At 35.5% G+C, this 224088-nt stretch overlaps 1 protein-coding gene across 3 annotated transcripts; it reads left to right on the forward strand.

Moving 5' to 3' along the window:
- Positions 1-67563: 67563 nt before the first annotated feature.
- On the forward strand, positions 67564-214085 carry HMGCLL1 (3-hydroxy-3-methylglutaryl-CoA lyase like 1). 3 transcript variants are annotated; one of them, XM_005552693.4, is made up of 9 exons: positions 67564-67763; positions 101395-101475; positions 101701-101808; positions 132106-132201; positions 134555-134703; positions 148816-148879; positions 152490-152678; positions 208912-209037; positions 212699-214085. In XM_005552693.4, the coding sequence occupies exons 1-9, from the start codon at positions 67656-67658 to the stop codon at positions 212798-212800; spliced, it is 1023 nt and encodes a 340-aa protein (XP_005552750.1). In that variant the 5' UTR covers positions 67564-67655; the 3' UTR covers positions 212801-214085. The 3 variants fall into 3 exon arrangements, with proteins under 3 accessions (XP_005552750.1, XP_073895132.1, XP_065399969.1); XM_065543897.2 differs by lacking the exon at positions 67564-67763 and adding an exon at positions 95974-96052; XM_074039031.1 differs by lacking the exons at positions 208912-209037; positions 212699-214085 and adding an exon at positions 178196-179766.
- The last annotated feature ends 10003 nt before the right edge of the window (positions 214086-224088 follow it).

The raw sequence follows: 224088 nt of genomic DNA on the forward strand, positions 1-224088 counted from the left end.
CTTAAATGTAAATGGACTAAATGCTCCAATTAAAAGACACAGACTGGCAAACTGGATAAAGAGTCAAGACCCATCAGTCTGCTGTATTCAGGAGACCCATCTCACGCACAGAGACATACATAGGCCCAAAATAAAGGGATGGAGGAAGATTTACCAAGCAAATGGAGACCAAAAAAAAGCGGGGGTTGCAATACTAGTCTCTGATAAAACAGACTTTAAACCATCAAAGATCAAAAGAGACAAAGAAGGCCATTACATAATGGTAAAGGGATCAATTCAACAGGAAGAGCTAACTATCCTAAATATATATGCACCCAATACAGGAGCACCCAGATTCATCAAGCAAGTCCTTAGAGACTTACAAAGAGACTTAGACTCCCATACAATAATAATGGGAGATTTCAACACTCCACTGTCAACATTAGACAGATCAACGAGACAGAAAGTTAACAAGGATATCCAGGAATTGAACTCATCTCTGCAGCAAGCAGACCTAATAGACATCTATAGAACTCTCCACCCCAAATCAACAGAATATACATTCTTCTCAGCACCACATCGTACTTACTCCAAAATTGACCACGTAATTGGAAGTAAAGCACTCCTCAGCAAATGTACAAGAACAGAAATTATAACAAACTGTCTCTCAGACCACAGTGCAATCAAACTAGAATTCAGGACTAAGAAACTCAATCAAAACCGCTCAACTACATGGAAACTGAACAACCTGCTCCTGAATGACTACTGGGTACATCACGAAATGAAGGCAGAAATAAAGATGTTCTTTGAAACCAATGAGAACAAAGATACAACATACCAGAATCTCTGGGACACATTTAAAGCAGTGTGTAGAGGGAAATTTATAGCACTAAATGCCCACAAGAGAAAGCAGGAAAGATCTAAAATTGACACTCTAACATCGCAATTAAAAGAACTAGAGAAGCAAGAGCAAACACATTCGAAAGCTAGCAGAAGGCAAGAAATAACTAAGATCAGAGCAGAACTGAAGGAGATACAGACACAAAAAACCCTCCAAAAAATCAATGAATCCAGGAGTTGGTTTTTTGAAAAGATCAACAAAATTGACAGACCACTAGCAAGACTAATAAAGAAGAAAAGAGAGAAGAATCAAATCGACGCAATTAAAAATGATAAAGGGGATATCACCACCGACCCCACAGAAATACAAACTACCATCAGAGAATACTATAAACACCTCTACACAAATAAACTGGAAAATCTAGAAGAAATGGATAATTTCCTGGACACTTACACTCTTCCAAGACTAAACCAGGAAGAAGTTGAATCCCTGAATAGACCAATAGTAGGCTCTGAAATTGAGGCAATAATTAATAGCCTACCAACCAAAAAAAGTCCAGGACCAGATGGATTCACAGCTGAATTCTACCAGAGGTACAAGGAGGAGTTGGTACCATTCCTTCTGAAACTATTCCAATCAATAGAAAAAGAGGGAATCCTCCCTAACTCATTTTATGAGGCCAACATCATCCTGATACCAAAGCCTGGCAGAGACACAACAAAAAAAGAGAATTTTAGACCAATATCCCTGATGAACATCGATGCAAAAATCCTCAATAAAATACTGGCAAACCGGATTCAGCAACACATCAAAAAGCTTATCCACTATTATCAAGTGGGCTTCATCCCTGGGATGCAAGGCTGGTTCAACATTCGCAAATCAATAAACATAATCCAGCATATAAACAGAACCAAAGACAAGAACCACATGATTATCTCAATAGATGCAGAAAAGGCTTTTGACAAAATTCAACAGCCCTTCATGCTAAAAACGCTCAATAAATTCGGTATTGATGGAACGTACCTCAAAATAATAAGAGCTATCTATGACAAACCCACAGCCAATATCATACTGAATGGGCAAAAACTGGAAAAATTCCCTTTGAAAACTGGCACAAGACAGGGATGCCCTCTCTCACCACTCCTATTCAACATAGTGTTGGAAGTTCTGGCTAGGGCAATTAGGCAAGAGAAAGAAATCAAGGGTATTCAGTTAGGAAAAGAAGAAGTCAAATTGTCCCTCTTTGCAGATGACATGATTGTATATTTAGAAAACCCCATTGTCTCAGCCCAAAATCTCCTTAAGCTCATAAGCAACTTCAGCAAAGTCTCAGGATACAAAATTAATGTGCAAAAATCACAAGCATTCTTATACACCAGTAACAGACAAACAGACAGCCAAATCAGGAATGAACTTCCATTCACAATTGCTTCAAAGAGAATAAAATACCTAGGAATCCAACTTACAAGGGATGTAAAGGACCTCTTCAAGGAGAACTACAAACCACTGCTCAGTGAAATCAAAGAGGACACAAACAAATGGAAGAACATACCATGCTCATGGATAGGAAGAATCAATATCGTGAAAATGGCCATACTGCCCAAGGTAATTTATAGATTCAATGCCATCCCCATCAAGCTACCAACGAGTTTCTTCACAGACTTGGAAAAAACTGCTTTAAAGTTCATATGGAACCAAAAAAGAGCCTGCATCTCCAAGACAATCCTAAGTCAAAAGAACAAAGCTGGAGGCATCACGCTACCTGACTTCAAACTATACTACAAGGCTACAGTAACCAAAACAGCATGGTACTGGTACCAAAAACAGAGATATAGACCAATGGAACAGAACAGAGTCCTCAGAAATAATACCACACATCTACAGCCATCTGATCTTTGACAAACCTGAGAGAAACAAGAAATGGGGAAAGGACTCCCTATTTAATCAATGGTGCTGGGAAAATTGGCTAGCCCTAAGTAGAAAGCTGAAACTGGATCCTTTCCTTACTCCTTATACGAAAATTAATTCAAGATGGATTAGAGACTTAAATGTTAGACCTAATACCATAAAAATCCTAGAGGAAAACCTAGGTAGTACCATTCAGGACATAGGCATGGGCAAAGACTTCATGTCTAAAACACCAAAAGCAATGGCAGCAAAAGCCAAAATTGACAAATGGGATCTAATTAAACTAAAGAGCTTCTGCACAGCAAAAGAAACTACCATCAGAGTGAACAGGCAACCTACGGAATGGGAGAAAATTTTTGCAATCTACTCATCTGACAAAGGGCTAATATCCAGAACCTACAAAGAACTCAAACAAATTTACAAGAAAAAAACAAACAACCCCATCAAAAAGTGGGCAAAGGATATGAACAGACATTTCTCAAAAGAAGACATTCATACAGCCAACAGACACATAAAAAAATGCTCATCATCACTGGCCATCAGAGAAATGCAAATCAAAACCACAATGAGATACCATCTCACACCAGTTAGAATGGCGATCATTCAAAAGTCAGGAAACAACAGGTGCTGGAGAGGATGTGGAGAAATAGGAACACTTTTACACTGTTGGTGGGATTGTAAACTAGTTCAACCATTATGGAAAACAGTATGGCGATTCCTCAAGGATCTAGAACTAGATGTACCATATGACCCAGCCATCCCATTACTGGGTATATACCCAAAGGATTATAAATTATGCTGCTATAAAGACACATGCACACGTATGTTTATTGCGGCACTATTCACAATAGCAAAGACTTGGAATCAACCCAAATGTCCATCAGTGACAGATTGGATTAAGAAAATGTGGCACATATACACCATGGAATACTATGCAGCCATCAAAAAGGATGAGTTTGTGTCCTTTGTAGGGACATGGATGCAGCTGGAAACCATCATTCTTAGCAAACTATCACAAGAACAGAAAACCAAACACCGCATGTTCTCACTCATAGGTGGGAACTGAACAATGAGATCACTTGGACTCAGGAAGGGGAACATCACACACCGGGGCCTATCATGGGGAGGGGGGAGGGGGGAGGGGGGAGGGATTGCATTGAGAATTATACCTGATGTAAATGACGAGTTGATGGGTGCAGCACACCAACAAGGCACAAGTATACATATGTAACAAACCTGCACGTTATGCACATGTACCCTAGAACTTAAAGTATAATAATAATAAATAAATTAAAAAAAAAACAAAAAAAAATAATAAAAATAAACCAATCAGATCATCTTTCAAAAAAAAAAAAAAAAAGAATAAAAATAAATAAATAAATAAAATCTCTCCAAATAAAGTGACATTATTCTAATTTATTTCTTAATGGCTTTATATTATGATTTAGACATTTTTTGATTCTTTCACCCATTCTTTCATCAATGTGAATTTATTAAGTTTTGATTTATAAACAAAATATAAGGATACAGTGGACATATTTGAACATATGAAAACTGTGTCTTTCCAAAAATATTTTAAGTCAGTCATGAGTTTGGAGAATTCCATTCAAACAAGAAAGATAAACTTTAGTTCATAGAAGTAAAATTTTTAAATATTATTCTAAATAGTATATATAACACATAGAATATAAATTTTATAATATATAATGTTACAAAATACATAACATAATACATATAAGGATGTCATAATGTATTAAAGAATATTGTAGCATGTGCCTACCATGGTGATACAATATCACTAATGCATTTGAAGGGCCTTCTCTATCTCTTCTCAAATATAACTCTCTCCTTTCTTTCTTACACCTCGTTATAGTGCTAGTGATAGACACAATCTTGAATGTGAGGTTTTAAATTTTTATGTTTTTATTAATTTAAATTAATTAACTAATTTATTTCTTTATACAGCACAAGTTGTATAGCTTTATAAAAGAATGATGCTGTATGTACTCTTCTATATCTTCTTTTTTGTATACATTTATGTGATTCATTCTTGTAGTAGGCAAGTGTCTAGTTATTGTTATTAGCTTTTATTTTTGGGCATAGTTTTCAACGAATAAATAAAATTCATTTACTTGTTCTTCTGTTAATGCACATTTAGTTTGTTCATTACTTTATGTATTGAGAAGTTAAATTACTGGAGTATTGCGTGAACATCTTCAACTTTTGGAGACACTGCAAAATTCCTCCTCCCATTATTTGTCCTTCTCTTATCTCCCTCCTGCTCCCCCTTCTCCTCCTCTTCTTATCCACTTTCTCTTCTTCTTTTTTATTTCCCTTTTTCTTTCTTTTTTTTCGAGATGGAGTTTCATTCTTATTGCCCAGGTTGGGGTGCAATGGCATGGTCTGGGCTCACTGCAACCTCCACCTCCCGAGTTCAAGCAATTATCCTGTCTCAGCCTCCCAAGCAGCTGGGATTACAGGCGCACACCATGCCTGGCTAATTTTTTACTTTTTCTAGTAGAGAGGGGGTTTCACCATGTTGGCCAGGCTGGTCTTGAACTCCTGACCTCAGGTGATCTGCCTGCCTCGGCCACCTAAAGTGCTGGGATTACAGGCATGAGCCACCGCGCCTGACCCACGTTTCTCTTTTTCTTTTCTTTCTCCTTCATCATTTTCATTGCCATTATCCTTCCTTTTCCTGGTTTATGCGACTAGTGAAGGAAAACTGGAAAAAAACTGAGAATAGAGAACAATTATGTGATTATTAGGAGATTATAGCCTTAAGCCACTTAAACAAATTGGAGTGTATGGTGCTTATGTGTGGAGAGCAGCAACTTAAGTTCTAGTTCCAGCACTGCTTGTCTTTATGACATGCTCTTGCATCGACTATTCATCTCTATTTCCTTATCAATAAACAAAAATAAATATGCCTATCTTCTCCAGTGGAGTTTTAGCTCCAGAAGGACCAGAAATATGAGTATTTGGTTCAGAAACATGGTGTTTGGAAAGCATTTCCTGTGTCTAGAATAGTGCTGCCATCTAGTAGATGTTCAATAAATATTCACAGAATAAAGAATTTATGAAATAACTATTTTAGCAAGGTGTTGGTACATAACAAATGCTCACTAAATGTTTGCTAATAAAGTACTGTCCTGCTAGTAGCAGCAAAAATGTTATCAGTAATGGTAGTGGTTATGCTGTTATTGTTATTAGGAATAATAATAGTAGTTAACATTTATTGAGATTGTACTATATGTCAGTCACATGAATTACTTAGTTTAATAGTTCAACAATTCTTTGCAGCAAGTATACATACCATTATTTCATGAATAAGAAAACTAAAGCAAATAAAGTTTAAGTAATTACTACTAATTATAACTAAAGTTTGCAGAATGATACCATAGTAACTAAATAATTAGTCTGTTTATCTGTCAGATGTGTAAATATTGTCATTTTCCTGTGTTTGCCTGGGCTGCTAGGACACACAGATTTAAATTTGCAAGTTATTCTTAGCAATATTTAGAACCATATGGTATAAATTTAGTGTTTATTATACTCTTGGCTTTATTCCCCTGTTTCCACTTTTTATTTATCTTAATTCCCTAAACCATTTAATTTATCTCTTTTACTGTATATATTTTTTAAAGCTACCTTAAACAAAACAAGGTTAGGAATATATCAAAACAGATTTCTTCACTTGACATATCTCCTGTCATTTGTCTGAGAATCCTGTGGATTAGGCAGCCTTATCTACATTATACAAATGAGTAAATGAAGTTCTCAAGAAGTTAACGTGACTTTGAAAACATAACAAAGGTTGAAAATAAAAGAATCCAGGACTCATTTCGGACTGAAAGTGTTTTTTGTTTGTTTTGCTTTTGTTTTTTAGGTTTACCTAGCTTCTGTCTAAACTAAGCTTTTGTCATTTGAGGTAGTTTTGGAAGCTGCATATTAAACTCTTTCTTAATGGGGAAAATATATGTTTCTAAATAACTTTTTATTTCCTTTTCTTTTTTTGGCAGAGTTTCGCTCTTGTTGCCCAGGCTGGAATGCAATTGCACCAGCTCGGCTCACTGCAACCTCTGCCTCCCAGGTTCAAGTGATTCTCCTGCCTCAGCCTCCCTAGTAGCTGGGATTACAAGCGCCCGCCACCACGCCCAGCTAGTCTTTTGTATTTTTAGTAGAGACAGGGTTTCACTATGTTGGCCAGGCTGGTCTCGAACTCCTGACCTCAGGCGATCCACCTGCCTCAGCCTTCCAAAGTGCTGGGATTACACCATGCCCAGCTATAACTTTTTATTTCTAATATCACCTTGTCCCCATCCTATTCTGCCATTTTGGTTTATTATCACAATTGCAATGGAGACTTAATTATATCATTTTTAAAGCATCAAATTCTAGGGTCACAGCTATTTCGATCATGTTCAAAGTGAGTTTTGTAGTTTCAATACTTGACAGTAATATGGATAAAATAAATTATGCTTTGGGCATCCATTGTGGATCTTCTCTTATACATATTCTTAGTGCCCTTCCTCTTGGATTCACAAAGCCACTGTTGTGACAATGATTTAGTCTTCATTCTCTAATGAATAATTCCATCAATTATGCTGTACATACATGTATCTATGGTATCAATTTGATGCTGATAGGAAAACACACACACACACACACACACACATCAAATTAGAGAAGGAAGACCAGGGGAATGTATATCATTTTGATGTTCATACTGAGCATTCACTATCTAGGAAGAATACAGGAGGCCTATGACTAGATATGATCTCTAATCCGGAGAGTGTATCAAATGAAATTATGGAAGACCATTGTTTTGGACTGAGCTTATACACCAGGCCCTAACAAATCAAGCCAAGTCAAATGGAGTTACTGATGTTAAATGCCACATAGTCAAACTGAAACATTAAGAAAACAGATAAATCCCAGAACAGACCAATTTTTCCTGAACATGAGATTCTAGTCTACCACAGGATAATATGCTATTCCCCTCAGCTTTAATTCTTACAAAAAGTAACCTGAAGTAACCTGATGTTCACCAATGTTGTTTTTTGTTTTTGTTTTCTATATTCTGCTTCCTTATCACGACTTTACAAACCCTATGTCCTACCATTGCCCAGAGGAAGCTCTCATTTTGTTCTGTAGAATGGAGACTGTGCCGATTTATGAATCTCAAATAAAAGCTCATTAAGTCTATAGCTATACTGTCGTTATTTTGTCTTTGACAGATGTATGCTAGTTCCTTGGCTGAAACATCTTAAATGGGAATAAGGTATTTTGAAAATAGAAGGAATTCCTTGAATATGTATGTCAAAAATAATGATCCATTTGTTTTTATTTTTTAGCTGGCTCTTTGAAAGGCAATCTTCAAATGTATTACGTGAAGGAAGTAACTTTATTATCACACTTATTTCAGCTTTGGAGGGACAACTAAGTCAAGGTTTTAAAAGTTTATATCACTGCAGGAAGCTCTTTGTACCGTCCTGTACTCCAGGTGGGTCTGTCAGAAGTGAATAATGATACCAGGAACTCTCTCTTCAATCTACATTTTTCACAGAGCTTGTTTCATTTTATTAAATTTGTTAAACAGTTCATCACCTTGACCCTAAACTTTTTCCTTTATTATTGTTTAGATTTAAAAGTGATATCATTTTGCCTGTAATTGCAATGAGAAAAATACATGGGGGACCTGGTGTGAATGCAAGACGCCTCCTTTGTTTGAACTCTCCAGAGGCATATTACTCATATGTTAGTTTAACACATCCCCACAGGCAACAGCTCATTGCTTAGAGTTCAGAAATATGAATCCTTACACTAAGCCATAAGTTATTTAGCTTACCAGCAATTGAATTCAAGATTTAGGTTGTGAGTCCAGCTGTAACACTGGAAACAAAGCATGTATAGTAATAAGGACATATGGAAATTTGAGTGAGTTGCCACTGGTATAGCCAGGAAACTTAGACCCTTTATTCTTAGTGAGAACAAGTTACTGTACATTTTATTCATTTTTCATATTAACCTTCAAAGTTCCATTGATGTTCCATCATGATCTTTATCTGAATGTTTATATATACCCTCCATAATACTTTCAGGATATTTTGAACACATCAGCATTCAAAATATGCTTTAAAATATTGGCTTTTTTTTCTAGTTTAAAATGCCTTAATGATATTCCATTTTGATGTGGCCTCCACTTTATTAATATGCATGTAGGAATGGGTTCTGTGTGATGTTCTTAGTTGTATTAATCAGTTGTAAAAATGAAACAAGTACCCTAAAGTCTAGTGCTATACTTGATCATGAGATTGACATTTTCAGTGTTTGAGTGGAAACACGAGAGGTTCATTATGCCGCTGGACGACTTCCAGCTACTTCTTATAGGGCTAATATCTGGGTCAGAGGGTGGATGATGCTGGAAGACAAGACTGGGTTCCCAGAGCAGCTTCTGTGTTCAGTTGTAATGGCCGCTACCAAGTGCCCAGAACTTTAACTCTACTTTTCTGGTCACACTTCTTATTAAACGTCACTATTCTCTGTGTGCAGCAGTGGCCAGCATCAATAGGGCTGGAACAATAAATTTTTCTTTGATGCCCTCTGTCCTACCCATTGAGCTCTCTTGACTCTTTCCTTCTTGTCCCATTCACCTAGTGATGTCATAAAGGAGAAATCCTGCTGAAGGTGTCTGGCAGATGATTCAAAATAATGCAGCACCTTCTCCACGAACTTAAGCAAAAGCAAAAATCAACTGTCAGTAAAAATGGTATCTAAATGATGACTAGCTTGCACCTTGGAAAGAAAGTACATAGTCTTTATTAATTTGTAAGATAATCTGTTCAACTACAGAATATTGCATATAATGCATATGAAATTTAATTCCTTGTTTGTAGGTGGTATATTCCATTAAAATGAAGGAATTTTTTATCTAGAATTCTTGGCTGGACCCTCAAAACAGTCAGGTCTTGGTCATGACTAATTTTTCACAGTCCCTAGTTCTGCAATGTTTCATACTAAGAGTTAGGGCTTGACCCAATGGGTGTCTCTCTTAGTGACATAAGTGTATATAATTCAAAGCTAAGTTTCAGTCGTCTATTTACCGCACCATTAGATATGGACAGAGAGATAAGCTTTACTTTAAATAAATTCCATATATACTTGATATTTTCTATTTTTGTTGTCATGGGCATATGATTTTTTTGCTGTAAGTTACTCAGAGCTCTTGAGAATGACATGAAAAACATCTATTTGAATCAGGTCATTTTGTCTATCCAGACAATATAGTTCTTTTTTTTTTTTTTTTTTTTTTGAGACGGAGTCTCGCTCTGCCGCCCAGGCTGGAGTGCAGTGGCCGGATCTCAGCTCACTGCAAGCTCCGCCTCCCGGGTTCACGCCATTCTCCTGCCTCAGCCTCCCGAGTAGTTGGGACTACAGGCGCCTGCCACCGCGCCCGGCTAGTTTTTTGTATTTTTTTTTTTAGTAGAGACGGGGTTTCACCGTGTTAGCCAGGATGGTCTCGATCTCCTGGCCTCGTGATCCGCCCGTCTCGGCCTCCCAAAGTGCTGGGATTACAGGCTTGAGCCACCGCGCCCGGCCAGACAATATAGTTCTAAGTGCTTTGTCTAAGTCACTTTATTTGCAGTTTATAGGCACATCCAACTCTCCTTTAGGGAGATTTTTTTGAGTTTTTATATTAAGGGATTTATTTACTTGAAAAATCAAGATAAGTGTCCCTTAAACAATAATAAGCGGCTCAGTTGCTTTTAGAGTATTTAGAAATCCTTTTCTTTAAATGTCTTTTATAGAGTACGATTTTCCATCCTCACATTAAGCAGTGTTGATTTTATTCACAAAAGGCCCAATTAAATGGTGAGCAAAGGAAGTAAAACATCTTCTAGGGCCTAAAATACTCCTCTGAGGAATCTTCCATTTCCAAGATTGGAATAACGGACCACTTATGGGTGAATAATTTACTCAGTGTGCCACAGGGTTCTTGTTATTTCAATCAAGTAAGATCCTAAGAATTTGGGAAACATATCAACAGACTGATCTATGTGGGAAGGAGATTTGATGTGTGCACATTCATTATCATGGACAACTCAACTGCAGGAACGTTGGGAAGAAACACTTCAGTCATTTTAGAAATGTCATTTATCATTTCTGGTTACCGGGTTAAGACCTTTCAAGTCATCTCTCCAATTCCTCTTTGTCTTAAATTCCTGCTGGGTTCACAGTAGTCGTCTTGAAGAAAGAGTGCTAAAGTCAAGTAGCAAAAGCTTACTCAGGGATTCTGAGGTTTCAGACATACAGTGTCCAGGCTTTTTCAGATCTCCCTTTCCTGTTCATTTCTTATTACTCTTGCTGGATGTTGTGGCTGAGCAGATGTTTCAGCAAACATTCCTCCCCATTCCCCTCCACACACATTTTCAGCAAAGACCTAAATCTATCAATTTTATTAATATCTGTCATCTGGCTAATGACCTCCCTGCTCTCCACTGCTGGTTGACACTTTGAATCAAGAACACCATTTTGCATTACATTAACTTGACATATTAACATTGCTTTCTATCACTGAGGATGAGGCTTGTGTTATTTAAAAAAAAAAAAACTTTGCCTTCCTTCAGTTAAAAAAAAAGTGATGTCAAATTATAGACCAATAAAAAGAAGGGTTGAAAGTAATATGATATAAGAATACAAAATTGATTTGAGTGAAATTTTTGCAAATATAAATAAAATGTGTTTATATTTACAAATTTATTCAGAAGAATGTTTCTGATACTTGAGGAATTTGACTTAAAAACAATTGCTCGGCACTTTTGCCTCTACTTTATTATATCTATTGTTTAGTTGTGGCAACATATCATTTAAATATCTTTTAGACTTGTACATGTCTCTTCATTTCCCATTGCCCACAGTTTAACGTCACTATAGAGCTTCCTAATGATTATTCCTGCTGTAAAATTTTAATCTTTTTAGACTGTTCTGCTCATCAACGTTGGTTTACTCTTTCTAAAACACTATTTGCTTATATTACTTTACCTTGCCAAAAACTAACAGTGGTTTCCTGATGTCTGAATTTCCCAAATTAACATTAACATATATTTGTTTGCTTTCGCTTAAAATGGTTTAGAGAAAATTTTTTTTCTGACCTTATTTTCCATTTTTTCATATGTCTACCTTGTGCTTGAATTAAATTGGTTTCTTTATTATTCTGTGAGCACACTATTCTCATTTCAATCTTTAATCCTGTGTTATGCTAACTCATCGATACGAAATTCGCTCTCTGCCTATTTCTCCTGAGGCTACTCTATACTTCCCTTTTCCGTGAACAATTAATAATCAGCCCAACCATATTTGACTACCCCTTCTTTTGATTCCTATAACTAAAGGGCATGCTTGACCATATATTAACCACAGGTATTCTCTTATTTACATTACCAGTTTTGACCTTCTTCAAGAACATAAAAGTTCATGTAAGTTCCCTTGTAATTTTGTGAAACATAAACTTGAATGACATATGCTTTGAGGCTGGTGTGGGCTAGTGAGTCACTTGCTAGTGAGTGAATTGGCCAGCACTGTACTTCTCTGCTTATGTTCACATTTACAGTCTTTTTAAAAGTAATACAATTTTTATCCCATGTAAAAAATAACATCTGCTGTAAATGTAAATTCTTGCCAGTCTGGAGGGTCAAACAGAACTCAAGACAGATCTCTCAGAGATGTCAAGAGTCTATATGCAGCTTTATATGTGGTTTTCTCATTGCTTCATGTATAGGTATCTAGTATCCGCAGCCAGTCAATAAAATTCACAGGAGAATCAACTATACACTGAAATTTTCTATCCTCCAAATCTAGCAGAGTCCAAGGAAGAATATGATTATGCTTTTACTAAACCAAAATGTATTGCTTACTTACCAGGCATGGTATATTTTACTCAACTTCAGGAGCTCAACATCCATGATGATATGACATGTGCTATAATATAAGTATATACAAAATTCACTTTTCTCTCAATTAATATAATCAGTAGGCCCCTAAAAACATGAATACTTCAAAAATATTAAACTGATATAAGTTGTATTATAAAAATCTAAAACAGATCTGTTCTAGTAGGTTGAATCAAAATACCAGGCTTGCTATTTTTGATATATAATAGATAAGAGTAATACATTTTGGCCTAATGATAAACTGTTAATCATAAATTATATATATAACTTTATACAAAACAAACATTTATAATGATTATTAATTAATAATAAATTATATATAAAATATGTATTAAAATATGTTCATTCAATTAGATGTCATGACCATAGCAGATTATTTTAGCTTATTATGAATAGCTATATTATTCTCCATTTCCTCTCTTTATAAGAATCCTTAGATGTAATTGAGTACAAGTTTCTTTAATATGTTTTAAATTGTCAATATTATTGTATGCTTTTACTAAGGTGAAATGTGAGGCAAGTAAAAATGGTTCTGAAGCTGTTTTATTTTTAAGTACAAATTATAACCTTCATCTTGGCTCAAGTGTTGTTAGCTTTTCACTGGTTCTTCATCTAGGTGTCTCCTTAAAGAATTAACTAATCCATTTCACTCATGACTTCACTTAAAAATTTTAAAAACAAAGCAAAACAAACAAAAAAACCTCAATACTTTGCAAGCACAGGAGTTCACAGAAGCTAATCTTAGAAAAACTTTCCAGAAAAATGAGAAAATAGGTAAGGCCCACAGAATACCCTTCCTTAAAGTGCTGTGCCTTTTACCTTTGCTGCTCTGCAGGGGTGTAAGACTACATTATCAGAGTCAGATCTACCGGACATCCAAGAGGGAAGAGTATAAACTGTATTAAATCAAACCTTGCATATCTTTTAAAACGTGTTCATTAATTTATCATGCTGTATTTAGAATACATATATCATTTCCACAGTAAATTGTGGAGAAGGTGCCCAGTAATGTTACAGAGAAATTATATAATTAATTGATTATGTAGTAATCAATTAATTATTGCATAGTTAAATTTCTAAGACAATTGTTCTAGAAACAGTGTGCTCTAGTTCTAGTTTAGGATCATGAGGCTTGATGAAAAATGCACATATTGCTGTGAGTTGTAGACACCAAAGCAGGGCACTGTCTTTTCCTGGGACTGCATTGTTTCTGAAAGTCTGTCTCAGCATCCTGATGTTGGCAGACATCCATGATCTTGGTGTCTTTTTGGCATTATTTTTCATTCTGGGGAAAATGTTCTTGGGTTATAATGATACAAATAATTCCTTATAGAAGATGGCTGAACAGAACATTCAAGTTATTGCCTACCACCCACCCTTTAGGAATACCAAATTGAACAACTATGCATATAAAAAAATCTTCATAAAGAATGAGGAATGCCTAAAAATCTAGAAAATAGTCTCAAAAGGGCAAATCAAAGAGTTATTGGCCTTAAAGAGAAGGTGGAAAGAAATCAGCATAGAAAGTTTATTCAAATAGATAATAACAGAGAACTTCCCAAACTTAGAGAGAGGTGTTAATATTCAAGTCCAATAACTTAGAGAGAGATATTAATGATTCAAGTCCAAGAAGATTATAGAATACCAAGTAGATTTAAACCAAAGAAGATGACTTCCAGACATTTAATAATCAAACTCTCAAAGGTCAAGGGTAAAGAAAGGATTCTAAAAGCAGCAGGAGAAAAGAAAGAAGTTAACATGTAAAGGAGCTCTGATTTAGTCTGTTCTCATGCTGCTGATAAAAAAAAATTACCCAGACTGGGCAATTAACACAAAAAAAGAGGTTTAATGGACTTACAGTTCCACATGGCTAGAGAGGCCTCATAATCATGGCAGAAGGCAAGGAGGAACGAGTCATATCTCTCATGGAGGGGGGCAGGCAAGGACAGCCTGTGCAAGGAAGTCCCCCTTATAAAACCATTGGATCTCTTGAGACTTATTCACTATCAGAATAGTGAATACGCATGGAAAGACCTGCCCCCATGATTCAATTACCTCCCACTGGGTCCCTCCCACAACACATGGGAATTTACATGTTCCCACATTTGGGTGGGGACAGAGCCAAATTATATCATTTCACCCTGGCTCCTCCCAAATCTCATGTCCTCACATTTTAAAACCAATCATGCCTTCCCAACAGTCCCCCAAAATCTTAACTCATTTCAGCATTAACACAAAAGTCCACAGTCTCAAGTCTCATCTGAGACAAGGCAAATCTCTTCTGCCTATGAGCCTATAAAATCAAAGGCAAGTTAGTTACTTCCTAGATAAAATGGGGGTAAATATAATCATTCTAAATGGGAGAAATAGGCCAAAACAAAGGGGCTACCAGCCCCATTCTTGTCCAAAATCCAGCAGGGCAATCAAATCTTAAAGTTCCAAAAATGATCTCCTTTGACTCCATGTCTCACATCCAGGTCATGCTGATACAAGAGGTAGGCTCCCATAGCCTTAGGCAGCTCCACCCCTGTGGGTTTGCAGGGTATACCCCTCCTCCTGGCTGCTTTCACAGGCTGGTGTGAGTGTCTGCAGCTTTTCCCAGTGCATGGGGCAAACTGTCTGTGGATCTGCCATTCTGTGGTCGAGAGGATGGTTGCCCTCTTCTCACAGCTCCACTATGTGGTGCCTCAGTAGGCACACTGTGTGGGGACTCTGACCCACATTTCCTTCCATACTGCCCTAGCAGAGGTTCTCCATGAGAGCACCACTCCTACCATAAACTTCTGCCTCTACATCCAGGCATTTCCATACATCCTCTGAAAACTAAGCAGAGGTTCCCAAACTCCAATTCTTGACATCTGTACACTCACAGGCTCAACACCATGTGTAAGCAGCCAAAGCTTGAGGCTTGGACCCTCTGAAGACATGGCCCAAGCTCTATGTTGGCACCTTTCAGCCATGTCTGGAGTGGCTGGGACACAGGGCACTAAATCCCTAGGATGCTCACAGCACAGGGACCCTGGGCCTAGCCCAAGAAACCACTTTTTCTTTCTAGGCCTCCAAGCCTGTGATGGGAGGGTCTGCTGTGAAAACCTCTGAAATGTCCTGGAGACATTTTCCCCGTTGTCTAGGAGATTAACATTTGGCTCTTCGTTACTTAGGCAAATTTCAGCAGCCAGCTTGGATTTCTCCTCAGAAAATGAAATGTTCTTTTCTATCACATTGTCAGGCTGCAAATGTTCTGAACTTTCACGCTCTGCTTCCCTTATAAAACTGAATGCCTTTAACAGCACCCAGGTCATGTCTTGAATGCTTTGCTGCTTAGAATTTCTTCTTCCAGATACACTAAATCATCTCTCTCAAGTGTAAAATTCACAAATCTTTAGGACCAGGGCAAAATGACACCAGTCTCTTTGCTAGAACATAAAAAGAATCACTTTTGCTTCAGTTCTCAACAAGTTTCTCATCTTCATCCGAGACAACCTCAGCCTGGACTTTATTGTCCATATTGCTATCAGCATTTTGGCCAGAGCCATTCAACAGTCGCTAGGAAGTTTCAAACTTTTCCATATTTTCCTGTCTTCTTCTGAGCCCTCCAAACTGTTCCAACCCCTGCCTGTTACCCAGTTCCAAAGTCGCCTCCACGTTTTTGGGTTTCTACAGCAGTGCCCCACTACTCTGATACCAATTTACTGTATTAGTCTGTTTTCACACTGCTCATAAAGATATACCCGAGACTGAACCCTTTACAAAAGAAAGAGGTTTAATGGGCTCACAGTTCCACATGGCTGAGGAGGCCTCACAATCATGGTGAAAGGCCAGAGGAACAAGTCAAGTCTTACTTGGATGGCAGCAGGCAAAGGAAGTTTGTGCACGGAAACTCCTTCTTATAAAACCATCAGGTCTCATGAGACTTATTCACTATCACGAGAACAGCATGGGAAAGACCTGCCCCTATGATTCAATTACCTCCCACTGGGTTCCTCCCATAACACGTGGGAATTCAAGATGAGATTTGGGTGGGGACACTGCCAAACCATATCAAGCTCCGATAAGTCTGGTATCAGACTTTTCAGTGGAAACCTTGCAGGCCAGGAGAGAGTGACATAACATATTTAACACGCTGAAGGAGGCTAAGGCAGGCGGATCACCTGAGGTCAGGTGTTCAAGACCAGCCTGGCCAACATGGTGAAACCCCATCTCTACTAAAAAATACAAAAATTAGCCAGCTGTGGTGATGTGTGCCTGTAATCCCAGCTACTCATGAGGCTAAGGCAGGGAGAATTGTTTCAACCTGGGAGACTGAGGTTGCAGTGAGCCCAAGTAGTGCCACGGCACTCCAGCCTAGGTGACAGAGCAAGACTCTGTCTCAAAAAAATAAATTAATTAAATTAAATTAAAAATAACAAGAATAAAGTGCTGAAGGAGAAAAAAATGTTATCCTAGTGCTTAGTCAGGGTTCTCTTAGAGGGACAGAACTATATATATATATATATATATATATATATATATATATATATATATATATATATATGAGGAAGTTTATTAAGTATTAACTTACAAGATCACAAGGTCCCACAATAAGCTGTCTGCAATCTGAGGAGAAAGGAGAGCCAGTACGTGGCCCAAAACTGAAGAACCTGGAGTCCAGTGTTCAAGGGCAGGAAACATCCAGCACAAAAGAAAGATGTAGGCTGGGAGGCTAGGCCCGTGTCTCCTTTTTTGGATTCTCTGCCTGCTTTATATTCCCTGGAGGCTGATTAGATTGTGCCCACCAGATTAAGGGAAGGCAGCTCCAGTCTTCCCCAGCCCACTGACTCAAATGATAATCTCTTTTGGCACCACCCACACAGACACACCCAGGATTAATACTTTGTATCCTTCAATCCAATGAAGTTGACACTCAGTATGAACCATCACAAGTCCACCCTTTGTCAATGTGAACCCATACACATCTCCTGAGATCATACATAATCTTCAAATAAAGACAAAAATGAGGTTATAATTATGTCTAACATAATACAACTGTCCTCTATACAACCAGAAACGCACCAATCCCCAAACCAAATACTATTACATAAAGTTAACAATACTTAAATGCTCATATAAAGTCAATAAATCTTATGTCACATGATAAAGGAAAAATAAATAAAATAGAGATATTTTCTTAATACAAGTGTATAAATGCATAAACATGTTTCTAACAAAAGAAGGAGGAAATACTCATGACAGTTACAATCTTCATTTCTGCAGCTGGCCACATGGTCATAGCTGGTATGGATGACTACCTTCTTCTACTATCCATTCTGTATTCCCTTTGCCTTCAGCAAGCACTTCAGCAGGCTTTTTTTTTTTTTTTTTTTTCCTGGTGGAGTGACCCAAACCTTCATTCCTGAAGGGTCTGGGTCATTTGTAGTCCTGACTGGATTGGGCTCTTACCGTTTCCCATTGACCTTAATCACAAGGCATAGTGATACTAAGAGACACCCTAATGAATCTCCTGTATTCCATACATACTCTTCCTTACCTACATTGTGGAGCAGTGGACTGATTTCATCTGATTTCATCTTGATAGTCCAGGTCAATCACCCCAGCCAACACTGGAATTCCCTTCTTAGCATCTTGACTAAAGGTAAGAGGACCCCAAAGTCCAAGTGGCAATCTTAAATTCCACTTTAAAGGAATCATTGTTGTGTCTCCTCGTGGCAGTGTTCCTCTCTCTGGAACTAAGACCTCTAGGCCAGCAGAACATAATGTCACAGGAATGGGAAGCAAAATCTTGCTAATGGATCACTACGGGTGATGGTGAGTGGTGCCACTTCTACCCCTTGATACCTGGACCCATGAATCCTGGCTATGGCAGAAACAGTACCATACATTGGATGCTGAATCAAAGCATACATGGCCTTCTGGAGAACTTTGCCCGAGCCCTGCAAAGTACTGTCATCTAGTTGGTGTTGTAATTGTGACTTCAAAAAACTATTCCACAGTTCTATCAAGCTAGCTAATTCAGGATAATGGGGAGCATGGTAACATCAGTGAATTCCATGAGCATAAGCCCACTGTTGTACTTCTTTAGTCATAAAGTGAGTGCCTTGGTCAGAGGCAATGCTGTGAGGAATACCATGACAGTGGATAAGGCATTCCATGATCCACTGATGGTAGTGTTGGCAGAAACATTGTGTGCAGGACAGGGAAACTCATATCTGTAGTATCTATTCCTGTGAGGACAAACCACTGCCCTTTCCATGATGGAAGAGATCCAATATAATCAACATGCCATCAGGTAGCTGGCTGATCACCCCGAGGAATGGTGCCATATCAAGGGCTCAGTGTTGGTCTCTGCTGCTGGCAAATTAGGCACTCAGCAGCAGCCATAGCCAGGTCAACCTTGGTGAGTGGAAGCCCACATTGCTGAGCCCATGCATAACCTCCATCCTTGCATCATGAAGACTTTGTTCATGGGTCCATGGGGCAATGACAGGGGTGGCTGGTGAAAGAGGCTGAGTGGTGTCCACAGCATGGGTCATCCTATCTACTTGATTATTAAACTCCTCCTTCACTGAGGTCACCCATTGGTGAACACTCACATGAGATACAGTTATCTTCAGTTTTTGACCACTCATCCACATACCCCTTCCCCAAATTTCTTTGTCACCAATTTTCCAATCAGGCTTCTTCCAAGTCCCAGACCATCCAGCCAAACCACTAGCTACAGCCCATGAATCAGTATATAATTGCAAATCTGACCATTTCTCCTTCCATGCAAATTGCACAACCAGATGCACTGCTCGAAGTTCGGCCCCCTGGGAAGATTTTCCTTCATCAGGGATATCCTAGAAAGGGGCTGTAGTGCTGCAGCTGTCCACTTTCGGGTGGTGCCTGCATATTATGCAGAACCATCTGTGAGCCAGGCCCCAGTCTTCTCTTCCTCTGCCAACCGATCATAGGGAACTCCCTATGCGGCCATTGGTGCAGGCTGGGGGAGGGAAGGCAGGGTGGCAAAAGTGGAGATCATGGGTATTTGAGCCACTTCCTCAGGTAACTTACTTTTGCCTTCAGGACCTTCTTGAGCCCCGTCACTTATATACCACTTCTATTTGATGATGGAATGCTGCTGTGCACAACCCACTTCATTGCTAGATGGTACCAAAAGCACCCAGTTCATGATAGGCAATTCAGGTTGCATGGTGACTTGATGACCCATAGTCAAACATCCAGTTTCCACAAAGGCCCAGTAACAGGCCAGGAGCTGTCTCTCAAAATGAGAGTAGTTATCTGTAGAAGACGGCTGGGCCTTTTTCCAAAATCCTAGAGGCCTCCGCAGTGATTCAACTATGGGAGCCTGCCAAAAGCTCCAAACAGCATCCCTATCTGACACTGAAACCTCAAGCACCATTGGATCTGCTGGGTCATATGGCTCAAGTGTCAGAGCAGCTTTCACAACAGCCTGGACCTGTTGCAAAGCTTTCTCCTGTTCTGGACCACATTAAAAATTGGCAGCCTTTCAGGTCACTCAATAAATGGGCTGGAATAACCACCCAAATCAGGAATGTGTTGCCTCCAAAAGCCAAATAAGCCCACAAGGCATTGTGCCTCTCTTTCTTGGTTGTAGAAGGGGCCAAATACAGCAACTTATCCTTCATCTTAGTAGGACTATCTCAACAGGTCCCACATCACTGGACCCCTCGAAATTTTACTGAGGTGGAAAGTCCCTGAATTTTAGTTAGATTTATTTCCCATCCCCTGGCATGCAAATATCTCACCAATAAGTCCAGTGTGTTTGCTATTTCTTGCTCACTGGATCCAATTTGCATAATGTCATCATTGTAATGGACCAGTGTGACATCTTGCAGGAGTGAAAAGCAATCAAGGTCCCTCTGAATAAGATTATGACACAAAACTAAAGAGATGATATACCCCTGTGGTAGGACAGCAAAGGTATATTGCTGGCCTTGCCAGCTAAAGTCAAATTGCTTCTGGTGGGCCTTATGGACAGGAATGGAGGAAAAGATATGCATTAAGTCAATGGCTGCATACAATGTACTGGGAGATGTGTTAATTTGCTCAAGCAATGAAACCACATCTGGTACAGCAGCTGTAATTGGAGTCACCACTTGTAAACTTATGATAATCCAGTGCCTTTCTCCAAGATCCATCTGTCTTCTGAACAGGTCAAATGGGAGAGTTGAATGGGGATGTGGTGGGAATCACCACCCCTGCGTCTTTCAAGTCTTTGATGGTGGCACTCATTTCCACAATCCCTATAAGGATGCAATATTGCTTTCGATTTACTACTTTTCTAGGTAGAGGCAGCTCTGATGGCTTCCATTTTGCCTTTCCCACCATCATAGCCCTACCAGTTAGGGAATTCTCCAGCTGCTAAGTATGTCTATGCCAATTATGCATTCTGGTACCTGGGAAATGACAACAGGATGAGTCCAGGGACCCAGTGTAAGTCACACCTGAACTAAAACTTTGTTAATTACCTACCTCCATAAGCCCCTATTTTACCTGGAGGACCACAATGACGTTTTGGGTCCACTGCAATCAACGTCAGCTCAGAGCCAGTGTCTGGTAGTCCTTAGTCCTCGAAATGTCTGATCATGTCCTTTTCCCCAGTGCGCAGTTACCCTGGTAAAAGGCTGGAGGTCTCCTTGGGGAAGAATGGAAGATAGATTTACTACATAAGTTGTGGATAATGTAGTGAGATTTTTCCTCAAGGGGACCTGGCCTCCCCTTCATTCAAGGGGTTCTGGGTCTGTAAACTGTCTCAGATCTGGAAATTGATTGAGGGGGCATGATTCTCTGCTTTTATAATGTAAATTAGTCTTTTGTCCATTTGACCTAGAAGTTTTCTGTTTGTATAAATTAAATAGGAATGCAGTAGGCTTCCTATCAAATTCACTTCTAGGAACACCGTGATTAATTAGCCAATGTCACAGCTTTACAAATCAGCCAATGTCACAGCTTTACAGAAGTCAAACTATTGTGATTGCCATTTTGCCTCTGCTGTCCATTACAGTAGCTATGCCCTCCTTACCTTTGACAGTTGAGTGACACCACTTGGCCCCTGCCACTTCGGAATCAAATTATTCCAATTGTATTTAAATTTTGTAATTGAGTGACTGTGGTTCCCACCTTTATATCTGACATATAGAGAATAGCAATTACAGGGCTCTTCAAAGATGCAGGTGCTGCCTCACAAATCTATTTTGCAAGGCATTGGTCAGGGTATATCTTCTGCATCCTCCCAGCTGGGATGAGTCGGTCTAAAGTGACTAATCCACTCCACCATCCCAGTCTCCCTAAGCCTTTGGATTCCTTCCTCTACATTAAACTAAGGGAGATCAGCCTTTTCCAGCTCACTCACAGTGGGCCATCTTTTAATCCACATTTCAGGTAACTAAGCAGATAAACTATTAGAACTTTTTTTTATTATTACACTTTAAGTTCTAGAGTACATGTTCACAACGTGCAGATTTGTTACATATGTATACATGTGCCATGTTGGTGTGCTGCACCCATTAACTCATCATTTACATTAGGTATATCTCCTAATGCTATCTCTCCTCCCTCCCTCCTCCCCACAATAGGCCCAAGTGTGTGATGTTCCCCACCCTGTGTCCAAGTGTTCTCATTGTTCAATTCCCACCTACGAGTGAGAACATGCGGTGTTAGGTTTTCTGTCCTTGCGATAGTTTGCTCAGAATGATGGTTTCCATCTTCATCCATGTCCCTACAAAGGACATGAACTCATCCTTTTTTATGGTTGCAGAGTATTCCATGGTGTATATGTGCCACATTTTCTTAATCCAGTCTATCATTGATGGACATTTGGGTTGGTTCCAAGTCTTTGCTATTGTGAATAGTGGCACAATAAACATACGTGTGCCTGTGTCTTTATAACAGCATGATTTATAATCCTTTGGGTATATACCCAGTAATGGGATGGCTGGGTCAAATGGTATTTCTAGTTCTAGATCCTTGAGGAATCGCCACACTGTCTTCCACAATGGTTGAACTAGTTTACAGTCCCACCAACAGTGTAAAAGTGTTCCTATTTCTCCACATCCTCTCCAGCATCTGTTGTTTCCTGACTTTTTAATGATCACCATTCTAACTGGTGTGAGATGGTATCTCATTGTGGTTTTGATTTGCATTTCTCTGATGGCCAGTGATGATGAGCATTTCTTCATGTGTCTGTTGGCTGCACAAATGTCTTCTTCTGAGAAGTGTCTGTTCATATCCTTTGCCCACTTTTTGATGGGGTGGTTTGATTTTTTCTTGTAAATTTGTTTAAGTTCTTTGTGGATTCTGAATATTAGCCCTTTGTCAGATGAGTAGATTGCAAAAATTTTCTCCCTTTCTGTTGGTTGCCTGTTCACTCTGATGGTAGTTTATTAGAACCTTTTTTAACTCCTTGAGATGCAACATTAAATGCAGAATCCCTACTTATTGGGCCCAAATCAATAAATTCAGCCTGATCCAGCTCTATGTTCCTTCCACCATTATCCCATACCCTTAATATCCATTCCCATTCCTCTTTTCCAGATTGCTGTTTATAAAAATTAGAGAACTCAAACAGTTCTTTTCAAGTGTAGTGCACCTCCTCATGGGTCACACTCTCAACCTCACCTCTAGGGGCCTGCCGGCAATTTAGTCTAGTTGTAGATCTTGAAGCAAAGGTGTTGGGGTGGCTTCTGAGGAGAATCCACATTATCTTGCCTGGCAACTGCCTCAGGGGAGGCCATAACTTTTGCCTCAGGCAGGGCAGGGTTTATCTTAGACAAAGATGGAAAGGCTGATGACAGCATGGGTTGGTGAGGGGATGTTGCCATTACTGGGGATGGGGAAGCTGTTCCTTCTGGCAAAGGAATTTCATCAGAGTTACAAACTCAGCATCCTCAGCTTCATCAGGGTCCTTCCAGATGTCCCCATTCCAAGGTGCAGGTCCCATTCTTTTCCAATCAATGCCCTCACTTTAGCAGTAGACACCTGGCAAGGCTGTACATGCATCTTTTGTTGCAGGTCAATCACTCGCATGAGAAGAGCTTGTGTCTGTTTTTTCCACAATTTCAGCTCTTTCTTTACAAGAGATAAGTCTGTCCCTCACAGCAGTCTTAGCAGATTTGAGGCTCAGTATCTGCTTCTTAAGACAGAAGACAGAATCCCTGAGTTATTTATTTTCTTTCATCACTTTATCTACTGAACTTAGGAGCAACCAACTAGGTTCATTATGTTTCGTGGTTCTCCACATATGGACATATGGTCAAAGGTATTACGCATAGAGTCACTAAACTGCTTGCCTCTTGTGAGTGTCAAATGCATTTGTTTTGTATATCTCTCTAAACAGTTTGTGCCAAGGACTTTCAGTGTTCTCCATACTATTAGAAGTAGGGTCCTTAGCATTTTGGGGTCTAATCATAGTAAGCAGCCAACTCCAGAAACCCAAAAACCAATGAAAGAACTCCATCCTTAATATTCTGTTCCTCTAGTACCACTCCTGGTACCAAAATCTGTATCAGTTAGGGTTCTCTGAGAGGGACAGAACTAATAGGACATATATATATATGAGTTTATTAAGTATTAAATTACATGACCACAAGGTTTCACAATAAGCTGTCTGCAAGCTGAGGAGCAAGGAGAGCTAGTCTGATTCCCAAAACTGATTAGCTTGGAGTTCAGTGTTCGAGGGCAGGAAGCATCCAGCATGGAAGAAAGATGTAGGCTGGCAGGCTAGGCCAGTGTCTCCTTTTCCTGTTTTTCTGCCTGCTTTATATTCACTGGAAGCTGATTAGATGGTGCCCATCAGATTAAGGGTGGATCTGCCTTCCTCAGCCCACTGACTCAAAGGTTAATCTATTTTGGCAACACCCACACAGACACATCCAAGATTAATACTTTGTATCTTTCAATCCAATGAAGTTAACACTCAGTATTAACCATCACACCTAGAATAGTATATCCAGTGACAATATCCTTCAAACATGGAGGACAAATAAAGACTTTCCCAGACAAAAACTGAGAGATTTCATGAATACAAGACATATCCTACAAGAAATGCTAAAGGTAGTTATTCAATCTGAAATAAATGAATGTTAATGAGCAATAAGAAATCATCTGAAGGTAAAAAAAACAAAAAAACAAAAAAACTTACTGGAAATGATAAGTACACAGACAGATACAGAATATTATAACACCATAAATGTGGGGTGTAAACTACTCATATCTTGAGGAGGAGGACTCAAAGATGAATGTATCAAAAATAATACCAACTACAATAAATGTTTAAGACAGATACTATAAGAACTAAATAGAAACAAGAAAAAGTTGAAAAGTGAGGGGATGAATTAAAGTGTAGAGTTTTTATTACTTTTTTATTTGCTTCTTTGTTTGTTTATACAATCAGAATTGTCATCACCTGTTTAAAGTAATGGGTTCTAAGATGATATTTGCAATCCTCATAGTAGCATCAATTCAAAAAGACCTACAACAGATACAAAAAAAAAATACAAAGCAAGAAATTAAAACATATCACCAGAGAAAATGACTTTCACAGAAAGGAAGACAGGAAGAAAGGAAGGAAGAAAAGACCCACAAAACTACCAGAAAACAAATAATAAAATGAGACGAGTAAGTCATTACTTGTCAATCATAACATTCAATGTAAGTTGACTAAACTCTCCAATCAAAAGATACAGAGAGATGAATGAATTAAAAAACAGAATCCAACTTTCTTTTGCCTACATGAAACATACTTCACCTACAAAGACACACATAGACTGAAAAGAAAGGGATGAAAAAATATATTTCATGCCAATGGCAACTATAAAAGAGCAGGAATAGCTATGCTTATGTCAGAAAAAAATAGATTTTAAGATAAAAACTATAAAAAGAGGCCGGGCGCGGTGGCTCAAGCCTGTAATCCCAGCACTTTGGGAGGCTGAGATGGGCGGATCACGAGCAGGATATCGAGAACATCCTGGCTATCACGGTGAAACCCCGTCTCTACTAAAAAAAAAATACAAAAAAACTAGCCAGGCAAGGTGGCGGGCGCCTGTAGTCCCAGCTACTTGGGAGGCTGAGGCGGGAGAATGGCATAAACCCGGGAGGCGGAGCTTGCAGTGAGCTGAGATCCGGCCACTGCACTCCAGCCCAGGCGACAGAGCAAGACTCTGTCTCAAAGGAAAAAAAAAAAAAAAAACTATAAAAAGAGACAAAGAAGGTCATTATATAATATAAAGGGGCCAATTTAGCAAGTGGACATAACAAATGTAAATATATATATACACACACACATACACACACACACACACACATCACAGTGGAGCACCCAGATATACAGAGCAAATACTATTAGAGCCAAAGAGAGAGATCAACCTCAATACACTAGTAGCTGAGAATTACAACATCACATTTTCAGCATTGGACTTATCATCCAGACAGAAAATCAACAGAGAAATATTGGACTTAATCACCACTATAGACCAGGCACACCTAATAGATATTTACAAAACATTTCATCAAATGGCCACTAAATACAGACTGTTCTCTTCAGCACACAGATCACTTTCAGGAGTAGACCATACTTTAGGCCACAAAATAAGTCTTAAAAAAACTAAAAAATTTGAAATCATATCAAGTATCTTCTCTGACCACAATGGAATAACACTAGAAACCAATAATAAGAGGAACTTTGGAAACTACACAAACACATGAACACCAAACAGTATGCTCCTGCAAGACTGATAAGTCAATGAAGAAGTTCAGAAAGAAATTTTAAAATTTCTTGAAAGAAATGGAAGTGGAAATACAGCACACCAAAATCTATGGTATACAGCAAAAGTGGTACCAAGAGGAAAGTTTAGAGCAATAAGTGCCTACATCAAAAAGTAGAAAAACTTCAAATAAACAACTTAACCAATGTATCTTAAAGAACTGAAAAAGTAAGAGCAAATTGAACCCCAAATTAGAAAAGGAAAAGAAATAACAATGATCAGAGCAGAAAAAAACGAAATTGAAGTGAAGAAAACAGAAAAAAATCACCAAAATTAAATGTTGCTTTTTTGGAAAAGATAACGGAAATTTACAAATTTTAGTTTGGCCAGGCTAAGAAAAACAAAAACAAAAACAAAAACAAAAACAAAACAGAGGAATCAAACAAAGTCAGAGATGAAAAAGGATATATTATAACTCATACTGTAGAAATTCAAAGAATCATTAGAAACTATTATGAGCAACTATATACCAATAAATTGGAAATCCTAGAAGAAGTATACAAATTCCTAGACATATACAACCTACCAAGATTGAACCAGGAAAAAAATCCAAAACCTGACTGAACCGATATGAAGTAATGAGATCAAAGCCATAATAAAAAGTACACCAGCAAAGAAAAGCCCAGGACCCAATGCCTTCACTACTGAATGTTATTAAACATTTAAAGAAGAACTAACACCTATCCTACTGAAACTGTACTGAAAAAAACAGGGGAAGAAAAAACATTGTTCCAAACTCACTCTGTGAGGCAAGTATTACCCTGATATCAAAGCCAGACCAAAACACATCAAAAAAAGAAAACTACGGTCCAATTTATCTGATGAATATTGATGCAAAAATCCTCAACAAAATAGTAGCAAATGAATTTAAGAACACATTAAAAAGACCACTCATCATGACTTAATGGGATTTACTCCTGGGATGCAAAGATGGTTCAACATGCAAAAGTGAATCAATGTGATACATGAATGAAGGACAAAAACTCCATGATCATCTCAACTGATACTAAAAAAGCATTTGATAACATTCAACATACTTCATAATAAAAACCATCAAAACACTAGGTTTAGAAGGAACATAGCTCAACATAATAAATACCATATATGACAGACTGACGGCTAGTATAATACTGAATGAGTAAAAACTGAAAAGCCTTTTCTCTAAGATATGGAACAAAACAAGGATGCCAACTTTCACCAATTATTCAACATAGTGTTAGAAATTTTAGCTAGTCATCAGACAAGAGAAAGAAATAAAGGGCATCCAAATTGGAAAGGAAGAAGTCGAATTATCCTTGTTTGCAGATGACATCATTGTATATTTGGAAAAACAATGACTCTACCAAAAAAGTATTAGAACTTATAAACAAATTCAGTAAAGTAAGATGCAAAGTCAGCATACGAAAATCAGTAGCATTTCTATATGCCAACAATGAACAATCTGAAAAAGAAATCAAGAAGGTTAATACCATTTTAATAGCTACAAATAAAATTAAATACCTAGGAATAAAATTAACCAAAGAAGAGAAAGTTCTCTACAATGAAAAGTCAACTGATGCTAAAAAAGCATTTGATAAAATTCAACACACTTCATGATAAAAACCCATCAGAAAACTGGGTCTAGAAGGAACATACCTCAACAACATAAAGCCATATATGACAGATGGACAGCCGGTATCATCCTGAATAGGTACAAACTGAAAGCCTTTGCTCTAAGATCTGGAACACAACGATGATGGACTGGTGTGAGGGGGATGGTTTTGGGATGATTCAAGAACATTACATTTATTGTGTACTTTACTTCTGTTATTATTATATTGTAATATATAATGAAATAATTATATAACTCACCATAATGTAGAACCAGTGGGAGCCCTGAGGTTGTTTTCCTGCAACTAGATGGTCCCATCTGGAGGTGATGGCAGACAGTGACAGATCATCAAGCATTAGAGTCTCATAAGGAGCATGCAACCTAGATCCCTCACATGGGCAGGTCACGATAAGGTTCGTGGTACTATGAGAATCTAATGCTGCTGCTGATCTGACAGGAGTCGGAGCTCAGGTGGTAATGTGAGTAATGGGGAGCAGCTATAAATACAGATGAATCTTTGCTCACTCACCCACCACTCACCACCTGTTGTATTGCCCAGTTCCTAACAGGCCATGGCTCCCATCCCTGGCCCAGGGGTTGGGGAGCCCCTACTATAAAACATTCACTCAAGAAACTGAAGAGAATACCAAAAATGAAAACATTTTCAAGTTAATGTATTGGAATAATCAATGTTGTTAAAATGTCCATAATACCCAATGCAATCTACAGATTCAACGTAATCCCTATCCAAAGACCAATGACATTCTTTCACAGAAACAGAAACAAAATTCTACAATTTATATGGAACCACGGAAGACCCAGAATAGCAAAAGCCATCCTGGGCAAAAAGAATAAAACTGGAAGAATCACATTACCTGACTTCAAATTATGCTACAGAGTTCCAGTAACCAAAACAGCAGAGTACTGGCATAAAAACAGACCTATAGACAAATGGAAAAGCACATGGAGCCCAGAGATAAATTTATACATCTATAGTGAACTCATTTTCAAAAAAGGTACCAAGAACAAACATTGGAGAAAGGACAGCTTCTTCAATAAATGATGCTGGGAAAGCTGGATATTCATATGGAGAAGAATAAAACTAGACTTCTTTATATATATAAAAATCAAATAAAAACAAAACAAAAATCAAATAAAAATGGCTTAAAAATTTGAGACCTGAAACCATGAAACTACTAAAAGAAAACATTGGAGAAACTTTCCAGTATATTTGTCTGGGAAATTTGTTTGTGAGTATGTGTAACACTCCAAAAGCACAGGCAATCAAAATGAAAATAGACGAATCAGATATTTTAAGTTAAAAAGCTTCTGTACAGCAAAGAAAATCATAATAATCCAAGTAAAATGTGCCAAATACTCAGATAGGCATTTCTCAAAAGAAGATATACAAGGTAAACATATATCAAGAAGTGCCCAACATTACTGCTTATCAGAGAAATGCAAATGAAAACTACAATGAAATATAATCTCATCCTAGTCAAAATGGCTTATATCCAAAAGACAGGCAATAATAAATGCTGGCAAATATATGGAGGAAAGGGAACCCTGGTACACTGTTGGTGGGAATGTAAATTAGTACAACCACTATGGAGAACAGTAGGAAGGTTCCTCAAAAAACTAAAAGTAGAACCACCATATGATTCAGCAATTCCACTGATAGGTATATTTCCAAAAGAGAAAAAAAAAAATCAGTGTATCAAACATGGGAGTATCTGTACTCCTATGTTTACTGCAACACTATTCACAATCCTCAAGATTTGGAAGCAACCTAAGTGTCCATCTCCAAATGAATGGATAATAAAAAAAAGGGGTACTTATACCCAATGGAGTACTATCAGAAAAAAGAATAAGACACTGTTATTTACAACAACATGGACGGAACTGGAAGTCATTATGTTAAGTGATAGAAGCCAGGCACAGAAAGACAAACCTCACCTGTTCTCAATATTTGTGGGAACTAAAAATTAAGGCAATTGAACTCATGGACATAGAGAGTAGAATGGAGGCTGGGGTGGGTAGTGGTGGGGGGACGGTGTGGGGATGGTTAAGGGGTACCTAATATGGTTAAATAGAATGAGTAAGATCTACTATTTGGTAGCACAACAGAGTGACTGGAGACAACAATAATTTATAGTTCATTTAAAAATGACTTAAAGAGTATAATCGGAATGTCCATAATAGAAAGAAGTGATAAATGTTTGGGATAAATACCCTATTTTCCCTGATGTGATTATTATACACAGTACGCCTGTATCAAAATATCTCACATACCCCATAAATATATACACTTAGCACATACAAATAACAATTAAATTTTTTTGAAAAATAAGTATTTATTAACTTCTTGGTTTGTTGAAGAATCAAATAAATATAATTGACTAATTTTAAATGTAAGTAGTCAACAGAATCCTCCTCCCCTGTGCCACTATTGATGTTGCATCATGAATTTGAAATATGTGAAAAGGCATTAGAATCAGTAGTCTTATTAACTCTGCAGAAAGTTTATGGTAAAAACAAATTCATATTTTGATGCCATTTTATAAGCAATGTGCATTTAATGTTTTTACAACCTAATTTTTTAATATAAATTTTTTCACAACAATATCACATGTATTCAACTTCATAACACATGAGTACACAGACCAAACATGAAAGTTCTTTTTCATGCCCCTGCACATGTTCCAAATTCATCCATCTGATAGCTTACCAACTTCATCTTCTTTTTGATTCCTATCTTTGACCTCTCCCTCCTCCCACCCCAGTTTTGCCTGCTTGCTCTGGAAGCCTGCTGACAATTTCTATCATCCTGAGATGGGTCCATTGTTTCCTGAAATCCATGTTTCTCCTCCTTTTGTTTTTTCTTATGTTTGGAGGAAACACCTCCTCTAGTAACTTCCTAAGAAAAATTGCATGAACAGTAAACACTTTAAAATCTCACATGCCTGAAAATGTCATTAGTCTCCTCTCACACTTGATAACTAAGTTTACTAGGTGTAAAATTCTAGTTAAGAATCATTTCCTTTTAGAATGTTTAAGGTGTTTAGCATTTGGTTCTTTTTAACTTTGAATGATTTTTTGCTTTTAAATTTCAGTAAAAACCCTTAGTTAACAAAATTGCCAAAAATGTAACTAAAAAGTTACTTTTAACAATCTTGTAACATCCTTACTCCAGATAATTTGCATATAAACTTTTTCTTTTCTTTTCCTCTTCTCTCTGTAAGCTCTTAGGATATTATCTTTGTTTCTAGAACTGTAAGTTTACAAATCACAGTACCTGTGTTGGCCTTTTTAAAACTATTGTACCGTAATACGGAAATTTATGTTCCTAACTTCTAAAAACATATTGAATTATATCTTTGATAATTTCCTATTTGTTTTCTCTGAAATGTTTATTATTCATATTCAAATACACTGATTCTCACATTTTCTTTCATTTTCTCTTTTTCTTTCTTACTAGTAGTCCATTAGAGAATCATTTTATTAATGATTTGCTCTATAGGCCACCATTTGTTCAAAGGGTCAATTTTTTTTTTTTTTTTTTTTTTTACTTTTTTTGGTGAACTATAACATACATACAGAAAAGTAAACAAAATATAAATGTACAATTAACAACTAATTATAATACAAATGCCCACATAATATCTCTCAGATCAAGCAATAGAACGTTACCAGATCCCAGAAGTTTCCAGTATGTCTCTTACCAATTATAAATCCTCCCTTCCCACTATCCTGACTTTTATTATAATTACTTCCTTGTTTTTCACTATATTATAGTTTCACCACCTATATGCATTCCTAAAAATCATGATTTCACTTGACTAAATTTTGATCTTTATATAAATGCAATCATACTATATGCATTATTTCAAACTTGCTTCATGTGTACATTATAGTTATAAAATCCACGTTCCCTATAACTATAATGGTTTTTTTTCTTATTGCTGTATAACGTTCCATTGTATGAACATAGCATAATTTATTTATCCATTCTACCTATGATGGATATTTGGGTTGGTTCAGACATCGAACAATTATGAGCCATGCTGCTGTGAACCTTCTTGTACATATATTCTTGGGCATATGTGTATTTGTTTCCCTAGGGCATGGAGTTCTCTTGAAGGGGAATTGCAAGGATGGACAGAGGGTATCATCACCTTTACCAAACAATTCACTTTCCAAAGTGGTGGTACCAGTTTACAATTCCACCAGCAGTGGATGAAAATGCCGTGGTTCTACATTCTCGCCAACCAACGGTGTTTAATAAGACTTCTGAATTTCACATTTGATTTTTGTAAAAGCTTCCACCTCAACTTTTAATAAAACACAACTATGAAGCTTAGTATGATATCTTCAGTGTATGCCCTCTCCTCACAACGTAGCAGAGCTGGCAACGCCATTAATACTGCTGCTCCCTCCTGTACAAGTGACAAAGTGGTCTATAGGTTGGTTTCATTTAGCATGGTTCCCAGCCTCTTCACAGTCTAAGTCCTTCTTCTGTGCATATGCTTCACTTTGTCCATGTCTCTTTTAGCATGTGGTTTCCAAGACTAAATATTGTCTTCCCCAAATGAGCTGGTGGGTGTGGAGAATCAGGCTCAATGAGAAGTTATTCTGAAGCATCACAAAGATATGTCCAGGTGCAGGCTACTTGTCAAGAAAACAAGCAAGACAGGACATCATGAGTCTGTCTGCAAGATGAGTGTGGTCTAAGTCCTTAACTATTAAGAAATTTTAGGGTTTTTTTGTGACGGGATGATTTGTGCAGCAAACCACCATGGCACATATTTACCTATGTAACAAACATGCACATCCTGCACACATGCCTGTGAAAGTAAAATTGGAAAGAAAAATTTTTAAAAATCTTATCTTTTATTCTATTTTTTCTCTTTTTTTCTCTTTTTTCTCTGTCTTCTTATTTTTATCTGGCACATTTTTTGAATTGTATCTTCCAAATTTCTACCTAGTTTTTCATTTATGCAGTCGTATTTTAAATTTCCAATAGACTCTTTTTTGTTCTTGAAGGCTCCATTTTTATAATCTAATATTTTGTTATGTAGCAAAGTCTCTCTCACCTCTCTAAGGACATAACTAAGTTTCATAATGTTGCATTCATCTTTCTTTACGGATTTTTTTTTTACTTCTAGTTTGTTTAATTTTTTCATTGTTTTGTTCTCAGTCTTATTATTTTTCTTGTATATGAGTTAAGACTGCACTTGACTTTAATTTTCTAGTTAATAATTAGATTCTGGAAGGTCAGTGGGAAATTTTGTGTTCAAAATGGTAGGTATTACAGTAGATTGGTCAGTTGGTTTATCAGTTCATTGTTACTGTATCACAACTCAACTTCAAAATGACTAGCTTAAAACAGTATCCATTTATTTAGCTCATGATGGTTCAGGTGGAGTCTGAACTGGCCCAGCTGATCTCTCTGGATTAGCTCATGCTTCTGTGATCAACTGTCATGTTGGCTGGTAGCTGGACGATATAGGTTCTTATGTGTGGTTGTTGGCAGGTTGTTAGCTAATGGATCTTTGTTTTTCTCCTCTCCTTGTTCAGCAGGTTAGATTGGACTTGTTTACATGACGGCCTTAGGATTCCAAGTGCAGTGAGAGATCAAGTCCCAGTATGCAAGGGTTTATGAAGCATCAATTTTGTATCATGTTTGTGAATGTTCTTTGGCCAAAGCAAATCCCATAGCAAACATAGATTCAAAGGCTGGGGAAATTGTTCCCAAGTCTTAATGGGAAGATCGGCAATGTCACACTGCAAGATGCAAGGAGAAGACTATATGGCTGTTTTTATAATCTACTGCAGAATGGCTCCCGGCTGTTGCTTTACTGGGTATTTTCAAATGTCATATTATGTAAATATCTTATCTTAAGAAATTTTACACAGAAATAAAATTTTAAGAGAATGTAAGTTTGGCTACAACCGTTTCAAGTGGGGGATAGGGCAGGAAGGGTCTTTTCAGGCATTATGCCAACTTTCTATTAAACTTTCTGTATTCACTTTGGTACTCTACACTCATCTTTGCCTATTGACATAAATCAATAGACTCTCTGGCTTAACTTTCCCAAAGAATAAGCTTTCAGTCTTCTGTTAGTTAGTAGAGAGGAAGTTGTCTCGTTATGTGGACAGCAGATAAAGCCTTAAACAAATGCACCTATGATGTTTGTAGTTGCAGTTAACAATGGAGTGGCTTTTAAGCAGGGCTTACCAGATACTATTATTCAGAACTAGTCTATGGGTAAATCTTTTCATGATGTACAAATTTCAAATGCTATGTATTTTATTTATCAAACATTTAAATTAATATGTCTTAAACCAAAGACATTTCACAAAAGTCTTACCAGCCATCCTAAGTACATTGGATTAGGTAATTGAGCTGGGAACTCTTCATATAAGAACTTCTTTCAAGCCTTTCCCTTTTCACTCCACCTGCAAGTACATTTTATGGAGGCATCAGTTACAGTGCCTGCAAATCTTTGAGCCTTGAAATCTTCTGCAGTATTTTCCCAACTGCTAACTTTAGATTTACCTTTGTCTTTTCTGCTGGGGTAGTTATTCCTCATGTGTATGCTTTCTAGATTTCAACATTTTGTTGCTATCATTTCTTCTCTTTTTTTTTTCCTATGATTTTTGGGGTTTTAATCATAGCATAATTTTATAGGAGGGAGTGGTGGAAGTAGACATGCTTTCCTCTTTTTTCTTTTTCTTTTTACTTTTGCAAACAATGCTGAAATTATCATTCATTTATATATAATCTGGTGTTAGAAAACGTCTATGTTGTTTACACTAAATGCCAATCCAAATAAAGTGTGTCTGGTAAATGGCAACAAAATACAGTTTATAATTACTATTTCTATTTATAAAATAATTCGTGAGGCAAGAGTTAATATATTTTCATATAACTTTTTTTAAAGAGATGGCATCTTGTTATCCTGCTCAGGCTGCTTTCAAACTTTTGGCCTCAAAAATCCTCTCTCCTTGGCCTCCCAAAGTACTATGAGCCTCTACACCCAGCCTTACATATAAGATTTAATAGAAAAACTGACCCTATGTTGGATATTGTTGCTGTTGCTTAGACCGAATGACAGATTTTTATTGTAAGAATTCTTGAAGTTTTATAACTTTAAATGCTAGAAAGTTATATACTAAGTGATCTATAAAAGTTGAAAATAATAAAACCTAAACTTTCTATAGATCATACTTTAAGTTATGGGATACATGTGTAGAATATGCAGGTTTGTTCCATAGGTAAAGGTATGCCATGGTGGTTTGCTGCATCTATCAACCCATCACCTTGGTATTAAGTCCTGCATGCATTAGCTAAGCTATTTGACCCAATGCTCTCCCTCCCCTTGTCCCACTGACAGGCCCTGGTGTGTGTTATTACCTTCCCTGTATCCATGGGTTCTTATTGTTCCATTCCCACTTGTGAGGGAGAAAATGTGGTGTTTGGTTTTCTGTGCCTGTGTTAGTTTGCTGAAAAATGTTATCTTCCAGCTCAATCCATATCCCTGCAAAGTACATGATCTTATCCTTTTTATGGCTGCATAGTATTCCATTTTCTTTATCCAGTCTATCATTGATGGTCCTTTGAGTTGGTTCCATGTCTTTGCTATTGAGATTAGTGCTGCAATAAACATACATGTGCATGTATCTTTATAATAGAATGATTTATATTCCTTTGGGTATATACCCACTATTGGGATTGCTGGGTCATATGGTATTTCTGGTTCCAGATCCTTGAGGAATCGCCACACTGTCTTCCACAATGGTTGAACTTTACATTCCTACCAACAATTTTAAAATGCTCCTATTTCTCCACAGCCTCACAAGCATCTGTTGTTTTTGACTTTGTAATAATCACCATTCTGACTGGCATGAGATGGTATCTCATTGCAGTTTCAATTTGCATTTCTCTAATGATAAGTGATGTTGAGCTTTTTTTCATATTTTTATTGGCTGCATAAATGTCTTCTTTTGAGAAGTGTCTGTTCATGTCATTTGCCCACTTTATGATGGAGTTGTTTCTGTTCTTGTGAATTTGTTTATGTTTCTTGTAAATTCTGGATGTCAGACCTTTGTCACATGGGTAGATTGTAAAAATTTTCTTCCATTCTCTAGGTTGTCTGTTCAATGTGATGATAGTTTATTTTGCTGTGCAGAAGCTCTTAGTTTAATTAGATCCCACTTGTTAATTTTAGCTTTTGTTGCAAATGCTTTTGGTGATTTTATCATAAAATCTTTGCCCATGCCCATGACCCTGAATGGTATTGCATAGATTTTCGTCTAGAGCTTTTATGTTTTTAGATTTTACATTTAAGTCTTTAAGCCATCTTGAGTTAATTTTTATGAGGTGTAAGGAAGGGATCCCATTTTAGTTTTCTGCATATGTCTAGCCAATTTTCCCAGTACTATTTATTAAATAGGGAATCCTTTCCCCATTGCTTGTTTTTGTCAGGTTTGTCGAAGATCAGATAGTTGTACATGTGTGGTCTTATTTCTGAGGTTCTATTATGCTCCATTGGTCTATGTGTCTGTTTTGGTACCGGTACCATGTTGTTTTGGTTACTGTAGCCTTGTAGTATAGTTTGAAGTCAGGTAGCATGATGCCTCCAGCTTTGTTTCTTTTGCTTAGGATTGTTTGTCCATACAGGCTCTTTTCTGGTTCCATATGGATTTTAAAGTAGTTTTTTTCTAATTCTGTGAAGAATGTCACTGGCAGTTTGATAGAAATAGCATTGAATCTATAAATTATTTTGGACAGTATGGCCATTTTCATGTTATTGATTCTTCCTATCCACAGGAAAAACAAATAGAATGTTTTTCCATTTGTTTGTGTCCTCTCTTATTTCCTTGGGCAGCGGTTTGTAGTTCTCCTTGAAAAGGTCCTTCACATCCCTTGTTAGCTGTATCTAGGTATTTTGTTATCTTTGTAACAATTGTCAATGGGAGTTCATTCATGATTTGGCTGTGTGCCTGCCTGTTGTTGGGGTATAGGAATTCTTGTGATTTTTGGACATTGATTTCTTATCCTGAGACTTTGCTGAAGTTGCTTATCATCTTAAGGAGTTTTTGGGCTGAGACGATGGGGTTTTCTAGATATAGTATCATGTCATCTGCAAACAAAGACAATTTTACTTCCTCTCTTCCCATTTGAATACCTTTATTTCTCTGGCCTGGTTGCTCTGGCCAGGACTTCCAATACTATGTTGAATAGGAGTGGTGAGAGGGGGCATCCTTGTCTTGTGCTGATTTTCAAGAGGAATTCTTTCAGCTTTTGCCCATTCAGTATGATATTGGTTGTGGGGTTGTCTTAAATAACTCTTATGAGTTTGAGATATGTTCAACCAATACCTAGTTTATTGAGAGTTTTTAACATAAAGGAATGTTGCATTTTATCAAAGGCCTTTTGCATCTATTGAGATAAGCATGTGGTTTTTGTCATTTTTAAGTGACGGATTATGTTTATTGATTTGCATATGTTGAACCAGCCTTGCATCCAGGGATTAACCTGACTATATCATGGTAGATAAGCTTTTTGAGGTACTCTTGGATTTGGTTTGCCAGTGTTTTATTGATGATTTTGCATCAATGTTCACCAGGGATATCAGCCTGATGTTTTCTTTTTTTGTTATGTCTCTTTCAGGTTTTGGTATCAAGATAATGCTGGCCTCATAAAATGAGTTAGGGAAGAGTCCTTCCTTTTAAATTGTTTGGAATAGTTTCAGAAGGAATAGTACCAGCTCTTCCTTTTACCTCTGGTAAACTTTGGCTGTGATTCAGTCTGGTCCTATTAGTTGTGATGTTAGGGTGTGTATCTGAGATCTTTCTACCTTTCTAATATGAGCATTTAGTGCTATAAATTTTCCTCTTAACACTGTTCTAACTGCATCCCAGAGATTCTGGTATGTTGTATCTTTGTTCTCATTGTTTTCTAAGAACATCTTGATTTGTGCCTTAATTTCATTATTTTCACAGGAGTCACTCAAAAGCAGGTTGTTCAATTTCCATGTAGTTTCTTGGTTTTGAGTGAGTTTCTTAATGTTGAGTTTTAATTTGATCACACTGTGGTCTGAGAGACTGTTATGATTTCAGTTATTTTGCACTTGCTGAGGAGTGTTTTACTTCCAATTATGTGACAGATTTTTGAGTAAATGCCATGTGAAAAATAGTTGATTTCTCCCTCATTTATGAAGCTTAGTTTGGCTAGATATGAGATTCTGGGTTGAAAAATTCTTTTTTTAAAGAGTGTTGAATATTGGCCCCCACTCTCTTCTGGATTGTAGAGTTTCTGCTGAGAGATCCACCGTTAATCTGATGGGCTTACCTTTGTAGGTGAATGGGCCTTTCTCTTTGGCTGCCCTTAACATTTTTTCCTTCATTTCAACCTTATGTAATCTGATGATTACGTGTCTTAGTCTCATAGACTATCTTACTTGCGTTCTCTGGATTTCCTGAATTTGAATGTTGTCCTTTCTTGCTAGGTTGGGGAAGTTCTCCTGAATGATATCCTGAAGTATGTTTTCTATCTTGGTTCCATTCTCCTCATCTCTTTCAAGTGCTCCTTTCAGTCATAGGTTCAGTCTTTTTACATAGTCCCATAGTTCTCAAAGGCTTCATTCATTCCTTTTCATTATTTTTTCTCTGATCTTGTCTGCCTGTCTTATTTCAGCAAGATAGCCTTCAAGCTCTGATATTCTTTCTTCTGCTTGATCGATTTAGCTATTGATATTTGTGTATGCTTCATGAAATTCTCATGCTGTGTCTTTCATCTCCATCAGGTCATTTATATTCCTCTCTAAAGTAGTTATTCTAGATAACACTTCCTGTACCTTTTTGTCATGGTACTTAGATCCTTTGCATTGGGTTAGGACATGCTCCTTTACCTAAGCAAAGTTTATTATTACTCACCTTCTGAAGCCCACTTCTGTCAATTCATCTAACTTATCCTACATTCAGTTCTGTACCCTAGCTAGAGAGGCATTGCAATCATTTGGAGGACAAGAGGCATTCTGACATTTTGGGTTTTCAGTATTTTTTCATTGATTCTTTCTCATCTTCACGAGTTTGTCTAGTTTTGATCTTTGAGGCTGCTGATCCTTGGATGAGCATTTTGTGAAGACCTTTTTTTTGATGCTGTTGTTGTTTCCTGTTTGTTTTTCTTTCAATAGTCAGGTTCCTCATCTGTAAGGTTTGCTGGGGGTTCACTTCAGGCCCTATTCATCTGGGTCACTCTCACACCTAGAGATGCCACTTAAGGAGGCTAGAGAACAGCAAAGACAGGTGCTTGCTCCTTCCCCTGGGATCTCTGACCTTGAGGGTCATTCCTACATGATGCCAATAGGAATGCTCCTGTATAAGGTGTTGGGCAGCCCCTGTTGGGGGTTCTCATGCAGTTGGAGAGCATGGGAACCAGGAAACCAGGACCCATTTAATGAAGCACTTTGGCTGTCCCTTGGTGGACAGGGTGTGCTGCCCTGGGGGGAAACCCAGTCATCAGGATTGCCCGGCTTCCTCAGAGCTTGCAGGAGGAAAGACTAAGTCTGCTGGTCCATGGAGACTATGATCACCCCTTCTTGTAGGGACTCAGGCTAAGGGAGATAAGAGTTCTGTCCCTGAGCCCTTGGCTGGAGTTGTTGGAGTTCCTGCCTTCCCACCCAGTGAGAAGGGATGGGTCAGGGTCTGGCCAAAAAGGCTGTGTGGCCATGGGGTGCCACAGTCAGTGTGCTGTGCTGTGGGGGAATACCTCTTGGGACCAAGCTATCCAGTCTTCCCCGCTCCAGCAGAGGAAAAGTGCATCCTTCAGATACAGTGATGGCTGCTGCCCTTCCCCTGGGAACTTAGTGTCTTAGGAAGCTAACATTCACAGTGATGGCTGCCACCCCTCCTCCAAGGAGCTCAGATGACTTAGCAGGCAGCGGCAGTGGTGATGGCTGCCCCTCCCTCAGGGAGCTCTGTTGTCTTAAGTAGATTCCAGCTGAGTGGAGACTGAGAATTTGCGAGGCTCTGTGATTGGGACCCAAGGCCCCGTTGGCGTGGGCTCACGAGTGGAATCTTTTGATCTGTGGGTTGCACAGTTCTGAGGAAAAAGCATGGTTTCCCTGGCTAGGTAGCACGCTCACTCACCACTTCCATTGGCTGGGGTAGGGGCTCCCCTGCCCTGTGCGGCTCACACACTACCCTGCTCTTCTCTCCTCTCCGTGGGTCACACTAACCGTCTAGTCAGTCTTGATGACAGAACCTGGATGCCTCGGTTGTCGGTGCAGAATTCGCGCACTGTTTTGGTTCTTCTTGGTGAGTGTCTCCCATCCTGCTGCTTCTAGTTGACCATCTTGGCCCCTCCCAGCATTAGTGCTTTTCAATGTGCTTAAATGCAACTTTAGGAATTGTTGTTCAAGCAGATTTATAATGCCCTAGGTTTTACACAGTTTTAGTTTTATAAATTATTTTAGATGAGACTGGAAAAGAGTTCTATTTTTAAATTTCCATACACACATTGGATTAAATGGATAAGAAAGGAGGAGTTATCAAAATGAGTCAGGCTTTTTTTCTTTATTTTGCTGCTATTTGTAACTGATCTTCTTGTCTGCCCTAAAATTAATTTTGGGGGAATCCAATTAGCCTGTTGTTTTCTCCTAAATTATTTTTAATTCTCAGGAACTGTATCTGAAAAATGCCTGATTCTCCTAAGTAAGAAACATAAACTTTCATTCAGTCTGGACCAAGGCAAGGGAGAAACTAAACATCCAAAAACTTCTCTGGAGTCACTGACTTATTCATCCTGTAAACTCAGAATTTGTCTCTAGCAGCGTCAAGAGCAAGAGTGCTGACTTTCTTTAAAGATTATCCATGTAGCTGTATAAGTAATGGTGTCTCACAGAGTACATATTAAAGAACACATCATGGGAGTTTTGAAGGAAGATCAGAAAAGGTAGTAGCAGTAGGTTCTAGTTGGTTAAGGAAGCAGTGTAGAGTGGGATAAACTATATAAGAAGTGAGAATGCCAAGATGTATATCCTAGATGTTTACTAATATAAGAAGCAAATTAATGTGTATTGAGGAGAGAGAAAATGGTCTTGGTCTAGCAGAAAAAAGGACTGGAATTAGCTGCATTAAAAGAACAAAAGTATTTTTATTTTTTTTTTTCTTGTGAGATTAGAATGAGAGAAGAATCTGAGGGTTTTAGTGGGTTTTGCTTCTTTCATCTTATAGATATGTCATCTGAGTGACCAAAGGATGACTTGTTCTTCAACTCACAAATATTTAGTGGCACAGGTGGAACTAGGTTTCAAAGAATCTTGTCTCTTCTAGTCTGGACTCTAGGAGAAGTAGATTTTTGAGGAGGAGTTTAGTTTGCACAATGTTTATTAAGAAAGTCTCTTGGGATCAACACCTGGGAAGGGGAAGAGAAGAAAGCGAGAGTGAGTAGAGAGAAAAGTCAAGCCTAGTGACAGTCGCAGCTGATCGCAGTGGGAGCTTTAGGTGTTAGTATGATCTTTGGCATTGTCTCCATTTGGGCTGAGATGCTGGTCCTTTATTTCCTTACAGGGACAAGTATTTGTGTGTGGGGTGCCGTGAGAAAGGGCATGACCTTGGTTAAGGGGGCCTGCAGCTCCGGCAGTCCCTGAAGAGACTGACAGCTGAAGACTTTCTGTTGCCAGCATCCCCAGAAGCTAGTGCAGCAACTCTTTCTCAGAAGGAGAATCTGGAGGTACATTATAGCATTCACCACATTACCTGCTCATCCAAACGTCTTTTGCACTTTAAATGATGGAAGCATTGTCCTATAAATATTGGTAATTGGTTTTGCAAACTGTGGTAAGTAAATGTAGTTGAGAGCTACTTATGCTCATGAAAAATCTCAGAGTAATTTTTGTTAGAAATGCAAAATTTGCTGTCTCAAACTTTTTTTAACGGGAAAAATTAGCTCCAGATTTTGTGGAGTTGTGACAAGTACTTATCTCCACTCAAAGCATAACAACAAAAGTGAGCTATTCTAGTGCTACTCATCTCATGCACCTGCATAGTATATCAGAGAGACAGGCAGAGAGTGTTAGCTTCCTCTTGCTGATTAACTAATTTACAAAAACTTAATTGCTTAAAAATAATAAAAAGTTTATTACCTTATGGTTCTAGAGGTTAGAAATTGAAAATGCATCTCAATGGGTTAAAATCAAGCAAACATAGTATCTTCAAATCTCTCTCTTCTCTCCTCTCTCTTGTTCTCTCTCTCCCTTTCACTCTGATATCTCCTTATTTTTTTCTTTGACTTTAAACTTTCTGCCCCCTTTTTTTTTTTTTTTTTTTTTTTTTTTTTTTGAGATGGAGTCTCACTCTGTCGCCCAGGCTGGAGTGCAGTGGCCGGATCTCAGCTCACTGCAAACTCCGCCTCCCGGGTTTACGCCATTCTCCTGCCTCAGCCTTCGGAGTAGCTGGGACTACAGGCGCCCGCCACCTCGCCTGGCTAGTTTTTCTGTATTTTTTAGTAGAGACGGGGTTTCACCGGGTTAGCCAGGATGGTCTCCATCTCCTGACCTCGTGACCCGCCCGTCTCGGCCTCCCAAAGTGCTGGGATTACAGGCTTGAGCCACCGCGCCCTGCACTTTCTGCCTCTTCTAAGGTGCTGTGTGATTACAATGGGCCCTGGGAATGCAGGATAATCCCCTCACTCAAAATCCTTATCTTAATCACATGCGTAAAGTCCCTTTTGCCACGTAAGATAACATATTCACAGGTTTTGGGGATTTGGACAAATTATATATATATATATATATATATATGTTTATATATGTAGCAGAAAAAAGGACTGGAATTAGCTGCATTAAAAGAACAGAAGTATTTAAAGAATTTGTTTTCATGTGAGATTAGAATGAGAGAAGAGTCTGAGGGTTTTAGGGGTTTTGTTTCTTTCATCTTATAGATGTGTCATCTGAGTGACCAAAAGGACAAATATATATATATAGTATGTATATATTTATATATAAATATAAATATATAAATAAATATATAGTTTTATAAATAAATATATGTATACATGTATATATACATATATTTACATATGTATATATACATGTATAAATATATATTTACATATGCGTAAATTTATATATATAAATATATATTTATACATGTATAAATATATATATGGGAATTGTGTTTACAACACAGAATAAAACTAATTTTAGCATGAGTTACATTTGTGGCGACATCTTTGATGTAGAAATGTAGATCATACCATATAAGAATACCTGCCTAAATATTTTTATAATTTCTTTAAAAACTATTAGTTTATACTGTATAGAAGATCAAATGAAAAATTATGTCTAGGTAGCCTGAGCAACATTGATTGGCTAATGGTAGAATATTGGGCTAGGAGCCCAGATACTTCCATTCAAATCTTATCTCTGCCACTAACTGATTATGAAAACTCACAGTTCTCAGTATTTTTTTCTAAAAGTATGGTTGTCTGTCCAAGATATAAAATATAAAAATATTTCTTATTTTAACCTTAAATGGGATATTTGTCCCAATAATTGATATATGTCATGTCCATAAAAACTAATTGAGAAATCTCAAATATTAGTTTTTAACTTATTGTTTGGATTTTGTGTTTCCTTCCACCAATTTTTTTAATCGGAAAAGTGAACTTCTGCCTGTAGCTTGAATTCTTGTTTCCTGTTTCCCTTACTCCTTTCTTAGCTCACAATGAAGTAGAGGATTTACAGAACAATGAAACATTTAAAAAGTAGTAATAGAAGTACACAGGAGAATGATCCTTGTACTGAATGACTAGCTCTTCAATAACCTGAACATCTTCAATTCATCAAATAGGAAAATGATAAAGAGAATATCTTACACTATTTCATCTATTTCAAAAAAGTAAGCAGGAAAAATTGTATTACATTTTTATTTTGCTGGAGGGAAATTGCAAAGCACCTATGTCAATGATGGAAAATTAAAATGACCCCATTATCTACATAAGAGTTAGAAATGATTTATGAAAATAAATATTGCAACATTTGGAGTGGATTTCTAACTCAGGAGTTCGGGAAGATGATGTAGATAGTTGATGCAGTGGTAATACTGGTTACTCACTATTATCGGAGGATGTGGCACTATAGAAAATAGAGAACCATCAATCTTAGAATATTTGCTGTTAGACTTGGTAGGAATACATAATTAGCGAGCTGTTGTCAATCAAGATATGTAAATCAATATATAAAAATGAGTTTTTAGGATAAGAAGTATAATCCTAAACTCAAGCAAAATAGGGCATCAAATAAAAAATATCAGACATATTTGAACAGGAATTTTTCACCAATATCTATAAATATATTACAAGGATGTTTATTACAATATTGTGTAGAGTAATTAGAAATGTGTAACATAGACACAAGTGTATTTAATTATTATGCAGAAATATTCTAGGTTGAGTTATCTGGGAAGCAGGTACTGTGATGCAGTTTAGTGTGCAAGATATTTATTAGGAAATATTATTGGAATTAATACCTGTGAAAGGGAGGGAAGGGAAGCAGGATGGGATAAAATGAGTAATCAGAGTGTAACGTAAGCCTGACAATAGCCTCTGGAGCTAATACAGCCAGGCAGAGTTAGCCCATCTTAGATGGAATGACCAGTCTTTTTACTCTTGCCTTCATTACTCATTGGACATAGGCCACCAGGGGAAGGTGGGGCTCTCTGCCCTGAGGCAGTCTTTGTTAAGTACTGCCAGCTGAAGGATGTCTGCCTTCCCAGTGCTTTTCTGGTAGCTGTGCCTACTACTTCTTTTTAGTGGAATCTGGACAGCAGATCTCCATGTTTGCTGTGCATAGTGCATTATGACTTTAAATAGCAACAAATAAAATAATGTAAACTACACGCACATCATCTTCAGCTAATTCCATACACTTTAGTTTACTCATTTAAAAAATAGTCACTTATACATAGGATTGTGGAAAATTAATACATGTAAAAATGCTTACTATATTCCCTGTAATGTAGTACCCACTGTGTGATTGTTGGGGATTAGGAAGTACTAATATAGCTCCCTCTATTCAGAGAGAGCAAAATACTCATAGCTGGTATCATAATAATGAGAGTTGTTCTGTAGATTTGGGTTTTCTGCCAATAGGAATATTTTCAAGAAAAATATTTCATTTGTTATTAACACAAAAACTTTTAAAAAAGCTTAAGAAAAACTTAAAACTACAAGCTTTATTTGTCAATAGCCCTTGAAAATTCCACTGTTTTTTTCATTCTATTTTTAATATGTCCCTCTAGTATAATATACTAACTTTCAAAAATTTCTTTTGTCTTGATCAAAACCTTCTAGAAATAAATGCAGCATTTAAAATGTATTTCTAAAGTTACAATATATAAAGCTAGAAAACTTGAGAGGCACAAAGTTAATTCAATCTAATCTAGAAATATAAATTCAATATTAAGACCTAAAATGTACTAATTATGTGTGCTTGCTACATAATTTGGCAAAAGGTTTGTTTTGTTTCAAAATAACTATGGAAGTTAAAGAATGTATATGATTTTCTTTTCCTCAAACTAATTTATATGTAATATTTGTTTTCTGATGAATTGACTTAAAGGTTCATATTTCAGGGCTTCTTTGTCAGTAGGAAACTTGGCAAGAGCTCTGTAGATAAAACATTCACTAGTGGTGAAGCCTGCAGCAACTGGGCCAACTCCCTTGCTGCACTTTACTTTTCTCTAAATGCTTTCCTTTAAAAGAAAAAAAAAGGGGGGAAGGAAAATTTTGGATGTAACAATTTTATGAATAACTTTTCTCCCCACCAGACTCTCCAGACACCCAACAAACTACTTCTCTATGGGAATAGATATTAAATCAATATAACTTTTGTATGTACTTACGGAATAAAATCAAGTTACATTTCTTTATGAACTATTTTTGCTGAGAAAACAGTCTAACTTCAAAATGTGAGAGAACCACTGCTTTTTAGTTTCTCCCCATAAGGAAAAGTAAAACATTCTTGTGGCAGAAATCTACGCTACAAAAAGAGTTATGGATATTTCATATATACATTTTATAGAAACATAAACATGCTTATATAACTTTTGTTTTTTCAGAGTCAACTACGCTCAGTGTCCTAAAAACTTTCAGACTGGTAAAGAAATTCAAAAGAGTGCCAAATACCTGAAATTATCAAGTAAGAATGAGTTAGGGATAGCATATCAACCTACTACAAGGAAAAGGTTAAAACATTCTCTTAGGTTATGTAATATTTAATAGTAGTGTCTATTTTCAGATTGGTACTGATAGTTTTATTAAGTTGTCTAGAAACTAGAATAATTTTATTAAGTTGCCTAGAAACTAGAATAATTTATCTGAAGAGATGGTAGACTTAATGCTCAAAAATAACAGGTGATACCATTTTTATACTATTTCCCCAGTCTCTCTTAAATCAGGAATTCTCAGTTTGGTCTCTGGAACAGCAGCAGCATCATTACATGGGAACTTGCTAAAAATTCAAATTCTCAAGCCCCACTGCAGACCTACCAAATCAAAATTTCTGGAGTAAGGTCCATCAACCTTCTCAAGACAATAACCATTGTTTTAGAAAAAATTACGTGCCTTTGAACAAGAAATGTTATTTTATTAAATAATACACAGATCTCAACTTTCATATGTATTGATTTTAAATCACATGTGGTTTAGACATTAGCTGACGCATTTCCAATTGGTTTCAATATATGGTGATGGCAATGGTTCATTCCTCAAGATCATCTTGTGAACTGTATTTAAGTATCTGCTTGGTCAATTGTTGAATGTGACATTTTTTACATCTTATTTGTTTTGTTATCCGAAGAGTATAACACAGAAAAATACCAAAGTGCCAATGCTACTTATTTAAATAGAATTCTCACAGATTCTATGTAAAATAATACTTGATGATTAATACCTAAGTGTTAATTACTAAGTGCACCCGAAGTTGCAAATTTTTAGTCCCACCTAGATACTTATAGAACTTAATCCTATTGATTCTGTGTTTAATCATAGAAGAAAATACAAACAATCAAGAGAATGTATGAAATTCTGGAAACACCATTTAAGATTGTGTCTTAAAGGAAAATGTGATTTTAGGTTGTATTATATTTTTTGTCTTACCAGGAACGGAAACATTTTTATTTTCCCTTATAGTTTTGAACGTTCATTTTTTGTGGGCATGAAAATAACATTCAATAAAAAGTCTTCAAGCTACAAGATCTATGAGGTATCTGCTGGAGCCAGAGAGGCAAATATAGAATGCCACCACTACTCCCCACTATGATCTTCATACATTCTGCTGATTAGGTTATTTGGCCAAGTATTTTTATTTATCATAATCTTTCTATATTTCATTATATACATCTAAGAGATGAAGAGCTGAAGAAAAAAAAATCTGAGTGATAACAGGGGCATTTTATCAAAAAGGTATTATTTCTCCTATATATTATATATTAAAATGAAATTTGTTGTGGAAACTGTAAGGAAAGGCCCATAGGGAGAACATATTAGAACTGAATGGATTGCATTGGTTTACATTGAAAACAAGTGTGTAGAAAGTAATTGCTGGCCGGGCGTGGTGGCTCATGCCTGTAATCCCAGCACTTTGGGAGGCTGAGATGGGCGGATCACGAGGTCAGGAGATCGAGACCATCCTCACTAACACGGTGAAACCTCGTCTCTGCTAAAAATACACACACACACACAAATTAGCAGGGCATGGTGGCGGGCGCCTATAGTCCCAGCTACTCAGAAGGCTGAGGCAGGAGAATGGCTTGAACCCGGGAGGCGGAGCTTGCAGTGAGCCGAGATCGCGCCACTACACTCCAGCCTGGGCTACAGAGTGAGACTCCGTCTTAAAAAAAAAAAAAAAAGTAATTGCTAAAAAAAAAAAAAAAGAGAGAAAAAGTATCTAGCTCAAATCATATTACTTATGTTTGAAATATTGGGGTTGTATAGTCTTTATTTAATATGTGAAGTTAACATTATAAAATACACCAATTAAGAAATCTGCTCAAAATCAATGATTAATAGCCAAGTCAATTTTTTAAAGAATAAATTTATATTCAATTTACCTATCAGTCAAGAACATTTAAAAATTTGAAAGTGAACGGGCTTACAAGGAAAAAAAAGTTTTTAGAGCTAAACAGCTTGAATCCTTGTGTGGTAGGGTGATTTAAAAAACGACCACAATTCTACATTTATTTTTATATTTATGCCCTTTGCAGTGGCTTCAAGAGGTAAAGTTGATATCCTTATTTATTGAGTTTAGATTAAATTTAGGACTTGTTTTGGTTAATAGAATGCAGTGGAATTTATAGTATGCCAGTTAAGAGACCTGTGTGCTTACCCTATTTTTATTTGAAACCTTCCTAACTGCTGTGCGAACCAGCCAAGGCTGTCCTGCAAAATAATGTGAGTCATGCAGCCCAGTCACCTGCATACCTGCAGTCACCAGTTAGCTGTCAGCCATACAGACTAGTGAGGTCATTCCTGAACAGCTGGTCCCCTACCTTCCAATGACTGACTGTAGATGCTGGAAAAAGCCCAGTCAAGACTAGCCAAGCCTGTCTCAAATGAGCAGCCCCATCCAACTGATGTGCAGTGTCACAATTCACAAGAAAAATGCTTTTTATTGTTGTATGGCACTGAGGTGTTGTCATTCGTGGCAATTAGGATTGCCGTATTTAATAAGTAAAATGCAGGATGCCCAGGTAAATCTAAATTATTTCTAATAAGATATATTACATTGACATAAAATATTAAAAACTATTTTTTATTTATCAGAAATAAATTATAAGTATTTAAATTACATACCTCTTTCTTAAGCTATGATTTTCTTATGATTTGGCTCTACAAACGGTTCCTTGTTTTTGCATAATTTGCTTATCGAATTTCTTGTAGTTGCAGTCTATGTTCCATTTACATTGTAACATATCTTCTATAATAGTTAAACCTAACTTATTTTGTTATTTGATTCATTGAGCGTTAATGAGAAAATGCACGCAACGTTACCATTATAGGTTGGTTTACAGAACACATACTGGCGTAAATTTGACAACTGTGATAAATGATTTTCAAATTTGATTTGTTGAAGCACATAAAATATTTTTCAGGTCAATTTTTTTTTTTAATTTATTTATTATTATTATACTTTAAGTTGTAGGGTACATGTGCATAACGTGCAGGTTTGTTACATATGTATACTTGTGCCATGTTGGTGTGCTGCACCCATCAACTCGTCATTTACATCAGGTATAACTCCCAGTGCAATCCCTCCCCCCTCCCCCCTCCCCATGATAGGCCCCGGTGTGTGATGTTCCCCTTCCCGAGTCCAAGTGATCTCATTGTTCAGTCCCCACCTATGAGTGAGAACATGCGGTGTTTGGTTTTCGGTTCTTGTGATAGTTTGCTAAGAATGATGGTTTCCAGCTGCATCCATGTCCCTACAAAGGACACAAACTCATCCTTTTTTATGGCTGCATAGTATTCCATGGTGTATATGTGCCATATTTTCTTAATCCAGTCTGTCACTGATGGACATTTGGGTTGATTCCAAGTCTTTGCTATTGTGAATAGTGCTGCAATAAACATACGTGTGCATGTGTCTTTATAGCAGCATAATTTATAATCCTTTGGGTATATACCCAGTAATGGGATGGCTGGGTCATATGGTACATCAAGTTCTAGATCCTTGAGGAATCACCATACTGTTTTCCATAATGGTTGAACTAGTTTACAATCCCACCAACAGTGTAAAAGTGTTCCTATTTCTCCACATCCTCTCCAGCACCTGTTGTTTCCTGACTTTTGAATGATCGCCATTCTAACTGGTGTGAGATGGTATCTCATTGTGGTTTTGATTTGCATTTCTCTGATGGCCAGTGATGATGAGCATTTTTTCATGTGTCTGTTGGCTGTATGAATGTCTTCTTTTGAGAAATGTCTGTTCATATCCTTTGCCCACTTTTTGATGGGGCTGTTTGTTTTTTTCTTGTAAATTTGTTTGAGTTCTTTGTAGGTTCTGGATATTAGCCCTTTGTCAGATGAGTAGATTGCAAAAATTTTCTCCCATTCTGTAGGTTGCCTGTTCACTCTGATGGTAGTTTATTTTGCTGTGCAGAAGCTCTTTAGTTTAATGAAATCCCATTTGTCAATTTTGGCTTTTGCTGCCATTGCTTTTGGTGTTTTAGACATGAAGTCTTTGCCCATGCCTATGTCCTGAATGGTACTACCTAGGTTTTCCTCTAGGATTTTTATGGTATTAGGTCTAACATTTAAGTCTCTAATCCATCTTGAATTAATTTTCGTATAAGGAGTAAGGAAAGGATCCAGTTTCAGCTTTCTACTTATGGCTAGCCGATTTTCCCAGCACCATTTATTAAATAGGGAATCCTTTCCCCATTTCTTGTTTCTCTCAGGTTTGTCAAAGATCAGATGGCTGTAGATGTGTGGTATTATTTCTGAGGACTCTGTTCTGTTCCATTGGTCTATATCTCTGTTTTGGTACCAGTACCATGCTGTTTTGGTTACTGTAGCCTTGTAGTATAGTTTGAAGTCAGGTAGTGTGATGCCTCCAGCTTTGTTCTTTTGACTTAGGATTGCCTTGGAGATGCGGGCTCTTTTTTGGTTCCATATGAACTTTAAAGCAGTTTTTTCCAATTCTGTGAAGAAACTCATTGGTAGCTTGATGGGGATGGCATTGAATCTATAAATTACCTTGGGCAGTATGGCCATTTTCACGATATTGATTCTTCCTATCCATGAGCATGGTATGTTCTTCCATTTGTTTGTGTCCTCTTTTATTTCACTGAGCAGTGGTTTGTAGTTCTCCTTGAAGAGGTCCTTTACATCCCTTGTAAGTTGGATTCCTAGGTATTTTATTCTCTTTGAAGCAATTGTGAATGGAAGTTCATTCCTGATTTGGCTGTCTGTTTGTCTGTTACTGGTGTATAAGAATGCTTGTGATTTTTGCACATTAATTTTGTATCCTGAGACTTTGCTGAAGTTGCTTATCAGCTTAAGGAGATAATTTTTTTTTTTTATTCTTTAGAATTACATCGTGTATCTTGATGAATACCTTTCTAAAAGCTGTCCACTAACAAAAAGAACATTGTTATCTTCAACAATACACATGATTATTTTGCTTGTTTTCATGCTGTAATAGTATTTACTAACATCCATATATAAGAATTAAATTATTTAATTAAATCTATTCAAAATCAAATGTAATTAACTTCAAAAGATAGTCATGAGAAATATCTGAACAATTTAACACATCAAATCAGAGCTTATTTTCCTGTTGGTAAGTGATGTTGCCTCTTTTAAAAATAGCTTTGACACCTAAATGGATACATTTTTTCAAAAATTCTTTCTTTACCACATTCAAGAAGTTCATTTAAGCAAAGGAGTACTTCAGTAAGACTGTTTGCTCTTCTTTTAATTTGCATAACTATTTTGCTAAAGAGTTAATCTAGACTTCACTTAATGGGTTTAAAATGTCAACAATAATTTTGGAGGCCTTTTGTTCAGAATTGAAATATGATTTTAGAGATTTAAAAAAACTGAAGATTCTCTCAACTGCATTTGTTAAAGAGAGTCATCAAGATTTGAATGTGAGAGAATTAAAAAATATTTAATGCCAATGTAATCGCAAAAATTATTTAATCATTCAGTTTACACAGAATAAACGCTGAAGAGAAAAATTTTATAACGATTACTTTAATTTTAACAGAAAAATATCTAATGATAATTGAGAGCTTAATTAGAATATGGACAAAATAGCTAACACCTTTCACAGAATCATTCCTGCTTTGCTTTTGCTTTGAATAAACACTGTCTTTACCTTCAAGCAAACATTCACCAAATATATACTTGCATCACTTTTACACAGTGGTAGTACATTTGTTTTCACTAAGTGTTTCTGCAACATTTTCTATTGTTTCTTGTTTCATCTTATAAGCAAGAATTTTTCACAAGAAAAATCGTGTATGAACCAAGGGAAAATTGTTTTCTGCGTTGTGATTACTTGCATCCATGGTTGTGCTGTAAAAAGGCAAGGTATTTATATTTTTGATAATCTCTGTAATAGTAATTGGAGTTAGTACTTATTTTTCTTTAATTGTGGTAGATTTCATCTGGACGCTTGAAAATGTTCTTGCAGTTTGGGAATCAGAAAATTCTTTCAGTAGTAGTACATTTAGCCATTTGGGCTGAAAGACTGTTGAAAATAACCAATATGGAAGGATAATCTTCTTCCAACTTGCCTTCTTTATCTGAATTTATCTTCATAAAAAATGTTGTTTATCACTTTGGTACTTGTTGCAGATATAGCTGGAAAATGCTGGCTTATATCTAAGTTTCCATTATTTTCAACATTGAATTAACAAATGCATACTACTCAATGAGCTTCAAGAGCTCTCTTTCTTTTTTTTTTTTTTTTAATATTAAAGTTCTGGGATACATGTGGAGAACGCGCAGGTTTGTTACATAGGTATACACGTGCCATGGTGGTTTGCTGCACCCATCGACCCGTCATTTACATTAGGTATTTCTCTTAATGCTATCCCTTCCCCAGCCCCCTAACCGGCCACAGGCCCTGGTGTGTGATGTTCCCCTCTCTGTGTCCATGTGCTCTCATTGTTCAACTCCCACTTATGAGTGAGAACATGCGGTGTTTGGTTTTCTGTTCCTGTGTTAGTTTGCTGAGAATGATGATTTCCAGCTTCATCCATGTCCCTGCAAAGAACATGAACTCATCCTTTTTTATGGCTGCATTTTAATAAATGTTATTGTTCAGATAATTTATCATAAAATTCACTCTTGCATTTTGGGTACAAATATGCACACATTAAATAATAGCAATCATTACATGAATTGGAAAGATTTTGTTTGATAATGTTACAGCCACAACAGTGTTTCTCTTACTCATGAAAGCAAATTCATTACTAACTGTAATCAGTGATTGAACCACTGAAGGTTTGCAAGCTTGAAAACTAACAATAAATTAACTTGATATCTCATGCAAAAAATAATTAACTTCCCGTTTGCCTCAAGAGAGAACTGTACTTGTGAGGTATGACTACAAAGCCAGAACTGATCTCCTATAAGGTTGTGAAAAGCTTGCTATTTGGAGACTGGTGGACTTTCAGAAGTGGGCATGGTTTCAATGCTTTCAGCTATGTTAGCCTGGCAATAGGAGTAAGGCTGCTATTGACTGGTTAAGTTTCAGAAACATGGTCATTGTAGTGCAATGCGGTCTGCGTGTTGTCTAGAATTGCAATTGAGCTCATTTGTGGAGTATTGGTTTCAACTGTTGGCATTTAGGTGCTTTAAGCACAATTTACTGTGGAAGAAACATAACTCTAGTATTTTTTATAATTTTTTTTCAACAAAAGCTAAATAAAAGATATTTAGGGGATCTTGTCAAAGTAAGAACAGGACACAGGATAAAAATCATTAAATACAGGACATGTTCTGTATATACAAGACATTTGGCAACCCTAGTGGCAATAGATAACTGATAGATTCTTTTATAGCACAAGTTTATTCTATTACTATTATTATTATTATTAGACCCTGTATTTGAACACATCCACTGATGAGGACCTTATATGACTTGAGCTATGATTAGTTGATCATGATCTTATTGTGGAAAACCTACTCTTCATTACAGTGAGCCTTGATTTTCACCCACTGATACACATTTTAACCTTTTAGTCACACAGACCAGTCTAATCCTTCTACAATAATTTCTCCAAATATTTATTTTTATATATCACGTTCATTTATGAGTTTGTCTTATTAAAGTGAAATATACAGATCTCAAAACTATTTCTTTGTCTTACCAAGCTAATAAGTCTGTCAAAAAAATGAATTCAGTTTAAAGTGATTTATTTTTGTAAAGTTGTGCTAGCCATAATAATATGCCTCTAGCACTCTTACGATTAAAAGAGAATTCTCATAGAGGCATTCCATTTAGAATCTTTATAAAAGTATATATGAATCTAAGTTTTTTCACAATGCTTAAATTAAAATATCAAGTTTATTACATGATGTTTGTAATGGAAGCCAAAAATCACAATATTTTCACTTCCATATGTTAAGTTCTAAGGAAGATCTTACATTATTTATGCTGCAACATGCTGCAACTCAACCTTGGAATAAAATTCAAATGAAATGTGGAAAAGCGAATGATACACATATTTGGTTGCTGATCACAACACTCATTGGGTTTTGGGATTATATTTTACTTTTTATATATAACCTGTGTTTTTAATACATTTTTTATTTACATGGTAGTATTTAAACATTTTTATGTTGGTAAGTTAACAACTGGTTTTAGTTACAGGCCATATATATTTTTGCATTCTTCATTGATTTCCAGTGTCTACGTATTAAATAAAATGTCACAGCAGTTTTAAACGTAAAATGCTAACTTGGCAAATAATTGTTTAATGAAAAATTGAACTTCCAGGGATACAAACTTCATGAACTAATTGCTGATAACAGATTTGAGACAAAAAGTTTGTTTTAAGTATATATATAATTTATACTTAATGCATGAAGAAAGGTAGTTGAGATTTTAAACTGCTAATCTATGATATTTCAAAATTTTATTATGTTTTTATTATCTTACAATTTCCATATCTTAGAAGTTTAGGCATAGTTCAACTGAGTCCTCTCCTCATGGTCTTACAAAGCTGCAATTAAAATTCAAGATATTATGAAACCTCATAATTAAATCTTTTACATCATGTAATATTCATTATTAAGCTTGTTGTATTACAGATAAATATTAAAGCCATCTGTCTGCAAGCTTTGTTGTCTACAATTGCAATTTGTTAAAGTTTCAAAACCTGAAGCCTTTGGTGCTAATTGAATACATGTACTAAAGATTTTCAATTCCGACGGGGCGCCGGTGGCTCACGCCTGTAATCCCAGCACTTGGGAGGCCGAGACGGGTGGATCACGAGGTCAGGAGATCGAGACCATCCTGGCTAACACGGTGAAACCCCATCTCTACTAAAAATACAAAAAATTAGCCGGGCGCGGTGGCGGGCGCCTGTAGTCCCAGCTACTCGGGAGGCTGAGGCAGGAGAATGGTGTGAACCCGGGAGGCAGAGCTTGCAGTGAGCCGAGATAGCACCACTGCACTCCAGCCTGGGCGACAGAGCGAGATTCCATCTCAAAAAAAAAGATTTTCAATTCCTTTTTATGTATGTATGTATGTATGTATGTATGTATTTATTTATTTTTGAGACAGGATTTCACTGTCACCCAGACTGGAGTGCAGTGGTGTGATATCGGCTCTCTGTAACCTCCACCTCATGGGCTCAAGCGATTTTCCTGCCTCAGCCTCCCGAGTAGCTGTTACTACAGGTGCGCACCACCACGTCTGCCTAATTTTTGAATTTTTTGGTAGAGATGGGGTTTCACCATGTTGGCCAGGCTGCTCTCAAACTCCTGGCCTCAAGTGATCCACCCACCTTGGCCTCCCAAAGTGCTGGGATTACAGTCGTGAGTCACTGAGTCTGACTTTTCAATCCCTTTTTTAACAAAACACCATCACAATGTAGATAAATCTTTTAAAAACGTTTGATACCATGTTGATGACCGACAATGATTTACAAAGTAGTTCATTCACAAAGGCTCCAAAATTTCTAAAATCAGATCAAAGATGACCATTGAAGAGTAAATGTTATGTTATCATGCTGCAGTGTTTAACATCAGTTTGGGTTGAAAAATTGTGGGTCAATGATATATTTCCTAGTATATAAAATTTTACATCTTTATCGTCAATTGTGATTAACAGAGTATTTCCCCCAGTTTGGCCATATTCATGAATTATTTGTGTTTCCCAACCAATTCCCAGTACATTTTTTCTTCATAGGTTCTTTAGTAAGAACACTGCTTTTACTATACTGCTGTGCTCCATCACAAATTTTATTCGTGTTACTACACAAAGAATTTTATCTTCCATATTGAACTTTTAACTGAATTTACAGTAGCAAGCACAATAAGGTCAGATTTTTTACCTTAGTAGAATAAAATTTCTATAGCTTCACCTTGATTTCATAAATCAGGTGAAGATCAATGTTAAGACTTAATTGTCATTAGCTAAACTGCTTTTGAAACTTCTGAAGGTAATGTAATAAATAGATATCACCTTTTACAGAGTTCTTCTTGGAGTGGACATATTAACAGTCCTCTCCTCACTATTTACATGTGAGAACAAAAACTTTTGAAATATGATTTGTCAGTATTTAGTTAGAATAGTCATTTATCTAAATGAAAATTCAGGCTTTATAGATAGATAGATAGATAGATAGATAGATAGATAGATAGATAGATAGATAGATAGCTAGCTAGCTAGCTAGATAGATAGATAAAAAGATAGATTTCATCTCTCCACTTTTGTTCAGATGTTGTCTCTGTACATAGTCTTCATAAAATGGTTGTGCTTCAGTAGTAGATTTGTGTCTTGTGATTTTCACGTGGTCAGTACGACCTTCGTGGTAGACAGTAAATACTTGCAAATTCATTTTCAATTTTCTTGAGAAATGGAAATTCAGAACTTATTTTTTAAATATACATTTCTATTTTTCCAAGAAATTGCCACTGAAATATTGTACTGAAAAATGAAAAGCATTAATAGAAATTAAAAGCCAAAAAACAGTTGTAGATTTATACTGCACAACACTTTTTTTTGAAGAAACACAATATCCAGAGTGTTTACTACTCTGTATACTTGGTAACAGTACTACTTAGCCTCCATCTCCTCATGTAATTCATGTATATCTGAGCTATAATTTTAAGTATTTCCCTCTGACCAAGAGGGTTAGTGTCCTGACACCTTCAAGCATCTCATCACACTAGGCACAGGTCATGGGACAACTTGTTGTTAAACCAAGGGACCATTAGGGCAACAGGATAGACTTCTTCTCCCACCACCACCACCCAATACCAGAGGGAGTTAGCTGTCCCTAGTTGCTTATCTCAAAGCACAACTTATCAGCTGGCACCCTGCATGCTCTACTTGAAAGGGGACTAGTAGATATGTTGATCTGGAAATGATCAAGTAAAGAAAGAGGCTTGTTGTTGGTTTACCTGTGCATTTAACCATGTGTTAAAGTGAGAACTCAGATTCTCAGAACAAATGTTTCACATACTCAAGAAGAGATTGTGGCAGAGCCTGGAAGTACAATGTGAAGGTTGACTTAACTCACCTTGGCTCATTTTAATGCAATTATTAAGCAAAATTCTTGGTGAAAAATTATAAATTCAGGAAATTCTGAACAGTAGAGGACACCAAGACAGTGTTAACTAGACCTGAACCAGGAAAACTGGCACGTGGTCTCAATGACCTAGATAACATGATGACATGGGGAAACCCAGACATTTGAACTAGTGAGAAGAAGAAAAATAAATCAACTGTTTAAGTAATAATTCAGAATCATTAGATTCAAAATTTTTTATGACTATGAATTCATTTCTTTATAAGATAAAAGTCTTAATCCCTGCTGCAAAGAATTTCATAGGTGGTACAATTTTGAGACCAAATATATTTTTTCTCCTGTGTCAGTATAAGACACATATTTTAATTTGATCCATCTAATAAGATGATAAGTGATATATTTGGTGATAATTTCTCTTCTTTAGGAGGGCAGTATATATAAGTAATAACCAGCGCAGCTTTGGTGCCAAACCGTTTAGGTTTATAAGCCAGCTAAATCACTTACTAGCTATGTGACTTTAGTCAAGTAATTTGCCTCTCCGTGGTTCTCATTTTTCACTTGAAAAATTGGGATATTAAAAATACCAGCCTAAGTGATTATGATGAGGAATAAATGAGCTAATATATGAGAAATTATTAGGACAGTGCCTGGCACATGGAAATGTAAGTTAACTATAGGTTGTTGTTATTATTATTTCAATCAACTGTCTAAGAAACTTGAAAGATAATATATACCATGTTTTTCAAGTTACATGAATTAGTTGTGTTTGATTAGATATAAAACCTTGGTTATTACACTATATTCCTTTAAAAATGTTATTATGGTAAGCCCAAAACTAATTAAAACAAGGTTTAAAACAAGCTAAATCACATTTCCTGAAGACAAAGTACTTACAAAGATGAAAGCCTTATAAATTATGCTGTGGGATAGTTTTTTGTTATCTCACAGCATAATTTATATAAGTAATAGTTGAAATATCACTTCTCCCACATGCAGTTCAGATGGAGAGGTAGAAAAATAAATTTAATTTTGCTGGCTGTTATTTGTAAAAAGTTAAAAGGAAATGATGTTTGAATGCTGAGAAATATAGGATAAATCCTAAAAAACTAATTTTAATTGTTTTATTCTGAACTGCTGACACTAAAAAATAAACATCTTCTAATATTTAGATGATGGTTATGAAGTAATAAAGCATGTAAGCAGCTTTATGATATTCATGGGTTTCATACTCATGAATATGGTTCTGTCAGGATGTGATCCCAGGAATCTGACTCCTTGACCTGGTCTTTAAATATCTGCCTGGGGAATCTGAGCTTTGATGGGCTCTCAACAGCTCAATGAACAGGATGAAGGGAATAAGGAAACTTACTTATCTGGGAGGTTTTGAATTTGTAGGAAATCTCCTTTCCAAGGTTTAAATGTTTGAAATCATGGGAAAAAATTTAACCTTATATGATACATGTTTTTTATAGATTTCATTTTAGCTTACTGTAATTTCAACAAGACAGCTATAGCCCAACAATTTAAAAAGTGGGCTCTGATGTCAGACTTCTTGGGTTTGAATTCTGACTCTCCTACTTAGTAGCCATGTGTTGGTAGTACCTTAGTTGACTTCTCTGTGTTCAAATGGTCTCATCTGTAAAGCAGGAATCATAGGACCCTTCTCATGAATTACATAGTGTCCACTTAAATATTTAGAATGGCACGTGACACATGCTCAGCAGATGTTAGTACTTGTCCTCATCACTGTCATTTAAACCAGTGGTTCTCAATTAGGAATGATTTTGCCTTCCAGGGGATATCTGGCAACGTCCAAAGATATTTTTGCTTGTTACATCTCAGAGGCTATTGGCATCTAGTGAGTAAAAGCCAGGAATTCTGCTAAAATCCCTACCATGCACAGGACACCATCCACAGCAAATAATTATCAAGTCCAAAATGTCAATAGTGCTGAGGTTGAAAAAAACCAATTTAAGCTATTCTATTGTTGAAGATGAAGCATAAAGACCAACAAACATTTTCTGCACATAACCTTGATTAATTCTAACTTAGTAAATCCGTATCTTATAAGCTTTTGTTAAGCAAAGTATGAATTACCAAGAATCAGATATCTTCATGAACTTATAATTATGCAGTAGGGAAGTTTCTGAGAGAATAGTATAAAAATTAGGGTAATAAATGGTAGTAAATAAATTAAAGGACAAAAGGTAAAATAAAATACATTAGAGGAATATCTTTCTAATGGGAGCAGAAATTAAGTGGGAAGATGGGAATCTGAGGAATATTGCTTTAGGCCTATTGTTCCACCTCTCCCTGACCTCCTTCCCTCCCAGGTCTTTAGTATTGGCTTATACATTTTGGGGTAATGTCAAGCTTTAAGTGAATGAGCAAAAAGTTTTCCAAATGTAATTTGAAAGTTATAAAAATTAGTATTTTATTACAAAATAACTATAGATTACTGCCTTGAAAAGTAATGATTCCATATTGGTGTATTTCTATGTATAAATTTAGTGGAGATTTGAGATTAGTGAAATAGAGGGCATTGAATAATACCAGTTAATAAAGCACTCCTATAACTTTCTGCCCTTACAGTACTCAACTAAAATGTTCTTGGAGTGATTGCATTCTAGTAAGAAAAGGATTCCATTATTCAATTATTTTAATGAATTCTTTAGAGAATTATACTTACATGGGAACTCTGGGAAACTTTTGGCAAGAAAATTATGTTTTCCCTAATGGAAAAAAAAAAAAACCTTCCTTAAGTGGTAGAGTAAAACTTCATTAGTTTGGGAAAACAAAACAAAACCACATGATATGTGGGAAAATGTATTAATGAGTATGCCAGGCCACCAAGGGGAAAAAAAATGAAAGGAAAAAAAAGTGAACAGGAACTCAAAAATCTTAATTCTTATCCAATACATAGATGTTTTTATAAATACATAGCAATAAAAAAATCATGGCTTGCATGATTTATGAAAGGAGAAGTCCCACCCCCACCAGGCATGATTATCAGGATGAAGCACCCCTCTGCAAGTTTGCTTCGAAGACCTAGAACTAAAGCTTAAACCCTAGAAGACAGAATACACATCACTGCTGAAGATATTAAGAGTTTTTTAACTTTATGATGTTCTCCTGGATAGTACTTACGATATTATCAGGCCTGAAAACATTTTTGGGCTTCATATTTAGGACAAGATTGGGTCCTTCACATAGTGTGTGAATCTCTAGAATGAAGAATCAGAAGACTGAATTCAAGTGCTAGCTCTAAAGAAGCTCTCTTGGAAAAAAATTAACATCTCTGAGCAAGGATTTCTTTCACTAAAAGTTATTAGAAGCAGGAAATACCTTGTATATAAAAAGTGTATTTTTATTATTTATTCTTGAAAATCATGAGATGAAAACGAAAGAGCAAAGGCTTTGACAGACACAATTTTGAATCCACTTTTTACACTTCCTTGTTACTTCGGAACAGTTTGTTCAAGTTCTCTGAGTCTCAGTTTCTTCATATGTTAAATGGGGATGACAATTCATACACATGGTTAAAATATCCACTGAAGTGCTTCACAGGTTTAGGCACTTAATGAATACTACCTTTCCTTTTCTGCCCTTAGAGAACAGGCATGACATACTTTAAGACATCTAAAGCTGAATTTCAAAATAAATGCTTTAAAATTACTGTCTTTAGTACATATGCTAAAATTTATGTGCTTATGTTTATCTGTGGAGAAATAAAAAATGTTCATTTTACCTGTAATATCCATAGTGAAATAAGCATAAGATAAAAATCTCATTAAATCAGACAATTTTGTCAAGATTTTTAAATAAAAACTGATTTCCACGTTTTGTTAGTTTTTGGTAATAATGAGACTGTTTACAGTTGCTCTTACTCACCCCTCCCCTGCACCGTCTCTTCATCATGATAGGCTCTGTCTACCCAATCCTCTCAAATGTGGTCTCTTTCTCTGAAGTGTTCTCTTATTATCATAGCTAAACAAGGAACCTACTGCCTTTACTTCTATGGTTCTAAACTTATCACTTGGCACTTATCAACATACTGGCCTATTTTAGTTAGTTAAGCAACATTATATTTCACTATTAAATTAGAAGTTTCTTATGTTGACTACCTTGTTTAAGCATTACCCTCCACACAGTATTATACGGCCCTGTATTTATTAAGCATTAATTATTCAATTTACATTTGATGAATACGCAAATTATACTATAAGTAATGTTTTGTGTATAGATCCTACAGGTTTAGAATCTAATTTCTTATACTCCTCTAATTAAAATAGATATGCTTTGCATTCTTTTATTTTAGTTATTTTGCTTAAAATGTTGGCACTGGAATGTGAGGCATTTAAAGCCAAGAAGACATATCTTAATCTTAAATATATATTCATACTTATTTTTCCATTAGCTATTGAGCATTAAATTTTAAAAATACCTGCAGTGGACTAAACAAATGTCCTAAATTTGGTTTTTACAGATTCCCACTAGCTGGAACAATGTTACATATGTCTTCTTAACAATAGATGAATTTGATTCAATGAAAGGCAAAAGAAAGCTGAGTTATTGAGCAGTTATTATGTGCAAAGGAAAATACTAAATCTTTATGATTATAATTGATATTGAATTGTGTTCTCAATCAATAGTACTTGATACAGTTTCAAAGAATGATATAATCTCTGGATAAGAGATAATACAGTTTGCCTACTAAGATTGTATTTATTATAACCCACCAACATGTTTCAACTAATTGATAAAATACTTTCCAAGTGAAGTTTGAGCTTGTAGTTAATGGAAAAAAAGATACTTTTACATCTGTTGGCAAAAAGTATGTGGACTGCAACCATCAAACAAAGTAAAACTAGTTAATGAACAGTCCATGTCCATGTCTTTTGTTTTGCAATATAGTTGGCAAAGCTAATGCTTTTGGATTCTTCTGAATTAGTGAGAGAATAAATAGACTCCTACATCTGGAGAAATGTGGTTTATGACTTTGTTCTGATTTCAGTATTTGCTGCCAGGTACTCATCACCTGGGGTGGGGTGTTATTTTGGTAAAATAGAACTCATTACTTATTCTCAAAAGAATGCTGTATTTCAGAACAATGCTATTGTTAATGGAACTTTGATTTTAGTAAGCAAATGCCAAGAATGTTTTTAAACACTCTGTTATCCTTCTCATCAATTTAGATCAGCCAGACATAACATATGTGAGAAGTTATCTAACATTTTCAGCAATAAAACTGATATGATGAAAGCTTTTTTCCCCTTAGGTATCATCTAGTATTGGTAACCAGGTTGTTCTCATTGTTTCTTTTTTATTGTTTAAGGCTGTAGCACATCACTTTTGTAATGCTTGCCAAAGTTCTATGGAATCATTGTTTGAGATTCACCATATGTGTCTTTTATCCCTGCCCAGTAGGTATCTTGGCTACATGTCAGCTTGGCATTTGTTATTATAAGAACTTCGACTGGTTCACTTGCTTCTGATTCTATCCACGCTGTCAGCATAGAGACTTTCAAATAGCCATCTCTGGGACCAAAGAAACTCACAAGATAGCAACCTGTTTTAACTAGATCCTTCTCACCCAAGTACTTCCCACTTGAGACAATTGATATAGTCAGTCTTAGTCAGTCTACCTACTTTGGGGTTGACTGATCTCTGAAACAAAAATCCCTCTTCACTCTGTTTTTGAGACCTTTTGTCTAGGATATAGAGAATGAACAGCCCTGTAATTTATTATATGGTAGTAATTTATTGCGGTCATTTGATACAGAGAAGAGATAGGGAGAAGAATGGAAGTAAGTGTAGAGCATGTGGCTTCTGTTTAGTTTTCTTTCTTGTGGATTAGTCAAGGCATCGGAACCATATCATGAGATCCTCAGGCTCTGAGTTAAATCCAGTGTTCTTCGTTCTGTTCAGCATCTCTTGTTCCCTATCTTTATTTGTAGAAGTGACAGGAACTTCAGAATACATTGAAAATTATGGAACAAATATAATACTCAGAGAAAATTTCAAGTAAGAATTCTGTTAAATATGGAGCTTATCAGGGAGATTCTTTCCCCTCCCCTCAAACACTGATATCAAGAACATTCTCAGAAGCTAAATATTGCCAAGAGGCTCACAAGAAGGCACAGGCCTTGTAGTCAGGATCTGATGTTTTAAGCACCACATGGAAACGTATATTTAAGCGAATGACCGTGTAAGTATGGTAGCTAACTGGGCCATGAACATGAACCATTGGCCTCAAAAGGCCATTCCATATATGAGAGATGAAAAAAAGGTCACCTGGTTCTGTGGGTGAGAAAGTAAATCTCTGTAAGAAGACTGAAAGCAAGTGCTATCATGCATGATTTTAAGTTCTATATTTATTATATCTTTATGAGACTCCAAGCTAAGATGTTAACAAAAAACAAATCTTAGCACCACCAAATTAAATCCATTAGATATCCCAGTCAAGCAAAAGTAAAATCATCCTTTAGGAATATTTCATTAACCCATGAAAAATTCCTATAGAAAAATAAATGGCTTCATCAAAGATAAATTTACATAAGCAAATTACCAACCATGCAAATTTTGCTTTGTATATGTATTTGCTTTGCACATACAAAGCAAAACTTTAAAAATATAAAGAGAAATTGACAGAAACAGAACTATAGTGCAGGATTTCCACTGTCATGCTGTTTTGGCAAATTAATTAATTATAAATGTGAACATCTGTGTGATCATATTCTAGCTACCTACTTCCCTCTCAAAAAATAAATAACATGCTATACTTTACAAAGTTATTATAAGAAATACTTTTGATTGTGTGTGTGTGTATATATATATATGCATACATATATACGGATATTGTACAGCCAATGGCATCATGGTTTCAAATAATTTAAATAAAATAAAACGGGAAAACCAAAAAAGTATATACAAGAAATATTAGTTCTTTTCTCTCTGAAATAAAATGTATTAAAATGTTTCTAGAATTAGAACACTAGGTGTCTTCACTGATATCTTTACGCATCTTCTGAATTTCTCAAAATTGCTATAATAAACATAATTAGAGTGATACGACATGAAATAATCCTAAAACTTGGGGAAATATACATAATTTGATATTGCTGAAGTTATGGATAAGTTTAGAAAATGGGTAGGAGTTGAGACTGCAAAGACTGCTAAAAGTCTCATCATAAAATATTAATTGAACCATTTTTAAGACACATGACTTCTCCCCACCCCCAGAGGTTATGGGACACCTCTAAGAATTTTAAGTTCAGAATGTTTATCAGATACATATTTTCAAAATCTCTCAGGCTATACAGTATGAATTGTTGGGTGGAAAATAACCCAGGAAACCAGACTACTGTATTAATAATAGCTAACATTTGTTGGCTGCCTACTATGTGCCAGAGACCACATGTTGAACATTTTATATATTCTGTCATTTAATTTTGGCAACAATTAAGAACTGTTATTGTCACCCTCTTACACATATGGATACAGATGCTAATGAAGTTGTCCAGGGTCACTCAGTCCCTATTAGAACCTGGCTTGCGTCATAGATAATCTAGAACCAGCTCTCAGGCCCTTCCCCACTGCATTATGGTGTTGCTTGTCAAACAGATAGGAAGTGGAGCAGAGAGAAGTTCTTAGCAAAAGAAAAAGAGCAAGGGATGGGTCCAAGATGTTTAACTCAAATCACTTGTTGATAGATTGCTAGGATTAAGGAGAGGAGGAAGTCGAGAATAATTCAGGAGAGACAGGTTGACTTGAATGTTTTTGCACATAGCAAAATCATCAATAAAGTCACTAGAGAAAATAGAAAATTTAATTTACTTTAATTTGTGGTGAATGTTCGTATCTTCTTCTGTTTGAATGAGTAAAATGCAATGAAGTAAAAATGGCTTAGTCATGTGATGCAGCAAGCGTAGTATAGAGTGCAGATTCAGGATATGGCACTTACTCACTTCATAGTTTTTAACAAGTGTTTTTTTTTTTTTTTTATTTTTCTAATGGAGCCCAAGCTTCTTAACCTGTTATATGGTGAGAGAGAACTATAGAACCTTCCACAAACTTCTTTTTATTCTCATTTTATCTAGAGCTTTGTAGACTTGCAAGTAACAGGGGTACATATTGAAAATGTTTATTTGAGTAATCAAAACAGAAAGATGTAGATTAATACAAGAACATACGCTTTTCAAATTTATAAATTTTAAGTATTCATAAATTAACATCAAACTTTACTTACCACTAAAAGCACATCTATTTTAACTCCTGTTTATTCATTAGATTCAACATTCTTAAGATATTTGGTCTTCATGATTTTGGCATTTGTACAAATTTTGTTTAAAAATTTGAGGTCATAACATTTTCCATATGATATGAATTAAAATTTTAAAAAACTTTCATATTTATAAGATTTTTTCTCTAAAAAAACATATTACTATGGTCAACTAATTGGTATATGAAATTTTCTTCAGACCTTTTTAATTTAGAAAATGATTAAGCAGTAAAGTTTTTTTTTTCCTAAATGTTCTTGTTCTTAGTAGCAGAAGATCATATCATATCTGACTTACCTTAGAGGTCTTATTCTCCAAAAGTTTAGACTTCATTTTAATTTTAATTGCCAATCCTTTTTGAGGTTTGGAATGATTGTTGACTCCATTATGAAGGTTGCCTTGCTAAATTATTGTTGTTCAAGTTGGATCTTTTAAAATTATTTTAAATATCATGTTCCCTGTTGCAGAGTTACAATACATAGAGAAAAATGATAGGAAGCATAGCTGTAACCAGTATGGTCCATTTCACTCGCAGTGGAAAAATAACTAACAGCTGAGCTCTGCTAGTACAGCTAATAAATTTAGCTCTATGGATGTACACCTATATGATAGTCATGCTTAGGTAAGCAACAACCGGAGTTTTGGTGCTTTACAGAGTTTTAAGCGCATCCAGGGATTGCATAACTTCACTTCAGCGGTTCAGAGAATGTTCTCCAGGTTAAACATCCTTGGTTAACTGTGAGAAGACTATGACCTCCTCATCCTCTTTGCCCTTTCTAGTGCAGTTTTACCGAAGGATCTACATGATTTCCTTTCCACTCTTTGTCTTTTTCCTCCCTGAACCCATTTATTTTTATTACCTGTGGAAGTCTCACTGCCCGCCCCCAAACCCCCACCCATGCAACACACAAGTGGTAAGGATGGTTTGACTTTGAATGGTAAATTTCTTCTGTGTGTTTATCCTAAGGTGTGCATCAGTTGGCTCCGGGTTTACATTTGCTCCAACAGCCAGCAGGGCCGATGGGTATTCCTGGCCATGGACATCCTGGCTGGGTCTCCGGAAGACCCTAGGTACCCCACACGAGACTATTCTTAATGACTATGTCATTTTAGCTGCAAACCACTGAACCCACTGTGAAGAGTATTAGGGTGTGACAATACACGTAAGTGTGCATGTGAAAGTAGGGTGGGGAAGGTAGGCTGGTGGTCTGCTCGAAGGCTATTTTTCAAACCCTCTCTTCCACTAAAAATGTCTCCAATTCTAATATCCTAAGAACTTGTTTAGAATTTTCCGTTTGGATAAATCTAGTCCTTAGAGCTTTAATAATTTTTGTGCCATGAGACTTAAACACGCATTCCATTTCAGCGCTTAACTGCAGCACCAACTTACTGACAGCTTACTCTTATTTAGGAACGTACCTCTGAGAGTACCTCTGACATCTAACCTAATTTAAGACTATCTTTTCCTTTTTATTAAACTGTTGGATATGTTTTAACCTTGCCTGTTGCCTCAAAAACATTTTTAAATAGAGCTTATTGTTACAAAGCATAAACTCCGTGAGCTCAACGGTGGGCAAATCTACACTTGAGCACCCAAGGCTGCAGCTGAGAATGAACGAACTCATCAACACAAACACTCATGCCCCTTCCTTTTATTTTAGACCCCTTTTCTGATCTGAGACAGGTGAGAAGTAGGTGGGCATGTGAAGATACAGTCAGCCCTGGGCGCTCAGTGTAGTGCAGAAAATGAGCCAACCCTGAACATCCTCTAGCTCAGCTCCTTTCTCTCCTGTTCAGGAGTCCGGTATTTCTGTCGATTCCCGCAGGTGCCCCGCGCACCCGCTGCCCCGGGCGCGGCCACCTGCCACGCCCTGCTACCCGCCCTCTCGGCGCCGCCGCAGTGCGCGGAACAGCGCTGGTCCTCACAGCCCGTGCACAGGAGGTGCGCGCTCCCGAGCTGGCGTAGTTTCCCAGCGCGGTGCCAGCCCCTCATCCTCCTCCAGTCTCACTCCCCTCCCGACTGCCGCCCCAGGCTCCGCCATGGGGAATGTGCCATCCGCGGTGAAGCACTGCCTCAGCTACCAACAGCTTCTCCGGGAGCATCTCTGGATCGGGGATTCAGTGGCAGGGGCGCTCGACCCCGCGCAGGTACCACCTCGCGGCCCAGGGTGTCCCTACCCTCATGCGCACTGACAGCCAGCCTCTCTCCCTGCATCCTCTTGGTGCTCTCCTCCCTTTATGTCACCTCCTCACCCCAGGACCCTTTCCGCAGCAGTTCTGTCGTGTTAGGCCGCACCCCTTAAACGGTTTCCCATTATCTCTCTTCGGTGAATATATCGACCCGCCTCTACAGATCAGACCCAGCAAAATCCCTGCCTGTGACCATTTGCTGGTCGCCTAAAGGAAAGAATTCCTTCTCTGTGTTTTCCTGGAAAGGGATGCATTACGTAATACAATTTGTATTCACAGGTATTCCTTCAAGGGTACTGCCCTTATTCTCAGTACTCCTTGTACTGTGTAACAAAGAGGACAAATTTGTCACAATGTGAGGCAGAAAAGGAATGAAACCGGTAGAAGGTTAAGAAGACACAGTAGGTTGAAATAGTCCATCAAGAGCATTAATTATCCCGAATGTATCTGTGCTTCAACAAACTTGAAAGAAAGCGTAAATAACAGCACTTTCAGACTAAAATTTATTCCCACGTTGTTCCTGAAAGGCCATGTTAAGACAATAGGCAACTTAATATTATTCATATACTTATGATTTAATGCACTCTCAACCAGTGTCAGATAAATAAAGAAAAGGTGTATAAAGAAATTAACTTTTTCCTTAAAAAAGCTGAAAATCTAAAGTTCCACAAAATATTAAATAACTGATAATCTTTATGAAAATGTTGAAACATGGAATAAAGGAGGGGAAGTGTGGGGACTTCTTGTTGAATTACAGGTGCTGGATGCAAGATTATTTCTGATTTGACTAGTGAACAAAATAAATTCTGTTATTGTAATATTTTAGTCAGTAAGCATAATTGTACCATGTGGATTTAAACCAACTATTCTAATGTAAGATACTCATTTTCTATTATGTATTCTCAGTTTGGTGTATCATATGTGAAATTGCAATCTTATCTCTACAAATTGGAATTCAGTCTTTAGAAGATATTTTATTTCTCCTTACTTAAAAGATGGCCATGGTCATCTAACTCAAAACCTGTTGATGACAGTGGTAGAGGTGAAAGTTATCCTTTGTCTTCCCCCATATTAACATGTCTATTTAATTTTCCTACATTCTATTTTGACCTTCCTGATGTAATTTTATCTTCATGTTCTTGACTTTTTAAATTCAGTCTGTTATTTAATCAGGAACCATTAGCTTATATTTCCTAAGTCTGAGACTTTATATGACTTTTCTTTTTGAGTGAATATTTTATTTTTCTCTCCCTCTTTATTTTCTGATGTACACGTTTTGTGGGTTTTATGGACAATGATAGAAGATTGGCTGCAGGGAAGGATGTCTCTTTTGCCCTATTAAGATATGGAAGCAGATTAAATGAAAATGACTAGGATTCCCGAGAAATAAAATTTTGGAACATTCATCAGCTTAATGACTTTTTTGGCCCTTTCTGAAGAAATATTAGCCTTCTCTATATATTACCTTTTTAGTCACCAACTGCTTTGCCTAGAAAACTCATATTTGTCTCTCAAGTACAGATTTAAAAATATATATATTTTTGGTTCAGCTGTTTGCTCCCTCCAGAGTTATGCTTCTTTTTGTGTTAGCAGGAATTTTTAAAAATAATTCTGTCTTAGTTCCAATACTGTTGAATTGTAATTTTTTCTATCTCATCCTATTTGAACTCACAGCAGCACTGACATCTGACACTTGACTTTTTGAAATTTATCTTCCTAGATTTCTGTTCTAATAAACCTTCACTGCTTTCAGCCCTATGTCTCTGGATTCTCAGTCTCCTTGGCAGGCTCGGTGGCTTCTATCCACTGGGTAAATATCCAGATGCCCCATCACTATTTACACTCTTCCTAGTGTGAGTGTGAGCGACAATCTACACTCACAGATTTGGTTGCTGTTTGTGTACCATTTGTTTTCTAGACTTACATTCCTGTGTTTCTCTTGAATTCCAGTCCAGATGTTCAGCTGCTCATTTGACATCATCGCTTGAGTATCTCAAAAGCAACTCAAACTCAAAATTTTCAAAATTTTATTAATGTTTTACTCCTTCCAACACTGGACTTTCTCCAATATTTCCTATTGCAGGGAATGCCATTATAATTCATTCAGTTCTATGAGCCATACACCAGAAACTATCTTCTTTCATTTCCCTCACACCCAAATTATCACTGAGTCCTGCAATTTTACTCACTGAATTTCTTTCAAATATATTTTTCTAACTTCACTGCACCAATCAATTTTAAAATGGCATTATCTCTCATATGTATGACTGAACTGTTGCAGTAGTCTTCTTACTTTCCAGGAATCCCTCTTCAATCCATTGTCTATATAGCTAGTTGGAAAATGTTCCCTATTTCAAGTAAAATAATACTATTTCCATGTTTCAAAACCATCTATGAATTTCCATTGCTTTTAAGAATGGACACCAAAACTTTTAATGGGTTTTCTAAACCTCAAATGATCTTTTCATTGCATCTCTCAGTAACATCATCTTAAGTTATTCTTTTTTATTCTTGCCACTTTAGCCACAGTGGCCTTGAGTTCTCTAATAAATTGTGTTCTCTCTGGAACCACAGTGTTTGCTTACTTTCCTCTCTGCTAGGAATATTATTTTCAACAAATTAACTTCTAATTAATCTTCTGCCCTCAACTTGCATGTTACCTTCTCGTGAAATCTCTCCCAGACTCTCAATGCCAGCAGCTTTTGTTAGACTTCTATTGCATAGTAACCTATTTATTATAGATAATATACATTATATATTTATTTTCATGATTACTTGATATTTAATTACTTTGTAGATATTAAGCACAGTAAAAGTAAGGAAGCAATTCACCACAGGATTCTCAACACTTATCAGAATGTCTGGCTAATTTTTGATGGCCAGTGATGCTTGTCGAATGAACAAATGAATTCGTGTTTTCCCTTATAGGCCATAAGCATCACCAACCTATGAAGACCATGAACTTCTTCTTAGCATTTGTTCAAGGTCCATCAAAATGATTGGCACACTGTAGCATCATGATATATATTTGCTAAGTGAATAGAAAATCAGTGAGAATGAGGACATGGTATAAATAGGGTTTGGTCTTAGCACCAATTGGTGAATATTATTACTGTTTTTCTCTTACCTTTCTGTTAGTAGTTTAATGGAGAGATGAGGTAAAAATGGTTTCTGGAGGCTGTCAAGACAGCGGAGAGCTTAACTAATTCTCTATTGTTGAATCTGGCAGAGAGAATCATGAATAAACCTAACTCCTGTGATACGAAATAATTTGCAATTAGAACAGACAGAAAATTCTGTATTTTGAAATAATTCTGTGTATGCAATAGAAGATTGAAAACCTTGATATTTTCCTGCTACCAGCTTATTCCATGGTTTTTTGTGTGCAACAGCATGGCCAGACCTTCATTTTTCAGCTTACATTTTAGAGATAGTATATACCTGATGAATTATTAGAATTAAATTAAATATTATGTGTATGCATATATAAACATATACACATTGGAAGTTTAACAATACTATCAAATGTAAAGAGAGTAAATACGAATGAAAGGCTTATTCTATCACAGGTCCACTAATTAAATTATTTGGGTCTCTGTTTTTGCTAATGAAAATGGTTTTGCAGAAAATTCCCTTAATAGACCAAGAGGTTAAAATTGCTCATTCCATAATTCAAGCTATCTCTTAGGACATGTTTTATTTTCTGTAGTTGTCTCTGTTAAAAAGAGTATAACGAAACTGGCTTAATTGGTATGTTTTAAAGTTTTGATTAAATTTAAGGTTCCTAGTGAAGCGATCCCCCTTTGATTTTCAAGTGTTCCTTAAGCAATAACTAAATCTCTTCACATATTAATGCCCTTTTGCAAAAGTAAAATTTCCAAGGACCTAAATTCTAATATAAACAATGTTTCAAACCTACTATATTTCTAAAATAAAATGGTAGATTATGTGAGATTAAATTTATAGTTATTTTACATTCGATTCTGATCCTTTATGTTACATTTGCTGTCAGCAAAAATTATGATTCAATGTAGTTATTTGGTGCTAAAAGGTCTCTGGAATTTAAATGTATATTATATTTCTGCTTAAATGCAATCAGATGATAATGTAACTCTATACTTTTAGCTTGCAACTATGTAGTTGTTAGTACATTTACTAAATATCTTAGGATGATTGAGGAGGAATTTTCAGACAGGGGCCAAACTGCCATCATACTGTTTTCTATTTGTCTCATGTATTCTTTGTCTCCTTACCATTTTTTATTATTTTCCAGCTTCTTTTGAAATCATGTTGCATTTTAATTTCTCATTTTTCTCCTGAATTGATGTGTTAGTGATATACATTTTTTTTTTTACTATACTCTTAATTGCTGTCTATAATATATCAACATACAACATGGCTTATTAAAATAATATATTAGTACTACTACAACTTACTAAAAATACAAATATGACTCTTTAACTTCATTTTCTGTCTTAGGCCTTTTATGTTTTTGTTTTCATATATTATCTATATGTTATATTTACAATACATATGTATACAGTCAATATCCATTTATATTTATGCACATATTTTCTCTTTTCTCCTTTCTTCATCTCCATTTTTTCCTCAGATTACTTCCCTTCAACCAGAAGTATTTGTTTCAATATTTTCTTTAGTAAAAAAAGTACTAATATTTATTTTTTTTCAGTTTTTCTTTGTTTGAAATTACATACACACTTACACTAATGTATATATATACACATACATAATTTTTATAAATATAAATGAATATTTACTATAAATGTAAGTTTTATCTAAAAAATTAAAAGACATGATAGCAGTGCAAAATGCAGATTTCTCAACAGATACAGTGGAAGCCAGATACAATAAAATCAGCTATTTGTCTTATTTTTGGTCCTTTGATGATAATTTATCTTTCATTCTTTTCTCTTTGTGTTTGGTTTCTAATAGTTTGACTATGGCATGTCTACGCATACTTTCTTTTGTATTCATCTGGGTAATGATGTGCAACATTTCTTGGATCTATCAGTTGATGTTTGTTGGGTTTCACATTTTGGAAGCTTTTCAACCATTTTTGCTTCAAATGTTGTTTCTGTTTCTTGTTTCCTTTTAAATCCTCTCCAGTTAGGCCTACAATTTGAAGAATATTAGAACTTTCTCTGAGCCTTATTTATTTCTTAAATTCATTTTTTCATTCTTTCTTTTTTCTCCATATTCAATCTGAATATTTTCTTCTCATTTATATTCCATTTCACTAATTTCTTCTTCAGCTTCATTTAATTTGCTGTTAATCTTATTTATTGAGTTAATTTCAGTTATTATATTTTAAGTTAAAGCATTTCTATGATTTCTAAAAGATAGGCTTTAGTTCTCTGCCACAATTCTCTATTGTATTATAAATTCTTGAATATTTATTAGAATTATTTTAGATCCCATGTCTGACAACTCCAGTACCCAGATCTCCAATTAGTCTGTTTTATGTATTTTCCTTCCTGGTATACCTACAAAATTTAAATAATATGTTAGACACCTGGTATGAAAATAATTATAGACATAATTTGAGACTCTGAATAATACTGTCCCCAGGTGGGACTTCTCTTTGGCGTTGTCAAACAATAAGCGTAGAGATAACTTATTTTAAGCTAATCAAGTGCTTACCTGATAGGAGGTTTAGCCTACTTTACTTGTGAGGGCTTGACTTTTTTCTCTTCCTCCTTACTTTTTGTATTCTGCAGTCATTCAGGGGTCCTAACTAAAACCTAAAATGTTTACCAGGGTTGCTTCTCCTTGCTGAGACCTGAATTCAAACTATTTCCACTCTAGCCTTGCAAGGCTCCTGGAGAATCTAATGCTCTCAGCTTCTCAGTGGCTCAAACAGAATTGGCAAATGCTTCCAAAAGAAAAGTTATGCTGACTGTTGGGCTCACCATTTTATTTTTTTCTCCTGCATAGTATATTGGTTGCTGAAATACTCATTAACCAAATTTCTGAGACTATTAAATGATTGTTTTTCATTAATATTTTATCCAACTAATATAGTTGTTGTCAGTGAGAGGCTTGTTGTGAACAAGCTAGTCAGCCATTATTGAAAGATTATATAATAAGGAAATTAAATTTAAAAATACCAATTGTGCAATTTAGTTTAATTTGTAAAAATATATTCATTTACCATACCACTTGAACTTGTTATATTCCAAGTAGCATACATGCTATTTAGATTACCAATTTGAATTCCAGAGAAAGAATAAAAAGATTATCTGCCTCATGAAAAATATTGTATGGAAAAAATGACTATTCCAAATGGTTTTTAGTATGATGAACAAGTTATAAAGGTAATGAATACATATTTTAAATAATGTTAAAAGTAATATTATGCCCAATTTTAGTATCTGCTCTTTGAAGAACAATGTACTACTTACTCCCTCTTTATGTGTAATGTACTTTAATAAAATTTTGATAGTTTAATAAAATAGTTTAATAAAATTTGTTAAAGTAGTTCCTTTATAATATTTTATCTCTGTTGACATACATGTATATTAAATCTTTTCATTTTATTAGCATAAAGTTGGTAAAAGTATTTTCTTATTATTATTTACCTTTCTTTTGAATCTTTTGCATTGTCTCTTTCTGATTTGGGTACATTCTCTTTCTCTTTCTCTCTCTATAAGTCTTCCTACAGTTTATCACTTTACTCAGAAGCATCTTGTAGGCTTGTTTATCCTCTTGACTGTTTGTATATGTTTGTATCTGTTTATGCATATGGATGATGTGCTAGCAACTGATTTCTTTTTTTTTTAATTATTCTCTACTTTTTTTAGACTAATATTTTAATTTTCTTTAAACATTTAGCTCACTTGATTTTAGTCTTTTTAAAAAATAAGTGCTTTAAGACTATACATATCCATTTCTCTATTGTTTTGCTTTAAATGTATGTCTTATAAGCTGCTTATATGATTACTCTCTAGCTTTAATTAGATGAATTTAATTTTAATCATGTTTGATCTGACTATTATGTTTATCCTACTTTCTGCCATATCTATCAGGCTCACTCACTATTTTACATTTCCTATTTTTAAGGTTGTTTATGCCTTTTCAGCTTTCTTATTTTACAGTTAAATCAATACTATTTTTTAGAGCAAAATATATATTTTAAAGAATGAATTCACTTATCTTGAGAAAAAGATTGTTTCATTATTACACCATGTTTCTTCAAATAACATGTACCAGGCGTATTACCATGATTCTTTTTGTTGATGTAAAGCTTCTAATAGTTGAGGTGAAGGCAGGGAGTTCCAAAGACTTGTAATTTTTACTTGAGGTTAAAGACTGAATCATGAGCACAATAAAGTTAGAAAGTTAAAAGGATAGGTATTTGATATGGTTTGGCTGTGTCCCCTACCCAAATCTCATCTTGAGTTGTAGCTCCCATAATTCCCACATGTTGTGGGAGGGACTTGGTGGGAGATAATTGAATCATGGGGGTGTTCCTCCCATACTGTTCTCGTGGTAGTGAATAAGTCTCATGAGATCTGATGGCTTTATAATGGGTTTCCCCTTTCACTTGGCTTTCATTTTCTCTTGCCTGCCACCATGTAAGATGTCCCTTTCACCTTCCACCATGATTGTGAGGCCTCCCTAGCCACATGGAACTGTGAATCCATTAAACCTCTTTTTATTTCTAATTTAGCTAGTGTCAGATATGTCTTTATCAGCAGCATGAAAATGGACTAATGCAGTATTTGTAGTCACAGACTTAATAGGTGAGCTGCCACAAGCAATAATATGCCCCTTTTATGACCATATAGATTATGGTCAGAATGGAGTAAAAGTCTGATGAATTTCACTGAAAACCAAATATTGGATGGAAGGTCCACCAGGACATTGAATACACTGCAGAATGGTGTCAGGATTTGGGATGAAGGGAATGATGGTGAAAGAAGTTCTAATGGCCTTGATATATGAAGGATACCAATCATCAAGCAGGGATAAAGACTATATGGCCAAATCACATGGATTCCAAAAGCACGGCCTTTTAAATTAGTAAAAAGAAGTGGGAGTCTTCAAGAAGTAATAGAAATTAAAGATGCCTTCTTTAATTCTAGTCACTAAGCAAAGAACAGGAGACTAAGCAGTCTCTCCTTGAAAGGGTTACAGGAGAGGTGCCTTATCCTCGAGGGTAATTGAGACCTCATTTAAGACTAGGAGATAATAGGACTGTTCAGTAAAGAGACTGTGAATGTGGTAGAACTTTTTAAGTATGAAGCTGAGTTTACAGCTGGAAAAATAAAGAAGACTTGAATCTTACTATAACAGGAAAGTCAGAGACTGTGCAGGGTTCTACAGAAGGAGTAGACGATTCTTGGGAATAATATATTGGGAAATGAGTAAAGAAAGCTGGACTGTAAAATAAGTAAATCTTGGTAGTCTTGAGGTAGCTGTGAGTCTTTTTGGGTATCTCATCCTCGGCCAAGTCCTGGGTTTACTGCATTTTAAGAGAGTCCTTATCTCTGAAACACAAAGAATCTAGCTTTTAAAGCCACCTTTAATTTGACTTGACTTACATGCACTTTTGAAGGAAAGCTTAAGGCTGTTCACATTTTGATTCCTGAAGGGAAATGGCTGGCTAGTGCATGCTGAGAACAAGGCCAGAATCCCAGGGCAGTGTGTCTTGGTCTCTGTGTGTTCCTTGGTGTTTCATAAGAGATATACCCAGTTTATACCCTCCTTATTCTTTATTTTTAATCAAGTCATATATGTTATTTAGTATGAGTCGCTTATTATAAGGATTTTTGTAGCTATACAGCTACCACTACTGAATGCTCAATATGAACCTGGCACTACCTGTTTACATCCAATAACTCATTTAATCCTTACAATAATCCTTTTTACAGATTTAGTAACTGTGGTTCAGAAAGGTTAAAAAAAAATGTGCCTATGATCAACAGCTAATAAACTGCAGAGCTAGGATTTAACCTCAGGCAGTTCTAATTCTAAAGCCTGCAATTTTTACCGTGATACCAGTGCTTCCTAAACTTTTCTTGTGATAACAGTCACCTAAAGTGTTTATTAAATATAGAGGAAATTTTGATTCAGTAGCTCTGAGTTGGAGCCCAATTATCTTTACTTCTACTTAACCCAATTTTAGTAAACACTGTGTTGGATGGTGCTGCTATTCCTCTACCCCTATATCTGCTGTCAAGGGTCATGTTTCCTCTAATCTGTCTTTCCAGAGCTCCTGGCTCCTACCCATGAAAAAAGACTGCTATGAGTTTTGACTTCCCTTCTATCCTTTTTGAGGTTGAGACTAGAGTTCTGCCTGGAATAGAATTGCATTGGATACAAAAGGAAAAACAACTTGGTTTCCAATAAATTTCCTGTTCCCTTCAATCTTCAATACGTTCTGTCCTTGGATTTCTGTTGGCTCCTGTATTCCTTGCTTTCTCAGATTCCAGCTGGCTTTCACATCCTTCCCTCCCCCTACTCTATGTTCTTGTTTTTTTCATTAGCTGTGAGCTCCTCCAAGTCTTCTGGCTTTCTTTATGCTTATTCACTCTGTGCTATAACTTTCCCTGACCCTTTCTTCTTTCCGTGTCTATCCCCTTCCAAGTTTAGCTTTGTGTGTTTGTGTGTGTGTGTGTGTGTTTCATTTTACTTTCCCTAATCAAGGGGCTAGACTGTGTAAACCCATAACTTCATGGGTCACTCTCATACGACCCATGTTTTTTTAAAAGATACAAAGCAAAATTGTATATTGGAGGCTATCATTTTTATAGAAATTCATATTTGAAAGGGATTGTCCAGCCTGCTTAAAGCCCTAATAATGCAAACAAAGTTTAGAATCCCGGTTTCCTACCACTGTTCTGACTGCGTATTGTTAGTCTACGTAGGAGTTGCAAATTAGCAGCCTAGGTGAGCCCAGTATAAGCCCTGAAATATTTTGTTTGTTTGAAACTGCAGTTAAAATATAAGTAAACTTGAATGCCTTTAAACAGAATTTGTACTATTTATTAATATACTTACCTTCCTCAGGCATCAAGATTATCTTCCTGTGCTTACAGATGTTTGATTTTATTATCGTCCGTGAACAATTACATAGGGATATTTAAATGAGACCATTTCTGAACTTTGGATTATTTTTCAACAGGGTGGAGACTAATCATTCATTATCATTCAGCAAGCAGGAAATTATCTTTAAATTGCCAGAAGGTTGCCAGCTTCCCTTTTGGACAATCTTCCTTTTCCTAAGTGATCACAATTTAGTCCTAAATGAAAACTCAGGTGTCCTTAATTTCACCTCTCAGCTGTAGCCATATTTACAAGCCAATTTTTACATTTTTTCTTATAGAAAATAATACCAATTAGTGAATCTTGTTCCCAAAACATTCATTCCAAAATCAGACCATAAAAATAATTTTATGTGAAGATGATTTTTAGAATTATTTAGATTCATGGAGGTTTATATTTTTAAAATGTTTCTTCCACCATGTAGTTTATATGACTGCCAATAATAAGAATAGAAAAACTCTGAAAAATAAATAAATAAACAAACAAACAAACAAAAGCTATGGTTTCTAAACGATAATGAAGGGACCAGAGCTGTGAGTTCCAAAACATTTTAGTATAGGGAACTGAGGTTTACTTCCCTGGTTGAGAGAGAAGAGCTGGGTTCTGGCACTTCAATGCTAGCAGGACTGTAAGTATCACTGTGGAAGAGGAGGGGCAAAGTGTTATGAGAAAGAGGACCCCTGGAGTTTCTATCTCAAGGGCATGGCGCAGGCCACATTTTCATTCTTCATTGCTGTGTTCCTTTGAAAGCTAATTTTTCCATTCTGCTGTTTATTTACATCACGTTTATTTTTTTCCTTGCTATTGTTTCTTGCAATTCATTTAAAAACACAAGCCTATAAACTTGTTTTAATTCAGCTTAATTCAACTAGTGATAACAATAGTAATCTTTGTGGTGAAGGTGGATGTGAGGGTCAGGTGGGATTCAGATAGATAGAAGGCATTTCTATTCAGAGCAAGATGGTTGATGATTTTGGTGGAATTAACAGAGCAAAATCATGGGAGTTATTCATTTAGTTGTGTGTGTGTGTGAGTTTATGTGTATAGAATACGTATAAATCTGTAACTATTATCTGTATTCATCCATCTATCTAATCTATCACTTTACAAAAAATAATTTTAAGACCCCACAATCTTTTTCTTTTTTTTTTTTGAGACGGAGTCTCGCTCTGTCGCCCAGGCTGGAGTGCAGTGGCCGGATCTCAGCTCACTACAAGCTCCGCCTCCCGGGTTTACGCCATTCTCCTGCCTCAGCCTCCCGAGTAGCTGGGACTACAGGCGCCTGCCACCTCACCCGGCTAGTTTTTGTATTTTTTAGTAGAGACGGGGTTTCACCGTGTAGGCCAGGATGGTCTGGATCTCCTGACCTCGTGATCTGCCCGTCTCGGCCTCCCAAAGTGCTGGGATTACAGGCTTGAGCCACCGCGCCCGGCCTACCCTACAATCTTATAAATTGTTTTATATCTTTTCTTTCAAATTTGATGAGCTTGGAGGTTCACTCATTTTTTAAAAGTATTGAGACTGTATTTCTTTTGTATCCTTCACCTCTCCCAGGGTCCAACCTCAGTACTTTCATAGTACTTAGGATACCCGTCCTTGTTTTCTTCATAGTCCCTTTACAATATAGTTGAATAGAATGAAATATCTCTTTATTAAACGTATAATATTTGCACTGCTATGTTGAGGTCTGTTTAAGGGGTGTGGCTATATTTTATTTAGTTTTCTGTTATCCCAAGGACATAAACACTTAGGTCTTCATTAAATGTTTATGGAAGTAAATATAGCCAACATTTCTGGTATTAAACTTCAGGTGATTTTAGCCAAATTAACTGCCTTTCTGATTGGCAAAATATGCATTTAATTACATCAAATATATCTTTGAGTAGTAAAATTAGTAGCTTTAGTTCTTATTTATGATTTTTCATATTAGACTATAATGCCTACTTTTAAATACTGGTGGCATTTTTAGAAAATTTAAAAGCCTATTTGTTTCTTTTCTTGGCTACTGTTGTAAAGATCGGAGAAATTAGATTCCAACTTTTCATTTCTTTTCTGTATCTGTGTTTCTATTAATTCACACAGTGCACAATATGCATGTTCACATGACTGGTTTACAGGAGAAGGAGTAGAAACATTGAAGGGTATAATGATCCCCTCAGGGTTAAGCAGCTTCTCTGTTGCAATGTCTAAGCTATGGTCTCCGGTTTAGGATTCAGTGTTCGGGCTCCTTTTTCCACCAATAGTAAGCGCCTCAAATGTCACCTTATGCTTGTAACTTTCCAAGTCACGCTTCCTTGATTTTGTGAAGTAGAGAAATGCAGATGGCAGAAAACTTCAACTACATAAAAACGCCTTTAACACAAGTTTTATTCTATGAAATCAGCATTTCATAAAGTCTTTTTGGTGAACTTTATTAAGAAGCAAGAGGGTCTAGGAAGCTTGGCAAACAATGAAGCAGGAAGCCCCAAAGAGAACATGTCTGTCAGACATTTTTCCTTCTGAGTTTTCCTTCCAAATGTTTTTGGATCTTGAAGGAAGTGGAGTGGCTCTCTGCCACCACTTTCATACATCTGTAACCCACTGGGTGTACAGAGTCTGGCATTCACTTTTTAAATTCTTTACTCAATCTCGTATTTATTTCACTGTGAAATAGAAGCTGAGCATAGGTAAATGTTGAAGTCAAAATATGAATCTTATTTTTGTTAGACACAATTTCTACTTTTGAGAATTTTGATGTAAGGGCTGATAACTCCTTAATTTTTAAAATGATAGGAGACAGTTCAAACCTTGCATTTTACAGAAAACTGTGGGCCTGGTCAAATGTTAAAGCTGAGAGTAATTTGGAACTCTGCTTGCCTAAGTTTTAGGACTGTGTCTAAAAGACATTTTCAAGACCTGTGGAGAAACAGATGTAGTTATTCAAGGTTTCACTCATGAATGTCTGCTATCACTTAGCCCCCATTCCCTTATGACAATATTTTAATATTTAATTTAATGTAATTCTGCTAAATGTATGTTCTAGAAAATACTGAAAGGAAAACTTGAACTAAGAAAGATGGAACATAAAGCTTGCATACTCATCTCTAGAGAGCTGGATCCCTTAAATCTACTTGCTCTTTGAAGAAAGTGTAAAGATGTTGACATTTTGTTGGGAAAGATATAGTGATAATATATTAAATAAAATGTCAATCATTTGTCTTAATTAAAAAGTGTTATATAAGGGCAGTAGTATTATTTTAACATACTTGCTCTCAATTTGCAACTTACATCATATGGGACAAATGAAATAATATATGATATACAAAATACTATATTAACCATTAATAGGGTATTATTAATAGGAATCTGGAAAATTATCTGATTAGAATAATACTAACTCCTCTTTATCAAATAGCAAAATAATTTCAGTCTATAAAATTTCCTTACAAAATTCATAAGTCATTTTAAATTTCTAGTAAGAAAATAAACCACAGTGGTTGATTTCAACTTCCCCTCAAAGGAATAGTTAACAAATAGGTTATAAGTGAACTAAGCCTCTAATGTAGTTTAGATATTTCCTTCTTTTAGATGAGGAACCCAAATTTCCTGAGATTGTAGGACGAAAAGGATCAAAGTTTGAAAGATGATTTTTGTAAGATAATGAATGTAGTTTAGATATATTCCAAGTTGTTACTAATAGGAGAATAGTTGACTCAAAGTCATCAAAAAGATCAAATTTATGTAAAATGTATTACTGCATTTATACCAAATATTGTGTAATGTAAACTTCATATACATAATGAAAATTCCTGGATAACTTCTGTTGGGAAAATATATTTACTAGTTATCAACTAAGCATTTGAATATTTTCCAAGTGTTTATAAATTTTAGTTGTTATAATTTTCATAAGAGCAAACATTTATTGCTTATAGACTTGTTCTTGCTCTTATATAACAACATGTGTGTGCATATACACATATCCACTGAAATTGACACCATCCATATCCAAATATGTTTGTGAGTATATGAATGTGTCTTTATGTATGTAGGTTTATGTATATGAATATATATATTTATATATGGACATATTTACTATTGTTGGGTAAATGGTAGTATAGCAAAGCATTTTTTTTCTTGGAGTTAGAGCTCTCAAGGGGAAGTAATGAGTTGGTCAAAGATAAATTAGGAACTGCAGCAATTAAGGACATTTGTGTATGAGATTGGTATAATGGGAACTGAGAGGAACCACTGAAAATTGGGTAAGTATGAGAAAGCACTGATAGGGTAGATTCTCCACTATCAGCTATAAAATTGATTTAAACAATTCTTCTGTCAGTATAATGCAGCTAATATAAAAATTTAGATTCCAATTTTTATGTTACTATCTATTCTAAATCCATAGTTTGGGGAGCACTTTCTATTTTCTTCTTTCATTTTCTTTCATTTCATTTCATACCACTCCCATTTTTGAGTGAAAATGATTATCTTTCTTCACTCAGACCATTCCAGGTAGATCTTCTTAGCATCCAGTAAACTAAATGATGGAAAAAATTATAAACTATAACACAAATATTCTCAAATAAGTCTATAAAGGGCCTTATGATCTATATAGCAAACAGCTGGGAATTAGCAGCTTCGGTTTCTTTTCTCAGTTTTACTTGTAGGGCCCTTATTTCCTTCTTTTAGATAAGGAATCTGAATTTCCTGAGATTGTAGGACAAAAAGGATCAAAATTTTAAAGATGATTTTTTTGTACGATAATGTAGTTTAGATATATTCCAAGTTGTTATTAATTTGAGAATATTCTGGGAATAAATAATTTTGATAAACATTACATACTATTTGTTTATAATATATAGTATGCAGGGGTATTTTAGTGAATTGACTAAATAATGCTGCTGAAATGAACTATTAATATACAGAATAAAATTAAACATAATTGAACAACCTGATGAATTGTGTTAGAGATTAGTTTTCCAAATAGAGGCTTAGTTCACTTATAACCTGTTTGTTAACTCTTCCTTTGAGGGGAAATTGACATCAACCACTGTGGTTTATTTTTTACTAGAAATTGAAAAGCAGAACATTGATTTATTGTCTAAGATGGCTGATAAAGTTTGCATCCAAGTTTAGCAGAAGTGTGCAAATTTTTTTTCTTTGTTTTGGTGTTTCAGTCTGCAGATGTTAGCTGTTTTTGTGAGGAAATAATGGTGTTAGCTATGAGTTTTCTTGGAAAGAAAGAGCTTAAAAGCTTTGGTGTGCTGGAATCACAGTCTGCACAGCCAAATGAACATGGATGGAATGTTAGGTGAAGCCCTTGGGGAGTCATTCAACAGCAGCATCTGGAAGGAAACAATAAGTGACTGGAAGGTTTACTTTTCAGGCAAATGATTAAGAGGCGATTAAATGAAGGTGTTAGGATGTGAGGGAGGGAAGGAAGCACTGAAGGTGTATACATAAAATGGAACAGAGGGATTATGGAAAAGACTTAACAGAATGAACTATAGATCACAGCTGAACTTAAAAAAAAAGGAATTGGAATTTGGACAGAAGAGCTTATAGGTATCACATGAAACAGAACATGAGATTCACATAATACGGAATATACTGGGACGTATTTTTCTGGAATAGTAAAGGACAGTGATGATGTTGAGTTATTCAGAGCCACGTGCATCATTTCCTAGAGTTGGAAAGACATCCTGCCATTACACCTTTATAGTTTTACTCTAGTTATATTGGCCCGACTTTAAAGTCCTGAGAAAGCACTGGCCTTTGGAAATGGAAATCCAAGGCTTTGATCAAGTGAGTGGTTTTGCTGTAGAAGTTTGATAACTTACTTATACTGCAGCAGTGTTGATTTAAGTTACTTTGAACAAAAATTTCGTTTTACTCTTCTTGTGAACAATCATGTCTTCCGACTCATTTATCTTGCCGGATGACACTTTCCACTCTCAATTGTGAATGAACGAATGAATTAGTGAATACAGGAATGAATGAATGAATATATAAACAAAGCTCTATGTTTAGATGATATAAGAAGTAGTTTATTGTTTTCCTTAAAGGTTCATGTTTATTTTAAAAACAAAATGAAGTTTAACTCTGAATCTATGCTTTTCTTCTTGATGCCAGACTTTTGAGCATCTGGAAAAGTGAGAAATTACACAGAAAGGTAAGACAGCATTATGGAAGCCAGTGTTCTTCTCCAGCCCCAGTCCTCCTCCATAATCATCCCTGAGAGCTCCTTTAACTTAAATGTATGGAGATATTGCAAACACAAGATTCAATCTCTGCACATCAAAGAATCAGATTTAATTAGCCAGTATGTCTAAACTCTGTAACACACAACCCCATATTCTCTGGGGCTTATAACAATTGCAGGTGAATTTTTGCTCAAGTCCAGTGTGAATGATCTGGTCATTCCAGGACCCAGGCTCCTTCTTATGCCCCTGCTCTCTTCTAGGTCATTTCCATTTTGCTGGGAAAAGAGACCATGGGAGGAGACATCCACTTCCTACCACCTCACTCAGAAAGTAACATGACTTTGCTTCACTCCATTGTCCAGAAATCACTTGAATAGTCACACCCAGATGTGGGGGTGGTAGCAGAGTTTTACCTATTTATGTTCATAGTAGTCTCTGCCAGATAGACTTAACCTTCTGGTCAAATCTCTAGGAAGGTTCCTCTTTTTCTTGATTATAAGGAAATGTTAAGCTAATTGGGCACATTTAGAGACAAACAAATTTGGGCAAATTAAATAAAGGATTATATTTGTAGTATTTGTTCTGCACTAAAACTTAGGGGGGAAAAACTTTTTTGTGGACTTTTTGGGGGGAACAAAAAAATCTCCTTTAATTTTATTTAAATAACTCTCTGGCTTCTCCTCCTGTCCAGCTTTGCTGCTTTTCTGTCTCTTTAGACTGGCTTTCCCTTAGGGTGATTGTTTCATTAAGTGCCTCTGAGAAGTCAAAATGTGTCTGCTAAAATATGTCTTAGGGTTGGATCCATTGCTAAATGAAAGGTATGGAAATGCCTACCTTTCCATAATGGCTACCTTGGGGTGAAAATCGCATTTAGATAACCAAAATCATAGTCCTGACAGATTATGAACAAGGTTAGATGAATTGTATTGAGATTTGGAAGCAGTAGCAGTTTGGATACTTCTGGTCATGGTGGAACCATTAAGGGATAGAAAGAAAATTGCTTTAAAGAGCCAAGGAGCAGCTCTGGGGGAAGCAGGTTGAAAACGAAGTTCCTTTTTCACATGTTTGCCCAGAGCTTACCCTCTGGAAAAAAAAAGTGGAAAAGGCTCGGTCTCCAGGATGGCCCATGTATGGGATTAAGGGATTCTTGGAGCAGTGGCTCTGCTTATTTGTGATTGTTATTGGCCATCATATTCACATAGAAGGACTATGAGATCTAGAAACAGAGCCAGATACAGTGATCTTGTTCTGTCACTGTGAAAGCTATGGATTCTGAGAGAGCTGGAATGGAAGTGTAAAATCGTTAAGCCTGCATTCTTTCAGAGTAAATGCATATAGCAAATTTAAGTGGAACAATCAAGTAATATATAGTCCAAACAATGACATAATGAGAGAATATAGGGATAGGATTAATTACCCTCCAAAACCAGTTATAAACCAGGACCACCTCAAACAGAGATGTATAACCACCTTACTTTTAAAAAGTGTTAGTGCATTCATTTAACAATAACCCGTAAGTATTTAATGGCCCTCACTTTAAGAAGCTTTTGTCCTCAACCTATAGTTTAAATTCAATCCTGTGTTAAATAAAATTTGACAGAAAAATTAACTTTAGTAGGGCAACCTACTAAGTTGCACATTTAAGTTATAAATTTGCATGTTAGTTTTCTATCCTTCTGGTTACACATTTCCAGTATGTTTTAGCCTTGCTTGTCCTACCTATAAGATGTGCTTTAATCATTTTGTGGACCTTTCCTAATTCCCTTTCTCCATTTAAATGGAGCCTGCAGCATGACGGGGTTCTGTAGCTAGTTTTCAACCAAGCCTGGGTAAGGCACCAGTATTTTAGACAGACCTAAACCTAAACTTTTATCTAAGTATCCTGTTTCTCACTTGTTCAGCTTGAGGATAGAAGGTTGTGGAACAAATTAGGCACAGCCTGCAAGTACATGAAGTACTTTTAAGTACAGTATGAGTACCAGCTGTACTCTAGACAGGCAACATAATTTATTGCTAACCCCCTTCCCCCTTGTATACGGAGAACGTTTAAGCAGGGCTAGATTTAGGTTTACATAGAATGAGCAAATACACACATGACGTGATTTAAGAAGGATTAGAAATTCAGTGGCCCCAGACCACCCCTCACCAGCCTGCTCACATTCCCAACATTAGAGACACCTCTGGGGTTCAAAATATGGTGTCTCTAAAATGAAATAGGCCACCTGGAAAGGAAAGTATAATAAAGCCAGTAGTAACCTCATCAGCTGGGTACAGAGCCCTAAAGAAACAAAATACAAGTTTTAATTAGAATCGGGGCTGGGAAAGGTCAGTGTGTTAGAAAGCAAAGCCAAGTGAGGGGTCAGTGAGTGAGAAGCAATCTAGATATGGCTGAGAGCAGAGCTGGGGTTGCTGATGACAAGCACCGCCTAGGAGCACAGATGCACTGCCAGGCAACCTGAAGTGCGGTTATTTTGCGGTGCACCAGCCTGATGTTAGATGTTACAGGCAGGAAGGCAGAATAAGTTAGTGTCTGGATTAAAGGCTCATCCCCTTAAGTAGGATCATATTAAAGACAACCATATACTTTAAAGCTTAGTGGCTGAAAAAAAATACGAATAAATCTTTGTATAAGACTATGTAGTATAAATTAGTATATGTAGATGAATTCTCAGTTTGGGGATTCTTGGGAATAAAATGGAGACAGCAAAATATTGGTATCATTAGGGTGATTGAATCTATCTTTATAAAGTGTGAGAAAGCTTCTAGGAAAATATTTAATAGTATTCTGGGAGAAGGGAGGAAAGTGTTTAACTGAGAAGCAGGTTTTGAATACATTTAACAATTTATTTTACTTTTTATTACATAAATTTGGGACTATTTCCCTCTCATAAGTATTCTGACTTTCTATGCATTTTACATCAAACTTCCAGGGGAAATCAAGATGCAAGGTACGCATCTGCCCTGCTCAGCCTGGGAGTCAGGAGACTTATTTTGTCAGAGTGAAAAGTTAATGTACTCTTAGGGTCTCCCCTTGGCCTTGTACCCAACAATCGGCTGTCACCTCTCATCTAGATTATTTCTGTGAACTCCTAATTTTTACTCTCCCTGTGTTTGCCCTGGCATCTTTCAGTCTATTCTCTATAAAATCCCCGGAGTGAGCACAGTCAAATGTACGTCAGATCATATTATCCCACTGCTCCCGAGCCCACCCTCTAGTGGCTTTCCATCTGCCTGGGAACAAAAATCTTTACCCAGGCCCTCCTTACACTTCAAATACCAATTTGCTATTTCCTTACTCCTTGCTCACTCTTCCCCATCTAACACTGTTCTTCTGGTTCTTGCTAGAACAGTTAACACCCTGGGCACATTTCCCTCAATCAACTCACAGAACATTGTGCTGGCTGACCCCTTGACTAGAAGGCCGTTCCCCAGGATGTCTGTATAGCTTTGTACCCATCCCCATCGCTTACTTCATTTTATTCTTTGCTCAAAACACAATTCTTGTGTAAAATGTCAACCTATTTCTTATTCCCTTAGTTCCTCTCCTCCTTACTTGATTTCTTTGTTTTTATAACACTTAGAGTATATATTTTAATTATTATTATTATTTTTTTGCTATTTTCTGTAAGTTTGTGAAGACAGGGACTTTTGTCTGTCCTGTTCACTGCTGTCTGCCAGGCCTCATCAAATTAATTTGATGAAATTTTTAATAGCTTATCAATAGTCACAGAACTCCATTGGGCCTTTGGTAATTGATGCTGCTAACAAATATCCCAACTTTTCTCCTTCCAGTTTAGGGAACCCCCCAAAGATCCTGCATACTGGCCTTCAGGGTCAAAAATCTTTATTATGGCCAGTAATACCAATGGAAATGTTCAACTCTACCTCATCCTGCCCAAAAGAACCCCCACAACAGAAACATATGTATTCCTTTAGACCATGGGACCTACTGATTAAAAGAGCAGTGATCCAGGCGTTCAACCTTCCTTTTGTCGACATTTCCTCACCAGACGCAGCTCCCATTCCAAGTGTTTGTGAAGGCTTCCCTTGAATAACTAATATGCAAATAATGATTCTACTTGTCTTCCCCAGAATATCAGAGCACACTATGTATAGTGAATTCTTGTTAGTTTTCAAAGCCATAATATGAATATGAACATCCTTCATTAAGTGGCTGACAAAAAGTTCATCACTTCTTTGAACTCTGATTGGATGAATTATACCCATTTATTTATTCTATAAGTGTTTACTGAGTGTGTGCTATACACCAGGCTCAGTTCTAAAGATTGGGACACAGCAGTGAACCTCACAAAATTAAGAGCCCTCAAAGGCTCTTAGTTGAAGAGAAGAGACAGGAAATAAACAAATAGATGCATATATAACATGGTAATGAAGAATGCTAGAAGCATAATAAAGAGTAAGGGGAGTAGAGAGTGAAGTTTCCTTTTTGTTGTGGGTTTGTTGTTGTTGTTGACTTTTTGATATTATTTTATGGATTATTTTTAAGGAGCAGACCCCCTGTAGGCAGTGAGGAAGTGAGCCACAGATATATGTAGGGGAAGAACAGTCCAACAGGGGCAAATGCAAATGCTCAGGTGTTCAAGAAATGGCAAATAATTCAGTATGGCTTCAACAGAGGCAAAGGATGAGTGGGAGAAGGCATCAGAAAGGTGGTAAGACGTAAGTTCACGGGAGCCTCCAGGGCCATGGCAAAGACTTTGGATGTTTCTCTGAGGGAAATGGAAAGTTATAGAGGATATTGAACAGAGAAGTGATGTGATTTGGTTGATGTTTTCAAAGTGCTAGGAAGGCTGCTTTCTGCCTTGCAGAGGAGGTGGCAAGAGTGGAAGTAGAGAGATTGCTTATAATGTTCTTGCAGTTATCCAAGTAAGAAATAATTATTTTAAAGATAGAACATGATCTGCTGATAGATCTGATATAGGATATGAGAAGAAGAGAGGATCAAAGATGAGTTCATGTGTATTTCCAAAGAACAAGAAGTCTGTAGGAGGACAGAATGTAGAGGAATGGATTAAGGATCCGTTTTAGAACAAACCCCTTAAACCTGGGCAAGAAGGACCCCTACCCTGGCCGTGGTGCCTAACAGGGTCCTGTGTATTGGCATAGCTTCCTCAAAATGCCTAAGTCCCCCTCTACTGCTTGGATTGTTCTCAGTATATTTCATTGCCCTTGTAATTTGAATGTCCCAAATATTATGGTTTTTGAAAATTCTGATACACTTTGAGATCAAGTGTTTTCATTGCATTAACTATAGTGGCAATTAGAATCACTAGTATGCCCCAAGAATGATGAATAAATGAATAACTGGGTTGCTTAAAGGAATCGTGAAGTCTCTTTTGCTTGAGGGTGCAGGTCAACTCAAACCTTATCCTGTGATGTCAGTGTCTAACTATTCATCTGCCAGCTCCATATTCTGCAAGAGGATATGCATTAAAATTTTTAGATCTTTTTTTTTTTTTTTTTTTTTTTTTTTTTTTTTGAGACGGAGTCTCGCTCTGTCGCCCAGGCTGGAGAGCAGTGGCGCGATCTCGGCTCACTACAAGCTCCGCCTCCCGGGTTCACGCCATTCTCCTGCCTCAGCCTCCCGAGAAGCTGGGACTACAGGCACCGGCCACTATGCGCGGCTAAGTTTTTGTATTTTTTAGTAGAGACGGGGTTTCACCATGTTGGCCAGGATGGTCTCAATCTCATGACCTCGTGATCCACCCGCCTCAGCCTCCCAAAGTGCTGGGATTACAGGCTTGAGCCACCACGCCCGGCCTAAATTTTTAGATCTTTTTATAACCCAAAACTATGTTTTGAAGTTAAAAAGAAACTCCCTGGGGTGAAAGAAGAAATTAAAGCCTAGCTTGTGAAGAAGATATGACTTTTTTGATACTCTTGCCTCTAAGCATATGATGCCAATCAGAATTATTAATGTATTTAATTTGCTTTTTACATTAGCATTTTTTCCATATAAACATTTCTAGCAAGTAACTATCTGTGCCCCCCGTATTCACTTATGGCATTATTGAACCAGGTTTTGAATATGAGCTCTCATTTATCCTATGTTGAAGTGAGTGCCCCTCTGTTGCCCCTCAAAGGTTCAAACTGAGGTTGACATTGCCAAGTGGAACAGGATGGGTGGAGTTGATGTTGTCAGCACTGGAAGTGGATAAAATTGTTGGCAGGTTCCAAAATGGGATAATGTCTCCAAAGTGTTTTGAGCTCCTTGCTGAAAGAACTTGAATAATTTCCAGGTATTATTTTGATTGTGGCAAGAACTGTGTAAGGTAATCTGCTCTACTATCAACAATGATTCCTTTCATTGCAAATTTTAAACAAGCAGTTATATTTTACAATGATAAATGGAACAATTTAAGCTACCCTTTTTGCAAAATGCCAGAAAAAAAAGTCCCATGTCTTCAAGTTAGCCTTGCAAAAAGGGAAGCGACAAACATTGATGAAGTATTAACTCTTCATTGAACACGGTGCTAAATGCTTTGTATACACATTCTCATTTAATCCTTAAAACAGACTTGTGGGCTAAGTGCTATTATGATTCCCACTTTTAACAGAGGAGAGTGAGGAAGACTAAATTATTTTCTTGTGTTTTTTCATCAGTGCATGGTAGAGTCAGGTTGTTTGTCTCTAGAGTTTTTCATCACCACCCTGGATGCCCTGCTATACCATCATGTTTTGTTTTCTTTTTCTTTTGAGATGGAGTCTCCCTCTGTCACCCAGGCTGGAGTGTGGTGGCCTGATTTAGACTCACCACAACTTCCGCCTCCTGGGTTCAAGCGATTGTCCTGCCTCAGCCTCCCGAGTAGCTGGGATTATAGGCATGCACCACCACACTCGGCTAATTACATATATATATGTGCGTGTGTGTGTGTATATATGTATATATGTGTATATGCACACACACACATATGTGTATATATACACACACACATATATATACATACACACATATATAGTGTATATATAAAGAGAGACAGAGAGACACAGAAAGAAAGAGACAGAAAGAGAGATGGAGTTTCGCTCTTGTTGTCCAGGCTGGAGTGCAATGGCGCGATCTCGGCTCACTGAAACCTCCTCCTCCCAGATTCAATTGATTCTCCTGCCTAAGCCTCCTGAGTAGCTGGGATTACAGAGATGCACCACCACGACCGGCTAATTTTTTGTATTTTTAGTAGAAATGGGGTTTCACCGTGTTAACCAGGCTGGTCTCGAACTCTTGACCTCAGGTGATCTGCCCGCCTTGGCCTCCCAAATTGTTGGGATTACAGGTGTGAGCCACCACACCCAGCCCGTAACATCATTTTTCAAACCTATCTAAGATTTGCTTCAGTAGAGCTATTGGAAACAAAGCTGCTAAATAAACTAACGCTTTATTTTAGGAATATTTTAACTAAGGTATCTCCTTCAAAATTAATCTCTGTATCCAAATAGGCTTTCTTTGACCAAGTTCTAGCACAGGGTCTTACACATGTTAAATGTCCAGTCAGTAGTAAGTGGATGAATAAATGAACAAAAATAATTTTCTGCACCTATTATTTGTATAATGGTCATCACATATATACATATAGCACTGTGTATGACTTTGCCACAACTCTTTTTAGCTATGGTAACCTCCCTTTTTTATAGATGAATAAATGAAGTACAGAGTGGTAATAGAATTTTTCATTATACCAGGGATGGAAAATTGATTTTTTTCTTGCAGAATAGAGTCAATCATTGGTGGTAGATACCTGAATTTAGGTAGTAGTTTCTACCTGGATAGCAGATACTGGAGTAGTTAGTTCTACTGAGAAGGCCTAGAAGATGCACCTGTACTCATTGTGAAAAACTGCCATATTGAATTACTCTTGTCTGCTCTGAGTCTGAAATGGAGGACTGGTAGCATTCATGTTTAGGATTTTAAATCTCTACACTACATGTATATGCCCTACAGAGACAGATCACTATAGGTTTGTCTATTTGGCACTTTAGATTCTGTAATGAGTATTCAGCAATCATTTTTCTTCTGTGTGTGTGTGTGTGTTTTTGGATCCCTGCATTTTTTAAAAGGCCCCTTAAATTACTTTTATGATTTATTAATTCATTTTAATTGAGTTTCCTTTCATATAGTTAGAACTTTGATTAACTAGTCTTGATAGAGTGGATCAATGTGATGTTCTGCAGAATGTCCAGCTATTTCAGGTCCCTTTGAAATATGACAGACAATAGGTGAGTGAATAGAGCAATGAGAGAATTCTATAAAATCCATTGTTTTCTCTCCCAAGCAAATTGGAATTTTAATGCTGTTTTTTCTTTCAGGTATAGAAAAGAAAGCATTCATCCACTGGAGGCTGCATATAATTTAAATAAGGCAGTGTTAATTTGCTTTTGCAAAAATACCGCAACTGTCACAGAAGCTATAATTGGGGTTTACTTTATGGTAGCTTAGTGTCATCCCCTAAAATCATAACATCTTTCTGGTTTGGGTAGAGGCTGTACTGGTGATTAGAGGGGGTTCATGATGAGGCCATCACCCCTATATCTTTTACTTTCTTAGGATGCTTGAGGATGGTAATAATCTCTGCTGTTTCTCCTAATATGCTTTCTTCTTCTCCTCCCCCTACTTCCCCTTCCTTTTCTTTTTCTTTTTTTACTATTTCATCTGAAGGAGAGGAGGGAGAGATTTCAGAAGCTCCTACTTGCCCTTCATTGTTACAGTAGCTCCTACATTACAAGTCAAGGAACCAATAAGCAGTAAGGGCTGTTCCTAATACTAAATATGTTGTTTCCAATTATATACTCAGGGACTGAGAAATAACCACAGGGAATAAGGACCCAGGACTCCACTTATTATGTGGCCCTTGTATTTCTCATTTTAACAAGGGGGATATAATGATACTTTGGGTCTCCAAGTATCATTGTCAAATTGAACCTTGTATCCAAGAATCTGAAATTTTTGGTATTCTTCTTTACCCAGTGTAAATTTACTCAAATGAATGGCTATAGATCTCTTTGGGGAAAGATTATATGAATTACTTTATATAGTTTTCTTAGTATTACAAGGTCCTCATCATAAACATCTGGCTGCTTCTTCAGTCATGTTGTGTTTTTTTTTTTTTTTTTTTTTTTCATCTGAAAATTGGCTAAGATATATAGACTAGGCAAGGGATCCTGACTTTTACATTGAAGTAGCTAACCAAACCAAAACTAATTGATGAACTATATCCTTCATTAATTTGTATTGTATAGGTCAGGATGGCTTAACCTTAACACTATGGATTTTGGATGTCTTCTTTGTTGTGGAGTCCTGTCTTGTGCATTGTAAGATTTTTACCCTACTAGATGCCAGCAGTGCCCAGCAATTTTGACCACCAACAATTTCTCCAGACATTGCCAGATGTCCCTTGGGGTGCAAAATTGTCCTGAATGAGAACTAGCAAATATTTTAACAATTAGACTGCTGCTGGTTACCAGGGAGTAGCAATATCCCACCTACTTTGAAGAATATGAACTAACTGAAAATTAACCAGCAACTGATGTAGCTCCCAAATCCCATTTTAGAGACCACTTCCTCAGCTCACTCCTGGCACTAATTTTCTTAGGTCTGGTTCCCTGGGAACAGTCTCCTGGACAAGGATTTGTTTGCAGAATGTTATTGCCTTTGGATTCAATAACTGTGGGGAAGTAAAGGATATAAAACTAGGTGGAAGAAGAAGTTGAACTATGATGTAGTCACAACAGAGGCTTCAGTCAGTTACACAGGGATCCCAGGAGCTGGTATGGCCCTTCCAGTTAGGATGGGCACATGACCTTGAATAAAGTGGCGCTGTAGCTGAGGGCAGTTACAGAAAAGGGGCTCAGTGAAATGCCATCAGCTGCCAAAACTTTAGTTTCTGAAAATTCCTCTGTCCTAGGCATACCTGAGCAGCATGTCACAACATCCACTATAGTCTATTAATCATATAAATAAAAATGTCCAAAGGTATAGATTTCACCTAACTTCACTAGGATATGGTAACATTTCTCTCAACCCCTTCTGCCACCTTTATCACTCAATAATTTGGCTCCAACAAATATAAAACACTGTTTACATATCAAGAAGTATAAGGGAATAAAGATTGTTGGTTTCTGAGAATTTTTGTTGTGTGTCCGTAATCATGCAAATGCTCATTTTTGTTTTTGCCAATCAGAAAGGAAACATTACATAAAGCTGCATTTTGATGAAAGCTTCATTAATATCTGAAAAATTTTATTTGAAGTTTGAATGGATTTGGGTTGATGACTGTGTGGATGACTGCTTAATAGAGTGCATTACAAAGTCAAAAACTTATAACACGTCACTGATGTGATTTCCCAACTTGTCATTATTATATAACCAACATGGCGTAACCAAAAATTATGTAAAGAAATTTAATTGCTTTTTGTAAATAATAATAACAGCCCCAATTTAAATAACTATTTAGAATGATGAATTATGTCTTCATAGCCAAATATTAAACCAACTGTCCTCAGCTAACACTGCTGTACCGTCTTAGGAGTTTGAACTTGAAAACTCTGACAATTTATGCATTTTAATAGTTTCCTTCAACTTTGTGGCTATCAGGACATGCTGCTGGTATAACTGGCTTAATATGAATAGTTTTTTTTTCTATTATAAACTACTATTTTCAGAAATGTATCATCCCAGAAAATATTACCATGAGGAAACTTGGCATATCACAATTTTAGCCCAGAAAATTAAGCTTTACCAAATACACACAGACATACAGACACACATACACACACACACACACACCCCCACACACACACACCTGTATTTGCAAAAGGCAAAAACAATTTTAGTAGTTTTCAAAATAAATATTGGGACTGACTACAAGATGGGAGAATGTGGGATCAAACACATTTTGTTGGTAAGACACTAAGGAGAGGAAATTTTCTATATAAAATATTTGAAGTCAAATATTTCCTTTTGATTTTCAAAGTAACACGTTTATTACTATCTAAACCTTCAATGTAGCAATAATGATTGTAATTGTAATGAAATATCTATAGGTCATGTTGGCTATTTTTCAGTTTATTTTGTTTCAATGTTAAGCTGCCATGAATACAATAATAAATAATTTTATTTATTAAAACTAAATAATGTAAATAACAGCCACCATTTAAAGAAGCATTATTATGTTCACAGCATCTCATGCTCTGTCAATTCATAGAAGTTTTTCTGTTTTGAATTATTTTAATGCTTTATTAAATTCCTGCATTAAAATTCCTATTCTTGATTTATTTGATTTTTTCTTTTTACATGTACTTTGTCTCATTTTTGTTTTTTCTATTATTTTATTACTATCCATGTTTTATAAACTTAATATTCTCCATTTTCTCTATTATTTAATATTCTCTAATCCACTTAATATCATCTATTTTAATCTATGTATATTTTCTATTTTCATCTTTCATAGTTTGTTTTTTTAATAATATAGTTGTTTTATATTAAAACAATAATTAATTGATGAATATTAAACACCTGCATGCATTTATTGCTCAAGCTACTTTTTAAAAAATGGAATTTATTTAACTAGTAAGTGAACAGATATGGTAAATATGCGAAAAACCTCATTTTAAAAATTTGAATAAACAATTTTAGATGATCTTGTCCATCTTTCTACTACATTTCAGTCTGTCATATGTGGCAAATGCCCCTTGTATAATTTTCTTTTGCTTTTTTGTAACTACTCTTGATTGATTCAAGTGTTCATGAAATGTATATATTTCCAGAAGAAATTTGTATTTAGTTGTGCTGTATGTCTACACTGATACTCTGCACTGATTTTCCATTGAGTGCCAAGAGTTAATATTAGTATACATATACAGAGAGGGCTTTTGTCATTTCTAGAGCTTGTTTTTAATCTCTTCTAAAGCTTTTTACTGAAGACTGTTGAAAACCAAGTACAGCACAACTCTCCACTTCTCTTCTGGCTGTCCAAATACTGCTAAACAGTAAGCAGATACCTTCCTTTACTTTTTGATTTAGTAAATTAAAACATGTTGTTGATTGAGTCTTAGATGACATAATAGTACATTACAAACTTATTTTCATATGGTAACAAATAAATTCTTATTAAACTGCCAAAATTGCCTGTGAATCAACAATGGCACATAGGTATTCTGAAAGAACGGTTTCACTGTCAGCTTTGTTGAGTCAGCCTTCCATTCTAGAGAGATAACCAGGAAGAGAAATGTCTTTTGATTGCTCTGGAGGACCCAGGTTTCTATGGATATCTGCTATATAACTGATAATAGTTTGTGTTTCTCATTATATTTGATTAAGAAGCAACAAATAGCAGAATGTGGAGTTTAACATTACTACAAAATGCACCATGTGCATATTTCAAATGAGACAACAAAAATAGATTCTCTTGGAAAAGCCGATCTCTAATGCCCCCTTAGAAAGCCTAATTTAATTTTGAAAGAAAGTCACACAATTTCCAGATTCAGCCCTCTCATCTGTGTAATGGGGACATTTGATTGGAACATCATAGCAGTTCTTGGGAATACTGGCTATGAAACAGAATATTTCAATATTCATAAAGACCTTATTTACACAAAATAATACTCCTCAAGAAATGAAGTGCATGAAACATAAGCAAATCTGTCCAGAAATTTCTACTATAGATGATGTTATTTTCCTAGGGAAAAAAGCAGTCCTTTCAGGGTGACTAATAAGCAATCATATCTATCACCATTAGAAGGGTTGATTGTATATATAGAAGTCATCCATTATTACTGCTGAGAAATGTGTATGTTACACACACAAGCCTACACACACTGTCATACACCCACACACACTCTAAAGATTTCAGAGAAATCTCCATCAAAATATGCCTTCCATTTAATTTTATGTAAGATTGAAAAATGTGAGTGAAGCACATTACTTATGTTCTGTATAAAAGAATGATTCATTATTATTTTCTTCAACCATAACTCAATAGTTGGTGAAGTATTTAATCTTAACCTAAAGAAAACTAGAATAAGAGCCAGGGAGCTTAGCTGGGTAAACTTAGGAAGTCATTTAATCTCTCTTTCAGGTCTGCCTACCTCACAGAGTTGCTTCACAGATGAAACATTGATAGAAAAGTTCTTTGGAAAAGTAAAGTAACATAAATTCAAGATAGTGTTTCTTTTGTTGTTACTCCATGAAAGTGAACCATTAGAAATCTGATGCCAAACGTAGGCATACACTCAGCCATAAAACATAGCCTTTTGAAACATTCACTCTGGATAAAACATCTTTTGTTTTTTCGCTAGTATCATATACTATACTGCACATTAAACAGGATACACTGAGCTCTGTAACGTAGGATGTTAAATGCTATAAAAATAAATTTTAGACTATTGGCCTGTTTAAGGAGTACATTTCTAACTTCTCCAGACTACATTAAAACACAACACAATTCCTTGTAACTTACAAGTGATTGGTTAATTTTCATATATTCAGTGTGTAAGAAAAGTGTCCCTTCCCATCCCTGCCTCACTGTTGCTTCCAGATCTCTATAGCACTAAACTGTAAGCTAGTCATGGGCAGGAGTTTTTGTTGAATGATTCACCTCCTATACCCAATAACTATAATAATGTTACTTAGCATGTGTTAGCTAAAAGAAAGGTCAATTTTACTTGCCTAAATTTTAGGTGTGAGTTTATTCATTCATTTAGTCATTCATTTAATAAACATAAACCAAGTGCCTATTATGTATCCATTTTGATAACTCTGAGGGTTTTAAAAAAGGAGAAACAGGCAAGCAAATAAGTTCTCATAGATATGCTTTAAAATAGCCTTCTACAAAATGTTATGAAAATATAGAAATAAAATAACTTAATTCCATCTGGGGAAGCCAGAAGTCTCTTGAGTAGATGACAAATTGAATCTCGGATAATCAATAAGAATTTTGTTGAAGAAAATAATTGGGTATTAATGGAGGTAATAATATTATTGAGAAACAATTTTTATGGAACCCTGGCATATCTGCATGTTTTATTAGCAAGGCACTGATTGCCTTTCTTTGAGAATATGTTTTCAAGAATGTTTGTCTAGCAAACAGCCATAGAAAGAGAAATAGTATCTCCCCCTAAGGTAAAGGGCATGTATGTCTACAGCCCATTATGAAATTCTGAGGTTCCCCAAGTGCAGCTCCTGCAGTGTGACCCACTGCATGTGCTGGTGTTACCTGGTCCTCCTCTAGTTTCTCGTTTTTAAATGGGTTGTCTTTCACACGTGTTGACTATGTGTGATTTGAGAGCCCTCTCTTAGTGATCTTTAGTCTCTTCCTAAGCATTACTGTCTCTGTATTGACTTTTTTCTAATGAGCTTAGATATGCACAAACAATGCCTAGTAGGCAAATCCAACTAAATGTTATACAAGCATGTAGAATTCAATAATTCAAAAATAAGCTAATTATCTCCCCACCAGAACATACCTCTCCCCAGATATTCCCCCCTACATGCTGGTCCTTACCTTCTTCTTATATATAATTGGACTGTTTATTACTGGTTCTACTTTGGCATATCCCAGCCCCAGCCCAATGCATGACATATGGACTGTGCTCAATAATTACTTATTGATCACATTGGATGATTTCTTCTGTCACTTCTGTCACTGGCTTAATTCAGATAGCTCAAAAGATTAAATAGTAACATTAGATTCAAAAACAATATCAAGTGAACACATATTCTGCTTTGATTGAAATGGCCATAATTGTTAATGATCTGTAATTTAATTTATTCAGATTACTTGTTAATAATGCCAGCTACACACATTGATGCAAAGAAAGGTCTTCAGTTCTTCAACTGTATTTAGGAGGCATATGGTTAGTACCTTAAAAAACATTAAGTACCTTTTTTTTTTCTTTTTTTGGCAAATATTGTCATTGAGGAAAAGAGAACTCTTCTTCCATGTATGTGCCAAGCTAACTGTTGTTGAAATGCAGTTTCAAGAAACAATCAGTGCTAATAAGACCATATGGCTTAAGATTGCCTAGTTTTGTTTTTGTTTCATTCCTGCCAACTGAAGACTAGAAATAAGAAGAAGGAGGAGTGAGCTTTTCTTAGTCACCTTCCCATGTCATACCTTTTATTTATTGTTCAGTTGAAATTATAGACACTTTGTAAATTAGGCATGATTTCATTTTGTCATCCAAATGGAGTCTAAAGCTGAGGAACCCCAGGCCTTCCTCTCATCCCTCCACTCTCTCAAGTTAACTTCATGCATCACAACCTGCACAGAAAATGCAGAAAAGAAAATTCTTTTTCTTCTAGATTGCTTTTTTTGCTTATTGAATTGACTAATTTCATGGAAATTGTGGAGAGTGGTCTGTAAACATTGTAAAGGGGACCATTTAGATTCTCTTGCTGAGAGCTCAGAATGCTGATAAAACCTGTAACAGCTCTGGGCCCTAAAAATGGCCTTTTAATATTTTTTGTTCCAGAGACTTGAATTTGGTTCTGCATTCAAAACAGCCACCTTGCCCATATATGCTGTAATTTTTAGAAGGACAGAGTGTGACAATATAAACTGGTTGGCTTGGATTCATCATTCCTGATAAAAGACAAAAACAAGCAAACAAAAACCTCTGAAGTACAGATTCTGTGGTTCCTGGCTGATTCTGTCAACTATCCACTTAAAGAACTTGATGATGGGTTACCCAAACTTAACTTGGCTCAGAGGTACCAAGAGATTATGTTGGTACAGTCTGAAAAGATGGAGTATGCTTCTGACTTTAACAGCAATATACAATTTCAAAGGCTCTTTCATTTTCCCCCTGTTTTAAATAACAGCCTTCTAAATGGGCATATTTAGAAGGCAAATATATCTTCTAAACTAGATCCATAGTACCTAGTGTAGGGGCAGAGGTTTCAGAAACCAGACCATTTACCATCTCAGATTTTAGCAAAAGGTAGAACAAGGGGTTGCTACATTTGGCTGGAGCTAGGCTGCTCCCAGCGGGTTATTGTGGTATAGGTTCCACTAGGGGTGGGTCTGTCTTTCAGGGAGCAACACTTAGGTGGTAACTGTGCTGTGTGACCTAGAGAAAAAGTAAGCAGCACATTGTCTTTTCTAGCCTCAGTTTTCTGGGCCCAATTCCCAAAATCAAATTCATGTTCAAGTTCAAAGTATAGAGGGTGGCATCCTGTATACCTCTTCATGGAAGTAGAAGTAGTCTTTTAACTTAAAGAGGTATTTATTTATTTATTTATTTAGACAGGGTCTTATTGTGTCACCCAGGCTGGAATGCAGTGGCACAATCACTGCTCACTGCAGCCTTGATCTCTTGGACTCAAGTAATCTTCCCACCTCAGACTCTCAAGTAGAGTAGCTGGGACTACAGGATACACCACCACCATGCCTGGCTAATTTTTGTATTTTTTTTTTTTAAAAGAGAGATGAGATTTGACTATATTGCCCAGGCTGATCTCAAACTCCTGGGCTCAAGCAATCCATATGCCTTGGCCTTCCAAAATGCTGGGATTACAGGCGTGAGCCACTACACCCAGTTTAAGATGTAATTAAGAGAAATTAAGATGTAAATATCTATCTATCTATCTATCTATCTATCTATCTATCTATCTATCTATCTAAATCTATCTTTCTATGTGTGTGTGTGTGTGTGTGTGTGTGTGTGTGTATTTTTTTTTTTTTTTTTTTTTTTTTTTGAGACGGAGTTTCACACTGTTGCCTGGGCTAGAGTGCAATGGCGCAACCTCAGTTCACTGCAACCTCTGCCTCCTGGGTTCAAGTGACTCTTCTGCCTCAGTCTCCCAAATAGCTGGGATTATAGGTGCCTGCCACCTTCCCCAGTTAATTTATTGTATTTTTAGTAGAGACAGGGTTACACTATGTTGGCTAGGCTGGTCTCAAACTCCTGACCTCATGATCTGCCCACCTCAGTCTCCCAATGTGCTGGGATTACAGGCGTGAGCCACCGTGCCTGGCCAAGATGTAATTTTTAAATGAACTCTAACAGTAGTTAGTTTATCGTCATACACAGACTCACCCAACAGATTTGCTCTTTAGGTCTGAGTAAATCAATTATTCTTCAATTATATTTTATAAATTAATCTTTTGAATTTTAATCATAACTAGACTAAATATCATTTGGTTATAAGGAAAAAATACTTCATGTTGCCAGTAATATAAATAGTGCATTTTCATATCATTTTATTGATTTTTCACTATTTTAATTCTCTAGGGTAAGAGTATAACAAAGTGCAGTTGTTTAACTTTTCAAATAAGCAAGTGTAGCAATCTAAAAGTTATGTTTTCTTGTTCTTACGTTTTGCATTTCAGGAAACATCCCAGTTATCTGGACTCCCTGAGTTTGTTAAAATAGTAGAAGTTGGGCCTAGGGATGGATTGCAGAATGAAAAGGTAGTTTTATATCATTTACTTCAAATGCTGTCTAAATATTAATAGATTTAAGATTGTAAAGATTTACATGGATTTCACATGTTACACGATTATATATCTTTTCTCAATTGCTACTTGAATGTATAAATTACAAATAATACTCATTTTGACTTAGGAAGTAATTTTCTATTTGTGCTTCGGTAGACCCTATATAATTTACTTATAAAATATTTTTTGTTTTCATAGGTTATAGTTCCTACAGATATAAAAATTGAATTTATCAATCGACTTTCCCAAACTGGCTTGTCTGTAATAGAAGTGACTAGCTTTGTGTCTTCCAGATGGGTACCACAGGTATGTAAACCCACAATTTCTTAATTAGATCCTAATTCAACCTCACCAAAAATTATTTGGTAAATACTGTGATATTAACTTGATATCATTACTAATTTTTCATATTCTTACAAAATATTAGCTTGTGGACTGTTTTATGATTAAATAAAAACCCTTTGATGAAGTCCTAAAAGTTACTTAGAACTTTATACTAAGCCTGTGTGAGTATGGTTCAATATAATGAATAGAGGACAAGGCTGTTAAATAGCATTTTAGGGGGTCTGCCCTCTCTTTATCATTTTATGACTGACTTTCTAAATAATCTGAACATCTCCAAATGCATTAGTCATTTTGTCTGTTAGAGGCAAATGATGATAAGTAGCCTGATAGCTTCCTTCTAGAATCCCATATTAAAGAGTGAGAAATGGAGACACGTACTCCTTTTACTTTGCTTTTTTTGACACTTGTATTTGCTAGAGGGATACATCATCAAATACATCATTGAAGATAAAGCAGAAAGTCATCTGGAATTTTGCCTTGAAAGATGACAAGATGAGAGAGCTTTTTCTAGGGTTTTCAGGCATATGGCAGCAGTCATCACTTCTGAGACTTGACTCTGATCTTTGAAAATCAGCACCAGTAAAACACTCTCTCTTCCTATTCCAGTGTCTGTTCTCAGTCCTTGGATCCCTTAATTTCTCCACAGCACTTGGTTTCACTGACTACTCCTGATATCATTTCCTTGGTTTCCATTATTCTCTATTCTAATGAATCAGTTATTTCCCCAATTGCTCTTTCTCTGTCATCTCTGACATCTTTCATGACCTCTTAGTTGAAGGTTCCCCTAAGATTCTGTTTTCAGTGCTTTTCTCTGCCTATCTTCTTTTCTTTGGCTCTCTTTCCAACACCAACAGTCACAAAATCAAATTTGTTGTCCATCCTGCTTTATGCCAGGAGTGCAACTCTTTCCTTCAAAATCCTGGATTTTAAGAGCTGACTTTGTATCCTGTTACTGTCGTATTCAGCTAGGGATACTGTAACAGAATAGCATAGACTGTGTGACTTAAACAGCAGGAGAATTATTTCTCACAGTTATGGAGGCTGGGAAGTCCAACATTTAGGTGCTGGCAGATCCGGTGTCTGGTAAACACCTACTTCCTTATTTGCAGATGGCCATCTTCTCATTCTATCTTCATATGGTGGAGAGCAGAGACAGGGAGCACACCCATGTCTCTCCTTATCATGTTACTAATGCCATTTATGAGGGCTCCACTCCCATCACCTAGTTATCTCCCAAAGACCCTTCCTTTTAATACCATCACATTACAGGTTAGGATTTCAACATAGGAATTTTGAGGAGGTGCAAACATTCAGTCCATAACAGTTACTGATGTATGAAATGTCTTCTTCTTCAATATGGCCTATACTTGTGTCTTCTTTTCAGTCCCATTGATATGTTGGTGATCCAGACCCTCATTAAATAATCATTGCAGTAGTCGCTTAAATGGTATTTATAAGCACTGTTTCTCCATTCGTTATACTTTCCTTGTAAAATAATCTTCCAGAATTATCAGCTTTCACAGTCCCTTCCTTCCTCCCTTCCTTCCTCCCTTCCTTCCTTCCTTCCTTCCTTTCTTCCTCCCTCCCTTCCTTTCCTCCTTCCTTTCCTCCTCCTCTGCCTCCTCCTTCTCCTTCTTTCTTTCTTTTCTTTTCTTCTTTCTTTCTTTCTTTCTTTCTTTCTTTCTTTCTTTCTTTCTTTCTTTCTTTCTTTCTTTCTTTCTTTCTTTCTTTCTTTCTTTCTTTCTCTTTCTTTCTTTCTTTCTTTCTTTCTTTCTTTCTTTCTTTCTTTCTTTCTTTCTTTCTTTCTTTCACTTCTGGGTTGCAAGTGCAGGTTTGTTACTCAGGTAAACAAACATCTGTCATGGGATTTTGTTGTACAGATTATTTCATCACTTAGGTCTTAAGCCTAGTATCCTTTAGTTATTTTTCCTTATCCTCTCCTCCTCCCACCTTCAACTCTTCGATAGGCTCCAGTGTGTGTTGTTCCCCTCTATGTGTCCATGTGTCCTCATCATTTACCTCCCACTTGTATGTGAGAACATGCAGTATTTGGTTTTCTGTTCCTGTGTTAGTTAATGTGCTAGATAATATGTTCGATAACGGCCTCCAGCTTCATCCATATCCCTGCAAAGGACATGACCTCATTCTCTTTATGGCTGCACAGTATCCCACAGTATATATGTACTACGTTATCTTTATACAGTCTCCCATTTACGGGCATTTGGGCTGATTACACATCTTTACTATTGTGAATAGTGCTGCAATTAACATTTACATGCATGTGTCTTTATGATAGAATTATTTATATTCCTTTGGGTATATACCCAGTGATGGGATTGGTAGGTCAAATGACATTTCTGTCTTTAGGCCAAAAAGTCACATTCTAAGTTCTTTAATGAACTTAGAATTGACAAAGCCTGGAAATTTGATTGGGTATTCAAGACTGTCTATTCCTGGCCCATTTTTTTTTCCTTCTTAGCGTTAACTGTATCACTTTGTGGAAGCTACTGCTAAACTAAACTGTTTCTTGTCCTCTATTTACATGTCCTGCCTCTGTCCATATAGCACTTTACCTATACTTGCTTATGTATATCTGTATTTCTGCATTTCTCTGCAGTTGGAACTCAATTAGATAAAAAGGCTTAAAACATTAAAGGCTTTTTAATTGTATTACATTTGAAGTAACAGAAGCCACAATAGGATTAAGAGTAGTAGCAATATGTCACCTTTCACAGAGAGTTACTTTTATTTATCCTCAAAAGAAACTAATTTTCTCTATCCCATTGTCACTGTTTACTCTGTGTGTGTGTGTGTGTGTATGTGTGTATTTTGTTTTGATTAGCCACTACCTATACCATAAATATTATAAAAGTAGTGATCATGTATCTTTTATCTTCTGCTTATCACTGTATACCTATTTCTTAGTACATGGTGAGTAAGTGCTCAATAAATAACTGTAAAATAAAAATAAATCAATCAGTCTGAGAGAAGAATACCATATTACTTTCAATTCTCTGGTATGGGCAACTGATTCTGACTTTGTTCATGTATTTGGTCCTGTATAATGAAGGTCACAAAATTATTTTTTAGGAAAACACTACTAGTTTGACTAGGCTAGTTATATTTCCTTGAAATTGTCAATTTGTAAAATGCTAGCTATTATTTCACTAGCCACCATTAATTTTAAGGGAGTTCTAGACATTTTTATTATATTTATATCTTCATAAAGTTACTTCTGTCTTTAATACAGTCTTTGCTAATTTCACATATTTGATGATTGCTGGAGAGAAACTGAATAGGCTTGTATAACTTTAGAATTAGTGTTAGGAAAGAGAATAGATTTTGCTAATATTATTTGATGAATATTGACCAACCAAAGTTATATTTCAGGTACTAAATGTTGCTAGCCCTCTTCAAAATTCTTTTTTGTTTCCCCAGTGGTGTTATAAAGCTGCCTACAAAATAGTCTTTCCTATAGTAATGTTCATGGCCACATTCTAGTATTATGCAAGAGTGGAAATTGATGATAGATTTTTTAAAACTGACTTAGGACATACCCAGTGAAATTTAGAAGGATAAGGTGGAAATCCTTTTCAGAAGGCTATACTTCTTGCATAGCTAGTTAAGAGAAAAGATGGACAGAAGAAAAAAAAAGGCAGTCCCTTTGTGAGAAGTAATTGGAAAATGCCTTCTGACCTCACATTAAGTAGATACATGTGATGGAACTATAAAATGATATGATTTATTCTAGGTTTGTTCCCGAGTTGAATTTAGGGCTTAACCTACTGAAATTTAATGAACTCTTCCTAGGCTCAAAGTATTATTGAATAAGCGACTGAATTCCCCCACATAGCTTTTGAGTACAGCTGTGGTGACAGGAAGTGCTTCTAAAACTGTGTCCCTGTTCACATTCTGCCTTGAACTTGAGTAAGTGACTTAACCTCTCTAAACCTTGGAAATCCCAGCAGCGATGCCTGCAATACCGGAATGTTGGAGATTTTAAGGCACGTAAATGGTCCCTGAGTGTGAATGCCCACAGTCCAGAGCACCTGACTCCTGACCAGTGCTCACTACTGTTATTTAAGGGAATGCCTAACTAGCAGACAAACTGACGGACAGTTCTTGGGGTTCATACAAGTTCATACAAGGGGTTCATACAAGTTCATACAAGGGGTTCATACGAGCCTTTTCTGATGACTAGCCTTTATTCTGAAGATTGAAGTATGTGTATACTTACAATATTGAGTTGAGCCCAAGTTGAATAATTGAAGATATTTTGCCTTTCAAATACTAAAGACTATGTTATATATTCTACTTTAATACTCATCTAGTTATATACATTCCAATTTTTAAGTGGTTTAAATCAATCACATACTTGTAAAAGATCAATGTGCCTGAATCCAAGACAGAGATGAAATTTATCTTCCAAAGTTGTATCAGTCACTTACTATATAACACATTAAATGTTTGTCAAAGGCAAATATTGAGGATATTCTATTTTTGCAATTTGATTTAGATTTCAGGAAGCTTGTCTGAGCAGATCATTTTAAAATTTCTCTTTTGAATTTTTATATTACTGTCTTATTTTAGAAAAAAAATTTTGAGGTCAGACTTGTCTAACTTAACATCTGAGATTTTTGACAATAATTTTAGTACACCGGCTTACATATATATTGGTTGAAATAATTTCTACTTTTAAGGACAATGTGTGTGGATCTAAATTGGTATTCTATTAATTCTCTGCATCTTATATTTTTTTCCTCAAATGTAGGTCATGGGAATAGTCCTCTACTTTATGTTTAGATTGCTGCTTGATCACTTATTTCTTTTTTTAGGATTTTAAAGCCTTTTTACAGTTTCCCTCCTACTGTTTTGTTTGGCAAAGCCTTTCTAACTCAAACAGCTAAAATAAGAGTTCCACAGTAGCGGGGGTGCCATATAAAACAGGATCCCACACCTATAACCTGAATGGCTAGAGATGATAAAATACCTGTCATTAAAAAATACATGTTCTTTACAACTTATCTGGAAAAAGCTTTCCTTAGAGTGACATGAAATATAAGAACATTTGAAATGAGTCCAGATAGCCCTTCACTCACATGGAATGAACAATAGCAGCAGAAAGAAAACATGTTTATAAAAATAGATGAAGTTTATTGCAACTTTGGAATGTGGCTGTTAGTAGTAAGCTATTTAAACTGTAAATACAATAATCTTTTAAAAAAGTGAACTAGAGTTTCACATTCATCTTCAATTTAGCCATTTGATTGTAAATGTTTTATTCACAAGTGACTTAAATGGGTATCACTTATTTAAAAATAAAAATACATTAAGTATACATAACATTGTACATTTATGTATGCCATAGGCAAAGGCTTAGTTTAAAAATATTTGCTCCCTCATTAGCTATTTTTTAACTGTTGGAATAGATGGGTCACAAGTCTCAATACCAGGGAATAAAAACAGTTTTTCTTTATGAAAGTGGAAGGAAATGTATGTAAAAGACTAATAATTATTTTCAAGTCACTCTAAAACTCACAAATATGTCCTAAGCACAATATTAGCAAGACAGAACGAGTGAACTTACCCCTGCTCTCCTTTCGGTGTGTGATACAAGTAGTTCTTTATTAGCACTGAAGACACATTTACTGGATTGAAGTTTAAAATTCAGATTTACGTTGATGAGATGCAGGAGGCTATACTTTCTGCTACCGAGTCCTGTCCTGATGTCTCCTCCTAGCTCTTTTCTTTTTGAGGAAGGTGGGTGTGGAGAAGAGTCAAAGAAGGAAGTAATTTTGAGGAGGTGTATGTGAGGGTGCACGAAGGGGCTGAAAGAGAGAGAGTGAGAAAGAAAGGAGGCAGAGAGCCCCCAAATTGCTTGCTTATAAGGCACAGTTCATTCGGAAAAACTTTACATTTGGGGAAGTTTCCAGAGTAAGACTCATCCATTATTGCCCAGATGAGTTGGCCCCTGTCACCTTCCCAAAGAGGTTCCTGGTGAAATTTACCAGGACCACAATTCTTATACCCTGGTGCTATAGGCGTCCTTTACCCAGATAGGTGGAGGAGAGGAGAATGTAGATTGAAAGAGAGAGGGAGACTTAAACCAAATTCTCTCCAAATGAGCCTGACTTAAAATACTCAATTCTGTGCATAGAACACTATTTTCTCCTGCACACTAAGATGCTGGCATGCAGGTCAAAACCATATTATGACCCAGCTCTCACTTAATTGATGATCTACTCAGCAACTGTGGGTCTTCCACATGTTTTTATGACAGAAGTAGATCTATTTAATTATACAGTTATCCTTAGGAATCCACCGATTAAAATCACTGAAAATGTTTATTGGTGAAGTCTTCATATTCTTGTCTTTTCTCCTGAATTCATAGAGCAGGTATGCACACTAGTGTTGCTCCCTTGTAAGAGTTGTCATGGTTCATTTTCTGTTTCTAAATATATAAGGCTCGTTTTGTTTTTCAACTTATATAAACACATTGAATTTCCTATATAACAAATAATTGCTGTTTGTCCAATGTTTGGTCTCAGAGAAGGAATGAAGATACTTAGTTCTTTAGTAAATGATCTCAAATGGTCATTGAAGGTTACATGTAGGTAAAATTGTGCTCTGAGAGCTAGATCCACATAGATAAAATATGTTAGCACTTCAAGAAAATAGAAAACAAGCATACACTATTTGCCACCTCATTTTTTCCCGTACTTAAATGGCATGAACCATAGACTCTGCATTGCTTCAATCGGTCTAACGTGTTTTCACTGACTATGCAGCTTGTGGGAAATATTTCATTGTTTGTGCAAATGTATATATTCAAATATGTGTAATTGCCACATATCCTTGAATGCTAGTAAATTTGTGTTGGTTCTTCTGATTGCCTGCACACCAAATAATCTTAAAATTTAACGGCTTAAAACAATAACAACATTTGTTTTGCTTATGGTATTTGTGTATGAAGAATTCAGTAATGACTCAATTGAGTATCTCTAGCTAGAGGTTTCTTAGGTACTAAGTGACATAGACAGTGGTCAGAGCTGGAACAGCAAGGGCAGGGGGCTGGGACAGCTGTAGGCTTGCTGTCCACCTCTCTCTTCCTGTGTTCTCAAAGCCTCTCCTTGTAGTCTTCTGCAGGGGCTAGTTTGGACTTTATCACAGCATAGCAGCTTTAACCTAACATAAATGGCTCAGAGCTCCAAAGATGAGTGTCTTAAGGGGTAGGCAAATGTGGTATGGCTTTTATAACCAAGCCTTGTAAATTTTATAGCATTACTTTTTCATAATCTATTACTTGAAGTAGTTACAAAGCCTACAGAGTTTCAAAAGGAGGGGACAGACCTCACCTTTATATTGGGTCACAGCACTCTGGAAGAGCAAGTGGGAGTGGAAATATCACTGAGGCCTTATTCTAATCTGCCACTTTTATGTTTTTAAAACTGGCCTAATAATTAACTTAATTATATGTTTTTCTTACTAATAGTTAAATAATAAGTACAGTTGATAGCTAAACAAAAAACTCCCAAATTTAAAAAAATACCTATTTTAGTACTGTCATGGCTACCAATACATACCTCACTCCTATCCACTCCCTTTATAAAATTAATTTGTTTTGCTGTAAATGAGATTATGAGGTGTTGAAAACAGTGAGCATACACAACCACACAAATCACTGTCTTAATGTAGAATGAAATTATGTCCATGCCTTTCTGAAGCTGTGTTTTTTTATGTCCAGACCTGTTCATCAAAGTCCTAACTCTGTACTGACACCTTTTCAGAGTCTGTTTTAACTTCTATGACATGTCTGGCATACACACATCCTTCAGTTCTGTATGTTAAATTATTTATGAATAGCTATTTACTTTTGAAATAATACATACCAGGAGGATCTCTTTTCAGAGTAAAATATCAATGTACTTTAGAAATGAAAAGTAACAATTAGATTTTTGTTGCTCTTTAGTTTGCACAAATACCCTGAATTATTTTAACTTGTTGTGTTAAATGTTTCTCTAAATTTGCAAACTTTTGTCTTATTGAATGAAAAAATATAATAATAGCACATATTTTGGATACTAAAATAATAATGAATATTTTGAATACTATACTAGACACTCTTTATAATGTAGCAGTATATTTGATTTATGTTCTATACAAGTGTTACTTATGTAGTAGTGGTATTATTTACTCTATCTTTACAAATAGTGATGATATAAATTCCTGAATTCCTATGGTCACGAGGTGGGGCTGCTAATCAATTTCTGTGTATTTAAGTAGGGATTAACTCAAAATGCAATACTTTAAAGCTGTTCCACTGTATAATTATGTCATTGCTACTGTTACCACATAGGGGAAACAATTGCCCAAAACATATTTGTAAATGTTTAAAACACCCTTTGTCTCACTCAGAAGAGAATATGGAAATGTAAACATTTTTTTCCTTGAGATGGTGGAAGGTTTTTTTTTGTTTTTTTTGTTTGTTTGTTTGTTTTTTTTGTTTTTTTTTTTTTGAGATGGAGTCTTGCTCTATTGCCCAGGCTAGAGTACAGTAGTGCGATCTCAGCTCACTGCAACCTCCAACTCCCGGGTTTAAGCGATTCTTCTGCCTCAGCCTCTCAAGTAGCTGGGATTACAGGCACCCGCCACTGCGACTGGCTAATTTTTGTATTTTTGTTAGAGATGAGGTTTCAGCATCTTGGCCAGGCTAGTCTCGAACTTCTGACCTCATAATCTACCCACCTTGGCCTCCCAAAGTGCTGGGATTATAGGCATGAGTCACCATGCCCTGCCACTATTATTTTTTCTCTTTGAACTTTTTTAAAGGTTAATCTGCAATAAAATAGGTGAAAATATTTGTTGTTAACTTTGTTTGGTATTACCCAGCATTCAACAACTTCGATTCTAGCTGGGATGTAGTTCCACAGCTATATCCTAAGAAAAAGCAAAGCTTATAATGAAAGCAATCATGTCAGCAATTTTATTGTTTAATATTGTTATATTTTCAAGCAGAACATATAATTCAAGTTTTTTTGGTCTTTTTACCCCCACTAGTCTAAAAAATATTATACTGCAAGATTATGCTCAGCATGTACTGCTTTTCAATAGGATGATAATTTCTTCAATTACACTTTGACTAACAAGTTGGGTTTTCTTTGTTCTTAGATTTATAAAAATAACCAAAACTTAATATTAAAATAAAATACTCTACTTCAGAGGTCCCCAGCCTTTTTAGCACAAAGGACTGGTTTTGTGGAAGGCAATTTTTCCACAAATGGGAAGTGGGGGTTAGTTTCCGGAGGATTCAAGTACATTACATTTACTATATCTTGTTTCTATTATTATTACATTATAATATATAATGAAATAATTATACGACTCACTATAATGTAGAATCAGTAGGCGCCCTGAGCTTGTTTTCCTGCAACTAGACAGTCCGATATGGGGCTGATGAAAGACAGTGACAGATCATCAGGTATTAGATTCTCATGAGTGAACAACCTAGATGCCTTGCATGCAGTTCACAATAGGGTTTGCACTGCTATGAAAATCTAATGCAGCTGCTGATCTGACCGGAGGTGGAGCTCAGGAGGTAATGGGAGTGATGGGGAATGGCTATAAATACAGATGAAACTTCACTTTCTCTCCTGCTGCTCACCTTCTGCTGTGTGGCCCCATTCCTAACCAGCCACAGACGAGTACCGGTCTGTGGACTGGGTTGGGTACCACTGCTTCACCTCATCTTTTATTCAGCTGTATTGAGTTCATCATGTTTGTCAATTTATAAATAAGTTTTTCCATGAGAAAGAGAAAAAAAACCTTTCAAAACTGTTTTGGTCACATTAAAATTTCACTTTTGTATCTGACTAAAAGTATCTTAAAATTTGGTCTTGTAGAACTATATGCATGCATTGACATTTGAAAGGTCTGTATGTAATTGTTTAAAACCCAAGCAGAGGTCCAGTTGGCTCAGGAAGACTTGATTCTGACTCTTTAGTGGTTTTTTTGTTTGTTTGTTTGTTTGTTTTGCATTACTCTGATTAGCCTGTTGATAAACAGTTTTGATATTATTTTAGTGCAAACTCATTTCATTGATATGACTCCTAAGCCACTTAACTGCAATCCACTTTGAGAAATGCAGAGTATGCCCTAGGGACTAGACTAGAGGGAATGGAAGTATTTAGTAATACTTATTTCCATCATGCCATAGTACAACTTGCTCACTTGGAGATTCACATCCATTACTCAAAAGCTGGTTTAAACTTTAAAGCATTAAGATGTTAAGCATGGTCCGGATAGCCCAGTTTGAATATGTTCTAGGAGTACTTATTTTGAAGAATACATTATCCATGTATCCTTGAGCACTTAAAATGAAACATATCATAGCAGTTATTTTTAAATGATTAAGATAATGAGTTTTAAAGACATATGTGTTGGCTGGTGTTCATAAAGAGTTGTCATTTGAATAAGTTTTAAAAATAAAAATAAAGTGACTTTTCTAATTTTTGGATACACACATATTGATCTAATATTATCTGATGATTAAATTGCTGGAAAGTTCTCTAGAACTAAGTTCTATGTAGTAAACATAGAGACTTAGAAAGATAAACATGAATGCCAAAAGTAATATTGTATCCCGAATATCACATTAGACAATGGATTTTACATGTAAAAACCTACACATTAGCAAAACGTATATATGCAAATGTTTCACTTGTTTTACATTTGATAAAAGAAAAAGAATATACGTTTTTTATTTAGTGTATGCTTGTAAATAAAAACCATATTTCATAAAATATTTGATTTTATTTTGCTTTTAAAAATTTTATCCAAACTTATCTTGAACATTTGACCTATCAAATCAACACTGATCGGAATTATAATTTTTAGAATAGTAGAATATTTTGTAACATCTATGGATATTGGGTATTTTCTTTGTTAATATATAAGATATATTTTGAAGAATGCTATTTATTTTATAAATGTCTTGGACAAATTTAAATTTGTCATTGCAAAAGCTTATAGGTTATAATTAAGAACTTTGAAATATCAACTTGTTGAAGCAAATTCATGCTAATAACCTTATAGCACTAATACTACTTACTTCAGACCTTCTTATACTGCTATAATGTGTAATCTATTTATAAATTTAACACTATTATTAGTCAAGGTGGATGCATCTTATCTTATACTGAATTCTGCTTATAATACGTAGTAAGAAATACATTTCTGAGCAGCCCAAATATAGTCATCCGTGCCCCCCGCCGACCCCCCGCCAGATCCTCCAGATTTCAGGTTTCCTGAGGTTTTTATCACTTTTTCTGTCTGTTTAACCCATGCTTTCTGGTGGAGCAATACAAAATCTGAGACCTGACTCTTACTCATTTGTGATATGATTTGGCAAAGCATTTTCATCTCTCTATGCCTTGGATTGTTTCCATTTATTCACTCACCCATTTATTGCTTTTATTATGTCTCTATTCAAAACTGCATTGAGTTCTTTGTGTTGGACCCAAATGTTGAATAATAAGTAGTTGCTATCAATAACCATAATATATATCTAATAAGGTAAGTGTAAAGTTAAAATAGATAATTGGAACAAAATTAATAAAAAAAATTCAAACTCATATAAATGGTGTTTTAAAATCAAGTGAATATTTGTAAATGAGTTATAAAATAGAACTTAGTAACCAGGGTATGCTAAACAGTTTGTCATCAAGTACTCTGGCCAGTGTTTTTAAAGTTCTGTCTTATATCAAAACAGAGATCTCCGGATCCATATGATGGCCAAACCACAAATTTGCAATGATGGCATTGCTTGTTGTGGTAATAAGACCCTTTTCTCCGCGGCCAGTGTCTTATTACTTATTGCCAGTGTCTTATTACCAGTGAGTTAGTCTCCTTCCAACAATCCAGGCCTACCCTCCACTCTGGGCAAGTTGGGTTACAGAAAGAAGTGTAAGTATAGAAGGGAAACTTCGTTTACAGTCTGTATACAGTAACTACAATTAGATATAGTATTTCAAAAATCACTTCTGCTTTCATGCATGGGAAATAACAACTTTGACAGTGTTATTATCAAACATAAAGACATGATATATGAGAGGCAGCACAGTTGAGTGGAAAGAAAATTATACTGGGAGCTTTGAGACTTCTTGCCCTACTTCAGAATGATGTTGGGAACATGATTGTTTTGACATGGGAAGACCAGGAGGGTGGTCACAAAAGGCATTGACCTGAACAAAGAATAACTAATCCATATTTATTATGTTTATCTTAGGAAACTAGGAAATGCTATCGAATAAAATGACTTTTGTTTCTTTATCCGGAATATTGGTCCCCCAGTTTATAACTCACAGATCCATTTGGGTAGCTTGGGTCTATTTTATTAATTTAAGAAATGAATACTTGTAGACATTAGTGGATCATGACTCAAATGTCTTGCCTGCATTTACAGTAGAAGAGGTTGGCCATATGCTTCTTATTTTGTTCACTCTTGATACATGCAGGCATTTCATCCAATAGAGGGCAGTACAGAGGTCCTTAGTACACAAAGGTAATGCTGAATAAAGAAGTACAGGAAATTATACACAAGACCAAATTAGTTTCAAGGCTTCTGGACTTAAGAAGTTTTGTGAATATGGTGTCAGTCTATTTTAGCTTTGGCAGCCAAGACAGGGTATTGGGTAGAAAAAAAAAAAAAACTGGATGTTCAATTTTCCAGAGATTTCCTGTGTTTATTATTGTAAGACTGTGATTTATTAAAACTGTCTTACTTCTTCAAGCAGACCAAGATTTCCTCTGTGCTACTGAGGCTAAGATATATGGGGTTTGTACAAGGAGTCTGTGAATGAGACTCGGTTACTGTACCCAGGCTACAGTGCTATTCATAGCTGGCTAGAGCGTTTTCACCCAGGGTTGTCAGGAAGAGCTCTAGTCTCATTTTTTCTCATTACTGAATTTACGAATGTATTGCCTTTAAGAGGAGTTACTGCTCAAATTGAGTTTTGAGTTATAGGGTCTGAAACCACATTATTTACATTTTTATAGTAATCGATGGCATGTGTTGAAGAAATTGCATGCTCTATGTTTCTTTCCTGTTGTATGCCTGCATGCAGAAAGTAATACCATCAGTTATGTCTAATCCAGCTACTGGAGATTGTAGACAAATAGCTTCTGATATTATCCACTCATTTTGAAGAGAAATGAATATTGTCCTGGGTGATAGAGCTGGCGGTAGGGCAAAGAAAGCAAAGAATCCTTCAGAAATATTTTTTAAAAATTATTTAGCAATCTATATTAGAGAGAAGGAAAAATGGGGGCTTATAAGTCCCTGAGTTTAAGTCTGTTTCCGAGCAAAATTTAGGATAGTTGATTAAACAGAGCATTTATGAACATGAGATGTACTCGGAAATCTTATGGATGTACCAATAATAAGACATACCAAACTGACCTCACTTGTTTGCTGATAGTATTTCTGGAGTATTTCAAAAATATCCTTGACTATCTTGTTGATATTGCTCTGAGCAAGATATGAAATTTTACCAAAACTGGTATTTTCCAAATGTTAGTATTTATCAGTGAAACTTTTTTTTTGTCATGGGTAAAACTTTGTGTAGAACTTCAATATATGATATAGACAAGAAAGTTACCATAAAAGATTTGTTGAGGTCCCTTCCAGACTGTAGGAGAGGTCTTATCAATGTGATCATCCGTTATAAGTTTTTATGAAAGGTTCAATCGTTATTTTTGCGTTCTTTTTCTTAAGGAGGCTCCCTCCTAAATTGCAGTCACTTTAGGTTCAAGGCCACAAAATTGGGATTCATCTTTGAATAAAAATATAATTAGTCTTCCTTTATTGAAGTAGGGTCAGAAGGCCTAGAATGTGCTAATTTGGCCCCCTTCAAGCCAACCTTTTTGATCCCCAAACTTGTTGATTTCTAACATCTCCTGAGAAGTTTTGGTAATTATAGATTCCTGGATCTGGCAGGAGAACAGATTCAGAATCTGTACCAATATGACCAAGAAATCTGTATTTTTAAAAAGTACCTCAAATAATGCTGTTGACAGATTCAATTTGAGAGATATTGGGCTAGATGATAAAATATGCTGCAAAACTGTTCAGCCTGAAGGTAAGTTCTCTCTAGGAGCTCTGCCTTTGATATTCTGATACACGCAATCTTTAGCAGTGACTAAGATGAAGATATAGAAGATAGAAGATATGGAAGATATAGAAGATAGAAGATATGAAAGATATGTTTATCAAGGAGGTGTAGAGAAAATGCTTTGCAGTCAGATAGACTTGGGTCCCTGCCCGGCTTTTGCACTCACTAACTGGGTGATCTTTGTTTCTAATATCATGATGTAGTTCTGTTGATGTTAGACTTCAATAAGGTTGGGAATCAACAAGGTTGGCTTGAGGGAGGCCAAACCAGTGAACTCTAGGCCCTCTGCTCCTCCTTCAATAAGGAAAGCCTAATTTTATTTTTATTCAGAGGTGAATCCGCATTTTATGGGCCTGAAGTGATTGCAACTTGGAAAGGAGTCTCTTATTAGGTTGTTAAAAATGTATAAAAGGATACCACATAAAGAATTAAATACCTATAGGTTTAACATGTAACTCAGCATAAAGTAAATGTGATTTTACCATTATTACCATCATTATTAACAATAAAATTTTAGAAGAATTAGTGGGAAAAAATCACAATTCAAAGTGGATTGAATTAAACGTGAATTCGAATTAGAATAAAGGGCTAACACAAAGGGAGAGAAATGTCAGTTCAATTCAACAATCATTTATTAAATCTTATTTCATGCAAAGTATTTAAAGAGCTAATGATTTAATAATGGAAAGTGATGCATGAATCAAAATTTATACAGAATATGATAAGAGCAATGATAGATATATACAAAGCAAGTTAGGAAATATAGAGACATCTAAGTCAAGTTGGTTATTGAGAATGTCATGTAAGAGAAATTTTTGAGTTGAATATTGGAAAAATGAAATAAATTAACTGAATAAAAAAGGGAAAATGATTTTTAGGTGGAAGGAATAATGCGAAGGATCAGAGACATGAAATAGCAGGCATAATGCTGCAAATATTTTGCTATCATCCAAGGCAAGCTGGGAGCACTTCAATAAGAGTGAGGTGAGCTGTTAAGAAAAAATAGGGGTCTGGAGTCCTCAAGACCTTCAAGGCCTTAGCTGAAAATTATTCTGGAATCTCAGTAGTGAGGAGACAATAACAGAGTTCCAGCTGGGGTAAGGATAACCTTAATATAAGGCTTTCCTTGGTTGTATATTGGTCATGGATGTCAGATCCAAGGCGACATCCATTTCTTAGAGCCCAATAAGTTGGGATAAGTGTGACCTGACCACAGTACTCTGGACCATAATAATGCTCATTGTAAAGCACAGCAAAAAATCTGTTTTGTAGGGTCTCTGTGGGTTACACAGGAATCTACTCCAAAACTTCTACTCCTTAACCCAGGGAAGAGTTGCAGACTTTTCTAAACTGTGCATATAAAGCACTGAGGGAAATTACTGAATGTGCAGATTTCCAGTTTACAGTCTCAGAGATTTTTGGTCCACTGGGGCCAGTATGGAATATAGAAATAAGCATTTAAAAAGTCGTTCCAGATCATTCTGACTAGGCAGTCCTCAGGCCAGTGTTTGGAAGCACAGCCCTAAGCACACTGGACCCTTCAGTAAATGCCGTATACTGAGTCAGTTCCAGTAGGTGGAAATGGGTTTTCTAAGAGATTTCCAGCTTTGAGTCTCAGTAACTCTGGCTTAGCTAACAAGATAAAGGACCTTAATTATTTCAGTTAGGTGTAATTAAAATAAAATTTGGAGCCCCATGCTATCCTTTCATATATGAAGGCATGCTCAAAATGTCAAAATAATTAAGTCATTGCAATCTTCACTCATGCTTCATTTGCAATATTTGGAGGGAACGAATTTCATATCCTACCATAGGACTTTAAAAATCCCCCTTTTCAAATATTTTATACCCCAGCTCTGTTTTAGAGCCTAAACATTTAGAGGATCTCTAAATGATCCTTTTTTTCATTATGCCTCTAAGGCCCTCTAGAATCCTTTAGTTTTCTGATTCCATATACCAGTGGGTGTCGCATGGACCAGCAGAGACCAAGTCTGTGGACTGAAGTAAGGGAAAGACTTATGCTAACAGTGGCAGAGCTGTCTTTGAATGATGATGAGGTCATGGAAGTTGCTGGGGTTAGGAGGAGCCTTTAAATACTGTTCCTCAATTCTTACTCTGATCATTTTTTGTACTTCTATAACAGATAATAATTACTATTACTATTACTATTAATAGTAGTGTAATTAATATGAATTGCACTACTCAAAAACCCATCCTATTATAGTTTATTCCTCTTTTCCTCTTTTTGGTTATTTTACTGCCTCTGAAAGTGCTGTAAAGTTTAGCCTTGTTGCATCTGTCTAGGTCCCTCATCACAAACACCGGAACCAGGAAATATGAAATTGTCCAAGGTACAGTCATTAGATATGTCTCAGGTTCTTTTGTCTTCAAGGATCGTGTTTCTGGCAAAATGCAAAGTTTGAGCTAGTCTCTGGGGTCATTCAGTTTTGAGAGTAATTTACTACTGTCTATGCCCCATTACTCCAAATGAGGCAACTGCTTGTGCTCTTGCTCATTGATATGTCTGGATGGTTCAGGGCCACCTGTCTCTGGGTGAGATCTGGAAATCACTAGGAGACATGGCCAGCCACTCGTAGGGAACTGTAGATGCTGACTACATCAATTTGGAAGACCCTCTTTAAAAAAAACAAAGAGGCCGGGCGCGGTGGCTCAAGCCTGTAATCCCAGCACTTTGGGAGGCCGAGACGGGCGGATCACGAGGTCAGAAGATCGAGACCATCCTGGCTAACACGGTGAAACCCCGTCTCTACTAAAAAATACAAAAAAACTAGCCGGGCGAGGTGGCGGGCGCCTGTAGTCCCAGCTACTCGGGAGGCTGAGGCAGGAGAATGGCGTAAACCTGGGAGGCGGAGCTTGCAGTGAGCCGAGATCGCGCCACTGCACTCCAGCCTGGGTGACAGAGCCAGACTCCGTCTCAAAAAAAAAAAATAAAATAAAATAAAAAAAAATAAAAAAAATTAAAAAAATAAAAAAAACAAAGACTATAAATGCCAAATACAACATTATATAGGAAAATAAATATTAATTTTAAATGAGAAAAAAGAACTTATGAAATAAAATTTTTAAAGTTAACACATATTACAAATATCTCAAAACTAAGAAAAATAAAATTTATTTTAAAAATTTAAGTGAGCATCTGAGGTTATTTCATAATGCTCTTTTTCTCTTATTTTTTGACTATACATTCTTGGTTCACCTCTTTCTAAGGTCGACACTGTGATGTTTTCTATGGAGAATATAGACAGATAATTGAGTCTTTTCTCTAGCACTGTCAATAAAACTTTTATTTATAGATTAGAAAAATGTCTTTCAGTTTAATATTTCATTATTGGTAATGTTGTCTTAAGATGTATCGAATACTTTGTTATATGTAACTATACGCAGATATAGTCTTTATTTTAGAAGAATTACTCCAGTTTTGTACACTTCACATGGAGGATTTTTCATATATTCTATTTTTGTAAATTTTATGCAATTAAAAATAGAAACATATGCACAGTATAATTGTTATATAGAATATATTTTTGATAGGTGAAAATTTCCATTTGATTTCACATTGATGAAAACAGATTTAGTTCCTTACAACAGTATGTATGTAATGTTTGGAAGAATTTTGCACAAACTAGCCTCTAACTGTATACATTTCGAATTTTGTTTCTCTTAAGTATTTACATACTTCTGGTGCCAGTTAGTGTAGGACATTAACATGGTGAATATGCACTATTGCTCATCTCTACAGTGAGTTTTAATATGAGGTAAAATTGTGTACTATATCTTATATGATATACTGGATTTTATATATTTTCAGTGTATGAGAATATTTACACCATCATTCTGAAAGAGTGCAGCAATTGTGAGCTCTTCCAACTGACAGAGTCTGGCCTGGATTTATACATAAAAAATATAATATAGGAACCTAAGGAATTAAATGGTATTCCAATCGCCATGTGTTACTTGAAGACCATTGCAGGAGAACGACTCTATATATCCCAGCAATACTCTGTATAATTCCCCTTTTTTCTTCTCATCTCACACCATTTCACTGCTATAGAGCAGTCACAGCATCTTGCCAGTAAAGCCTACCTTTCAAATCCCAGGCTGTCCTTCCCCAACACCATGACTATTTAGATTATTTAGATTTTCTGGCTATACCTTCCTTGTTTCCCTAGGACTTCTCAACTAGCTTCTTACCTAGTATACTATTACAAAGTATAAAATCTGTCTTGTTAGAGAGCAAGGTAGGGAAACAATTTGAGCCCTTTAGCAGATAGGTGGAGTGGAGACAGAGACAATGGCTGAGGCTCACTCACTGATGATGCTTGACTCAGTCATATCAACTTGACCAGGCCAGGGAAAAGGGTACAAAATGTAGAGTCCTATATTTAGGTTACAAGATCTAGTTGTAAGAGAGATGGTCAAGTTATATAATTTTGTAGATATCATTACTGTAAAGATAGAGTATCTTTGCATTTTTTTCTCACATGAATTTCAGATCCTCCTCTGAACTCTTCTGTCACTTAACAACAGGGCTAACTTAAACTTTTAATATTTCCCACCCCATCACACAGTTAAATTTTCTCACTTTCAGCAGAGCTACAAAAGCACATTGAATAATTTCTATGGTAATACAGAACCACCCAAAACATTCTCCTCTTCTGTAGTTTGCAAACTTGTAGTGGACTAATCTCTCATTACATTAAAATAGTAAACGTAGAAGCAACATGTATCATAAATGGGTATGAGAGAATTACATATAAAAAGTGTATTACAAATGCAGCTCTGGAATTTAGAGACCTGTACATGGAGTAGCTTTGTAATTGCATTTGTTCAGGGCTGGCGCAGTGGGGAGTTAATCGCTGATTAAAATATAAATGAATAGGAGTCAATTCTTGTCAAAAATTGAATAGGAACTCTCAGTTCCTTATGTATTTCATCTAAAGTAAATATTTATTTCACTTTATTGAACATCCCATATTGCATGTTATCAGTTGGAACTGAGTAAAATTTACTCAGTGAAAGTTCTATTTTCTCTGTCATTTTGAAGAGAAGTAAAGGGTGATAGGTATTTTTATCTTTAATTTTGTGGGACTTGAAAATGAAAGAATTGTATATTTGGAAAAATGTTAACAATTAATTCCTATAAAACATTTCACCGTATAAATTTTTGGACTATTTTAATAAATAGTATGCTTTAAGTTTAGGGTTATTAAATGTTTTTCTTTTGCAATACACTAAAAAGTAATAATTTACCATACAAATATATGAGCATATATAAATAATTTTGCTCTATAAGTAGTTTTCAATAGTTTCAAATGCTATGAATAATTTTACTCTTATAAAACAGGCCCCTGAGTTATTTACATTTGGCCTAGATAAGGTGCGGCTTAAATATTTGTCATAATCATACCTTGGTTTGTTAAGAAATATGCTTCTTATCTGTGCTGCATAGAATTTCAGATCACATGATAGTTGATTATTTTGTATTTTGGTATATATTTATATATAATATGTACACATGCATGCACATATAAACACATATATCTTCTCTCACTAGCCTATATATTCTATCCATGTAAGGACTGCATCTGCTTCATTTTTCTATGCCATGATGTTAGATATGTAGTAACTGTATAAATATTAAAATGGAGCAGTATTCAAATATTGAGATGAATTTTAAAAATCAATTATGAGGTCTCATATTTTAAAAATTGGTGAACTTTTGTATACCCCCAATTGTAAGTTAGAGGCATACCTTAGAGAGATTGTGGGTTCAGTTCCAGACCACTACAAAAAAACAAATATTGCAACATAGCTAGTCATACAAATTTTTAAGCTTCTCAATGAATATAAAAGTTATGCTTGTAAAATGTGGTAGTCTATTAGGTGTACAATAGCATTACATCTAAATAAATAATGTACGCACCTTAATTAAAAATACTTTATTATTAAAAAGTTGCTAACAATCATCTGAGCCTTCAGCAAGTCATAATCTTTTTGCTGGTGGAGAATCTTGCTTTTCTGTTGGTGACTGCTGACTGATCGGGGTGGTAGTGGCAGTTTCTTAAAATAATACAAGTTTGCTGTATCAATCAATTCTTTCTTTCATGAAAAATTTATCTCTAGCACGTGATGCTGTTTGATAGTATTTTACTCTGTATAGAACTTCTTTCAAAATTAGTCAGTCCTCTTAAATCCTGCTATTTCTTTCACAACTAAGTTTATGTAATATTTAAACCCTTTATGTTCACAGCATCTTCACCAGGAGGAGATTTTATCTCAAGAAACCATTTTCTTTGCTTATCCCTTAGAAGCAGCTCCTCATTTGTTCAGGTTTGATCATGAGATTGCAGCTGTTCAGTTACATTTGTAGGTTGTACTTCTAATTCTAGTTCTCTTGCTATTTCCACCACATCTGCAATTATATCCTCTACTGAAGTCTTGACCCCCTCGAAGTCATCCATGAAGATTGGAATAAACTTCCAAACTCCTGTTAATGTTTCTGTTTTAACCTCCTCTCATGAATCATAAATGTTCTTAATGGCATGTACAATGATGAATTTTAACAGAAGGTTTTCTATCTACTTTGCCCACATCCATTAGAGGAATCACTGTCTATGGTAGCTCTAGTCTTACAAAATGTATTTCTTAAATAAGAAGTCATGAAAGTAAATCTCCTTGATCCATGGGCAGCAAAATGGATGTTGTGTAGAACATGAAAGCAACATAAAATCTTGTACCTCTCTATCAGAGCTCTTGGGTGACTAGGTGCATTGCCAATGAGCAGTAATATTTTGAAAGAATCCTTTTTCCTGACCAGTAGTTCTCAACAGTGGACTTAAAATGTTCAGTAAATCATACTATACACAAATGTGCTGTCCTCTAGATTTTGTCTATTTCTAGAGCATAGGCAGAGTAGATTCAGCATCATTCTTAAGATTCTTAGAAGTTTTGGAATGGTCAGTGAGCATTGGCTTCAGCTTAAAGACATCACCTGCATTAATCCTTGACAGGAGAGTTAGCCTATCCTGATAAGCTTTGAAGCTAGCCGTTGACTTCTGTCCAGCTATGACAGAACAACATCTTCTAATAGAACATCTTCTAATAGAAGAAGATGCCATGTTTTGTCTGCATCGAAAATCTGTTGTTTGGTGTAGCTACCTTAATTAATAATCTTATCTAGACCTTCTGAATAACTTGCTGCAGCTACTTCAACAGCAATTGCTGCTTCACTTTGCCCTTTTATATTACAGAGATTGCCTCTTTCTTTAAACTTCTGTGCTAGCTTCAAACTTTTTTTTCTGCAGCTTCCTCACCAGTCTCAGCCTTTATAATATTGAAGAGCGTCAGGCCTCTCCCTGGATTAGGCTTTGGCTTAGGGGAATGTTGTGACTGGTTTGATCTTCTGCACTCAAACTTTCTCCATTTCAGCAATAAGGCTGTTTCACGTATTATCTGTGTGTAAACCGGAATAGCACTTTTAATTCTCTTCTGACTTTTTCTTTGCATTTAAAACTTTTCTCACTGTTTGGCATAAGAGGCCTGGTTTTTCATCTATCTGGGCTTTCAACATTCCTTTCTCACTCCACTTAATCATTTTAGCTTTTGATTTAAAGTGAGAGATATGTGAGTCTTCCTTTCACTTGAACATTACAGGCCATTTTAAGGTTAATAGGCTTAATTTCAATATTGTTGTGTCTCAGGGAATGGGGAGTCCTGAGGAGAGGGAGAGAGGTGGGGAATGCCCAGTTGATAGATCAGTTGAACACACACAGCCTTTACTTATTAAATTTGTCATCTTATATGGGTGTGGTTCACGGTGCCACAAAATAATGACAATAGTAACATCAAAGATCAGTGATCACAGATCACCATAACAGATATAATAATGATCAACCAGTTTTAAATATTGTGAGACTTACCAAAATGTGACACAGAGATACCAAGTGAGCACATTCTGTTGGAAAAATGATGCCAATAGAACTTGATCATCTCAGAGCTCCCACAAGCCTTCAGTTTGTAAAAAACACAGTACCTGTGAAATACAATAAAGCAAAGCTAAATAAAGCTAGGTCTGCTGTAGCCTATTTACAAAAAACAGTTGAAATTTCCAACATGATTCTCTTTCAGAAGTTTTTGAGAAACTGTTTCGTTGTTTATCACTGCATTCTCATATGCATTATCTTGAAATTCCACTAATCTCAGGGAATTTGAGTGAGCTGAGGACACTAACAACACTTAAACTGTATTTCAGCCATTGCCATTGTCTGGAGAACATATTGAAAGCCTAAATATTTAGAACACATTATAGTATTCAGGTAATTACAACATGGTAGGATGTCTAAATGTGTATAGCATGAACTATCCTAGTTTAATTACATCATGATAGAGTTAGTAGCAAATAAAATCTCTAAGCTTGTTAGGCTATAATTCTCATGATACTTTGCATATCTTGAAAACTCTTGCAAAGTGTTACACAAACATTGTGATGATTTGGATCTATATCAAAATGTGCATGCTTAAAACAATTCTTAACCATGGTAGGCCTATTTTTTTTTTGGGGGGGGGGGTAGAGATATATAGATATTGCCATTTCCAGACTGTGTGCTGATGATGGCAAAACTTGTTACTAACCAAATTATGAGGATTTTTATCACCTTAAATTTGAAAAATCACTGCAAAATCTGAAAAACATTTGTTAAATAAAACCAGATGTAGAAGGGTTTTTTTGAAATATCAAAACAGTAATGTAAATGAATTGTTAGTTTCATTGTTTATAGTTAAACTTTAGACATTAAAACAACATTAAGATTGAAATATAACAAACTCCCCAAGAGAAAAAAAAATTAAAGCAAGGACTTTGTACCTTTAATTGGAACCTGCCCTTTTTTATTCATTGTAATAAAATGATATTCTATCAGGATTTCCTAAAACTCTTTACTTACTTGCCTTTACTGACTAAATTAAGACAGAATACTGTTATTTTCTTGAATGGCCCCAATATATTGTGAGAAATTTTTTAAATGTAAAAGTAGTGCTTTTTGGATTCTACTTTCTGTATTTATCATAATTTTACTAAGATACCTTCAGTGATTATCAAAATTTAGTTTTCATGATCTGGGAATTTCATTATCATCTCTGTTCATTTTCCATTTTTTCTTTATTTCTTTTATTTATTTATTATACTTTAAGTTCTGGGGTACATGTGCAGAATGTGCAGGTTTGTTACATAGGTATACATGTGCCATGGTGGTTTGCTGCACCCATCAACCAGTCATCCACATTAGGTATTTCTCTTAATGCTATCCTTCCCCCCAACCTCCACCCTCCGACAGGCCCCAGTATGTGATGTTCCCTTCCCTGTGTCCATGTGTTCTCATTGTTTAGCTCCCACTTATGAGTTAGAACATGCAGTATTTGGTTTTCTTGATCTATTGATTGAAACATCTATTAAAAAAATATTGTTTGCTTCATTATATAAGCTTCCTCACACTGTCTCAAGATTTTTGTTAAATTATGTGCTGGATGAATTAAATATAGACCAATATTACCTATATTTATTGTAGATTAAAATTTGTTTATTTGCCCATTATCGTACTTTATGATATACTTCCAATCTCCGTCCAAATCTGTATTTGGTTAGGAACATGCTCTTTATTAACTTTTGTTATCATGAAAATACATATGTCTCTAATAAATATTTATACATACTATGTTTACTTAGGCTTAAGCATTGATAATTTGATTAACATTATTCTTTAGTTGTTTTACATTTTATTACAATTTCCTAAAACTTTGCTTTTCTTTCTGCTTATTATTAGGAATAAGTTTGCTTATTTTCTTTTTGTAATGTGTGTGTGCATGCACGTTTGTGTATGCATGTTAGAAAAACAGAAACAGAGAGCTCACACTCTAAACAGCATCAAGCACAAAAGCTAAATTCATGGATATGCAATCAAGAACTCTGTTTAAATATGTACAAACTATTGACAAAGGAAGGCTATAAAATGGTGAGAATTACAATTTTGAGTAAAGTGCTCCTCTGTGTTATTAGCCAGTGTGTCCTCTTCATTTTTCTTTAGTTCTATTCCCAGTACCATTTTTTTCTACCACAGAACTTGTCACAAGCTGGATTCTCACAATTACCTGAGAGTTGGCCTCTCTTCTATCTAGACTATCCTGTGCACCTCCCCCAAATTAATTGTTCTATAATACTACAATTTTTTTTTATACTTTAAGTTCTATGGTACATGTGCACAACGTGCAGGTTTATTACATATGTATACATGTGCCATGTTGGTGTGCTGCACCCATCAACTAGTCATTTACATTAAGTATATCTCCTAATGCTATCCCTCCCCACTCCCCCTCCCCACGACAGGCCCCAGTGTGTGATGTTCTCCTTCCTGTGTCCAAGTGTTCTCATTGTTCAGTTCCCACCTATGAGAGAGAACATGCAGTGTTTGGTTTTTGTCCTTGAGATAGTTTGCTGAGAATGATGGTTTCCAACTTCATCCATGTCCCTACAAAGGACATGAACTCATCCTTTTTTATGGTGGCAGAGTATTCCATAGTGTATATGTGCCACATATTCTTAATCCAGTCTATCATTGATGGACATTTGGGTTGGTTCCAAGTCTTTGCTATTGTGAATAGTGCCGCAATAAACATGCGTGTGCATGTGTCTTTATAGCAGCATGATTTATAATACTTTGGATATATACCCAGTAAAGGGATAGCTGGGTCAAATGGTATTTGTAGTTCTAGATCCTTGAGGAATCGCCACACTGTCTTCCACAATGGCTAAACTAGTTTACAGTCCCACCAACAGTGTAAAAGTGTTCCTCTTTCTCCACATCCTCTCCAGCTTTTTTCTGTTGTTTCCTGACTTTTTAATGATCGCCATTCTAACTGGTGTGAGATGGTATCTCATTGTGGTTTTGATTTGCATTTCTCTGATGGCCAGTGATGATGAGCATTTCTTCATGTGTCTGTTGGCTGCATAAATGTCTTCTTTTGAGAAGTGTCTGTTCATATCTTTCACCCACTTTTTGATGGAGTCATTTTTTTTTTCCTTGTAAATTTGTTTGAGGTCTTTGTAGATTCTGGATATTAGCCCTTTGTCAGATGAGTAGATTGCAAATATTTTCTCTCATTCTGTAGGTTGTCTGTTCACTCCGATGGTAGTTTCTTTTGCTGTGCAGAAGCTCTTTAGTTTAATTAGATCTCATTTGTCAATTTTGGCTTTTGTTGCCATTGCTTTTGGTGTTTTAGACATGAAGTCCTTGTCCATGCCTATGTCCTGAATGGTATTACCTAGGTTTTCTTCTAGGGTTTTCATGGTTTTAGGTCTGACATTTAAGTCTTTAATCCATCTTGGATTAATTTTTGTATAAGGTGTAAGGAAGGGATCCAGCTTCAGCTTTCTACATATGGCTAGTCAGTTTTCCTAGCACCATTTATTAAATAGGGAATCCTTTCCCCATTTCTTGTTTTTGTCAGGTTTGTAAAAGATCAGATGGTTGTAAATGTGTTGTATTCTTTCTGAGGGCTCTGTTCTGTTCCTTTGGTCTGTATCTCTGTTTTGGTACCAGTACCATGCTGTTTTGGTTACTGTAGCCTTGTAGTATAATTTGAAGTCAGGTAGTGTGATGCCTCCAGCTTTTGTTCTTTTGGCTTAGGACTGTCTTGGCAATGCAGGCTCTTTTTTGGTTCCATATGAACTTTAAAGTAATTTTTTCCAATTCTGTGAAGAAAGTCATTGGTGGCTTGATGGGGATGGAATTGAATCTATAAATCACCTTGGGCAGTATGGCCATTTTCATGATATTGATTCTTCCTATCCATGAGTATGGAATGTTCTTCCATTTGTTTGTGTCCTCTTTTATTTTGTTGAGCAGTGGTTTGTAGTTCTCCTTTAAGAGGTCCTTTACATCCCTTGTAAGTTGGATTCCTAGGTATTTTATTCCCTTTGAAGCAATTGTGAATGGGAGTTCACTCATGATTTGGCTCTCTGTTTGTCTGTTATTGGTGTACAAGAATGCTTGTGATTTTTGCACATTGATTTTGTATCCTGAGACTTTACTGAAGTTGCTTATCAGCTTAAGGAGAGTTTGCACTGATATGATGGAGTTTTCTAAATATACAATCATCTCATCTGCAAACAGGGACAATTTGACTTTCTTTTTTCCTAATTGAATACCCTTTATTTCTTTCTCCTGCCTGGTTTCCCTGGCCAGAACTTCCAACACTATGTTGAATAGGAGTGGTGAGAGAGGGCATCCCTGTCTTGTGCCAGTTTTCAAAGGGAATGTTTTCAGTTTTTGCCCATTCGGTGTGATATTGGCTGTGGGTTTGTCATAAATAGCTCTTATTATTTTGAGATCCGTTCCATCAATACCTAATTTACTGAGTTTTTAGCATGAAGGGCTGTTGAATTTAGTCAAAGGCCTTTTCTACATCTATGGAGATAATCATGTGGTTTTCGTCTTTGGTTCTGTTTATATGCTGGATTACACTTATTGATTTGCATGTGTTGAACCAGCCTTGCCTCCCAGGGATGAAGCCCACTTGATCATGGTGGATAAGCTTTTTGATGTGCTGCTGGATTCAGTTTGCCAGTATTTTATTGAGGATTTTTGCATTGATGTTCATCAGGGATATTGGTCTAACATTCTCTTTGTTGTGTCTCTGCCAGGCTTTGGTATCAGGATGATGTTGGCCTCATAAAATGAGTTAGGGAGGATTCCCTCTTTTTCTATTGATTGGAATAGTTTCAGAAGGAATGGTACCAGCTCCTCCTTGTACCTCTAATAGAATTCTGCTGTGAATCCATGTAGTCCTGGACTTTTTTTGGTTGGTAGGCTATTAATTATTGCCTCAGTTTCAGAGCCTGTTATTGGTCTATTCAGGGATTCAACTTCTTCCTGGTTTAATCTTGGGAGGGTGTATGTGTCCAGAAATTTATCCATTTCTTCTAGATTTTCTAGTTTATTTGTGTAGAGGTGTTTATAGTATTCTCTGATGGTAGTTTATATTTCGGTGGGATAGGTGGTGATATCCCCTTTATTATTTTTTACTGCTTCTTTTTTTTCATTTGTTTCTTCTCTCTTTTCTTCTTTATTAGTCTTACTAGCAGTCTATCAATGTTTTTTGATCTTTTCAAAAAACCAGCTCCTGGATTCTTTGATTTTTGGATGGCTTTTTTGTGTCTCTATCTCCTTCAGTTCTGCTCTGATCTTAGTTATTTCTTGCCTTCTGCTAGTTTTGAATGTGTTTGCTCTTGCTTCTCTAGTTCTTTTAATTGCGATGTTAGGGTGTCAATTTTAAATCTTTCCTGCTTTCTCTTGTGGGCATTTAGTGCTATAAATTTCCCCCTATACATTGCTTTAAATGTTTCCCAGAGATTCTGGTATGTTGTGTCTTTGTTCTCATTGGTTTCAAAGAACATCTTTATTTCTGCCTTCATTTTGTTATGTACCCTTTAGTCCAGTCTTCTCCTTTCTCAACACCCATTCTCCGTGACTTTCTATTGCCTTCAAGATAAATCAGAATGTTTGTACTAAATGTGAACCTACCTCAAAGACACATCAAAGTGTGTGGTTTCCTCTTCATTTGTAAGCTCATCCCCAATTGTTCACTAATAATCTTCTCTAGCCAAATAATATGTTACCACTTATGCAACTGTCCATCTTTCTTTTTCAACCCTATTGATTTTTCAGTTTTCCAGCTTTTACAGCTGTAAAATGAATTACCTGAGAACTTAGTGGTGTAAGTAAAATTTGTTATGCTTACCAATTCTGTGGGCCAGGATTTTAAGAGGACATGGGGGACAGGTTGTCTCTGGTCTTCAGTGTCTAGGGCCTCAGCTGGATGACTCAAATGCTGGAGACAAAAGTCGTCTGGAGGCTACTTCAATCACAAATTTAGGGGTTACACTGACTATTGGCTGGGGGCCTCAGTTCCTCTTCACATGGGTTCTGCATGAGAGTCTCCTTATGTGGCCTCTTTGCGTAGGCTAATTTGGGCTTTCTTACAGGATATTGGCTGATTTCCCTACAGTGGCTTTCCCCAAAAGAGAAAGCCATATGGAAGCTGTATCCTTTTTTATAACCTGGCTTCAGAAGTCATATAGTATGATTTCCACTACACTTTAAGAGTTGGAGGAATCACAGCCTACCCAGCTTCAAGGAAAAGAGTAAATAACGTCTACCTCTTTGTGAAAAGTAGTGAGATCCCAGAAGAACATATAGGACCAGAAATATTGACGTGACCATTTTTTGTTGGAACAATGCCACAGTCAAGGACTGTAGTTTGTATCGCATGTGCTTTTTCAAACTCTCCCAGACTATAATAGACCATACCAACCTTTATTCATTCTGAACTCTAAAATCTGTGATCTCATTTACAACCAGTATATTTCTTTGAATTGTTAACCTTCCATGTGTATCTGTTTTGTCTCCCCAACTATACTACTAACTACTTCAGCACAATAACCTCATTTTCCCACAGGAAAGTAAGGTCTGTATTTTTATTTTCCACAGGACCTAGCACAGAGCTTTGGACATAGTAGGGGCTCAATAAACAGCTAGATTAAAGTCAGAGAGATTTAGAATGAAATGAGAGATATCACTTTTATGCATTATAAGTGAATGTGGTAGATAGTGTTTGGAAAAGATGGGAATGGGTGAGGCAGGGGATAGTGGATACAATATTATAGAAATAAGCGAGAAAGGATCACCTGGTAAACACAAATAAATGTGTTTATGAATGAAACATGAAAGCTTAAATGTAATAAGGCATGATGCCAGTCAAAGGAAGGTACTTTTTTGTATCTTATTTAATTTCAAATTTATATGTATTTTAAAACTCATTTAAGTAATCTGAATTATACTAATTGAAAGCATTAAATTTAACTCTGCTGGCATTTGAGAGTTGACCAGATGAATGTATCAATAAGGGTAAATATCATAACATGTATTGTTATATTTAAAATTATAATATTTGTCAAATGTGTTTAGCTATATTTTAAAAGCATTTTTTGTTTGGATTTATTTGCTTTTAATTTTTTTAATTTAAAAATAATGCATTCTGATAATAGCAAGCCAAGTTATATAAAGAAAACCCAAAAGGCTTTTTCTGCATTTCTATATTGAGGATTCCAATTTTGGTTTGGTATGTTTTCACAGCTTTTTCCATGTTCATTTTGTATACTTTCCACTGCTTATATGTTATTCTTCATATTTATTGTTCATGCCATAATTTATTATTTTTAAATATGCAAGGTTCATGGTTATGTCAATGGTAATTTCTCTGTGTGATGATTATGGGATCTGATTAATAGTTGTTGTTTTAAGAAGCTAATTCTTAGACTTTGTGGCAAACTGGTAAATTTGATATTTTAATTCAAAGTTGAGCTTTTTAGAGATACAGAAAACAAAGTGTTGACAGGGTAGGTTAAATTTTTCAGGTGAAAACTCTATCTACTGTATTAATTTGTTCACATATGAGAACATGTGGTAATACTATGATAGTGCTACATAAAGCTTTATAACTATTACTAACTAAAACACCAATGCTCACCAAATAACTTTCTGGGATCTCAGCCTTGTTAAACTGTTCTAAAGAATATATGTAATTTACATTTTACTAACCATTGTAAAATTTCATACACTGAAAATTATTTGGACATAAAATTTTCATATGGATGGTAAATGAATAGCATATTGTCTTTCCAACTCTCCCCAATCTCAGAAATATTTCAGCCTTGGACCATGAAATGAAAGGAAGGGAATAAAGATTGGTCAAGTGAAAATAGTAAAGTTCTGAATTCCTATCTATAATAACTCATTTTGCCAGATCCCATTCTGTAAAACAGTTAAACTCATCTCTACTTATTATACATCTATGAGACTGAGAACTAATTTTCTTTACATTCACTGGCATAATTTTTTTTATTTCAGATATTAATTTAAAGACTCTGCCTATGTAAATATAACCTACCTGAAACTAAAATGATTCTTGGTAACATACTCAAAGTCACACATTTACATGTAACTATTATGTATTTAAGATGGCTGATCACACTGAAGTAATGAAAGGCATTCATCAATATCCAGGAGTTCACTATCCTGTCCTTACTCCTAATCTTCAGGGTTTTCACCGTGCTGTAAGTGAGCTACTTATATTTTTAAAATTGATATGCCTCTTATTGTTTTAAAGATATTTATAAAGTTAAAGTTGTATCATGTGTAACTCACCTGTAATATAAATACTATGCTAATGTACTAACATGAAGACATAGAGCTCCATGTCCTCACAGCATTGCTGGGGACTAAAGTGGTCTATATAGCTGGCTCTTCCAGCTTCACTGTTCAAAAGTCAAAACACAAAAGTAAAATTCTGCATTTTTGTGAAATTTTTTAGAAGTGTATTTTGTGCTTCTTCTTAAGTAATATAGAACACTATTTAAGCATTTTTCAATGTAATTTGTATAGTTATTATTACTGTTGAATTTGGTAATTATTTTTGTCAGCCTTTGTTGATCAGCTTTTTGTGTCTTATTTTCTCTCTCTGGGTGAAAACTAATTGTCATGTTATCTGGCTGTAGTTACTTTCCCTGTTTATCTTCTGGTTTCTTTTGATCCTCTGTGATTTAAAAATTTATATAATTTAAATAAAGCTTTAATAATTATATATATGAGATGATCCTCTTCATTTTTAAGGTGTTATCCTTATATGGGCTTATTGCATAGGTTTTACAGCAGCTATTTCTGATATTAATGAATATTAATGAAAAATATTCATTATGCGAAACTGTATTATGTAAAGTTGAGGTTGTGGGGTATTAATCATATACTGTATTTTGTTAGAACCATTTATTTTTCCCTTGGGTTTGATTTGATAAAATTTTTATTGCATTGTTTAAAAAGTCATTTACAAAATTGTAAATATTGGTGTCATCTACTAATCCTAACAAAGTAAGAACGTATCTTACTTTGAAGAAGGTACTAAAAGGACACTCTCATGTTAACTCAGAGGGGCAAGCACTGGAGTGGAACTAATCTTGACTTGGGAGTCAAGCAATTCTGTGCTCAAAATGTGACTCCAGAACTTTTACTCCCTGTGTGATATCATGCCAAGTATTTACCTTTTTGTGCTACAGCTGTTTCATCTATAAAATGTGCATAACAACACTTAGTTTACACAGCTGTTTGTAGATGACAAAAAGCACATCCATAGTACTAAAAACAAAACAGACAAATAGTAGATGTTCACTAACAGGGTTTTTATTTTAGAAATTGGAAATTTATTTTGGATACAGGCATAGAAGCCAATATTTTTTAAATGTTTGAGGAAAGATGAAAAGATAGCTTTTAGGTTTTTCTCTCCCCATGTATTTATTTTATTGTATTGTGTTGTGTTGTATTGTATTGTATTGTATTGTATTGTATTGTATTGTATTTTAGAGATGGAGTTTTGGCTCTGTCACCAGGTTGGAGTGCAGTGGCGTGATCTCGGCTCACTGCATCCTCCACCTCCCAGGTTCAAGCGATTCTCCTGCCTCAGCCTCCCAAGTAGTTGGGACTACAGATGTATGCCACCATACCCAGCTAATTTTTGTATATTTAGTAGAGACGGGGTTTCACCATGTTGGCCAGGATGGTTTTGATCTCTTGACCTTGTGATCTGCCTGCCTTGGCCTCCCAAAGTGCTGGGATTACAGGCATCAGTCACCATGCCCAGCCTCCCACCATGTATTAACAGGGGATTAGCAAGAGGGGAGAACGTAGGCAAAGTGCTAGAAATACATTAACGGAAGATCTTAAACATCTAGCTAAACGACTAAGAGGCTTGACATTTGAAAAACAAGTCACTGGAGAGCCTGGAGGAAGGAATAAAATGGACAAAAAGTACAAAAAGGAAATTGATTAGATTAATATTTTGGATTTAAAGACTGGCAAAAGGATCAAAGCATTAGGTACAAAAGAGTATGGCTGTAGAAATCAGGATACAAAAAAATAAAAGCTAGATTAGGAGATCAAAGAAAAACTGGGAGCAAAATCTAAATGATGAGTTGGAAAAATATTTTTCTGTTGGATTGTAGGAAGAGAAGGAAAACAAAGTATTTAATATCTTCTATTTTAATAATTGGTTTGAAAATATTTTTTCATGGAGGATAAGGGTTTTATTGGGGTGCTAGTATTTTCCATAATTGGGGTTACAGTATTTCTGAAGATAATACATAATTTATAAAAGGCATAATTAAATAGAACATTCTCATTGTGTTTTTGTGGCTCATAGACTTAGGAATATTGCAGTTTGTGGATTATTCTGTTACTATAAAACGTTCTTACATTTTGAAAGAGTATATGTGTCAAGATGAGAAGAATCCAATTTTAAATTCTAAGGCAAATATTAAAGAATACATGTATGCCTTCATAAAGTAGTTAATCTTTCTTCTACCACTACCATTCACATTTTTGAAATTATTAGCTTTGGCTTTAAATTATGTTTTTCAGGTTGCTGCTGGAGCTACTGAGATATCAGTTTTTGGAGCTGCATCTGAATCCTTTAGCAAGAAGAATATTAACTGTTCCATTGAAGAAAGTATGGGAAAGTTTGAGGAGGTTGTTAAGTCTGCAAGACACATGAATATTCCAGCACGAGGGTACTTATGAAATCCCACAAATTCTGTTTTGTTAATGTTTATTGTTAAAGCTTACTCATAAATTATCTAGAGATTCTTATATCATTTATAAAAATATACATAGAATATCGTATTTCTACTTTAATCAGGGCAATCACCATATAGTTACATCTCATTAACATCATTGATGATTATTAGTGAGTATCTAGCTTGTGGAATGTGTAATGCAATTGAAATCAGAGGAACTAGCATGCAAATCTGGCATTATTAACTATTTTATTAACACTCTGTCACCCAAATGCAGCCCTCTCATCCCAGCCTACATGTGCTGGTAAGTTGGTATAAACTCACAACATCTTTTGGAAAAGAATTATATAATGTGGTTTTCAAATTTTTTAAAAAAACATGACTTTTTCTTCAAAGAGTATTTTATGTAGAACTTCAATAGAATACAGCAGACATAAAATTGAGCTGCTCTAGGAAATCATTTTACCCATTCTTTCTGCCCCTCAGTGGCTGACTTCTCTACTTCCTCTGGGTGATCCCAAAGCACCTCCAATAGCATCTTGCAGAACACCGTTTAAAAATACTTGATAAATTGCTTATAGAAGATAAATATAAACTTTCAGTTCTCTACTATTTTCTACTATATATGATTTCTGTAAATTTAGGGGTATCAGAGATATCAATCCTTTTCTCCTCGCCTTGCCTTTTTCTTGTAGAAACTTATCGGCTGTTCATTCTAAGAGCTGTTGATTACAGGACATGGAAAAGAAAAACTGACCCAAATCTAACTTCCACAAACCTAATTTTCTCTCTCAGGAGTTCAGAAATGGAATATCAAACATAGTTACTTGTATTGAAAAATTATGTGATTTTTGTCACTGAGTTCGCTATTTTGGGGTTCCTAGGATGGAGCCACATGCAAATCAGTGACAGGACAGAGTAGTAGAAAGAGGAAATGGAAAAAGGAGGTTCCTAGCGTGATCAGAGATATAGAGGGAGGAAGGAGAGAGGGAAAAATCTGCCTTGGTGCTTGACTACTTCCAGGACCAATAGTTGCCTCAAGTATTATAACCAGGCCTATGTGCTGTGAAACCTGTAATGCATTTTTGTGTGTGTTTGTTACTTAAGGAAGAATGTTTCTAAGACATTAGCTATTTTTTTCTATTAATTTCATACATATGGAGATATGATGAACACACATCTTAACAAGTTAACATGTATAGAGATTGGTAATAGAAGATTGAAAGCTGGGGATGGATTTGGGTGCAGGCTGTACTTCCCTTAGTTGAGGTGAGCAAAGTTCATAGTAGCAGGCAAGATTCATCAGTTAATGAGAAAGACAAGTGAGTCAATTTTGGCTGAGAGTATTATTGAAATGATTGGAATTTCAACCAAGGTGTTTTGGGGAAGCAATTAAAGTTAGACTATAGCTAGTAAAATATTTTGTTGGTTTTTTTTCTATTTATAATTTATTTTTCCTGTCCTCCATAGTAAGTCTACATGACTTTCTAAAATTTGAAATTACTTTTGTAATTAAGATAAATACATATCATGTAAGGACTATATGAGAAAAATATAAAATCCAAGATAATGTATTTCCAAAGACATAAAATAAAGGATATCTATTTTTTCAGGCAAAAGTTACATAACCACAATCAAAAAGGAGAGATATGCTATCGGTTTCTCAATTCAAATATAAATAAGTTGTCTCAATTTTTTTAAAATAAAGAGAAAGATGAAGACCCTATTCTAGCTCACTGTGTGTTTAAAGTGTGGAGTACAAACTTTAAAATAAAGCAATTCTCACTGGACAGTTAAAAAGCATGTGACTATAAGAAGTAAAGTGCTTATGTGGCTTGCTCTTCAAAAATAGGAACAGTTTTTTTAGTGTTGAAAGATGGATGCAAATATAAGTTGTAGGAAGTAACTTTTTGTCATCTTAGCTTTCTCTTGTAAAATGGAATAGTTAATATAATTGGGCTAATAAAAATCTCAAACCCTCTGAATACTCATTGTTTGACAAATAATATTGCCTCATCAGAAAAATGACAACTTCTAATCGTGCTGTGGCTTAAAAAGCTTTCCAGGCTTTGATGAACAAGAAGTGACCCATGGTCAAACCAAATGAGTAGGGTACAGTGGGGACTTTTGTGTAGAATTATACTATAGATACATGTATGTTTTCCAATGGGGATTTTGTTCCTTTGGAGTACAATTCCTGAATTTTCTGAACACTATCATTTTCAGAAATATGCCTTTCCATATTTGAGTTCAGTAGCTATTTGCGTAGTTGAAAATATCTTCTTCCTCCCCACAATTTATACAAAGTTGAAATAAGATTTTATTTTTACTGGCAATCTCGATTTTAGGTATTCACCATTGTAAGTCATAAGCCATTAGTACCTATTTAAGGAAAGGAGCCATGCTCAACTATTTGAAACTGCAGTAGATGCTTCAGCATGTCTTGCGTGGCAACAGCTGCATCAACATATACTTGATAATCATCCAGAAAATTTACGTCGTCAGTTGTCAGCTTTAAAGGCCATAAAGCAGTACACATTTTATAAAAGCTCACTAAAACTATTTCAGTATTTTTATAAAAGCTCAAAAAACTATTTAGTATTTTTATAAAATACTAAACTTTCATATAGTCCAAATAGTAGCTTTTATTACAGTTATGAAGGCTATTGTTAAATTCCGCCACACACGCACTGAAACACACACACACAACACAAGCATATGTACACATTTTTAACACATGCTGAGAACTGTACATAACATCTGGGGCACATTGTGAAAAGATACTATGCCAAATCAGTGACATAAAATGCAGAGTCAGCTAACTACTGGCACGTATACATTATATGTGAATGCAAAATGAAATATCTGCAGTATGGATTTTATTATTTAAGGTGCAGTCCATGTGACTTTATTTTAAATCTAGATAATTTTTCTAATAACTGTCTAAATTTTAAAAGGTTAAGAAGGCAAAGAAAAATAAAAGCCTATGACAAATGTTATTATTTTCCCTTTATCAATGGTATTTATTGAAATAAATATCTATTGGCTTGCTAGGATCCTTTTAAAATTGAAATTCTTCAAGATAGGAAGTAGTGCGTTAATATATAAGATGTTCGGAATTTATTACTTTTTGTCTAAAGTGATTATCAGCTTCTGTTTATTGAAATGACATTAATCACATGCTCACTCTTTGTGAGAGTGTTAATTTGAAAAGAAAATTCTCAGTAAGTTGCCATTATTAATTTCATAGTTAAAATGATTATAAATAGAAAGTATAAAATTACAAGGTCAGCAGGTTTGTATATTAAAGCATAAACCATGAAAGTTTCTTTACATAATCACATCTTATACTTCTCATATAAAGTGGCTTGGAATCATCTGATTTGTGATTAACCTTCTGAAAGTTTATACTGAAAGTTCAAAGAAGAGTATATTTAACAATTTTCGTAGGAGCCACACAAAATTATTAATTCATCGTTTTAACAATTATAAAATTTTAAAGTGAATTGTAACGGGCTGAATTTTTTTTCAACTAATATAGACAAGCGTTGATTACTTTTAGATACAGAAAAACAAAGACAATTGTCAGGTGTGATAATGTCATATTTTAGTCATAATTTATTAATAAAATGAGCTTGGTATTTAGGAGGAGGTAAGGAGTCAGATTTTCCTAGAACTGTAATTAATCTAGGGTTTTCATTTTATCCATCTCTTCAGCTACTATTTTTCTTACTATTGACTTTCTTCTTATCCAAAACCAGTGAAAATTTAATTTGGTCTTAAATGCTTCCAAAAGGGATTGCATTACATATAATCATGAAGAATTTCTTTGATGAAAGATCCTCAATGTAAGGAACTTCTTATTTTTTTATTTCTTATTCCTTCCTATTATTTTTTTTTAACTGGTTCAGCTCTACATGATTCTCGTCCTTTAAAATGGCAATCTTCCCAAGTGCCATGAAGTCAGGGCACAGTATTCTCCTTTAAAACACGATTTTTTCCCTTTGAGAGATAATTTATAACTAAACACATTTATTCAAAAACTTGCAACCTACTTGCTGAGTTAGCCAAATCATCTAGGTCACATTGCATTAAGTTTGTGTTTCCTGTTCTCCTTGTCTAATGTAGAATCTCAGTATGGACTCAGATCCTGACCCTGAAGATAGCAGTGTTACTGAGTGAGATAATGAGTCTCCTTACTTAGGGCTCCATTTTTAAGTACACTGTGACTAGTAGCCAGCATTTCTTATGACAGAGCATCAAATCCCTTCCATTGGATGATCTGCCTCCATGGTACACTTGCATTTATAGCATCATATTCTTGTAAGTGGGCAGCAAGGAGCTGCCCGCAGAAGTTCCTTTCCAAATTCTATTGTTCAATTGAGGCCTAGGTCTGGAAGAATGATTCAATCATTATGTACCACCAAAATATGGTACATAAAACTCTAAAAATAAGACATATGTTAAAGCTATTTTCTTTCATACATATGGTTTGTTTAAGGGTTTATACTTTTAAGCTTTATATATTATTTTGGCACTGCTGTGTGCCAGCATAGCACATACCCAGCAGCAGTTAATATTTGTAAGCTGGGTTTGTGCAGTTGTGTCTAAATAGCTTTCATTTAGACATTTTGAGGTAAGAATGTGTTTAATCATTTCTCATGAAATTAGCATTAATGCTTTTTTGTCATTAAATATTCTCTTACTAGAGTATACCTTGCCATACCTGGGCAAGAAGTAGAATTGTAATTTATGCAAATAATTTCAAGAAAGTTAATGGTGTCACTAAGGTGTGAAATTAATTCAGCACAGATAGTGGTTGAATGGTATATGTTCATAGTCCATACAGTCACTTACAATAATTTAAAATTATTGTTTACATGCTTTTTCTTTCATTATATATGATGTCAATGTGAAACAAGCATGTAACAAAGTGAATTTAATAAATATGAAAAGAGAGTTGTGCAACATATGAAATAGAAAAATGAACATTTAGAAGGTTTTATCATGAGATTAACTTTGCTATGAATTCCTTAAAATCATTTCCAAATTTACTTTTATTTAGAAACACTATTCATATGAAATGAGAACACAAAGCATACCTGGAAGAAGTACTCTGAATAAAGTTCGGAAATACTAAGCATTCGATAAATTTGTATTTAATCTTATTCAATTTTTTCAATATAATTCAGTAGAAAACATACTTAATCTTAGGCCTTCCTCAATTAATTCAAAATTGAATCAAAAACTTATTTTAAAAATGTAGGTAGGGATTGAAATGGGTCAAGCTCAGAGCTCTACCTTGGAAATATCTAATCAGAGTCTCCCAAAGCATTACTCAACAAGTTGAGTAGGGTTACATTAAAATTAAAACAGTAGTGGAGGTAAAGGTAAGGGGAGAATTCATGGTTCAAAAATTTGCAGACACCTGGATTAAACATGGTTATCCTTGTTAACCAGGCCTTCCAAATATAGAACTTCTTTAAACTAGGGCTGGAAGATGGCTGTGTTGGACTGAGTTTCTCAAACTTACTGATCTTTGGAATGCCTTTCCACCCATCATTTTATGTGGTCAGTCCTCTGAAATTCTCACTTCTACACTCATCAATCAACTGTACAGACAACCTAGAAGCTAAATATTTTGAGTGGATAGGTAAAAAAAAAAAGTGGCAATTAAAGTTTTAGCACTAGATCAAAGAGGCAAAATTAGTTTCATTTCTAGTAGCTGAATTTAACATTGATGCTTTTTTATTGTTTTTAAAAGCAGACATGCTATTGAAGTTTATAAAATAAAATATGTGGGAGCTATGAAACGAAATGTCTTTCATATTTAACATAAGAGAACAAACTGCACAGTGATGTAGGTTTCAGGTCTCAGAGATTTAAGTGGATCATTAAAAATTTGAGAGCTTGGCTAGTTAGAGACAGAGTCAAAAGCCGGGAAATACAGAACGCTGAGAAAAGTCTCTGGAACTACATTGGTTTAATTTGGTGAAAAAAATAACATTTTGTACATAATCAGGCTATTTAAAAGAGAGACTATTTTACAAATCTCTTCTGAAGAACAAACAATATAGGTCATCATAAAATGGAACCTGAAATATTACCCGAAGTGTCTGGCCCAGATCATTGGGAACATACTCAGATTTTGAGTTGGGTTTAGCTTGAGGGCTTGGGGAGCAGGGAGTCTGCCATGCAGGTCCCATTTAGTACAGTAGTCCCCCTTGTCTGCAGGAGATGTATTCCAAGACCCCCAGTGGAGGCTTGAAAATGTGGATAGTATTATACCAAACCCTATATATACTGTTTTTATCCTTTACATACATATGTATAATAAAGTTTAATCTGCAGATGTAGCCTCTTCAGTAATTTTTGTATGTTTGAGTCCAAACCTATTCCTGAATCTGTGTAAATACCCTTTGCCTGCAGTAATGGCTTGGGGTCACCAGTTTCAGGAGATCCCTTGCTGAAGTCTTACAGGTTCAATGCTTTCTGGTACAACACATGGTCCTCAGTCAGAACATGTTTTCTGTTCATGTTTTCCACACACAAATTTAATGTCTTTCCCATCTTAACTAAGAGCTTATCACATACCGTGGCTGTGATTTTTGTAGTTTGAGGTACGACAGCAAAACCAGAATGAAATTATTTTTTCCTACTTCACAATTCTATTGATAGGAGTTTAATATTCTTACCATCGATGTTAGCAACCTCAGCATACAATATTTTTTTAAGTTGAAAACTTTCCCCATTTTACTTAAAGGATGCACTTTGCAGATTCTTTTTGGTATATCCAAGTTGCCAACTTCACTACTTTTAGGCTTTGGTCCCATCATTAAGTAAAATAAGGGTTACTTAAACACAAGTACTGAGATACAGTTGATCTCATAACTGAGAGAACCATTAAGTGACTAATGGTCTGGGAGCATCTACGGCATGGATATGCTGGTCAAAGGGAAGAGTCACATCTCAAACAACATGATATGAGATCACATCATGTTATTCAGAGTGCCCCACAATTTTAAACTTATGAAGTGGTTATTCTGGAATTTTCCATTTCCTATTTTCAGACCATGGTTGACTGCACGTAACTGAGACTGCAGAAATTAAAAGCTTAGATAAGGGAAGGCTACTCTACCAGTATGGGACTCTTAACACCTTTCCACGTGGCTCTGGGTGGGACTGAGGCCATTTAATTAAAAATTACTCCAAGGATTCATCGTTTTAAGAGGCAAAAACACAAAGGATCAAATGAGGTAGTTTATCAATTAGAGTGGAAAGACAAATAGAGCAAAAAGCTATAGAAAGTTTTAAAAGGTATGGCAGAAAATAAGATCAAGGTAAAGATAATTTAAAAGTTAGTCTGAACCAGTCTCTCTGTCTGGCTTCCCAGGTCTGAGCTTGTAGTGTAGGAATCTGAGCTTGACACAGGAAGCTTTCTCATTGCAAACAGCTCATTTGATGTAGTAGAAAGACCCAGCCTTCAAGTTGGACAGACAGTTTGGTTTTAAAGCCTAGTTCAGCAGTTTACTCTATCTGTATTCTGCAACCTATTTAATTTACTTGAGGTTCAGGTTTTCCATTGGTAAAATGGATTTATTGTGGAGATTACAAAATTGTAAGCAAATGTCTAGCCCCACATATGTTTAAATATTTTATACAGCAACTTTTCCAAGGATGAACTGCTGAAGGAGGTTATGCCATTTTCTTTCCAAGAAAACCCTAAAATTCTAATTTGAATTCTAATTTGAATACAAATTTACTTCTTAGTTTCATCAGGAACTAAGCAGATAAATTAATTAACCTCACAGGCATATACAGTTTTAGGAACAAAACTATATGTAAAGTAAGGTATTACATGAAAATTTTGTTTAAACTTTGCATGTATTTATAGAGAGATCACAGTTTATACAGAAGATATTTTTAATACATGGTATTCTAACAGTAGGCTTAGGAGAAATAAAATCGGCCAAGTATTCTAAAGCAAAAATTGAATCTTAGCAGAATTACTCCTTGATGCCATGAAACAGTCTTTAATTTTTATATTATCCACAGTGATAAATGTATTACAGGCTCTCAAAATGTATTGTTCATTCACTTAATAATAATGGCATGTTGTTTTGTGTTGCTTATAGAATGGTGTATTCCACATGAATGTAGCAAAGTAGCTCCTATGTTTATATATCTTAATTCCCTTTATTTGAGATTACATGTAATTTCATCACTCCTGGCATTGTTCTTTTCTGAGGATAAGCAATAGTTGACTCCACTCCAAATGTTTGTGACATTTATACATGGCTTTTATTTATACTTATTGTTTCAATTTTTGCCAGGATGATTGGAGGAACATGGGATAATTGTGAGAAGGTAGGCTGGGATAAGGCCTAACTGTAGATTCTTTTTCGTGATTTAGTTCTTCTAGGTAAGGTTATTAAAGACTGAAACACTTCAAGTCTTGTTTTATATCATGTTTTTACAGACTGTTAAAAAATGACCTCAACAAGCACAAATACAAATAAAACAATTCATATTCATTTCCACAGGATTTATTGTAATGCTGTGTTTTTTGTTAATTTTAGCAAGATTAATTTCAATATGATTGATGATTACTATGCCATCTGAATAATGTTTAAAAAATGGATTTCAAGTTCTGATCTCTCAGATATGTGCTATTATTTCTGGCTACAGGATTTAGAACATAAATAACCCTTACCTATTTTTTTACTTTAAAAATTAGGAATGTCTTAGACAAATATTCAGAAGGTGAAAATGACATTTTAACTAACATATTTGTGTATTAATTCATACAAGAAATAGCAATTAAATATAGTAGGCACTCAATATCCACGGGTTCTACATGTAGGGATAACTATGAATCCAAAATATTTTTTTTAATTTAAAATAAAAATAAAAATACAGTATAGCAACTACTTACATAGTATTTACATTGTATTGGTATTACAAGTAATCTAGAGATGATTTAAAGTATATAGGGAGAATCCCCCACAAACACTGAGGGGCAGCTATATTTGTTTTAAACAATGTACTGTCTTGTGATACCATGTGGGCTATGAAAATGAAAATTCAGCATAACTTCAAAGAGTTTTTAGCAGACTGGGAAAATATAATATGTTCAAAAATAATTATTGTACTGCTGAAACCAATAAGTACATTAAGAGAGATAAATATACATACTATTTAATTTTAAAGTAATTCTAATCTCTGGGGTGATTTAGAGAAATTTCATAAAGAAGTTACTAGTACAATGAAGTCATTAAAAATATATGAATATATGGAAGCATAATCAAAATAATGGCTTTTTCAGTCCGGGCAGGGAACCTACAAAGAGCAAAGACACAGTGAAGAGAAATCTCAGGAAAGGTTTGGGTAATAGAAAGAAGTTTACTTTTTATTGAAATAAAGTTTTTGTGGATGTAAGAGAAAGGTAGAAGGTTAGATTGGAGTTTCACAGATTGCTAAATTTGAACACCAGTTTATTCAGTAAAAAATAGCAAGCCATTAAAGATTTTCAAAGAAAAATATGTAATCGGACCCATGCTCTAAGAATATAATTTTGACATTAGAAATTGAAGCAAAATGGAGAGACATGGGACTAGAAACAAGGAGAGCACTTAGGAGAGGGTTCTTGGGAATGGTTCTGTACACTCAAGCTGCTGCTGGCAGAGGCTAAATGCCGCAGAGGCTAGAGGGGAGGAATCAGCTAACCTTTGGTCATGGAATAAGTTCACAAAGGTGACCATCAAGTGACTTAGCAGGACTGACCCTGAGAATAACTATGTAATTTTTTTTAATGGCAAATGCAGGGGAAACAGGTTTATGTGAGAGAAATAAGGACGATGACCACTTCAGACATATTTAACTAAATATGCTATGTGAATGCATCAAGCTTGTAATATACATGAGGAACTCTGGGGTTGATCCTGGGGTTATGGGCATAATGGTGAGCGAGAGGGACTATGGAGGACTTAGCTAATCCATAGACCCCCTTTTCCATTCTCATTACACACACAGAAAATTTATAACTTTTAAAACATATCACCTAGCTCAGAAAAAAAAAGTCTCAGGTTTCATCAATGAAAATGTGGTAATCATGTAGGCTGATACCACAGAAGCATATGGGGGTATCTATCCCAGAAAGAGTACCTAGTAGTGTGGTAATGGGATTTTAATATCTACATGAGAAAAATTCGATGTTCTGCTAAGGTATGAATTTGGAACTATATCTTGGAGTCTGGCAGCACCTCCTTGCCAATGCACAGTCATTGAGATTCATGCCAGCTATTTTTATGGGTTGTGGATTGGTGACACATGAGTATTGTGGAAACCCAAATTGAGAAATTAAGGTAGAAATTTGTTCAAGAATTGATAAATTCCAAGCGTAAGGGCAGAAAGCAGATTCTTTTGATAGGATCATTTAAATAATTCAAGATGCTCATAGAATTCCTACAGAAACTAAAATTACCATGAAAAGGCATTCACAATAAAAACTATAAAGCACATGAGAAAACAAGCTAACTTAAGACAAGGAAAACAAACACAGGAGACAACAGAAAAAAAAAAAACTATAGCAGAACAGAAGGTAACAGAACAACCTGAAAATGATTATAAATTAACCAAGTGAAATGTTCATATAGGCAAAGGAAGACCATAAGAACAGATCTTTACAGAAAACAAAATTAGTATTTGACAAAACGAAACATTATCTATAAGTGGAAATATATTCATTAAAATACAAAAGCGAATGGATTAATTGAACAGCAGATTACATGTAACCAAAGGGAACAGCAGATTAAGTGCAGCTTAGCCTGCAATTAGGATTTGAGAAAATTGTAAGAATGAAGCCCAGAAAAATAAATTAATAGAAATTGTAAAAGTGAGGTTAGTAGACAATGCCTAATAGAATTTCCATATGGAGTAAACAGAGAAAATAGATATGAGAAATACGTTTGAAAAGGTAGTACCTTGAGAATTTTCTAGAAATTAGGAAAAGCACTAATGTTAATATTGAAGAAGTATAGCAAATCCTGAGATAGCTAATAGTAAAATGCAGATAAGATAGAAACAGATAATCCCAAAAACAGTAGAGAAAAAAATAGATTACCATAAAAGAATTAGCTTGACAGTAAAATTCCTATCAGCAATAACTGAGACCGGAGACAATAAAATAATATATTCAATGTGCCAAGATAACTGTCAACATAGAATTTTATACCTAGTCAAACTATTGTTCAAGAATGAAGATGAAATAAAACCATTTGCTGACGAAACAGTCTGCAACATCTACCATTCAGACTCTTGCTGAAAGAACTACTAAAGTATTCAGTTAAGTCAAAAACATTGAACCAGAAGTAAGGGATGAGATGAAAAAAATAAATGGAGCAATAGGAGTTTGCAGCTTCAGAAAAGTAGAAATTATTTGGAATGGGTCTGGGTAAAACTTAACCACCAGGCAATCAAAGCTGAACAAAAATATTATGGCATATTAGTGAGGAAATTCCTGAGATTAGTTAGATGCTGTCAGATCCATGTAATATACCTTTTTACACAAAGGAATCAGTATGGCAATCCAGGTGATGCAGTATTGCTAATAGTTGAGTGATTTTTGATGTTGGCAGTATAATAGAACTTTAAAAATTATATAAAAGAATATATTGGTGGTTGGATTTCATTCCCTAGGTTTCTGGTTTAAATGTTTTGGAACATATCCTAAGCATCAGTGTTTGTCTTTTTTAAAGCACCAAGGTGATTCTGTGCAGGCAAGGTTGAGAACCACTGTAATAGATTGTTAGAGAAGAGCAGAAGTCCAGAAGCTGGCCTTGGCCACTTGTCAAAGAAGAGAATTCAGTTCATATTCATGACAGTAGAGGCCTTTTCTCACTCAGGAAAAGTAGCTTGACTTCTTTAGAAAGGGTTGGCAAACTTTTTCTGTAAAGTTCCAGATAATAACATTTTAGGTGTTGTGGGTCAGATGATTTCTGTTGCAACTGCTCAACTCTGCTGTAGTGTAAAAGCAGCCATAGATAAGTATGCAAACAGATGGGCGTGGCTGTATTCTAATACAATGTTATTTGTAAAAGAGTGATAGGCTGAATTTGGTCTCTGGGCCTTAGTGTACCAACCTCTGCTTTAGAATGTTAAAGTATACAGTTAAGGGAACATAATTGAGAACCATTACTTTAGCTTTGGAGAAAGTAGTCCCATGTGTGACTAGATCAAAGCAGCGTTCCCTCACAAGATAGGGAAGAGCATATGAACATGAAATGCAACAGAGTGTGAAGATCGCAGAGACAGAGGCATGGAAATGTCCTGGAGGGAAAGTGTGAATAAATAAAAATGCCCACATAGAAAGTTAAGGTTCTGTCAATAAAGTGGTAGCTGTGGCCAAATAATAATTTGGAAATGCAGGAGAGGTTTGTTTTGTTTTGCATTTGTTTTATTTTGTTTTTCACATTTAGAAGGAGAACATGTAAATAAATAGCTAGGATTTTCCATTTACTCACATCTAGATGCTTTGGATTCAAAAATCAATGTATTTATATATTAGCATGTTATTGTAATCATTACATTTGTATTAAAACTTTTTCTCCTTTTCCATCCTTAGCCACCTTCTCCAGTGTTATGTTCATTTAAGAACATTTTATTTTCACACATCTTGATTAAATTTACAGATTATCTAAAGCATAAACTTAGATTATAGTGATTGAAATAGCAGAGGGATGAGCTTCCTGTTCAGCATAACTTTCAAATTTTACTTGAATTTATCCCCTTTTATCCTTTCCTATCCCTCATAACTGCTTGAATGGCTTATAAAACTACTTAATACTAAAACATATTTTAATTGACATTTTAACACTTCCATAATTTCTGTAACCTAATTTGGTTACATCTTAGAATCAATGGCTATGTACTGAATCATTGAATATGTATTTTATTTTTCTACTCCAAAGACTGTTAGGAATTTCATAGTGCATCTTCCAATCAATAGCATATTAGAATTAAGGAAATAGGATATTATCTTGTGTTTTTGCCTCTACCTTTTCTCCGGCATCTGCTTCCACTGCCCCCACAGAGTTACATTTCTGGGAAAGAAATCTGGTCTTGCCACTACCTTACCTAATAATTTTCAGTGCCTCAAAACAATTTTGAGTGATCTCAAAGTCCAGACAACTTGGAATGGCATTCAAAGGCTTTGCTTTCTAAACCCTTTCATATTGTAGCCCCTGTATTCGATCTCCAGCCTCATTTCCCACCATCTTTCTATCTTTTATGTAGCTTGCTTCATTCATTCCTAAATATCATACTCATTATGCATTTTTTCAATACAAGAATTGTAAACATCTCTGAAGTAAGTTTAATAAAATGATATTGATGTTGAGCTGGAAATAGCTAAAGCAGGCTTTTCCTAAAGCTTAATTATTTAAGATTGAAATGGATCTTTGTCTTTGCAGGAAAAGCTTGACTTTTTATATTAGAATGAGTTACCAAAGAAGCTTATGGAATATCTTTATTCTGAGCCTTCTAAACACATTAGACACTCTTCTGTTTGGAATGATTTAGGTAAACCCATGAGAGAGGGAGAAAAAATGAACTCTGAGGCTATGCCCAGTTCCAGGACCTTTGGATGATTAATGACTGTATCTAAATGAGGCCAAACTATCCAGATGGGGGTAAGAAGAAAAATTCAGTTAGTCTTCTATATGGTCTCCCTGTATGTTTCCAAAGACCTGGATATTTAACAGTTGGGTGTATGTAATTATTTAAATAAAACCATATATTTCACTAGTATTTTCTGCTTTGAATGTTAATATGTTGCCATGGTATGAATAACTTTACCAGATAATCACTTACTAATTATTCCCATCTGTCATCGAATACATGTATCAAATTGTAATTATTATAGAAAGATAAAAATGTGAGTTGATTGAAAATGCTTCAAACTTTATTTGGTTTGGTCTAAGGATAAAATAATAATAAAGCAATAGTGCAAAATAAATTTTCCTGATGCAGTTTTGACTAATTCTTTTTATAAAATGGAAATGGCTTATTTACCATATGCATATTTATAAGGCTCTATTTTTAATCTAGGTATGTGTCTTGTGCTCTGGGCTGTCCATATGAAGGAATTATTACACCGCAAAAAGTGACAGAAGTAAGCTACATCTCCAGCTTTTTTGGTTTATGGTAACATGATATATATTATTTTTAAAAGTGGAGTTTCTTACTGTTTACTGAATCTGCATAGCATGAAGTCATAGATTAAGAGATGAGCCCTGAAGACATATTTCATCACTTAACTAACAGTTTCATTTTAACACTGAAGTCCTGTACATTGGCTATAACTTTTCAACATTAAGGGACAGTTGAGTCCTACAATTTGGGTGCTCAAAGGTGGAAGGGACGAAAGTATCTATTTTGTTTTTTTGTGGTTATAACCTAGTGAGTGGCCTTTGCAATCTCCATCAGAATGTCAGGGCAGTTTGTGGAGAAACCCTTAAACTTTGCCTTGGTTGCTTAGGTAGCATCCCTATTTTTCTCTTGCATACTTTGGCCCGTTATATCAGAGTATACACCACTTTTGTGTTTTTATCCTTTTGTGATCCTGTAGGTCTGACTGCTGTGATTAAGTTGCTATTATTCCAGAAAAATTTTAAAACAATAGATTATAGTCATTAAGGCCCTGATTACTGAAGTTTATTTTCTTCCTGTCCTTTATTATTTATTTATACCAATGAGTACAAAATGCACTGTCTTTGAGATTATATTAGATTGTCTCAGACATTTATTTGTATATAAAGTACATTAATGTAGACTTGTTTTTAAGGTTAATTTTGACAAGTTTAGTAATTTGCCAAAAATTTGGCACCAAAGCAGTGAAGATGGCCTTATAAGAAAATCCAAATTTAGGCAGGATAAACTTTCAGTTTAGCTAACTAAAGCCATTCCTCTTTTGTGCTTTCATTTGAACTTTTGGAATCTACTACAGATTTTTCAAATGAAAGCTATCCTTTTATCATTATTTACACAAGATCCTTGCACACAGAGGCACGTATCCTATAAAATAACACCATTCATATTTTGTAGATTTTCACTTGCATGGGACCCTTCCAAGGCTCTGACATTAATTTGCATTCACAATTTTGTGTGTGTGTGTGTGTGTGTATGTATGTATGTATGTGTGTGTGTGTGTGTGTGTATATATATATATATATATATATATATTTTAAAGAATACCTCCAAAGGGTATGACTTCAGGCTGGCCCCACAAAACCTTGATCCACCTTTGCTTACCAGCAGACTTGCTTTCTTCCTTTTGCTATGCACCACATAGGAGTGAACCACACACACCTTGGGTGAGGATCTCCATTTCTGTACCCGAATGCCTAAGGTGCTACTGCAGAGTCATGTAACAGGAATAATTCAGGGCCAGCAACCTTAAAGGGGCCTTTTGTGTGATTCTAATACATTTTGTGCTTAACTCACTCTCTTCTCTCTGAAATTACTACTTCAAACTATGATTACTCTGTTCACAGTTTGGTCCTTCCCCTCATTGTCTCCCTCCTCAGTTTTTGCTTTCTCATTACACTGTCCTTTGCATTTATCTTTTTCCCTACCTGGAATGTTCTTTGCATTTTATATGTCAGCTGCCTGGAAGCCATTAACATTTGCATTTGATATTCTTCCTAGTACATTGTTCTCAGATCCTTCCTTCTCACCCTCTTCAAGGAGTTAGTAAGCACTTTATAATAAAGCTTACTTTATTTCAAGTTGTCACATAGGTTAGAATCGTTTCTTTGTTTGAAAATTCTTATTTTTGTGAGTATTTATTTATTCCTCAGTAGGGTTGACTAAGATCTATCCTCACTTGACTTAAGGATCTGTATAAATATGAGCCATGTCAGTATTAATTTCCCCATTATATCCTGGGACTAGCACAGTGCTTGCCATAAAATAGGCATTGAAGAAATACATATGAAATGAATGAATGAATCAGTATCATGTGCCAGATTGTGTATCAAATGACTTTTATACATTCTCATTTCACTTTTACAACCAAACACGTCATTATTAAAATTGTTTTTATCTTTTTTTTTTTTTAACAACAAGTAACCAAGGCTTAGAAAATATGCTAAAAGAAGGTGTTTTGTTGTCTTATTCTACAGATTAGGGATTGAGGCTTAAGTACGCTAACCTTACGCCCAGTGTCATATGAGTAGGATGAGTGGGAGCTGAGATTTAAATTCAGGTTTCTCTGATTCCCAAACCCATGTCTTTGTCAAAATACCATGCTGCCTTTATGCATTCATCTTGCTCTTTGAAAGTAACATTATTCAGCTTGAAGAGATCTTGCAATTTGCCTCAAAGTATATATATTTATGAGCCAGAAAAATTAGGCCAGAAATATTAAATGACTCTATCAGTTGCAAAGCTACTTAAAGAGCTGAACTTAATATAGTTGATCCTCGAACAATTTGGAGGTTAGGGACCCCACACTCCACACGCACAGTCAAAAATCTAGATATAACTTTTGCTCCCCAAAATTTAACTACTAATAGATTACTGTTGAGTGGGAGCCTTATAGTAATGTGTATATTATATTAATGTATATAATATAATGTATATAATGTAACCCACCAATTAACACATATTTTGATTTTCACTATCTTGAAACGGTGGGCAAATGTAGCTGGAGACCTCAATCTATGGTGCATACTCAGCAATTCAGCTTTCTCTTATGTCATGACTTTTTTCTGCTTCTTGGGAGCACTTCCAGCATCACTAGTTGCACTTCTTGTGAGTTTCATGGTGTTAAGGTTTATGATATTGCACTAAACATAATGAAAAACACATAAGAACTGCAAGAGATCACATTGTACTATGATATGCAATTTACTGGAGAGATGAACTGTTCATACAGAGATGATTAGCATCACCAGGATTTTGAGCTCACTGGAATAGCACTAGGAGGTGGCTACAAAATTATTACAGTAATACAGTATGTACCACAATTAATTTTATGCTGTTATGATTTAGTATTGAATTACATGTACATTTCTCTTAAATGAGAATGACAGTATCTATAGTCTGTGTGTATGAGTTTTGATAAATTTCAACTTTTAAAAATACATTTGTATTATTTTATAGTAAATGAGAAAAATCGATTAGTATTAATATATATTTTATATATTCATGACATACCTTTTTCTTTTTTTGACATTTCTATACTATGGGATTTGTCTGCAAGTTTTTTCAAATCGTTGAAAATCTCCGAAAAAAATTTAATATGGTTATTTAAAAAAAAAATTCATTTACAAGTGGATCCAGAGTTCAAACTTGTGGAGTTTAAGGGTCAGCTATATAGATATCTTTTGACCCCTAAATTAATAGCTTGAGAAATACTACTTCCAAAGTAAATCTGTAATGCTTTGGTTTGATTATAGTGTTGAGAAACATACGCCTGCCATAATTGCCATTGTAGCTTGTAATTTCATAGTGGAACAAATAGCTGGATAAAAAGATAAGGTAGATATGACTCTAAGGCAAACTTGAATACAAGAAAAAGACAATTTCAGCAATATCAAAGTCTTATATAATGTTTAGAATAAGCAAAAAAAAGGACCAGAAAATACATTATATATTTTTCATGGACATTACTGGTCTTAGTTGTAATTTTTTACCTTTAGATGATGTTATTTGTGGCACAGGAGGGTTTGAGTCTCTTCATTTCCATTATTTTACTAGCACTTCACCTTTATCAACAGGTGTCTAAGAGATTGTACAGCATGGGTTGTTATGAGATCTCTCTAGGAGACACAATTGGAGTGGGAACTCCAGGAAGTATGAAAAGAATGTTGGAAAGTGTGATGAAAGAAATCCCACTGGGTGCTCTTGCTGTTCACTGTCATGACACCTACGGACAAGCCTTAGCAAATATCCTTACGGCCCTTCAGGTATTTTGTATTCTTTGTGTGTTATGTGTGTGCATAGGGTGTTCATCTTTATCTGTAATATAAACATACCGAGAGTTGTATTGTTACAATTTTTATAAAATATTATGAATATAATTTTAACCAGTGTCTTCACATGACAGGTACTTGGCAAATATTTGTAAATCTCACAGTTTTTTAGGGCAATGAAGATCTCTTATTAATTTGATTTGATAAAATCTGTAATCTGTTCTTTTGAAAAGTATTAATCTTAGCAGAGTTATGTCTGCTTCTCTTCCCATATTCTGTCAACCGTAACATTTAATAGACTGAAATACGATGGCAGTTTAAGCAGTGCAAAACATAAAAATAGTAGACTATCATAATCATGAAACTAATGCTTTGGTGATTTCATGCTCTCTGATGGGAAGATATGGTGCTGAAATATAGTATATTTTGCTTAAAATGTTTTCCTGATGTTGGCAAGCTTACTTTAGACAGAACTTATGTCTTTTAATCAAGTATATTTCATTATATGATAAAGTGAAAAGATCTGGAAAGTGGGAAGACTACGAATTGCTTATTACATTCTGTGTTATTTTAAATGTATTCGTTTGAAAGAATAGATAGAAGTGGCATTAAAATAGTATTATTTTAAAATTAATGTCAGGTTCTTAAATGCCGCTAAAAATGATTTGTTTGATATTCTCAGAACCCAAGATTTTGACAACTAAAGATAAGACTATATAAAAGTTTTCTGGTTGGAGGCTGAATACCAATATGTAAAGCTTAATATCACAATCCTAAAGTATACAGTTGGTTGGCAGAAGTTAAAAAACAATGGGGATATCAAGTTCCACAAGGGCTTATTTTGACTTTGTAACATATGTGTACAAATCCTTATTTATCGTCTGGAAGCAAGAAAGGAACGTTCTATTGAATCAGAGAAAAGAGAAAATATTATTTCATGGTCTTTGGGGCATAGGAATTTTTACAATTTTCCTTCCCTACGTATTCTAGTTTCTGAAACAATAGAAAACTAGACAGCACTTCAGGATCCTGTGTTCAGCTGCAACTGGAAGTTATTAAGTGTTTCTGAAGGGCTCTCTCTCTCTCCCTCTCATTTCTCTGTATGAATATATCTTCTATGTTTTAATACTTTGAGTAATCACTTATTTGTGTAGCGTACTTATTATAGAATGAATGACAGTTTAGCTCTTCAGGATAAAGGGCTATAGAACAAGATATGGGACCTCAGACTTCTGCTTCTGAACTATATCTGCCTCTTGAAAATGTCCAAGTAAGAAAACATTGCTGCTACCCCAATGCAGTTTGAATGGTTAAGGAAGGCCTATCTGAAGAAGCAATTGTTGAAATCATATCTAAAGAATGAGAAGGAACGAATCCTAAAATGGTGTGTATGTGTTGTGTGTGTGTGTACGTGTGTGAAAAGAATGTTTTAAGCTGATGAAATATCATTTGAGCAAAAGTCCTTGGGGAAGGAGAGGATTATGTCCTAGTAACTAAAAGAAGACTAATGTATTCAGATAAATTAAGGTTTATGAAATTTGCCATATTAGTTGAACTGCATTGTCTCTATTTTCTGAGAGATTTGGACTGAAATTCTGGTCCATTTTTCCATCTTATAACAGCCATACAGAGGACAAGAAACAATCTTGGGCCCAAGCAGATGAGGAACATGAATGAGAACATATGTAAGGGCAGAACTCCCCAAAAGACCACACCCCTAGTCAAAGGGTGAATCAGCAAAAGATCCACCGCATAAAGGGAGAGAGCAAGCATATTCAAGTCTCATGGCCTCGGCTATGAGTAGAGGAGAAATAGGACGTATCTCTTTATACTACACAATGTTTTGTAGACCTTCACGTGAGTTTAGGGTTCAAGTTCACATACCTGCAGAACTGGAAAGACCTAAGCAGATTAGTTATTTTCAAATGCCTATGGGTTAGTAGCACTGCAGGTGCCAGAAGAATATTCTTATAAAATATATATTAATATATATTATATATGTATATATTATATGCATATATGTATTATATATTTATATATGAATATATATTTTTAAGGAACAGATCTTCAGCTTACACTAAACTATTTGAGATCTGTGTGTCTTGTGCACACGTGCATGTGTGTGTGCGGGGGAGAGATTGATACTGTACCCCTCTGTGGCTCCTGTGATAAAAGAATGTCTAAGTGTCAGGATCTGAGGATCTGTGTTTTCTGTTTTCCTAGCACGTGCAGAAGCTCTATTGTGTCCATGGGACGCTGGGGCAGAAGGGGAGAAGGGGCCTTGGAAAGCATTAGTATACTCTGTGTTACATTGCCCCAGAGCTTAATTTATAGCCACAGTGTAAATACATGGATAAGAGAGTAAAAGTGGCTTGCATAATAAGCAACATTGATATAAGGCCAGAGAAGCTACTATAAATGAGTGATTGAGAAAATGGTCAAAAAGCAGAGATGTAGAGCTTTCTGTCTATTCCGCCATCAGCGGGCATAGAGTTCGATACCGCATTGACATCATAAGAAAGATATATACACAACTGCTTTCTTGAAACTGTATGTAACTGAGACAGTGTTCAAATGTTTTGAAACGTTTATGAAAGACAGCCACATGTGGTACTGGAATGTCACTGCAAACACACATGTGGACTGGTCCTGAGTGACGCTGAGTGAGGTATTCGCCAGTGCTCTCTTCTCTCCCCTCTTCCAACAACAATAAAAACACAATGAGCAGGTTTAACTTTAGAGGAGAAGAAGAAAATATATTGAAGGAAACTGTCAGTGTTTGAATAGAAGGAGAATCAGGGAAAATCTAACTTCATTATGAACGGGGCTAACCTTGGCTTTAGGAAGCAGAGGCCATACTTCATTTTTTAAAAATGGAATCTTTGAAGTGGCTTCTAGTAAGATTGGTGGTGGATATGGACTAGATATCATTTGCTTTAATTTAGGGGTGGAGAAGCAGTTTACAGCGCTTCATACTGGAAGTTAATATTAAGGCAAGCAGACATGTAATAAGTGGAAACTTGGCCACAATGATAGGAAACAAATGAAAGTTATAAATGGAACGTCCCCCTCAGTCTGGAAAGCACACACTAATAGTGTAGTAGAGGGATCTGAGGGATCTTTCTTGGGTTCCTGGGTTTTATTGTTTTTTTAAATTACTTAAATATATGATTTATGGGACCAGAGATGGTTGTATGGAATTCAAGAACAATTATCATATTATTTAATATAGAGAAATTATTCTGAGCATGTCGATTCCAGTGTGGGATATTTATAATCCCTCAAAACCAAAAGAGCAAGAAAATGAGGTGCCAAAACGTACAGCAATTTTAGTCACGGAAGAAATGGATGTGGCCCAATATACTTTCTTAATTTTTAATGTAAAAATTTAGCTTCACCCTTCTGCCAAGTACCTAAGTAAAGTTAAAGGCCAGTTAACAAACTGTTTAATCTAATTAATTTCTCAGCCTCTATTTTTCTCCACTGAAATGAGGAAACAAATGAGATCCAATACTGAAATAACAGCTACACATTGATTGGTAGCACAAAGACAAAGAACAGGCAATATTTGGATTTCTTCTGAAGAAGTACTATGTGCCCTTTTTTCTCTTAAACTTAATAAATTTTAATATGCCTTTTCTCATAATGTTTTTCATATGCTTACTATTCTTTTAGAAAAACCAAATTGTTTACCTAATTTTTACATCAAAAGCTTTCAGTTTTTAGATTGACTCTTAACAAACCATGTTTAAAAGCCACCAAATAGCAAGTCTTTCTTCAGAGAATGTTTTTTAGTTTCTCAAGAAGAAATTTTAAAAATTCCCATTACTAGCCAGATAAACCTCTTTGTTTCTCAGTTCTATATTTGTAAGAATGGATATATGATGTCTACTTCCCTGAGTTGTGCAAAACTGAGATGAGATACAGAATTTCTAGAATGATGCCTTGATAACAGTACACATGGTTGGACTGTTGGATTTTCAAGTGTGTATAACCAAGGTTCCTAAGCCACAGAAGTCTGAATGAACAAAGATGAACAAAGTGCCTTTATATGTATTTTTACAAGTGGTTGGATTGTTTATATCAGTGGTAAAAAATGGGTAAACCTTCTAATACTTTTATTAGTTTTAGTTCATCTCCAACATCTTTTTATTAATATAAGCATCTCTCTGATTTTGGCAATAGGTGATCAATTAGTTTTTGTCTTTAGGGATAATATCATCATTATCTATTTCTAGATATCCACAAGTATAATGGATAGTTGGAAAAAGCTGTTTCTGAGCTACAGGAAATTTTAAACTGACATTCAGTTAATCAACATTTAAAAATAACACATATAAAAGTTCTGATTCTACTCTAATAAGCTAAAAATGAAAGTGGTTAATCTTCGTGCAACAGACTATACTTAGATCATAAACTTGAAGCTCACCAAGAAAGTAAACACATCTAAACCCACCCTGCCACTCGCACAGCACTTCATCCATGCTGACCAAATGGACAAGTAGTAGAAAAATTGATTGTCAAGTGTTTCCTGAGTCAGATAAGTAAAAAAGAATGAACACTGGGTTCATCAGTAGAAGGGTTTTTTGTTTGTTTATTTTCTTTTTAATCACAGTTTAACAATTTTTTGTTTGTTGTTGTTGTTGTTTGTAAATCATTGTTTCCACACTTAACATCAGCACAATTAATTTACATTGGTAAATTAATTGGGTAAGGGTAAAGGGTAAAGGATAAAAGGGTAAGCATAGGGAATAACATACATTGTGATCTCCATTCCCACAAGTCACAGCTCACTGGACCAAAGAAACTCTTTAACACATGTCTGACAGTTAGAACATCTTTTTGGGGATCCAGAGGCTGAAAAGGTCATAGGCAGAGTCCTGGAGTTCAGATATACACAGAGAAGTAAAGTCGAGGCTCATGAAACTGAGAGATTACAAGATGGAGAATATGCCTGGTAGCTTTTCACTTTCCATGGGGCCAAGTGTTGTGGTTTTCTGCTTCATATTCTTAAAATTCTCCAGTGTCCTCCTAACGGGTACTTCTATTTTTTCACTGACTTTTCCACTATCTACAGAATACAATATTGGGATAATTGCATTTCCTCATATGCAAAAGAATTCCGTTACACTAGAAGATAAATCAAAGTATATGCTCATACCCTTTTCATGAAAATTTCTTAGATTCAAAACAAATATAGTTAATCAATACTTGCTTTTGTTGGCAATTTTCATTAATTAGTGTGATTATAGTAATTCCAAAAATTAAAGATATGGATGTTTCTTTGCTTTTATCACTAATTGCACCTAGTATGACATTAATCCTAGGTTTCAGCTGTTATTTTCTTCAGACATAATAATGCAAGTTTAAAATCAGTACAGCTCATTCTGGTTAATTTTTACCTTTTAAAAAATAGACATTCTTAATTTTAAAATGATTTTTTTCTTGTGTTATCACCTTCAAGAAAAGAAAGCCTTATCTATTAATACTATTATTAGTTTCTTCTCAGTCTAATCTTTCTTCTTTTGGGGGCTTAAATTTGGCTTTTATAGTATAGTAAGGATTGAGTCCAGAAAATGATATGATTCTTCCCTTGGCATAAGAGATGGAAATTTCAAAACTCACTATCTTTTTGATCACCTCTTACCCATTCTGTAAATGTCTCATCTTATTAATTTTGTTTTCAATATGTTGTTTTTAACCAAATACTTGTCACATATTTCTTAACACATATGGCCTTAATTTGGAAGTTTTGTTGTTATGCCATGATGTTTGCATAAAACACATTAAGCTTCTTAAATTTCTTTTCATGTTTCTTTATTTTCAAATTTTTCTCACTTGAAAGTTCATATTTACAAGGAAATTTTATGCACATACATTCATGCCCCTGAATATAATGTAACACAGACTTTTCCTTTGGAACATTGGTTTGAATTGGCCAGTGTTGTGTTGAACATAAACTATTATCACATGACTGTTTTTTTAGCTTAATGTAATATAACCAGTTAATGGTTATATGCCCAGCCCTTAGACACACCACCCCCAACACACACAATTAGAAGCACTTATAACTCCAACAGCTCAAATTCAGGAATCGCTTAGCTTTATTAGTTGAACAACTTTCTCATATATTGCCAAAATGTTTCTAACTCTGGGTTTAGACTAAATAGAAGTAATATATATTGTTATTTCACAGTGGCTCATTCTTATAAAATTACTTCTCAGTTTAGAATACCAGACTTATTTAATAGTATCAGTGAACGTTAGGTTAAATAATGAAAGCCAATGGAATGTAGGATGTGGAGAATTTAATAATTTTAAGTCAAACAGTTGGAACCCTCTTCTAGAAGCGACAAAGTTTTTTTTCCATTTACTTATAAATCTCTCTTCAATAGATAGCATAATATACAATATAAATTATTTCCATCAATTATGACCATTTAAAATTATTTTATGAATTATTTAAAAATACTAATTTAACCAAAAAACTGTTTATTGGTTATCTTCTGTGTGACAGGCTCTCTGCTGTGAGGCAAACTGGTTAACTTAAAAAAAGCATGATGAAGCACCATCCTTTTCCTCAATAATTTTTTAATCTATCAAATAAAATGTGAAAATCATGTCAAATTGCATAGTCAAGAAGTCAAGTTGCATTTATCCACATTCTAAATTTGTTGTACTGACTTACCTTTAAAAAAATGTGTAAATATGATTAACTATAAGAATCATGCATGGCTACATACTTCTACTAAAGACTTTTCAGGTTAAGTAATACTGTTTTATAAAAATTGTGTCTTTTTCTAATGGAACTTTTAACAGATTTCCCAAGAAATGTAAAAATCATAGTACCCTCTGTCCTCCTAGCCCAAAATTATGTTATACATTTTATTTTCATCCACTGTATTGAAAAATTTTCTATTCTGCTTAACAGTTTGTTTACCTTATATACGAGTGTATGTTTGTTTGTGTGTGTGTATATATGCATATATCTAATTCAAAGAGTAAAGTGGTCTAGTATTAGGAAGAATACATACAAGAGTAAGCTCAGGTTACTGACCTTGGAGAGTTTCCAGTAGGAGCAGAGACAAACTTAAAGTGTCATAATAACCCAGGGGAGATGCGTGGAAGCAAACCTGGGATGAAGTATTTCTTGTTTTTGTCTTTTGTATTATTTTTTTAAATTTTTATACTGAAGACAGTAGACAGCTACTGGAAGTTTTTAATCAGGGATCATTTGATTAATGCTTTGTGTTAGAGAACTTAATCTAAATTTTATTTAGAAGATGTACTGTTATGATTCTGGGTACTGTAAAGATCAATGATAGACTGGATTAAGAAAATGTGGCACATATACACCATGGAATACTCTGCAGCCATAAAAAAAAGCATGAGTTCGTGTCTTTTGCAGGGACATGGATAAAGCTGGAAACCATCATTCTCAGCAAAGTATCACAAGATCAGAAAACCAAACACCGCATATACTCATTCATAAGTCGGAGGTGAACAATGAGAACACATGGACACAGGGAGGGGAACATCACACACCGGGGCCTGTCAAGGGGTAGGGGGTTAGGGGAGGGATAACATTAGGAGAAATACCTAACGTAGGTGATGGGTTGATAGGTGCAGCAAACCACCATGGCATGTGTATACCCATGTAACAAAACTGCACATTCTGCACATGTACTCCAGAACTTAAAGTATATATAAAAACAAACAAACAAAAAAATCAACAAAACTGACAAACTTTTTCTAGATTGACCAGGGCAATTAAGCAATAAAAATAAATAAAAGGCACACAAATTATAAGAAAAGGTCTGAAGACCAGACACCCAGAGACTAAAGAGAACACTATTGCAATAGTGTTGCTCCTGGTGAAAAATGGTGAGGGGTGCTATGGTCTGAATCTTTGTGTTTCCAAAATGTTTATGCTGAAACCTAAATCAACCAGTGTGATGGTATTAAGAGGTGAGGCCTCTGGGAGATGATTAGGACTCCCCTCATGAATAGAATTAGTTCCCTCATAAAAGAGGCCCAAGGGAATTTATTTGCCACTTCTGCCATGTGAAGACATGGTAGGAGGAAAGAAGGTGCCAGGCACCATCTACAAAGCTAAAAGCAGCCCTCACCAGATACCGAGTCTGCCAGCACTTTCACCTTGGACTTCCCAGCTTCTAGAACTGTGAAAAATAAATCTCTGTTATTTACAAACCACCCCGCTTATGGTACTTTGTTATAGCAGCCCAAACTGACATGGGGGGAGATAAGGTGGAGGAATCATATGAGAGAGGTTATTCCCATGCAGAAGCAGTGAGAGTAAGAATTGTTTGTGAGTGCATGGAAGATGAGGGTGATAAAAGATAAAGGTTTGGGAGAAGGACAGTGAGTGATGACTCTAAGGATGCAAGTTTGGAAAATAGGTGGATGTCATTAAAATATTGACCTTTCCAAGGCGTTGCCAGTTTTATGAAAACAGATGCAAAGACCTGTTTGCTAATGATAATAATCCATATTTTATGAGTTCACCTTCCACAGGGCCACAAACATGCTGCAGAGCTGCCCTCCAAAATATTGTGGGAATAATTTTTAGACGTATCTCAGCCTCTTGGGCAAGCAGACTTCTGGAAGGCCTGCCTGCCAAATAAAATAGTGTGTACTATGAAACCTACATTTTACATCTACTACTTTATTGTTGACCAAAGCAGTTGTAGTGGAGTTTATTGGCTTGTTTTCCAATAATTATTGGAAAATACTTTTTAAATATTTAGAAAATACGGAAAATCACAAAAAATAGTTACTTGTAATTCTACCACAGAGGAAACGTGCTAAATTAGTAAAATTAGTATTAATATATAAGTATTACATATATATTCATAGACTATATGTCTATACACACACATACATATTGTGCATGTGTGTGCATACAGGTTATAGGAATCATGAGGTGCATGTTTATTTTGCTTAATATACTATGATTAGCATTCTTGTTACTGAAACCTTTCCAGACATGATTTTTAAAACCAACATAGCCTACCCTTACATGGGTGTATGTTAAATGTGTATGTTAATTTAACTGATCCTACTTTTGATTGGGAGCAGTTATTTTAATATAATTTTAATGAACATTCTTATTTCTAATATTTTAGTCATCTTACTTAGAATGTATTTTCAGGGAATATGTAGGATCATTAGAGGTTTTTTGACATATTATGTAAGTCAAGGGTTTTTAGAAAGGCTATTTCCAGCCTATACACTCACTAGGTTTATATAATATTGCCAAATTCAGCAAACCTCACTTAGAGATGATATTATAATGTAAAATGTATGCCAACTCGATTTGCATCTGATATGCCACTTTAATTTCTATTTGCATTTGTTTTGTGGGGCCGAACAGTTCTTTCATATGTTTAATGATTATTTGTATTTTTAAATTAATTGTTTTTCTTTGTCTACTCTGTATTGAAATGTTTTTTCTCACAAATTTTAAGAGCTATTTATATATTATTTCTTAAATATTAAGGTATCTGTCTAACATATGTATGTATATATGGTAGGATTATTTTTCAAAACTTGCTTTTGTGTTTTAATGCATATGTGTTTTACATTTATATTTATTAATTTATTAAGAAACACATCTTGAATGCATACTACTATCAGATACTGTTCTAGGCACATAGCCGTGATGAAAAGCATTGTCATGTCTTCAAGTAGCTCACATTCTGGCAGGGGAGTATGAATAATTAAAAAACACCCCCCACCCAATACACACATACACCTAATATAGAAGTACAGTTTAGAGCATATTAATTGGTGATAAAAGCTATGCCAAAAATAAAGAGAAAGTGCAGTAAGACACAGAGGATGGGAAATTTGGAGGGGTGGTGAAAGGGGACAGGTTTCAGTATTAACTAAATGGTCGAGAAGGCAATTTTAAGAAGATATGTAAGCAAAGAACTGGAGAAGATGAGGGTATTACTCCACTTCACAACTGGGAACAGAACATTTCAGTCTGAGGGAATAGTTAGTCAAGATTCTAACATGTGTTCAACAAACACCATGTGGCCAGTATGGCTGGAGATAAGTGAGTAAGGAAGAGAGTAAGAGAGGATCCTTGTAGGCTGTTGTAAATCCTTTGGCTTTTTCTTTGAGTGAAATGGAAAAAAAAAAAAAAAAAAAAATTCAGGGTTTTGAGCAGTCCTAGCTTGCATTTCAAAAGGGATCATTGTGACTGCTCTGTTGAGACTAGACTGTAAGGAGGGAGTAAAATAAGAATTAGGAGACAAGTTAGAAAGAATGCAATTCCAATAGTCCAGGAAACGAATAATGATGGTTTGCTTAAATGTGGTAACTATAGAGGTGGTGAGCATATTCTAAGTATATTTTTAAATTTGAATGGATTTCATGATGAATTAGATGTAGAGTTTCTAAAAGGGAAAGAAAATGATCGCAAATACATTCAAGTGTTCACCTGAGCAACTGGAAGGATGAAATTGCCATCAACCAAAATGGAAAAGGCTATGAGTGGACAATATTTGCGGGCGAAGATTAGAATTTCAGTTTGGGGCATGTTATATTTGCGGAATCTGCTACACATCTAAATGGAGCTTTTGAGTAGACAGTTGCATATAAAAGAATTGGGAGGGGATATGAAGTCTTCACTGAGGATATAATAAGCAGCATTTAGATCATATTTAAATCCAGTAAACTGTACAAGATGATAAATGGGGCACCGAGACATTACATCCTTAAGAGATCAGAGTAGTTTGAGGAGACTGAGAAATACTGATTTATGAAGTAAGAGAAAACTGACAGACTTGAGCCCTGGAGTCTAAAAAAAAGGGTTTCAAGAAGAAAGAGTTGTTAGATGCTATAAATGGGTCACGTATGATGAGGACCAAGGATTGTCCACATTATCATCCCTTTAATGGCTTCTGCTTTTGGAGTTACGCTTAGAAAGACCTTTCATACTCCAAGAAGACATACATGACTACCTATCTTTTCTTTGGCTTCATTTCTTACAATAAAATATTTAACCCAACTGGACTTTATTTTTATTCAAGGTGCAAGATAAGAATCTATTTTCTATATAAACACATTTTTTATCCATTTATTACCTAACCCATTGTTTCCCCACTAATACAGAATGTTCATCCATGACACATACTGTGTTTAAATTGGGTCTCTCTCTGGAATTTCTATTCTGCGATAATAATAGCTGATATTAATAATTTTTAAAATGTCTTACCTGAGTTATTCTATTTTGTCCTCATGACAATCCCATGAAATAATTTTTGTAACTTTTTTATTTAAAAAAATGACAAAACTGTAGCTTAGCAAGGTTAGGGAAGTTGTCCAATGTTTCCTACTTGAAAGACAGTAGAACCAGGATTTCAACCCAACTCATCTTGTCTCTTTCCATCTCTTTAGTCTATTTATTTCGTGCAAATGCCACACTTTTAATGAATGTGTCTCTGTATTACCTTTTAAATCTGACATAACATGATGCCTTCGTCCTTTAATAAAATCCTTCTTGGTTGGGCATGGTGGCTCATGCCTGTAATCCCAGCACTTTGGGAGGCCAAGGTGGGCGGATCATGAGGTCAAGAGATCAGGACCATCCTGGCCAACATGGTGAAACCCCGTCTCTACTAAAAATACAAAAATTAGCCAGGCATGGTGGTGGGCACCTATAGTCCCAGCTACTCGAGAGGCTGAGGCAGGAGAATCACTTGAACCTAGGAGGCAGAGGTTGCAGTGATCATGCCACTGCACTCCAGCCTGATGACTGAGTGAGACTCCATCTGAAAAAATAAAATAAAATCCGTCTTGATCATTTATATATATATATTTCATCTAATTGAATTTAAACTAAATTTGTTCAAAACCACATCCCCCAAATATCCATTATATTAAATACATAATTTACAAAGAATTGATTTAATGATAATATTCAGTCATCCCATCTAAGAAACTGGTGTATTTTTTCAATTTATTCAGGTTATTATTTGTATAAAAACGAAATATTTGGTTATTTTCCTATAGGAGGCCCATGATTCCATAGATTTCTTCTGATTGGGATCATTGTAATATGTGTTTCGTTTATCTTCCTGATTTGAACTGTATCTTCCTTGAGTTCTATCAGTCACTCTTCCCTTCATTCAAATTTTTTGTAACATTCTTATATTTGTATATAAAAGTTTAAATTTATTTGTATTTAGCATATGAATACCTTGAGAAATTTCTTAGGGGGAATCTTTCCTTGTGGGATATGGAAAATATTTTCATGACATCAATTTCCTGAGGTAAAAAAAGTTGAGGTTTGAAGAGGATGCTTTGAGAATTAGATTCCTTTTACTTTGATCTCACAGTAACTACAGATAACTAAATAAAGCTCACATTTCTCAGTAAAATGTTTTCAGTTCAGTAAACATTCTTAAAGGAAACATTTGCTTCAGTAACCAAAACCCATGGCTTTCAGTTGAAGGTCCAAATTAAAAGAATACTGTTTCTATTCTGAAAGGAAAGAAAATGTTATTTATTTTTCTAAATAGACATTTTGGAACACTTTCCTTTGAAAATATACAAGGCTTTATAGATAACAGACCTTAGAGTTATAAGTGTTAATACCCACTTCAACTGTAAGGGGGCCAACAGTGTAATTTTAAAAGAATACCCACAGCTGAATCCACTAAAAATATGAAATATTAAAAAGAAGGAAGACTATTTTTATTTGCTAAGATGTAACTTCAATAAAGAGATGAAGGCAACTTCTTAAATTTTACCCTGATTCATTATTGCCCCATTTGTATTCTTTTTTAAAAAGACACAGAACTCCCTAAGGATTAAGGATATACCTAAAACCATGTTAATTCAAAATAATTGTGATTTACAAATATTAATGTTTGCCAAACTGGTAATAGTGTTTGTTTGCTTACTTAAAATCATGGTGTCTTATTGTAGAATCAGAGTATTAGAAGTGTATTTCTGTCTCAAATTCCAGGTGAGTGAGTTCATATAGGTGGGAAGATGTGACTACTTCATGAAGAAGTGGAAATAAAAGCACTATTTTTTTGAGGAAATTCATATGTTCACTGGGTAAAAAATAGAAGAAATAGTAAGAGAGGGGCGGATGAAGGAGGAGCCTCTCTTGAGCATTTAACTTGAAATGTTCAATTGAAAAAGAACACTAGTAAATAAATATCTTATGGCAAATATTAATACTGCTTTACCCTTTGGTCTTGGTGCACAAAGATAGGTAGGTAGGTAGGTAAGTAGGTAGGTAGATAGATATATAGATATAGATAAGATTATTTTCCAAAATTGTCAGAATTCATATTGAAATTGTTTTATTGTGAATTTTAATTTTAAATTGTCTACAAAGCGAGTTTATGTTATTGCATGGCAAAAAAAAAACAAAACAAAACAAAACAAAAAAAACAGATTGGAACTAAGTTGCAAGTAGCCCCTTGAAATAGGGCATGCCTTCACTAGCTTACACAGACTGAGCCTACTCTAAGAGTGTAGATCTCAATTGTCTCTTGTATCCCACTTACTTATTTTTCATTTTGGGGGGGTACATAGTAGTTATATATATTTATGGGATACATGAGATATTTTGATTCAGGCATACAATACATAATTATATAAGGATAAATGGGGTATCTATCACCTCAAGCATTTATCGTTTCTTTGTGTTGCAAACATTCCAGTTCTACTCTTTTAGTTATTTTTAAATGTACAATAAATTTTTCAAGACAGGGTCTCACTTTGTTACCCAGGCTGGATAGCTCACTGTAGCCTCAACCTTCCTGGCTCAAGCCATCCTCCCACCTCAGCCTTCCAAGGAGCTGAGATTACAGGCATGACCACCATACCTAGATAATTTTTATATTTTTGTAGAGACAGGGTTTCACAAGTTATCCAGGCTGATCTTGAATTTCTGGACTCAAGAAATCCACCCACCTTAGCCCTCCAAAATGTTGAGATTCTAGGCGTGAGCCACTGTGCCCAGCCTGCAATGAATTATTGTTGACTATAGTCATTTGTTGTGCTATCAAATACGAGATTTTATTCATTCTCTCTATATTTGTATACCCATTAACCATTCCCACTCCTTTATATATATATATATATATTTTTTAATTTATTTATTATTATTATACTTTAAGTTGTAGGGTACATGTGCATAACGTGCAGGTTTGTTACATATGTATACTTGTGCCATGTTGGTGTGCTGCACCCATCAACTCGTCATTTACATCAGGTATAGCTCCCAATGCAATCCCTCCCCCCTCCCCCCTCCCCATGATAGGCCCCGGTGTGTGATGTTCCCCTTCCCGAGTCCAAGTGATCTCATTGTTCAGTTCCCACCTATGAGTGAGAACATGCGGTGTTTGGTTTTCTGTTCTTGTGATAGTTTGCTAAGAATGATGGTTTCCAGCTGCATCCATGTCCCTACAAAGGACACAAACTCATCCTTTTTGATGGCTGCATAGTATTCCATGGTGTATATGTGCCACATTTTCTTAATCCAATCTGTCACTGATGGACATTTGGGTTGATTCCAAGTCTTTGCTATTGTGAATAGTGCTGCAATAAACATACGTGTGCATGTGTCTTTATAGCAGCATAATTTATAATCCTTTGGGTATATACCCAGTAATGGGATGGCTGGGTCATATGGTACATCTAGTTCTAGATCCTTGAGGAATCGCCATACTGTTTTCCATAATGGTTGAACTAGTTTACAATCCCACCAACAGTGTAAAAGCGTTCCTATTTCTCCACATCCTCTCCAGCACCTGTTGTTTCCTGACTTTTTAATGATCGCCATTCTAACTGGTGTGAGATGGTATCTCATTGTGGTTTTGATTTGCATTTCTCTGATGGCCAGTGAAAATGGCCATACTACCCAAGGTAATGTATAGATTCAATGCCATCCCCATCAAGCTACCAATGAGTTTCTTCACAGAATTGGAAAAAACTGCTTTAAAGTTCATATGGAACCAAAAAAGAGCCCGCATCTCCAAGACAATCCTAAGTCAAAAGAACAAAGCTGGAGGCATCACGCTACCTGACTTCAAACTATACTACAAGGCTACAGTAACCAAAACAGCATGGTACTGGTACCAAAACAGAGATATAGACCAATGGAACAGAACAGAGTCCTCAGAAATAATACCACACATCTACAGCCATCTGATCTTTGAGAAACCTGAGAAAAACAAGAAATGGGGAAAGGATTCCCTATTTAATAAATGGTGCTGGGAAAATTGGCTAGCCATAAGTAGAAAGCTGAAACTGGATCCTTTCCTTACTCCTTATACGAAAATTAATTCAAGATGGATTAGAGACTTAAATGTTAGACCTAATAACATAAAAATCCTAGAGGAAAACCTAGGTAGTACCATTCAGGACATAGGCATGGGCAAAGACTTCATGTCTAAAACACCAAAAGCAACAGCAGCAAAAGCCAAAATTGACAAATGGGATCTAATTAAACTAAAGAGCTTCTGCACAGCAAAAGAAACTACCATCAGAGTGAACAGGCAACCTACAGAATGGGAGAAAATTTTTGCAATCTACACATCTGACAAAGGGCTAATATCCAGAACCTACAAAGAACTCAAACAAATTTACAAGAAAAAAACAAACAACCCCATCAAAAAGTGGGCAAAGGATATGAACAGACATTTCTCAAAAGAAGACATTCATACAGCCAACAGACACGTGAAAAAATGCTCCCACTCCTTTTAACATTACCCTTGCTAGCCTTTGGTAATCATTGTTCTACTATCTCTATGAGCTCAATTGTTTTAATTTTTAGCTCCCACAAGTAAGTGAAACTAAGTGAAGTTTGTCTTTCTGTGCCTGGCTTATTTCACTTAACATAATGACCTCCAGTTCCACCCATGTTGTTGCAAATAACAGGATCTCATTCTTGTTATGGCTGAATAGTACTCCTTGTGTCTATATACCACATTATCTTTATCCATTTGTCTATTGATGGACACAGGTTGCTTCCAAATCTTGGCTATTGTGAGTAGTGTTGCAGTAAACATGGAAGTACAGATATCTGTTAGATATACTAATTTCCTTTATTTTGAATATAAACATGGCAGTGGGATTGCTGGATCATATGGTAGCTCTATTTTTACTTTGAGGAACCTCCAAACCACTCTCTGTAGTGGTTGTACTAATACACATTCTAACCAACAGTGTATGAGAGTTCTCTTTTCTCCACGTCCTCAGCAGCATTTGTTATTACCTTGAGTTAAGGCTATTTTAACTGGTATGAGATAATATCTCATTATAGGTTTAATTTCCATTTGTCTGATGATCAGTAATGTTGAAAACCTTTTCATATGCTTGTTTGCCGTTTATATGTCTGCTTTTGAGAAGACCTTTTCAGATCTTTTTTCCATTTTTATTGGATTATTAGATTTTTCCTATAGAGTTATTTGAGCTCCTATATATTTGGGTTATTAATCCCTGTCAAATGGATAGTTTTCAAATATTTTCTCCCATTCTGTGGGTTGTCTCTTTGTTGTTTTCTTTGCTATGCAGAAGCTTTTTAAGCAGATGAAATCCCTTAAAATTACATTATTTTAAGTTGATGTAATTTGTCCACTTTTGCTCTGTAGCAAATAACTTTCTTGAGTATTACTCAAGAAAGACAAATCTAAGACCTCAAGCTGTGAAACTACTAAAAGAAAGCATTGGGGAAACTCTCTCACTTCTTTAACCTCTGCAAGCATTTGAACCTGTTTTAAATTTTTGAAGAAAAAAAATGTTGGTAATGGGGTTGGGAAATGGTACATTCATAGAAAGAATTCTGAGTTTCCTAGTAACCCAAGATCCAATTAGAAAGACTGCCTTCTTTAGTAAGCAGAGAAATTCTGGATTCGATTAGTGGGTATTGGACTTCATAACAAATCCTGTTGAACTGTGGTAAGCTAAAGTGAATAAAAGCAATCAGCATGCACACACATTTGCAATTAACTTTCTGCTTATCCTTTAAACCTTCAGGCTTTCACATACTGAAGTCAAGTTTTCTTTTTTCATTCTAAAAAGGAAATCATTAAATGTCTCTGAGTGTCTACATTGTTCTGACCTACTGTGCTAATATAAAAGATGAAAAATGGATATAAAGGAAAATATAAAGAGAAAGAATAAGATTAAATGAAGATCACTTGTGATTACATAAATGAAAAAGGTAGGATAAAGGGGCACGTGATTAGTAATTGATTTGTCTGTGAAAGTGATTCAGCAAATTTATTAAACTGTCCAGATTTTATTAGGATTCCATATTTTAAATAAACCACATACCATAGTTTTGGATATATCCTACCGCATAGTATAAGGCAAACAAAATAGGCAGCACCAAAATACAAGCATAAAATAAGGAAAAATGTGTAGTTTATATGTGTCTAAAGTGTTGCGGTTAAGAAAACAGGACTGGCAAAACTGCTCTCAGCAGATACTAGATTTAGACTGCCCGACAGTTAAAGTTCCCATGACAGGTGTGGAAAGGCTGCCACAGGACTTCCCTGTTGCATAGTAAATAGTCCTTGTATGAAGCCCCAGCCTGGTGAGGATGGTCCCTATCTCCATAAACTCAGTCTTTTCAGCTGTAAAATGCAAGTGTCAACTAGGTGATGAGAGATTTCTTTCCTCTTAGACTTTGTTTAAGATTAAAACTACTTAAAGCTGTGCATAGTTCAATTCACTGGCAGATGGTAGGCAAAAAAAAAGAGAGAGAGAGGGAACAATTCAGAGGCACAACGATGCTGAGAGCCATAGTATTCCTTTTTTTTTTTTTTTTTTTTTTTTGAGAGGGAGTCTCACTCTGCCGCCCAGGCTAGAGTGCAGTGGCACGATCTCAGCTCACTGCAACCTCCACCTCCCAGGTTCAAGCCATTCTCCTCAGCCTCCTGAGTAGCTGGGACTACAGGCACATGCCACCATGCCTGGCTAATTTTTTGTATGTTTAGTAGAGATGGGTTTTACCATGTTGTTCAGGCTGTCTCAAACCCCTGACCTCAAGTAATCCACCCACCTCAGCCTCCCAAAGTACTGGGATTACAGGCATGAGCCACCGCACCCAGCCTTCCATTTTTGAATTTAGCTAGAAACATAATAGTAAAGAGTACATTTCCAGAGAAAGATTTCTTCCTTAATATCTTTAATGTATCTATTTACCATGAAAAAAAATTATGTGAAATTCTCATCCAATCAGTACAGTCCTATGTGAGAACAGCCTAAATAAAAATTAGTTTGGTAATTAGCTCAACAGGGTGTCCACTGCAAGTACAAACTTTGACTCCACATAAGACAAGGAGACTGACCTGAAGTCCTCACTAAAGATTTGAGTGTTTTGCTATATTATAGAGAACATAAATATATATATGAAAAATGTTTAGGTACCTACATGACTACTCATCCATATCCATATTTGTTTTCAGGTTTCTGCTAAATATTTTCATCTTTAAGAATTAGTTTTGGATTATATGCAATATTTTGGTAATACATTTTTAATTATTTTAAAACATATATTTCTTCCTTTGTAATCTATGATTCCAAAGAAGTCACTGCTCAGTAAATTTGTAAAATTTCTACCATGTCAAAATTGTAGGATTATTCATATATACTATTTTATTTGTCCTTTCACTTCTCTTTTCCAGTTTAAAATGTCTGTAGAAAGTAAGCTACATTTCTTACCAAACTCTGTTCGAAAGTCTTTATTAATTTTTGGTAGAACTTTGAATTTTTCATGAGCCACTTCACAGTATCTTAATTTTGATGTCATATGGAGAGGTGAGAAGGTAGAGGGAATGAAAAAGGGCAAAATATTGCAGATGTAGCAGAGATCAAAATGTAACAGATTATTGTGAAAAGGTTATGCCAACATATTTGAAACTTAGATGTAAAATTTGTAAAATTATATAAACTATGAGAAATAAAAAAAAGAAACATAACCTCACTGAATCAGTAGCTCACATATTTTTCCACAATAAAAACATCAAGCCTAGATGCTCTATAGGTGAGTTACATTGAATGTAAAATAAGCAAGTAATTTCTGTATTATACAAACATTTTCAGAGAATGTTAAAATACAGAATCCACTCTGTTTGATTTTTACAAGTAATATATTCCTGGTTCCAAAATCATATAAGAACAGTATGTGAAAGGAAAATTATGGCTATTGCCGCTCATGAACGTTGATGACAATTTCTAAACAAAATAGTAAACCAAATTTACTAATGTATAAAAATATAACATCACAAAAAAGTTTGTTTTGTTCCAAGTATTCAAGTTTGGTTTAACATTAGAAAATTTATTAGAAATCACTACTTTAAAACACTAAAATAGTAAAGATATGATAATCTCAATGGTCATATAATATATATAAACTGTAACTCATATATTTACTTATCTATTCCCCCATTAAAAAACATTTAAGCATCCAGTACTTTTTACTATTCAATTTTTGTGGGCATAATTTTTAAAAACAAAGCTTACACATAAGGACAGCAAATTCATAACTTGCTTTAAGAGCAGCTGTTGTTGTAGAGGCCCCAGTGTGATGTTAGATGCAGTCATTCTGAGTTCTACTGTTCTACCCCCTCCTAATTCATTTCCTGAGTCCAGTATAACCTTGATCACAAATCCTACAAGATTATTACAAGAAAGGAAACTCATAGCCAAATCTATTTCACTGTATCCTAATAAAATATTTCAAAGGGAATCTACTGACATATTAAAAGACTAATCTATTTCAACCAAGTTGGATTTATCCCAGAAATTCTAGTTCAACATATAAAACCAATCAGTAGAATTACCATATTAATAAAGAGAAAAATCTTGTGATTATCTCAAATGATGTAGAAAATTATTTGACATACTTAGCAAAGTAGGAGTTTCTAGCCAATGCAATAAGGAAAGGAAATGAACAAAATGTGCAAGTTGGAAAGGATGAAATATAATTATCATTATTTCAAATGTCATAATTGTGTATTCAAACTTCCAACATAAGTTATAGGTATACTATTAAAATCAATACATAAATTCAGGAAGATTGTAGAATATAAGCACAATATATAAAAATTACCAGTACTGTTATATATACTAGTAACAAATATACATTATGAAATGAAATGACACATTTCTAATTGCAATATTATTAAAATATAGTAAGGCATAGATTTAACAGACTTGTTATATTATTATATAGAAAGTAACATAACACTATGAAGAGAAGTTTTATAAATATAAGTAAATGGAGAGATAAGTTTCAGGCTTGGAAGACTCAATATTGAACAAATATCAATTTTCACCAAATTGATCCATAGATTCAATGCAAGCTCAGTAAGTCTGTGTGTGTGCATGGAATTGACAAGTGGATTCTAAAATTGACGTGAGAATGCAAATGGCCTAAAATAGCCAAGGCAATCCAAAAGGGGAATTTCAAATATGAACAAGTTATCAGATAACAAATCTTAATATAAAGCAAAAATAATTAAGACAGTGTGATACCAGTACAAGAATGGACATATAGACCACAAAGACAGAAAAGAGAGCTGGGAAAGAAATTCAAACATCAAACATATACAGTCACCCGATTTGTGATAAAAGCATCACTATAATTCAGTGATAAGTGCATGATCTTTTCAATAAATTGTACTAGTTCAATTGGATATTCATATAGAAACAAAATCTTAATCTTTATACACAAAGATTATAAGTCTAAATAAAGAAGTAAATAACATGAGAGTAATATTTTGCATAAACAGAGACTTATTACATGGCACATGAGAAAGGCTAACAGTGGAAAATAATTGATAAACAGGCTATATTACAATAAGGATTTTCTGCTTATAAAAAGATACATTGAATTTCTATGTTAGCTCTAAATGTCAAGAGTTTGGAAATCACGCTTATTTTTATAGCATGGACAAGCTTGACAAATGGAACTGAAATAACTTTTCTTGGATCCATCAGAAAACTGAGGTTGAAGAGCAAACTTCTGCCCTGAAATCTAGAAAGAGAGACAAATCCAGGGCTGCACATTTGCGAACTCCCTAACTGGTAATTTTGACAAATTGCTGGAGTCTGAAAGTGAGAAACCCTTGAAGCCAGAGTGTTAAGGGGGTCACTAATTTTGTGAGTCTTACCTTCTATCAGGTTCTAAAAGTGAGAATTTGAGAAAGACCTTTCTGTGACTCTGGCAAGGAGGGAAAAGAATAATCACTTGACATATTATCAGAATATTCTTCATTACAAAGGCCTATTCTCAAAAGAAATTACTAGAACCCTATCCAAGCTGGGGAAATGGTATTCATCATTCTCCAGCCCACACTAGACTTCCTGTAGTATCAAAGGGATAAACAAAAGTTGATACCACTGGAGAAACACTTGGGAAGGTCAACATTTAAAACACACGGGCCCACTACAAGTCTGAAATTTAATCAGAAGATTAAGGAATGTTTCTCTTCTTTCACACCTTACCACCACACCAAAAGGGCTCCAGTCTAGTAACAGTGGATTACAGCAGAAAGAACTACACGAAGCTGACCCCATCTGAAGAGGAATACTTAGGAAAGCCTGCCTTATATAGAAAAGGCAAAGACAGGGAAACTAGAGAAATTTGAAGCCTCTGGCAGTTACAGCTGCAGCAAACATTAAACACAACCAAACTTCTAGCCAGATAAACATACAATCTCACGCTTATAGCCTGTTTACCTAAGTTACTATTACCGGATACAATGTGTAGGTTTTCAACAACAACAACAAAATCAGAGGCAGACGAAAAGCCAAGAAAAAATACAGCCTAAAGAGACAAAGCAACCCTCAGAATCAGACTCAGATATGACACAGATATTGGAATGATGAGACAGGGAATTCAAATTAACTATGACTAATATGTGAAAGGATTTATTGGCAGAAGTAGACAACATGCAGAAAAGAGATGGGAATGTAAACATGTAGATGGAGGCTCTAAAAAAGAATAAAAAAGAAATACTAGAAAAAAAATCTCTAATACAAATGAAGAATGCTGTTGATAGACTCATTGGTAGACTAGATGTGGCTAAGGAGAGAATCAGTGAGCTGAAAAATATGTCAGTACACACTTCATAAAACTGAAATGCAAAGAGGAAAAATTAATGAAAATATTCAGAACAGATTATCCAAGAACTATTACACGATTTTAAAAGGCCCTGTAGAGATCCATTATGTATATGTAATTAAAATAACAGAAGGAGAAGAAACAGAGAACACAGTAGCATAAATATTTGAAGCAATAATGGTTGATGGCTTTCCAAAATTAATGACAGCCATGAACCCATAGATCCAAGAAGCTCAGAGAATGTCAAACAGGATAAATACTAAAAATCAACACCTAGGCATATCATTCAAACTGCACCAAAACAAAGATAAAGAGAGAATTTTGAAAGAAGCCAGAGAAAAATAAACACCATACCTATAGAGAAATGAGGTTAGATTGCATTTCAACTGTCCTTCAGAAACCACAAAAGCAACTAGAAAGTAGAATGAAGTAATCAAAGTACTGAAAGTAAAAACCCACCAACCTAGGATTCTATATTCAATAAAATTACTCTTCAAAAGTGAAGTAGAAACAAAGACTTTCTCAGAAAAACAAGAACTGAGGGATTTCATCATCAATATATCTGCCCTACTGGAAACTTAAAAAGACAGTCTTCACAGAGAAGGATACTTATGTATGTATATATCAGAAAATTAGATCTACACAAAGAAAAATACGAATCAGAGACGTAATATATGCAAATAAAATATAATCTTATTTTATTTATTCTTAATTTACCTATTAACTGTTCAAAGTAATAATAACAACAAGATACAGGGTAATTGTAGCATATGGGTAAGTGAAATGAAGGATAATAATGTTATAAAAGATGGGAGGAATTAATTTTGGATACTTTATTACAAGGTACTGGTGGTACACATGAAATGGCATAGTATTATTTGAAGATGGACTTTAGTTAACAAGGTTATTGGAAACTGTAGATAAATCACTAAAAATTTTAAGAAGTATAAATGATATGCTAGGAGATAAAGTACAAAATAATCATATAAAATTATCAATTAAAACCAGAGAAGGTTGAAAAAGGTGGAGAAAAAAGAATGTAATGAATATAATACATCTATAAATATGGTGGATATTAATCCACCTATAATCCAACTACAATCATTTCAAATGTGAATGGTCTAAATTTGAAGGCAGAGGTTACCAGAGTGGATTTCAAAAGCAAGACCCAACTATTTGTTATCTACAAAAAATCCATTATAAATGTTTAATATACTCAGGTATGTTAAAAGTAAAGGGATAGAAAAAGTATACATGACATACACCAATCAAATGAAAGCTGGGGTAGCAATATTAATTTTAGAAAAAAGTGGACTTCACAACCAAAAAAAAAACTTGGAGACATTGCATAGAAAAGGTGTATTAATAGCAAGTAAGTTATGAAAAGTCATTACACTTCACTAGTCATCAGAGAAATGTAAATTAAAACTACAGTGAGATACCACTACACAGCCACCAGACTGGTTGTAATTATAAAGTCTGAGGATACAAACTACTGGCAAAAATGCGGAACAAATGCCGCTCTCACACATTGCTGTTGGGAGTTTAAATTGGTGCCACCACTCTGTAAAACATGCATACTTTAGAACCCAGCAATTCCATTCCTAGGTATATAACCAATAGAAATGTATGCATGCATATATTCACCAAAAGATAAGTTCAAGAATGTTCATGCTAGTACTCTTTATAGTAACTCCAAATTGGAAGCAACACAAATACACAGTAGTAAAAAAATTTGTACATAGATTGTGATATATGTATTTATCATTTATGAGAATGAAAAACTGCTACATACAACATGGTTGAATTTCAAAACAACATGTTGAATGAGAAAAGTCAGACATGATAAAGCATATTGTTTGATTACATTTTTATAACGTTCATGAACATGCAAAACTAATCCATGGTTATAGATGTTTACATGGGAGTAGGATAATAAGGGAGAAGGTGTGAGAGGGACTTCTCGTGCTGCTAATGTTCTATTTTCTGACTTGGTGGTGTTTTTACTTTGTGAAGATTTATTGATCTGTATACTTATGATTTGTACTCTTCTCTATATGTATGTTATAAACGTAATAGCTTATTTTTTAAAAAAAGAAAAAATAGAAAAATTGTTAAAGAATTACATCAGGATTACTCAGAAAATTGAACACAAATGTCACCTAAAATATGTTCAACATTAGTCTGAAAAATGGAAATTTAAATGTGATTTCATGTTATACCTGGTATATTGGCAAAAATAGAAAAGCCAGACAGTATCTAGTGTTGGTAAAGATGTAGACTTACAGAAACTCTCACATACTATTGGTGATTTGAGCATGTGTGTACTCTATGACCCAGCAATTTATTCCTTGGTATATTCCTGGTAAATCTCTTGTATGCAGTGGAAGACATAGAAAAATAGTTTGTAGCAGAATTGTTTATAATGATAAAAACTGAAACTATTTTTCACCTCAAAGGAATTGGATCAAACTGTGCCATATTCACACAACTAAAAATCATGGAGTCAAGACAAGGAATATTGACAGCTATGTTCAGTCACACAGGTTGAACTGAAAAACCCAATAATGGGTGGGTAAAGCAAGTTATTGAAGAATAAAGTAATATTCTAGTGATGCAAAGTCCAAAAACAGACAAATTTACCAATCATATTGTAACATACAGAGTAAAACAGGAGAATGGTATGCAGAATTTTCTGGGACAGAGGGGTCATTCAATGAAGGAAGGTTTACATGGAGATTCTAAAATATTGTAATGCTTTGATATGGTTTGGCTCTGTGTCTCCACCCAAATTTCATCTCTAATTGTAATCTGCATGTGTTGAGGGAGGGACCTGGTAGGAGGTGATTTGATCATGGAGGCAATTTTCCTGATACTGTTCTCATGCTAGTGAGTGAGTTCTCATGAGACTGATGGTTTTAAAAGTGTTTGGCAGTTCCCCCTTTACGCTCTCTCTCCTGCCACCACATAAGATTTCCCTTTCTTCCCCTTCACCTTCCACCATGATTGTGAGTTTCCTGAGACCCCTCCAGCCACACAGTACTGTGAGTTAATTAAACCTCTTTCCTTTATGAATTACCCTGTCTCAGGTATTTTCTAGCCGTGTGAAAACAGAATACATACTCTTACTTCTTAAACTGCGTGGTAACTAAATTATGTTCATTTTATCGTATTGTGTTTTTAAACTGTGTCTACCTTAAATATAATTGTTATATTAATGGTAGCAGAAATTTAAAAGTTAAAGAAAAACCGAAATATGTCAATATAACTATTTTAGGACTTTTTGCCAAGATTTCCTGAACCAAAGCTATGAATTACATTATTTAAAAAACATTGTGCTAACTCCTAAAGTTATTTTAGAAAGTGTCCATCTGATATCTTTCAGACCATGGTCATTTGAGAACACAGTGAAGAGACCAACAGAGTAAATCACCAGGACCTGTTTACACAACAAAAAATGTGGCTGGTAAAATATTCTCTGCTGATGTTTCTGAAACCAGAGACCGGAAACTTACAGTGGAAATGAAACCCTGTACTATTCTAGTGCCAACACAAACAACAATTATAGTGCGATGTGAGAAAAGTTGTAAGAAATATTTCTTGGTTTCAGTGGTTCAACCAAGTCAGCATATTTCTGTAATTGTGGCAGATTGGACCCAAAACTTTAGAGTCTTCAGCAAGGAATGACTCTTAGACATTAAAGTGATCCCTGATAAAACAACCCCAGGGTCATGAGAAGGCTACTCCGCCAATTTCATTACACTGTGGGACACACTGACATCTGGCTCAGCTGCGGAAGCTGGAAAACTTCTTTAAAATTCTCTTGACAGTAAAAATGGACATGTGGAAAACATTCTAATCGGTTAATCTTTGGTGCTCCTGAAAAAGGGACACTTGGCTTTGTACTTCATGATGATAAATATGAAACCTCCAGATCTAGTTGTAAATAACTTAATGGCATTTGAATATGGAATAGAATTTTCATTTCCCAAATGTGCCAAAAGATGAATATGCACCTGCATCAACCCCATGCATAAGAAGCCCCCTGGATTCTTTATTTACACTTGAGTTTTATAATTTGTCCACCTTTACATTGGTTCCATTTGGCCAGTGAAAATCAGTGAGCAGCAGCAAGTCATTTATTCTCTTTCCTCATCCTCTCTTCCTTTCCTCTCGACTTTGCTAACTTCCATGCTTGCTCAAGCATTTCTTCTCTCCTTCTCTTCTTTTCTCCCTCCTTTCCATTGTGTCACATATAATCAAGGAAATCAAGATAACTAACTTCATATATATACACACATACATATATGTACACACATATGTATACTTATGTATGTGTGTGTGTATGTATATGAAGTTAGTTATCTTGATATATACAAGTATATATGTACACATACTTATATATACATAAGTATACATATGTGTATATATATAAGTATAGATACATATATATGTGCTATCAATAAGTGACCTTTAGGATTACTGCATAAATATATTAGGATGTGTGAATATGTAGATGGGAAGCAAAAAAATTGTACTTACCATATTATGGGCTTTTCTTAAATGTCAGGTTTCAAGATTAACAAATTATGGAAGTTGTCTCTATCTTGTATGATTTTCTTTTTGTTGTTTAAACAATCCTTCTTTTCTTTTTTTTCCAGTTGTTATTGATTCCACTTAATTCCTCTTTTCAGCATTAATATTTGTTCTAATTTCAAAATACTACCTCAAAAGTTCTGGGTTTAAACTCAGAAAACTAATTAGGGAAGAAAGGAAATGCTGCACAATTAAATAGAGGCCTACATAGTTCCCTGCTAAATACGTGCTATTCAGCCAATTTTCTTTCCCCTATCTCCAAACATGTTTTGTAGTCTCTAGTCAAATATGCACATAGATAAATAAGTGCATAGCTAAACGAATTAAAGGAAATAAAGTTCTGCTATTGCTTCTGGTAAATCAACTCATGATTTTTTTTTTTTCTTCCTGATTCTATCTGGTGTATGTTAGGTGTTAAAAAGGAGAATGTAGCATAGTTACAAGCGCTACCTCTAAAATCTAAATGTCTATGGTTAAATTTTGATTTTGTCTTCTTAAATTACTTAATTTTTCTATGCTCCATATTCCCTCATCTTTAAATTTTGAATTTGGACCGGGCGCGGTGACTCACGCCTGTAATCCCAGCACTTTGAAAGGCCGAGGAGGGCGGATCACGAGGTCAGGAGATGGAGACCATCCTGGCTAACACGATGAAACCTCGTCTCTACCAAAAATGCAAAAAAATTGCCGGGCGTGGTGGCGGGTGCCTGTAGTCCCAGCTACTCAGCTACTGAGGCAGGAAAATGGCGTGAACCCAGGAGGCGGGGCTTGCAGTGAGCCAAGATCGCACCACTGCACTCCCTCAAAAAAAAAAAAAAAAAAAAAAATTGAATTTGAAGTTTATACTTGTGAGCTGTTGTAATGATTAAATGAATGTGGGCACATATTAGGCACTAGGAATGTTAGCTTTTCTTGCCCTTCTCTATTGGCTCCATTCCCCAGCTAACAGTCAATCTAATCTCCATATCAAAATCAGAACAGTCATTCCATCATTCTACCTTCCCACTAGAAGGCTGGTTTCTCTCAATCCTGAGTCTAAAAGATAGGTATTTTAATTGGAAGTTGACACATCTCATTATGACAGCATTTTTGTATTCCTCACAGGAATTCACCCAACATCTGTTGAGCACCTTCTCATAAGGCATTGTTCTCTGCTAGATGCTAGATTTGACTGCTTGTTCTATAACTTTATGGTGGGATGTGTTTGTATTTGGGAGATGCTATCAGGTCATTCATTTTTTAAAAATTCAAAAAGCATTAAACCTAAATTTATTGTTACTTTATAATGTACATCGTTAGACAGAACTCAAGTTCTGCATACAGCCTTTAGTGGCTCCATTGCGACCTTAATATCAAGTCTGCAAAAGAGATCCCAATCCTTGTTAGGTTGCCCTCAATCTGCTACTGCAGCCTTGTCTCTTGTCATGCTCCTTTTCATTCCCAAATGCCCTGGACTGGGGGCCTTCACACAAGCATTCTGTATGGTGCACTTCACTTTCTTTACCTCTGGACAATGCCTATTTAAGTCATAATTTAGAAAGACTTCCTGAAGAGGTGCTTCTAAGCTGTGCTCCTGTACCACATGGCACCTCACCTGATAATGTGCTGTTCACATAGTATCTCCACTGCTTATTTACATATCAATGCACCACCCATTAGTAAGGAGAAGGACTATGCATCACAGTTGATTGTAGGCTCTACTACCGGGCCTAGCATATAGTATATGCTTTATGTTCAACACCTATCTTCAGGGAATAATTCAATACTATCAAGATATAGTTTCAATAGAAACACTCCATTTTCTATATCCTGATGAGTAACTTGTTTTAACTCACTTAATTTCCCTTTGGAATTGTAGATGATTACTTGATGCCATCATAGCTAGGGATAGAAAATGAACAGCATACTTGCACTTAATGAGGGTACACTCTGGGGGTCTTTGCAAAGTGATTTAAAATTCAGAAGCTCTCTGTTTCTAGGTGTGCCAATTTTCCTTAACTGAACTCTGGCTCTTATCTGTATATAATTTAGTTCTAGTTGGGATTGGATATAAGGTGGAGCAGCAATATAATAATATCCACTCGGGTGGCATGGCAACTCATTTCCACATGCTTGTACATAAGAAGCCTAAAATGAATTTGGTTGAAACATTTGCCAAAAAACATGAAAATATTCACATAGAAATAATATCTTTTGTATTACATGGAGGCAATGTAGTTGATCTACACGTGTGGGAATATATAGAATAAATGTGTTTACATGTGTCCAGGAGCTTCTTAAAGTGAGACCTTTATTAGTTGATGCCATAATTTCACTTCAGAAATGTGGCTTATTGGAAGAAGCAATGCCTTGAGGTGAGGAAGAATTACCTAATTTATAGACAAGGATTCCAGGCTGAAAAGACATTATGGTTAGGCCACGGAGGTTAGAAACAGTGTAGGGGAATTTACAAGAAATAATTATGTTGTTGAAGTATCAAGTTCAAGACAATGGTAACTTAAACAATGCTAAAATTATGTCATGTAAGACAATGATATACGATGAGGCTGAAAAACACATTCTGATGCCAAAACTTCAAAGGCCTCGCTAATAAGGGTAAAACTCTTGAACTTTATCCAGCAGGTGATGGAGGACCACAAGAGTTTTAAGCAGGGAAATGCTATTTGCACTTCAGATTTGTGTTTTAGAATTCTTTCTAGTAAATCCATAGAAAGTAGATTTAAGGAACATAGGACAAAACAGATCAGATCATGGACTCTTTCAGTGAATCAAGAAAGAGATATTGAAGGTCTTGAGTGTAAGGTGTGCACAGTAGAGAGGAGTAAAGGGCATACTGGAAATTCATTTAAGAGGTAGTAGGAACTCAAGATTGACTTAACATGGAAGACCAGAGAGAGGAAAGAAACAGCTGAGTTGCATACTTTTTGCATGAGTGACTAGGTGACCAGTGATCAAATGTTGTCATGTAGAGACATTTGTTAAATGCATAACTGTCCTCCAGAGCAGACATTTGGGCCTAAGTTATGCCAGGGGCAGGAGAAATAGAAGAGGCAAAGCATAAGGGTCATTGCAGATTTTCAAAGCAGATTCTCAAATTAGCTCAAAGAAATGGAACTTGGTCATCAGTTTCCTGTGGAACTTGACGAAGCTCTTGTTCTTGATGCTGCCTCTCTCATTCCCTTCAGTTACTACTGCTCTCAGGTTCATCTCTCTTCAAGCTTCCTACAAAACCATGTTTTCCCCTGCATAGCTAGTGATATTGCCTCTTGATTAGTCAAAATAATTAAGTCCATCAGGCATAATCTTGCTTAAATTCGTGCCCCACTTCCCATAGAGGCTTGCAGGGTTCTGGATCTCAGTACTATCAGGCCTCAGAAATCAAGATCTCTACAAATGGACTATGTTGTCTAGAATCTTACAGTCTGCCATACTTTCAGCAAACTTTTATTTTTACCTTGATATGTCTTTGGAAAATTGTTAACTTCTATTAGTAATATCCTTATACAATAAAGATTAAGGGCAGTGGTTCTGGATTCAGACAATCCTTAAAGCACAGATGAATATACATGGAAATATAAAAAAGAAAAAAAATTCTAAAGGAAAACAAGAGATAGTTTCAGTGTCACTGATTGTAAACTGTTACAAAATGGAATCTCCTAAGAATGAATACATTGCCAAGTAAGGTTTATACCAGAAATAAATGAAAGATTAGTTCAGTCTCTGGGAATTGACATAATCAGACCATTACCAGATTAGAGGAGAAAAACATTTCTTAAGGAATACAGAAAAAAATTGATTAAACTAAACACTGTCTTATAACAAAATTTTATAATCTAAGAGTAAATGGGAACCAACTGAAGTTCATAAAGGGTATCCGTCAAAAACTTACCATGAATATCATATTTAATGATTAACTCTTAGAAATAGTATCAATTAAAGAAGTCAAGCAAGGTACCCATCACTGTTTCAGCATTACAGAGGAGATTTAAGCCAATGTACTAAAATAAGAAAAATAAATGACACAAAATAATTAGGAATACAAAAATTATTTATATCTGCAAATGATTTATTAACTATAATAACATATATTCTCTTTGATTTTCATATAGGTAATCATATCATTTGCAATAAAGATAACTTTTTTGGGTGTGTGAAGTAATGGCTCTATATATAATATAATGGACATATGTATTACTGTGTATATTTATCGTAATAAGAACATTTGACAAATTTTCAGTTAAAAATATTCAAAATAACAGTGTTTCTACAGAGAAATAATAACCAATCAAACATAAGACAAGAATATAATATTCAAGTTAGGAGCAAAAGCAATAAAGTAATAGAAGAAACCAGGTGTATGTTTAAACCAAATACATACTAAAACCTTTGGTGTAAAACCTGTATATCACAATTCCAAAATGTTATTGAACGCAATACAAATAAATCAGAATAAATGACTAGATATATAATGTTCACAGATGAACGAATTTGGTATCTTAAAGACGGCAATTGCCCTGATTTTGATTTATAAACTTCCAAATGAAATCCCTAGCAGTCTTGTTCATGAAAGTTCATGACCAAATTTAACCTTCAAAAAAGGAGTAAAGAGCACACAGTAAACAAGACACATTTTAGAACAAGAGAAGAGAACTTGCCTTATCAGGTTGAAAGACTTAATTATGATAAAGCAGCCTCCAGGACTGATTCTATCCTGAAACCAAGGTAGGCTCACAGCGCCTGGGATGAGATGAGGAGCAACACGCAATTCCAAAAGGCTGGAAAGAAGGAAAGGGTAGGGGAAGGCCTGGACTCTGAGAGTCAAAACTCTTAAACTGGTAGGAATTTGAGTTTACCTGTAGGAAATTTTGGGAGCCTCTGTAGATATCTACAAGGAGACGTTGTTTAATTATTAATCTTGAGTAGATTGTTAATCTGAATTAAATTCAGAACTGTGAGGTTAATTATTGTCATGCAATTTGCTTGTGTGTTGGAGAACTTGGTAGTAGGTTATATTTATTAAAAATATCCTGTAGGTGGTTATCCATGCATGTACACAGAAGCCTAGCAGTAGAAATGGCCTTTCAAACTAAAAAAAATAATTAAACCACTAAAAGTCACATTAGTTAGTGTTATGGTTGCAGGATAGAATTTTTACATCTTTCACCTTTTCCTTTTCAATTTGATTTCTATTTGCAACTAGGAGTCTAATATTTTTACCTAAAATAATCTTGTGAGATTTTTTAAGACAGTAAATTATCTTTATAAAAATCTAATGACATAGACAGTTTTAATTATGCTTTCAGTTGATATTGTACATTAGTAAATTAAGAGAATTAAATTTTCTTGGAATTTAATGTTAATATTATTCACAGCTATTAACCTTCAACATGCATATCTTTTACAATGTTATTCTAGGCAATTCTAAGGAGCTCCTTTACCAATTTAATATTTAAAATTCAAAGAGTATGAACAAGTGAGGAATGAAACAAGCTATTATCAAAATAAGATATTTTAGTCTAAAGCATTAGGTGGTTTCTGGATTTCCACCTGTTTTATATTCTCATTTATTTCCTCCTTTTTTACAATTCTGTACATACAAAATATTGCCTGGAGTTGAGACTTAAAACATTCAAAAGAGCTTGAAAATATTTTATTCTGAAAGTATATCCCAACTGTCCTCTCAGGAAAGCAGGAATATGTGGAGCAGAAAAACGGACAGCTCAATCAGAAACAGAACAAAAAACAAAGCTCACTTTCTTTCCGTGATTATTCCATCTGGAAAGATGCCTAGAGGTTACTAGATTTAGGAAAAGAAGAAAGTAGACATTTTGTTTTAAATACGTGAAGGTCTGCAGTTGCCCCAATGTTTTAAGCCAAAAATGTTATATTTCTATTATTGTATTTTGAAGCAGTGGTATTAGAATTTATTTTACTTCAGGGGGCTGTTAGAAAATTTGTATATTTTAGAATAACTTTTCTGGAATTTTCTCCTTAGTAGAGAGTTCTAAAGTAAGGAACCTGAGGTATAAGAGTAAATAACTTAAATCATGAAATATAACATCTTTTTAATTTATTTTAAAATAACTATGCAATTTTCACATTGTAAGGGCCACTTTTTCATATATCATTTATCTCTCTTCTCAGCTAAAGACTGTTTGCGGCTGGGCACAGTGGCTCACGCCTGTAATCCCAGCACTTTGGGAGGCTGAGGTGGGTGGTTTGCCTGAGGTCAGGAGGTCGAGACCAGCCTGGCCTACATAGTGAAACCCCGTCTCTACTAAAAATAGAAAAAAATTAGCCAGGCATGGTGGCACGTGCCTGTAGTCCCAGCTACTTGGAAGGCTGAGGCAGGAGAATCGTTTGAACCTGGAAGGTGGAGGTTGCAGTGAGCTGAGATTGCGCTGCTACATTCCAGCCTGGGCAACAGAGCAAGACTCCATCTCAGGAAAAAAAAAAGAAAGAAAAGAAAAAAGAAAAGATTGGACTCAACACCAAAAGCCCAGCATAACTCCTTTGTGAGTTTTAACCCTACATATTGTTCCAGTTCTGGGGAGATTCCTTGTACCTTTCATGCACAACTTTCATTTACATAAATGGTGTTTTTAATTGTGATGGAGTCAGGGCTGTGTCTACATGGTCTGCAGTTAACTACTCCTGAGAAGTCTATAGCAGAAATGAATAGCAGCAATACAATACCTAGAAAACTGATATATGTGAGTTATACCTACAACATAAGAAGTTTGTATAAGTAGTTTAATATTAAGTGATGTTCAAAATAATTATTAGACCTTTCTATGGCAGCTTACCTAAGTGCAGGTAAAGATGGCTGGCATTTTCATTAAATGCTCTAAGGATACATTTAAATAATGTATAAGATTCTATTGGCACAATATATATGGATTATATTTTGAAACTTTAGTCTCTAGAAAAATTAAGTCTCTAGAAAATTTAAATTTAAATTTCTGGACAAATTAAAATCATGCAATTGTTATTCCCAAAATAGGGTGTGAAGGCAGATATGTGAGGAAGAGAGGAGAATTTGAGAGGTCATGGGGGCAGGGGAGACAGCTAAGATGTGGTATAATTGAGAAAGGGAGCAAACCCAAGGACAGAAAACCAGCATACATGGTGAGCATAGGAAGGGAGGAAGTTATTTCATATGTAGTTGCAACAGATAAAGATGAGAGTTTTAAGAAAGGGAAGGTCCCAAGAAAGCAGATGGTAGCATTTGAGACGATGAGTAATTCATGTTTTAGAATGGTAAGCATAGAGAAGCAAAGCAGTCTTTCTTACCACATTTCCACATTTATGAGGTATTGTCATACAGTCTTCCTTATTTATTCTAATTTTTGACAGAATTTGGCATTAGAATTACCCAAAGGCCCCATAATCACATGAATATATGGCATATATGATGGTCTGGAAAGATTGTTTGGTGTTGATTTGCTGTATTTGGTAGGAATGTCATTCATATGGACCACAATGAATCATACAAGCCTACTGCCATATTAGTTAACAACCAACCTGAATTATATTCTTTTTTTCCTGCTACTTGTCTTCTTCTAAAATTAGAGATATTATTGTTTTCATTAGCAAGGTGCTATTGAGTAGTTCTTCACAGGTATATATTTTGGAACATCCAGAGTAATCACGTTTTTATTGACTATCTTCAGTACTTTTTAGTTTATTTCAGTCTAAATAGTCAAATCAAGTGTACCTACATTTAAAATACAAACTATTACTTTGCATATATCTTGATCTAATTTCATGGTGCTTTAAGTTCTGATAAAATCATGGTTACCTTCTCTTGTTTACAGGATGATTTTAATTTTAAATGAAATACCAAAACAAACCAGTTTTTAACAGGTACATTTACTAGTCAAAGCAACATGAAAAAATAAGTCAGTTATATTCTTGTTCTTACCATATTCCAAGTATTCTGCCTAAACCTTACTGTATTTCAAATTTAGCAGCATCTTCATATATTTGATCGCGGTCTCCCCCATCCAGGCATTGAAACTCTAGCCAGACTTTCATGGTAACAATAGTATTTGGTGGACATAGTATTATTTTACTTGGAGAATTACAATGTGATTTGCCTTTCTTGTTTCATTTCTTTAAACTTTAAAAGTGCTGTATATGTGTTTCTCCCAGTTGTAGATTTCAGAAAGCTAAGCATTGGGTTCCACATATTTTTTCTTTTGACTCTTCAAAAAAAAGCATTAACAATAAAAAATAATCTTTACTTCCTTAGATGACGGTCTAGATTACTAAAAAAAATAAATAGTAGATCATTATTCTTTAGAATGTTCACATTGCTTGTCAACGAAGCACTCCAAAATAGATGCTATTTAATACAAGTTAGATTTTTTTTCCTACATTCAGGGCAGAGAGTTAAATTATTTTTGTTCCAAATCCTGTAGCAGCACCCTAAGGGCAAGAGTCTTAATAAAACACATTAAGTTGCTTTTCATGAAAAGATATTGTGTCTTATATTTTATATGTCTCCTAGATATTTCCTACTTTACATGGTCAAATAAATATTTCATTGTTGCTAGTGTTATAACAATAAATAAGCAATGTTGACATTAAAAGTTACTGTCATACTAAATTTCAAAAATTGCTGGGTAAAAAAATACTGACACAAAAAATGTTGTATATCTGGACTATAGAGCTCAAGTAACAAGAGAATAATACTGTCCCCCTTACCTTTAGATATGGATTACAATTAAGTGAATTCAATAGATTTATTTTAGAAAAGTGTTTTGCCATGGATCAGATAAACATATACAATTTTAAGCATGTGTCTATGTATGTATTTTTTTTCCTAGTAATAGGATATCATGTTTTCTTCAGGTTCTCAGAGGAATCTATGACTTACAAAATATTTAGAATTGTGATTTACAAGAAGAGCTTTTTTGGTCTTGAAAAACCTGAAGATTTATTACATAATAAGCATGTACTTTTTGTTATAATGTTTATAAAGATGTGGTTGATAAAAACAGATTAAAATATGATTAAAATTGAACTTTAGTGCTTTCTATGAGTTTCAATTGCCGGGCATTTGTCTCCAGTAATGTGAAATAAATTGGTCGTATACGTAAATTATTTAGTTTAGAGCTAAACATCAACTTGAAAATAAATGACATTTTTGGTTTTATATGTATTAAAATAAATTAGCCTTTGCGAATATAGCTATACTTTATTGTACTTCATTTTGTGTATAGTTTTCTACATTTGTAATCCTTAGTGAGAGACTGCCTGGAAGAGTCCTACCTCTCTAAAATTTCTAAAACACAGCTATATATTACAGAGGCACGCATGCATTTGTTAGATGGTTCAAAACCCTTGATATATATTCCTCCTGGACACATGGGATCATGTGAGTAATTGATAAAAGATTAGTTACCAGCCTCAAATACTGAGCAATAACAGACGTACTTTTATTAAGAAATGCCATAGTACTTACAGATGTTCTATAGACATTAGCTGAAATGAAGTTTCTCTAAAGTGAGAATTCAAAGTTAAACAGTTGCTCTACAATGTAACAAAAATACAAACATATACACACACACATATACAGAGTTATATAGCCAGATATATATATGTGTGTGTATATATATATATTTATCTACCTATATATTTATCTGGATATCTGCATATTCAACAATATAACATTTGAGTGAAATTTGAAAAGTGTGTGTATGTATAGGCATCATAAGGTTATATAAAACTCATTCTAGTGAGCATCTGATTTATACATCTCAATTTACTGCATCTTACTCTTATTTGTATCCCTCTCAGTGGATTGTACATAGAAACCACTTAATAAATATGTTTTAATAATTATTAAATAGGATTTTGGGAGACTTGTACCAAATTGTGCTACATAGCAGGAGGGATCCAGCATTATGTCAGAGTTAACATCAAACATCAGTAAACAGGAAACTGCTACTAACAAGTTCAGTCACTGATGTTGTTTATATTTTTTAAGGTCTGCTCCCCATGCCTCAGTCTCTGCTTGCAGAATCTCCCTACTTTTCAAGGCCAAGTTCAAATATCATTTCCTCTATAAAACCTGTCTCAATTTAAACAGTCTAAAATAATTTTCTTCCCCATTAAACTCTTAATATTTTCCTAGTTGGCCTGAATCAACACCTCTCATAATCTCCCTTTTAATTATTCATGTATACGTTGTATCTTTTCTACTAGATTCTAAGTTGTTTTGAGTCAAGGGCTACATCTTAAATATGATAATGTGGTAAGCCTTTTGTGAGTGAATAATTAATACAGGTTGACTGCGTGATTTACTCTTTAGCTGACATAAATAAAAATGCTGTTCTAAAAGCTATCATTCTGTACTAATTTTGACAGGAGAGGAGGCTGCTCTGTGAAATTTGAACTCATTCAACTAATAGATATTTACAAAATTCATATTGCATTCTCTAGTAAGAAGCTAAAATCTTCTGTTATAAAATACAGGACATTTTTGTTTAAACATACTTTATAGGACAAGAAAGTATACATGTGACCCAAATTACCAAAATTAATTTGTTAATGGCTTCGTATCAGCTTTGGCCCATAGCATACTCCCTAGTACATGTGGTTGACTCATCCAAAACACTATAGTCTATCAAACAACAAAGCCTTTTGTGATATGGAAGAAAGTGCAATGCACAAATATATAATATTTTCTATTGTATTCTTATCATTAAAAAATGCTAGTGGGGATTCCAAAGTGATTCAGAAATGATACTGACTTGATTAGTAAATGCTTATTCATAAGACACGGCCCTGCTATGTGTCTGATATTACTTTGTAACACCGTCTTCATGACTCCCTCTACTCCAAGCACAGTGGTCTCCTTAATTCTCTCTAAACACACCAGTACTCCTCCTTGTCAAAGCATTTGTTCTGACCATCTTCATTTTTGCCTAACATACTATTATTTCAGACCAGTTCATAGATAACCTCCCACTTCGTTCAGGTCTCAGCTCAAATACTCCTTTATCAGAATAAAACTTTTGGGAGAGTGATTTTTATTAACCCACCTTGAGTCACACATGCATCTTACCCTGTCACTTGCTTTCCTGTGTCATTATTATCTTGTTTAGCCTTCATAAGTGTTTTTCTTCCCCACTAAAAACTGGCTCCATGAAAGCATAGATTTTGTATGCTTTATTTTCTACTACTGTATACGTGGCACCTAGAACAATATAGGAACTCAATAAGTATCTGTTCAATGATATGATGAATACTTGCCACTAGCAAGCATTACATGTCATTTTAAATTTCCTAAAAACAAAGACGTAAGGATTAAGGAAAAACATGAGAGTTTAACACTAATAAATCCTTTTCTGGTGTTACACTTTCAATAGAATATATTGAATAGTTTCTAGAAAAGGTATCTAGTGAATATTTATTGTTTAGTATGTTCAAAATATACCCCACTTCTAGGAAAACATGTCTTCATCACTCCAAACATGTGGTTCTAGTGAGGGCCTAGAAATTGCAGCATCCTTCTCCCTTCCTCCCATAATGTCTAGCTTACAAAGTACACTCATGGCCCCAGTGAGGGAAATTTTCATATTCTAGTGCACTGGCTTCAATTTCTGGTCCACAGATGGATGTGTGATTCAAGGTGGGTTAATAAAAATCAGTCTCCCAAAAGTTTTCTAGTTAGAGCTTATGAAAAAGAGTTCCTTTCTCTTATATAAAACTCTGTGACTTTTGGTATAGCTGACTTGAAAGAATAAAGCTAACACACAGAGAAGAAAAAAAATGATGAGAGAGACAGAGAGAAGGAAGGAAGAAAGAAGGGAAGAAAGAGACAGGAAGAAGGATCATGTTGGAGTCTCTGGTTCAGTGTTTCCCAAGATTAACCAACCAAACTTCATCTATAATTCACTTAAGGGAACCAATGAATTTCTCTCCAGCCCTTTTCTTGGCTTTAATAACTCAACCTACTTATCTGGGCTAATATATAATGTAGTACAATAAATGGACAGTGTCTCCAGTAGGGGTTTTTAGAAGAAATGTGGGGGGATGGAAAGTCATCTTTCACAAGACTTTTATGTATGTATGTATGTATGTATTTATTTATTGTCACGACTTCGAATAACCTGAAAATGGGATTCAAGGAAGCTATCTCTGCAGGAGTCTGGCTAACAAGATCCAGAACTTTCTGCTGAAATTGGCATAAGGATAGAACTAAAATACTTAGAAGAGGATGGACAGTGAATCTCATAAAGTGCCTTTGTTTAGTATCACTTTGCTCAATCTGCCTTTGATAAGAGTTTGGTAGAAAATAATTCAAGATTCAACTCCTTGGAAAGGCTGATTAGATTTTTCAGGGATCAGTCAGAAAGCAGAAGACACAAAAATAATTGAATGCAGGAAACACAGGTGAGAGGAAAAGTATAAAATTGAACATCTGACAAAAAAAGCATCCCAGAGGTTAGCAGGACCCAGAATAGGGTAAGGCAAACCAGGTAACTAGAACACAACCTTTAGGAGGCACTCTTTCTCATGTGCCGATGATCTTCAACTTGCTGACCAACTGAGTTCCTGAGTGGCTTCCTACAATTTGCACCCTGTTTGCCTCACTGTTAAGGAGGCACTCCTGGAGATTAGCAATAGCAGCAAACCACCATTGCAATGAGTCCTATAGGTTGGATGGACAAAGAAAGAAGCAGTGTTACTGGAGCCCAGCATCCAGAGTCACTGTGAGAGAGCTGGAACCATGACGGGCCTGTCCATGGTCAACAGAAGGCATTGGAGGCCACAAAGAAAATATGGGCTCTACTTGAGATACCATCTAAAGCTGTTAGTGGGAAATATTGTGACTTCTTCCTAACACCAGAGCTTACTGTTGGCTGAACTCTGCAGGAATCCAGCTGATATGAGAAATGGGGAAATGCATCCTGAAGGAATCAGTCTTCTGTGATGAAGAGCAAAGAAGTGATGGACAAGAAAGGACTCTTCTTGTTCCTTGGATATTAATCTGTCCATGATTAATATTTTGTGTATTTTCCTGCATACCCCATGTGTTTTTTATCTAGCCTGTGAGTGAAATAGCACTTGAATTTGACTCATATCTAAAGGTTGTTCCCTCTTATCTATTTTCATTTTTAAGTAAGGATGACATTGAATTTCAGGTATTTTGAATCGTTGAAGTTAAAACAGAAACGTAAAATATGTTTCAGGTTATACAGGAGCTTTTGTAAGCCTAGTGGGATTTGGCTGCTTTGCTACAACACCAAATATGTGTGGGTTTGGCACTCCTCAATGAGAATCTTCAGCAAATGTTTTAAGTTATGTCTTATATGACTTTTTTTTTCTTGACTGTTAGCACTAGCCATCATGGTTGTATGCCATTTGGAAGCTTATATGCATGTGACCTTCCCATTAAGTCACTATGTTTTTGCTTAGCATTTGTATGTCATATCTTCAGATGCCAAGGAAATGAACCTATCACAATAATGCTGTTGCCCCAAAACTATAATAGCAAAAGCCCTTAATATTCTAATTTTATTTGGGTATGTTTATAATTTGATGACACAATTAGATAAAATTGAGCAAACCAACTTCAATATGTATTCATAGAAACCTGTAGGACTGGAGAAAATCCTAGAGCCATCAAAGCTGACGGCTTCACTAACAGAAGAAGGGATTCCTTCTGCAACCTTTAGATTGTCTTTTAATACTTCAGTGGCAAGGAGATCATTATTCTGAAAGCTAACCCATTTGTGTTTGGGCAGCATTAAATGGCTAGAGAGTTATCCCCCATAATCAACCAAAATCTACATTTGTCTATTTGGCTCTGGAATCATACAGAATATGTTGGCTTTCTTGACCACATAATGATCTTGAACTATGCAACTACAACTCTCATCTATCTCTGAGCCTTTTCCAAGGCAAATATCCACAGTTGCCTCAACCATGGATTAGATTATGTTTTCTAGATATGCGGGTTTTCTCCAAATCTGCTCCTCTTCTACATATTTAACTGTAATTATACTTTATGTTTATTTTCCTACCTTCTTTGAATAACTGGCTTCAACTGAACCATTTCGGGTGCCTTCAACTGGACTATTTCTAGTGGCAGAAAAAAAATTATTTTATGTATTCACAGTCTTCCCTCTTCCTCCAAGTTGTACCCAATGCTTAAAAAATTAACACCATCGTTAACACAAATATCTTGTTAGATATTTTGATCAATGGTGGGTCTCAAGCTAGCAAGGTCCTTGGTAAGTCATTTAGAAATCAAGTTGAATTTGAGCTACTTGAAATTAACAATAAGAATGTGAATGGTAATACTCGTATAAGGAAGTAATATCATAAAATATTCTATACGTTTTTATTTTTTATTTTTTAGAGATGGAGGTCTCACTCTGAAGCCCAGGCTGGAGTGCAGCGGTGTGATCATAGCTCACTGCAGCCTCAAACTCCTAGGTTCAAGTGATCTTCTCTCCTCAGTCTCCCTAGTAGCTGGGAACACAGGCATGAGCCACTGTGCCTGGCCTGTAATATATTTTGTACTTTATATCATACATAATAATATTTTATATCTATGTAAAAACGCAGCAGTGTCCAGTTTAATGAATTCTGAAGTTTAAATACCAACAAAATAGATGTCTCCTAATAAATGATGGAATACATGTGTAAATCTGCTTAGCCACTTCTCCTTTAAAACAGGTTTCAAGTTCCCCCTATTCTCTTTCCCCTTCCTCCTATGAGTGAGCTAAGTTTGAAGAGGGCTTAAGTATCATCCTGGCATTAATGGGGAGTTACCTGGTCTGCAGACATCCTTAGTCCTCCCTTGTTTTCCCTGAGATGTGACTATCTGGCCCATTCAGCTCTGTCCTTGTGATGGTACCCAAACTATGATCCACCCAACTCTAGCCCATACTCTGTACCACATCCTGGTTGTGATTTTAGTTCCCTCGTACCTACCAGTGATCTTTCAGCTCTTCTAGGGAAAATGGGAAATTGTTGTATGCTTTCTATGCCAGGAAGTTACCTGAGAGCCACAGGCTAGGTATCTCACTCAGCCTTTGCTGCCCTGTTACCTCAGTCAGCTGGATGCTGAGCTTCTGAGTCTTCTATGCCCTCCAGTATACACCTTTGAAAGCAAGTCAGTCTCCTTTGTTATGGGGTTCCACAAAACCCATATGAAATTCCTATCACTCATTATTCCTGCCCCCACCCCTGGTACTCAGCAAATGGGAAGCCTCGTGCTCTTTCTAGAGACCCAGGAATCACTGTGTCATCTTTGTAAGTTATTTTACTGACCAATGGAGTCCAATTATTTGAGTTACAAGAATGTTTAACTATACATGTAAACATTACCGAAGACATGAAATCACTCCAACTGCAAATGGGGAAGTGGAAAAAAAGTTATTTAATGAAAGATAAACATGAATTTAAATTGGTTTTGAATAATTAGGAATGCTTCAGGAAACATCATGCGGTGAATAGTCAGTTTTCTATGTCTATAATGATTTTCAAAAAAGCAACTTTCACCTTTCACTAAAAATGATTCTATAACCCACTCCAGTTAATGGATCACCCTCTACTAAGTTGTTGTTAAGCTAGAAATCTCAGTGCTTTCTTAATGGTATTTCTTTCTTCAATCATTCCTCATTCATTTAGACAGTATTTTACCTTATAAACGTATCTCAAATTATTAACAACAATCTTTTTTTCTTCTGCTTCATTTTAAATAGTCATCACTAACGATTTGATGTATTGCACTAATTTTCTAACAAATGTTTCTACTTACATATTTCTCAGCCTCTATCCATCTCAATTATTGCTCCCTTGCTAGGAAAATTAGAAAAAAAACAAAGTGCTGATGATAGCATGATTATTCATAAACCTTAGACAGACCTTCATTTCTTAGGGAATAAAGCTCATATCCTATAGCAAGGCACAGGGCCTCCCATGATCAGGAACTATGTTCCATCCATATCCCCAAAGTCCCTACAATAAACATCTCATTAAAATCTTGTTAGTACATACTTGGCACGTTCATTGTATGTATGATTTTCCACATTGCTTCTTCTCTGTAGAATACCTCTTCCCACACCATCTCCCCACCCTTGTCAATATCCTTCAAAGCCCAATTCAGAGGCAAACTATTTCACAACATTTTCACTATCCCTCCTCTCCTCCACTCCCCTTCCTTGCTCCACTACAAAATAGATAAACTATCTCACTGGTGTTTCTGAACAGTTTTGTTTATAATTCTCATAATAGCTACCACATTCTACTTTATATTAACGTTATTTGTATTAATGAATATCTTCTCTGCCAGGTCATTAACTTAATGATGCTAGTTACCAGTATTTGTTTCCCAGCAACAGTAGCCAACTCAGGCTAACTTAAACAGAAAAGGAAAATTTATTATGAAGACACAGAGGTGTCTCATGGAAACTTCTTGGAGAAATTATGCACACAAGTTGCGAACAGAGATTTAGAAGTCTTTTTTACCTGATTCTGAATCTCACCTTTACCTTTTACCAAACATATAACATTATGTATGATATTAAAATTCTGTGTCTCAGTTTCCTCAATTATAAAATAAGCATAATAATAGTCCCCACTTCCAAAAACAAAGCTGGTGAGGGAATGAAGGTGGACCTTAGGAAGGACTGAAAATCTGTCTGAAATTCAGGCCATGTTTCTTTGATTCACCTATTCTTCACTTCTCATTTTACTAGAGATTGAATTTCTCTGCTCTTCATTATTCATGGAAAAAGTTACTGGTCCACAGTTCATTTGCTGTACATCTCACCTCTTATAAAGATGGATTCTGTCTTTGTCTGTTCCAAGTCTAGGTGAGAAGACTGTGATTGACCAAATTTAGGTCCAATCAGCTGCAGCCAAGATTAATAAAAGTCACTGAGCAGTTCCAGAAACGCTTCTTTATGAGAGGCACTTCCCAAGAGAAGAAGGTTTAAGGAGAAAACAAGATAGGTAGTGATCCACTCAAATGTTCCTTTATTTTTGTGTCCTCAAACATGTAGTGCTGTAGTCTTCAATTTTTACCACATATGCACCTATATGCACCCTAATTTTGATATTGCATACAGTATTGTGCCATACTCATTATTTGTTCAATTATGCCTTCAAGAATATTTGAATAATAACTTATTATGTTCTGGGTATTATGCCATATGCTGAAGGTATAATGGAATGAGATAAAGTGAAATTCCAGACATCATGAAGCTAATATACACTGCCTGTTGCTTTGACTATTTTTAAAAATCTGGTCTGTACATTCTCACAAGCCATCCCTAGCTTATTAATATTTATAACATTGCTCATTCTTTGTCAGAACCACTGTTTTCAATTCTTTTGTCTTTTAATATACTTTTAAAAAACTTATTAACATTTAGTTGTATTTTCACAACATTAGGCAGGTCTCCCACTAACATCTACCTTGGGACTGGAAGTGATTTACCTCCTACCTTCTGGTGAAATTCCAGGAACAGAAAGGCCTAAGTTCTATATCCATCACTATAACTGCTTATAACTGACCACCTACATGACTTTTTATTTATTTATTTTTTTGGAGATGGCGTCTCACTCTGTTGCCCAGGCAGGAGTGCAATGGCACGATCTTGGATCACTGCAACCTCTGCCTCCTGAGTTCAAGCAATTCTCCTTCCTCAGCCTCCCGAGTAGCTGGGATTACAGGCATACACCACTATGCCCGGCTGATTTTTGTATTTTTAGTAGAGACAGGGTTTTGCCATGTTGACCAGGCTGTTCTTGAACTCTTGACCTCAGGTGATCCACCCGCCTTGGTCTCCCAAAGTGCTGGGATTACAGGTGTGAGCCACCATGCCTGGCCCTATGTGACTTTTGATAACGTCCAAAAGCACTTTGTTAAGAACTATGGGGCTTAATTCATTTTAAATCAATCAGTCATTAAACATATAAGGGATTTTGGCTAAATTATCTAGTTGTAAAAGTCTGTGATTTGCAGATTAGTATGAAAAATACATGGGAACCTCCAACCTGAATAGATATTGTCAGTACAATATTGTTTATGATCTCACTCCTTCTCTTCCTACTCCTCTTCCCCATAACCATTAGTTCCATCCCCGTCTCTTCGTGCACACGCTGAAAACTATTGTGAGAGCAGGGCAGAGCTGAGTCTAAAAGAAGTGTTAGCTAGAAATGAGATGAACTCTTTGTAGAACTCTCAGCCAATGAACTCAATTACTGTTTTTGAGATTGGTTATTTTCCACAAAAGCTTTAGGGCCCTTGTTCCTTTAACATATCTCTGTTAAGGAATATATATTGTCTCTCCTTACACCCTAACTCAAAGGACAGTTTTTTATTCTATTAATTTCCTGGCTCACCTCCTTGTTTCTGCCCTGGTCCCAAAACTCATCCTAAACTATAAGATTTTTTCTTTGTTAATTTTCTCCTCTGTTTGTGGCATCATTCCTTACTTCCATTTAATTAGTTCTGTCTTTTATGGTTTTCTACTTACATGTCTCACATAACTTCGATGTCTCTCTATTCACATACCCCCCTCAAATTCTTCCTCAACTCTCTTCTTCCTTTTATCACATGTCCTCTGTCTGCCTCTACATCCTTGTCATATACTTTTAAAATCCAGCATTTTGCTATGTGCCAACCTATATGATAAGCACATTCCATGAAAGATCTCATAGAATCCTCAACAAGCCTGCTAATTGGTACTATTATACTCATTTTACAGTTGAGGGACAGAGAAGTTGAACAATATTCTCAAAATCACACAGTTAAAATGGCACAACAGGTTCAAATGGAAGTCTGTCTTCTGAAACTGACTTCTTAAGCAGTAGGCTGTATGCTCTTCATTTGTTGTAAAATCTACTGCCAGCTCTACCCGCTCCTCTCACTCTGCTGAAATGATCAACTTCAAAATTTGTCAATGGCATGAATCCAGTGGATTTTCTCAGCTGTCATTTTCCTTAACCATCTGTTGCACTCATCACTGTGGTATGTATTTAGAGAAACTTTTTCTACCCTGGCTTGTGACAGTGAACTTCCTCCTGAACTCCTTGTCTCTTTCATTAACTCATCTTCTTTCTCCCACATCCAAAAAGTGAGTGCTCACCAAAAACCAGGATTTGAATCTCTGCCATTTTTATTCTAGCCAGGTTCCTTCAGGGAACTCAGAAATGGAATAAGTCAAGATTAGATCATTTTTTCCTTATTTTTGATTGCTCTAAGAGATAACTGACTACCTAAAGTAAAAAAATGGTAGCAATATATTATGACTTTATCCATGTAAAAGTAACAGATAGGGAAACAAGAGCACAAAGGCTACATGGAAGGAATTGAGAATATACTGTTAGAAGCTCCTTCCCTATGTGTGACTGGTTATTTGAAGATAGATTATGGTTAATGAAAGATGTGTATTGCAAATGAGAGGACAACTACTAAACAATTTAGTGAAATCTAAATATTAAGTCAACAGAAGAGATCAACTAAAATCATAAAACATTCAATTAACAGAAGGCAGATAAGAGGAAAAAAATTAAAAATGTGGAACAAATAGAAAGCAGCTAGCAAAGTGGCAGATTTTAATCTAACCTTTTATCAATTGGCATATCTGTTCCAATTGGCCATGCTGATATAAAAACACACCTCAAAATGAATAATGACTCCAACACATAGATGTCTGTTTCTCACTGATTTAATAGCCCATTACACATGTTCCTGGTAAATGGGTGTGTGGTCTCCTCCAAGTGGTCATTCAGGAACTCAGGCGGCTTCCTGAGTTCCACCTTGTGGCTCACCATGCCCTAAGGCCTCAATGTCATCTGCGTTTGGCTATTAAAGAAGAAGAATCCTTGTAGTCTCTAAGAAGACTTGTTTTAGAAATGGCCTGTATCACTTTGCTTGCATGCCATTGGCTAGACTGTAGTCACATATCCATACCTAAGTACAGGGCAGCTTGGTAATGTCAGCTAGCTGAGGGTCTTGGAAGAAGAAACAGATTTTTGGTAATGAACTAGCTCTATCTGCCACAGATAAACAGTTCAGCCACAAGGTTAGAAATTTTCAAAATTTTTTTATCCACAAAAACCATCTTGGAGTTTGAAACAACAAATATACTTTACAAGAAAAATTCAGTTTTGGGGGTAGCACCTTTTTAGGTTCTACCTTTTTGCATTTTTAACTAGGACATCAGGTGATTCCAATAGTCGGATGATACCATTCTAAGAAATACTGCACAAGGCAGGAGGGAGCCACTGTGACTGAAGCTGGATATATTAACATCTGAGATGTTTCCAGGAAGATCTGTTGTCTCTCGCCACTCAAGTGTGTTCTGGGGACAAGTAGTATTGGCATAATTCAGGATTGTAAGTGACGCAGAATCCCAAGTACCACCTCAGACCTATTAAATGAAACCATATATTCATTACAGTTTGAGGAGCACTGGTCTAATTATTTTATGCCAAGATGTTAGAGAACATGGATGGCTACAGAAGCAAAGTGATAGGAACATTATCCAATCAACAACAGGCAAAAGCAGATGATTCTGAGATGAATCATCTATAGAATTTGAATGGAATTGAAGTCATGTGAGCCTGAGATAGACCAGCATACTTTTGGGGGTATGATAGTGGCAGAAGAAGGAAATGACTATGAAAAAATGTAGATAGACCTTTATTAATAAAGTTCATTTGTCCTAAATATATGTGTGGTATATATTTATTGTAAAGGATTGGAAAAAAAATCTAGAAACACAAATAAATGGAACTATAGTTAGTATCATGTTCTTTTATATTTCATTTTCTCCTATTCATTTTTTTCATATATTTGTGTATATATAAGGTTGTACTGTTTATATATTTATATTTTATATTTTTTGTATATATAATATTGTATTATACAGAAATATTTTACTATTTCATAATAGTCAATCTTATGTAATTTATTAACTCTGTCTCTATTTTTGGACATTTAACCTATGAACTTATTTTCACTGTTAATATTGAGTAATATTACAAAAAAATTCATCCTCGAACATAAATCTATCTGAGTATTTCTGGCTGTCTTCTTGGGCTAGCTTCCTAGAAATACAATCGCTAGGACAACAAATATTTACTTTCTGAAGTTGTTTGCTAATGTTGCTAACTTGTGTGGAAACTTTTCAGAAAGTCTCATAAGAAAAGGAAGCTTTTTGATTTGTCAATGTTCTTTTCCTAATTCACACCCTGCCCCCTGGAGTTGTTATATGGATTCAATGAATCAATGCATCTAAAGTGTTTAGTAATATGTGTGGCATATAGTCAGTATTTTGTTAACTATTAATATCGTACAGTAGCACATAGTTGTTAAACCTGGATTTGCATTCTTACCCTGCCTCATACTAACCATATGAAGCAGGACATATCACTTACCCTTCATGAACCTCAGTTTACTCATCAGTAAAATGGGAATGCATTACTGACCACTTCAGGTTGACTTTGTGGAACTTTATCATATGTGAAGCACATGGTACAATCCCTGTGAAAAAGTAAGCAATTCAGCAAATGTTTGCTAATAGTATTTATTATTTTTAGTCTTAAAGAAGTTGAAAATTTTCTTGCTTTTTTTTCTTACTCCCTTCAGTGTAGACACTCCCATTTCTGTCTCAATTTGAATGTATCCAATGAAGGTAGAAATATAATCTATCTCCTTTTGAAGGCAAGGAGGAGGGAAGCATTTAGGAAAGCCAGTTTTAAAGATGAGAAGTCTAATTATTTTGATTAATAATCACATTAGCTTAGTCATTCCTCAACATAGCTCTCTCTCTTTACATCTATATATAATCTCATTATTTACTTACCAATTTTTATATATACTCCTGTTTACTAAAACATTGACATTATTCATGTATGCTAACTGTTCATTATCTATGGCTTACATATTACATATATTATGTTCCCAATACACATCAATGGCAAGTAGGGTTCTCTCTCAGGTTGTACAATAGCTCATATAGTATCTATTTAGTGTCTTGGTTGAGAAGCACCTCAAGGCAAGATCTGGGCTTATTGGAAAGGGTGCTCTGATAGATTAGTATTATTTGGCCTGGCCACTGGAGTACGAGTAATACTTCATGTATGGGTAATTTCAATCCTTTGGTAAGTGAATATTAGCTATGAGAAACAAGTTGAGAATAAAAATATTGGAAAATAAGCATATTTTGATATTTTATTCTACATGAATATTCACGTTAAAATGAATAATTTTCACTTTCAGAAAATGTATTATTTTAAATTAAATTTACCATTACTATAGATTATTAAAGAAAATACTGATCTTAGGGGATAAAAAATGTAGATGACTTCAAAAAAAAAAATCCAGCTCTAATTGTTTTTTGGGACTTTGGTAACCTCAATAACTAAAATTTTAGGTTTCATAAAATATTTTGAAAACATGAATATATAGATTAGAAATTTTGCAAATGATTTTTTTACTCCCTTTATTGTTATATTTATTCATTTTATTTGGGTTATAAGATCTTATAGCAACAAGAAAAAGTAGTGATGGTACTTTTAGTTAGCACATCAGCAACATCTGAGCATTAGAACGTCACACAGAATCGATACTCCCCAGAGCTCACCTAAGATTAGAGTACAGACATGATATGTTTATGATATATCTACAGGCGATTTGCTCTCCTCCAGAAAAAGTTGCCACTAGCATTTTATTCATTTCCCTCTGGCCTTAGGTCCAAGCACATATGCAGAGAGCTCAAGTAGACAGAGCACATATAACTGAATTCACAAGGTTTATGGTATCCTGGGCCACGGGGTTAATAGCTTTAATTGTGAACTTTGAGAAAAGGAGAAGCCAAGGACATCTCAGTCCTTAGAGTTATAATTATATAAATTTATTTATATATATGTTATATAAAATATATGTATATATTATGTATGTTACATGTTATATATATTTAAATATGTTATATATATACATGTTATATATGAATATAAATAAATATGTATATAATTTAGAAAGCATTGGTTCCCTGAGCACTAGAAACAGTTGCTTCTCATTAGATAATCATAAGCTACTTCTCGGTAACAGCCGAAATATATAGTCACTTTAATTTATAATGCTAAATTCCGTGAGCTACAGGACTTTTATTTATCCCAAGACCCTGGCACAAAGAGTGTGCTTAATAAACACTTTAAGTCAAAGGAAAACTACAAATATGCTGAATATATTGAACCACATTTTCATGTGTTCTACACCATTAGTTAAGAGTGTCCTTATTTTAAATGCAGAAAACCTGTTTGCTTGATAAATATAAAACTATTTACTTATTTACAATTTTGAGGGACTGCAACACAGTGGGGTTGTAAATGTTTGACTTTAACTTGGTGGATTTTGGTGCTATATTGCCACCTTGTGGTTACTCATCTAAAAATGGACTTTTCTTCAAAAACAAAAATCAAAAATAGACAAAACAAAGAATAACTGTTTTTGCTTTTGTGATATATGGTGCAAACATAAGTTTGTGCTGTGTTCTTACACACATACACACACACACACACACACACCACAAACCTGAGTCTGAAAGTAGTGATCGTGCTTGAAAAGTAGAGAAGTGGAACATCTTTCAAAGAGTAATCCTTTAATACCGAAAGTCTCTCATATAGGAAAATTAGCTAAGTGGCCTATTATTTTCAAACACACAATGATATGATTTTAATGGTTGAGTAAAAATGTCTGCCCACTCTTTGTAACAAAGAATAATAAAAAGAAATGTTTTTCTTCCTAGTTCCAGAGCTTGTTTACATATTAAAATTATTTCTGATGAAATAAGGAAGTAGATATGAAGAAAACATACACAGTGAAATCAAATTTTCTTAGAAGACCATGACTAGAAATTTCCAAAGCATCTTGTTTAGAAATACGAGCATATAATTTAGTATAAGGATAACAGTATCATTGAGAAAAGTTTTATTTCTGAGAAGAAAATTACATACTTAATAAAATAGAGAATTTATGGGAAATTGCATTAATATATTTTTAAAGTACTGTGATTTTTAAAAAAGAGAGACTTTAAAGGGAACTGATGCCTTAATATTCTCCTTTACAGATCATATATCCTTGAATAAACTCTGTGTCTAGAGCTAATCTGATACTAGAAAAGTCAGAAAGACCATTTTACAAGTCTTCTTCTTTTACTCAGATTCTGTCTGCTTGCACCAGAGTATGTTTGCAGATTAGTCTTGTAGTCTTAGATCCTAGAAAGATCCATTATTGCAAAATACGAATACATTCAGAGTCTTGGATTTATTTACATTCATTTTCACTTATTTACTGTCATTTTACTACAGGCTAAAATTTCCAAAAAACTTTTATTTTTTTACTTTTTCTGCTTAGGTAGGTAATTAACATTCATTTTGGAGGCATTGGAAAACAGAGATAGAATTAAAGTCAAATAAATTATCTATAATCACAGCACCCATGATCGCTACCGTTAGCACTTTATATATCTCCCAAATCCTTTTTGTTTTTAGAAAATTGCATCATGACTCTATGTACTGTTATAACATCTTCTAACCTCTTTTTCCCTTAATTGTACAGTTTAATAGCATCATTTTGTTTTATAGCTACACCATAAAGTTATTCTCCATTGTGAGACATTTGGATGGTTCTCAAATTTTCATTCTTAAAAAAACATACTGTGATGAGTCTTTATATAGATATGTGTGTGTTGCATATCCTATAGAAAACAAATATACAATATACGTCACCCACATGCATTTATTTTTGTTATTTTCTTAGGATTTGTTAAATATTTCTAGAAAGGACTCTTTGATAAGGAACTGCTGGGACAAAGAATATTGACAAGTGAAGATTTATTACTAAATAATTGCTCACCCAAAGAATTCCAATTAACTGTATATTCCTACTAGTTTGTTTACCTTCAGTTCCAGCAACACTCCCTTTGACACTGATATTTACTGAACTATAATGTATACATGGAAATGTGTACAAATTATAAGCTCAATGAATTTTCACAAACTGATACTATCAATGTAATGGACTCAGTTCAAGAAATTTATTACCAGCACCCTGGAAGCTCTCCTTGTGTCCATTTTTATTCACACTTCAAAGGATAATTATTAACTTCTCACTGATTTGATTAGTGTGGCCTATTTTAGGAATTTATCTAAATGAAATCATACTGTATGTCTTCTTTTGAGCCTGACTTTTTTCAAGCAACCTTGTGTTTGTGAAATTAGTCCATGTTGTTGAAGTTGTAGAGTGTTCTATATATTTGAGCTCTATGCTATATTGTTTCAAAGCCAGCATTCTTTAATTGTTGTCAGTCTGAAAGTGTAAAATACGGTGTTACAGTTTTCACTCACAATCTTTGATTTAATGTGAGGTTGAACTTTTTTTTTTTTGGCTTCACTGGTTATTTATATTTGCTCCAGTGTGGCATTGGTCATTTATTGTTCCTCTGTGGTAATACTGGTTTCTCTATTGTAAATAAATCTTTCACTTTTGCCCAAGCAATAGGTTACATTGGCCTTTAGTTACAAAATAGAAGAATGACTGTTGTTTCCTCACTCTTTCCCAAAAGGCCAATTAAGACTAAAAACTGTTCTTTTGACAAGGTAACAAGTTTCCCTTCTGGGACTCCTGTAGTTGCGGGGTCTTGATCCTCAGTAGTGAGAAAAGGAACATGATATGTGGATTCCAGATCCCAAAAGTGAATTATCCACATTTCGGGCTGAAGCCGTTTCTCACCTATCATGCTGATTCCTCTGACTTTTGCTACTTTATACTTTTTTGGGTATTTTTTCAAAACCTGCTTTTCTTGAAATGCTGACCAGTCCTGGTTAACTGTTTGCTGCCCCAGGGTACAAAGCTTCTCTAAAGTTAAAGCAGATCCATACCCCGGACTGATAAAGGGTGAGATAGATAAGAAACTCTAGGGGTTTGAAAATCACTGGCTAAGGGGAGATTCTAGGACAGAGATTCTGATTTAATTAATTTATGGAGAAGTTTGGACATTAGTCGTTTGAAAAGGGCTCCAGGTGATTACAGTGGGTTGACAGGATTGAGAATAATGGAAAATTCTGGCTCCTAAGCTGATACATTCAGGTGCACTGAATAGATCAGTTTTAACCTATAAGTAAAGAAATGCCCCTGCCTGTTTACATCATGGCAGACTCCCAGAGATGGGACAACATCTTAATATTTGCCTTTTCCAAGCAAATATTATTTGTGGACAATGCCACAAATTTCACTTCTAAAGTATAATTCCCCATTCTTACTGCTTTGATTCATAGTAAATGAAAATTGTCCTAAAGGTACGAGTATTTTACTGCTGAATATGACAGCTTGTCAGATCATTATGTGAGAAACATTGTGGTAATGGAAAGAAAGCAATGGAGAACTTCCCATGTTGGAGAGTGTAAGAAGAAGAAATGGAGGTAGAGAAAACAGTCTATCCTTTGTAAACTTTCCTTAGATCCCAAAGAATTCTAGGACTTTTTAAGGACTGTAGTTCTTCCTTTGTGAGGCTTTGTAAGTATCCTTTTCAGTCTTGCAAAGGAAACTCTAGGAAAGTGGTTGAAAACCCACAGTCCCTTTGGCATGCTTAAAGAACACAAGAGCCAACAGAGAGCTCCCAATGGCCAAATGTTGAACGGTTTGAGCAACAAAAGACATAAACTGGTATTACGTTATAACCCAAAGTGCAAAATAATTACCTATAATTAGCTATGAGTCCTCCCTAATATAAATACATGTTAGAATAAGTAAATATGAGAATGGACAAATTTTCCATACAGAAGAATTCAAATTTGTGTGTAGCTACTCCCCACTCGTTAAGCATGAGCTATGCATAATGACATTTTCCCAAAACATACAATATGGAAAGACTGGGGGGAGACTATAGTGCAGATACCTGGCAGACACCACCTCAGCCAGACAATAAAAGTTAATATCAGCCATCATAATTCATATTGATATTGTGTATCCTTGATATAATGCTTTGAGGATGGCACTTTACCTCTGTGGTTCAAAACTCTATAACTCCAGTCTTAACAGGAGAAAAACTTAACCCATACTGAAGGACATTGTAAAAAATACATGACTAGCACTTTGGGAGGCTGAGGAGGGCAGATCACATAAGGTCGGGAGTTTGAGGCCAGCCTGGCCCACATAGTGAAACCCTGTCTCTATTAAAAATGCAAAAATTAGCAGGGTGTGGTGGCACACACCTATAATCCCAGCTACTCCAGAGGCTTAGGCAAGAGAATTGCTTGAACCCATGAGGCAGAGGTTGCAGTGGGCCAAGATAGCACCACTGCACTCCAGCCTGGCTAACAGAGCAAGACTCCATCTCAAACAAAACAAAACAAAACAAAACTTGACTTATACTGCTCAAAATAGTTTGGAGAAACTGTCACAGCCCATAGGAGGCTAAGGATACCTTACTACTAATGTGGTATACTGGTGAGCTCCCGGAACAGATGCTTAAAAATGTCTTTATAAATGTCATTTTAAAAGTCTAAAGAAATCTGAATATTGCATGGATTTTAATAAAAACATGTCAATATATGTTCTTTAGTTATGACAAATATGCCATAATAATATACGGTCTGACAAGCCAAACTTTAGTCAGGTTTCTAAAACTTCTAGGCCCACCTCTGCACTTCCTTGGAAAATCCAGTTTTAGCAATTCCTACTACATCAGCTTAGCAAGAACCCCTATACTCAATATCCAAACACTCAATCTGATTAGGTCTCTCTTCCTCCACCAACCCGAAGGTCATGTCTGATTACTCTGACCTGTCTTCAGCAAAAATCCTGGTAGGTCAGTTTAGCCAGAATTGCTTTCACTCCTGATGTTTTCTCCTAGTAATTTTTAATCCACTGACCCCCACCCCACCCCCGCACTATAAATTCTCACTAGCCCATGCTGTATTTGATTTGAGCACAGTCTCTCTCTCCTGCATTGCATGTGGTCCCTGTACCTATTGCAGTGTTCCTAAATAAAGTCATCCTTGCTGTGCTTTAATAAGTATCACTGAATAATGTTTTCTGTAACAGATGTTAACCATAGAGAAAACTGAGTGTGCAATATACAGGAATTCTGTTTTATCTTCACAAATTTTGTGAAAATCAAAAACTATTTTAAAATTAAAAGTTTATCAAAAAAAAGTAAAGAAGGGAAGGAAGGCAGGAAGGAAGGGAGAAAGATTCCCACATGAGCAGCAGCCATCAGAATCTTGTCAAAATTTCAAATTCTCAAGTCACAGCCCAGACCTTCTGAATCAAAAACTCGGGGGATGTAGCAGCAACCTGTGATTGAGAACCATGATCTAGTTGGTTGACCAAGAGCTCTGCTTCCAGGTGCTACTCATTTTAGATGTGGTCGTGTTACTTTTTCTTTAATGCCCAAGAGTGAAGAATCAGATTAGGCTTTACTGTAACTTCTGATTACTGAATTGTTACCTTTCACAAAGGAATGACATGTCTGCCTCTGTTCTTCTCATATTGAGATTTGAACTCCGGGGCCCTTCTCAGACCCTGTTGTGCTCATGTCTTCCATAACTTCTCCAGCACACAGAGAACTCTTCCACCTCTGATATCCCCAAGCACATAATCATGTACCAACTCTCATGTTTCCAGAGGCTATATAAATCAAGGCAGAGTGTAGATTCCCTGGAGACAGAAAACTTCACCTATCAGATGGTGACCTTGGGTAAATTGTTTATTCCCTCTGTACCTGAGTTTTCTTTCTGTGAACTGGGGATGGATGATACAAGAGTATCAACTTCATGGGTTTTGGGGAGAACTGTGAATTAATACACATAATTTGTTAATAACAGCATCCAGCACTTAGTGAGGAACCAAAAAATGTAAGCTGGTGTTACTGCTGGTGGCAAGTGTTTTGTCTCCTAAATATTTCTTCCTTCTCCCAAAGCAGTGGAGTTTTGTGTGCAAAACAATGAATGTCTCAATAAATACTGGATGAGTTGAACGGGTAAAGTGAGCCCACAAAATCCTACTTCAAACCCAGTGACTTCTCCCTCCCCCGCCAGTCATCTAAGGCATTTTGATGTTGAATTAGAATGTTGAAAATATTTCATGTTGCTTATAAAATGCTTTTAGAATAAAGCTAGAGAACTGGATAATATGTGAAAGTCTGGAGTAAATTAACCTTACTCTAAGCTTCACCACATACAGTTGAGCTGCTACCAACGAACAACACCATTTTACTTTTGATCAAAGATTATTCTAGTTTCAGAGAGCCTTAGCAGAGTTTCTGTTAGCCTCAAAGACAAAATTAGCTATAAAAGAAATAAGCACCCCGGGGACTGTTCTAGAAGACAGTGGGTAAGTGAATATGTTTGAATAACCAGTTCAGATTTTGCTTATTTGCTCTTTACCACAGGTTAAATCGAAATGCAACAATTTACATGCCATAAACACACAAGCTTTAGGTGGTTTGCTTTGTTTTCCAGATGGGAATCAATGTGGTGGACTCTGCAGTATCCGGATTAGGCGGCTGCCCTTATGCAAAAGGTGCTTCTGGGAATGTAGCCACTGAGGATTTGATATATATGCTTAATGGCCTGGGGCTCAATACAGTAAGTTACTTTAACATATTTTAATATTCATGCATTCCTTGCAGCTCCAAATTGCAACGCTTCTCAGATGTGGGAAGCAATTTTGAGGTCAAAGTTTTACTACACTTTTGCTATTTGCTAAAATGCACAGTGGGAAAATGCAATAAAAATTCTTTTGGGGTCTTTATAAAGTAACTCATTGCTATAGCTCAATCACCAATAATGCTACCAAGTCACATTTTTATAGTGCTTCATGACCTCTAAAGTACTTTTTCATGTATTATCTGATTTGATTTTATACACTTTGTGAGTTGGAGCCTGTGTCTTTGCTGTTACGATTGTTGAGTTTTGCAGTTTTGTTTTTTGCATGAATGTTTTTCTTGGAGAAAACTGAGATCTTGATTGTCTCACAGTGACAACTACAGCTTCTGGAAGAACTCCCAGGGCACATTTTAAATGATCAGTGAAAGAGGGGAGCTTCGTAATACTTAGCATGTGAGACACTGGATAGCAAGAATAGTCTCTTTGCAAGTTGTACCTGAAAAGTCACGTGCTATGTAACCACATCCAACAAATTCAGCACCTTGTTTTGCCCTGTGATTGTTAACACAACCTGTTAGTCTATAGAACAGATTTATTTAGGAAAAAAATAAAAATCACAGATGATTAGTCATTTAGAATTTCTTTCTGCGATGTAAAATAATCACCTGTATTGTAAAACAAATTTTTTTACTCTCTGCTGCTCCTATTCCTCCTTTTTCCTCACTCTACTTACATTGATGCTCCTGCTGCATTGAACTTGCTTCTGGTCTACACTTCTATACCATTTTATTCCTCACTTCTACCCCTTGCTCAGGTTTTCACTACCACATGAAATGGCCTTATGCCTTGTATTCCATTTGGCCTGGAAAGTAAGACACCACCATCCTAAAAATAAGCCGTCTAGCATCTCCCTGTCTATCCCCCAAGTCAAACTGTTAGATCCCATTCCTTAGTATTTTCATGTTTTCCTCTTCATTCCCTCTGAACTTACCACAAGGTTATATAATTATCTTGTTTATGTGTCTAGCTTCCAATGCAACCACAGAGCAATTATGACAGCTTATTCATACTTTATACTTGGTGCCTGTGGCATAAAGATGCTCCATAAATATTTATTGAAAGACTGATTTCACTTGGCACTAAACACCAACAGCTGTTACCCATAAACACCAAAAGCTATTGCCTATTTTCTCTGGTTAGAAATAAATGTTATTTCATTTATATATCTTAATCATTTATATCAGAAGCTAATGACATAAAATGAGCATAAATAGCTCCTTTCTTAGAAATTTAGATGACTGAATTGAACTCCATAGCTGATAGCTGATGCTTCATATATGCTAGTTATGTTCCATAACTCCAGAGTCCAAATGCAAATAAGTCAAGTCTATTCCTAAAAGTTTTACCATCCAAGAATTGCCACATTGAGTAGCTTCCACAATTCAACTAGTCACCCAAGCTAACAAACCAAGATTCTCTATAGAATTTAATCTCACTATGGATTCCATGTCCAATCAGTTACCACAGCTGCTAATTTGACTTTAAAATATTTTGGTTGTTTGTCCCTTCCTTACTACCTCTGCTATGACTACATTGATGCAGGTCTGCACATCTCTTTCCTGGGTGTTCATCCTCTATACTGGTTGCTGGCTCTAGACTTGCCTTTAAATCCATCCTCCATGCTACCATCAAAGGATTACACCTAACATATAAGTATGAATAGGCTCTACTTCTGCTTGAGCACTGATCAGTGGATTCTAATTTCCTGAAAGCAAGCCTGTGCTCTATCACATAATCTGGCCTATTATTACCTTTTCCAGGGTTAATGGTATATTTTACCTTTATCCATATGCACCATGGATATTTAAGATATCTTGAACTGCTCGTCTGTCTGCCTACATACAGTGACCCATACATCCTCCATCCTCTTCTATATATTTTGTATAAACCTCGAATCAGGCTTCACCCTTCTTGGCACTTTTCCCTGACACATTCCTTTCTGCTTTTTTTTTCCCTTGGTTGGTTGGTGGCCTCACACCTCTGCCTCCATAATAACCTGGGCATATCTCTATTTGTGGCTTTAACTATGGTACAGAATTTTCTGTTGTGAGTCTACATTGCTTGCTTGACCTTAAAGGCAGAAACCACATTCTATGTGAGGTTCTTGAAACTCCAGAATCTATCATAGTACATGAGACATATTAAGCACCTGATAAATGATTTAAGAATACATGCAGTGTTGTTTTCATAATGATATCTACTGATTAAATAAAATGGTAGAGAAAAGTCAAAACAAAATTCTTCTTTGGTGTGATATCAGCAAATTCTACTGTATGTTACAAATGGAATTACTGAAAAGAGAAGAAAGACATTAATGGCTAAAATCTTTCTATCAACACTTGCTGGATATAATTTATAAGTGAAAGGCATCCAAAGTTAATTGTTTACAGAATTTAAGTATCATTGGATTAAGGATGTTAAATAGATACCCACGTAAAGCCATTACCACAAGAAAACCAAATTTCTCAAACCAAAGCAAATGTTAGTATCCTGAAAACAACTTTGTAATAAAAAAAAATGAAATTTACAAGTATCATTTTATAAAATATTTTTAATTCTTAAAGAGATAAGTAATTGGCTCTATTGAAATGTCTCCAATTTCTAAAATGATATTGTTATGAAGAGCCCCTATGAGGTTTTATACTTGTCTATTTTATGAAAGTCACAGGTTTTCATAGATATTAAAAAGTACTTTATAATAGCAAGGAAAACTGAGTATTTTCAACTTTAATCCCACATTGTTTCTAGTCCATATTGAGGGAGAACATAGAAGCTTATGAAATGCCATGTAAGGACAAGTTTGTGCTTAATCCACCTAATGCTTTGCCTCCTCCTGTAACAACAAAAGTGCTGGGTGGAGACATTGATAGTGACGCTTTCATTACACCAAAGCCAAAGGCATGCCCTGAATTTGGCCTTTATACCCAACTGCATATCTGTCATCCATGGATTTACCTAAGCCTTTGTTGATCCTATTTGTACTTTCAGACAGTACAACCTCTCAGGCGAATAAGTTCCAGATGTGTACTAAATACTACTTCATTTTATTTCACTTGCAACTACCTCCTTCAATATCATACTAGTGTTTCTGAACTTGGTTTAAAAAATATATATGTATATATATGCATTCACCTTTTCCGTAATCCTTATGGCTTTTTCAAGTTTGTTTCTTCATAAAGAGGATAGTCTTTTTTCTAAGTCAGTTCTTATTTATAAACTGCTCCAAAACATTATCATTTTGATTGTCCTTCACTGATGCTTTGTAGACTGTTTTTGTAGTTCCATTATTGCCCTTCCTAGACTCTAGATACCAGCCTGAATTACGACTTTTTCAAGTGTGTCTACCTATATTATTATACAAGGGTCAGATTCAAGATATGCTGAAATAAAGCAGAAAAATCTAAAATGTTAACATTATTCATGAAAACAAATGTTGCCCCCAAATTGATAATGACCACCACCACTTTGTTTAGTAATTTTAAATGGTTAAGTAACTACTAATAAAATTTAAAAGGCTATGTTTTATCTTTTTTCTCTCTAATCCCTCTGCCTTCCTGATATTCCTTCTCTCCCTCACCAGGGTGTGAATCTATACAAAGTGATGGAAGCTGGTGACTTTATTTGCAAAGCTGTGAATAAAACCACAAACTCTAAAGTAGCACAAGCCTCCTTCAATGCTTGACTTGAATGGATTTACGATCTACGGTTGAGAAGATCAATTTCAGCTACAGTACTCATCTGAAAATCATTAGTGTCAACTTGCTCTGATATGTGAAGTAATAGACAAGAGTGGGAAAAAAGAGATCCTTTTCAAAAAGATTATAACTGGATAGATTAAGTCAACAAAAAGCAGTATCAGTCATCAGGTAAATTGCAAGCTGAGGATAAATAATAAAACTTGTCCTATTTTGAACTTGGAAAAAAGTCTCTTTTGCTCTTGTAGAAATAACTTTTTAATTTAGATGGGAAAATTGAGTTCATATTTCCCCAAGTATCAAATACTGTGTTAATACTTAATCAGGCAGGCTTAACACAGTGTACATACCGTCAGTAGTTTATGAGCTCCTGCATAGTATGCAGAGTGTGTGGCCTCAATATTATGCATTATGCCTCTGGATCTCAACTATTCATTTGCCAAGTCAGTTAAGTTATGGACCAAAAGCCAAATCTCCATCTGACCCTACATAATTTTAGCAATAGAACTTTTATATTTCGAGTATGGCTAACATCTGTTAACTATTTCAGTGACTTTATCTGGTTCCAAGAGGCTGTGGCCAATGGCAAGATGCCATATCCTGGAAACATATTACAACCTCCCATGTTTGTTACATGCATCCAGTTTACCATACTTTACCTATCATCAGTTATAGTAAAAACCAGCATGGAGTTACTCAGCTATTGAGAAATTGTAGGCTATTATTTTGGTCCTGATGTCTAAATTGCAATGATAAGAATAGGTTGATACATATATCATCATCTACCCTTATAATTTTCAGATCACTTTCAATTTGCCCAAGGAAATATCGTTGTGATCCTAAGAATATTAAGATAATTTTTGGTTAATGAAATACCTATTTTCCTTTGATTCATGGTGCTTTGATTACATCACATGATTTTTTGGTGTATTTTTAGTGGTTATTTTAAAAGTTGAAGTGACTGAAATGTTGTTTATTGTCCTAGAATTGATTGCCAGAAATTGAAAGATGTAATATATCAAAGACAGAGATGAGGAGCAGGAGGACTATTCAAGATAAACATTTCTGTAACCTATGCAAATTTTATGGGGGTAGTATTATTACACATGGATCTGAAATGTCAGTTCTAGTATTTATATAGACTTCTCTAATAATACCAGGTGATATTATCTTTGAGTAAGTTTGAATATGAATTGAAACATAAAAATGAGTGTTGTGAACTTTCTAGGAAATATTCATTAAAACCATTGAAATAAAAATAAGTTCAAGAAAGTAAGAGAAGTACTGATTATAACTATGTTGCATGGTTCTGGAGCAGGAATACTAAGAGCAATTTTCTGTTTTGGGGTTAATGTTTGGGGGTTGGGGGAAATGCAGGGAGCAGACAAAAATCAAAGCTGGTTATGAATCTTTTTCAGTTACATCTCCCTGTGCATCTCTCTTCATGAAGCACATGACCCTGCACACTGGCAGTAATGGGACACCTCCAATTAGCATGTACAGCTGGATATGTACCCCATATTCTGAGGAGACTGACTTCCTATCTCTTACAAAGCTATGCAGTTCTTAATTTGAGATATTTGGAAAAGCGTCTCTTGTTACAAACTGCTTATAGTAACAACTAAGGGGAAAGCATTGCTGTTTTGAAATGGAAACCGTGGACTTTGAAAGGCAGAGCAAGTAGTCAGAAACTCCAAGTACAGTCTAGAGCACAGTAACATATCTTCTATGTCAGTGTACTGAGTCACTTCCATGAATACCTTGATGCTACTGAATCACATTTAGTATGAGAAAGCTTGCTGTAGGTATTTGGTATCCTTTCTCCACACAAACCACCTAAATCTCTTTGACAATTTAAAGAAAGTTTCTTTTCTGGTTTTCTTTTCTCCACCTTATTTATTTTGTGGCCTCTTCCTTCTCTTCTTTATGTTTGACTGCAGACACAAATGTACAGTTGCCTCCATCCTTACAACTCAACAGGTGGTGCAAGACCAGCAGGATCATCCCCTGGGACCTTTTGAGAAACAGAATCTGGGACTTCACTCCATATCCACTGCATCACAGTTTCCATTTTAAACAAGATCCTCATATGACTCATATGCAAATTAACTTTGAGAAGCACTTGCCTATTTGATACCTCCTCTTGGGTGTCCAACAGGCATCTCAGGCTTCATATATATTCAAAATTCTTGTACCATTTTTCACTTTGTGCTCTGTAGTCCACCCCATTGTCTTCTGTTTTTGGAACAAGACACACTCAGATCCATCTCAGGTCCTTCCTTTACCTTAGTTTTTTTCTCTGCCTGTAAAGCTGTTTTCCTGGCTTTTTCCCTGGGCATGACTGGCTCCCTCTTGTCATTGAGGTCTCAGCATAAATTTTACCTCCTTAATGAATCTTCCTGGACAACTCAGTTTAAAGTAAGTCCTTTACACTCTCTCACATCAACTCATTTAATTATTAATTTTTACCTATTATTTGTTTATTCTTTCTTTCTTCAACAGAATATATACTCCACGAGAGTGAGGGTTTTGCTATCTTCTTCACTGTTAGTTCCACATTGCCTAGAACATAGTGCTAGGGTCTAGCACTAAATACCAATAAATGTTAGTCGGAGTCAAGAATAGAAATGGGTTTAATTCAAACATTTGGGAATTAAAGGAAGGAAACTATTCTGCATGAACTCTACACATATATTTCCTGAGCCCTTAATAGATTTTTAGGATTTTCCAGTTTATATGTTGAATGATTGAATTAAGTAATGAATGCATATATATATATACCAAAGAGGATGTTTAGAAATGTTGGGTAAACCAAAACTGTAAGGGAAATATATATATTTTTAAGCAGAATAAAGTAAAAGTGAAACTGCTGGAATTGATAACAACAAATTGACAATATCAATAACAGAAACCTTCCTGAGGTAAAGAGGCAACAGCTATAATAAGCAACTAATCAGCTTTGCTATGGGCATTAAGAAGTGCATGCCATTGCTTTCTATGTGTTTTACACACATGCACACAGGCACACACACACATGCATACATAATACACCATTCCAGATATGGCCAGAACAATTTAGATTATTCATCAAACTTCTGTAACCTGTCTCTTCTCTATCAAAGAAACAAGAACTGCATTGCCTATTTAAAAGTTCACTGTAACATGTCATCGAAGAAAAGCAAGCCTGTTGTATCAGCTGTCATCTATATTATTAAGAGATAAAAATTTTGTAATGACTTGATATCAAGACCTCATTACTTCAGTATTCCTTAAATTCCTTTAGTAATTTATAGGTATTTCAGAGTCAAGTCTTAGCAGAGACATACTCTTAATTTTCTGTCGCTGATACATAAACAAACTTATTCTCTGTGATCTCAATTCATGTTGTACATTAGATTAATTAGTGGATGATGGGAGAGGAGTTTAGCAATATTGATGCCTGAACTTCACCCTTGGATATTTTGATTTCATTGGTCTGGAGTAGTACACTTCAAGCATCAGCATTTAAAAAAAAAATGTATACAACAATTCTCATGTGCAAGTTTAGTTGAAAATCTCTAATTTAGAACAATGGTTTTGAAAGTGTGATCCCAGGAGGAGCAGCAGCAGCAGCAGCAGCATGACTTGCTTTTCTCAGGAGCTTCATCCAGAGAAAACGGCATCATCTCAGAGTCAGCTATAAAATCCAGATTGTGAATCTGTGTATACTATAGAGATAAAGGACAGTAAGAGGACACCAGCTATATTAGCCCATCCTTGCCTTGCTATACCTAAGAGTAGGTAATTTATAAGAAAAGAGGTTGAATCTCATGGTTCTGCAGGCTGTACAGGAAATATAGCGCCACCATCTGCTTCTGGGAAGGCCTCAGAAGGTTTTAACTCATGGTGGAAGGTGAAGTGGGAGCCAGCACTTTACATGGCAAAAACAGGAGCAAGAAAGAGAGTAGGGAAGAGGTACCACACTTTATAACAACTATCACCAGGACAGCACCAAGAGGATATTAAACCATTCTTTAGAAATCCACCCTCGTGATCCAGTCACCTTCCACCAGGGTTCATCTCCAACACTGAGGGTTACAGTTCAACATGAGATTTAGAGGGAATACATATCCAAACTACATAATCAACACATTAGAATTCAAATTAGGATTCACTAGAGATGCAAATTTTCAAACTCCAGCACAGATGTACTAAATCAGAAGCTCTGGGTTGAGGCCTAATAATCTTTGTTTTTACAGATCCTCCAGGGGATTCTGAGGAGCCCTAACGTTTGAGAATCACTGACCTTCTAAGGCAGTGATTTACCACACTTGTAATTGGTAGAGGAAAAAATGTATACTATTTAGCTTATTGTATGCCCTATATCCACACAACAAAGCATCATTTTGAACTAGCACTCATATAATCCAAACAGGCATACATTTCCAGCCTACATTTCCAATGTGAACAGTGCTTACGAGAGGAGTGAAGTATACGAAACAGATGCCAATTTCCTCTGCCACATTCCTTCCCTTGACTCTGTTTCCCAGCTTCATAAGTTGAAAGAGTCATATGAATAGCCTCATTATTAGGATTTTCTCCAGGAGGCTTGAGTCTGAGAAAAATTCCACCAGGGTTCTACTGATTCTTCTTTGACACCATCTGATCTTAGGCTCTGGAAGCACACAATCCAGTTCTGAGTCTTGGCTGTATTACTCAATGGCTATGCAAACTTATTCAATTTACCTAAGGTCTTTAAACCTAATTTCAAACCTCACTTCCTTCACCTGTAAAACTCAGATAATAGCCTTTATTTATACAGCTATTGGAGGGATTTCATGAAGTAATGCTTATAAGTGTTTGGCAAAGTGCCTAGTACTTAGAAAGTAATCAATAAATGTTAACAATCATAACTTTTAGTATCATTTCCTATAGCACTGCCCTGGAGTGGAACTTCCCCTCCATTGTCAGTTAACAATTAGAGAGGCTCTCTTTCTATATCCTGTTCCATGTACAGTGTATGTTGTCTTAAAGGGCCTGCAATAATTCTCAAAAAGGCAGCTCGTCATCAAACTCCAGGACCACATAGTCTTAAATTGGCACCAGAGTCCCATGCTTTCCTTATCATGCTGTACCACTGACGTATGCATGCTGAGCTAATTCTTTTCTGCATTTCATATGGCAGTAGTCTGCTACAGGAACTTGTTTTGAGACTTTTGCTGAGTACACTTATCTAAGAAATATAGTAGGTTGAACTCTATATCCTGCATCATCTAAAGTCAAAAATTTCATGAACGTTAGGAATTTGTTTCAGTCTTTTGGCAGTTGGACAGGTGAGCAGATAGATTTTGACATCTGTTTTCATATGAGTTTTATTTATTTGGTGGACTACTACCTAGAAAGCTTCCGCTTTCTTCTTGTTCTTCCTGGTTCCGTTGTAAAGCAGAACCATGTGCTTAGTTGAGTACTTTGCTTCCATGAGGGTCACCTTTCCTTTGACTTGAGCCATAGTATCAAACTTATATGGCTTATGAAAGGGATTATGCCCCTCTAGGAATTAAGAGGAACTAAATCAAAACTTCTGATGATCATTCCATCTAAACTTTCCTTCTCCAGCTGGTTATTCAAGACCCCTGTCATTAGTGAAGCAGAGCAAAATATCATAGGTAGCCAGCCAGACCATTATCCTGAATCCTGAAAAGGTGCCTTCAGTCAGAAGGTTTTCACAGTGACCTCTATCTGTACACTAATGCCAATATATTGGATTGTTGGGCAGACATTCCAGCAGCATTTGGAGAGGTCCACAGAATTACAAGGAATCACTGCCTGCTTTTTGCAGGAGCTTCGTTTAGATAAAATTTAATTATCTGGTAGTCAGCTCACAAAATTTATACTGTAAATGTGTGTATACTCCAGAGGTGAAGGGAAGCTGTAGAGTGCCAATATCTGTCTCCTTCTTATAACAGCCTGTATGCTCAGTACCTATCACATTAGTATAAAGGAAAACATATCTATGGACCTTCCTTTAATCAAAGAGTATGTCATTGTTTTTCTCAACTGTAAACATCTTCAAAGAATTTGAGGACCAAAGTAGTTCATGCTAGAATTATGGGCATGAGGAAGAAGTGAGAAACATGTGATGACAAATAGAGCGTAAGTGGGGATAGATATGTTTCTGTAAGGGGTTTGTACATATGTATAGAAGATACGTCCATCCAGACATTAAAAGCCTGTTAGTATTCTCCTACCTCCTGGACATTTTTTTTTTTTTTTTTGTGATACACAGTCTCACTCTGTCACCTAGGCTGGAGTGAAGTGGCTCACTGCAACCTCCGCCTCCTGGGTTTAAGCGATTCTCATGCCTCGGCCACCAGAGTAGCTGGGATTACAGGCATGTACCACCACACTTGAATAATTTTTGCATTTTTAGTAGAGACGGGGTTTTGCCATGTTGACCAGGCTAGTCTCGAACTCCTGACCTCAAGTGATCCTCCCGCATCAGATTCCCAAAGTGCTGTGATTACATGCATGAGCCACCTCACCCGGCTGGAAATTTTCTTTTACCATTAATTGACTAGAAGCTGTTCCCTGAAACTTCTGGATTTCTACAACAGTGCACCATTTTTATTGGGTATTTAATGTTTGCAGTCATGGTTGTCCTTCAAAGTTGTCATTTTGGGAAGCTATGCATTCATGTTAATAACATTATCTTTTAGAATTGGAATTACATTGGGTCTCTTCCATAAAAGAAACTAAATGTCACTACTATAGAGTCATTTTGTTTTTATATTGTGCTAATATTGTTAAGACAGTATTAACCATATTTGTCTTGTTAATTTAGTTAAGATGATATTTATCAATTTATTTGTCTACTTTATTCACCAGATTTTTGTCCAAATGACATTCAGTTATTTCTAAAAATCAAATCCAGGCTGACAAAAAACAAATTTTTACTTTCCAGTTAATTCAAAAGAATGTGTCAAATGTTTCTAAGACAATTTCAGTGAGTAGTAAATAAACACATTTGCTTTACTGGCAGAATGTTTGAATAGTTGTCTAGAGTTGCAAGGCAATGATTTTGAAAAGGTATCATTCACTTCTATATTAGTTTAAAAATCATATTTTACTTTTAGATTTCTTATAAACAATATATAATACCATGTTCTTTATATAAATAAAGATGAACTATTAAAAATATGATTCCCAGATAAGTGAAGTTTCCACTTTATATCACAACTATTTAAAGAATAAACATTTTTGTAGGAAGTATCATTGTGGTCAGACTTATCTTGTTTAAATCAAATATAACTTACTTTCCCCCAGTTTATAAGCTCCTTGTGGTACACAAGGCCAATCCTAACGTAGATTCTATATACCATCTAGCATAATTTCCTGGTATCTACTTCCACCCTCCCTTTCATCACCTCTGTTCAAACCCCCTCAAAACAAATCAGTAGTTTTGAGTTCCTTTCTTTCATGTTCATTTCTTGGGCTTCACTAGTCTTCTCCCTGAGGTATCTTGTACTCACCCAGCACGTTCCCTTGGCAATTTGTTCAAATTTGATCACTCTTTTGTGTGATTATTTGCTATGTGTTAGCCTTGCTCACTTGACTATGAGCTTCTAAAATGCAGAGACCATATAATATACCTGTATATCCCCAGTATTCCTCATGATGTCTAACACATTAGAGCATCTCATAAGTAATTGACATGACTTTGCTATCTTGAGAAATTGGAAATGTTAGTATAAGCTTTATTAACAATTTTAGTTGCTCTTCAAATGTGTATGGTAAAATATAAGCCCTGTTCTGAATACCCTAAATTATACTGTTTTGAAAAGCTGTGCCTTCATTTTCCTAATTTCGGAGTGTACTTCCTCTTAAGGGAGCTCTTGAAATTTTCCATTTTAATTACTATTTTAAATACCTGAAGATGGGGAGTCCTAGCAAAGCATAAGTAGCCAAGATATAGCTGATGTTTGAACAACTCTTGCTAGACTACTCTCACATACAAGATAATAAATTGTGAACGAATTTGTAAGTTCTGAAAAATAATTTAAATAGCACAAATACAAATCAGAGTTATTTGCCTATAAGATTCAGAATTTTATTAATTTAAGAAATGTTTCTCATGCATATGTATAAAATAAACATTTTGCTAAGTTCTCATATTTCAATGGTAAACAAGGCAGACACAATGCCTGTCTTGATGGATATTATACTCTAATGCTGAGAAGGTAACTTCAAGGTAACTGCAAGTTTTATGTGCACTCTGTAAGTTGATAGATTTAGATGCACAGGTCAAATGAACAGATGCAACTGGGTAACTCTAAAGTATATCTGATGTACTTGACAGTGTCTTCCAGATAAGACTAAATGGAGCCCAAGATCTAAACCAGCCTATATTATTGGAGATCAATGGTACTTAAGTGGAAAAATACAAAGGAGTTTCTAAAAAAATTTAGTTAAGTTTAATTATAGTTCTAGTAAATTATATACTTCTATGTACTTGTCTATTTTTACGTCAATCTCTATCTTCCTCAAAATTATTTGTTTTGGTTTTGACTATTTGTCAAAATTATTTATCTTGGTTTTGACTATTTGTCACCAAATTCTAGCATCTGTAGACAAGCATGTACTATTCATAGATTTATATCAGTTCTCATATCTTTGCCACAACACCAAAGTTAAAGGGCATGTGTGTGTGTGCACGCACACACACACACACACCAAACTGAGACCCTGAAAGTCTAAGCCATTGACTACCTTATAACTTCCCATTCATTTCATCATCATTTAAAAAATATTTATTGAGCACTTACTGTACAGTTAGGATTGTGTTTACCTGCAAGTAATAATACAGAGTACATGACTTCAGTTATTGTCTTAATGCCCTGTGTAACAAGCGTAGGTAACCACTGACAACTTTCAGGTCTCCTTCTCTTTCTGTGCTACATGTGATCAAGAAGATAAGAAAGCCCAGGTACTCCCTCCATTGGTGCTGGTGAGAAGCTCAAACCAACACATGACCACCAGCAGGAAAAGTTCAAACTATGCAGGAATCCTCACCTTGGCTTTATTCCCCAGCCAATAAAGCCCAGGGACACTTGCCCCTTCCTTCACTCAAGCTATTTTTAGATCTGCTTTGCTTTCTACCCTGTTCTTTCCAGAAAGTTTAATGCATGAATAATTTACCTCTTCATACCCTCTTGGAATGTGTGTGGCATTATCAGTCTCAACATCTGAGCCAGTTTTGTGGGGAAGTCCATCCTGTCAATGTGAGTGTTTACAACACTCTATAATAAACACCATCTTTCAACTTCAGCATCCTTGTTAGCTTGGGAAGAGGTTAGCTTTCATCTTCATACTAATTTCCTAATGGTTCCAAGATAGCTGCCACTCAAACTTTACATTTATGTTCAAGGCCAGAAGAAGGAACAATAGCAATCTTTCTGTCTATCTCTAAAATTATTGGTTTCCCAGGAATCCTGAGTTTCATTGGCCATTAACTGTGTCACATCACAACTAATCACTTAGTTGTTAAAGAGTCTGGGATTTCAAGAATTGTATTTGGGTGTATTGCCACACCAAACAAAATCATAATTCTATGTATTAACATGGGTGAGACTGAATCCTGGTAAAGCAACTATTTAAGTCAACCTTACCACGTAGGAGCAAGGACGTGCTATGTGCTAGGGATGTAACAGTGAATAAACTTATCAATGATTCTTTATGGAATGGTCTAATGGGGGAATCACAAAAATTATGATACAATGACAATTGCACTTGTAATAAGTGCTATGAATGAGAAGTTCTTTCTCTAAGTTCATCTTTCTCTAAGTTCATTTTTCTCCAACTTGGGTGTTGTGACAAAGATCTGAGAACTGATGTTATAAACAAATCTATAAATGGTACATGATTGTCCATAGATGCTAGAGTTTGAGGACAAATAGTGAGTCAAACCAAGATAAGTAATCTTGAAGAAGATAGATATTGACATAAATAGTACAATTGCACTTGTAATAAGTGCTATGAAGGAGAAGTTCATCTTTCTCTAAGTTCATCATATTCTCTAGTATATAACCAAACATGTCCATGCAAAGGACATGATTCATGAGATGAGATCTGAAAGAGCAAGGTGTTATATAGTAGAAGAGGAAGGGGAGAAAACATTTCTTGTGAAGGGAACACATGTGGAAGAACTCTCTGGAAGGAGAAAGCATGATGCATTTCTGGAAACTGAAAGTAGGCTAATGTGGTTGAAGCACAGGGGAAAATGGAGGAATCTGGATGTCCAATTAAGAAGCTCATAAATTATAATATGCGAAGAATTCATTTAGCCAGCTGCTTGGACATTATGTTTAGAGCTTCAAATTTCTATGATCTTGTGGTGTTTGAGACACAACAATCACTCACCCACTTATGTATTTGTTTAATAAAATAAGTCATAAATTACAAAAGACAAATTACTTAACAGGAATTTTACTATATATGGTATGATATCATTAGTTCAATAAATGTTTCTCAAACACCACTTACATTCTTTAGGGCTGAATAAATATAAAGGAAAGACATTGGTTTCCTTCCTCCAATTGTCTGGCTGCTAAGGAGCATTTGGAATGATGACCATCTTCATGACCATCTTTTTAAATTTTTGAATTACCTTGAGATTCTTGTAGTGGAAGGAAGGGGATGAATTTCCAACTCCTTCCCCGTTATTGGTCATACAATTGATATTCTACTGGAGGCGAGGGGTATGGCAAGTATAGCAAAAGAAAAATTACTATATATTTGGATATGTATACTGAGATGTGAATCGGTAGGTAAAGCTGTAAAATATGATCCAGGAAAAAAATAGGATATAATAACAAACTAGAAATGCATAGTAAAGACCATATATAGGCATACCTCATTTAATTATGTTTTCCTTTATTATGCTTGCAGATTTTTTTTTCTTTTATTTTTAAACAAATTAAAGGTTTGTAGCAACTCTGCATAGAGGTTGAGCAAGTCTATCAGCACCATTTTTTCTAACAGTGTGTGCACACTGTTTCTCTGTTACATTTTAGTAACTCTCACAATATCTCAAACTTTTTCACTATTATCATATCTATTATGGTGATCTGCGATCAGTCATCTTTCATGTTACAATTGTAATTGTTTTGGGGAGCTATGAACCATGCCTGCATAAGATGGCAAACTTAGTTGTGTGTTTTCTCTTTCTCCTTGGGCCTTTCTATTCCCGGAGACAAAACAATATTAAAATTAAGCTGATTAACAACACTGTAATGGCCTA

This window comes from Macaca fascicularis, chromosome 4, assembly GCF_037993035.2.
Source record: "Macaca fascicularis isolate 582-1 chromosome 4, T2T-MFA8v1.1".
NCBI classification, from domain to species: domain Eukaryota; kingdom Metazoa; phylum Chordata; class Mammalia; order Primates; family Cercopithecidae; genus Macaca; species Macaca fascicularis.

Coding starts and splice junctions, on each gene's coding strand:
- HMGCLL1 (XM_005552693.4), top strand. CDS start 67,656: ATGGGGAATGTGCCATCCGCGGTGAAGCACTGCCTCAGCTACCAACAG. Junction 101,476..101,700: donor ATGGATTGCAGAATGAAAAG/GTAGTTTTATAT, acceptor TTGTTTTCATAG/GTTATAGTTCCTACAGATAT. Junction 152,679..208,911: donor ATATCCTTACGGCCCTTCAG/GTATTTTGTATT, acceptor TTTGTTTTCCAG/ATGGGAATCAATGTGGTGGA.